Consider the following 288,358-nt stretch of genomic DNA (forward strand, 5'->3'; position numbering starts at 1 on the left):
CCTCTGCAATTTTTTGGAGGAGTTTGAGAAGGATAAGTGTTAGCTCTTCTCTAAATGTTTGATACAATTCTCATGTGAAGCCATCTGGTCCTGGGCTTTTGTTTGTTGGAAGATTTTTAATCACAGTTTCAACTTCAGTGCCTGTGATTGGTCTGTTTATATTTTCTACTTCTTCCTGGTTCATGCTTGGAAAATTGTACCTTTCCAAGAATTTGTCCATTTCTTCGTGGTTGTCCATTTTATTAGCATACAGTTTTTCATAGTAGTGTCTTATTACCCTTTGTATTTCTGCAGTATAAGTTGTGATTTCTCCAGTTTCATTTCTAATTTTATTGTTTTGCATCCTCTCCCTTTTTTTCTTGATGAGTCTGGCTAAGGGTTTATCAATTTTGTTTATCTTCTCAAAGAACCAGCTTTTAGTTTTATTGATCCTTTCTACTGTTTTCTTTGTTTCTATTTCATTGATTTCTGCTCTGATCTTTATGAGTTCTTTCCTTCTGACTTTGGGTTTTCTTTGTTCTTCTTTTCCTAGTTGTTTTTCTTTTAATTAATTTATTTAATTTATTTATTTTTGGCTGCATTGGGTCTTCGTTGCTGCATGGGGGCTTTCTCTAGTTTCGGTGAGCGGAGTCTACTCTTCCTTGTGGTGCGCCAGCTTCTCATTGTGGTGGCTTCTCTTGTTGCAGAGCACGGGCTCTAGGCATGCAAGCTTCAGTAGTTGTGGCATGTGGGCTCTAGAGTGCAGTCTCAGTAGTTGTGGCACATGGGCTTAGTTACTCCGTGGCATGTGGGATCTTCCCGGACCAGGGCTTGAACCCATGTCCCCTGCATTGGCAGGTGGATTCTTAACTACTGCAGCACCAGGGAAGCCCTCTCTAGTTGTTTAAAGTGTAGGGTTAGATTGTTTATTTGAGATTTTTCTTGTTTCTTGAGGTGAGATTGAATTGCTATAAACCTCCCTCTTAAAAGTCTTTTTGCTGCATACCATAGGTTTTGGGTCGTCGTGTTCTCATAGTCATTCGTTTCTATGTATTTTTTTATTTCTTCTTTGATTTCTTCAGTGATCTCTTAGTTATTTAGTAGCGCACTGTTTAGCCTCCATGTATTTGTGTTTTTTACAGTTTTTTTTCCTGTAACTGATTTCCAATCTCATAGTGTTCTGGTCAGAAAAGATGCTTGATATGATTTCAATTTTCTTAAATTTTCCGAGGCTTGATTTGTGACCCAAGATGTGACCTATCCTGGAGGATGTTCCATGTGCACTTGAGAAGAAAGTGTATTCTGCCACTTTTGGGCGGAATGTTCTATAAATACCAATTAAATCTATCTGGTCTATTGTGTCATTTAAAGCTTGTGTTCCCTTATTTATTTTCTGTTTGGATGATCTGTCCACTGGTGTAAGTGGGGTGTTAAAGTCCCCTACTATTATTGTGTTATTGTCGATTTCTCCTTTCATGGCTGTAAGCATTTGCCTCATGTATTGAGGTGCTCCTATGGGTACATTTTTTATTACATTCTGGTCAGATGCTCAGATCAGTATAAGTGGATGATTTTGGCAAGAAGATAAATAATTATAACTTAATATATTTAATTGGATTGGCAGGAAAAAATCTTTAGAGCCCGGGAGTTAAAGCACTCAGAAGCTCTTATCTTCTAGCTTAACTCTGAAGCTCTTATCTTCCAGCCACTGCAACAAATACCCGGGTACAAATACAATACAAAGGAAGAACAGCCCCTGCCTTTAAGGAGCATGAGGGAACTCCTGCAGTGATGTCTGTGGTGGTGGTTACACAATTATAGACATTTGTCAAAACTAAACAAACTATACACTTAAAATTGGTGAATTTTGCTGTATATAAATTATGTCTCAATATAAACAACATAAAGTCATAAGGCAACACTGTCTTTTAAAAATAAAAACATACCTTTTTCTTTCTATATTCATGGAAAGAATACAGGCAAGAATTACCATTAATTTAATATTGTTGAGAAGTCTATATTACATTATGAGAATTTTGTAAATTTAGCATGATGACACAACCAAAAACACTGCTAATGGTTCTTTCATATCTGTGTCTCCTTTAACTAAAGACTCAATGGAATTCTACAAGAGAATTTTCCAATCCTGAACAGGAGTACTTATTCTAGTTGAAAATTAATAAGCAACACAGAGTTTAACTAGGAAATCCATTAGCAAGTTTGTAGCTGGCCATAAGGTTATCTAAGCCTGACAGGTTCCAGAGAATTGAAGGGGAAAAAAAAAGTGTAAAGGAGATTTAAGAACATGAAACAGCTCTTATGCTACTCAAAATTTAGCAATGCTACTCCACATGATTCTAATTCTACTCCTAATAACGAACCCTGCAAGGATCAAGAATATAGAGATCGTTCCTTAAAGCTAGAAGTCAGTCAGTAATAGGAAATGTAAAGAAGACTGCCTTTAAGGAGTTCACGGTGTAGTGGGATAAAAACATGTCAGCCCTAAATTAACCCACACAACATATCACTACCCTGCAAAAGCTGTGTAGTACAGATGAAGAATAGAGATGTTTTAGCAAAGAAGAAGGAGCACCTACTACTCCTTGAAAGGGAAGATCGTTACTGTGAAATAGGGCTTCAGAAAATCATTAGTCCTTGAGTGAGCTAATTCCTGAAGGCTGGTTGGGAGTGGTGGGGATCTCAAGAGAAACAAATGGTTTGCAGATCTGGAGGTGTGAAATTGCAAAGGATTTGGTTGAAACCCAGAGAAATGAAACTGACAGGTGAGCAGGGACCAGACATGATCGATCCTAAAAATCTATGACAGAGAAATTATGACAGTAAGACCCACTGAAGAATTTTACAGAGGAGTGACATAATGCCATAGCTTTTTTTTTTTTGCAGTACGTGGGCCTCTCACCGCTGTGGCCTCTCCCGTTGCGGAGCACAGGCTCCGGACGCGCAGGCTTAGCGGCCATGGCTCACAGGCCCAGGTGCTCCGCAGCATGTGGGATCTTTCCGGACCGGGGCACGAACCCGTATTTCTGAACTCTCAAATCCATGCCATTTGTCTATATGTTTACCCTTATGCCATGACCACACTCTTTTGATTACTGTAGCTTTGTAGTAAAATTTGAAATCAGGAAGTGAATCCTTTTTTTTTTTTTCAAGATTGTTTTGGCCATTCAGCGTCCCTTGCATTTCCAAATGAATTTTAGGAACAGTTTGACCATTTCCGAAAAAAGAAAACAAAAAACAAAAACCAAGCAGTCAGATTCTTAATGGGGATTACACTGAATCTGTAGATAAATTTGTGGAGTATTGCCATCTTAACAATATTCTAATCCGTGAACATGGGATGACTTTCTACTTATTTAGGTATGCTTTAATTTCTCTCTACGAGGTTTTTAGAGTTTTCAGTGTACAAGTCTTACATTTCCTTGTTTAAGTTTATTCTCAAATATTTTATTGTTTTGATGGTACTGTAAATGGAATTATTTTCTTAATTTTATTTTCAGATTGTTTATTGCTAGTGTATAGAAATAAAATTGATTTTTCTGTGCTGATCTTATCTCCTGAAATTACAGTTTTACTGCACTTGTGTGTGTTTAGAGTTTTCTGTATATGAGATCATGTCACCCGCAAAAAAAAAGTTTTACTCCTGCCTTTCTACTCTGGATGCTTTATATTTCTTGTCTCATTGTCTTGGCTAGAACTTCCAGTACAATGTTGAATAGATGTGGAAAGAGTGTACCTCTTTGTCTTGTTGCTGATCTTAGGGAGAAAACTTTCAGTTTTTCACCACTGAGTATGATGTTAGCTGTGATTTTTTCATCAGTACCATTTATCAGGTTGAGGAAATTCTATTTTATTCCTACTTTGTTTTGTGTTTATCACGAAAGGGTGTTGGATTTTGTCAAATGCTTTTTCTGTATATATCTATTGAGATAATCATGTGTTTTCCCCCTTTATTTCATTAATATGGTGTATTACATTCATTTATTTTCCTATGTTGAACGAACCTTGCATTTTTGGGATAAATCCCACTTACCATGTTATTTAATCCTTTTAATATACTGTGGGATTTGGTTTGCTAATATTTAGTTGAAGATGTTTCCATATATTCATAAGAGATTTTGGACTGCAGTTTTCTTATTTTGGTATGTCTTTGTCTGGCTTTGATACTCAGTTAATACTGGCTTCATAAAATGAGTCATTGTTTTCTCATCTATTTTTTTTGGGAAGAATTTGAGAAAGATTGTTGTTAATTTTTCTTTAAATATTTGGTAGAATTCACCAGTGAAGCCATCTGATCCTGGGCTTTTTACTTGTTCAAGCTTTAAAATTACTGATTCAATATTTTTATTCATTATGTGTCTATTCACATTTTCTGTTGCTTCTTGAGCCAGTTTTGGTTGGACATTTTTTGTTTTGTTTTTTAGCTCTTTGAACATATTTAAAATAGTTTATTTACATTTGGGCTTCCTCATGGACTTGGTTTTTATTGATTTCTGTTTTCACTGTGTAGGGGCCATACTTTCTTATTTTTTAGGATGCCTCATAATTTTTTGTTGAAAACTGGACATTTTGAGTATCATAATGTGACAACTCTGAAAACCAGATTCTCTTCCCTCCTCAGAGTTCATCATTACTGCTTGTAGTAGTTGTGTTTAGTACATTTTCTGAACTGTTTTGTAAAGTCTATTAGTTGTTGTGTGTGGCCACTGAAGTCTCTGTTCTGTTAGCTTAGTGGTCAGCTAATGACTGGACAGAGATTTTCTTATATGCCTGGAGATTAAAAAAAACTGATTTGGGACTTTCCTGGTGGTCCAGTGGTTAAGACTCCATGCTTCCACTGTGAGGGGCACAGATTTGATCTCTGGTCAGGGAACTAAGATCCCAAGCATGGCCAAAAAAAAAAAATTTTAATTAAAAGTATCATTTATTGTCCACCTGTTTTATCAGTTACTGAGAGAGGAGTGTTAATGTCTTAACTACTATCATGGATTTGTTCTTTTCTTCTTTTAGTTCTACGGGTTTTTGCTTTATACATTTTTAAGTTCTTTGATTAGGCACATGCACATTTAAAATCGTCATGCCTTCTTGATGAATTTGTCGACTGAAAGAAAAATGCACAACATAAAACTTGTGAGTTAAGTTTTATTCAGGACCTTACTGAGGACTATTGACTGGGAGAGAACCTCTAGGATACCTGTGAGGAACTGCTCCAAAGAGGTAACAGAGGAGCCAGGATATACATGAGTTTCTTTTGCTGGGAAAAACATGATGTCACACATCAAAAGGTTACTGCTAATCACAAAGAATAAACATCTCAAGTTAATGATTTTAGTGTTTTTTTATGTATGGGAAGATGTAAGAATCTGGGATCATTTGAAACTTTCCATAGATATGCATCTTAACTATCTAAGGGCCTGTATATCCAAAGCACTGTTGAATGTTTCCAGTTTTTCTCTATCCTGAGTTCCCCTCAGGGTGCACTGTCAGTGGGCAACTGCAGTGGCAAATGGCTTGTTTCTTGTAGAACTGGAATGGCAGGCAACTTTTTTTTTTCCTTTACAAATTGAACCCTTTATCATTAAGTTTTGTTCTTCCTTATACCTGGTAATGTGTCTTCTTCTAAAGTCTTCTGTGTAGTGCTTTCATGATATATCTTTTTCCATTCTTTTAGTTTTAACCAATGACAGTTGCTGAATTAAACAAATTTGGAGAAAGTGGGAGAGGAAGTTGCTAAGGGTGATTTCTAGATTCCTGGCTAATGTAAATAAATGGAGAATAAAGTCAGTCATTGAGATAGGAACAGGCTTTTGAGGGAAAAAAGCTCAGATTTTAATCTTTTTTTTTTAGTGGTATTTGGATATATAGGTAAAGATGTGCAGAATATGTGTCAAATCCTAGAAAAGAGATACTCCTTGAGATATAGATTTGTAAGTCAATGGGAATAAAGAACAAAGGATCAAAGGCAAAATTCTGAGGAACAAGGACATTAAAGTTTCCCAGAAGGAGGAGAAATTAACAAAGGAGATTGAAAAGGAGTGAATGACTCAGAGTGTAAAAGGAAAAAGCAAGAGAATGCTGACTCCTATACTAAGGACATAGAAGAGTTTTGAAAAGGTGGAAATGATCAGAAACGTTCAAAGTCTGGAAATACTGGGTAAGATAAGGTCATTAGAAACTTTTTTCAAAGCAGTTTCACAGTAGCAGTGTAGTAGTGAAGTGAATATGGGAATGGATGTATGATATTCATGAATGTATGAATGTGTGATGAATATTCGACTATTGATGCAGATTACTTTGAAAACAACTTAAACAACTTTGACAAAGAGGGGAAGGAGAAAGAAAGAAGCAGGGGAAAAGACAACATGAATGATGTCCTTTATTCTCTTCTCTGCCTGGCTAATTCCTATCTCTCTTTCAAGATTCAGCCATAGTTTCCCCTGTATCAGAAAAACCTTAGCTAATCTTCCAATATTAATTAGATGTGCTCTGTAGCACTCCATATATACATCTGTTATACTATTTACAACAATATAGTTTAATTGTTCTCTGTTTTTTCTTACTAGATGGTTCTTAAGAGCAGGGACTTTGTAACTCCAATGCCTAATTAGCATGATGTCTGGCATATAGTAGGTGGTGAATTCAGGTTTAATGAATGAATGATAGATTTAGGCATACATGGGATGAGAAGAAGGAGCCAGTGATAAGGAATAGATTAAAGGTACAGAGAGCAGAGTTGGGATGTCATCGATGGAACAATGTCTTTAGGTCTGCCAATGAGGATGGATATCAGGGCACAGGAAGAGTGATTAGTCCTGAAAAACGAGGTAGGGATATGTCTGTATAGAAATGTGTCAAGATGGAGGGGTTGGTAGTAAGAACTTTTTTCCTCCTGTAAACAGGAGGGGCCAAAGGGTAGGGAGGCAAGACGTAGAGGAATAGAGAGTTGAGGAGAATGGCAAATGCTTGGAATGAATGTTATGGGGGAAAGAGAAAATCTTGATCAAAGTAAGGTAGAATAATTGCCAAGCAGTGGATAGCAAGGAATTGAGATAGGAAACTCTATCTTCCTAGTAGCTTTCTGAGGTCAGGTGATTCCCACCCACTCCCCAACCCGACCTCCCCAGCCAGACACAGATTCCAGCTTTTAGAACATGAAGGGATGACGTTTAAAACTGATATAGGGCTGTGTCAACTAAAAAATACGCACAATGTGAGAATAATGAGTTTCAGTTTTATTCAGGGACTGCTTTGAGTACTATAGCTCAGGAGACAGCCTCTCAGATAGCTCTGAGAAACTGCTCCAAAGAGGTAAGGGAGGAGCCAGGTTATATATGATTTTTTTTTTTGCTGGGAAAAACATGAAGTCAAGCATCAAAAGATTACTGCTAATCACACAGAACAGCTATCTCAAGTTAATGATTTTAGTGCTTTTCTATGTATGGAAAGGTGCAAGAACCTGTGAAAATTTCCCTTGGATATGCATCTTAACTATCTAAGGGTTAGTATACCCAAAGCAGGGAATACGTCCTAATTTTCCCCAGCTTGAATTCCCCGCAGGGCCTACTGTCAGTGGGCTACTGCAGTGGGTCGCAACTTAATCCTTGTAAAACTCTAACAAGCAGGCTCTATTTTTTTTTTTTAACATTTGGGAGCTTGCTGTGGTGGTATAAAGACATATGCACAGGTTTACGGGATTTGTCTTAGAAGGAAGAGTTATGTCAGGCAGAGAGTTCAGGTGTTGTGGGTATTTAAACCGATGGGTCGTCAGTAGGGAAGGAAAGAAGATGCTAGGCTCGGGTATCCCTCCATCCCGTTACAGGCAGTTCTACTGCCTGATTCCAGCCCATTTGCCAGGGTCAGGCCCTAATTAGGGTCCGTATCTCAGGTGAAACCACTTCTTCCCCAGAATTGGCGCCCCGGCCTGACCCGGAAGCTTTCCCGCCAACCCGGAAGCAGAGCGCTGCGGCGGAGGCGCCGCAGCCGAGCTACCGCCCCCTCGCCGCCTGGCCACTACTTAGAAAATCCGGGCCGCGGCGGTGTCGGGTTGCACTGATGGTCCCCGGCAAGCGGCGGCGGCAGAGGCGGCGGGAGGATGACCTCTCCCCGAGAGCGGGGTGCCGACCTGGCCCGTTTCTACACTGTCACCGAGCCCCAGCGACACCCGAGGGGCTACACGGTGTATAAGGTCACCGCCCGGGTGAGTGCAGTTGTCTGGGTGGGGTAAGAGTCTGAATTGGGACGAGAGACGGGTGTGGACCCTGGTGTGGGGATGCCTGACGTCGGGTCAGAGCCGAGGGTGGGACTGGCTGCGCCTAGTGCCGGGACAAGCGTCCGAGGTGAGGGCTTAAGGAAGGATGGGGTGGGGGCAGAGCGTGGGATGTCCCGGACAACGCTGGAAACGGTCGCGGTAGTGTCCCCATTCCAGGGTGGGGCAAACGTTGGTCATTTTAAATTGATGATTCAGCCCCATCCCACTTGGACTTTCTCTTCTGAGGCTGAAATTTGCAGAAGTGGTTTTGCTTGCCTCCGAGGGATAATGCAGGTTAAAAAAAATGTTAAATTTATGTACTATTTGATTTACGTAAAAGAAGATATTTCTTCCTTTGACCTTTTATACAGCTTCAGGGTTGCACTGAGGAAGATAAACTCTTGGGAAGTATGTAAGTGGTAGGGCCACCATCGTAAGACCTCTATCTATGTCTTTCTGCCTGAGAGTTTTTCATGGTTTTCAGTAGAAGACATGAGAAATTCTGCTGATGGTGTCTTGTGTGAGTTGTCTTGAGGGCACATTTAAAAGTTGTGAGGCTCCTTTACATCAACTAATTGATCCAGTTTTTAGTACCCACTTTGTTCATGTTTCATTGCTCTTGCCTTGAGTTTTAGAGAGAGTTTGCATCTCCCTTCTTGGAAAATAATAGTAATAACGTTAAATGTGAGTATTAAATATAAAATAAGAATATTAAAATTAAATATCTATATACATGTATGTAGTAGGAATGTATGTGTATATTAGGCATGTTGTACACATCACCCAATTTAATACTAATTTTAATAATGAGGAAACTAAGGTTCAAAAGAGTGTTGTGGCTTGCCCAGCTTCACGTTGCAAGGTGGTAGCACAAATGGGGTTTGAGATCAGTTCTGTTTAACTCCAAGTTGTATAAAATGTTAAGAATTAACTTTATCATTATCATTAATTGTTAAAACGGGTTCGTGCTCCGGTCCGGGAGGATCCCGCGTGCTGCGGAGCGGCTGGGCCTGTGAACCGTGGCCGCTGGGCCTGTGCGTCCGGAGCCTGTGCTCCGCGGCGGTAGAGGCCGCGGCGGTGGGAGGCCCGCGTACCATAAAAAAAAAAAAAAAAAAAAAAAGAGGTATAGATAGCAGTAATGGTACAATATACATTTGGGGGATGTAGTAATATTGGGTGATAGCTTAGGAAGTGGGCTTTCAGAAGAACCTTAAAGGTTAAATAGATTTAGATAAGCAGAGTTTGGGGCATGGGAATGGCACATGCCTTATGGAAATGGTGCACAATTCAGACAAGTGTGAGAGGATGAGATGAGCAAATTTGTGTAAATATAAAAAGACCAGGCCTGGTTATTGCAGAGGGCTGTACCAAGAATAGAGAGAAATTCGTTACTCCCTGTTTGCAAGTAAGGTTGCTATATAGGTGGAGTGTTAGTTTCAAGTTAAGAAAAAATTTTAAGATTAAGGGGGCTCTTATTATACCACTCTTGAAACCTTTCTAGTCTTTGGGACCTTCAAAAATCTAGACTTGGTTTCCTAACATAGTTTGTGGAATTAGAACAGTCTTCAACATACGTAATGTTCCCCTCACAGCACCCTGTTTATCTCTTATTATAACACTTACCACAGTTATATTGTATTAATCTTTTTACATGTCTATGTCTCTTAGTAGATTTAGAGCAGGTCTCTATCATTGATATTTGTTTCCTTTTATATCTCCTAAGGCAGTGGGGCACAGAATGCCTAAAAAAATATTGTTGAACGTTTTCCTCTCTATTTCTTCTCTAAACACACCCAATAAATGTTTAGTTTCAGGCACTACGTGCTTCTAGGGATACAAGGCTGAATAAAGTGTGGACCTTCCTTTCAAGGATACTCCTAGTAGAAAAGGGTTTACTGGACGTAAAGAAGTATAGTACAGGGTAGAAAGTGTTAAATGCCATAAGAGGCTACAGAAAAGGGCTATGGGATTTTAGAAGACAGAGAGATTGCTTCTGGCCCAAGGGACAAGGGAACATGTACCAATTAAGGTAGGTGGTGAGAGATGGGAAGGATCTAGATGGGTGGGATAAATGGAGGTGGGCATCGTAGGTAGAAGGGTAGGTAGAAGGAATAGAGCCCATTAAGGCCTGAAGGTGTGAATGTGTGTGGAACTTGAATAGGAAGCACTGAGTATGATTATTACTTGTATTCTTAATTTACAAAAGGAAAGGTTAACCTAATTGAGATCTTAAATATCTTAAGCTGTGAACTAACTTATATGACAGCATAAATTAGAAGATAAAGTAGCACATTGCCTGTTCTAACCAAATCCATATAATATGCATGCTACGTATTGCTTTGGTTGTTTAACTGGAAATTGCTTACACTGCCTTTTTTTCTCCTTGTAAATATTTACGTCATTTATTACTTATTGTACAGATTTTGTTTTCTAATTTTAAGGATTGAGGGTTAATACTGATATATACTTAAAAGACAACCACAGTATTATAAAATAAGCAAAATATTTGTTATTTTTTGAGACTTAAGGAGAAAAACAGCTTAACTCAGGAGAATTAATCAGGTAAGTAGTGCTCCCCTGAGAGAACTTCATAAGATAAAAATGTCTTCTTTATGTTTCCTATTACTGACTGACTTCTAGCTTTAAGGAACAATCTCTGTATTCTTGATCCTTGCAGGGTTCTTTATGTAGGAGTAGAATTAGAATCATGCGGAGTAGCATTGCTAAATTTTGAGTAGCATAAGAGCTGTTTCATGTTCTTAAATCTCCTTTACACTTTTTTTTTTTCCCCTCAATTCTCTGGAACCTGTCAGGCTTAGATAACCTTATGGCCAGTTACAAGCTTGCTAATGGATTTCCTAGTTAAACTCTGTGTTGCTTATTAATTTTCAACTAGAATAAGTACTTCTGTTCAGGATTGGAAAATTCTCTTGTAGAATTCCATTGAGTCTTTAGTTAAAGGAGACACAGATATGAAAGAACCATTAGCAGTGTTTTTGGTTGTATCATCATGCTAAGGTTACAAAATTCTCATAATGTAATATAGATTTCTCAACAGTATTAAGTGAATGGTAATTCTTGCCTGTATTCTTTCCATGAATATAGAAAGAAAAAGGTATGTTTTTATTTTTAAAAGATGGTTTGCCTTATGACTTTATGTTGTTTATATTGAGACGTAATTTATATACGGTAAAATTCACCAATTTTAAGTGTATATAGTTTGTTTAGTTTTGACAAATGTCTATAATTGTGTAACCACCACAGACATCACTGCAGGAGTTCCCTCATGCTCCTTTGCAGTCAGTCCGCTCTCCCCACCCCCTGTCCCTAGGCAACCACTAGTCAGTTTTCTGTCGTTGTAGATTAGGCTGTATTTTCTAGAATGTTATATAAAAGGAATCATATACAGTGCTTTTTTGGGGGGGAGGGATCCAACTTCTTTAACTCAGTATGATTACTTGAGATTCATCTATGTTGTGTATTTTTTTTAATAAATTTATTTTTTATTTATTTACTTTTGGCTGCGTTGGGTCTTTGTTGCTGCGGGCTTTCTCTAGTTGCGGCGAGCCGGGGCTACTCTTTGTTGCGGTGCGCAGGCTTCTCATTGCCGTGGCTTCTCTTGCTGCAGAGCACGGGCTCTAGGTGCGCAGGCTTCAGTAGTTGTGGCTTGCGGGCTCTAGAGCACAGGCTCAGTAGTGGCGCACGGGCTTAGTTGCTCCGTGGCATGTGGAATCTTCCCGGACCAGGGCTCGAACCCGTGTCCCCTGCCTTGGCAGGCAGATTCTTAATCACTCCGGCATCAGGGAAGTCCCGTGTGTTGTGTATTTTTATTCTCTTTTATTGCTGACCAGTATTCCCTTGTATGGTTATACTCCAATTAATCCATCCACCTGTTGATGGACATTTGGGTTGTTTCCAGTTTTTGGCTGTTAATACAGCTATTGTGAACATGTATATACAAGTCTCTGTACAAATGTGGGCTTTTATTTCTCTTAATAGCACACAGCCTTGTTTACTATACCTTTATACTAAGTTGAAATCTGGTAGTCTTAGTCTCTTTCTTTTTCTTTCTCAAAATTGTTTTGGCTATTCTAGATTGTTTGCATTTTCATAAAAAGTTTGGAGACAGCTTGTCAAGTTCTACAAACATGCCTACCCAGATTTTGATTGGGATTACATTGAGAATGTAGATCAATTTCAGAAGAATTGATATCTTTAAACAGTATTGAATCTTCTGATCCATGAGCGCACATCTTCCATGTATTTAGCTCTTTAATTTGAACCATATTTTCTAGTTTTCAGTGTGCAGGTCTTGCACATACTTAAAGCAATTTGGGTTTGTTTTCAAACTGTGAGAATTACATGTCTTTATTTTACATAGCTAATGTTTACTGAGTATTAATAGCAGACACTTCTGTGGTGCTTTCTATGAGTCAAGCTCTATTCTAAGCACTTTATATAAATTAGTACATTTTTCATAGCAGCCTGATGAGCAGCTGCAATTATTATTCTCACTTTATTGTGAGAAAATTGAAGCACAGACAGGTTAAGTAACTTGCCTAGGGTCACACAACTAGCAAATTATGGAGTCTAGATTTGAACCCTGGTAGACTGGGTTTTTAATCCCAGTGCTGTGCTGAATACCTAAACATATTTCGTTAGAGGCTGTGGCTGTACTGTAGCTTGGCAAAAGTGATAGATGCAAGTGTACTACAGTGATTAGGATGATGTGAACAAAGGGGAGCAAGGAATGAATAGAAGTACTCAGCTTGACTCGAATCTGAAAGCTGCTATTTCCAAAGCTTCATATTCAGGCACTATTTGTATTGCTTAGAGGGAACCTGCTTTCAATTCCTGAGCACATTCTTGTATGGCCTGCTTGTGCTTGGGAAGATAATTATTTGTAGTTTTCTAAGTATGCTGGTACCCTGCATTCTTAAATACCTCTCTGTTAGATGCTGTTTCCTCTGTCTGGAATGCTCTTTCCTTTTGTCTTGGCAGTCCCTGTTCATCTGGTGTTAGCTCCTGCCTTGTGTTCTACAGGAAGCCTTTTTGAATTTTATTTCCTTTATTTGTAATTTCTATTTGGGCCTCCCCATCACCACCACCTCCCCCACACATATAAATCTGCCCTTATAATATGATCATCACCATTAATTATACAGTTGTACAAAACCAGAATCAGGAATTTAAACGTTTCCTTTTTTTTTCCCCACAACTCACACACACACACTGTATTTTATTTTTACAAGAGATAAATAAACTGACACCAAGCATTGTAAATGGATGACCACAACAAAAGCAACAATGATTGCAATTACCAAACACGAGACACACTCATACTATGTCATAACATTGACATTCAGTCCAGTAATCCTCCACTGTAACAGTTCCTTTACTTTGCAGTGAAAACTGATTTGTATACTTTTTGCCTCTGAGTCCGGGTGGCTTTTTTTTTTTATTCAAACAAAAAGTCACAAAAATTATAATCATCCTCATCAGTTCACTCAGCCCCATGTAATTAATTTTTTTCCTCTTGATCTTTTGTTAGCACTTTTATTAATTCATTAGTTTTCCATTAGAGTTCTGAAAATGCTTATTCATTCAGTTAAGCAGTATAGTTAGTTACCAGAAACCTGTACTTGTCAGAGTCTTTTCCATGAATTCCTTGAAGATGAAACCCTTTTATAGGAAAATTTTGGGGAAAGCATCAGAGTACATCCAGAACAGTCTGTAAATGACAAAAGACTTAAAAATGACCATGGTTAAAGATTTGATGAAAGTTCATAATAATGCAATTGACAAGGAAATTTAGTTATTTCTGAGATATACATTTTGAAGTAATAACTAGAATTATGACTTATAACATTATACCAGAACATATAAGATTTTTAGAAATTTCATGTAATGTCTGAAACATTTATATTAACATATTTCCATACAAATAACCCAAAGAAAGTTTAGTATTAGTTGTTTGTTTGTTTTTTTATATCGCAGGTTCTTATTAGTCATCAGTTTTATACACATCAGTGTATACATGTCAATCCCAATCGCCCAATTCAGTACACCACCATCCCCACCCCACCGCGGTTTTACCCCCATGGTGTCCATACGTTTGTTCTCTACATCTGTGTCTCAACTTCTGCCCTGCAAATTGGTTCATCTTTACCATTTTTCTAGGTTCCATATACCTGCATTAATATACGATATTTGTTTTTCTCTTTCTGACTTACTTCACTGTGTATGACAGTCTCTAGATGCATCCACGTCTCAACAAATGACTCAATTTCGTTCATTTTTATGGCTGAGTAGTATTCCATTGTATATATGTACCACAACTTCTTTATCCATTTGTCTGTCGATGGGCATTTAGGTTGCTTCCATGACCTGGCTATTGTAAATAGTGCTGCAATGAACATTGGGGTGCATGTGTCTTTTTGAATTCTGCTTTTTTCTGGGTATATGCACAGTAGTGGGATTGCTGGGTCATATGGTAATTCTATTTTTAGTTTTTTAAGGAACCTCCATACTGTTCTTCATAGTGGCTGTATCAATTTACATTCCCACCAACAGTGCAAGAGGGTTCCCTTTTCTCCACACCCTCTCCAGCATTTGTTGTTTGTAGATTTTCTGATGATGCCCATTCTAACCGGTGTGAGGTGATAACTCATTGTAGTTTTGATCTGCATTTCTCTAATAATTAGTGATGTTGAGCAGCTTTTCATGTGCTTCTTGGCCATCTGTATGTCTTCTTTGGAGAAATGTCTATTTAGGTCTTCTGCCCATTTTTGGATTGGGTTGTGTGTTTCTTTAGTATTGAGCTGCATGAGCTGTTTATATATTTTGGAGATTAATCCTTTGTCCGTTGATTCCTTTGCAAATATTTTCTCCCATTCTGAGGTTTGTCTTTTCGTCTTGTTTATGGTTTCCTTTGCTGTGCAAAAGCTTTGAAGTTTCATTAGGTCCCACTTGTTTATTTTTATTTCCATTATTCTAGGAGGTGGATCAAAAAAGATCTTGATGTGATTTATGTCAAAGAGTGTTCTGCCTATGTTTTCCTCTAAGAGTTTTATAGTGTCCAGCCTTACATTTAGGTCTCTAATCCATATTGAATTTATTTTTGTGTATGGTGTTAGGGAGTGTTCTATTTCATTCTTTTACATGTAGCTGTCCAGTTCTCCCAGCACCACTTATTGAAGAGGCTGTCTTTTCTCCATTGTATATCTTTGCCTTCTTTGTCATAGATTAGTTGACCATAGGTGCGTGGGTTTATTGCTGTGCTTTCTATCTTGTTCCATTGATCTCTGTTTCTGTTTTTGTGCCAGTACCATATTGTCTTGATTATTGTAGCTTTGTAGTATAGTCTGAAGTCAGGGAGTCTGATTCCTCCAGCTCCGTTTTTTTCCCTCAAGACTGCTTTGGCTATTCGGGGTCTGTCGTGTCTCCATACAAATATTAAGATTTTTTGTTGTAGTTCTGTAAAAAATGCCATTGGTAATTTGATAGAGATTGCATTGAATCTGTAGATTGCTTTGGGTAGTATAGTCATTTTCACAATATTGATTCTTCCCATCCAAGAACATGGTATATCTCTCCATCTGTTGGTATCATCTTTAATTTCTTTCATCAGTGTCTTATAGTTTTCTGCATACAGGTCTTTTGTTTCCCTAAGTAGGTTTATTCCTAGGTATTGTATTGTTTTTGTTGCAGTGGTAAATGGGAGTGTTTCCTTAATTTCTCTTTCAGATTTTTCATGATTAGTGTATAGGAATGCGAGAGATTTCTGTGCATTAATTTTGTATCCTGCAACTTTACCAAATTCATTGATTAGCTCTAGTAGTTTCCTGGTGGCATCTTTAGGATTCTCTATGTATCGTATCATGTCACCTGCAAACAGTGACAGTTTTACTTCTTCTTTTCTAAGTTGTATTCCTTTTATTTCTCTTTCTTCTCTGATGCTGTGGCTAGGACTTCCAAAACTATGTTGAATAATAGTGGTGAGAGTGGACATCCTTGTCTCGTTCCTGATCTTAGAGGAAATGCTTTCAGTTTTTCACCATTGAGAATGTTGTTTACTGTGGGTTTGTCGTATATGGCCTTTATTATGTTGAGGTAGGTTCCCTCTATTCCCACTTTCTGGAGAGTTTTTATCATAAATGGGTGTTGAATTTTGTGAAAAGCTTTTTCTACATCTATTGAGATTATCATATGGTTTTTATTCTTCAATTTGTTAATATGGTGTATCACATTGATGTGCATATATTGAAGAATCCTTGCATCCCTGGTATAAATCCCACTTGGTCATGGTGTATGATCCTTTTAATGTATTGTTGGATTCTGTTTGCTATTATTTTGTTGAGGATTTTTGCATGTATATTCATCAGTGATATTGTTCTGTGATTCTGTTTTTTTGTAGTATCTTTCTCTGGTTTGGTATCAGGGTGATGGTGGCCTCACAGAATGAGTTTGGGAGTGTTCGTTCCTCTGCAGTTCTTTGGAAGAGTTTGAGAAGGATGGGTGTTAGCCCTTCTCTAAATGTTTGATAGAATTCTCCTGGTAAGCCATCTGGTCCTGGACTTTTCTTTGTTGGAAGATTTTTAAACACAGTTTCAATTTCATTACTTGTGATTGGTCTGTTCATATTTTCTGTTTCTTCCTGGTTCAGTCTTGGAAGGTTATACCTTTCTAAGAATCTATCCATTTCTTCCACGTTGTCCATTTTATTGGCATAGAGTTGCTTGTAGTAGTCTCTTAGGATGCTTCGTATTTTTTTTTTTTTTGATGCTTCGTATTTCTGCGGTGTCTGTTGTAACTTCTCCTTTTTCATTTCTAATTTTATTGATTTGAGTCCTCTCCCTTTTTTTTTTTGATGAGTCTGGCTAATGATTTATCAATTTTGTTTATCTTCTCAAAGAACCAGCTTTTAGTTTTATTGATGTTTGCTATTGTTTTCTTTGTTTCTATTTCATTTATTTCTGCTCCAATCTTTATGATTGTTTTCCTTCTGCTAACTTTGGGTTTTGTTTGTTTTTCTTTCTCTAGTTCCTTTAGGTGTAAGGTTAGATTGTTTACTTGAGAGTTTTCTTGTTTCTTTAGGTAGGCTTGCATAGCTATAAACTTCTGTCTTAGAATTGCTTTTGGTGCATCCCACAGGTTTTGGATCATCACGTTTTCATTGTCATTTGTCTCTAGGTATTTTTTGATTTCCTCTTTGATTTCTTCAGTGATCTCTTGGTTATTTAGTAACGTATTGTTTAGCCTCCATGTGTTTGTGTTTTTTATGTTTTTTTTCCCTGTAATTCATTTCTAATCTCATAGCATTGCAGTCAGAAAAGATGCTTGATATGATTTCAGTTTTCTTAAATTTACTGTGGGTTGATCTGTGACCCAAGGTGTGATCTATCTTGGAGAATATTCAGTGCGCACTTGAGAAGAAAGTGTAATCAGCTGTTTTTGGATGGAATGTCCTATAAATATCAATTAAATCTATCTGGTCTGTTGTGTCATTTACAGCTTCTGTTTCCTCATTAATTTTCATTTTGGATGATCTGTCCATTGGTGTAAGTGAGGTGTTAAAGTCCCCCACTATTCTTGTGTTACTGTCGATTTCCTCTTTTATAGCTGTTAGCAGTTGCCTTGTGTATTGAGGTGCTCTTATGTTGGGTGCATATATATGTATAATTGTTATATCTTCTTCTTGGTTTGATCCCATGATCATTATGTATAGTCCTTCCTTGTCTCTTGTAACGATCTTTATTTTAAATTCTATTTTATCTGATATGAGTATAGCTACTCCAGCTTTCTTTTGATTTCCATTTGCGTGGAATATCTTTTTCCGTCCCCTCACTTTCAGTCTGTATGTGTCACTAGGTCTGAAGTGGGTCTCTTGTAGAAAGCATATATATGGGTCTTGTTTTTGTATCCATTCAGTGAGCCTGTGTCTTTTGGTTGGAGCATTTAATCCATTCACGTTTAAGGTAATTATCGTTATGTATGTTTCTATGACTGTTTTCTTAATTGTTTTGGGTTTGTTTTTGTAGATCCTTTTCTTCTCTTGTGTTTCCCACTTAGAGAAGTTCCTTTAGCATTTGCTGTAGAGCTGGTTTGGTGGTGCTGAATTCTCTTAGCTTTTGCTTGTCTGTAAAGCTTTTGATTTCTACAGGAAGCCTTTCTTAAGTGTGGAACTCTGTGTGTATTGTATATTCCTCCATTAAAGCCTGTATCATATTGTGCTTTTTTGCCTCCCCCTCTGAGGGCAAACTCTTGTCTTTTTAACTTTGTGTTCTTGGTGCCTAGCACAGAGCCTGCACTATAGTAGGGATTTGAGAGAAGGCTGGAAAGAGGCAATATTTTCCTTTGTGTTACTTTTTAAGTTAACAAACAGTAGAATTGACTTTTTTATTGTATAAGTCTATGAATCTTTACACATGAATAGATTCATATATTCTCTACCATAATCAGGAAACATAACAGTTCCATCAGCCTCAAAAACTCCCTCTGCTTTCCCTGTTTTACACTCTTCTCCCCACGCCTTAGTCCCTGGCACCCCTTAGTCCACTGATCCACTCTCTACCACTATAATTTTGTCTTTTTGAGAATGTCTTATAAAGAGAATCATAGAGTATTTAACCTACTGAGACCATCTTTTGCCCATTTTTTCAGTGGGTAGTTTGTTTTCTCACTGTTGAGTTTTGAGAGTTCTTCTTTTGTTCTGAGTATAATTCTTTGTCAGATATGTGGTTTGTAAATATTTTCTCCCAGTGTGTAGCTTATCTTTTCATTCTCTTAACAGTGTCTTTCACAAAGGAAAAATTTTTATTGATAATTTTGGTGAAGTCTAGTTTATCATATTTTTCTTTTATGGAAGAAAAATGGGCTTTTAGTGTCATATCTAAAATCTCTTTATTGACATCAGGTTTTAAAAACTGTAAACCTTCCCTGTTTTCATCTTGTTTATTGACAACTTACATGCTCAGTTATGAAGATTTTAATATTAAGGATTTTTACATTAACTTTAACATTAAGGATTTTTACTTTCCTTGAACTTTGATTGGAAAATAGTTTACCGGAGAGTAGTGCTATAATAATTGGTAAAATTTGAAGTGAGAAAAGCAACTTTAGGAAACATTTATTGAGTATACAAAGGTAACTTGCTGTGATAGTTTCTTTTATTCTCCTTTAGATTTTGAGATTTTAATAATGTAGAAAGTATTTCTTACTTTCAACATATTACTTTCATAAGAACTTATTAGAAAGTTGAATGTCTAAAATTTTTCCCATTGACTTATCTATCTTATCTGGAGTTCTTTTACTCCAGAGTACTAAAAAAATGTTGTAAAATATCTAATTATGGTTTGTGCAGGTGCTGCTTCTTGGGTCCTGACTACCTGGCTGGCAAGTGATTAACTAGCCCAAATATTCCTGCCAACCAGTGACCCCTGCAGCTCTGCAGGGAAAAGAGAGAGAGGAGCTGAGATGCAGGTGATAGAGTGGGAGGGAGGTTGAGTTTGGTAAGTGGATGCTTGCCTATGTGAGCTGGACGCTTTGAGATACCTCTTCTTCTTGCCAGAGTTTGTGTGTGTATATGAAATGCAGTTTAAAGGTGTCAGTATACTTATATGAAAGTATGGATTTTATGAAGGTGAAATGTCTGAAAGTCAGGATTGCATGCATTACACTGATGGATGTACCATTTGGTTAACCTAATCACCACAGTGGGAAATGTTCAGTATAGTGTAGCCTTACATTTCTGTATATCTTATTTTTTCTCTTTCACATTTGGAAAGTCTCTTTTTTTCTTGACATGCTTTTTAAAATATTCTTTTCCATTATGGCTTATCACAGGATATTGAATATAGTTCCCTATAATATACAGTAGGACCTTTTTGTTTATGCATCCTATATGTACTAGTTTGCATCTGCTAATCCTAGACTCCCAGTCCTTCTCTCCCTCACCTCCCTCGCCCTTGGCAACCACAAGTGTGTTCTCTCTGTCTGTGAGTCTGTTTCTGTTTTGTAGATAGGTTCGTTTGTGTGCCATATTTTAGATTCCATATATAAGTGATATCACATGGTATTTGTCTTTCTCTTTCTGACTTACTTTATTTAGTATGATAATCTCCAGTTGCATCCATGTTGCTGCAACTGGCATTGTTTTGTTCTTTTTTATGGCTGAGTAATATTCCATTGTATATATATACCACATCTTCTTTATCCATTCCTCTGTTGGTGGACATTTAGGTTGCTTCCATGTCCTGGCTGTTGTAAATAGTGCTGCAGTGAACATTGGGGTGCATGTATCTTTTTGAATTATGGTTTTCTCTGGGTATATGCCCAGGAATGGGATTGCTGGATCATATGCTAGTTCTATTTTTAGTTTTCTTTTTTTTTTAATGTTTATTTTTTTTCTTATTAGTCATCCATTTTATACATATTAGTGTATATATGTCAATCCCAATCTCCCAATTCACCCCACCACAACCCCCACCCCCGCTGCTTCCCCCTTGGTGTCCATACGTTCTCTACTTCTGTGTCTCAGTTTCTGCTCTGCAAACCAGTTCATCTGTACCATTTTCTAGGTTCCACATATATGCGTTAATATACGATATTTGTTTTTCTCTTTATGACTTACTTCACTCTGTATGACAGTCTCTAGATGCATCCACATCTCTACAAATGACCCAGTTTTGTTCCTTTTTATGGCTGAGTAGTATTCCATTGTATATATGTACCACAACTTCTTTATCCATTTGTCTGTCGATGGGCATTTAGGTTGCTTCCATGACCTGGCTATTGTAAATAGTGCTGCAGTGAACGTTGGGGTGCATGTGTCTTTTGGAATTATGGTTTTCTCTGGGTATATGCCCACTAGTGGGACTGCTGGGTCATATGGTAATTCTATTTTTAGTTTTTTAAGGAACCTCCATACTGTTCTTCATAGTGGCTATATCAATTTATATTCCCACCAACAGTGCAAGAGGGTTCCCTTTTCTCCACACCCTCTCCAGCATTTGTTGTTTGTAGATTTTCTGATGATGCCCATTCTAACTGGTGTGAGGTGATACCTCATTGTAGTTTTGATCTGCATTTCTCTAATAATTAGTGGTGTTGAGCAGCTTTTTATCTGCTTCTTGGCCATCTGTATGTCTTCTACGGAGAAATGTCTATTTAGGTCTTCTGCCCATTTTTCGATTGGGTTGTTTGTTTCTTTAGTACTGAGCTGCATGAGCTGTTTATATATTTTGGAGATTAATCCTTTGTCCGTTGATTCATTTGCAAGTATTTTCTCCTATTCTGAGGGTTGTCTTTTCATGTTGTTTATGGTTTCCTTTGCTGTGCAAAAGCTTTGAAGTTTCATTAGGTCCCACTTGTATATTTTTGTTTTTATTTCCATTACTCTAGGAGGTGGATCAAAAAAGATCTTGATGTGATTTATGTCAAAGAGTGTTCTGCCTATGTTTTCCTCTAAGACTTTTATAGTGCCCAGTCTTACATTTATGTCTCTAATACATTTTGAGTTTATTTTTGTGTATGGTGGTAGGGAGTGTTCTAATTTCATTCTTTGACATGTAGCTGTCCAGTTTTCCCAGCACCACTTATTGAAGAGACTGTCTTTTCTCCATTGTATATCCTTGCTTCCTTTGTCATAGCATAGTTGACCATAGGTACGTGGGTTTATCTCTGGGCTTTCTATCCTGTTCCATTGATCTGTATTTCTGTTTTTGTGCCAGTACCATATTGTCTTGATTACTGTAGCTTTGTAGTATAGTCTGAAGTCAGGGAGTCTGATTCCTCCAGCTCCGTTTTTTTCCCTCAAGACTGCTTTGGCTATTCGGGGTCTGTCGTGTCTCCATACAAATATTAAGATTTTTTGTTGTAGTTCTGTAAAAAATGCCATTGATAATTTGATAGGGATTGCATTGAATCTGTAGATTGCTTTGGGTAGTATAGTCATTTTCACAATATTGATTCTTCCCATCCAAGAACATGGTATATCTCTCCATCTGTTGGTATCATCTTTAATTTTCATCAGTGTCTTATAGTTTTCTGCATACAGGTCTTTTGTTTCCCTAAGTAGGTTTATTCCTAGGTATTGTATTGTTTTTGTTGCAGTGGTAAATGGGAGTGTTTCCTTAATTTCTCTTTCAGATTTTTCATCATTAGTGTATAGGAGTGCAAGAGATTTCTGTGCATTAATTTTGTATCCTGCAACTTTACCAAATTCATTGATAAGCTCTAGTAGTTTTCTGGTGGCATCTTTAGGATTCTCTATGTATACTATCATGTCGTCTGCAAACAGTGACAGTTTTACTTTTTCTTTTTCAATTTGTTTTCCTTTTATTTCTTTCTCTTCTCTGATTGCCATGGCTAGGACTTCCAAAACTATGTTGAATAATAGTGGTGAGAGTGGTCCTTTTCTTGTTCCTGCTTTTAGAGGAAATGCTTTTAGTTTTTCACCATTGAGAATGATGTTTGCTGTGGGTTTGTCATATATGGCCTTTATTATGTTGCGGCAAGTTCCCTCTATGCCCATTTTCTGGAGAGTTTTTATCATAAGTGGGTGTTGAATTTTGTCAAAAGCTTTTTCTGCGTCTGTTGAGATGATCATATGGTTTTTATTCTTCAGTTTGTTAATATGGTGTATCACACTGAGTGATTTGTGTATATTGAAGAATCCTTGCATCTCTGGGATAAATCCCATTTGATCATGGTGTATGAGCCTTTTAATGTGTTGCTGGATTCTGTTTTTTTTTTTTTTTTTTGCGGTAGATACACGGGCCTCTCACTGTTGTGACCTCTCCCATTGCGGAGCACAGGCTCTGGACGTGCAGGCCCAGTGGCCATGGCTCACGGGCCTAGCCGCCCCGTGGCATGTGGGATCTTCCCGGACCGGGGAAGGAACCCGTGTGCCCTGCATCGGCAGGTGGACTCTCAACCACTGCGCCACCAGGGAAGCCCTTGTCGAGGATTTTTGCATCAATATTCATCAGTGATATTGTTCTGTAATTATCTTTCTTTGTAGTATCTTTGTCTGGTTTTTGTGTCAGGGTGATGGTGGCCTCATAGAATGAGTTTGGGAGTTTTCCTTCCTCTGCAGTTCTTTGGAAGAGTTTGAGAAGGATGGGTGTTAGCTCTTCTCTAAATGTTTGATAGAATTCTCCTGGTAAGCCATCTGGTCCTGGACTTTTCTTTTTTGGAAGATTTTTAATCACAGTTTCAATTTCATTACTTGTGATTGGTCTGTTCATATATTCTGTTTCTTCCTGGTTCAGTCTTGGAAGGTTATACCTTTCTAAGAATTTGTCCATTTCTTCCAGGTTGTTCATTTTATTGGCATAGAGTTGCTTGTAATAGTCTCTTATGATGCTTTGTATTTCTGCTGTGTCTGTTGTAACTTCTCCTTTTTCATTTCTAATTTTATTGATTTGAGTGCTCTCCCTCTTTTTCTTGATGAGTCTCGCTAATGGTTTATCAATATTGTTTATCTTATCAAAGAAGCTGCTTTTAGTTTTATTGGTCTTTGCTATTGTTTTCTTTGTTTCTGTTTCATTTATTTCTGCTCTGATCTTTATGATTTCTTTCTTTCTGCTAACTTTGGGTTTTGTTTGTTCTTCTTTCTCTAGTTCCTTTAGTTGTAAGGTTAGATTGTTTATTTGAGATTTTTCTTGTTTATTGAGGTAGGCTTGTATAGCTATAAACTTCCCTCTTAGAACTGGTTTTGCTGCATCCCATAGGTTTTGGATGATCATGTTTTCATTGTCATTTGTCTCTAGGAATTTTCTGATTTCCTCTTTGATTTCTTCAGTGATCGCTTGGTTATTTAGTAACATATTGTTTAGCCTCCATGTGTTTGTGTTCTTAATGTTTTTTTCCCTGTAATTCATTTCTAATCTCATAGCATTGCGGTCAGAAAAGATGCTTGATATGATTTCAGTTTTCCTAAATTTACTGAGGCTTGATTTGTGACCCATGATGTGATCTATCCTGGAGAATGTTCCATTTGCACTTGAGAGGAAAGTGTAATCTGTTTTTGGAATCTCCTATAAATATCAATTAAATCTATCTGGTCTATTGTGTCTTTTAAAGCTTGTGTTTCCTTATTTATTTTCTGTTTGGATGAGCTGTCCATTGGTGTAAGTGAGGTGTTCAAGTCCCCCACTATTCTTGTGTTACTGTCCATTTCCTCTTTTAGAGCTGTTAGCAGTTGCCTTATGTATTGAGGTGCTCCTATGTTGGGTGCATATATATTTATAATTGTTTTATTTTCTTCTTGGATTGATCCCTTGATCATTACGTAGTGTCCTTTCTGGCTCGTGTGACATTCTTTATTTTAAAGTGTATTTTATCTCATATGAGTATTGCTACTCCAGCCTTCTTTTGATTTTAATTTGCATTGAATGTCTTTTTTCATCCCCTCACTTTCAATCTGTATGTGTCCCTAGGTCTGAAGTGGGTCTCTTGTAGATAGCATATATATGGGGCTTGTTTTTGTATCCATTCAGCAAGCTTGTGTCTTTTGGTTGGAGCATTTAATCCATTCAAATTTAAGGTAATTAACGATATGTATGTTCCTATGACCATTTTCTTAAGTGTTTTGGGTTTGTTTTTGTAGGTCCTTTTCTTCTCTTGTGTTTCTCACTTAGAGAAGTTCCTTTAGCATTTATTTTAGAGCTGGTTTGGTGGTTCTGAATTCTCTTAGCTGTTGCTTGTCTGTAAAGCTTTTGATTTCTCCATCGAACCTGAATGAGATCCTTGCTGGGTAGAGTAATCTTGGTTGTAGTTTCTTCCCTTTCATCACTTTATTATGCCATTCCCTTCTGGCTTGTGGAGTTTCTGTTGAGAAATCAGCTGTTAACCTTATGGGAGTTCCCTTATATGTTATTTGTCGTTTTTCCCTTGCTGCTTTCAATAATTTTTCTTTGTCTTTACTTTTTGCCAATTTGATTACTATGTGTCTTGGCTTGTTTCTCCTTGGGTTTATTCTGTATGGGACTCTCTGCGCTTCCTGGACTTGGGTGCATATTTCCTTTCCCATGTTAGGGAAGTTTTCAAGTATAATCTCTTCAGATATTTTCTCAGGTTCTTTCTCTCTCTGTACTCCTTCTGGGAATCCTATAATGCGAATGTTGTTGCGTTTAATGTTGTCCCAGAGGTCTCTTAGGCTGTCTTCATTTCTTTTCATTCTTTTTTCTTTATTCTGTTCCTCAGCAGTGAATTCCACCATTGTGTCTTCCAGGTCACTTATCCGTTCTTCTGCCTCAGTTATTCTGGTATTAATTCCTTCCAGTGTATTTTTCATTTCAGTTATTTTATTGTTCATCTCTGTTTGTTTGTTCTTTAATTATTCTAGGTCTTTGTTAAACATTTTTTGTATCTTCTCCATCTTTGCCTCCATTCTTTTTCCGAGGTCCTAGATCATCTTCACTCATTATTCTGAATTCTTTTTCTGGAAGATTGCCTATCTCTACTTCATTTAGTTGTTTTTCTGGGGTTTTTTCTTGTTCCTTCATCTGGTACATAGCCCTTTGCGTTTTCATCTTATCTGTCTTTCTGTGAATGTGGTTTTTGTTCCACAGGCTGCAGGATTGTAGTTTTTCTTGCTTCTGCTGTTTGCCCTCTGGTCAATGAGGCTATCTAAGAGGCTTGTGGAAGTTTCCTCTATTTTTATATTTTTAAGGATCCTCTATATTGTTCTCCACAGTGGCTGTATCAATTTACATTCCCACCAACATGGTAAGAGGGTTTCATTTTCTCTGTACCCTCTCCAGCATTTGTTATTTGTAGACTTTTTACTGATGGACATTCTGACTGGTGTGAGGTGGTACCTCATTATAGTTCTGATTTGCATTCCTCTAATAATTAATGATGTTGAGCATCTTTTCACATGCCCACTGGCCATTTGTATGTCCTCTTTGGAGAAATGTCTATTAAGGTCTTTTTGCCCATTTTTCAATTGGGTTGTTTGTTCTTTTTGTTGTTGAGTTGTATGAGCTGTTTGTATATTTTGGAGATTAAGCCCTTGTCTGTCGCATCATTTGCAAATATTTTCCCCCATTCTGTAGGTTGACTTTTAATTTTTTTCATGGTTTCTTTTGCTGTGCAAAAGTTTGATTAGGTCCCATTTGTTTAATTTTGTTTTTATTTTTATTGCCTTGGGAGACTGACCTAAGAAAACATTGGTACAATTTATGTCAGAGAATGTTTTGCCTGTGCTCTCTTCTAGGAGTTCTATGGTGTCAGGTCTTATGTTTAAATCTTCAAGCCATTTTGAGTTTGTTTTTTGCATGGTGTGAGGTTTATTTTGGTTTATGTTGTGCATGTTCTGACTTCATTGATTTACATGCAGCTGGCCAACTTTCCCAGCACCACTTGCTGAAGAGAGCGTCTTTTTCCCATTTTATATTCTTGCCTCCTTTGTCGAAGATTAATTGGCCATAGGTGTGTGGGTTTATTTCTGGGCTGTCTATTTTTTTCCATTGATCCATATGTCTGTTTTTGTACCAGTACCACACTATTTTGATTACTGTAGCTTTGTAGTATTGTCTGAAGTCTGGAAGAGTTATGCCTCCTGCTTTGTTTATTTTTTTCCTCAGGATTGCTTTGGCAATTCTGGGTCTTCTATGGTTCCATATAAATTTTTGGATTATTTGTTCTAGTTCTGTGAAAAATGTCTTGGGTATTTTGATAGGGATCACATTAAATCTGTAGATTGCTTTGGGTAGCATTGCCATTTTAACAATATTAATTTTTCCAATCCAAAAGCATTGGATATCTTTCCATTTCTTTGAATCCTCTTTAATTTCCTTCATTAATGTTTTATAGTTCTCAAGTATGTCTTTTACCGCCTTGGTCAGGTTTATTCCTAGGTGTGGAAAGTTATATCTTTGAGAAATGAAAAGAGTGGGCATGTCTCTCTTTTTTCGTTGTGTTTGATTATTTGTATCTTGACACTTCAGTTTTTTTTTCAATATGTTACTTTTGTTAATATTTTATCCTCTTAGATCTGCTATTACCCTAAACTAGCAGCTGAATAGTAATAGTGAAGTGGCCATCAGAAGACTTGATTATAATAGATTGCTCATAAAAGTAGCTTTTTAAAATTTATATTTAACTGATTTCCATTTGTTTCTAAAGGGACTTATTTTGTGATCATTTTTGGTAGGAAATACAATAGCTAGATTTGAATAAATTTTGTAGTTTTATTTTTCAGTTGCTATCTCTTAATCTTATGAAGAAGACAATTCTTTTGTGTATGTCTGAATTAAGAGGTTGATTTCAAATCATTCTTATGAGTTATTACGATAATAATTAGATAAAAGAGTGTCTTTCACTTGACTTTTAAGGAAACTAGGTAAAACTTATTAAGAAGTAGATAAAGTAAGTTAGCACTGGAAAGGATTTAGAGGACCTAATGACAGCATGGTTTGTTGTTTATTATGGGCCTTAGTTAGGCCAAGCCACAACATTCATTCTTTTTTTTTTTTTTTTTAAAGATGGGCAAGAAGACTTATCTTAAGGTCGCTTTTCTTTGGTTTATTACTCAACTGGCAAGAAAGCAGTTTATAGCTAGTGCCAGAGCTGGTATTCAGACTCTCTTTTTCGATCCTTCTGATCTGCCAAAGTGCTTCTTCAATGTCTATTTTTTGGTTTACTTGCATTTCTTTGTGAAAGACAAATGGGTTTACCTAACAGGCATTAGGAGTATTACTTGGAATTTTAATCTCTAGGAGGGTAGATCTGTTATGTCCTGGAAAGAGCACTTTGTTGGGAATCACAGAGTTGTGAGATCCAGTCCTGTCTGTTACTGATTAATCTGCTTAGTATTAGTATGCTAATATATGCTTTTGGTCCTTGGTTATCTCATTGTGCCAGACAAGATTGTCTTGTTGATCGAATGAAATAAAGTATTTAATTTCTTAGCACAGAGAGTTAACCTTCAATGTGAGCCCTTATTTGTTTTCCTAAATTCAGAACTTGTCATTGGCATTAACCGAGGCAGATGGACTACAAATGTTGCAGTAACATTTCCCAACTGTGTTTCAAATTTCTGTAGGTGTCGCACTAAATAAATCAAATAATAATAAAAAAACAACCTATGATAAAAATAAAAAGTTGAGTGGATAAATGACCTTGGGGAATACTATATATTTTACTTTTAGAGATTTACTAGGCATAATAGTGTGTTACAGGCCTTGAGAAATTCTGCTGTAAAAAAAAAAAATTTTTTTTTTAAAACAAAGGTAAACTGAGTTGACCATTAAGCCTCCTTTGAGAGCACCGATTATTAAAGAATATCCGTATTCCGTGGGATAGGCTTTTGAAGCACAGCTTTAGCACAATAATTTGCAGGATGACTTGGTGATATAATTCTCTATAGCAAAAGGCTCTTCAAGATATGTATAGTACTTACTGAGCCAGTGGTAGCTAATGCTTGCAGTGGAAATTTATGAACTTTAAATGAAAACAATCACTGCTTTAAATTCTAACTTTTGTGAAATTATAGGCTGAATTCTATGACAAAACATTGAAATTCTCCCAGAAAAAAATTACTAAATGCTAGCAACCTATATCAGGGTGAAATTACAGTATTTTTGTTTTGGAATTGATATTACTTGTTGAGATAATTGCTAATATAGTTTTAAAAGTTATAGAAATCTTGGTCTGAGGGCTCAGTTTTGTTCATTTTCAGTATGATGATATTTTTCTTCAGATTCTGATTTGATATTCTTATTTTTTGTCAATTTGGCAGTCCCGCTGAAGAGAATTATTTAGGTAGAAAGAGTTACTACTAAAGGACATTTGGGCTTAACTCATGTTATCCTAATACATTTGTGTTTTTGGTTTTCATTTCAGAGGACACATTGTTAACTCATTTAAGTGAGATTACACACGTGGGAATACCGAATCCTTATAGTGGGATACCAAGTGGTTGAACTTGGTAATGTATTTGGCAAGTGATTATATTTTTATAATGTGATGTAGGAGTCAGACCCAGTGTTTTCACCACTGTGCTTCAGTACCTAGCAGCAGAATAGGCACTGATATTTGTTGAATGAGTAAGAGAAAGAATAAATAAAACCTAATAGTGAAGGGTGTTGTGGAAGTAAGTAAAGTTAGTTATTGCTAAAAATACTGCAGATGAACGGACGGATGCAGTAGAGTACCACAGAAAGAGCACTGAACCAGGAGTCAGACTCTCGAGTTCTCATTCCAATCTGAAGGTGAATAGCCATGTGACCTTGCACAAGTTTCTGGATCTCTTCCTTGTTGGGTAAAAGGAGGACTCATAATAACCACTTCTGCCTAATTCATAGGTTGCTGAGAGAGTAACATGAAACACTGATATATCAATAAAATGCTTTGCAAATGCAAATGTACAAAGTCAAGGTCCCCCCCCCCCCAACCCCGCCCCGCCACATGCCTAGCACAGTGCCTTGAACAGTATTAGCATGGATATGGACTTTCTCTCTTAATACTAAAAAGGAGGCTAAGAAGCAGAGTTAGGACTGATTCTTGGAGTGATTACAGAGTGTTGAGGGTAGAAGGAGGAAGAAGAACCTACAAAAGAGAAGCAAAAAAACCAAAGAGGAAAGAGGAGAATCAGGCCCTCTACTTTCCAGACATGATTTTCACTAAGCTTTGTTTATGTTGTTTGGGAAAAGGATAATTAATGCTCAGGAAATAGCTTTTGACTTAATTTTCTGAACTATGCCTAAGTAAATTTTCCCCCTTTAATATGAGAAGTATGTGAGGGTGAAGAGAAGTTCCATTTGGGAGCTTAAAAATTAAAGACCTTTGGGACTTCCCTGGTGGTCCAGTGGTTAAGAATCCACCTTCCAGTGCAGGGGATGCAGGTTCGATCCCTGGTCGGGGAACTAAGATCCCACATGCCACGGGGCAACTAAGCCCGCATGCTGCAACTACTGAGCATGTGAGCCACGACTAGATAGCGCATGTGCCACAATTACAGAGCCCACGTGCTCTGGAGCCCATGTGCCACACCTGAGCCGGCGTGCCACTAGAGAAAAGCCCCTGCACTGCAATGAAGAGCCTTCATGCCACAGTGAAAGATCCCGTATGTTGCAACAAAGATCCCATGTTCTGTAACTAAGACCCAACACAGCCAAAAATAAAGTAAATAAATAAATAAATATTAAAAAATAATTTAAGACCTTCACTTAGGTAGTTTGAGTACTTAGGCTTTGATTTTCTGTAATAACCATGAGTAACTTACTGTGAAAACATTGAAGGTCTTAAGTCACTAAACTGTTCTTCTCTGCTTCTGGGATGCCACTGTGGTCTGGACAAGGAGAATTCAGCGAGCATTCAGTATCATGGGAAGCACCTAGGATGAAGCACTTCTTACTCTGTTGCTTAGCACACTACAGTCTTGCGCACCACCAGACTGTGAGCTCTGGGAGGTGTGAAGGCAGGGACTTTTCTTTTGCTCACCATCGTAGCCCTAGCACACAGCAGAAGTATGTGAGCCAGTAAGAGTGTGGGTGAGGAATCATAATCAGATTGGTTATTTCTGATGAAATGGTTTTAAAATTGTGGATATCATTAGGGGATTACTAATGTATTTTTGCTTATTGCAGTACACATATATTTGATTTCTGGAATGGCTTACTTGAGGAAAATCTAAAATGTGATACTTCTGATACATATACCAAACCAGGAAATAATTTCTTTTGTCACAAAAAGATCATTTGCATGTGTAAAAAAAGATTATTTAAAATAGCAAGGTACTTTAGTATATTTATAAAATGATTGAGTTGTAAATTAAGGAAATTAGTAAATTTTCAGAAAGGTACATCTTAGAATGTAAGGAACAGCTGAATAAATCTTACTGCCAGTGATCATATGTTGATTATTTTTGGTGGGTGGATATTAGTGGATTGATTATCTCTAACTTTCTTCTCGTTACCACATTTTACAAAAATATAAGAAAAAATTATAGGAGGCAAAATTAAATCATTTAATTATGTGAAACACACCATACTTTTGGAAAGGTGTGTGTGTTTCCAAAAACTTTTGGAAAGTTTTTTCGGGGAGGGTTGGAATTTGAAAGTAATAGCTAAAATCCAGTATTTGAATAATATATGGTTGTTAGTTACCTTTCTAACCTCTTACTTTAAATCTGTGTTGTTTAGTATGGTAGCCATTAGCCGTATGTGGCTACTTTTATTTAAATTTAATTTAAATGAAATAAAATTAAAAATTAAGTTCTTCAGTTGCAGTAGCCATATTTCAAGTGCTCAGTAGCCACACAGAAGCATGTGGCCAGAGGCTACTGTGTTGAACAGTGCAGATAGGGAACATTTCCTTCCATCATCAGACAAAGTACTATTGGACAGCACTGTTCTAAATTAATGAAAATTGCTAAGAGATTTCACCAAATTTTATATCCTGAAAATTGGAGAATAGAGTGGCAAGAAATTGAAAACCTTTTCTGTTGGCATTCTTTTTTTTAATTTATTTATTTATAAATTTATTTATTTTTGGCTGTGTTGGGTCTTCATTGCTGCGCACGGGGTTTCTCTTGTTGCAGCGAATGGGGGTACTCTTTGTTGCGGTGCGTGGGCTTCTCATTGTGGTGGCTTTTCTTGTGGAGCACGGGCTCTAGGCGTGTGGGCTTCAGTAGTTGTGGCACGCAGGCTCAATATTTGCAGCTCACAGGCTCTAGAGCGCAGGCTCAGTAGTTGGGGCGTACGGGCTTAGTTGCTTCGTGGCATGTGGGATCTTCCCGGACCAGGGTTCGAATCCGTGTCCCCTGCATTGTCAGGCAGATTCTTAACCACTCTGCCACCAGGGAAGTCCCTCTGTTAGCATTCTTGTGTTAAATTCTCTAGTAAGAGAGAGAGGGAGATGACTTTTTAATTATGGAGTTCTTGCTCTGTTCGTATTTGATGTCAATTACAGCCAGGCCAGGCTGGGACTATTATCCCCATTTTACAGAGGAGATCAAACCTAGGGAGTATTATCCTCATTTTACAGAGGAGACCAAACCTGTAAGTGGAGCAACTATAATTTGAACCCAGGTTTGTCTGACTTTAAATAGCATACTTTTTGTTTTGGACCTCAGGAGTAGTGTTGAGTTGATCGTAATCTCCCAGTTCATTGTCACCAGTCATCAAGGACTTTTTCCCTCTCATCCACAGGCAACCATTTTAATATGTTTGATGTATCTTTTTGTTTGTTTCTGCAGAATACATACTGTAGCATCAAATTCATGATTTTTACATTTGCGTAGAGGGTATTATGTATCTAATGTGAGATTTTCCTACTCTACAATGCTGTTTGATGATTTAAGTACCCAGCCTTCTTCTTTTTTGTAAATTTTGTGAGGAATTCTTTGTAAATGTTGTTAGACTTTTTGGCTTTTTGTAAATGGTGTTAGACTTTTTGGCTTGCTCAGGGAATATTGATAGGATTATTTGTCCCCGAATGATGTATATAATTCTTAAAATTTAATCCTTGAATATTTACTGAATATTTACCACAAGTCAACTACTGGCCAGGGGAGTATAGCAGTGAACAAAACAGACAAAAGTCCTTGCCTACACACAGGTTACAAAATAGATAACAAGTAAAATACATAGCATAATATTTTGAGAACCATAAATCAGGGGAAAAGGATAGAGAATGCCAGGTGTGAGTAGAGCTGTATTTTAAATAGGAAGGACAGAAAAGTCCTTGCTGAGAAATTGACATTTGGGTAAAGATTTGAAAGAGATGAAGGAACAACCCATGAAAATACTGAGGGGAAAAGCATTTCAGGCAAAGGGAACAGTGAGCATGGTAGCCCTCAGGTAGGGGTGGGGATGCACTTGATAAATTTGACCTCCTGGAAAAGAGATCTGTGTGGGTGGAAAGATGGGGTGGGGGTCCAAGAGGTAATGGGGTTAGGTCCTAGGGCCTTGCAGGATAGTAAGGGATGATGCCAGGTGCCAATCACACCTTAAAGGCCAATATGCAGTCAGTCTTAGGAATTTAAATTTGAATTTAACTGTAAAATGCAGCTCGCAAGCGACCCTAAAGCTCCTTGCATTCCAGCTTGTCCAGCATTCCTTCTCTTGTGTCTGGAATCCTCTCCTCCCCCTCATCCTTCATCTTTGATGTTTTCCCTGACCTTTTCTGTCTGTTTTATTTGCACCCGCATCCCTGTTCCTATCTCAGTCTGTACTTACAGAATGGCCATCTTATCATGTTTACTGTTTTATGCCTTCAGCCAGGAGCTCCTTAAGGATGAGGATGATGTATATAATTTTTTATGGGTTACTTTTGTTTTCTTCTTCACCAGTAGGAGGTCAGTGATTACTTCTAACAGATAGTGGTGTATGGGAGCATTGTGGTTGCTGTTTTTTTTTTAACTTGAAATTTTTATTGAGCTAATTGTAGATTCATATACAGTTGTAAGAAATAATACAGAAAAAAAGACAAAAAACGAAAAATTAAAAAAAGAAAAAAGAAAAAAAGCAGTGCTATCCTTTTGTATACTTTGTCCAGGTGCAGCTGCTTTTTATGCTTCTGATTTATATGTAGGCTGGAAAGGGGGATAGACAAGCTGTTAGAATTATGTCAAGTAAGAGGGAAAGCATGAGGCATTCTCTTGTGAATGTAATAATACATGAACTTTAGCATGTGGACTTTATTTTAGTTGCCTTTTTGCTTAATTTTTTAGTATGTGTTTCAGATACCGAAGTTATTATATAACTGACTTCTGTGTAAGTGATATGATATAGTATTTCTTTTTCTTTAAGCAAATTGAATTTTTCATACAAATTCTGTTGAAAGTAATGAAATGATTTATGTGTATGCTTTGTTTTAGGTTGTTTCACGAAGAAATCCAGAGGATGTCCAGGAGGTAACATGTTTATCCATATGAAAATTTTATTTTATGTATTTGACAAAAATTTAATTAAATGCTTTATTGAGGAAACAATTATTTGTATGTCAGTTTTTGTATTTGTATGTTTATCTGGAGATTGTCTGCAATTCATTAAACAATAGCTGAAGTATCTTATTTCAGACTTATTAAATACATGTTAAGTTTCAGTAGGTGTTAAGTTATATAAATAAGAATTTCAGGAATTATAGTGCCGTTTAATAATGTGATAATTTTTCTGATAACTACCACTCATAAGATTTCAGTATCAGTTAAGGGCCCCTCTTTACCTATTTCAAAATCATGATGCCTGTTTGGTTAAAAAAAAAAAAAAAAAAAAAAAGTATTTGGTAACTAGTACTAATTTTAAAGATCATAATAATAAATTATGTGTTTCCGTTTACTTTCATTTTTATACTGAGTTGGCACGTTAGAAAACTGCTTTGGGTGTAGATGTTTCTTTTTAAAATTTTGTAGTTCTTTTACAGACTATTTCCCTCTTTCTGAAATAACAGCTTGTTATATTTTTGCTTAAAACTGTGGAATTCTCTATTTATAATTACTTTATCCTTGTTATATATCCTTTAGGAATCCTAACTGTGAGGAGTTAGCTTTTTTTTTTAACATTTTAAAATTTACTTTCATTTTGGTCCTTGCTTATTTACAGTAGGATTAGAAGAGCATATATATATATATATATATTTTTTTTCCTACTAAAGTGTTTAAAACAGATGTTGTAAATTCGCAGTCTTGATTCTGCAAGTTATTTTTTTAATTGCATTTTAATGTCTTCAGGTGGGCTATATGCTATCTATTTAGCCACAAGCCCCACTACTCCTTACTGTACATACCTAGCTTGATTCATAGATTTAAGTTGATTGTTTGCTGCCGGTTGGTTTGAATTTGTGACACATATTTAGATAATATTTTAACTTTTATATATTACCGTTACTTGCTATATCTGATCTGATATTTGTTTTTGTCCTGTTCTTAAAAAGAGTTCAATAAAAGACACATTTTAAAATGATTTCATACTTTTTCCTTAGGGGTTTTAAGATATCTCACCCCACCCCCCACCTATAGCCAGGAAGAGAATATTGTAATATTGTTATTTAGGAAGAAAAGGCTATATCTATATCTATGTCTAGATCTGTATCTATATATCTCTATCCTTTCAAAATGGCAGTGAAAATAACTTGTACCTTTGATGATAAAGTACTGTTTTTACTTAAGTGTCAGTTGATTAGTATGAACTATTCCTTAGAATTCTATTAATTATGTTGAATTAATAGTCAATACCAGGCTATTCTGCTTTTGAAAATTTACAACTCTGTTAGAATTGAAAATGGGTTGTGTTTCTGTGCTGTAGTGATTGCTGTGCTGTAGTTTGTGATTGCTGTGCTGTAGTTTGTAGCTTGATGTTCCCCTTTTCCAGGGAGAATCCTGAACCAACCTATCCATGAACATACTCTCTGCCATTTCCTTAATCCTTTTTTGGGGAAATCTCTTTTATAATAACAACTGTTGGTGAACCATTCATCAGAAAACTCTTGTAAGTGTCCTTTAGTTAGATGATTGCATGGTCCTTTGTTAGAAATGGAATAAAATTTTGAAAAGAATGTCTTCTGTCTAGCTTGCTTCTTGAAGTATAAATAACCTTGAAGTTATAGCAACATTTTTTGGTTTCCCACGTATTTCATTTAAACATTGGAATTCTTATTTAGGAGAGGAATTTTACCACCTAGAATTTGTTTCTATTTCCTTTTTTTTCACTTTCTTTCTCTGTTAACAGATTCATTTAGTTATTGCTTAGAATTTAGTCATGCTTCACAAGTGCTATTGAAGATCAGTAGATGTACTGCTTGTCTAAGCAAGTATAGGGCTAATAATATGGTATCCTTATAAAAGTGGAGAAATTTGGCTCTTTTATACACACACACACACACCCCTTGGTGCATGCTACCAGATAGCTCTGTTTTCTTCCTAAGGATGCCAAAACACTCATATGGAGTAAATAATTTAAAATTATCCAGGATAGTTTTTTCTTTTTATCTTTTAAAAATTCCCTCTAAATTTTTATTTAAGAGCAGCATGGGTGAATCTTAAGGGGGACAGCAATAGTTAATGTGGCTTCTTGTTCAGTAGATTCTCTAGAGCAGGGGTCCCCAATGCCCCGGGCCACGGACTGGTACTGATCCGTGGTCTGTTAGGAACTGGGCCGCACAGCAGGAGGTGAGTGGCAGGTGAGCGAGCAAAGCTTCATCTGCCGCTCCCCATTGCTCGAGTTACCGCATGAACCCCCCCCCATGCCTCCCCCTCCCTCCCCCCCCAGTCCGTGGAAAAAGTGTCTTCCACGAAACTGGTCCCTGGTGCCGAAAAGGTGGGGACCGCTGCTCTGAACACTTGCAGAAGGTAAAGAAAAAGATGGAGATGTTGTGCCCTCCTCCCCCCACCTTTAAAAAAAAAAGTAACCTATAGCTCTGTTTTTCTCTAGGTAGTAAATTTCACTGGGGAAATGTGGGAAGGGAGAATCAAAATAGAACTTTCTATGTATCATGTCAGAAATCTCTAACGTTGAAGTCATTTCATAAATAAAATAGTTTTAGAAAAGCTATTTGAGCACATTCGGAAATGTGTCAAGGGAAAGAAAAAGCTCTTCAAAAGGGAAGGAAAGAAAATCTGTAAGCAGATAGTATGGTAGTGATGTTATAGGAAAAGATGATCCAGCTAGTTTTAAATATTATATGAGAGTATAAAGGACAAAGTTAATTGAATTGAGTGGTTTTGTAAAAGATCTAAAGTTTTTTTGGTATCGTTAAGAGAAATTATCTGAAAAGAAAGCATTTGTTTTATGTAAAAAGTATTTAAGGCAGTGTTTTTAATGAAAATTAAGCTTTTATTAAATTTGTAGTCTATTATGATTGTCACTGAACTAATATTTAATTGAGGAATTTTATTCAGAGTAACTATAATAAATAGGAAATTTCTGCAGGGTTGGTTCTGCAGAGTAATAGCTGTTAATATAACTTTTTTTTTTTTCCTGATAGGAAAGAATTGATTATTAGAAAAAATATGTTTTGCATGTATCTTTTGGGACTTTGTATAGTCCAGTTATAGGCATCCATACTTGCTGATGTAATGGACTTGTGCTTTTGTTCACATTTACATTTTGAAGATTTCTAGAAATGTCCAAGCTCAAAAGGAGTAAGAAGAAAAGGAGGCAGTAGATGGTGACATTTTGGGGATGCTTTGATTTCCTGCCTTTTTTGAGGGTTTATATTTGCTCTTAGGTATTTCACTTCTACAGTCTTAGAGTCCAGAATAAGGAATATATGAGTGAATAAATTAGGGCATGGTGAAGAAACACAGATTCTCTAATTTTTGCTATGACAGACTATCTGCTGGTTTATATGCCATGGTATTATTATTATTATTGTGATTCAATTGTTGACTTTTGCCCTTTAAGTTACTCTGACTTTATCTGAAAACGACCCTAACTAGAATATAAATTTTTTTTTTTTTTTTTTTTTTGCGGTACCCGGGCCTCTTACTGTTGTGGCCTCTCCTGTTGCGGAGTACAGGCTCTGGACGCGCAGGCTCAGCAGCCATGGCCCACGGGCCCAGCCGCTCCGTGGTATGTGGGATCTTCCCAGACCGGGGCATGAACCCGTATCCCCTGCATCGGCAGGCGGACTCTAGAATATAAATTTTATCTGCAGATTTAATTCTTTCCATGAGCTTCAGTCTTTTGAATAGTTCTCATGTCTCATTTATAATGGCTTTAAGGATTGCATTTCCCTTATGTAAGATTACTGTCATGAGGACTTCGCTGGTGGCGCAGTGGTTAAGAATCCACCTGCCAGCGTAGGCACGGGTTCGAGCCCTGGTCCGGGAAGATCCCACGTGCCACAGAGCAACTAAGCCCGTGTGCCACAACTACTGAGCCTGCGCTCTAGAGTCCGCGAACCACAACTACTGAGCCTGCGTGCCACAACTACTGAGGCTGCGTGCTACAACTACTGAAGCCCGTGCACCTAGAGCCCGTGCTCCGCAACAAGAGAAGCCACCTCAGTGAGAAGCCCGCGCACCGCAACGAAGGGTAGTCCCCACTCGCCACAACTAGAGAAAGCCCCCGCGTGGCAACAAAGACCTAACACAGACCAAAAAAAAAAAAAAAAAAAATTACTGTCATGAGCCCACCACCCATTTCCCCCTTAAGCCCTTGGCAAGTGTGGTAGGACCATAATTTGATCTATTTAAAAAATATAAAAATAACACTATTTTCCCGTGACAAAATTATGTTAATGTATCAAAATTAGAAACTACAGAGAAGCAAGATAAGAAAATTAAAATCACTTGTAATCTCACTGTCCTGAGACCTTTTACTTTTCGAGTGTTGGTTTGGCTCTCTCAGTTAGTTCCTCTTACTCTGTCTTTTACTGGAACTGTTGATTTTCTGCTGTCAGCATTTGTCTTGTTTACTTCCATTTAAAATAAAAGCTCTTCTTCCATCCAGGTGTCATGTGTCATGGCATAGCTGAGCTTCTTAAATACTTACTTTGTGCTTGGTTTCTTCTTTACTTCTGCCTGACCCCCGTCATTCAGTTGTTAGATTCCTCATCTTGTTAGAAATGCTGAGAAATGTTTTCTGAGTGATTACCACCTCTCTCCCGATGACTCCCCAGTTAATACCTCTTGTTTAGTTTTTGCTCTTGAACTCCAAACCTGTCTTTTCTATTGGACAACTCCAATTAAATGCCTCACATGCACCTAAATAAAATATGTCTAAAATTGAACTTCGTTCTTATCTCAAAACAGCGTTTTCTCCTTTGCTCTTTACCTTAGGGAATAACACTACTATTTATCTACTTGCAAAAGCCAAAATTTTAATAATTATATTTGACATCTCACTCTCCTTTTAAATACTTCATTCCCAACCACTTCTCTCTCTCTGTCTTTTTTTGTTGTTGTTGTTCTAGCTGTTATGTCCCTTCAGTGTGTCCACCTAAGTCAGTACTTTGTGTAGGTGCTCCTTCCATAATACGCTTGGGCTACTGTTTTAAGCATTTATCATGCTGTCTTGTGATGTAGTTATTGTGTTGGCTTATTCTTCCTAATTTGACAGGGAACTCTTTAAAGGAGGGACTTTGTTTCTCATTTCTTCATCCTTTGTGCCAACACAGTGCCTAGCATAAAGTAGGCTCATGAAAATATTTGTTTTGATGACTATTTTTGTTGTCAAGTAAATGAATAAAAGGAAGGATAAGGAGGAAGCAGTTTGTTTAAATTAATTCATATTATAGTCTGACTAGTCTCCTAGGATTAAAAGCAAGTCTCCTATATTAAAGCAAGACACTTAGTAATCATGGTAGAATTTTTGATAGTATGGCAGAGTTTAGTGAAGAATTTCTTATATACAGGAGTAGATTTTTTGACAAGTCTCTTAAATCACACTTGGTTACCTCTTTGGCCTAAGATTTGCTTATTAGCATTACACTATTGAGTTTGTTAGAAGTGAAATAATTAGGTTTTTCAGAAGTAAAGGCCCCAATATACCAGGTAATGGAATTAAAAACTCAGTTTTACCCTATTTTGTGGCAACTGAGGGGCTGAATCAGCGACATCAAGGCCCTGTGTCAAATTCTTTTTATTAAGTGTTTTTTTCTTTCTAATTTAATCTAAATAAGTTTAGACAATAATTTAAACTAATGAAAGTAAACTTTTACATGTTGTATAATCTAAATGATTGTTATTTTGTTTTTTTGAAATATCCTAATTTTAGTGATATTCTGATCAGGATTTACCTTGCCTCCAGAAATCTTGTTACTATTTTTATTGAGGTTTATGAAATGCAAAAGTTTAGGTTAACTATTTGCTACAAAGCCATTTTTTTTCAGTGTTTTTCAGATTATTCTTTTAGGCAAGTGCTGAGTATGTTTTTTATGTTTAAAAATTGTCTAAACTACTTTGTGTTTATAAACATGCTGTTTTTGAGATGAATGTATATTTTGACATCTAACTCGTTTCCAGGGTAATAGTAATTAATGTTTGAAGAGGTTAAGTGACATTTTATGTAGTGTAAACCTTTTTTGTACCAGGTTGATATTTTTCTAGTATGAAGAAAATAGTACTTGTTTAAAATGAAATTTAAAAACCCAAACAGAACAGTTTGAGGAAGAATTGCTGCTTTATATTTTTAAATAAAATATTATTAGTTAATTTTAGACAGTTAACCATATTGGTTAGAACGTATATGTTTGCCTTTGCATGACAATTTTGAGCACTTGAATAAAAAGATTATTTGTTTTTCAGATATCTATGGTTTCACTGTGAGTTACACATTTAATTATCTTCTCTCTTTAGATAATTGTATGGAAGAGATACAGTGACTTTAAGAAACTACACAAAGAACTATGGCAAATTCACAAAAACTTATTCCGACGTTCAGAATTGTTTCCTCCATTTGCTAAAGGAATAGTGTTTGGTAAGTGATTATTTTGAAATTGTGATTTTGAAAAGTGATGATTAGCTAATTATGTATATATACTGAACACTGAAACACTGTACCATGAAGTCAGAAGCCCCTTATTAAGATAATTCCTATCATGCCTCAAGCAATTGAAGTTGTGTTTTCATGTTCTTTTTTTTTTTTAAGATAGGAGATTCCTATTTTATTTCTCCAGTGACATATTTGCTATTGAATATAAATTAAAGGCCTGCTTGCACACCAAAGCCAAGGCCTTTAGGTGGTTCAATCAAAGAGGTAAGACCTCTGGCTGGTTCACATGAGAATCGTCCACTCCTTGGCCCAGATTTTGGGATTTTGCCAGCTTTGGATTCATCAGTAATTTCTTCAGTATCCTTAAGTGTCAGATCCTCATAGTAGTTGTCATTTATTTGAATCATTGGTGCATTTACACAGGCCCCTAAACATTCCACTTCTATAAGAGTGAAAAGTTTGTCAGGTGTAGTCTCCCCAACCTTTATTCCAAGCTTTTTCTGAGTAGTCTCCAGTATGCTGTCAGAATTTCAAAGCATGCAAGGTATAGTAGTGCAGACTTGAATATGATACTTTCAACTGGCCCTCTATTATACATTGTATAAAAAGTTGCTACTTCATATACTCTCATTGGAGGTATTTATATAACTTTTGCAGCCTTGTTCATAGCAGAGATGGGCAGCCATCCATTCTGTCTTTGGGCTAAATCCAGGACTGGAAGCACAGCTGCTGCTTTATGCCCTTCTGGGTAGTTTTTTACAATGGCCTCTATCCTCTTATAGTTTTCTGGTGTGAAATCAAATGGAGTATCTGGGTTATTCTCAGGAGTATCTCTCTGCACAAATAAGGCTCCTCCAGCTCCATTCTGCACAGTTGTCTTATGCAAATTCCTTATATGTCTTCCCCACTGGGCAGTGAGGCAGGCCGCGTGGGCCCGAGTGCCATGGAGAGGAACATGGCAGGCCAAACTGCAGACTTTTCAGGTCACCTGTTTTTTCATGTTCTTGCTGTGGTTTTGTTAACTCAGAATGCATTTACTCCTTTCTTTCATGAGAAAACAGCACCAGAACAACAACTCAAACTCTAACCGATGAAGCAAATAGAAAAACCCTGTAGGAACATGAGGTGACATTGAATTATTCTTATACAGTTGTCCCTTGGTGTCTGTGGGGGATTGGTTCCAGGACGCCCTGTGGATACCAGAATCTGTGGATGCTCAAGTCGCTTATATAAAATGGTGTTGTGTAGTCAGCCCTCTGGATCTGCAGGTTCTGCATCTATGGATTCAACCAACTGTGGATCGACACCTCATATAAGTGAAATCATACAGTATTTGTCCTTTTGTGACTGGCTCATTTCACTTAGCATAATTTCTCAAGATTCACCTATGTTGTATCAATAGCATGTGTCAAAATTTCCTTCTTGTGTCTGAATATAGTCCATTGTGTGTGTAGACACCATTTTGTTTATTTTTTCATTCATCAGTGAACACTTTGATTGCTTTTACCCTTTGGCTATTAAAAATAATACTGCTGTGAACATGGGTGTACACATATCAGTTCAATTCCTGCTTTTAATTCTTTTGGGTATATACCGAAAGTGGAATTACTGGATCATATGGTAATTTTATTTTTAATTTTCTGAGGAACCATCATATTGTTTTCCTTAGTGGCTGCTCTATTTTACATTTCCACTAGCTGTGCATAACGGTTCCAGTTTCTCTTCCTCCTTGCCAACACTTGTTATTTTCTGTTATTTTGATACTTTGGTGTTCCTTTTTTTGCCTTCGTTTTCACTTACTTAGTTTACTTTTTCTTTTTCTTTTATTTTTTGCGGTACACGGGCCTCTCACTGTTGTGGCCTCTTCCATTGCGGAGCACAGGCTCTGGACGTGCAGGCTCAGCGACCATGGCTCACGGGCCCAGCCGCTCCAGGGCACGAACCCGTGTCCCCTGCATCGGCAGGCGGACTCTCAACCACTGCGCCACCAGGAAAGCCCTTAGTTTACTTTTTTTTATATTAAATTCTCTTTGTTAAAAAAATTCTCTTTGTTAAAATAATTGATATGTTTTTTTTTTTTTTTTTGCGGTACGCGGGCCTCTCACTGTTGTGGCCTCTCCCGTTGCGGAGCACAGGCTCCGGCCATGGCTCACCGGCCCAGCCGCTCCGCGGCATATGGGATCTTCCCGGACCGGGGCACGAACCCATGTCCCCTGCATCGGCAGGCGGACTCTCAACCACTGCGCCACCAGGGAAGCCCAATTGATATGTTTTTTAATCCCTTGACTGGACCTTGACCAACAGAGTACAGAATGTTATTTCTTGTTTTTTCTATAACTTTACCATAAATTTTCTTGTATGGACAGCTTTATATTCATCCTGTTATTTATTTTAAAATTAATTAATTTTTGGCTGTGTTGAGTCTTCATTGCTGCGTGCTGGCTTTCTCTAGTTGTGGCGAGTGGGGGCTACTGTTCGTTGCAGTGCACGTGTTCTCATTGTGGCGTCTAATCTTGTTGCGGAGCACAGGCTCTAGGCATGCAGGCTTCAGTAGTTGTGGCATGTGGGCTCAATAGTTGTGGCTCACAGGTTCTAGAGCGCAGGCTTAGTAGTTGTGGAGCATGGGCTTAGTTGCTTCATGGCATGTGGGATCTTCCTGGACCAGGGCTCGAACCCATGTCCCCTGCATTGGCGGGCAGATTCTTAGCCACTGCGCCACCAGGGAAGTCCCATCCTGTTATTTTTTAAAAATCAATTTCTGCATGTGGAGTTGTAGAGTCAAAGTATATGGACGTTATTTTTCAAACTAGACAGTTTTTTTTTTCAGGTTATAAAGTACCATATGCAAATAACTCAGATGATACAGAAAACTACTTAAAATAAAAATTCAACCTTAATACCATTTTCTAGATGGTATAACATTTTAGCATAATTTTTAGACTCTGTGTGTATGTGTCTGTGTGTGCTTGTGCTTGTGTGTACATATGAGTATGCACATGCTTCTTTACCTTTCTGTACATTTAAACTTCAAAATTGAAGTCTTGCTAAATGTAGTCTTGAAACCTCTTTTTCATACAGTGGTATATTGTGATTGTCTTTTTGTATCAATAAAAGAATCTACATTATTAATTTTAATAGATGCATAGTATTTCAGTTTTTGTATATACCATGATTTATTAACCAACCTTTTACTCATATATTATTTTTAGCTTTTTGGTATTATAAACAACACTGCTTAATATTCTTACTTGTACACTGTAATGCAGATGTGCAATTATTTAATTAGGATAAATTCCTGGGAGCAAAATTGCTTGGTCAAAGGGTATGCATATTTCTGTGACTTTTGTTGCATATTGCATTATTGTTTTCAAATAATTTTAACATCAGTATTCTTTATACATTGGAATAACTTTAGAAGTCAAAGTAATGCAGGTATACCTAAGAAAATTGAAAAACAAAGCACAAAACAAAGCTAATAGAAGAATGTTCAATAAAAAGCAGTAGTTTCCTGGAGAGCAGCGTCAGGATCATGGTAGCATGAGATGATCCCTTCTTTCCCCTTCAGTCTATAACTAGTAAAACAACTCAACAAAGTTTCCTTTGCCTAACAGAACAGGATGCTGAAGAGATCCACACATTTTTACATCTGAAGGTGACTGGACTGAGCACATAGAGGAGGTGGAACCAGGGGAACAGTGGAGGTGGTACCTGCAACTCCAGCCCCTGGCCATGGTGACTGAGTCCACAGCCCCAGAGAATGCGGTAACAGCAGTGGAGGCCGCGCACATGACTCTGGCCTTCCAGCTGCAATGGCACCTGCAGCCACAGGGGACCATGCAGCAGGGCATGTGATCCCGCTGATGCACTGTCAAAAGTCAATGATACGGAAAGAATTTTAAAGGCAGCCAAGGGAAAAAAGATAGTAACCTGCAAAGGTACCCCCCCATTGGGCTTTCAGCAGATTTCTTATCAGAAACTCTATTGTCTGGGAGAGAGTGTGATGACATACTCAGAATACTGAAAGATAAAAAATGTCAGCCAAGAATAGTCTATCTGGCAAAGTCGTCCTTCATATGAAGGAGAAATAAAGGCTTGCCCACACAAACAAAAGCTAAGGCAATTTATCACCATTATACCTGTCTTATAAGAAATGTTGAAAGGAGCTCTTCTACCTGAAATGGAAAGGCAAAAGTACACAAAACTTCGAGTAAGGTGATAAATAGATAGAATCAGAAAGTACAGCTCTGTGGCAGAATAGGTTGTTAAACACAATTGTGACATAAAGATTAAAGGGAAAAAAAGCATTAAAAATAACTAGCTACTTCAACTTGGTAATTAACTCACAACATAATGGATAATATGTGACAACAAAAACATAAAAGGGGAAAAAAGAAACATAAAACGGGAAGAGGGAAAGGATGGAACTGTATAGGCAAATGAAGATATGATACTATCAGCATAAAAAGGACTATCTTATCTATGAGATGTTTTATACAAACCTTATGATAACCACAAAACAAAAAATCTAGAGCAGAAACATGAAACATAAAAAAGAGAAAACTGAGCAAAACATCACAGAAAAACACCAAACTGGGACTGCTCTGGTGTTGCAGTGGATAAGATTCTGCACTCCCAATGCATGGGGCCTGGGTTCGATCCCTGGTCAGGGAACTAGATCCCACATTCATGCCACAACTAAGGAGCCGGTGAGCTGCAACCAAATAAATAAATATTAAAAATAAAAAAATCTTAAACCCCCCCCCAAGAACACCAAACTAAAATGGCAGACACAAACACAAGAAAAAAAAACAATGAAGATAGAGAGCAACCAGAAAATGATAAATAAATGGCAGTACTAAGTCTTCATATGTCACTAATCATCCAAAATGTAAATGGATTGAATTCAATCAAAAGAAACAGTGACCAGATGGATTAAAAAATAAGACCCAACTATTTGTGGCCTCTGGGATACTCACCTCTAAAGACAAATACAGGCTCACTGTAAAGAGATGGAAGATGATACTCCAAGCAAATGGCAGCCAAAAGAAAGCAGGTGTAGCCATACTTAGACAAAAATAGACTTCAAGTCAAAAAACTAACGAGACAAAGATGGTCATTATATAATGGTAAAGGGAACAGTCTGTCAAGAAGACATGACATTTACTAATAATATATACATCTAACATAGCACCAAAATATATAAAGCAATTATATAACAGTCGTAAAGGGAGAAACTGACAGCAACATAATAATAGTAGGGAACTTTAGCACCCCACTTACATCAATGGATAGATCATCCAGACAGAAAGTCAACAAGGAAACATTGGCCTTAAATGAAACATTAGACTAGACTTATTAAATAGACATATACAGAACATTCCATCCAAAAGCAACAGAATACACATTTTTCTCAAGTGCACATGGAGTGTTCTCAAGGATAGACCATATGTTGGGACAAATATCAAGTCTCTTTAAGAAGACTGATCAACTACAAGAAGGCTGGAAAAGGTCACAAATATATGGAGACTAAACAACATGCTGCTGAACAGCTACTGGTCAATGAAGGAATCAAAAAAAGACATGAAAATAAGATGTACCAGAATCTGTGGGATGCAGCAAAAGCAGTTCTAAAACAGAAGTTTATAGCAGTATAGGCCTACTTCAGGAAACAAGAAGAATCTCAAATAATCTAACCTTACAGCTAAAGGAACTAGAAGAAAAGAACAAATGAAGCACAAAGTCAGTAGAAGGAAGAATGTAATAAAAATCAGAGTGGAAATAAATGAAATAAAGAATTAAATGAAAGAAAAGATCAGTGAAGCTAAGAGCTGGTTCTTTGAAAAGGTAAACAAAATTGACAAACCTTTAGCTAGACTCACTAAGAAAAAAGAGAAGGCTCAAATAAATAAAATCGGAAATGAAAGAGGTGAAGTTACACTGAAATACAAAGGATTATATAAGAGACTGATATGAACAAATATGCCAGCAAATTGGACAGCCTGTAAGAATTGGATAAGTTCTTAGATACAAGTTTTCAAGTCTGAAACATGAAGAAATATAAAATCTGAATAGACTGATTACTAGTAAAGAGATTGAAACAGTAACCAAAAACCTCCCCAAAAAAACAGAAGTCCAGGACCAGATGGCTTCACTGGTGAATTCTGTGAAACATTCGAAGAAGATTTAATACCTGTCCTTCTCAAACCCTTCCAAATATATTGAAAACAAGGGAATGGTTCTTAACACATTTTATGAGGCCAACATTACCCTGATACCAAAGCCAGATAAGGACAACACACAAAAGAGAAAATTACAGGCCAGTATCTCTGATGAGCATAGATGCAAAAATCTTCAACAAAATATTAAACAAATTGAATACAACAATACATTAAAAGGATAATACACCAAGATCAAGTGACATTCCTTCCAGGGATGCAAGGATGGTTCAGTGTCTGCAAATCAATTAACGTTCTACACCACATTAATGAAATGAAGGATAAAAATCATATGATCATTTCGATAGATGCAGAAAAAGCATTTGACAGTTTTCAATATCCATTTATGATAAAAACTTTCAATAAAATAAAATGGGTACAGAAGAAATGTACCTAAACATAAACGTATCTAAACATAATAAAGGCCATATATGACAAACTCATAGCTACCATCATATTCAGTGGTGAAAAACTGAAAGGTATTCTTCTATCAGTGGGATCAGGATGCCTGCTGTTGCCACTCTTATTCAACATAGTATTGGAAGTCCTACCCAGAGCAGTTAGGCAAGAAAAAGAAATAAAAGCCATCCAAATGGGAAAGGAGGAAGTAAAACTGTCACTATTTGCAGATGACATGATTTTATATATAGAAACCCCTAAAGATTTCACCAAAAAACTATTAGAAATATTAAACGAATATAGTAAATTTGCAGGGTAGGGAATAAAAGTACAAAACTCTGTTGCATTTTTATACCCTAACAATTAACTAGCAGAAAGAGAAATTAAGAAAACAGTCCCATTTGTAATCCCAACAAAAAGAATAAAATACCTAGGAATAAACTTAACCAAGGAGGTGACAGATTTGTACGCTGAGAACTGTAAGGCATTGTTGAAAGAAATTGAAGAAGACACAAAGTAATGGAAAGGTATCCCATGTTCATGGATTGGAAGAATTAACATTGTTAAAGTGTCCATATTACCTAAAGCAATCTACAGATTCAATGCGATCACTGTCAAAATCTCAACATTTTTCACAGAAATTGAACAAAAAATCCTAAAATTTGTATGGAATCACAAAAGACCCAGAACAGCCAAAATAATCCTGAGAAAAATGAACAAAGCTGGAGATATCACACTCCCTGATTTCAAATTATACTACAAAGCTGTACTAATCAAAATAGCATGTTATTGGCAGAAAACAGGCACACAGATCAATGGGACAGAATTGAGAGCCCAGAAATAAACCCAGACATATATGGATAACTAATTACAACGAAGTAGCCAAGAAAGTACAGTGGAGAAAGGAAAGTCGCTTCAATAAATGGTGTTGGGAAAAGTAGATAGACACATGCAAAAGAATGAAACTAGACCACTACTTTATACCATATACAGAAATTAACTCAAAATGGATTAAAAATTTGAATGTCAGATCTGAAAGCATAAAATTCCTAGAAGAAAGCATAGGCAGTACTCTCTTTGATATTAGTCTTAGCAATAACTTTTTGGATATGTCTCCTCAGGCAAAGGAAATAAAGGCAAAAATAAATGGGATGACATCAAACTAAAAAGCTTCAGCACAGCAAATGAAACCATTAACAGAATGAAAATACAACTTACTGAGTGGGAGAAGGTACTTGCGAATCGTATATCTGATAAAGGGTTAATATCCAAAATATATAAAGAACTCATACAACTCAACAACAAAGAAAACCAAACACCCTGATTAAAAAATGGGCAGAAAGTCTGAATAGATCTTTTTCCAAAGACATACAGATGTCCAACAGGAACATAAAAGATGTTCAACATCACTAATTATTAGGGAAATGCAAATCAAAATCACAGTTAGGTACCCCCTCATGCTCATTAGGATGGTGATTATCAAAAGTGTTGGAGAGTTCCCTTTTCTCCACACCCTCTCGAGCATTTATTGTTTCTAGATTTTTTGATGATGGCCATTCTGACTGGTGTGAGATGATATCTCATTGTAGTTTTGATTTACATTTCTCTAATGATTAATGATGTTGAGCATTCTTTCATGTGTTTGTTGGCAGTCTGTATATCTTCTTTGGAGAAATGTCTATTTAGGTCTTCTGCCCATTTTTGGATTGGGTTGTTTGTTTTTTTGTTATTGAGCTGCATGAGCTGCTTGTATATTCTGGAGATTAATCCTTTGTCGTTGCTTCATTTACAAATATTTTCTCCCATTCTGAGGGTTGTCTTTTGGTCTTGTTTATGGTTTCCTTTGCTGTGCAAAAGCTTTTAAGTTTCATTAAGTCCCATTTGTTTGTTTTTATTTCCATTTCTCTAGGAGGTGGGTCAAAAAGGATCTTACTGTGATTTATGTCAAAGAGTGTTCTTCCTGTGTTTTCCTCTAAGAGTTTGATAGTGTCTGGCCTTACATTTAGGACAATGTAGTTTTAATAGAGTCTTTTTTTCTTATACTACATAGGTAAGTCAAATTCATGCTGCATGCTAGTTTGCTAAATATTTGGACTGTGCCTTTTGTGGTAGACAGTCTCCAAGATGGCCACCTGTAATCCTCCTCTCCTGCTAGTTACACATTGGTGTCTTCTCTTCCCACGGATTGGTCTTTGGGACCAGTAGCATAAGGAAAAGTGACAGTATGTCATTTCTGAGATTAGGTTGTAAAGGCCATGGCTTCTCTCTTGGGGATGTTCCCTCCCTCTCTCTCATTACTTGCTCTGAGGTTTACCAGCTTTCATATTGTAAGGACACTCATGCAGCCTATGACGAGGCCCCCATGGAGAGGAACAGGGGGCAACAGCCAACACCCTGCAGGCATCTGACACCTGGCACAACCATGTGAATGAACTTAGATGCAGATTCTCCAGTTCCTGTAGAACTTTGAGATGATTGCAACACTGACTGACAGCTTGACTGCAGCCTCATGAGAGACCTTGAGCTAGAACCATCCAGCCAAGCCACTTTTGGATTCCTAACTATCAGAGGTTGTGTGAGATACTAATGTTTATTGTTGTAGGCTGCTAAGTTTGGGGGTAGTTTGTTACATAGCAATGACTACTTAATAGATTTTTTTTTTTTTAACCTGTAAGTAGAGTGCTGTTATGACAAAAACCAAAAAATCTGGAGAGTGGCTTTGGAATGAGCCATGGGCTTTGAGGAGAGTGTGAGGGCCTGAAGTGTCCCGAAGAAGCTATTCATAGAAGCCTCACGGTCGTTGATAAGACTGCAGGTGAGGGTTTGCAGGAAAATCAGGTAACTGTTACTGGAAATTAGAGGAAGGTAGTGGATCCTTCTTATGTAGTTGCAGAAAGTCTAGCCACATGGTTGCATACAGTTATTTGGAAAGTAGAAAATGTACCAAAGAAGAGGGTAATGTAGCTAAGGAGATTTCCAACCAGAGTGTTTATAAGTATGGTGTGGTTTCTTCTTGCTGCTTTTAGTAAAATGTGAGAGGAGAGAGAAATTAAAGGAAGGATTGTTTTTGTGGTGGCTTAAAACAATAGAACTTTATTTTCTTGCAGTTCTGGGGGCCAGAAGTCTGAAATAAGTATCTTTGGGCAGAAATCAAGGCGTCAGCAGGGCCTAGAGCCTCTAGGGAAGAATATGTTCCTTGCCTCTTTCAGTTTTTGGTGACTGGGTGTGTTCCTTGGCTTGTGCCAGCATCATGTCAGTCTTCAAAGCCCTCATCTTCAAACCTCTGTCTGCTTCATCTTCATATTGCCTTCTCTGTGAAATCTCTCTCTGTTTCTCTCTTATAAGAACATTTGTGATGGCATTTAGTGCCCACCCTGATAATTCAGGATAATCTCAAGATCCTTAATCAAAAGTGCAAAGACTCTTTGTCCAAATAACATATCATCTACAAGTTCCAGGAATTTGGACCTGGTATCTTTGGGGTCATTTTTTAGACTATCGCATATATTCACCTTCCTCCCTCCCTCCATGTCTCCATCCCTCTCTCCCTTCCTTCTTCCTTCCTTTCTTCCAAAACTTTTAAGATCATGAATATATCCTGCTCTTCTACAAAATTGCCTCTTAGATTTAGCATCCATTGATTCTTGCATGAACCAATGTTTGCATGATGGCTACAAAATAATGATTTTTCCAGTTCCAGCACCCCTTCCACATTAATGATTATCCTCCCTTCTCACTTTATCTGTGTATCTTTGTTAACTATTCTTCTTTTTACTTGTATCTGTTTATCTGTCTATACAGCTATATGTCTGTGTATTGTATCTGTCTGTATATTTATCCATCTATCCATTATTTATTTGGACACATATACCTATTTTTTTCCCCTAATAGTTTAGAATTCATTAATGTACTTAATTATTTTGATGCTCAAATTGTCCTAGTTTTGACCAGTAGGAGACCTTTTACTCTGGCTTTTCTGTCCTTGTAACTTCTTCCTATCAAATTTTTTCTTTTAAAGTACTTCTTACTTTTAGGCATAAGAAGATGTTCATTGCTCATCTTGAATTTATTATGCTCCAGCCCTGGAATCAGCCGTCTTTTCACAGAGCCCTGGTTGCTTTTTGTGGGGAATGATTTTAGAAACTATGTTAGTTATCAATTTATTGCATTTTAGCTCCAAATCAACCTTTTATTGCCTTATTGGACCTACTGTTCCAACTGGCATGTATAAACTTAATCTGCAGAGGGTGTTGGAGGGACCCTGCGGGAGATAGGGTTTGGGTGTACTTCTATTCCTGCTTGCTGTGTTGCCAGTGGCATGTGCGTGTGTGGGCTGCCCAGTGTGCTCATCCTCTAGCAAATTTTGTTGCCAGTTCCTATCTGGGGCTTCCTGCCTTCCACCCTTGGCCTGCTGACACCACAGCAAAATTTCTTGTTTGTCAGTTCCAGCCTGCAGTTCTTGCGCACCGACTTTGGCCCTCCTACTATGGAACAGGTGTGGCTCGGGCAGCCCAGCTAACTCCTCTTACCCAGTGTGCTGCAGCCACAGTCTCCATGAGATCTGAAGTCCAGCCTTGGGGACGAGGCGCCCCTTACAAGTACTGCCTTTGGTTTTCTCTCTCCACCCTAGGATATTCCTTATAGTTCTCTTTTATTCCTTCTTAGTAGTTAATCTTGTGTAAATAGTTAATAATTCTTTGTAAGACTTTTCCTGTTCAAATTGTTGTGTGGATTCCATTTTTTGGCTGGACTCTGGCTGCCACAGAGACGAAAGAGACAACTGCCTGGGCAGTAGATAAGCTCATGGTAGCTTGCTTTTAGGCAAGCTTGCTTTTAGGCACTGTGTTGGGAAACACAGTGCATTTATGTACATACATATTACAATGCATACATAATACATACTTCCATTCATATACAAACCTGCATATATACATGTATATGTACACATATATTTTTATATTCACGTACATATACATATTTCAGAGTTGTTTATGATAGCTTTTGCCAAACAAATTTTTACATGTTCAGTTCTATTCTTTTTTTTTTTTTTTGCGGTACGCAGGCCTCTCACTGTCGTGGCCTCTCCCATTGCGGAGCACAGGCTCCGGACGCGCAGGCTCAGCGGCCATGGCTCATGGGCCTAGCCTCTCCGCGGCATGTGGGATCCTCCCGACTGGGGCACGAACCCGTGTCCCTTGCATCGGCAGGCGGACTCTCAACCACTGCACCACCAGGGAAGCCCTTCAGTTCTATTCTTGCATGCCCCTCCACTAACCTCCCTGCCAAGATTTTGCAGTTTTGGTCCTGATTAGAAAGGTCTCCCATACCTACATTTGCTTGTAAGATGATTTTTATAGCTTAAAAAGTTCTTTTTAATATCCATGTGGAATTTATATTTGAATGGGATATCAGATGATACTCCATTTTACTGTTCTTTCAGATGGTTAGGTGTCTAAGATCATTTATTAAATAATCCATATTTTTCCTAGTGAAATCTTTGTTATACTTTTCATATGCGTTGCCATGAATTAAAGGTTTTCTTCTTTTGTGGCATTTATTTGTCTATTCTTACATTAATTCCTGTTTCTATACCATGTTGATCTTCGTATAATGGCTTTAGAGAGTATGTTCTGATACCAACTATATTTCTCATCAACATTGGGGAAATTGCTGCCTTTCAGGATCACCCTGGAATTCCTGGGGCTCTTACATTGGTGCTTCTTGGTTTTAAGAAGCCGTGCCAATTATCCATTTATTGCCTCTTAGCTTCAGGTCCCTTCTTCTTTTTTTTTTTTTTTTTTTGGCCATGCTGCGAGGCTTGCAGGTTTTTAGTTCCCCAACCAGGGTTTGAACCCATGCCCTCGGCAGTAAAAGCGCAGAGTCCTTACCACTGGACCTCCAGGGAGTTCCCCTTCAGGTCCCTTCTTTCATTTCCCGTTCTGCATTAATGGGTTGGACTCTGTAAGCATTTTCCTTTACAGTGAGTATGCAGTTAAGCTTCACAGTAGAGGACACTGGAGGGGCATTGTGGGAGGGTGAGGTCTTTTCTTCTTCTTTTCAGTGTTCTATGGGCTTTGGTTTTCATTTTGCTTTTGCTGCACCATTGCCAGAGGCATCTGCCTCAGCTGTATACCTAGAGCTCAGGCTCCTGATAAGCTTGCAGCCCCAGCCAATTGATGGCCATCTAGCTAAGCACACCAAGGTCCCCCAGACCTATTGGAGAATGGGCTTCAGACTCTCTGACTTCCTCTGTGTACCTGCCTCTCAGCTTCAGCCTGCTAGCACCCTGTACCCCTCCTGACAGGGACACTGTAGACCTAAGGCCTTGTTGCCCTGCAGGTGAACAGATTCTTGATGCCCCTCTCCTTCTCCATGCATGTCTGACAGCTTTGGCCTGCCTTTATTACTTCAGAAAGTCATTTCCTGTGGCCTTCCCGACACTGCCACTGTGTCTCCCAGGCCTTGCATTACCTTGCTTGTGAGTGGGCTCCCAGCACTGTGACTCTCTCGTTGCCCACCCGCCAGACTTGTCCCTTCTGAAGCCTGCAGGGGTCTTTCCTGGCAACTGTGGACCAGTTCTGGCCCGGGAAACCCAGCAAATGTCTCCCCCATCCAGTGGCTCTAACCATACCTTTTCCAAGAAGATCTGGGTCCTAACCTTGGGGAGGGCTTTCCCCTTCCAATTTTTTTCTTCCTTGGGTACCCTGGGGTATTCTTTAGAGTTCTCTTTTCACTTTAGAGTTTCATTTTTCCATTGTCATGGTTAATAATTCTTTATATTAAACTTTTCCTGTTCCAATTACTGTGTGGTTTTGATCTCTTGACTGAACCCTACTGTCTGTCTTTCATTTTAGAAGAATTCTGGATGATCTGATGTTATCTTGTCTCCATTGGCTAAGAGTCCACGTGGCACAGGGATTTCTTCATTCTGATTTGATTGCAGGACCACAGTACAAACTGAGCTTCACACCTGCTTCCTCAGGATATTCAGCACGTTTTAACAGCTCCTTGAGATCTGGGCACAAGATGCAGAGAATCTTATATAGTATAGCAACATCAGTGGCATTTATGCCAGGATAAAGTGGTCATCGAAAGCTTCTTGCTACAATTATTTAATTTTAATAAATACTAAATATTAACAATTTATGATATATAGTGATATTTTGAAATATAAGTAATAGCAAGAAGTATCTTGGATGCATAATTAAAAAGGTGAAAAACAATTGAGGGATGTGGGCAGCTGGTCACTAGCAATAGAACCATTAGTCCTGATGGGTCCATCCATTCATTCCGTTCTCCTATTAAGCATTAGGAGGATCCACAGACTCTTTGTTATCATAGGCTATTAACCTTTGACTGCTTGCTTTTGGCCTTTGAGTCCAGACATTCCGTTGGTGCTCCACATTTCTGTTGCCTTTTGTTCATAGTTACTATCCAAGATCTATGGTTCCCTACGTTTTTTCTTGACACCTGTCCTGATTAAAGTTGCAGCTGGTTACATGCCACAAATCTGTTATTAATAGAGTCTTCTCTGATAAATTTCAGTTTAGCTCTTAATTATCTGGAAATTTTATGGACACATTTAATTCAAGAAACATTTTAGAAATAAGCACTGTGGATACAATGACTCAATCTCTGTCTTCTAAGAAACTTAGAGTCTCATAGTTGAAGTGAGCATCATGATCCAGAAGTGCTTTAGGATGTGGCATTCTTACTGTCAAGTTTTTAAATCTTGTGACACTCTACTTTTATTATGAAGATGCAAATAATTTAAAAATAGACTAATCTGAGGAGTTTTAAGAATCATACTTCTAAATCCACATCAAAAAGTTTTTTTTCTTTTGTATTCTGAAAGTAAAGAAACCTCCCTCATGTTGTACTTAACTGTCTTTTCCTCCCCCTTTCAACTCTAAGCTGTGTTGTTTAGAGACTGCTTTATTCTTACTTATGGATATATCTTCAGCATGTAGGACCATGCCTAACATATAAATGCTTGAAAAATAAATTTAGCAAAAAGAAAATGAGTGAAGATTTAAGAATTGGAGTAGTTATAGGCAATGATATTAAAAGTCAGTCACGGGCTTCCCTGGTGGCATAGTGGTTAAGAATCCGTCTGCCAATGGCAGGGGACACAGGTTTGAGCCCTGGTGTGGTAAGATCCCACATGCAGTGGAGCAACTAAGCCCATGAGCCACAACTACTGAGCCTACGCTCTAGAGCCCGCGAGCCACAACTACTGAGCCTGTGTGCTACAATTACTGAAGCCCTCGCACCTAGAGCCCGTGCTCTGCAACAAGAGAAGTCACTGCGATGAGAAGCCCGCACACCACAACGAAGAGTATCCCCTGCTCGCCGCAACTAGAGAAAGCCCGCACACAGCAGCAAAGACCCAATGCAGCCCCCCCCCCCAAAAAAAAAGTCTCATGGCAGAAATTTAAAAGTTTGATTATAGCTACTATGGGGAAATAGATACAGGAAGAGTAGAAATTTGACCAGGTTGGGGAGGACAATTTGGAATATACCTTTTCCTGTTTTTGGTAAATTTTACTACACATCTATTCTCATGTCTACACAGGAGATATTTATCAGATTATTAGACGCTTTGGCTTCAGAAGTCTCCTTTACACTCTTAAAAATTATTGAAGCTTGAAGATTGTATTTGGTTATATCTCTCAATATTTACCATACTAGAAGTTTAAAAATATTATTGTACTAAATTAAGAATAAAAACACACTTAACATGTTAATATTTTTATGAAAAATGATTTTTCCAAAGCAAAAAAACTAGAGGAGTACTATTAGTTTACTTTTGCGAACCTCCAATGCCTGTATTAAAAGAAGATAGCTGATTATTTTTTTTTAATAAATTTATTTATTTTATTTATTTATTTTTGGTGCGTTGGGTCTTCTTTGCTGTGCGGGCTTTCTCTAGTTGCGGTGAGCAGGGGCTACTCTTCGTTGCGGTGTGTGGGCTTCTCATCGCGGTGGCTACTCTTGCTGCGGAGCACGGGCTTTAGGCGCGCTTTAGGGTTTCAGTAGTTGTGGCTTGCGGGCTCTAGAGCGCAGGTTCAGTAGTTGTGGTGCATGGGCTTAGTTGCTCTGTGGCATGTGGGATCTCCCCGGACCAGGGCTCAAACCCATGTCCCCTACCTTGGCAGGCGGATTCTTAACCACTGCCCCACCAGGGAAGTCCCAACAGCTGATTCTTGTATCTGCTTCTGGATTCAGTCTGTGGTGGTGGTTTTGGTTGAAGTGTATGACGAAAATTTAGGGTCACACAGATGATGTAGTTGAAAAAGGGAGGAGTATTTTAATAGCTCTTCAGATAATTGAAGATATTCTTTGATACATAGAGCTTGACAGTGGTAAATTCCTCCTTTTTTCTGTTATTGAAGTCTAGCTGATTTACAATATTATGTTAGTTTCAGGTGTACAACATAGTGCTTTGATATTTTTAAAAATTATACTCTATTTGAAGTTATAAAATGTTGGCTATATTCTCTGTGCTGTACATTACATCCTTGTATCTTATTTATTTTATGCCTAGTAGTTTGTACCTCTTAATTCCCTACCCCTATATTGCCCCTCCCCTCAACCTTGTCTCCACTAGTAACCATTAGTTTGTTCTATGTATCTGTGTGTCTGTTTCTGTTTTGTCATACTCATTTGTTTTATTTTTTAGATTCTACATGTAAGTGAAAATATACAGTATTTGTCTTTCTCTGCCTTATTTCACTAAGCATAATACTTTCCAGGTACATCCATGTTGTTACATATGGCAAAATTTATTCTTTTCTATGACTGAGTAGACAGCAGTAATTTCTTATTCTTTTATTAACATTTTTTTAAATTGGAGTATAATTGCTTTAGAATGTTGTGTTAGTTTCTGCTGTAGAATGAAGTGAATCAGCTGTATGTCTACCTATATCTCCTACCCTGTGGACCTCCCTCCCCCGCCCCCTCATCCCACCCATCTCAGTCGTCACAGAGCACCAAACTGAGCTTTCTGTGCTTTATAGCATGTTCCTACTAGCTATCAGTTTTACGCATGGTAGTGTATATATGTCAATCGTAGTCTCCCAATTCGGCCCACCTTCCCCATCACCCCCTGGGTCCACATGTCTGTTCTGTACATCTACATCTCTATTCCTGCCCTGCAAATAGGTTCTTCTCTACCATTTTTCTATATTCCACATATATGTGTTACTATATGATATTTGTTTTTCTCTTTCTGGCTTACTTCATTCAGACTGACAGACTCTAGGTCCATCCACATCTCTACAGATGACCCAATTTCGTTCCTTTTTATGGCTGAGTAATATTCCATTGTATATATGTGCCACATCTTCTTTATCCGTTCATCTGTCATTGGACATTTAGGTTGTTTCCATGTTCTGGCTATTGTAAATAGTGCTGCAATGAACATTGGGGTACATGTGTCCTTTTGAATTATGGTTTTCTCAGGGTATATGCCCAGTAGTAGGATTGCTGGGTAATATGGTAGTTCTGTTTTTAGTTTTTTAAAGAACCTCCATACTGTTCTCCATAGTGGCTGTACCAATTTACATTCCTACCAGCAGTGCAAGAGGGTTCCCTTTTCTCCACACCCTCTCCAGCATTTACTGTTTATAAATGTTTTGATGATGGCCACTCTGACCAGTGTGAGGTGATACCTCATTGTAGTTTTGATATGCATTTCTCTAATAATTAGTGATGTTGAGCATCTTGTCATGTGCCTCTTGGCCATCTGTATGTCATCTTTGGTGAAATGTCTATTTAGGTTTTCCACCCATTTTTTGACTGGGTTGTTTGTTTTTTTGATATTGAGCTCCATGAGCTGTTTGTATATTTTGGAGATTAATCCTTTGTTGCTTCGTTTGCAAATATTTTCTCCCATTCTGAGGGTTGTCTTTTCATCTTGTTTATTGTTTCCATTGCTGTGAAAAGCTTTTAAGTTTCATTAGGTCCCATTTGTTTATTTTTGGTTTTATTTTCATTACTCTAGGAGGTGGGTCAAAAAAGATCTTGCTGTGGTTTATGTCAGAGTGTTTTTCCTTTGTTTTCCTCAAAAGTTTTGTAGTGTCCGGTCTTACATTTATGTCTTTAATCCATTTTGAGTTTATTTTTGTGTATGGTGTTAGGGAGTGTTCTAATTTCATTCTTTTACATGTAGCTGTCCAGTTTTCCCAGCACCACTTATTGATGAGGCTGTCTTTTCTCCATTATATGTTCTTGCCTTATTTGTCATAAAGTAGGTGACTATATGTGTGTGGGTTTATCTCTGAGCTTTCTATCCTGTACCACTGATCTATATTTCTGTTTTTGTGCCAGTACCACGCTGTCTTCGTTACTGTAGCTTTGTAGTATAGCTTGAAGTTGGGGAGCCTGATTCCTCCAGCTCCATGTTTTTTTCCCTCAAGATTGCTTTGGCTATTCAGGGTCTTTTGTGTTTCCACACAAATTTTAAAATTTTTTGTTCTAATTCTGTGAAGAATGCCACTGGTAATTTGATAGGGATTGCATTGAAACTGTAGATTGCTTTGGGTAGTATAATCATTTTCACAAATCTGATTCTTCCAATCCAAGAACATGGTATATTTCTTCTGTTTATGTCATCTTTGATTTCTTTCATCAGTGTTTTATAGTTTTCTGAGTACAGGTCTTTTGTCTCCTTAGATAAGTGTATTCTTAGGTATTTTATTCTTTTTGTTGCGATGGTAAATTGGATTGTTTCTTTAATTTCTCTTTTTGATCTTTCGTTGTTAGTGTGTAGGAATGCAAGAGATTTCTGTGCATTAATTTTGTATCCTGCAACTTTACCAAGTTCATTGATTAGTTCTAGTAGTTTTCTGATGGCATCTTTAGGATTTTTAATGTATAATATGTCATCGGCAAACAGTGACAGTTTTACTTCTTTTCCAATTTGTATTTGTTTCATTTCTTTTTCTTCTCTATTGCCATGGCTAGGACTTCCAAAACTATGTTGAATGAGTGGCAACAGTGGACATCCTTGTCTTGTTCCTGGTCTTAGTGGAAATGCTTTCAGTTTATCACCAGTGATGTTTGGTGTGGGTTTGTCATATATGACCTTTATTATGTTGCAGTAGGTTCTGTCTGTGCACATTTTCTGGAGAGTTTTTATCATAAATGGGTGTTGAATTTTGTCAAAAGCTTTTTCTGTACCTATTGAGATGATCATATGGTTTTTATTCCTTAATTTGTTAATATGGTGTATCACATTGATTTATTTGCATGTATTGAAGAATACTTTCATTCCTGGGACAAATCCCACTTGATCATGATGTATGATCCTTTTAAAGTGTTGTTGGATTCTGTTTGCTAGTATTTTGTTGAGGATTTTTGTGTCTGTGTTCATCAGTGATATTGATCTGTGATTTTCTTTTTTTGTGATATCTTTTTCTGGTTTTGGTATCAGGGTGATGGTGGCCTCATAGAACAAATTTGGGAGTGTTCCTTCCTCGGCAATTTTTTTGAAGCGTTTAAGAAGGATAGGTGTTAGCTCTTCTTTAAATGTTTGGTAGAATTCGCCTGTGAAGCCATCTGGTCCTGGGCTTTTGTTTGTTGGAAGATTTTTAATCACAGTTTCAACTTCAGTGCTTGTGATTGGTCTGTTTTTATTTTCTATTTCTTCCTGGTTCATGCTTGGAAAATTGTACCTTTCCAAGAATTTGTCCATTTCTTTGAGGTTGTCCATTTTAATGGCATATAGTTGTTTGTAGTAGTCTCTTACAATCCTTTGTATTTCTGCGGTGTCAGTTGTGATTTCTATTTCATTTCTAATTTTTTTGATTTGCACCCTCTCCCTTTTTTTCTTGATGAATCTGGCTAAAGGTTTATCAATTTTGTTTATCTTCTCAGAGAACCAACTTTTACTTTTATTGATCTTTGCTATTGTTTCCTTTGTTTCTGTTTTATTTATTTCTGCTCTGATATTTATGAATTCTTTCCTTCTACTGACTTTGGGTTTTCTTTGTTCTTCTTTCCCTAGTTGCTTTAAGTGTAAGGTTAGATTGTTTATTTGAGATTTTTCTTGTTTCTTGAGGTGAGGTTGAATTGCTATAAACTTCCCTCTTAGAACTGCTTTTGCTGTGTCCCATAGGTTTTGGGTCGTCATGTTTTCATTGTCATTTGTTTCTAGGTATTTTTAATTTCCTCTTTGGTGTCTTCAGTGATCTCTTGGTTATTTAGTAGCATGCTGTTTAGCCTCCATGTATTTGTGATTTTTTTCAGTTGTTTTTCTGTAATTGATTTCTAATCTCATAGCCTTGTTGTTGGAAAAGATGCTTGATACGATTTCAGTTTTCTTAAGCTTTCCAAGGCTTGATTTGTGACCCAAGATGTATCTATCCTGGAGAATCTTCTGTGTGCACTGAGAAGAAAGTGTATTCTGCCACTTTCGGGTGGACTCTCCTATAAATATCAATTAAATCTATTTGGTCTATTGTGTCATTTAAAGCTTGTGTTTCCTTATTTATTTTCTGTTTGGATGATTTGTCCGTTGCTGTAAGTGGGGTGTTAAAATCCCCTACAATTATTGTGTTACTGTTGATTTCTCCTTTTATGGTTAGCATTTGCCTTATATATTGAAGTGCTCTTATGTTGGGTGTATAAATATTTATAATTGTTATATCTTCTTTTTGGATTGCTCCCTTGATCATCATGTAGTGTCTTTCCTTATCACTTGTAACAGTCTTTATTTTAAAGTCTATTTTATCTGATATGACTGTTGTTACTCCAGGTTTCTTTTGATTTCCATTTGCATGGAATATCTTTTTCCGTCACCTCACTTTCAGTCTGTATGTGTCCCTATGTCTGAAGTAGGTCTCTTGTAGACAGCATATATATACAGGTCATGTTTTTGTATCCATTCAGCCAGTCTGTGTCTTTTGGTTGGGGCATTTAATCCATTTACATTTAAGGTATTTATTGATATGTATGTTCCTATTACCATTTTCTTAATTATTTTAGGTTTGTTTCTGTGGGTCTTTTTCTTCACCTAGAGAAGTTCCTCTAGCATTTGTTGTAAAGCTGGTTTGGTGGTGCCAAATTCTCTTAACTTTTGCTTGTCTGTAAAGGTTTTAATTTCTCCATCAAATCTGAATGAGATCCTTGCTGGGTAGAGTAATCTTGGTTGTAAGTTTTCCTCTTTCATTACTTAAAGTATACCCTGCCACTCCCTTCTGGCCTGCAGAGTTTCTGCTGAAAAACCAGCTGATAACCTCATGGGGATTCCCTTGTATGTTATTTTTTGCTTTTCCCTTGCTGCTTTAAATATTTTTTTTCTTTGAATTTAATTTTTGATAGTTTGATTAATATGTGTGTTGGTGTGTTTCTCCTAGGGTTTATCCTGTATGGGACTCTTTGTGCTTCCTGGGCTTGGGTGGCTATTTCCTTTTCCACATTAGGGAAGTTTTTGACTATAATCTCTTCGAATATTTTCTCAGACCCTTCCTTTTTCTGTTCTTCTGGGACCCCTATAATTCGAATGTTGGTGCGTTTAGTGTTGTCCCAGAGGTCTCTGAGATTGTCTTCAATTCTTTTCATTCTTTTGTCTTTATTCTGCTCCTCGGCAGTTATTTCCACCATTCTGTCTTCCAGCTCATTCATTCTTCTGCCTCAGTTATTCTGCTGTTGATTCCTGCTAGTGTATTTTTAATTTCATTTATTGTGTTGTTCACCTCTGTTTGTTCTTTAGTTCTTCTAGGTCTTTCTTAAATATTTCTTGTATTTTCTTGATCTGTGCCTCCATTCTGTTTCTGAGATTTTGGATCATTTGTACTATCATTACTCTGAATTCTTTTTCAGGTAGGTTGCTTATTTCCTCTTCATTTATTGGGTCGTAGGTTTTTACTTTGCTCCTTTATCTGTAACATGGTTTTTTGTTGTCTCATTTTTTTTTTTTTTTTTTTTTATGGGTGGGACTGTGTTCCTGTCTTACTGGTTGTTTGGCCTGAGGCTTCCAGCACTGGAGTTTGTATGCTGTTGGGTAGAGCCAGGCGTTGGTGGTGAGATGAGGACCTCCAGGAGACCTCAGTCTGATTAATATTCCTTGGGGTCTGAGGTTCTCTGTTAGTCCAGTGGTTCGGACTCAGAGCTCCTAGCACAGGGGCTCAGGCCCAACCCCTAGCCCGTGAACCAAGATCCCGCAAGCCACGCGGGGTGGCAAAGAAAAAAAAAGGGAGGAGACAATAACAAAGAGTAAAATATAAATAAGATTAGAAAACTAACAGATATGTTATAAAAAATAAAAATATAGATGAAACAATAACAAGATAAGACAGATCTACAGTAGCAAGAAAGAGGGAAAAGAAAAACAAGCAGAAAAGGCCTTAGTTGTAGGGGGTGGGGCTTAGGCAGCGGTTTGGATTAAGTGGGGATGGGGTCTAGGTTTAGGACCCACAGCCCTGGGAGGATGGGGGCGGGGCATAGGCTCAGTGCAGCCAGAGGGGCCCTGGAGTGCCTCTGGCCTCAGAGTGTGGATGATGAGGTCCAGGACCTCAGCAGGGTCCCCAGGGTCGGATTGGTTGGGGAAATGTTAGCCGCGCTTCTCCCCGCTGATCCTCCCATCCCAGAGTGTCCCTCCCCGTTCGCCTCTACTCTTCTCCCCCCCTCCCCCTGCCACGCCCCTAGGACCCACATGGCTGGAGGGGATCTTGGATGATCGAGGACCAGGCCCGGGACCCCAGCAGGCTCCCCGGGCCCAAGTGGGCAGGGGAAACACTAGGCACGTTCCCCCCGATCCTCCATTCCTGGAGGGTCCCTTGTCTTCCTCTCTCCTTTCCCCCCACCACCTTGCTCCCATGCCCCTACGGCTCACACGGTTGGAGGGTGCCCTGCAAGGTAGAGGACCAGGCCGGGGAGCCCAGCAGGCCTCCCGGGGCCTGCCTAGGTGGGGGAAATGCAAGCTGCGTTACCTCCCTGATCCTCCGATCCCTGAGGGTCCCTCCCCGTTCGCCTCTCCTCTTCTTTCCCCACCATCCCTCCCACACCCCCAGGACCCACATGGCCAGAAGTGGCCTTGGAGGGCAGAGAACCTGGCCTGGGACCCCAGCAGGCTTCCCAGGGCCCGATTGGGCAGGGGAAACGCTAGCCGCTTTCCCCTCTGATCCTCTGAACCCCCAAGGGTCTCTGAAGGCTTGGGAACCCCTTCCCTCCCCCAGCCACCCCTCAGGGGTGCTGTTCCCATTTGGCCTCTACTTCTCCTCCCCCCTTGCTCCCCCCTACGTCCTACCTTATCACTTGGGGGTTCCTCCTGTCCCCTTGGGTGTTTAGGTCCCCCACCAGCATCTGGTTAGGTGCCCTAGTTGTGGGGGGATGCAAACTCTGCGTCCTCCCACTCTGCCATCTTGACCCCGCCCCCCACAGCAGTAATTTCTTAAAGGTTTAATTGCATTATGGAATCTGAAACCCTGTCAATGAACCTTTGGTACTTTGTTATATTAAAATCCATTAGTCTGGGGACTTCCCTGGTGGTGCAGTGGTTAAGAATCTGCCTGCCAATGCAGGGACATGGGTTCGATCCCTGGTCCGGGAAGATCCCATATGCTGCAGAGCAACTAAGCCCATGGGCCACAACTACTGAGTCTGTGCTCTAGAGCCTGTGAGCCACAACTACTGATCACATGCACCACAACTACTGAAGCCCACACGCCCTAGAGCCCGTGCTCTCCAACTGCTAAGCCCACGTGCTGCAATTACTGAAGCCCATGCGCTGTAGGACCTGCGTGCCGCAACTATGGAGCCTGCGTGCTGCAGCTGCTGAAGCCCGCACTCCTAGAGCCCGTGATTCTCAGCAAGAGAAGCCACCACAATGAGAAGCCCGCACATCTCAACGAAGAGTAGCCCCCACTCACCACAACTAGAGAAAGCCCATGTGAAGCAACGAAGACCCAATACAGGCAAAAAAAAAAAAAAACGTAAAAAATTAAAGAAAAAACCATCTGGTCTGTCTTAGATTTGAATGGATATTTTACTTATGCATGAGCTTGTAACATCATGCATTGATCATTTGAAAAAGATTGGTTCCTTGAGTTATGCAGATCTTGAAAATGTTGACCCATTTCATTATATATCAAAAATTGTTAATATCATCACAGATCTCTAAAGGAAATTTTTTAAGTATTACGAAGCTGTCAAGCTTATAGTGAATTGACAGCTTGAATTTCATCACTGAAAACAATGCCATTGGTTGTTTTACTTGAAGTGTTAGGCTCAGTTTATTTTTGAGAGAATATTTGTCAAATATCCAAGTCTGAGTAGTTATAGTTTTTTTTTACCCATAGACTTTTAAAAAGAAATGGTCTCAGGGACTTCCCTGGTGGTCCAGTGGTAAAGAATCCACCTTGCAATGCAGGGGACACAGGTTCGATCCCTGGTCAGGGAACTGGAACAGGCAACTAAGCCCGTGTGCCACAACTACTGAGCTCTCATGTCTCACCTAGAGCCCACATGCCACAGACTACAGAGCCCTCTGGAACCTGCACGTCACAACTACATAAGAGAAAACCTGCACGCCACAACTAGAGAGAAGCCCGCGCACCACAACAAAGAGCCTGCACGCTGCAACTAAGACCAGACGCAGCCAAAAATAAAGAAAAAAAATAGAAATGGTCTCAAGGATTGAGGTTTAATAAAGTTAATAATTTTTACTGCTTCATCAAGGACATTCTCACGTGAAACTGGCATTTAAAAAAATTTAATATGAGTGAGTGGCAATAAGGAATATGATTACTAGTAAGTATAGTTTGGTGTCATTGTCTTGATTCATGCCAAGAGGTCAGCAGTTTTACTGCCATTGCTTTTAGATTATCAGTGCAAATGTCAATGTGGTGAAAAATGCAACTTCTGTCTTGGTATTATTATGAAAATGGTTTTGACCTTGTTGATCCCTTAAAAGGCCCTCGGGGGGACCCCCAGCTGTCTGTGGACCAAACTTTGAGAACACACAGCACATATATGAACACACATATATGTATATACACATGGGTTTCCTTGAAGCATTTTCAATACTGACATTGAATTTTCTCACTGTGTGATTCTATGGATGTGCCATAATTTAGCCAATAAATAGAATTCTGCAGCTATTTGAGATAGACTGATATAGAAAGATGTCCAATATATATTTTTAAGATACAGAAAACAAATGTTGCGTAGCAATATGTTTTGTAAGATCCCATCTGTGTTTAAATAGACATACATATTTGTGTGAAGTCATACCTAATGTGTATAACCTGTGATGATGTGGGTGGAGGGATATTTTTACTTTCTGCCTTATATGTTCTGTACTGTGGAATTCAACTGCACCCAAGTAGCTGTAACTTTAATGTTGGGAGATGTACAGCCCGGCTTCTTAAACAATAAGCGTGTCACTGGGTGAAAGGGAGTGGCTTCTGAATTGGTTGAGGTTCTTAGCTATTGTTGTCGTTGCTAGTGGATTATTTTCAGCTTTTCTCCACATCCTTATATATTAAAGAGTGAAATTTTCTTATTAATCTTAGTAAGTGAGCAATTTATCTCTTTCAATAAATGGTACAGTCCATTTGTAATACTTATAGTTGCAGTGAACCTTGCAGGCAGCAGCTGTGGTTGTATGGAGGGAAGTGTTGGTTAATCATCTGTCTTTTAGCTATTCTCACATTTTTAGTACATAAGCCTCAGCTGCAAAAGAGAGTCCTATTGTAATTTACAGAACCATTGGATATGTAGTTACTCTTCTAGTGTTACAGTGAAAAGAACATGCCTTTTGGAGTCAGATAGATTTAGGCCCAAATCTTCTCTCCATTATTTACTTAACGGTGTGATCTTGTACAAATTAACGTCTGAGCCTATTTTGTTATTGGTGAGTTAGGGATTATAGCTTCCTGTTCTGAGGATCATATCTGTAGTGTGTATATAGCCCAGTGCTCGACACAACGTCAGCTACTGTTAGCGCTCATCTGTTGCTCGGTCTGCCTTTCCTCTAATATACTGCACTTTCTCTGTCTCCTTCTTCAGTGTTGCACTGTTCCACTGAGAACGTTCTGGTTAGCCTTTAAGATTTTTAGCTGTCTCATCTTCTAGGAAGTTCTGTTTCCTTTAGGCTGAGTTAGTTGTTTTCCCCTTGTGGTTCTACATCTCACCAATATGACACTTAACTCATTTTATTTTTCTCCAATTTTTTTTAACTTGTAGAATTTTCAAATTTACCAAAAGACCCTAAAGAACAGTGTAGTGAACACTTATATACCTTTTGTCCAAGTTCACTGATGAACATTTTGCCACATTTTCCTGTATCTCTGTGTGTGTGTATCATTTTTTTACTGAAGCACTTGAGAATAAGTTGGAGATATTGTGACATTTCATCCCTACTTCCCATATTTCCCCTATAGTCACAATACCATATTATTCAAGGAATTTAGCACTCAAGGAATTTAGCATTGATATAATACTATTATCAAATATGTAGTCAATATTCAGATTTTTCCAGTTATTCTAAAAATGTTTTTTTTTAGATTTTTTTCTTTTTTGGATCCAGGATTATGCCTCTAGGTTTGTTTCTTTAATCTAGACTATTCCTTATGCATTTTTTTTGGTCTTTCATGACATTGACATTTTTAAAGAGTATGAGACAGTTGTTTTGTAGGTTTCACCATCTTGATCTGATTGTTTTCTCATGATTAGATCATTGTTTTTTGTTTGCTTTGTTCCATCTCTCGTCACACTATGATTTCCTATGAGAAAGGCAAAGCAGTTCCTGACAGATCTAAGAAAGAACTGGCCCGACACTACCTATTTGGTTGACTTTGGTGTTTCTTAAAGTTGGCCTGGCTGTGCTGTTCTTCTGTTGAATGTAAGCAGTTTCACAGAACAGGAACATTAGACAAGGCCACTCTGTGTCCTTGGATCAAGACTAAAACGAGACCACTCTGTAATCATGTCTGAACACAGACAAAAACATTTTTCAAATCACAAAAATGATCAAGCATATCTTCATCCTGGCTATCGTGATGACTACAGCTTTTTTCTTATAAATCACAGCCTTAGCCTCTGTTCATTCTTCTTGCCTCATAGTAAGATTTATTAAAATCATAGAATCATAGAATTAGATAGAATTAACAGAATCATAGAATTACTTCTACTTCCTGACAGCATCCAAGCCAGGGCAAACAAAGCCCCACTTCTTTGAATCTTTCCCCAAAGCACCTAACACAGGCTCAAATCCTTAAGTCCTTTATAACACCCTCTTAGTGAAATGCCTCAGGTTTCTCCATAGTATACTTTCTCGGAGTCTTAAATCCAGCTTGTTTAACTAGAAGTATGTTCTTGGTGCTGTTGACTAGAGGGAATTCACACCTGAGAACGTTGGCCTCCCTCTTTTTCTTTTTACTCTGTGAATGAATTTTTAATACAGTTAAGAATTAGCACCAAGCTTTTCTGGCTAGTTTCTTACTGGTCAAGGATAACTTTTAGTTTTTTATAATCAGTTTTTGGTCACCGGCATTTGCATTTAAAAAAAGTGAACGCTGCTTTCAGGAGGTGTTCTATGTAATTAAAAAACAGAGAGAAAATCTCAAAGGTAGCTTATAAATCAAAGAGAGAGACTTTATTTCCGATGCTTTACCAGCTTTGTTAGAAGGTTTTGGTTTAATTTTCCTTTTGCAGCTTTTAATAGCAGACCACTGTTCAGTAATTTGGAGGTGGTGGAGTGGCTTAAAGATAATATGTACATACTCACACACAAATAATATAGTATGTAATATGTAATATTGTATAATAAACCTCAGGAAAAATTTGTTTTACATTTTCTATCACAATTACGTATAAATTTTCTACTCTGTTCACAGGAAAATAAAAAAATTTCCATTCCTGTGAATGGAAATTTAAAGCACTGTTAAGAGAAGCACGTGTTTATTAATTTCGCTTTGTTGTTGCCTTTTAAGGGAGGTTGATGATATTAAAAGATTAACAATTTGAGAATAGCCATTAATGTGTTGTCTACCATTAGAATCTTGCTAACTCTTAATCTAATTTTCAAATTAGGTGGCTTTGTAACATATATTAGGGCCAGTAGTTACTGCATTAAAATTCATCTGCTTATCTTCGTGCTGCCAATACTGTTTTTTGTTGTTGTTATTTTGAAATATCTTAGGAACAAAGAAGTGAACATGTTCTTTCATCATATTAGTTCTGATGATAGGATTCAGTGTAATTGAACCTTTTAATGCATTAGCCTTTAATTTTGGTTTTATTCCATTCTGAAAAATGTTCTAATTCATCTCTGCTTGTCCAAGTTTAGTGGAATAGAAATGCATAGATCAATAGAAATATAACAAAGACACACTTTTGACATGTTTATTCTATTTAGAAGTGATATGCTTGTTGCTTAAGCATTTAAATCTAGTTTAATAGGGAGGTGGGATGAGTCATTGATCACACTAGGATTAAAGCAGCTAATTTTTTATGTATTTGTTTCAGCCAGTAAATGAGACTTTTTTAGGATATCATCAAATATTAGGAAGTTTTTCATTAAAATTTTTCAACAAGTTGTTAGTTCATTTAAAGATAATATCAGGTGGTCTTGTGGGTTGAAGCATAATATAATATGTGCATTTTCTGGATTTCTGTTCTGAGATTGCAGATGCTCACATAAATACTAATTTACAGGTACTGCAGTTTACTTTTTTGTTTACAGGACAAACATGTTGGACAATAATCATAAGCACCGATGCATACTTAATTTATTATTTAGGCAAAACAAGGAATAACGGACATTTAGCTGTCATTTTAACCTGTTTGGCCTGCGGTTTTTTTCCCAAGATTGAATATCTTAGATTGTTTTCAGGCCACAGAATTTGCTCTACATGTTACGGCTCTTAGAAGTTTGTTTCCAGATAATATTATTGATCGGAATGCTAGCAGCGTCATTTTAGATGTGTTTTTTGTCATTGGAAGAATTTAATTTAATGTAATTGTTGCGTATGAACTGGGAACTAATAGGAAAGTAGATTTAGCATAATGGATTATATTAGGTTTGGTTACTTGTGACAAAACTTAAAACCAGATAGACGTCAATTTTTTTCTCATGGCATAAGCTCTGGAGGTAGGCTATGCAGGGCAGCATAGGAGGCAGGGCAGCTCCAAAGTAATCAGGAATCCAAGCTCCTGCCTTGTTGCTATGTCATTTTAACCTCCCACATCATAGTCCTTCTTGGAAAGGGAAAAGGAGATAGAAGAAAAAGCGGGAGGTGGGGAGGTGAGGGTGTATATCAATTGTCTCTTAAAGAGATTTCTGGTAATCTGCAAAATAACCATTGTTTATGTGTTATTGGCCAGAATTTAGTCCGTGTCCACATGTAACTGCAAGGCAAGATGGAAATTATAGTTGTTTTTTTTTTTCCCTGGGCCGCCATGTACCTAGTTAGAAATTGGGGATTATTTTACTTAGAAAGAAGGCGAGAACAGATATGGGGATAGCAGCTGGCTATCTCAAAGTAAATGAAGTAGCATACTGAATGTTAGGAATCCTCTAATTGATTGCCACTTGCCTGCTAACCTTTACTGGGCCTGGGCTCTTTGAGGATGCTGATACAAGTTACAGATCTTTTCCCTAGAAAAATGTATCTGTGGACATATGTGTGGAGTTTTGTAGGATTGTTGTAACCCATCCATTAAGCATAGGGAGTTGTTTATGGACCCACTGTTAAAATTTCTTTTTCTTTCTTTCTTTTTTTGTCTGTGTCGGGTCTGGCGGCACGTGGGATCTTCGTTGCGGCACGTAGTCTTCTCTCTAGTTGTGGTGTGCAGGTTTTCTCTTCTCTGGTTGTGGCGCGCAGGCTCCAGAGTGCATGGGCTCTGTAGTTGTGGCATGCGTGTTCCAGAGCGCATGTGCTCTGTAGTTTGTGGCACGTGTGCTCTCTAGTTGTGGCATGCATGCTCAATAGTTGTGGTGCACGGCTTAGTTTCCCTGCAGCACGTGGGATCTTAGTTCCCCGACCCGGGATTGATTGGAAGGTGGATTCTTTACCACTGGACCACCAGGGAAGTCCCTAAAATTTCTTATCAGTGAAAGATGACTATCTTCTAGGATAGAATGTTCCACCGTAAGATAGTTCTTTGTGTTAGAAAGTATTTCTATGCTTTTATTATTCAGTCATACAGTCAACAAAAATATATTAGCATGTTCTATATGCCAGACACTATGATGGTATTTGAAGATTTTTTTTTTTTTTTATTTGAAGATTTACAGACACCATGATTGGTTTATTAAGTATTAAGTGCTTACTATGTGCCTGGTATGGAACTGCTCATTTTAAGTACATTGCTCATTTTCTCCATTTTGTAAATTAGGAAATAATCTGCCTAAGATTTTATAGCTAGTGAATGATAGAGCAAGTAGTTTGAACCCAGGTCTAACTCTATAACCATTTCTTTTAGTTACCATGAAGTAGACATTTCACCATAAGCATGAGACACATTGAGCTGAGGTATTTAGTGGTTCAGTTTCAAATTCTTGCTGTGGGTAGTATAACTAGGAATCTCTCTCTCTCTCTCTCTCTTTTATCTTTAGGTTGACAAACATTTTTAATGTGATCATGCTACCTTGCTTATTTACATTCCATAGAAAAAACCTGTTCACTTTGTATAAAACATTGTTAACCATTTTAAGGTGATAACATGATTAAAATCAAAATGCTTGAACCTCAATCTGTTATTTTTCCACAAAGTCTACTTATTATGTCCAGTTTTTTAGCTGGGATATAGTATAATCTTACACATAAGGGCTGGTTTTAAATTAAAGTGTGTTGGATTAGATGTGACATTTACTAGTTTAGAACATCTTTTTTGTAATTATGTGTTTTTACAATATAGTTGAGCATTTTGAAACAGATTTCCCCATAAACAAGGGAGAGTAGAGAGTTGGCACAAATTTAGTTAGCACACCAAAATTTAATCATTAATTGTGTTTCTGAGTGGGTGGAAAATAGAGGTGATATTTTAAAAAGTAAAAAATAAATTTCCTTACTTTATAGTTATATTAAATACTTGTTGAGCTACTGCAGGAAGTATGGCACTGCAAAAGTACCTTCTTTTCTCTTTGTACTCTCAGATGTAGTTTAATGCTTTGACTAAAGCAAGTGAGGGCTCTGTTTTAATCCTTCTGTTTCTTTTTTTCCTCCCTTTCTTTCATTTGCTTCTTTGTAGTGATAACTGCAAAGAAGTTGACTTATTTCCAATAAGTTGTGGTGCCTATAACTAGGAATCTCTTTATACCTCAGTTTTCTATTAACATTTTGCAAAGCCACTTAAGTACGGGATGTGTTACTCTTTTGACTTTGTATTTTTTTGAACCTAAATTGCAATCAGTATGATACATGGCATGTGACAAATGCCAACCAGTAATCTTATCTGAGAGTAGTACAAAATGGTCATATTTGAAAATATCTTATCAGCATTCAAACTGTATATATCATTAAAAAAATTCTTTGAAAACCACCTTTCGATCACCTTGCAAACCAGAGCTCACTGTGCTGTGTGTGTTCTTTTTTTTCTCACAAGTGTGCTTTCATGTACACTGACAGCATCACACATGGAATTTGCCTTGAAAGCTTTTTGCTTCAAGCTGAGGTTTTTGACCCCACTGACATACAGATGTTCTCGTAATTTTCTCTCTTCAGCTCCGTTTATAAATCAAAAAAGAGTGGGAAAGGGAAAATTATATGAGTAATTACAGTATTAAATTACTATAGAAAAGCATTTGAGTTCTTTATTAATTCTGCTTTCAACTTTAGTTTCAGATTACCAGCTTCTTAAATGGTAAGTTTTTTATATTGACAGGCTTTAGATTATCACTGCATTATTTATTTACTAGTTGACACCTCTGCCTCTTGTTTTATCAGAAACATTATTTTCTTTTCTGGTGGGAGCACTACTGATTCCAATTGTAGAGACTAGATTTGACTTCAGAAGGTTGCCTGATAAGCAGAGCAAATAGGCAATGATAGGCCTGCTGCTGCTTTCTAAATTGTGAACATAAACTAACATAAATCAGTGTTTGATCTTTCTTTCCTTAAGTGTTGATTCTTATTTAATTCTAGGACGATTTGATGAAACTGTTATTGAAGAGAGGAGACAGTGTGCTGAAGATCTGCTACAGTTCTCTGCCAATATTCCTGCTCTTTATAACAGTAAACAGCTTGAAGATTTTTTCAAGGTTTGGTGTTCTTTCTGGAATATTTTGTATTTTATTAAATGTCTTTGTTTTCTAATTTGTAGTAAAGCAAGATTCAAGTTGTTTTTAAAACAAAATGTCATTTACTTTTGAATTTCATAATTCACTAAAATAAGTAGACGTTAATAGCTAAATAACAATGTCTATGGCATGTCTTCTGTTTCTCATGTAGAACTGTATATAATTTTCGATTCACAGATTTAAAAAAATTGATGCCGAGGGTTTAGAGGTTATCTAATTTACTCCATCATAATTGAAATACATTAAAATGTTTAAATATGATGAAACTCCAGTAGTTATCTTCACTTTTTGAGGTGTCTTTCAGTAGTAGGCTTCTTTTCTGTTAGTCTATATTAAATTTGTTCTAATTAGACTAAGCTATGTAAAGATAGAGCAAAAATAGTCACCGTACAACTTAAAGAGGTAGACTAGTACAAGTTGTATTGCCACAGATGTTTGGATAGTAGTGTTTTAAGTTTCTTGACATGTAATGCCTTCATTCTGCGTTCATTATCATTTTAAATAATAATTTTCTAGCTTATTTTGTATTGAAACTGTGCTAGTTGTCGGTTAATATCAATGTCTTTATTTATAATGTTAATGTCTTTTCCTATTTCATTTAGCTCTCTAGAAAAAAACTAGATGATTGTGCCATAATTATTTTTTCCCTTCTTTAACTAAAAATCTACTCAATTGTATATATGTCATTTCTTAAACCATATAGGCAGCAAGGTATATGAGGATCTTACAAAAGGATATAGCAAAGGATCTACAAAAGGAATTTATTTTTTATGACCTATTTTAGTTTACTGAAGGAAGTTGATCTTTTGAAAGATATTATAAACTTACGACTTAGAGTAGTAGAAAAGTTTGTAGTAACAATAAGATTCTTGCTGACTGACTTAATTGCTTAATTTTTCATTACTCTGCAAACGTGGCTGAGATGATAAATTTGGCTTCTGCTCATGACCTAATGCAGATATTTAGGATAAAAGGCTGCGTTGGGTCTTCGTTGCTGCACGTGGGCTTTCTCTAGTTGTGGCGAGTGGGGGCTGCTCTTCATTGTGGTGTGTGGGCTTCTCATCGTGGTGGCTTCTCTTGCTGTGGAGCATGGGCTCTAGGCGCGCAGGCTTCAGTAGTTGTAGCACGCAGGCTCAGTAGTTGTAGCACGCGGGCTCAGTAGTTGCGGCTCCCGGACTCTAGTGCGCAGGCTCAGTAGTTGTGGTACACAGGCTTAGTTGCTCTGTGGCATGTGGGATCTTCCCGGACCAGGGCTCGAACCTGTGTCCCTGCGTTGGCAGGTGGGTTTTTAACCACTGTGCCACCAGGGAAATCCCATGGCAGCATTAGTAAGCAAGAAGAATATTGCTCTATAGAAATTGTGAAAGGCAGTCTTGGAAATTAACACATGCCAAGGGCTAAAAAAGGGATATAGAGGTCAGATCATAGACTGAACAATTTAAATGAAAGCTAGCTGCTCATTCTATTTCTTTTGGGTCTGGAAATTCCTAATTGTAACTGTTGCCGGAAGACACTTATTTTTAGGCTTTGTGGAATGAGAAACGAAAGGAAGAAAAAATCGGGCAGTTTAAGAGAAGTCAAGCTAGTCTTGGAAAATATTTGGAAATATCTTAAGCAGTGTGCTTGGCAGGAGAGAGATACTGATTTGGTAATATCACAACAGTGATGCTTAGTTTCTTTACGTAGAGATCAGTAAATATGGTCTTTGAAGGTTATTTAGCTGCAGGTAAACAATAACAACAGCAAAACTCACCATATTATCTTAAACAAGAAAAGGGTTTATTTGTCTCATACAACAAAGTTTCTTTTTCCACATATATATATATTTTTAAATTCAGGTATAGTTGATTTACAACATTATATAAGTTTCAGGTGTACAACATAGTGATTCACAATTTTTAAAGGTTTTACTCCGTTTATAATCATTATAAAATATTGGCTACATTCCCTGTGTTGTACAGTATATCCTGGTAGCTTATTTATTTTATACATAGTAGTTTGTACCTCTGAATCCCCTACTCCTATTTTGCTCCTCCCCCTTTTCCTCTCCCCAGTCATAATCACTGTTTCTCTCTATCTGAGTCTGTTTCTTTTTTGTTATATTCATCAGTTTGTTTTATTTTTTAGATTTCACATATAAATGATATCATACTGTATTTTTCTTTCTCTTTCTGAGTTATTTCACTAAACATAACACCCTCCGAGTCCATCCATGTTGTTGCAAATGGCAAAATTTCATCCTTTTTTATGGCTGAGTAGTATTCTATTGTATATGTACACCACATCTTCTTTATCTGTTCATCTGTTGTTGGACACTTAGGTTGCTTCTATATCTTGCCCATTGTAAATAATGCTACTCTGAACATTGGGGTGCATATATCTTTTTTTTTAAACATCTTTGTTGGAGTATAATTGCTTTATGGTGTTGTGTTAGTTTCTGCTGTACAACAAAGTGAATCAGCTATATGCATACTTATACCCCCATATCCCCTCCCTCTTGCGTCTCCCTCCCTCCCTCCCTATCCCACCCCTCTAGATGGTCACAAAGCACCGAGCTGATCTCCCTGTGCCGTGCAGCTGCTTCCCACTAGCTATATATATTACATTTGGTAGTGTGTATATGTCCATGCCACTCTCTCACTTCATCCCAGCTTCCCCTTCCCCCTCCCTGTGTCCTCAAGTCCGTTCTCTATGTCTGTGTCTTTATTCCTGTCCTGCCCCTAGGTTCATCAGAACTATTTTTTTTTAGATTGCATATATATATGTGTGTGTTAGCATATGGTATTTGTTCTCTTTCTGACTTACTTCACTCTGTATGACAGACTCTAGGTCCATCCACCTCACTATAGATCAAGACAGTATGGTACCAGCACAAAAACAGAAATATAGATCAATGGAACAGGATAGAAAGCCCAGAGATAAACCCACACACATATGGTCACCTTATCTCTGATAAAGGAGGCAAGAGTATACAATGGAGAAAAGACAGCCTCTTCAATAAGTGGTGCTGGGAAAACTGGATAGCTACATGGAAAAGAATGAAATTAGAACACTCCCTAATACCATACACAAAAATAAACTCAAAATGGATTAAAGACCTAAATGTAAGGCCAGAGACTATAAAACTCTTAGAGGAAAACATAGGCAGAACACTCTATGACATAAATCATATATCTTTTTGAATTATGTTTTTGTTTTTTTTGGATGTATTGGAACTGCTGGGTCATATGGTAGTTCTGTTTTTAGTTTTTCGAGAAACCTCCACACTGTTTTCTTCAGTTGCAACACCAATTTACATTCCCATCAGCAGTGCACAGGGTTCCCTTTTTTCCACATCCTTGCTAACTAACATTTATTATTTGTGGTCTTTTTGATGATAGCCATTCTGACAGGGTGAGGTGATGTCTCATTGTGGTTTTGATTTGCATTTCTCTCATGATTAATGATGTTAAGCATCTTTTCATGTGCCTGTTGGCCATCTGTATGTCTTTGGAAAAATGTCTATTCAGGTCTTCTGCCCACTTTTTAATTGGGTTGACTGTTTTTTTGATGTTGAGTTGTATGAGCTCTTTATGTATTTTGGATATTAACCCCTTATTGGTCATATCATTTGCAAGTGTTTTCTCCCAGTCAGTAGGTTGTCTTCTCATTTTGTTGATGGTTTGCTTTGCTAGCTAGTGGGAAGCAGCGGCATAGCACAGGGAGATCAGCTCGGTGCTTTGTGACCGCCTGGAGGGGTGGGATAGGGAGGGTGGGAGGGAGGGAGACGCAAGCGGGAAGAGATATGGGAACATATGTATATATATAACTGATTCATTTTGTTGTGAAGCTGAAACTAACATACCATTGTAAAGCAATTATACTCCAATAAAGATGTTAAAAAAAAAAAAGATAAAAAAAAAAAGCTTTTTAGTTTAATTAGGTTCCGTTTGTTTATTTTTGCTTTTGTTTCCTTTGCCTTTGGAAATGGATCCAAAAAAATATTGCTATGATTTATGTCAAAGAATGTTCCACCTGTGTATTCTTCTAGGAGTTTTATAGTTTCCAGTCTAACATTTAAGTCTTTAATCCATTTTGAGTTTATTTCTGTATATAGTGTGAGAAAATGTTCTAATTTCATTTCATATAGAAAACATATATCAGATAGATATTGAGCAGTGGAATTGCTGAGTCTTATGGTAAGTTTATGTTTTTAAGAAACTGCCAAACTGTTTTCCAAAGTGACTTCACCATTCCCCAGCAATGTATGAAGGCTCTGGTTCTTTTACAACCTCACCAGCACTTGGTATCGTGTACTTTAAAAAATATAACTATGTGTATAATGGTGTCTCACTGTAGTATTAATTTCAATTTCGTAACCTCACCAACACTTGGTATTGTATGATTTTTTTTTTTTCTTTAATTTACTTTTGGCTGTGTTGGGTCTCCGTTGCTAGGTGCAGGCTTTCTCTAGTTGCGGCGAGCGGGGGCTACTCTTCGTTGTGATGTGTGGGCTCTAGGGCCCGCAGGCTTCAGTAGTTGTGGCACCCAGGCTTAGTTGCTCTGTGGCATGTGGGATCTTCCCGGAGCAGGGATCAAACCCGTGTCCCCTGCATTGGCAGGCAGAGTTCCAAATGTAATCTGGATACATGTTCTTTATTAGATATGTGATTTGCAAATATTTTCTCCGAGTGTATGGCTTGTCTTTTCATTTTCTTAATGGTGTCATTTGATGTGCAAAAGTTTTTAGTTTTGATGAAGTATAATTTACCATTTTTTTTCTTTTCTGAATCATGCTTTTGTTGTCATATCTAAGACCTCTTTGATTAACTCAAAGTCAAGAGAATTTTCTCCTACATTCCTTTCTGGAAGTCTGTGATCCATTTTCAGTTAATTTTTGTGTATAGTGTGAAGTAACAGTCTAAATTAATCTTTTGGCACTTGAATATCAAATAGTCTCAGCACTGTTTGTTGAAAAGACTATCCTTTCCCTATTGAAGTATGTTGGCACTGTTGCTGAAAAAGAATTGACTATACATGTAACGCTTTATTTCTGGACTTTTGACATCTTCTGTTGATCTATGTGCCTGTTCTTTTACCAGTACGTACTCTCTTGATTACTGTAGCTTTATAATATGTTTTGAAATCAGAAAGTGTAAGTTTTCCCACTTTATTTGTATTTTTCAAAGATGTTACGGCAATTTTGATTCCTTTGAATTTTCATAAAATGTTTTAGTATCAGCTTGTCCATATCAACAGAAAATTCCGATGAAATTTTGATTGGAATTTTATTAAATCTGTAGTTCAGTTTGGGGAGGATTGTTATCTTAACAATATTGTCTTCTAATCTATGAACATGAAATAACTCACCATTTATTTGTGTTCTTGAATTTGTCTCAGCAATGTTTTGCCATTTTCAGGTATAAGTCTGGCATTTCTTTTGTTAAATTTATTACTAAACATTTTATTCTTTTGTTGCTATTATGAATGGAATTGTATTTCTTCATTTAGCATTATACTTTAAAGGTTTATCCATGTTATAGCCAGTATCCATACTTCATTCCTTTTTTATACTTCTTATAATATTCCTTTGTATGGATCCACGGATATACCAAATTTAGTTTATCCATTCATCAGTTGTACATATAGATTGTCTTCTCCTTTTGACTATTATGAATGATGCTGTTATGAATACTGGCATATAAGTTTTTGTGTGGACATATTTTTTCATTTCTCTTAGTTATATACCTAGTAGTGGAATTGATGTGGGAAGATTTTAAATTTCTAATTCAGTTCATTTTCTTGTTGTAGGTCTATTCTAATTTTCTCTTTCTTCTTGAATCAGCTTGTTAACTTGTATCTTCCTAGGAGTTTTCATCTAAATTCTATAATTTGTTCATAGTGTTCCTTCCAGTGTTTTAAATTTCTATAGGTATGGTAGTGATGTCCCCTCTTTCATTCATGATTTTGGTAATTTGTGTCTTATCTATTTTTTCTTGACCTGTCTAGCTAAAAGTTTGATATTTTTGTTGATCTTTACAAAGGATTAACTTGGTTTCATTAATTTTTTTCTCTATTTTTCTATTTCATTTCACTGATTTCTGTTCTAAACTCTGTTTCCTTCCTTTCGCATGCTTTGGGTTTACTTTGCTCTTTATCTAATTCTTTAATTCCTTAAATCTGAAGCTTAAGTTATTGATTTGAGATGGTTCTTCTTGTCTAACAGGCATTTACAGCTATAAATTTTCTTCTTAGCATTGTTTGAGCCTCATCCCATAAATTTTTGTTTTATTTTCACTTTTATTCAGTTCAAAGTATTTTCTGATTACTTTTATGATTTTTCTGTTGACCCATTGGTTATTTGGAAACATGTTCTTTAATTTCCAAATATTTGTGCATTTCTTAAAGTTTCATCTGTTGTTGATTTCTAATTTTGTTTTCTTGTGGTTGTGGTCAGAAAATATACATTGTGGACTTCCCTGGTAGCTCAGTGGTTAAGAATCTGCCTGCCAATGCAAGGGACACAGGTTCGAGCTCTGGTCTGGGAAGATCCCACATGCCACGGAGCAACCAAGCCCGTGTGCCACAACTACTGAGCCTGCACTCTAGAGCACACGAGCCACAACTACTGAGCCCACATGCCACAACTACTGAAGCCCGCATGCCTAGAGCCCTTGCTCCACACCAAGAGAAGCCACCTCAATGAGAAGTATGTGCACCGCAATGAAGAGTAGCCCCCACTCGCCACAACTAGAGAAAGCCCACGCGTAACAGTGAAGACTCAACACAGCCAAAAATAAATAAATAAATTTATAAAAAGAAAAAAAAAGAAAATATACATTGTATGATTTCATCCCTTTAAAATTTACTGAGACCTGATTTATTTCCTAGCAACATTGAAAGGAGCATATATTTTGTTGTCAGGTGGAGTTTTATGTAAATATCTGTTAATTCAAGTTACTTGATAGTGTTGTCATCTTTATCCTTGCTTATTTTCTGTCTAGTTGTTCTAGCAATTATTGAGATTGAAGTATTGAAGTCTCTAATTATTGTTGAATTTTCTATTTTTCTTTTCAGTTATGTTAATTTTTACTTTATTTTGGGGCTTTTTTGGCATAGAATGGTTATATCTTCCTGATGAATTGATTTTCTCAACCTTATGAAATGCCCCTCTTTCTAGTAATATTTATTGTCTTAGTCTGTTTTGTGTGATTTTAATATAGGCACTCTAGGTTTCTTACAGTTGCATGGTACTTTTATTCTTTTGCTTTCTGTCTGTATTATTGAATCTAAAGGGTACTCTTACGTGCACTATATATAGTTTAAAAAAACTATATATAGTTTTTTTTATTCAGTAGGCAAATTGCTGTTGTTAATTGTGGTATTTAGTCCTTTTATATTTAATTATTGATGAGATTGAACTTTTGTCTGCCATTTTGCTATTTGTTATATGTCTCATATTTTTTGTTCTTTTGTTTTTCTACTTTATACCACCTTTTGTATTAAATAGGTATTGTTTATTATACCACTTAAACTCTTTTTTTTTAGGTGTGTGTTTTTAAAAGTTATATTCTTACTGTTTGCTCTAGGGATTAAAATATGCACTTTAACTTATGACAATTTACTTGAGAAGAATACTAACATAATTCCAGTAAAATATAGAAAGTTCGCTCCATAGAGCTCTATTTACTCCTCCTTTTTTGTTATATTATCGTATACCTCAAATGTAAACTGAACAATACAGTGTTATGATGCCTTTTCAAAGAGTTAAGGGAGGAAGAGAGAAGAACATACATTTATGTAGTCTTTTTATTTACCCTCATATTTCCTTTTTTAGGTGTTATTTGTTCAGGTAGATTTGAATTACCATACGTTGTCATTTCCTTTCATCTTGAAGGATTGTAGTTTCTTCTTCTGTGCAAGGCAGGTTTGCTAGCAATAGAGTCTCCCAGTCCTTGTCTGGAAATGTTTTTATTTACTCATCATTTCAAAAGAATAGTTTGCTGGATGTATAGAATTATTGATTGTTCTTTTTAACAGTTTGAATTTATCATTCCTCTGTCTTTTGTCCTTTATTGTTTTTTTTTGTGTGTGTGGTATGCGGGCCTCTCACCGTTGTGGCCTCTCCCGTTGCGGAGCACAGGCTCCGGACGCGCAGGCTCAGCGACCATGGCTCATGGGCCCAGCCGCTCTGTGGCATATGGGATCTTCCCGGACCGGGGCACGAACCCGTGTCCCCTGCATCGGCAGGCGGACTCTCAACCACTGCGCCACCAGGGAAGCTCCCTTTATTGTTTTTTTATGTGAAGCCAGCTGTTAATTATACTGTAGTTCCAGTGTATAAGTCTTTTTCTGTTGCTTCTTTCTGAATTTAGCCTTTGTCTTTCAACAGTGACTAGCTGTTGATCTGTTTCTGTTTATTTTATTTTGGGTTTAATTTATCTTCTTGTGTTTGTAGATTAATATTTTTGTCAAATTTTGGAAGTTTTATGCCCTCACCTCTTCAAATATTCTTTTTCAGCCCTTTTTCCTCTCTCATGTGTGGTACTCCTATTACATGTAAGTTGGTATGCTTGATATTATCCCACAGCTCTCCCTGGTTCTCTGTTATTATTCAGTTTTTTTCTTATGGTGTTCATATTGGATAGTTTCTGTTGATCTTCAAGTTCATTGGTTATTCTTCTTTCTCAAATGAATTGTTGAACTTCTCTAGTGAATTTAAAATTTTGTTACTATACTTTTCAACTCTAGCATTTTCATCTGGTTCTTTTTTTCTTAAAATTGAGATTAATTCACATTACATAAAATGCACCAATTAAGGCATACAGTTCAGTGTTTTTTAGTTTGTTCACAAGGTCATGAAACCATTATTACTCTCTAATTTCAGAACATTTTTATCACCCCAAAAGAAACGTTATACCCGTTAGCATTCACCCCTCCTACCCCACTTGCCCCAACCCCTAGCAAACACTAATTTACTTTCTGTTTTGATGGATTTGCCTATTCTGGACATGAATGGAATCATACAGTATGTGGCCTTTTGCATCTGACTTGTTTCACATAGCTTAATGTTTTCAAGGTTCATCTGTGTTGTAACATGTATCAGTACTTAAGTCCTTTTGATGGCTGAATAATATTCCATTAAGTGGATATGAATATACCACATTCTGTGTATCCATTCATCATCACACTTTACTCTTTCTTTGTATGTCTCATAAGTTTGTTGTTGAACACTGAAAAATTTGGATAATATATTATAGCAACTCTGTGTTCTAATTTTTTTCCCCTGAGGGTTGTTGCCATTGTTTTATTAGTGTGTTCAGTAACATGTCTGTACTAAATCTGTATAGTCTGTTCGATGTACGGTGTGTGACTGCTAATATCTCTGCTCAGCTTAAAATCTTTATTGTATTTTTAAACCTGGCTAGGTGCCTTGTATAAGCATAGCTTGGGTCAGCCAGTGATTTGCCTTTGCTTGTACACTTTGTTTCATTATATGCTTCTCCCTTATGCTGATGATTCTTTGTGTGTTTTCAAGGTTCAAGCAGTTTTAAAGTTTGCCCTGGCTTTTGTTTTCCTTTGGGATCTCTTGCATTTCTCTGCATGTGCACCCTCTCATGGTTTGCCAGGGATTTGCAGATAGCTTGATCCGTCTCTGGTTTTTCCTGCATGGATAGGTAGAGAACTTATTAATAACCCTTATGGCCATGTTATTTTCTGGATCTTCCTGCTAAATGTCTGGCTAATGTGCTGGTCCTTTGCTTACTACAACTTCATGCTTGCTGAGCCACTGTTCTTGCCATTTCTTTGGCACTAAGATTGCTACTATTATTGGTAACACTGTTTTTTGTGGGGGGGGAACTTTTTTCTGTGCTTAAGTCTAAATCATGCCAGCCTCTTCTGCAGGTGATCTACTTGTTTTTAAGGCTTGTCTTCCCTTGTATAATTACCATGGCAACCCAGCTGGGAGGGAATATGTGAACAACCTCAGGCAAGAATGTCACAGACCCCCACAGTTCTCACCGGGGCTTCTGTGGTTTTATGAATAGCCACTTATTCATTTGCTTTATGTTTTTTGGTTAATTTCCAGAGCTCTTAAATGTAAAATTGTTTTGACAGTTTTCTCTAGTTTCATCATTGCCTTTTGGGGAGCACTTGCTGATTTACCACCATATTTGGATGTTCCAGCATATCTGAACTCCTTCCCCCCCAGACTGACTCTTCATTAATCAAAACCTTTGAGATGCTGTATAATAAGAGTTTCTTTTTACTGCATACTCAGAAACAGTAAAAGGTTAATGTTTTTGAACTAGGGATTTAAAGTAGAATTGTGGCGTATTTTCCTACTACTTCCCTTAAGTTCCTCTAGAACAGTTTTTATTATTTTGTTTCATTAAAGATTTATTCTTTATTATCTATTTTGTGTAATATTGTTTATTAAATTAGGTAAGTAAAATTTCTGTAGGATTATGAGCTAAAACATTTCTTGCATTCTTCAGTATTTTGTTTTTATCTTATGAGCAAATCTTATATCAGCTCGTAATAACAAATAAAAATTTGAGTGCTTATTACATTGTTCTAAACACTTTCCATCTGTGAAATCTTTTAGTCCTAACAACTCTTTGAGTTAGTGATGTAGATATTATTTCCATTTTTATAGGTAGGTAACTTAAAGTCACATACCTGGTAGTGGAAGAGGTAGTTAATAGTTGAAAGGCACTTTCTACTATGTGAGATTATACCTAAAATCAAATTTGCCTATTAAAATTCTCAGGAATACTTTTACATTTTCTTAGGGTTTGGTTTGGATATTGTTTAAAGGATGGCTTAGTCTAGAATAGATACTCTTCTTTTTGGAGAAAAATTCAGTTACAATCTGTGATTTGAATATTTTAATTAAAAAATAGAATAATGTGATAAAAATTCTTCTAAAAATAATCGTTTTCAAAGTTTCAGTTCACTTAAAACTCAGGGAAGTAAAATTTGTTAATTTGAGAGGGACCATTTCAAATTTCTCTTCCTTAAAGATGAACTGGCAGGGAGACTTGATTAGGTAAAGATAGTTGTTAGGGGCAGGGGAAGGATAGTTGTTGAGTTCTTTGTGCTGACACAGAGAGGAAATAGGGGTCTTGTATTTCTCTTGGGTTTTGCTATCCTGGTAATAGTGTTTGGGGGTATAGAACTGTGGGTAGAAGGTAAAAGGAAATATGTTAAAGAGCTGAAGAGCTATTATTTTAATTAGTTATAGTTATTTAAGGGTTATAAACCTTTATATATGTGATTGGAGCATTCAGTCCATAAAGCCACAGCACAAAATCACACCACACCTCTTGCCTGCTAGAGCATTCTCTAGTTGCACACAGAGTAAGAGAAAATAATCTTTTCAGGCCTGAATTTTCAAACTTAAATATGGAATTAAAATGATGGTCACATGGATAAATCAGTTTTATATTTATTAAAAATGTATCTCTTTAATAAAATATCTTAAATTTATTTAGTCTTATGTACATTGCATTCAAATGATTCTCGAATATAAGGCACTTCTCGGATCACTTGAGGTACTGTGTTGTATGTTGTAGTTTTTAATTTGGTAAAATTAAATGACTTCCTAATAGAGTCCATCATTTATCATTAATTAGAAAGACTAATGACTACTAAGGATACTGAGTAATACCCACCACTTTAGCTGGTGGGCTTTTTCTTTTTCTGCATTTTTTTTTTTTTTTTTTTTTGCGGTATGCGGGCCTCTCACTGCTGTGGCCTCTCCCGTTGCGGAGCACAGGCTCTGGACACGCAGGCCCAGCGGCCATGGCTCACGGGCCCAGCTGCTCCGCGGCATGTGGGATCCTCCCAGACCGGAGCACGAACCCATGTCCCCTGTATCGGCAGGCGGACTCTCAACCACTGTGCCACCAGGGAAGCCCTCTGCATTTTTTTTAATGAGTACTTTTGGTAGATTTAAAATAACATGCTTTTATAAAAAGCCACATATTATTAAAAACATTGTAAAATTCTTGTTGAATTTTTAAATAATAGGCTATGTTTTAGAACAGTTTAGGTTTACAGAAAAATTATGCAGAAAGTATAGAGTTTTCCCATAGATTTCCCTTTCTCCCTCACAGTTTCCCCTATTATTAACATCTTTCCTTGGTGTGGTACATTTGTTACATTTGATGAACCAATATTGATATTCCTATTGATTTTTTAAAAGCAGTTGTAATCTAGTTTAATAGATGAACATTTTTGTAATTCTTGTACATAGATGAGATAACCATTGTTCTCATTACTGATTTTTTTTAAATACTCATATCGACAATGAAGCACAGTTACTTTGGTCTTTTTAGGGTGGAATAATCAACGATGGTTCTGAATTGATTGGTCCCGTTGAAGCTTATTCGGATTCCCTCATTGATAGCTTTCCTGAATGTACTACAGAAGGTAAGAGATTTAAATTTTTTTTTTTCATTTCAGTGGTTTTGATTGTGACAGACTATAAATCATAGCTACATTGCCAAAATTAGGTGGATATAGGAATTTGAGAGTATTTCAGTAATTCTAAGATACTTTTTTTCCCTCATGTTTTAACATCACTGATATTGAGTACATAATACTGAGTTGATGATATCTTACATTTAATAGACAGCTTTTTTCTTTCTCAGTGATGTATAAAATAATGATTTGTCCTACAATTAATGGCTTCTTAGATTTGATGAAATGTGGTATAATGAGTGTTCAGAATTTGTGTTGTCTAGTATAAGAATGCCTTGCTAAAGTTTATTTAGCAGCATCTGACTATCAGACAATTAATTTCAAGACTGGCTTTAAAAGTTTAGTCATGTACCAGAAAGAATAAATCTAAGGCAGTTTTAGTGTTTTTGATATATTTTATAATAACATGAGTCTAAACCAAAGCAATTTTTGTACTTTTAATCACTTTAATTCAAGAATGCTTAATCTCTTGTTTTATTCCTCTGTTAAGCCATCTTTGAATTTTTATGAAGATTTAAAATACATATTTTGGTCTTTGAATTTCCTTAGCTAGTTTTCTTCCAGAAAATATTTTGGAATTAAAAAAGAGAGAGACCTGGGGACAGGGTGGGGAATCTTTAAAAATAAGTAATTAGATTTGTTTGAGGTGGCTTAGGTTTGGTTTATAGAAAAGAAAAATCATAGACTAGATAATATTTCTTGATCTCTTTCATGAGTAAGAATTTATGGTAGAGGAGAATGGTGTATGACTCTAACATGGGAGGTAGCCATGATCTCATTGTAGTGATGTTTTTATGGGGATGTGTACTGATGTCATACAGTGACAGACACATTGACATAGATCTATTGCAGTAATTCCCATCATGTTTTGGTAGGAACAACAAGTTCCCATCCATTGTGTGGGCTTATGCACTTAAAATTTATTTTTCTTTTGGTGGTACCACATTGAGAAGTGATTAGCTTTTCTTATTTTTCATGATGGCTCTCATTGACTTAAAAGCACAGTCCATTAACTTACACCTACTGTTCTGTGAAATGTATGGGGTCCTTAGGCCCAGGGGTCTCCCTTGGGTCCTGAATATCTTTGACTCCATCCTGAATCAGCTAAGGTCATAGAAAAACATTGTGGATAGTAATTTTATTTTATAGTCCATCAGGTTTGTTGGGAAAAAAAAAATCTATTCTCCACGACCTATTTTGATCTGAGATACTTGCTAGGCTTTGGAAAATCTAATCACTGCTTGAGATGCTAAGGTGACTTTGTTTCTAGAACTAGTTTCCTTGGAGGGTGACTTTTCTGGGATAACCTGATCTGGGTGTTGCCTCAGAGATACACTCCTACTCCTGAGAAAGAGGGAGAGGGCATTTTCTGCCTGTAAATGTGCTGATTTGGTGATGTCCAAGAGAGGACAAGTAGGAGAGTTAGAAAGATTTGTGGGAGAGTATTCAGTGAGGAGTACAGTTCTTGAAAATTACAGAATGTTTCTTTTCTCTTTGTTTTTTTTTTTTTTTTTTGCGGTACGCGGGCCTCTCACTGTTGTGGCCTCTCCTGTTGCGGAGCACAGGCTCCGTATACTCAGGCTCAGTGGCCATGGCTCACGGGCCCAGCCGCTCCACGGCATGTGGGATCCTGCTGGACCAGGGCACGAACCTGTGTCCCCTGCATCGGCAGGTGGACTCTCAACCACTGCACCACCAGGGAAGCCCTCTCTTTGTTTCTTGATGCAGAAATTGAAGGGTATTTGATTTGGGGATGGTTATATTCTTTGATATCTTTGATAAGTCTTTATTACCTAGGTAGGAGTCAACCATGGTGAGAGAAGGGTGTCCCAGAAGCCTGTTTGAGTATAAGGTAATCAGGGATGGGAGTGGTGCAGAGGTCTTTTGCCTTAGTTTAGGAGAGAAGGGGAGGAGCATTATTATTAGGATAACTTTCCTTGGGATGGTGTTGTAAAATGTGGAAGCTGTTCGGAATAAAAAGGTATTGATATTAAAGGAGATATAACCTAAGGTAGATTATAGCTCTAACTTTATAAGCTATGGTGAGCTTATAATTTATTGTCCAAACTGAGACACTTCTGAGAATTAAAGAAGATGCTACTGTACTTATTGTATGCCAAGAGAACAAGCATAAACCAACAAGCTGGGCAAACAGGGTGAATGGGCCACCCTACCTACAGCAGAGGTAGAGTATATTTGTTTCAGGGTTTATCTTTGACATTTCAAAAAGCTGAGTTTTCCTTGGAAGCAGTTATCATTTAGGAATATGCTTTTATGAGGGAAATTGGGGGCAACATTTCTGTTAAAAACACAGAAAAAGACTTAATGGTACCTAAAAGTAATACTGAAATTTTATCCCTTCAGTGCATAGTTTAGTTTTCTAACTATATTACCATCTCTGAAACACACTGTGATCCTTGAAGAATGAAAAACATGGAACTGGAAATGCTGTTAATGTTTATGTTTTTTACCCCCTCCCTTTAAAAGCCTCTATTCTATGCCTCGCTAATTAATCCTGCTGAAAGATACCTGTTGACAAATACAGCTCAGAGTGTCAGACAACTTGCAAATTCATTGTTATTTGAGAGGAAAAATGACTTTTAAATATCATGAGATTGTCTGGCATACTAGCCAAGTGGAAGATTTACTTTCACACCAAAAGGTCTGCAAACCACAGAGACAAACAAGGGAGAGGGCCTCTAGTAGGAAAAGAGAGGGGAAACCTGGCAGCCAGCCAAGCCCCACAGGTATGCAGTGAAATGGAAGGTTGTAGAGGGATTGTGGTGGCAAATGCTTGAGATTTGAATTCAGAGCCAAAATGTGAGGAGGTGATTTACCCCGTAACAGCTCCTCTGAGTGTAGTATTTTAAATGGTGTTTTGAAGGTGGATTCATTTTTCATACTTGTGATTTAGTTTGCCAGTGGAATGGGCCAGAAGGGCAAATCTTAATATATAGTCTGCTGTGCCAAGGTCCTTCAGTTAGAGTGACAGAGAACATATGTAGAGGCTAAGTGATGATCATTTTTATTAGTACCATAAAATGCAATCAACAGGTCTTACTTAATTTACCTTGAAAGAAAGTTTTCTAAGGAAAACGTAAAGAATTGGGTTAGTGGATTTAAAAAAAATTTCATTATTTTATAGTATAGTATGATAGAGGAAACCTCGTTAAGGTTTCATAAAACCAATAATTTGGTGATTAACTGCTAAATGTATTTTATCTAATATGAAATTGAAAATTATAAAATTCAGTAGGTTTTTAGATAAAACGTTAATGTTGTTTTATGTTTTTAAAATGAAATGCTGGTTGCTCTTTATCTCCTTTGTTCAGTGAAATTAAACTATATTTTCTCAAAGATGAAAGAAGATTTAATTGATTGTTAACATCTTATTTCCTTTATAAAATTCCATCTTTCTGTTGACTTAAACTTAGCTATAAAGTTACTGTGACATTAGTGGAAACCTGGCCTGGGTTTCCTGGGTGCCTGGGAATTGAGCGTCTTGATATGTTTCTCTCATCTGTTGGCCTGTTGGAAGGATGTAGGTTGCTTTACTGCCATGTTGGCCTTGGTATTGGAGCCTTTGATGTCGGTATAAGCTCATCTGGTAAACTGTGTCATTTCCTCTTCCTAGTACATTACTTGACTTCTTTTGCAGTTTTGGGAGGGACATTTTCCAGGTGTATGCAGCGAATAAGAGAAAATAATTAGGTGATCATAACCACAAATACAAATGGAGAGATCCGCTTTTTATATGTAGCATATCTTTAAGAATAAATATTCTTAAATGTCTCCTGGAGTAGTCAAATTTACCTTTTTTTTTTCTTTTTGCCTGTAAGTTGTGGAGTAAGAACTCCTTAAGTGCTCATTGTAACAATTGTAGACACAAGAAAGGATCTGTTAAGCGGTCTTGAATTAACTATTTTTAGAGTAAATGAGATGTATATTTTGAGAATAGCATCTATTGCTAGTCTATGTAAGGGACCTCTTAAAATCACTTTCAGTTCAAGATTTGTGTATTTATTTGGTGGCAGGGTAATAATTCTTTCTATTATGTAGGTAAGCACAAAGATGACAAAATACAGAAAGCCTAATTAAAAGTAATTTAAATCTAAAGTAGAATTTAGTGCAAATGTCCGCTAGGTGGCACCATGAGAACTGTAAATCTTGTTACTGGGCTAATTCTAGGCCCTCCTCTATTACTTTCGAGTGTGCTTATTCAGTTTGAAGTTCCTTTTTCTCTTAAGTGCTTATCTACTTAACTCTTATTCACTGTCCATTATTAGCTGAATTTCCTTTGGTGGAGAAGTTTAAAATAAATAGGAAAAAAAAGAATAAGTTATTATTCTCAAGATAAGCACAAATGAGAATGTGTCATTGTGGTTATGTGTGCATATAAAACAAATGACACAAATTATAAGTATTGACCCTTAACAACTCTAGGGCTATTGAGGATAACGTTGGATATTAAGAGTTTAGCAGTCGGGTGGGGCAAATAAAAAATTCATGATATTAATATGTTGTGGGAATAGGTTTTAGAATAGAAGGAACATTGGGAATGATATAGGTAAATCTCTTATCTTACAATTAAATATTGGAATTTCAGAGAAATTAAGCCAGGTGTCTAAGGCAGTCACAGCACTCCAGATATTTAATAGCAATCACAGAACTCTATTTTGAAATGAGATTTAATTTTATGTAGGGGAAGGCAGTGAGAATACATATTTGATATAGAAAGCTCAGTGTGAGTTACTTATGTGCTGGTAACAGGTTTGATTTGCAGAGTAGATTATGGAGAGTAGCAGCAAAAAAAGTTCATTAGGTAGAAGTGGAAGGGAACTCATAGATCTTTGTTGTTCATGATAAGGTAACAGTAGGGTCACAACAGTAAAGTAACAATTAGGGTTGTAATTGTGATTGATTTATTGTTTTATGAGTTTACTCTTTTTTTCAAGCAAATATGCAGTAGATATTCTGATGTTCTTTTTATAAAATTTCAACGGTGAAGCAAAGACATGTATCGAAGACATTATAAAAATGTGAAACGTCAAAGGAACGGTTCTTTTTAGTAACAATAGCTATTATTGAATGATGAGTTGGTAATCAAGTACAGACTTTTTTTTTGTGGGTGTTTTTATTTTTTAAATATTTATTTATTTATTTATTTTTACATCTTTATTGGAGTATAATTGCTTTATAATGGTGTGGTAGTTTCTGCTGTATAACAAAGTGAATCAGCTATACATATACATATATCCCCCTCCCACCCTCCCTATCCCACCCCTCTAGGTGGTCACAAAGCACTGAGCTGATCTCCCTGTGCTATGCAGCTGCTTCCCACTAGCTATCTGTTTTACATTTGGTAGTATATATAAGTCCATGCCACTCTCTTACTTCGTCCCAGCTTACCCTTCCCCCTCCTGGTGTACTCAAGATCATTCTCTACGTCTGCATCTTTATTCAGGTACAGGAATCTTGACTAACATCAACTTTTAGGTTTAGGTATTCACTTAAAGTCATATTTATAAGGGCTCGTTTCTTAATGGAGATTGATATGTATGTCTTCTACCTCAGGGTGACCTTTGTTCTGCTCGCTAGAAATCTTGCTTTGTGTGTGAAGCTTGAGTCATTGCTACTAGGAAGAGTAGAAATTCCCTTTCATTGACTATGGCAATATTTGAACTTCAGGGCTCAGTGAAAGCTATCAGCTAATAATAATGAGACCATGTATTTTATATATAGTTGGCCATGAGAGACCACCTGTTGTTCTAAAGGAAACTGATCTCTTTTTTGCAGATGGTCTTCAAATACAGATTTCTGATAGCTTATAGTATAAAGATTTATTCTATGGCAACTCAACCTTTTCCCCTGGTGCCTGTCTTTCAGAGACGGTATCCTAGACAGATTACACTACACTGCCCTACTCTGAGCGGTTCAAAGCACAGAAGGTGAGGGTAGGTAGGTGAACTGTTGCAGCTGCTTTTTAACCAGTCGCCTGGGGCCCTCTAATAGCCCTGAGACTTGAATCTCTGTGATATGAACCTGGAGGCGAACGCTTTCATAGAACCTTTGACTCCCCTCCACCCCCCACCCTTTCCAAAAAAGGCTTACGTTTTTGACTTGATGGTGTTGGTAAAGGATGCACCTTTTACTCTCATGATGGCCCAGAGGGCCCCTTTAAACATGGATTGACTTCAAGTTGGTTTAACTTTTGACAAACAGTCTCTGTATTGTCAGTTGTTGCCCTGCCTTATCCACAGTGTTCTTCCTACTCACCTTAACTGAGAACCTCTTTCTTGCTTGCAGCTCTCTTTATCTTACTTGTTAACTTTCTGGGTTTCAGGGAGCTAGTGTCCATTTCATGTGATATTTATATGTGTAGCTTTGTAAAAAACAGATTAAATGACAGGACTGTGATGTCAAGGAGTTGAGCAAGCACTGTATTAAGTAGATTTATTAAGGATATAAGATGAATAAACTAGGTACTGAGTATTTGCATACCTCTATCTATATTTTTATATTCATTGCTGAGGTGGTAGATGGGGAGTGTTCTTCTTGAGCTGGTTGGGGAATTCCCTTCATTGAGAAGAAGGGAAGGTAGAAATTGCTTCAATATGGAAGAGAAACATATCAGATAATACTAGATTAGCTGCAGTGTATGGTTGAGGAAATATGATAGGGTTAGGTTTTTCAGGTATATTAGGGTGCATCTTAAGAGGAGAATTGAAGGAAAAAAATAAGCAAGGAAGAAGTGTCAGGGGTTAGTCTGCTGTATACAGATCTGTCTTTATAGTCATGTCTGTCTTCTCTCTTAAGTTAGATGTTTCTCGGCACTGGCTGCTGGCCATGATTTATACATTTTATAAATTATGTCTGTATAACATCTCTTTATTTACAAACAAATTCCCAGTTTTAGCTCTTGCTATATCTTCTTTGATATACTTCACATACAGAGCCTTAAGGACTTGTCATATACATACAGCAAATATGATAAGAGTCACCTGTAGTCCCAGCATACAGAGAAAAGTACTGTTAATGTTTAGTATACCTTCCTAGACTTTTTTTCTGTGTTTGTGGTTTTAAACTAGAATTATAGTATATATATACTGCTTTGCAGTTTGTTGTTTTTGATTAATAGAGCATGAATACTTTAGCATTAAATATTCTTCTATAACATAATTTTTAGTAACTGTAATATTTTATCATAAGGATGTGCCATAATCTCCTATCATTAGGAATTTGTTATTTCCAATTGCACTAGTTTTTGTGATGTATATTCTTATGTATGGATCTTTTTTTCACGTCTCTGTTTATTTCTGGTATAAATTGTTGAATTTCTGAACAAAAGATAGCAGCATGTTTTGCATCTGGTATGCATTGCCAAATTGTCCTCCAAAAAGGTTAAACCAGAACAAGTCTTTTTGTTTTCTTTTGCTTCTCCTGTTTAGGCTAAAAAATTTCCTCTACCTAACCTATTAGTTTTTATGTTTGCTTATTTTGAAACATTCCTCCTTTATAGGTGGATGGCCCTAGAGTCTGTCATACAGAGTGAAGTAAGTCAGAAAGAGAAAAACAGATACCATATGCTAACGCACATATATGGAATCTAAAAAAAAAAATATGGTACTGATGAACCTAGTGGCAGGGCAGGAATAAAGATGTAGACATAGAGAATGGACTTGAGGACATGGGGTGGGGAGGGGGAAGCTGGGGCGAAGTGAGAGTAGCAGTGACATATATACACTACCAAATGTAAAATGGATGGCTAGTGGGAAGCTGCTGCATAGCACAGGGAGATCAGCTTGGTGCTTTGTGACCACCTAGAGGGGTGGGATAGGGAGGGTGGGAGGGAGGCTCGAGAGGGAGGGTGTATGGGGATATATGTATGCATATGGCTGATTCACTTTGCTGTACAACAGAAACTAACACAGCATTGTAAAGCAATTATACTCCAATAAAGATCTGTTAAAAAAAAAAGAAACACTCATTTAGAATTAGGTAGAGTTTGAAAAGGAAACAATTTGTATAGACTATTTATTTATTACTCTATTTTACTATCTGACTTTCTCCCTAGGTGTTTTGATGGTCTTACTTTTCTGATCTAATTTCATTTAATCATAATTTCCTTTGCTAATAAAATAAGGTTGGAAAAGTAAGAGGAAATATGACTATGTGACTAGATGTTTATGGTCAAAAGCCAAGAAACTGAATACACATAACTTTACCCTCTTACCCTTTGGTATTATTTTTCTTGTTAGAAAGGAAAATCAGGCAAAGCATGAAACAGTGCAATGTGATAGATGATGTGGAGGTTATAGTGACAAGACATCAGAGAGCAGACAAAAGATCTATAACATTTCCTTTGTTTTGTGATTAGCTGTATAAACATTTTTTTTCTTTGTTTATTAATTTCAATGGACCAGGTTATATAATGATAACTATTTAAGGAAATAAACTTGTATGGAATGTATAAAATATTTAAAAATTATTTAAAAAAATCTCTTGTAAAGTTTATATATTGCTCAGAGCAGTGGATAAATAATTTTGTAGATTGCTATAAAGAGATTTTGATTTTAAGTGCTGTCTATACAGTTGAAATGTCAGAGAATTGAAAAGATTTCCACTAGGTCCAGTGAATTTCCTCTGATATTGTGGGTTTAATGAGATCTGTTGCTTTTAGGGAACAAAATTAGTACTTTATGAGCGTTCTAAGGATTTAAAAAAACCCCAGAATCCCTGAAAACAGGATATATTGACAGAGTGCCAAAGTAGTGTCTAAAGCTGATTTGAAATTTCAGCTTAGCTGCCAGTAAATGTTTTTACCCTAACTTAACTTTATTCCGTATGAAGTAAGCAATTTGAGTCTGTAATAGGGGTTGACAAACTGTGGCCCATGGGCCAAGTCTGGCCTACCACATGTTTTTATATGACCTACAAGCTAAAAATGGTTTTTACATTTTTAAATGGTTGACAGAATTCAAAAGAATATTATTTTGTGGCATGTGAAAATTATATGGAATTCAAATATCAACATCCATATAAGAAGTTTTATTGGAACACAGGCACGCTTTTCACATAGGCATTGTCTGTGGCTGCTTTTATGCTACAACAGCAGTGTTGATTAGTTGTGACTGAGGTCATAAAGCCTAAAATAGTCACCCTGTGACCCTCAGAAAAGAAGTTTGCTGATCCCTGATCTAGAATTGTACACTCAAATCCACCTTTAATTTTGACTTAGTATATGATCCTGGGGAGATCATTTTCTTCTTAATATATTTTCCTTTATGAGAAACTTGGCAGTCAGTATTCAGTGAAGATGCAGATCTCATAGTTGTTCCCAGACCTAAGTTTTGCCTAACCCTATTGTCAGTCTTATTTAACGATATAAATCAGTGGCTCTCAAAGTATGGTCTTCAGACTGCTGGGTATTCCTGAGATGTTTTTTAGGGGATGCCCAAGGCAGAAACTATTTTCATAATAATCTAGGAAATTATTTGCTGTTTCCACTCTGCTGACATTTGATGATCCAAAAGCAATGGTGGATAAAACTGATGTACTTGAGCAGGAATCAAGACAGTGATACGAGACTGTAACAGTAATTGTTGCACATACTTGCAGTAATACCAATGGTAGTTTCACCTAGGAATAAAGCCTTGATAAAGCAGTAAAAACTGTTAATTTTATTAAATCTCAACCCTTGGGTACATGTCTTCTTGGTGTGATGACATGGAAGTATACATAAAACACTTTGTGTGCTGAACTACCATGGTTGCCTTGAGAGAAAGCACTTGTGCAATTATTTGAGCCATAAACTAGCTACTTTTTCCCTGGGACCCCATTTTTGTTTGAAAGGATGATTGACATACAAACTATCATTATTCAGACTTGGGTATTTAGCAAATGTTTTTTTTTGAAAATGAATGAAGTGAGCTGACACTTCAAGGAAAACAGCTAACAGTATTTGTTGCCAAATACTGATAAAATTTGTTTTCAGTCCCAAATTAGAATTTTGGAGAACCTGTATCAGCCACTTCGAGCAAAACAGCTAACAGTATTTGTTGCCAAATACTGATAAAATTCTAGTTTTCAGTCCCAAATTAGAATTTTGGAGAACCTGTATCAGCCACTTCGAGCCTGACAGTTTCCAATACTTAAAGAATTTTCTGATGATGTTAGTGGTGGTAAGTAGCAAATATGATTTTCTTGGAAATATTGTAATAATGAAATTTGTCACCATTTGGAGGATCTGTGTAACTCAGGGAACTAATATTTTCAAAATGACCAGGGTTTGATGTTACAAACTCATGCATGATAAAAGATCCATTCAGTGTGTAAGACAGACCCACGGATTTGAATGTAACAGAAACAAATTACATTGATAGAAATTTATATTCCACATGTAAACTAACCTTTAAGAAACTACTGTTTGTTAAGTTTTCTGGTAGTATCAAAAAAACAATAGCCACAGTTATTTGAAAAGGCTATTAAAATATTCACCCCATTTTCAGTTACTTACCCATGTGACATTTTCTTCAAATTTTCCAACCAGAAAAACATCAGACAACAGACTGAGTGCAGAATTAGTCATGAGACTCCAGCCATCTTCTGTTAACAAGATTTGCAAAAATGTAACACAATGGCACTTCTTAGTTATTTTTATAAAAATTATGTTGGGACTTCCCTGGTGGCATAGTGGTTAAGAATCCACCTGCCAGTGCAGGGGACACGAGTTTGAGCCCTGGTCCAGGAAGATCCCACATGATACAGAGCAGCTAAGCCTGTGCGCTGCAACTGCTGAGCCTGTGCTCTAGAGCCCGCGAGTCACAACTACTGAGCCTGCATGCCACAACTACTGAAGCCTGCATGCCTAGAGCCCATGCTCCGCAACAAGAGAAGGCACCTCAATGAGAAGCCCGCGCACCACAACGAAGAGTAGCCCCTGCTTGGCGTAACTAGAGAAAGCTAGTGTGCAGCAACGAAGACCCAACACAGCCAAAAATAAATTAAAAAAAGCAAACAAACTTGAAATGATAAAAAGGTCCTGTAACACGAGAATGAATGAACGAAAAAAAAAAAGGAAAAAACAGTATGTTAACATGTAATGGGCTTTAGTGTTTAAAAAAAATTCAGTCTGTTTTTAAAATATCAAGATTGGTAAATATTTACAGATACAATCCATATAAATAAAAGCTCTTTGAGGTCCTTAATCATTTTTAAGAATGTAAAGGGAGGTCCTAAGACCAGAAAGTTTAATAACTGTTGTTGTATTTCAAGCTCACTTACCATGAAGTCAGTTATATGAAATGGAAGAAGTAATTTTCATTGCTTAAATGTTTCAGTAGCACCCATTATTCATTTTATGTCAGAAAACTAAGATGCAAATACAGACCAAAGATTCCTCCAAAAGCTTGTGGAGGAGGCTGAAATGTAAATTTCAAAATACTTCAGTTAAAAAAAACCGTAAGTGGCATACATTTTCCAGATATGGATGGTTACTTAAAAGCACACCTCTGGGGCTTCCCTGGTGGCGCAGTGGTTGAGAGTCCGCCTGCCGATGCAGGGGACACGGGTTCGTGCCCCGGTCCAGGAAGATCCCACATGCCGCGGAGCGGCTGGGCCTGTGAGCCATGGCCGCTGAGCCTGCGCATCCGGAGCCTGTGCTCTGCAACGGGAGAGGGCACAGCAGTGAGAGGCCCGTGTACTGCAAAAAAAAAAAAAAAAAAAAAGCACACCTCTGAGGATACATTATATTATCGTAAAATAATTATTATGTAATTGCTATAATAGTTATAATTTAATGATAGCCTGTTATATCCATTAACTCTTTTTCTCATTTAAAGCCCTGCATGATAAGTTATATTATTAAGTAACTTGCTGTTGGTCACACAGTAAGTTTTAAAGAGTGGGGATCCAGGCGCTTCTTTTTTGTCTTACTCTAAAGCTCTTACTCTTCCTTTTATCATAATGCTGTTGTTCACAGCAGCTGTGTATACAAGCATCAGCCTTCTATAAACAGTTTACGAGATCTTGTGGTAAGGGCTGTTTTTGACAACAAGGCTAGATAAAGACTTGTCTCAGTTTTAGTTTGATGATTAAGGCAAGGAGACTGTCTTCTACAGCTGTAGGGAGACAGTGCAAAAATGAACTAAGAAAGAGAAAAACAAATATCGTATAGTAACACATGTATTTGGAATCTAAAACAAAAAATGGTTCTGATGAACCGAGGGGCAGGACAGGAATAAAGATGTGGATGTAGAGAATGGACTTGAGGACACGGGGAAGGAGAAGGGTAAGATGGGACGAAGTGAGAGAGTTGCATTGACTGTACTACCAAATGTAAAATAGAGAGCTAGTGGGAAGCAGCCGCATAGCACAGGGAGATCAGCTCGGTGCTTTGTGACCACCTAGATGGGTGGGATAGGGAAGGTGGGAGGAAGACACAAGAGGGAGGGGGTATGGGGATATATGTATATGTATAGCTGATTCACTTTGTTATACAGCAGAAACTAACACAACATTGTAAAGCAATTATATTCCAATAAAGATATTAAAAAAAATGAATGAACTAGGCTGAAACAAATTGCTGGACACTGACTTCCATCAGTAAATTACACCCTTCCTGATTGACATAGGTAGTATGAAAAAATGAATAGTCAGTATGATTTGTATTCTTTTGGCTGATTCTCAGTTTAATATCTGTTTACTATTGTGATCATATTTCTAGGCTTCTCCAGTGACAGTGATCTGATATCTCTTACTGTTGATGTGGAGTCTCTTGCTGAGTTGGATGATGGAATGGCTTCCAATCAAAATTCTCCCATTAGAACTTTTGGTCTCAGTCTTTCTTCGGATTCTTCAGCACTAGGGGCTGTTGCTTCTGACAGTGAACAGAGTAAAACAGAAGAAGAACGGGAAAGTCGTGGCCTCTTTCCTGGCAGTTTAAAATCCAAGCTTGGCAAGAGAGATTATTTGGAGAAAGCAGGAGAATTAATAAAGCTGGCTTTAAAAAAGGAAGAAGAAGATGACTATGAAGCTGCTTCTGATTTTTATAGGAAGGGAGTTGATTTACTCCTAGAAGGTGTTCAAGGTACAGTTTTATCTGTATTAACGTATTTTGGCATGTTCTTGTGTTGGTATCTGGGGAAGAAAAAGTATGTGATGTATAACTGTTGCTTGTGTATAATCCTATGTAAAAACAAGACTGAAAAGGAGAAATTACTGGAGATTAAATGACTTAAATATGGACATATACTTTTAGTTACATGAAATGCAGGACAGTATCAGAGATACTTAAGTTCTGCTTTGATCAATTATTCAACAAAAACAATTTTAAAAAATTGACATGGTCACCAGCCTTCACCTATCTCAGGAGTATTCATAGAGATTCTTTAGTCCATCGACTCTCGGCCCGAAGAGACAAGATGAAATGAGCTTTTAAACTGAGAGTGTAAAGGGTTCTTGGATTTGCCTACTATTCTGTTTTTGTTAGTTGTGATAAATTCTCAGCTAATTAATGTGGGTGATATGGGACATGTAGAGCTGAATGTTGCTGAATGTCTGTAAGTAGAACTTAGCGTTTTATTTACTTATTTTTTAAGCATCAGTTTTTATCATTTGCCTTTTCTTTATGGAAGCAGATTGAAGCATACTTCAATTCGTTACCTGACTTTCTGGACACAGTAATCAGAGGTTGATAGGACCTTCTTCCAGTGGTTTTCTGTCCAGAAAATCATCATCGTCATTGTTGTTTTGTGGTCTTTGACTTGTTAGTACCATTTAGATTACCACAGTCTCCTGGATTACTAATACTTTTTTACTACAGTACTCCCACCCTCACTATGCCTGGTGTCCTATAGTCTAGAACACTTCTGTTTACTCTTCCTAGAGTATAAACTTTCCGTCTTCTAATGTAGTGAAAAGATGAATACTTGGCTGTAAAGAGTGGAAGAGGGAGTGTGTGTAGTAGTGTCCTAATTACTTCTTAACCAGGAATTTTGATGAATTCTCTTGTTTTTAGCCTTCACACTCAACTTCCACAGCTACCTAAAACCACTAGTTCCTGAAATTTTGGACAGATTTAAAGTGTTGTGTAAATCAAGCAGCTTCCTTGAGTTGCCCAGGTCAATAACCACTCATCCATCTACTTTTTACCTTCTAAAATTTTGTTGCTGCTATTTTCTCTCTCAGTCTCCTTGTTCTTACAGGGTTTTGCCTTAAAAATAATTTTTTTTTACTGCCACATTAATGGAACTTCAGGAGGGAGCATCTCTTATGGTTTGATTGATATATCATTTTGATATAAATTTTTGTTTTTCAAATAGTTTCATAGTCTTTTGCGTTTTTTTTGTCTGCTAGTGGAGCATTTTGGTCTTAATGATCTACTCATTTTTCTTCTTTGTCTTAAATTTCATATGGGGTTGGGAGTTTAAAATGGGGATGAGTTCCAAACAGTTGGCTCTAATATTTTGCCCTTTTCTTTCTATATAATTTTGTGCTAAAACACAAAATTGATATCAAACACATCAGTGTGATACTTTTCTAAAAGTTAGTTGCATTTAACCTTAGAACACTTCATAATGTTACCACTTGGTGGCACCAGAAAAATAAAAATCTTTGCTTCAAAATGAGAATTAGGGATGCATGTCAGCAGATATCAAAAAAAGTACATAATTTAGTTAGTTACTTTGTGATTATGGTGCTGAATTATTTCTCCACCGGAACTTGATACCAAACCTACTAAACCTCTAGCTTAAGGAGTGTTACTATTTAAACATATTTGTCCTATTTAACTTACGCTTGTCTCTCTGAAACCACAATCTCCAGTTCTGCCTGGATTAGGTTTTGTGGTTAATATGCCATCAAATCTAAAAACTTATAATCAACTAATTGCTTGTAACCTTCTATTGTTTATTCATAATGTGATCAATTTTATTCATACAAACTGTGGGAACCACAATCACAGAATTCTAACTTTAACCAAAATGTAAAATAGCTTCTGTTTGAAGCCCATGGTTATGCATTTAACTACTTGTTAAATGTAATGTCAGGGCAGTGCTTCTAGTCTGTGGATTCTGTTTAAAAGTATATCAGTTACAACACATGGACATTATTTTTAAAAAATGTTTTCTCCAGTTCTACTGAGATATAATTGACATATGACCTTGTATTAAAGGGGTACAACATAATGATTTGATATATGTAAATATTGTGAAGTGATTACTGCAGTAAGTATAGTTAACATACATCACCTCACATAGTTGTAAATTTTTTTTTTCTGGTGATGAGAACTTTTAAGATCTATTTCGTTAGCAACTTTCAAATACACGATACAGTTGTTAACTATAGTCACCATGTTGTATGTCACATCCCCTGGATTTATTAATCTTATAAATGGAAGTTTGTATTTTTTGATCACCTTCACCCCTTGCCTCTGGCAACCACCAGTCTGTTCTCTGTTTCTATGAGTTTGGTTCTTTTTAGATTCCACATATAATTGAGATCATATGGTATTTGTCTTTCTTTGACTCACTTCACTTAGCATAGTACCCTGAAAAATTTCTCTTTTTTATGGTTGAATAATATTCCATTGTATATATACACCACATTTTCTTTATCTATCCATCTGTTGATGGACACTTAGGTTGATTCATGTCTTGGCTATTGTAAATAATGCTGCAACGAACATGGAGGTGCAAATGTATCTTTGAGGTAGTGATTTTGTTTCCTTCGGATGTATACCTGGAAGTGGAATTGCTCAATCATGAGGTAGTTCTATTTTTAATTTTTTGAGGAACCTCCATATTGTTTTCCATAGTGGCTACAACAATCTACATTCCCACCAACAGTGCACAAGAGTTCACTTTTCTCCATATCCTTGATAACATTTATTTGTTGTCCTTTTGATGGTAACCATTCTGACAGGTGTGAGGTGATATCTCATTGTGATTTTGATTTGGGTATGATGAGTTATGTTAAGTACCTTTTCATATACCTTTTAAGCATTTGTATGTCTTCTTTGGGAAAATGTTCACTTCCTCTGACCATTTTTTAATCTGATTAATTTTTTTTCCTCTATTGAGTTGTGAGAATTTTGTGTGTATTTTGGATATTAACTTCTTATCAGATATATAATTTGCAAATATTTCTCCCATTTGGTAGGTTGCCTTTTCATTTTGTTGATGGTTTTCTTTGCTGTGGAGAAGAAGCTTTTTAGTTTGATGTAGTCCCACTTGTTTATTTTTGCTTTTGTTGCCTTTGCTTTCGGTTTCAAATCCAAAAAATTATTGCCAAGACTGATATCAAGGAGCTTACCCTCTATGTTTTCTTCTAGGAGTTCTGTGGTCTCAAGTCTTACATTAAGGTCTTTAATCCATTTTGAGTTGATTTTTGTGTATGGTGTAAGATAGGAGTCCGGTTTTACTCCTTTGCAAGTGGATGCCCAGTTTTCCCAGCACCATTTATTGTGCCTATCCTTCCCCTATTGAATATTCTTGGCTCCTTTGTCAAAAATTAGTTAACTGGGGCTTCCCTGGTGGCGCAGTGGTTGAGAGTCCGCCTGCCGATGCAGGGGACGCGGATTCGTGCCCCGGTCCGGGAGGATCCCACATGCCACGGAACGGCTGGGCCCGTGAGCCATGGCCACTGGGCCTGCGCGTCCGGAGCCTGTGCTCCACAACGGGAGAGGCCACAGCAGTGAGAGGCCCTCATACCGCCCTCATATGCCAGTATCATACTGTCTTGATTACTGTAGCATTGTATTATAGTTTGAAATTAAGATTAATCAAGATTGCTTTGCCTACTCAGAGTCTTTTGAGGTTCCATACAAATTTTAGAATTGTTTTTTTTTACTTCTGTGAAAAATGCCATTGGAATTTTGATAGGGATTGCTTTCAATCAGTGGATCACTTTGAGTAGTATGGATATTTTAACAATATTAATTCTCCCAGTCCATGAGCATGGAATATCTTTTGTTTTTCTCTTCAATTTCTTTCATCAGTTATTTGTAGGTTTTAGTGTACTGATCTTTCATCTTCCTGGTTGAATTTATTCCTAGGTATTTTATTATTTTTTATACATTTATAAGTGGGATTGTTTTCTTTTTTGTGTGTGTGGTACGCGGGCCTCTCACTGTTGTGGCCTCTCCCGTTGCAGAGCACAGGCTCCGGACACGCAGGCTCAGCGGCCATGGCTCACGGGCCCAGCCACTCTGCGGCATGTGGGATCTTCCTGGACCGGGGCATGAACCCGTGTCCCCTGCATCGGCAGGCGGACTCTCAACCACTGCACCACCAGGGAAGCCCGGGATTGTTTTCTTAATTTCTCTTTCTAATAATTTGTTGTGGGACTTCCCTGGTGGCACAGTGGTTAAGAATCCACCTACCAATGCAGGGGACACAGGTTCGAGCCCTGGTCCGGGAAGATCCCACATGCCACGGAGCAACTAAGCCCGTGTGCCACAACTACTGAGCCTGTGCTCTGGAGCCTGCAAACCACAACTACTGAAGCCCACGTACTGCAACGAAGAGTAGCCCTCGCTCACTGCAACTAGAGAAAGCTCGCGCGCAGCAATGGAGACCCAACGCAGCCAAAAATAAATAATAAATAAATAAATCAAAAAACTTTTGTTGTTAGTGTGTAGAAACACTGATTTTTGTATATTGATTTTGTATCCTATACTTTTACTGAATTCATTTATTAGTTTAACAGTTTTTGGGGGAGTCTTCGGGATTTTCTATACCTAATATCATGTCATCTGCAAAAAGGGAGAGTTTTACTTCTTCCTTTTGATTTGGATGCTTTTTTTTTTTTTTTTTTTTTTTGCTTTTTTTTTTTTTTTCTTCTCTTTTTCTTGCGTAATTGCTCTGGCTAGGACTTCCAGTACTATGTTGTATAAAGTGCAAAAGTGGGCATCCTTGTCTTGTTCCTGATCTTAGAGGAGAATGTTTCAGCTTATCACTGTCGAGTGATGTTGAGTATAATGGATTTTATTCTTTAATTTGTGGGGAAATTGGGGGCTTCAGCTTGTGAGCTAACTTGACATTTAGGAGCAGAAGAGATGTTTCCTTGGAGAAACTGTTACTGAGACATCACTCTAACCAGTTATACCTATGAGTCATTTTGATTTAACTCTTGCTGTGAGAATTGTTACCTGTGGCCTTAGATTGGATTGGCATGCTTTCTAATAAAGTAACTATTTCTGAATATCTGATAATCCAGAGAAATAATCTTTCAGAGCTAAGTAGAAGTGCTTTGTACAGGGGTTCTTAAGAGTTTGCAAATTTTGTTATTCTGCATACTAACTATTCATCGTAACTACACTATTCATTTAAAGGAATTTATCTAGGTTGTTTGGAGATCTGATAAAGATGGCTTGATGTTTTTCTTACTTAATTCGTGTTTGCACAGCTGAGGTTAGATGCAAAACACAGTAGCAGCAGTCCTATTTGCCCATCCAGCAGAGAAGAAACATACCCTGATAGTGGTAACTTTGAATTCTCCTTTTGAATCCGACATTTATTTCCTCAGTCTAGAAATGGCTCTTGAAATTAAGGTGCCCTCTACTCTTCTAAGTCCAGAAGAGATTTTTATGGATTTAAGAGGGAAAATCCAAAAGTCAAGATTGAAGGAATTAACCTGAATCTTTGAAGAGAATGTTTCAGTACATAACCTTTCATTTCTGTCTTATTTATATATTTCTGCAAGTGGCTGATATGACTAATCTGTATTCTTAATGTGGGCTTATTGGAATAATTGTGATAATGTAGAGTGGCAAATGGATGACATAAAGGTATTAACGAAATATTTAAAATAATTTATTATTTAATACATGCCTGTCACTGTACAAGGGTTTTTTCTTAACGTTATTTTTAATCCTCAGAGCAAACCTATAAGCTGAGCTCTGACTGGTCTTGCTGGGCTTTGTCTAAGGACACCAAACCTTAGAGGGTGCAGACATTTGATATAATGATTCTAAAAGGTTGGCACCTAGTTAGCAAGAATAATTATTTAAAACAGGAAGCTACCAGATGGCGAGCATTGTTAGTAACACCCATCTGTGGGCTACATTATGAATTACAGAGTTGATTTGAGAGCTGGTTTTGTTCAGTTTGTTCTAGGTGCCAACATTGCTGGTTTATTGTGTTTGTAAGGTGGATACTGGAATCCCCATTTTACAGGTGGAGAAAACTAAGACTTATATAAAGTAAGCAATTTGCTCAGCAATGCAAGCCAGTAAAAGTTTCAGCCAGGCTTTAAATCTAGGTCTGAGTTCAAATTTTGCCTTCTTTCCACTCTGCCATGCTACTTCTCACACATAATTAGATTAGCTTTTAAAAATGGAAACACAAGTCTTCTCCAGTTTCAAATATTTTTAAACTTTGCATATTTATTCTTTTTCCTTCTACCCATTTATTTCTTTGCTCAGTCAACCGTCTATCATTCGGTTGACCATTCAACAAGCTTTTTACTACTTGTATGTACCAGGTACTGTGATAGTGAATATACAGTGGTTTTTTATAAAAATATAAAATTGAACAATGAGACCTCCTCTCCTCTCTGCCCATCCCTTCTTCTCCCTTCCCTTCCCCTCTCCATCCCTCCCCTCTCCTGTTTCTGTTTTAAGTCTCCTGCATACATTATGAATATCACAATGAAAAGAGTTTCTGGATGTTGCTGGTATCTAATTTTTTTGTCAGACTTGTTGGTATTTTTGACCTATGAGCCTACTTATGATGTTGCTACTTAGCTGAGAGATGCAAACCATCTTCTGCAATTTTCATCCTGGTAAATGGTATAATAAGCAGTACCAAACCATTTTTTATAGTTTACCCCATACCTGGGTCTATGTGTGCTAGGCTCTCAGGGATGTTCAGACATATTTCAAAAGCTGACCTAGTGTGCTGCGGTACTATTGATATGTCATTCTGGGTCTCTTATTGGGTCTTGACTATTTTTCTTTCCCACAGTGAGGAATAGAATTCCTGGAGAAACCATAAACCTACCTACACTTCTAGGTTTCCTTTGAGTCTCTTTGATTAGCTCAGAATTGTAGGGTTGGTTCTAGAACATGTCCAGGCTCTATGAATGTGGCTAGTCTCTGTGCAGTCATAATGCCATATACTCAAGTGCTTTAGAAAACAGTGTTGACCATTGATTTATTCCTTTGAATGAGAGTTACTCAAGTATCAGGAAGCTCAAAGGATAAACTTGTTTGCTTTAGAATGGATGGATATAGGAGAAAGGTAGTAAGTCTACATTTGATGAAGAGAAGCAAGTCACATAATTTCTTATTGCTGAATTTCAGAAATGAAAACATGTAGCTTTAAGAATAAAACTTATTTGACTTGTTTATGGTGTTAACTCTGAAGACATTATGAAAATATTGTCTAGCCCACTTTTTCTTTAAGGGATTGCCCAGTTCAGTACAAAGTATGATATAGTATAAGACTAACAAGACCAAAAGCTGTATTTTTAATAAGCAATGGTGGTGTGACCATCCAGCCTTCTAATGCATTGGCTCCTAGTTTTTTTTGATTTATGTTTATGATCCCCTTTGAGAATTTTCTTCTTCTTTTTCAATGTTGTTTCTACTATTGGGATCTCCTTACGACTCTATATAAATTTGAAAATCACCTTTAAAAAATTTGCGGTATAATTGACATACTTATTTTTAAAATTTATTTAAATTTTTTTTAGAAATCAGCTTTTCTATTTCTGCAAAAAAGGCTGTTGGAATTTTAGTAGGCATTGAATTAAATCTGTAAATACATTTGGGCAGTATTGCCATCTTAACAGTATTAAGTCTTTCAATCTATGAACACAGATGTCTTATTTTTTACATCTTCTTTAATTTCTTTCAGCAGTGTTTTGTGGTTTTCAATGTATGAATCTTTCGCCTCCTTGGTTAAATCTGTTCCTAGGTATTTATTCTTCTGAATGCTATTGTAAATGGAATTGTTTCATTAATTTTCTTTGCAGATTGTTTATTTCTGGTGAATTAAAACACAGTTGATTTTTGTATGTATATCTTGTATCTGGCAACTTGCCCAATTCATTTATTAGCTCTAGTAGGTTTTTGTGGATTCCTTGGGATTTCTATATATAGGATTATTTTATCTGATAGATGTAGTTTATTTATTCATTTTCAATTTGGGTGCCTTTTATTACTTTTTCTTGCCTAATGCTCTGGCTAGAACTTCCAATACAGTGTTCAGTAGCATTGTGAAGGTAGGCATCCTTGTCTTTTTTTTTTAAATTAATTAATTAATTAATTTTTGGCTGCGTTGGGTCTTCGTTGCTGCCCGCGGGCTTCCTCTAGTTGTGGCAAGCAGGGGCTACTCTTCGTTGCAGTGCGTGGGCTTCTCATTGCAGTGGCTTCTCTCATTGCGGAGCACAGGCTCTAGGCGCACAGGCTTCAGTAGTTGTGGCACGTGGGCTCAGTAGTTGTGGCTTATGGGCTCTAGAGCACAGGCTCAGTAGTTGTGGTGCACGGGCTTAGTTGCTACGTGGGATGTGGGATCTTCCCAGACCAGGGCTCGAACCCATGTCCCCTGCATTGGCAGGCGGATTCTTAACCACTGTGCCACCAGGGACTTTCCAGCATCCTTGTCTTGTTCCAGATCTTAGGGGGAAAGCTTTTAGTTTTTTACCATTGAATATGATATTAGTAATTGGTTTTTCATAGGTGTCCTTTATAATGTTGAAGAAGTTCCCTACTATTTCTAGTTTTCTGGATGGTTTTATCAAGAAAGAGAGTTAGATTCTATTAAGCAGAATTACCACAAATTTACAACACAAATTTATTATTTTATGGTTCTGTAGGTTAGAAATCTGACATGAGTCTTACGGGGCTGAAATCAAAGTGTGGGCAGGACTGTGTTCCCTTCCAGAGACTCTAGGGGAGAATGGGTTTCCTTGCCTTTTCTAGCTTCTAGAGGCCACCTGCATGTCTTCTTCCATCTTGAAAGCCAGCAATCTTGTATCTCTCTGATCATTTTTCCATAGTTACATCTCACTCTGATCCTTAGCAAGGACACGTTACATGATTTTAAGAACCTATGTGATTTGGTTGGGCCCACCCTGATAATCCAGGAAAAATGCCATGTCTCAAGATTCGTAACCTTAATCACATTTGTAAAGTTGTTTTAGCCAAGTAAAGTAATATTTTCACAGGTTCCTTGGTTAGGACACAGACATCTTAGGGGTCCATTAGTCTGCCTACTGCACTTGTGAATTACTTCTAAGTAATATACTTCTATGTATATTATAAGTATACTAGTTAATATCCCAGTAATTGAGATTTTTCTGAGTATCTTTTTGTTACCGACTTCTAACTTAATTCCATGGTGTCCAGTGGACTTTGTCTGAATGATTTTAACTTTTTGGAATTTGTTGAGGCTTTCTTTACGGCCAAGCCATCCTATTTAACGATTTTTGCACAGGGCCTTGAAATGGGGATTCTTTTTTTTAAAAATTATTTTTAACATCTTTTTTGGAGTATAATTGCTTTACAATGGTGTGTTAGTTTCTGCTTTATAACAAAGTGAATCAGTTATACATATACATATGTTCCCATATCTCTTCGCTCTTGCATCTCCCTCCCTCCCACCTTCCCTATCCCACCCCTCTAGGTGGTCACAAACCACCGAGCTGTTCTCCCTGTGCTATGCGGCTGCTTCCCAGTAGCTATCTATTTTACATTTGGTAGTGTATATATGTCCATGCCACTCTCTCACTTTGTCACAGCTTACCGTTCCCCCTCCCCATATCCTCAAGTCGATTCTCCAGTAGGTCTGTGTCTTTATTCCTGTCTTACCCCTAGGTTCTTCATGACCTTTTTTTTTTTCTTAGATTCCATATATATGTGTTAGCATACGGTATTTGTTTTTCTCTTTCTGACTTAATTCACTCTGTATGACAGACTCTAGGCCCATCCAGCTCACTACAAATAACTCAATTTCATTTCTTTTTATGGCTGAGTAATATTCCATTGTATATATGTGCCACATCTTCTTTATCTATTCATCTGTTGTTGGACACTTAGGTTACTTCCATATCCTGGCTATTGTAAATAGTGTTGCAATGAACATTTTGGTACATGGCTCTTTTTGAATTATGGTTTTCTCAGGGTATATGCCCAGTAGTGGGATTGCTGGGTCGTATGGTAATTCTATTTTTAGTTTTTAAGGAACCTCCATACTGTTCTCCGTAGTGGCTGTATCAGTTTACATTCCCACCAACAGTGCAAGAGTGTTCCCTTTTCTCCACACCCTCTCCAGCATTTATTGTTTGTAGATTTTTTGATGATGGCTATTCTGACTGGTGTGAGATGATATCGCATTGTAGTTTTGATTTGCATTTCTCTAATGATTAATGATGTTGAGCATTCTTTCATGTGTTTGTTGGCAATCTGTATATCTTCTTTGGAGAAATGTCTATTTAGATCTTCTGCCCATTTTTGGGTTGGGTTGTTTGTTTTTTTGTTATTGAGCTGCATGAGCTACTTGTAAATTTTGGAGATTAATCCTTTGTCAGTTGCTTCATTTGGAAATATTTTCTCCCATTCTCAGGGTTGCCTTTTGGTCTTGTTTATGGTTTCCTTTGCTATGCAAAAGCTTTGAAGTTTCATTAGGTCCCATTTATTTATTTTTGTTTTTATTTCCATTTCTCTAGGAGGTGGTCAAAAAGGATCTTGCTGTGATGTATGTCATAGAGTGTTCTGCCTATGTTTTCCTCTAAGAGTTTGATAGTGTCTGGCCTTACATGTAGGTCTTTAATCCATTTTGAGTTTATTTTTGTGTATGGTGTTAGGGAGTGTTCTAATTTCATACTTTTACATGTAGCTGTCCAGTTTTCCCAGCACCACTTATTGAAGAGGCTGTCTTTTCTCCACTGTATATTCTTGCCTCCTTTATCAAAGGTAAGGTGACCATATGTGCATGGGTTTACCTCTGGGCTTTCTATCCTGTTCCATTGATCTATATTTCTGTTTTTGTGCCAGTACCATACTGTCTTGATTACTGTAACTTTGTAGTATAGTCTGAAGTCAGGGAGCCTGATTCCTCCTGCTCCATTTTTTGTTCTCAAGATTGCTTTGTCTATTCGGGGTCTTTTGTGTTTCCATACAAATTGTGAAATTTTTTGTTCTTGTTCTGTGAAAAATGCCAGTGGTAGTTTGATACGGATTGCGTTGAATCTGTAGATTGATTTGGGTAGTAGAGTCATTTTCACAATGTTGAATCTGCCAGTCCAAGAACATGGTATATCTCTCCATCTATTTGTATCGTCTTCAATTTCTTTTGTCAGTGTCTTATAATTTTCTGCATACAGGTCTCTTGTCTCCTTAGGTAAGATTATTCCTAGATATTTTATTCTTTTGTTGCAGTGGTAAATGGGAGTGTTTTCTTAATTTCACTTTCAGATTTTTCATCATTAGTGTATAGGAATGCCAGAGATTTTCGTGCATTAATTTTGTATCCTGCTACTTTACCAAATTCATTGATTAGCTCTAGCAGTTTTCTGGTAGCATCTTTAGGATTCTGTATGTATAGTATCATGTCATCTGCAAACAGCGACAGCTTTACTTCTTCTTTTCCAATTTGGATTCCAGACTACAGGCCAATATCACTTATGAACATAGATGCAAAAATCCTCAACAAAATATTAGCAAACAGAATCCAACAGCACATTAAAAGGATCATACACCATGATCAAGTGGGGTTTATTCCAGGAATGCAAGGATTCTTCAATATATGCAAATCAATCAACGTGATACACCATATTAACAAATTGAAGGAGAAAAACCATATGATCATCTCAATAGATGCAGAGAAAGCTTTTGACAAAATTCAACACCCATTTATGATAAAAACCCTGCAGAAAGTATGCATAGAGGGAATTTTCCTCAACATAATAAAGGTCATATATGACAAACCCACAGCCAACATCATCCTCAATGGTGAAAAACTGAAACCATTTCCACTAAGATCAGGAATAAGACAAGGTTGCCCACTCTCACCACTCTTATTCAACATAGTTTTGGAAGTTTTAGCCACAGCAATCAGAGAAGAAATGGGGATTCTTGATACATTCAAACAGTTATTTGAAGGTTTCATGATACTTTCTGTAATACGGCTATTGTATTTATGTTTGTAGAACATTTTCTTACATTTTAGTAGTCTCTGCCTTATTTTTGATAATCAGTCATTATGTAATAGTCATAGGTACTTATGATTAAATTGGTTTTTGAAACTATTGATATATGAGATATCATTAAGTTATTCTCTGATTAGTGAAGGCCTACCTGCTTTATTGGCTGTGGGTGAAAAGTTCACAAATAAAGTAAAATCTTGCTATAAAATAGTTATCTTTAATAAACGCAGATCAGTGATAGCCCCTTCCCCTACAAAGGAAAAATACACTGTAGGACAATAAAGAACAAAAACTTCGAGTACCCAGGACAAATAAAAGCAGAGATTAGAAACAAAGTACCCCCATTTGGATTTTTTGTTGTAGTTGATTGGTTTGGTACTTGGAGGGGGAACAGTGCCTTGACTAGCAGTGATAATAAAAGGCCCATCTTTATCCAAGCAACAAGAAGCAAGAATTGAAGGAATAAAAAATGAGAAGAGGCAAAGATGAGTTATTAGAGGGCAGAGAATGGCAAACGATCAATTTAAAAAATGCCATTCCTTTGTACTTTCCTAGTCTTCAAATTACTTTTATTAGTACCTCTTGATGGCTAACCTATCCACTTTTTCTTTCTAGCACCTCTCAGTTGTTTCTATTTCTGTATTTATCTTAGTTTTCATGAGCCATCATTTCAAAAAGTCTTTTGGCAGGTACCTTAATCTCCCTTGCTTTTTGACCTTACATCACTTTTACCTGGCAGATCCCCGGCTATGGATTAAGTTATCCACTTGTTTTGGAGTATCCATGAATTTCCCGTATTTCTGGTTTACAGAGGTTGCTAACCAAAATGAATTCATTGTTACTAATCTTAACTGGGCCCTCAATAATGTTACTTATCCTTGATGTTCCTTGGTTAACGCACATGTATACACTCTGCAGTGATTGTATTTCATACAATCTCTGATTTTCCTAATTCTCTTCTACTTTTCCAGTGACACCACACTTTTCTTCATTTTCTCTCTTAGGTTGCCTTTTCTAAGTCTACTTTGCCAGCTCCTTCTTTTCCATTTGACATTTAACTGTTGAAATTTGTTGATTCTTGGTTGTTAACCTTCTTAAGCTTCTTACCCTGCTTTCTTAGATGATTTCAGCATTACATAGTTTTGGAGACTATCTACAATAACACTGTGTAATAGAAATATAATGTAAGACACATTTAAATTTTTCCACTAGCCACATTAAAACTAGAACTCCCACTACAGGCCAATATGGGTAACAGGGTAACTATATTTACTATCCTTCATGAAGGAACTAAAAAACCAGACAAAGTATATGTAACAATGGTTTTCAAGACACTGGATATTAAGTAATGAAGGGCAGTGTTTTCTGAGGTACAGGAAATAAATGTGATGAGTCTTATGATTGTCCAGCTTACTGTGTTGAGTTTCCAGGCTCAGGGACAGGGAACAGGGAACAGGGAAGCCAGATGGATCATGGTCAAACCTCTGAGTTGAAGAGATGGAGCTGAGAGTCCACAAAGGCCAAAGCTAGAGTTTGTAGTTAGAGCTTGCAGGACCATTACTTGATGTCTAGTGTTTTATCTAGAGAAGAGATGACCGTATATAGATTTACAGAGTGTCCCCTGGAATATTTAGCAGAGTACAGATTAGTGCACAGATGCAGAGAAACTATCCATGGTCATGGAAAGGTTCCCTGAAAGGATCAGGGGAAACATTCTGGGCATTCACACAGGGCTGGGAATAGTGTCTGTTCCGAAAAGGTAGTCTTGAAAACCTCAACCATGGGGAATTGGGTAGAATACTCAGAAGAGTCTTGTTCCAGTAGGGTGGAGTAACAGTTAGCTCTAGGCCCACCCTAACAAATTTTAGAAGTAAGACCTGCCAAAATGAAACTGCTTCCAAGAAACATAACTATCCGAGAACAAAACTCAGTAATGCCTAAAAGCTTTCCAAATTTAATTAAAACATTCTGCTGGTCCAAGAAGCCCAACAAACACCAAGCATAAGAAACATGAAAACAACACTAAGGCATATTATAATCAAATTGCTCAAAGCCAGTGATAAAGGAAAAATCTTAAAGTTAAAAGCAGGCAGAAAAAAAAAACAAACACGAACTGAAGAACAAAGAAAAGAGTGACATCAGATTTCCTGCATAAATAATGCACATAAGTAGACAACTGATTAACGTCTTTAACATAATGGAAATAAAAAAAACCTGTCGATTGAGAATTCTGTACCCAGTGAAAATATATTTTAAAAAATGAATGCTGATTTGTTCTGTTTTAGCAGTTTTTTTGTACGCGGGCCTCTCACTGCTGTGGCCTCTCCCATTGTGGAGCACAGGCTCCAGACGCGCAGGCTCAGCGGCCATGGCTCACGAGCCCAGCCACTCCGCGGCATGTGGGATCTTCCCGGACCGGGCCATGAACCCGTGTCCCCTGCATCGGCAGGCGGACTCTCAACCACTGTGCCACCAGGGAAGCCCCGTTTTAGCAGTTATTGAGACAACTCTGACTAATGTTGAATTGTCTGTTTCTCCCTTTATTTCTTTAAGTTTTTGCTTCATCTACTTTGGGACTCCATCATTAGCCGCATAATTGTTTTATAACTGTTATTTCCTGATTAATTTAACTTTTTAACATTACAATCTTTTTTGTCTCTAGTAAAAATTTTTTTCTTAAAATCTTTTTGTTGGATGTTAGTATAGCTATCTACCTCTCTCAGTACGTTTTATATGATATATGTTTTTCCATTCTGTTACTTTCAACCTGTTTGTCTGAATCAAAGTCTGTCTCCTGTAGACAGGATGTAGTTAGATCCATTTTTTAAAAAAAAACATGAGTCTTATAACCTCTGCTTTTTGATTGGCATGTTTAATCCATATACATTTAATGTATTTAATAATATCATTGGATTTATGTCTGCAGTCATACTATTTGTTTTCTATATGTCTCATTTCTTCTTTGTTTTTACTGCCTCCTCTGTGGTAAGTAGATATTTTTCTAGGGTACCTTTATTATCTGTTTTTTTTTTTTCTAGGCTATCTCATTTTGACTTTGATTTGACTATGATTTTCCATAGTGGTTTTTCTGAAGATTACAGTAATAAACATTTTAACTTAAAACATTCTACTTCAGAGTAAAACTACCTTAATTCTAGTGATAAAGAGAAACTTTGCTTCAGTATAGCTTGCTTCCCTTCCTTCTACTTTTTGCTAGTATTGTCATATATGTTACATCTTTATATAAAAGCCCTACAATGCAGTTTTACAATTATTGATTAAATTTACTTGTCTTTTAAACCAGTTTGGGGAAGAAATGAAAAGAATATATTTATGTTGTCTTTTTAAAATTTTACCTAAGTAGTTTCCTTGCTTTATTTATTTATTTTTTAAATTTGGATTTCAGTGACTCTCTGGTGTCATTTCCTTTTCTGTCTTTCTTGTGGGTTTTTTTTTTTTTCCTGCTTCAGTATTTCTTGTAAGGCAGGTCTACTAGCAACAAATTCTCTTAACGTTTATGTAAGAATGTTTATTTTGACTTTATTGTTGAAAGATAGTTTTCCTGGATATTGGATTCTTGGTTGACTGTTTTTTCTCCTTTTCAGCATATTGAATATGCCATAGCACTGCCTTTTGGTTTTCATTTTTCTGATAATAAGTCAGTTGTTAAATTTTGTTGAAATCCCCTAGTATGTGATAAGTAATGTTTATCTTTTGCTACTTTTAAGATTTTCTGTTTTGATTTTTGACAGTTTGGCTATTATATATTTGGGTGTGAATCTCTACATTTATCCTTCTTAATATTTGTTGTATCCTTGGTATTTGATGACCTTCTTAGATGTGTAGATCATTTTGGGGAATTTTTCACCTATTCTTTCTTTCTTTTTTAAAAAAATATTTTATAAATATATATATATTTATTTGGCCGTGCTGGGTCTTAGTTGCGGCATGCGTGATCTTCTTTGCCGCGTGAGGGATCTTCGTTGTGGCATTCGGGATATTTTAGTTGCGGCATGTGGGCTCATTTAGTTGGGGCATGTGGGCTGTTTTAGTTGTGGCATGTGGGATCTAGTTCCCTGACCAGGGATTGAACCTGGGCTCCCGGCATTGGGAGCACAGAGTCTTAACCGCTGGACCACCAGGGAAGTCCCTTACCTATTATTTCTTTAAAATATTCCTTTCTTCCGTTTTCCCCCCCTCTTTTTTTTTGGACTGCATTATTTCTACGTTAGTGTGCTTTATTTCTGAATTTGGTTCTTCCCCCACACCCTCCCTCTTTTTTTTTTTTATTGTTCAGTTTTATTCAGACTGGATAATGTCTACTCATTTATCTTCAAATTTGCCGATTCTTTTTTGTTAGTTCAGTGTGCTGTTGAGTACTTTTTAACTCCAGGATTTCTATTTGGTTCTTTTTTTACAATTTCTGTGTTTTCATTGTTAATCTGTATTTGTTGATTCATTGCCTTTGTGCTTTCTTTAATTCCTTAAACATGGTTTCTTTTAGTTCTTTGAACATATTTATAATAATTGTTTGAAGTGTTTGTCTACTAAGATTTATGTATGAGTCCCTTCAGAGACAGTTTTTACTGACTGCTGCTTTTTTCTGTTTATGGGCCATACTTTTCCTGTTTCTTGACATGTCTCATATTTTTTGTTGAAAACTTGATATTTTAGATAATATATTATAGCAACTGTAAGATTCTACCTCCTCCCCTCCATTTTTCTAGGGTTGTTTGTTGTTGTTTGTGGTCAGCCAGTGATCCTTTAGAGATTATGCTTAAACTGCCTCAGTCAGTGAGGCTTCTGCCATTTGCTGAGAGTGTCTGTGTGGGCTAGGACATTCAAAATTCAGGCGGTTTACGAGTCTTCCCTGGTTTTTACTTTCTGTTTTTGCATGGTCTCCTGTTCACCAAGAGTGAGAGGATAGCTGTGGCCCTCTGTGGTCTTCTCTGTGCATGTGTATAACTTTCAAGATCCCCACGAATATGTGGGAGCTTATCAAAGCACACTGTGCTATCTTGTTTCTCAGATTTTTCTGTTCAATTTTTGGCTTGTCTGTTGTCACTGTTTGCTGTTGATTTCAATAGCCTGGAACTTTTTTCAGTGGATATCAGACTAGCCACCCCCGGCAGCAGGAAGGCTGTTGATCCTCACATCGGCTATCGACATTGGGCTAGGGATGGGTAGGAGTAGCTGCATGTTAAAACACCCTTGCTTCTCTATTGCAGTTCAGTACTTTTTCTTATATAAATATTTCTTAATTTTTTGTATGTCTGTAGTCAATTTCCAGAGTTGTTGTTTTTGATAATTTTGACCAGTTTTGTCTGGGAAGGTTTTCTCCAGTTCCTCTCTCTGATATTCTGGAAGTCCTACCTCCTGTCGTTGCTTGTCTAACAACTTTATAATTTTTTTTCCTGCTCTGCTCTTGCTTGGTGTTAATCCATTCTTTCTCTACCAGTAGAGTAGTCTGAGTGATCTTTTAAAAATAGTCTAATCATGCCAGTTTCTTGCATTAAACTCAATGCTTTGAGGATAAAATCCAAAGATATTATGGTCTACAAGGCTATGAATGATTTGGCTTCTTCCTCCCTCTCCAGGCTCATCTTGAGCCACTCCTCTTCAGTTATTCTTCTTTAGCCACAGTGGCTGCCTTTTACCTCCTGGCAAGCACCAAGGTCTTTTCTGTGTTGGAACCTTCACATAAGCTGTGCTCTGTTTGAGTGTTTTTCTGTGTTGCCTCAGTTGATATCCCCTTGTTCATCAGGTCTCAGTTTCAATGACAGTTCCTCAGTGAAGCCTTTCCTCACCTCTATTAAGACCAGAATAGATTTCTGAATCTTGTTGTCATTGCACACTGTTTTGCTTCAAGTACTTCATTTACAATGAAATAATTATTTATGCAATTATTTATTGAATGAATACCTCTGTTTACTTGTAATATCCTTGAGTGCAAGGAATTTTCTCATTCATCATTGTATCTTCTAGTATAGTGGCTTTTCCGTAGAAAATCCTCTATAAATATTTTTGAATGAGAATAATTCTATTGATACCTATAAATGGGCACTTGACCGGGGAAAGGAGAAAGCTTGTAGGGAAGGCTTCTGGAGGAGGTGAGAAATAGGTGAAATCTTAAAGTAAGTGTAGTAAATAGCCAGTATGCTTTAAGGCAGCTTGTGAAAATGTCAAATAGGCTTAACATGACTCCTGTAGGCACATCAGTACTCCACACAGACATCAGTATATTTGTCCCGAAAGTTTGACAATGTGTAGAATTCGCCATTTGAAATGACATTAATTATATGCATTATTACATTTATATTTGTAGCTATATAAGTAGTGGGAACTCCTTGTTATTTCTTGCTAATATGACCCTGAGTTTGATTTCTAGCTTTAGTAAATAAGCTTCTGTTTTGGTTCCTTTCCTTGTCTTGGTCTTGTCTTTCCTATTTCAGCATCCTGGGAACTAGGACTCTATTCTGTTTTGATTAGACTCAACCCCAAATTGTCCAGAATTAGCATTTGACCTAAAATGCAAACTTGGCAGCTGGGAAACTGTCATGTAATTTACTCCAATACTTTTCTCATGTTCTTTTTGGGAACAAGGTAGGCATAGATAAACACCTATGCTATATTCTAGCAGCTGAATAGACACCTGTAGCATATCACAGTAGCTAATAATGAGGGGAAGAGTGGAGTAACAACTCAGTTTAGAAATATTTGTATCGGGCTTCCCTGGTGGCGCAGTGGTTGAGAGTCCGCCTGCCGATGCAGGGGACACAGGTTCGTGCCCCGGTCCGGGAAGATCCCACATGCCGCGAGCGGCTGGGCCCGTGAGCCATGGCCGCTGGGCCTGTGCGTCCGGAGCCTGTGCTCCACAACGGGAGAGGCCACACAGTGAGAGGCCCGCATACCGCAAAAAAAAAAAAGAAATATTTGTATCAAAATAAAGAGTTATATAAGCTTGGACCTAGAAGGGCTAATTCTACATTATCTCTAAAAATTTTGATTGTGAAAATAAACAGAAAAACCTTGTTTCCTAAGAGTTCTTTATTACCACAGTTTTTTAATACTACAGGTTTTCACCATAGACGTTTTAAAAGTTGCCCTTTTTAAAAAGAGAAGAGACACTATAAGAATATTATAGGGTTGTGCTTCTTCCTTAATTTCAGATTTTGTTACCTCTGAAAACAGAACTTTAGAGATCGCATACCTTGGGCCTAGAATAATGTCCATCTGAGGATGATTATTGGTATGCAATACTGTTAATGTATAATAATAGTAATAATGGTAATTAAGATGATCTTTTATGTAGTTAGAACTCAAGCAGGATAAATTGAATATGAAGCAGTATGCTTTGGGCAGGTTTTGATTCTTCATTTGTTGGTCTCATGTCAAAGATATATGTGTTTGGTGGTCTAGATGGAAAGAATATCATACATTCAAAAAATAAGGAACCTTCTGAACCTCTGATGATCAGGAGGCTCAGCGTACTGCATCCGATGGGCATAAAGTGCTGCCTTCCCACATGGTTACAACTGAAGGAAGAAAGTCTGGATGAATCATCTGCTGGCATATGTTTCTTGAATTGTTGGCTATTTTGGTGTCGACTTTTATGTTGAGAGTTTCATGTTTTAATGACAAAAGTGTTCACTGGAAATTATAGCCTGGAAAAGAGAACCACTTTCCTGCTTCTGCAGAAAGCTAGGTAAGGCATTGATGTGGGGTAAAGTAGCTGTGGAGTTTTATATTCAGATTGTATGAAGAGTAAACAGAGCATCTAAAATAACCACTTGCACATTGCAACAAACACATCATCATTTGCTTAAAAAAGAGTTATAATTACAGTTGACGAAGCATGGACACCATAAAAAATGCATTAGTTTGGCTTGACACATTAATTACCTGTTTTTGCAGATGTTTTTATGTATTGTTGTGTGAACAGTTTACAAAATAATTACAGGAAAGTCATACGGAAAATAAACTAAGTGGGTGGTTTCTCGTCTAAATATTTTCATTCATGTGAATCTGTGTGAGGCACAGCTGCTCTATAGCAAAAGCAGAGATGAGGATTCTCGAGTTTTTTTTTTTTTTTTTATTAGATGGTCTCTGTCATCAGTATCACCACATTTTAATATCTTTAGCAGCACAGTTTAAAAACATAAAATGAGAGGGTTGGTTTAATCCCTGTGATTACTGAAAAAAACCTTGATTCTGATCAGAAGAAATGTAGATATCTACGAGTATTTTAAAATAATCCAAACAAAACTAAAATACCCTAAGTGAAAAACTACTGCTATTTCAGTGCTGGCAGGTCATTAGGCACTTGGGCAAGGATTTAATCATTATTTTGTTTTTACTTGAGTTACATACTCTTACATAATTTACACCTTAAGCTATATCTTAATTAAACATTGATCTAGTTATAAATTGCATGGAAGTTCAGCTTATTTATTCTCTTTTAGGAAGTATTAAAAATGTAAATCTGCTTTTTCTGAGACGATTATACTGTATTTCTCTTAGTGGTCTCAAAGTGTGTTTCATTTGAAAAATAACCAGATCATTGTGTCATACTTTTACAAACTGTTAAGACACACATTTTCCAAAATTGTAATTGTCAAACGATAGAGTTCATAGGCTTCATTTTATTTTACACAGTGATTTATAATTACTTAGAATATCTGTGTTGTATTTTCCTCACGGATACTGTAATGATAATTTTTCATAAAATTAAACCAAATATAGATTCTCTTTTTAGTCCAGCCATGCCACTTCTATGCTATATTCCTTTTTTATGCATTTCACCTGCACAGATGATAAAGACAATAATTATACACATTTTCTGACATGTATTTTATGTGACTATTATGAAAGGCACTAAGGTATAGAAGGAGATAATTGAATCATCTCTAGGTGTGAAGGTATTGTAATCAGACTGTGTAATATTGGTGAAAAATCATTCATTTACTTTTTCATTCATTTGTTTAACAAAATTTTATTGATAGTCTTCTATATGTAATGTCCTATGACAACATTGAAATGACCATAAACACTGAGATGACTATGTGTCTGGAACATAATAGATGTTCGGTAACTATTAGACATCTTTCCTTCTGAAAGGGGTAGGAGAGGCAGGAATAAGTGGTATGGAGAACTTTTTCACTCTTGTGCCTTACTTAAAGAAAGCCAGTTGCTGGGAGGATTTTCTTTGTTATCTTGAAATGGGCTTCACATGTGATATACTCGGGCAGTAGTGCTTGACACATACTTTGAATTGTTTAAATGTGGCGATATGTAATTTTCACCTTAAATCAGTCTGAAGAAAGATGGGATGGAGTCTTTTCTAATTCTAGTATACACTAAGGCAATTTAATTTTTAAGGTGGGGATGCATTAATGGAGTCTATGAAACTTACAGGATTGAGAAGAATTAACTGCTTATAATCAGTATTTCTGTTGATCATTTTACATCCTCTCAAAGGAAATGTGATTCCATATCATGACATCAAGAAAACAGTTGTTGAACTGAGTCTTCCATAGATTTGCTGCTTCTCTTAAGATGTCTCTTATAGCTAGTGAAAAATGAGCAAAAGCTTTTGTATGGTTTGGGGGACTTTCCATATTTACCTGTGTGGCAGACAAAAAACTGTAAGTTTATGTGGAGTTCCCTTTCCAGATTTTCCCCTATCTTATTTTTATTCCATCTTATAAGACAAAATTTAGCTCTTTGGTTTTAATTCTTTATTCCTTTTTCCTTCAATATGTCTCTAGCTCCTTTTAATCTTTTTATCGTAATCTTTTAGAAGCCATTTGATTAGAACATAAGGGACACTTAGGGGATTATTATCATCATCATCATAAGGAACATTTAAGGGATTGTTTATTTATTTACTTTCTTACTTAGAAGAGTTTATTGTCAGAAAGAGACTGTGCAAGCAGTGTTGTTTTGAAGGAATTGAATGACTGATCTTTTGGGTTCTCCCCTTTAAAAATGCAAAACAAAAGTAGGTTAGGGAGCAGAAAGAAATTGTTGAATCTAAGAGAAGGCTATCTCTGTAGGCATTTAACACCCTATGGTCTAACGATGTGTTAGTTTTCACACAGTATTACTGATAGCAGTGTTAAAAAACAAAATTCAAGTGAGTAAATTTGAAGATCTAATTGGCATTATTAATGGATTCATGAATTGGGCAGCATCCTATCTAGCAAGTAGCAGGGAGCTCTAAGGAGCTCCAGAAAAGGAGACGTTTTTAAAGGCAGAAAGCAGGTGGGAAAAGGAAGTCATAAATAAAAATAAGGATTATTTTGAGCAAGGTCACCTCCCTTTGGGGTCAAAAGGGTTTATCATGCATATTATCTCACTGATCCTGACTGAGAAATTCCAGATTGATTGGTTAAGATTCCAATCCTGGGGAAGGTTGAAATTACAGTTAGACTAGGTATTAAGTCTTGGTTTGGTGACATGGGCTTAGCACAAGTGACTCCATTTTGGACCTGTTGTTTCTTTTTCTTTTCTTTTTTTTTAAAATTCTCCCCTTTTGATCAAACTCGTAGCTTAACTGAGAAACGTGATCAAAGTTTAAAGATTATTATGATTATAAAAAAGCAGGATAATTCTCAATGTTTGGGGTGCATTTTGGAGCCATGGTCCCCAAGATCCAAACCAATCAAAATCAAATAAGTCAAAGAACAACCCTGCTGAAGGAGTCAGCTTTTTAACCAAGTGGCTTGCTCAGTGATTTTATGGAATTGAGTTTCAGCTTCCCCAGAAGTGTTGATCCAGGCATAGCAAGTGGTGTTGACCACAGCACAGACAACTCCCTGCTCAGCTAAAAGATACTTAAGGGCTATACTATTATGAGGAAAAATTTTGGCCAGAGAGTCTAAGGATTTTTGGGAGGCAGCTATTGTTTCAGTAGCAGATAACAGAATATCTTCAAGAATTAAGGAAAATTTTAAAATCACATTCTCAGTTACATTTACTTTTGACCAGGGAAGCATGGCTTTGCCAAAGGAAGTGAATTCTGAGTCATGAACATCTCCTGGTAGGTCTTTTCTAACTTTCTGATGTAAATCCATGGGAGTTGACCAATGAGGTGACTAGTTCATTTGTGGAAAGTTAGGGGTACAGTTGGGTAACCTAAGAGGCATTGCACAGTTGTACGCTAGCCATCTAGGCGCACATAGGTCCGAGGAGAATGATAACCACCACAAACAAAGACAAAGCCTATTGGGGCACAAACCATTCCCGTTAAAGTGATGCTGCTAATGGACCATTCACAGGGATTGCTGTGTTTACCGTTCAAGCCAGAGGTCAGTTAGGATTTCAGTGCATACGGAAAGAAAATCTTTTAGCCTGAAATAAAGAGTCACCCACCTTGCAAAGATGGGTACTGCTGATGAGATCTCTTAGTGAGTGGGGACAGATCTGGATAATCATGGGAAGGTGGGGGGCAAATGACCTAAGTTATGTAGGTAATTATGTCTCATTGGGGAAGTACAGTTATAATTGGAGAAAGGTAAAAAATGGTATTTCATGTTCTGGCCACAAGAGTTGAACTTGGTAAGACACTTCTTACTAAGAGGGGGTGAGTGGGGTGTTGATCATAGTTTCCAGTGACATTGGGAATAGAAGAAAAATTGGTCACAGGGAGGACCAGGAGATCTCTAGTATCATGGATAAGTCGGAGTCTTTGGTGACAAATCCAGCAGTCTGAGATGTTACTCTGCTTAGCATTGGACTGGGAGATATGGAAATGTTTTTCCAGGCTAATTCCAGAGTAAATGAAAGAAAGACAAGAATAAAGGGTTTCATGTTTGTTAAAGTATGAAGTCTTGATCCAGCATCATGGGCAGAAGCAATCTACCTTGATGTCAGCTACTTCTCTTCCTTGACAATTTGATTCAGAGGTCCTTACTGTCTGTACAGGACCAGAGGTCAGGTGGAGCCTTCTTCAGCTGTGAGACATATATCCGAGGCTCAAGTCTCTGAAGTTTGACTTCCCTGCCATCTGGGCAGGGAAGAGGACCTGGTTATAGTCCCTTGTAGTCTCTTATAGGAGATTCAATGGCAGCCTTTAAAACAAAGGCTTTAGTGACTTTAAATTAGAAGGGTGGGAGAAAATTAGAAATGTTAGTTTGGAGAGTTGTAGCCAGATATTTGAGGAAACTAGAAGAATTTAGGATCTAGTTCAGTTTATAGGTGTATAACGAAACCTCAAAGACAGTTAACAGGGTTACTCTAAAATAGACAAAGGTGCAAACATAATTTTTCTCCCTACAGTTATCCCCACTTTTTTTTTAAGGATAATTACAGTAAAACTAATCAGTTTGCATTAGACTTGGCCTGATTATTTTCATAAGTGCAGCAAGAATAGTGATTGATTGTATAAGTTCTTTTTAAGGCTGCTTTGGTGGAACTTTTCATGAGGGATCTCAGATTGAACTCTTAAAAGCCTTTGAGGCTAGGAAGCCAATCCAAGCATCATCACTAGATTTTACCTGCAATACCTACAGTTTGAGTGAAGTCCTCTCTTTTCAAGTTTCCTGGGCCTGTCAGGAAGTATAACCTTCCATACTCAACTGGTAAGGCTGACGGTAACCCTGTAAGTAAGGCACCAGGCCAATTTTTCCAAGCAGTTCCTTAAAGCTGTCTGGTCATATCTGAGTGTATACACATTTCTGTCAAATATGACATTCTAGTTAAAGTCTTGGTAATATAGCCAGTGTTTCCAATTGTGTTCTGTTATGGTGAGAACAGATTCTTATTGAACTTATGCAAATAATGAACTTTATTGCCATGAAGAGAATACTCAGGAGTTTCTGAATTTTGGTGGGATCAAGTAGGGAGAAAAAGTAAATGTTCCACTTTAGTTCACAAATTTATGTTACCAAATTGCTGATAGCTTTAAAAGAAGAGATAAAAGGATTTCCTTAAACCTGGAAAAACAAAAGAACCAGCAATGTTTTAAACAAAAAGTCATAAAAAATTATAATCATCTTCATCAGTTCATTCAGTTCTATGTAACTATTTCTTTTTTTAAATTAATTTTTATTGGAGTATAGTTGCTTTACACTGTAATTAGTTCTTGATCTTCATCTTTTGTTAGCAGTTTTATGAATCCAGTTTTTCCTTAGAGTTCTATAAATTCTTAACCAGTTGGTGTTATTATCTGAAAGTTACCAGAAACTAGTATCCTAGAGTACTTGTCAGAATCCTTTCTAGAAATTTCTCTGAAAAAAGAAACACTTTTGTAGGAACGCTTTAGCAAAAGCATCAGAGTAAAACAATAACCGTCTGTAAATGTCAAAAGACTTAAAATGCCCGTGGTTAAAGATCTGACTAGAGTTCATTACAGCGCAGTTGACAAGGGAATTTGGTTATTTCTGTGACACACAACACTTCAAGACAATAACTAGAATTATGACTGATAACATTATCAGATTTATTATTGTGTTATTATAATGTCATTATATGTATTATAATGTTTTATTATAACTGTCAGATATTAACATATATCAGATTTCTAGGAACTTCATACAATTTTCAGAATACTTATATACCTATATAAATAGAACATAAAGAAGGCCTAGTATTTTTATTTCTCAATGCTTCACATGTAATTTAACATATCAAATAAGTCTAATTAGTTTAACATCTATCTTTTTATGAGAAGAGAGAACAAATTTTTGAGATATGCCAGGGGCCCTCTGGAAAAATCCCAACGTTAGAGGTCAGAAAGACTTCTTTTAGAATTTGATTTTTGGGAATTTTGTAAAAAATATCAAACGGTTTAAAAACACTTGGTCAAATAGGGTCATAGGACACTACGAAACAATGCTTATGTATTGAACCAAAGTGACAAAGACTTTACAGGCAAATATAGGTTACATAGTTCTGAGCAAAACTTACTTTTTTTAATATCCAGAGGACTAGGTTTAAGAAATCAAAGACCCGATAAAGACAACAGGGAACATAGGTGATGATTTTAACAGGACACAAGATCTTTGTGTCCCCCACCTCCTCCCTGGCCCTGGCAGATTGTTCAAAAGGTAAAGGAAAACCTTTTATAATCTCTTACTATTAAAAGCAGACCAGTAGTCCAAGAACACTTTGTCCCTTTTAATAGGGAGAAGCTCAAATTCTAATTTTACACCAGCTTACTTTTGGTATTGAAACTTAATCAAATTCATTCTAATCTTAGCCAGTCCTGATCACACATAAAATTCCTTTTCCTTATTATTTCTAGTAGTTTTAATTACCTACATGAGAATTTTTAACCCTTAGAAACCTTTAATTTCTAGTGAAAACTGGGAAGTAAGCAATTATGAACTATCTTTTACATTAGCATTCTGTGGATTGGCAGATTCATAAATACTTCTTATAATTTCTAGAAATGTGTTTTGTCATAGACAGTTTCTCAGTGTGGCATAAAACATGCTTATTAATAGACCCAAAATGCCTTGAATTTCTCTGTAAAAAGAAGCAAAAATTAGATAAACCTATGTTCAGTAATTAATCTTTCAGTACTTTACCTTGTTTGGAAGTGATCTAGATACTTAATGACTGTCCTTTAATATAAGTTAACAAAATTTCAGGTTACCAAAAAGATTTGGAGAAACTATTGGAAAGTTCACCTAAAAACTTTTTATCCTACTGACATCTATTTCATTTACTTGTTTTTAACAATTATGTTTAGACTGCCCACAAAAACTTCATGAGACATTAGACAATGTCAGTCTTCATCCCAAGCCATTTTTCTTGGTGACAAATTTTATAAGAGATAACATGAACTTATTTGATCTTTAGTTGGCCTAGGCTGAATAAAAGGTGTATATCAACATTATTTTTAGTATGATAACTTTAAAGACGTGTCTGTTTTAATTAAATCAACAAACTTAAAATGAGCTTTTAGTTACTAAAGATTATCTCAGATCGAGTGAACCTCAAAACCATTGGGTTAACTTTTCTTATATTTTTAAGAATTTTATGAATACATGATTTATATAAGCACTTAATTTTTTTTGTAAGCCAGTTAAATAGAGCTCTAATTTTTTTTTTTTTTTTTTTTTTTTTTTTACGGTACACGGGCCTCTCACTGTTGTGGCCTCTCCCGTTGCGGAGCACAGGCTCCAGACGCGCAGGCTCAGCGGCCATGGCTCACGGGCCCAGCTGCTCCGCGGCATGTGGGATCTTCCCAGACTGGGGCACGAACCCGTGTCACCTGCATCAGCAGGCGGACTCTCAACCACTGCGCCACCAGGGAAGCCCCAGAGCTCTTCTATAAGTTAATTTTGGCAATACTATCCGGAGGTAGAAAATATATCTATAACACATGTATATAGACACATGTGAACATGTAGACAGATGCGAACAGGGACCTCATAGCTTCTGTACACTTGGGATTTCTCAATTGCTCAAGTTCCAAGTGACCTACCCTCTGTCCCCCTTCCCCCTCTTTTTTTTTTTTTAACTGATAAGAACTACCTCTCTGAAGTTTGTACTTTAATATTTACATCTCAAAGGCACAAGAAAAGAATGCAAGTTACAAGTCTTTTAAGATAAATAGAGGAGGTTTGGGGATTGGAAAAAGGAATAGGTGAATTTTGGACTGCCTCTAGAGCTGCATTTCTAGTTTTGCAAAGATTTGTAAGATAAGGACAGTTAATCTCAGTTACACAAGGAATTGGGTTGTTATTTAAATGACATCATAGGTTGATCCACCCATAAGTCCTTTTATAAGGGCTTTAGAAGTTTTTTCTTTCCTGCTGGGAACATTATTTTAGTTTCGGGAAGAAGGCCTTAAAAAACAGTTATTAGCAGACTCCGTATATTAGCTTCCAGTTTGGCCAACTTTTGACCACAGAGCTACTTAAAATAAAAAAACAAATCTTGTCAGTTTTCAGCTTAGATAAACAGTAAATATTTCTGGCAGTATTGACCAACCCCTTGGACTTAAGAGGTATCCCCTAATTGGGTGCAAAAGATACTTTATTTTTCTCTTTATTGGGTACTACAGACAGAGATCCAGAATTGACTCTGGTAATAATTCTCACCCTCAACTGGCTTCTGCCAGTTTTTCCAGGATCCCACCTGCAGGCTCTGAGTGGGGTTTAAGTGGAGAATGTATCTCTGATATTTACCAGAATTTGGCAAGGTTTTAAATTAATTTTTAATTTCCGTTTCCCCTTGGTTCTTTAAGGGAATGATGTAGCAATTTACCAGAAAATCCTCAGTCTCATTACCTCTGAGAGAGACCCTTACAGGGTCTTTCTTTCAAAGGCATAGGGGTTCCTGTATGGCCATTAACTTGACGGACTTTTGTTTATGGCCTTGTAGTCTCTTCAGAGTGGAAAGACAATTCAAACAGAAGATTACTAGAATGAGTACTTGATAAAGGAAGACAGAGGGGGCAGTAGGAGTTGTGTCTGTCTTTTTTTTTTTTAATACATTTATTTATTTATTATTTATTTATTTTTGGCCGTGTTGGGTCTTCGTTGCTGCACACGGGCTTTCTCTAGTTGCACTGAGCGGGGGCTACTCTTCATTGCGGTGCACGGGCTTCTCATTGTGGTGGCTTCTCTTGTTGCGGAGCAGGGGCTCTAGGCGCGTGAGCTTCAGTAGTTGTGGCGCGCAGGCTCAGTAGTTGTGGCTCGCAGGCTTTAGAGTGCAGGCTCAGTAGTTGTGGCACACTGGTTTAGTTGCTCCGTGGCATGTGGGATCTTCCCGGACCAGGGCTCGAATCCTTGTCCCCTGCATTGGCAGGCAGATTCTTAATCACTGCACCACCAGGGAAGTTCTGTGTCTGTCTTATACTCCTTTGTTTTAGGTACCTCTTGTGTCTTTAATTTTTTGTTAGCTTTTTGTAATGAAACTTTCAATAAAGTTCTTTTGGCATTTTGAAGCCTTTGGAAGCTACTGCATACCAGTTAAAATATGTATCCTATTCTGTTTGTTTAATTGGGGAACTCTTACTTTTAAGTGCACTTCTTAAGTGAATGATCTTGTCTAATTGGAATGTTCCCCATAATGGCCACTGTAATTCTGGGTTGTTTTTAGTAATATTTTGCCATTTTTGTAGATATCTACAGTTTCCAGGATTGTAGTTGTTAGACATAAGATAAGCAGGTATGCCAGAAGGGTGTGCTTAACTCTTTGGATTTTAAGGATCCCATTATTGTTTTTATTTTTTTAGCTAGGCCTTTGGGTCTCTTGGAGCCAAACTAATACCTAAGAGGGGTGTGTCATAGGGTTGGGGATTATGTGGTGTTTTACAGTGTACCTCTATGCGTGGAAATTTTCTTAAGGTTGGCAAGTGACTGAGTGTCAGTAACCCATTCTGTGACCAACTTATCCTAACTTGGGAGTCTTTGAGTTAGGTGGTGGGTATTCTAACAGATCTTAAATGCTCAACCCTTATGCATCAATTTTGAGGCTGTTTTGACTTCTGAGATTCCTATTAGCATTTAGCCTTTATCTACATAAAGTAAGGCAAAAAAATGTGTACCTTAGTATATACTGAGTCCTAACCAAGAAAAGGCCCTGTGTGTACCATACCAGTTCCCCAATGTGGGATGTGGGACCTTGGACTGGGGAAAGCATTGAACCAGCAGATCTCAACAAATGTGGGCTGTGGACTGGGGGCCCCACATAAATAGGGAACTGCATATTGCCACTAACAGTACCTAAGTGGATCCTGGGACAGAATTAAGGGTTGGGGGTTCCACTCAAAAACCTGGGAATTGCAGTCCATGATAAAGCTAGGGACCTGGGTTCCGGGCAGAACTGTCCACCAGCTCAAGCTGTCTTGCTCTGTAAAGGAAAGCCAGTTATATCTGAAGCTTGATGCAAAGAGAAAGGAGCTCAGAATTGAGAGAAACTTACCGCTGAAAGAAAGACAGTGAACGCAAAAAGGGGTTCACAGATACCACACCTGTCTTTCTTGTCCTCGAATGCCATCAGAAGTTTGTTCACTTTGGACCCTGACACTGACACCATATCTGTTAAAAGACAAAATCCAGCTGAGTAAATTTGAAGATCTAATTGACTTTATTGATTCCTGAACCGGGCAGCATCCCATCTAGCAAGTAGAAAGGAGCTCCACAGAGCTCCAGAAAAGGAAAGGTCTTTAAAGCCAAAGAGGGGATGGGACAAGGAAGTCATAAACAAAAAAAGATTATTTTGAGCAATACACCTTCCTTTGGGAGACAAAAACGTTTATTGGCTGGTTACCTCCCTGGTGCTGACGAGGAAGTTCCAGACTGACTGGTTAAGATTCCAGTCCTGGGGAAGGTTGAAACTGCGATTAAGTTAGGTATTCTAAAGTTTGGTGACATGGGCTTAGTGGCTCCATTTTGGGCTGTTTGTTCCTTTTTTTTTGCGGTACGCGGGCCTTTCACTGTTGTGGCCTCTCCCGTTGCGGAGCACAGGCTCCGGACGCGCAGGCTCAGCGGCCATGGCTCACGGGCCCAGCTGCTCCGCGGCATGTGTAATCTTGCCGGACCGGGGCACGAACCCGTGTCCCCTGCATCGGCAGGCGGACTCTCAACCACTGCACCACCAGGGAAGCCCTGTTTCTTTTTTTAATGGCAGAAAAACTGCGTAAACAACATTGAAAGCAATTATAGTTGAGGCAATGCCTGGGCACAACTGTTATCGTGACTATTGCTTTTACTATTCTCTGGTGACTCTTTGAACTTCTAGGTTTCACATGACACTTAGTTTAGAAAAAACATTAATGGGGGTTGGTTAAATGCAAATGGGAAGCAGATTCCCTGACTGACCAGGTTTGTTATTCACGGAAAGGCTGATGGCTCTAGATTTGTGGGTGATGTGTAGAACCGTAAATTACAGTTTTTCTCAAGGTTGCCTTTTGTTGTCAGAACACTTAGCATAAGTCAGAAATGGTAGGCTTTACCTGAAAAGAACAAAAAACCCATTGAATATAATAAATCAGCACTTAAAAAAAAACTCTAACCACCAAGGCCATCTCAAACAGGCATATATTCTTTTATGTGACTGAAGTTGTTTAAAAAAAAAAAAGGAAGCACCAACAAACAAAAACTTATCCCAGCAAACCCAGGTTGATTTGGATGTTCTTCCTAATGTGATAAATCTGAATGAAAACCAAGCATGCTTGACCAAGAGTAAAGTGATAGAGCCTCCAGTAGGGCCTACTGGAGAGTGTGGAGTAGAGATAGGAATATAAGATGTGACTAAGTAGAGTCTTATATGGGGATTAAATTCTGTGCATGTGGAGACAATCAAGTATGGTCAAAATACTCTTGAAAATCCCTTAAAATTTCCCATAAAGTACAAATGTAGACATACTGGCTTTCAAGAAGTCTGACGTGGCCAGTTCTTCCTTTAACATTGCTTTTCTTTTGTTGAATCAATGATGAGGCAGTTGCTATATTCTTTTTAGTGACTAAGGGTAGAATAACAGAATTGGAAGAATTAACTTTTTATTCTAGTTCGTGAAACTGATTTTCATTATTTCTGTGAGTAAAAATGCCCTTTTTTTTTTTTTAAATTGGTAAATGAATAAGGACCTTTGTTTTCCAAGGAAATCCTTGGGTTACAAGGATGTTTGAGAGTCCACTTTTTCTCAGAGAGGCCCATTCTCTTTTATATAGTGTGAAATTTGTACCTCTTCATAGCTCTGATTTTCTCGTGTGCCTGTCTATCTTCTTCAGTCTTTCCTTCTCTCTGATTCTACTCTATCTTGTCTGATAGGCTCCTGCCTCAACTCCTTACCTTTATTTTCTCTTCATCTTTGTTCCCATACTCGCTTGTACTTGTCCTGTGCTCTGTATTTTTCTTGCTCTACTCAGTAACAGTAGAATAATCGAATTCAAATTCAGTTACCTGAAGTGTGGTAGCATAAGATCTGGTTTAGGTTTAGGCTCTTATTTAACTTTGTGACTGAGAAAGGCATTTCACATCCTTGAGCCTCAATTTCCTTAGTTATAAAAGGAAGGTAATATATTAAATGAATTAGATTTAGTGAAGGAGTACCAAATGGTGATGGTCTCTTGGGTAAATTAGAATTTCACAATTCTATTATCTATAGATTGTGCCTTCTATAATAACTTCTCTTAGTAAATTGAGTCAGGGTTGGTGCTCTGGACTGCTGGATAGCAGTTTTCAAAAATTTTCAATGACAGCTTTGAAATTGCTCATTTCTATTCAGCTACACTCTCTTCTTTCATGAATCACACTTTATAATCACCCTAATTCTATTCTTTCTCTTGATCTGGGGTAAAGAAATATGGGTTGACACGATATATAAAGATAAGACATCTTTTATGGTACACCAGAACTTTTTGACATAAAGGTTAGTAAATAAATAATGGAAGCAGTTTTTCTCTTTTGAATGCCAAAGCACAGTGGAAATTCTTGTTCTGTCTGAATGATTAACAGAAACGTAGAGAACTTACTGAAGGTATTGGTTTATCTTCAGGTAGAATTTTTATTTTTTTAAAAGATTTTTTGATGTGGACCATTTTTAAAGTCTTTATTGAGTTTGTTACGATATTGCTTCTGTTTTATGTTTTGGCTTTTGGCCCCGAGGCATGTGGGATCTTAGCTTCCCGACCAGGGATTGAATCTACACCCCCTGCATTGGAAGGTGAAGTCTTAACCACTGGACCACCAGGGAAGTCCCTAGGTAGAATGTTAAATACGTATCTATTTTAAAAAGCATTTATTAAGTGTCTCCCTAGATATATTACTGAAGAAATAATAGCCACATGACCTAATATGGGATTAAAAGTTGAATTCCAGGTAACCTAGTTTCCTTGAAAAATAATCATTATATGCTGCGTGTGTGTCTTAAAATGAAGATTAAGAAATTAAGAAGGTTAGAGTCAAAAATTTTGATCAAGTAAATCTGTTTAAAGTCATATTTATGAATAAGTTGATTACTTGGAATTATTCTGGAAATCGATAGATGAATCTTTTCTTTCTGGTACTCAAAAACCTCAGTAAGTATCCTGCAGCAGAAATCTGCAAGAGGTGGTTTTCATCCTTGGCTGCCGCTATTGATCAGCAGTGCTTGTGACCTACTTTTAAGGGGCTGATCAGGAAGGAGGCATAGTATGTATATTTAAGGTTACATTTAAAAAGCCTTCCAGTATTTCCTTCACTTCGTTGTTGTTTCCATGGAAGCGGAACCACTATCATCAGCAGGAGTCCATTTCAACTGCTGGCTTCCGGTTCTTGTTTCTCTGTTACTATGGTGACTGCCTCGAAAGCAACAGAAATACCAAAAGTTTAAAAAGCAGCAATTTGATTACAAAATATGTTTTTGTTGTTGTTTTTTTGTTTTTGTTTTGCGGTACGCGGGCCTCTCACTGTTGCGGCCTCTCCTGTTGCGGAGCACAGGCTCCGGACGCGCAGGCTCAGCGGCCATGGCTCACGGGCCCAGCCGCTCCGCGGCATGTGGGATCTTGCCGGAACGGGGCACGAACCCGTGTCCCCTGCATCAGCAGGCGGACTCTCAACCACTGCGCCACCAGGGAAGCCCACAAAATATGGTTTTAACTCTAGCTTTAATTAGGTGTTTTATAATTGACATTTTTGAATTTCAAGTTGATTTGTTTTGTTTGTTTTTTGTTTTTTTGCGGTACGCGGGCCTCTCACTGTTGTGGCCCCTCCCGTTGCGGAGCACAGGCTCCGGACGCGCAGGCTCAGTGGCCATGGCTCACGGGCACAGCCGCTCCGCGGCATGTGGGATCTTGCCGGACCGCGGCACGAACCCGTGTCCCCTGCATCAGCAGGCGGACTCTCAACCACTGTGCCACCAGGGAAGCCCTCAAGTTGATTTTTTTGAAAAAAGAAAAATTTGAAGTTTTGTTAAAGCTTAATGACACAATTAAATAGAAAAAAACCCTAAATTGCCATAGTTTCTATTAGAGTTGAGACTAAGAAGAACCAAAAATTCTAAATGGGGATTTAAATTAGGGCTTGAAAGGTATAACCTGCAATGAGAAGAGCTAATGATAATGGGAGTAGCAGTTGGAGTCTATGAGCAATAAGCTCAAAACTAAGAGTGAGCAGTGTGTTGAAGTAGTGAATGTTTCTTATTTATGTGGCACATTTTATCTTCAAAATATGTTATAGTTAGGTGATTTTCACAGATTATATCCATTTTTCAACCGAGTAAAAATAAAAACCTTGGGTTTAGAAATTAAGTAAATTTTAAGGACAGAGGCAGGAAGCAATACTGACATTTTATTTGAGGTTCGAGGAGTTGGAGAGTTAATAAATATAGATTGTTCCACAGTTAAAAGGCAGTAGAGATCCCCATCCCTCACCAAGACCAGTTATATTTGTGAATTACTACTCATAAAGGAGAGAAGAGATGGAGTTGTAAGATAAAAGCTGTGAAAGGAAAGGTATTTAAGCAAAATTGCAATCCCAACTTTGTTGCAATTTTTCTTTTCTTTTAAAAAAATATTTATTTATTTATTAGGCTGCACTGGGTCTTAGTTGTGGCACGCAGGATCTTCGTTGTGGTATGCGGGATCTTTAGTTGAGGCATGCGAACTCTTAGTTGCGGCATGTGGGATCTAGTTCCCTGACCAGGGATCGAACCTGGGCCCCCTGCATTGGGAGTGCAGAGTCTTAGCCATTGGACCACCAGGGAAGTCCCTGTACTTTTTCTTAGAGGTCTGTATTCACTCAGGGTTCTTTGGTTTACATGTGACAAAATCCACTACCTTAGGGAACAAATGGCAGCGTTGTAGGTTCAACTGAAATCAGGGACCCCAGTCACATTAGGTTTTCTTTTTTGGTCTCTCGTATTTGTGTCTCTTTTTTTGCTTTGGCAGAAACTATGGCTGCTGGCACTTCCCACTCTCTTATTTCCAGCGTCAATAACACAGAAGGACTGATTGGTCCAGTTTGTGTTGGGCCAATTTCTCCCTTCTCCAACTGTGGCCAAGAGGATGGGGTTCTATGGTTGGCCCTGCTGTGACAGGGAGGCTCACCCCTGGCTGACAAGTAGTGACTAGAGGGGCTGAGATGTGAAATAAGGGAGCAGCTTTCATTCAAACCATGTTGTTAAGCGTTAGTAGTGGTTGGGGGAAGAGGTGGAGGAGTTTGAAGGGGAGGAGAAAGGGACATTTCCCAGAAGAAATAGAAGATGTTGTTCCAGGCAGAAATAAGAAGAGGTTTTCCCACCTGTAGAAAAATATTTTTCTCTTGGGGAAAAATATCTGCTTTATTGTAATTCAGTTCACTTCTAATTCAGGAAACCAGGTGACATTATTATGTAGGATTTGGTTTTGAGAGAAAAACCAAGATTGAAAACCTTTACAACTTATTGCTTCCTATAGCACTGGCTCTGTTGTAGTACCTTTTATGTATGTTGTCTCCTTTAATCTCTACAGTCATTTGAGGTATATATTTCCATTTTAGAGAATGAGAAAGAGGTTCACAGAGTTGAGATGACTTATCATCGGACACATGACTAACGAGAGACAGAGTCAGAATTCAGATAACCAGGGTTTCTGGAATATAATCCAGGGTACTGTCCACTGTGTGATACTTACATTTTGGTTAACTTCATTCAGAAGATGCATAGGGTGAATTATAAAAACAGTACTGTGTATTAAGTGCTTTGATAAAAATGAGTCATGAATAGTATTGAATATTATTTATGCTAGGAACCTTAGACATCATATAGTACAGTGGTTTCAGACTTTTTGACTTTCAGCCATGGAATCCTTTCTTCAAATGAAATGTTATATTATAGTCGAGTATATATATAAAATGGGTAAAAGCATAGGATCATCCCACTCTGGAGAGGAGAGATCCAGGAGTATAACACCTCCTTTTTGAGATCTTTTCTTAGAGGCCACTTTGAATACCCTTTCCTTAGGGAAACTGAGAGCCAGACAGGGTAAATGATCCTTGTTCACTTTCACATAATATATTACAAGGATTTAAATCACATTATTGTTTTCAGTTGTAAGGTGGGTGACAATTTGTTATTAATGAATAAACCCTGATGCTTGCAAAAATCAGAGTGAATTTAGAGTTACCCTAAATAATTTTATTCTCCAGTTTGGTGGTACTTTTATAGCATATCACATCCATGTCACAGCTTTTATTAAATGTCTCTTGCACTTAGTCCTATTTGTTGAGTTGGACAATCGTATACTGTTTGGGCTAGGCTGGTCTCTTGTCCACAGAGCTTTTTACATTACATTCTTTATATATCGGCTCCTCTTATAAAATACATCAAGTTCTCTATACATATTTAAACAGGGGCGTTTCAGAATTTAGATAAATGAAATTCATCTAGAGACCTTGCTGATATGAATAACTTTAGACCTTGCTGATATGAATAACTTTGATGTCTGTTCCAATTTTGATCTCTCCCTTCTTTTCAGTTAGAAATGTGAACAAGTGGTAAATTGGGTAAAAGGAAGTTAATCTTCAGTTTGGATTAAAGAAAGTTTATTTATTTTTCACATGTCCTGATTTCTGTTTTTTCCTTTTAGGAGAGTCAAGCCCTACTCGTCGAGAAGCTGTGAAGAGAAGAACCGCAGAATATCTCATGCGAGCAGAGAGTCTCTCTAGCCTTTATGTGAAACCTCAACTTGATGATGTATCTCAGGTATGTCTTATGTTTCATTTTATATTTTCTTTAGCCATTTTTGCTGTTTTGTCTCTCAGTTTTATTTCTAACTAGAATGTTTGAGCATTTTGGTCTTTGGAATTTTATCAGTGATTTTCTTACAAGGTGTTGGTGAGAAGAAAAGCATTAAAGCAAACCACCAAAAGTGGAATAAAATGGGACTCACTTTCTCCTTCTCTTTCTCGGCCCTTTATTCTTTACTCCATCCCTAATATCACCATGTGTAGAATGACAGTAATTTATACTGAATTTTATTTGAAAATTTTAAAGTTAAGTTATGATTCTTATACTATTCCTGCACCGTTTATTGATTCATGCTAAAACTGATTATTTAAGCATAAGTCCTACAAGTAGCAGCTATAGATTACCTAGAATTATAAAGGTATAATTCTAACAGGGATATTTAGGTTATTTGGGGCTACCCCTAGTCTTGTCTGGAAAGCAGGTGAATGTTTAAAACATTAGAAACATTTTGGTTTATCATTACTGTTTTTATGTTATGTCCATCTGGATTTGGCAAATTTCTGGAAGAAATTTTTCTGTTTTTTTCTTTTTTACTTTATATGAAACTAAGTTTTTTTTTCTGATGCAATTTAAGACTTATACCTTCTAGAGGTGGGAGAAAGTGTTTATTTTCTTAATTGATCTAAGAGGCAGGCAGGCTTGTTCACATCTCAACTCTGTCCCTTGAAGCCATGGAAGATTGGACAAGGTACTTAACTCCACCTCTTAGCTTCAGTTTCTACATCTGAATGATGAGGATAATAGTAATTCCTTTCTAGGTTGTAGTTAGGATTAAATGAGTTAAAAAAAAATCACTCATATGTGGATGCACACGTACATACACATGTGAACATTCAAGTGCCTACCTCATAAAAAGGCCAGCCTATAAGCCAAGCTTTTTAGACTAGCTTAATAAGCATTAGCCCTATTTTTCATCTCCCCTCATATATTGCTTTATATACCTTTTCCCACATTTTTAAATGCTTTTTATACTTTCTGAAAATTATAAAATGTCTCAATTTTCTAGTTTGAAAATAGCCCATTATTTAATCTTGGTTCATTGGACAACTAAAACTTTTTTTGCTGCTTTTCTGAGGCCTTTTCATTTTCTGTGTGCCCTTTTAAAACATACAGTTATCAGAACTGTACTTTTAGTATAAGAATTTTTGTTGTTAAGCATTTGGCCAATCTTTTTAGAACAAAAACGTATATTCCAACTTTGAAGTAATATACTTTCGTTACTTGTTCTAACATAATGAATGTATTTAAGTAAGACAGCTGCTGACTCATTTTCAGATTGTTAATTACTGTGACTCTCTGTATTCTGTTTGCTGATCTTTTCCTGTTTTCTTTCATCATTGTTTCAATTATATTATTTCCTTTAATGTTTCACTATTGAATTTTATTTTTAATTTTTAAAATTAAAAACTATTTATTTTTATTGAAGTATAATTGACTTATATTAGTTTCAGGTGTACAACATAGTGAGTCAATATTTTTATACATTACAAAATGGTCACCATGATAAGTCTAGTTATCATGTGTTACCATATAAAGTTATTACAATACTATTGACTATATTCCTTATGCTGACTTATTTACTTTGTAACTGGAAGTTTGTACCTCTTAATCTCCCACACCGGTTTCACTCACACCCTCTCCCTGCGCTGGCAACCACCAGTCTGTTCTCTGTATTTATGAGTTTGTTTCTGTTTTGTTATGTTTATTCATTTGTTTTGTCTTTTAGATTCCCCATGTAAGTGGAATCATACAATATTTGTTTTTCCCTGACACCTGGCCTAATACCTAATACCCTCTAGGTCCATTCATTTTGCAAATGGCAAGATTGAGTTTTATCTTTTTTAAAAATAAATTTATTTATTATTTATTTATTTATTTTTGGCTGTGTTGGGTCTTTGTTGCTGCACATGGGCTTTCTCTAGCTGCGGTGAGCGCGCGTTACTTTTCGTTGTGGTGCGCGGGCTTCTCCTCACGGTGTCTTCTCTTGTTGCGGAGCACGGGCTCTAGGTGCACAGGCTTCAGGAGTTGTGGCACGTGGGCTCAGTAGTTGTGGCGCACGGGCTTAGTTGCTCTGTGGCATGTGGGATCTTCCCGGATCAGGGATCGAACCTATGTCCCCTGCATTGGCAGGCGGATTCTTAACCACTGCGCCACCAGGGACGTCCCTGAATTTTATCATTTTTAAATGGAATATTTATCTAAACATTACTTTGAATCTGATTCTTATTTTCTGTGGAGTTGGCAGCCTATCCTGTGTGCTATCCTGATGTGTATATTCTCCATCCAGTTTGGGGGATACTCATAAATGTAGTAAATAGGATGCGCCTCTATGAACTTTTACTAAATCCATTTGTATATAAATACAGTTGATCCTTGAACAACATGGGTTTGAACAGTGCGGGTTCACTTACACGTGGATTTCTTTCAGCAGTAAATACTGCAGTACTACACAGTCTGAAGTTGGTTGAATCCATGGATACAGGAGGAATTGTGGATACAGAGGGCTACTATAAGTTATATTAGGATTTTCAACTGTGGGGAGGTTTGGCACCCCAACCCCGTATTATTCAAGGGATAACCATATTCTAAAAGTTTTAGGGAGTCAAAATCAGCAGTATTCTGTTCTTTCTATTAATGTTAACTTTGAATGTTCTACTTATAGTTACTCATTCAAACTCTCCATTGATGTATCCCCTGTTACAGTTCCCCACAGTCATTTTATGGAGCAATAATTTATTAGGCAAATAAATATATAAAGCCTGCTGTATAGCTTTTGACTTGGAGAAAGGAACCATGAAGTATATCAGTCAGAATTTTCCTTCAAGCATAGCTTCAAATGAAAATAAAACAAAAAGAGATCTAGTATAGGAAAGCTGATTGTATTAGATTTATATAAATTCATTAAGCCTCTGTTATGACTCTGCGTGTATACAGTATCAAACTAGATATACTTTGGAGTTATATTAAAGATATGACACAGTCTCTGCTCTTGCAAACCCTAAAGCATAATTGAGGACCCAAAATATGTACGTAATTGAGGAAACAAAAGTTAGAGAGGATTGTGAGAGCCATGTAGAATAATGGAAACTTGTATCAGGAAGGGTTAGAAAGGGGTACCTAGTGAATCAGATTTGATATGCTAGCATTTTTTTTCAGTTCTTAGGCAAGGAGGTTAGAGAAGAGTTTTTCCTGATAGAGCAAGATGTTTTTCTTTTAGGGTAAGGATTTTCTTTTTATTTTCACTTTTGTATTTTACTCTTAAATCTGGCCCTTATTTAGGTCAGAGATATGCTTGATTATTTTTTATTTGTAATTTAACTTAAATGTCTTCTAGAGGTTCTGGATGAGCTTGGTGAATTTATTATTTATCTTCTTTAGCCATCTTTGGGCAATAGTTTCAACCAACACAATGAGAGAATGATATAAATGATTTTTAGCAAATCTTAAATTCTGTGTAGAGCAGATATTATTCCTTTCTTGAATACATGTGCAAATATTTCTTTCTCATCTGGTTGAATAAGAAAATAAAGGAATCCTTTGTGGGTTTGAAATTTTTTGTTGATTACTCTTTTTCCCTTTGGTGCAGTCTAGGTCATGACTCACTTTACCTGAGTTTTCTGTGGTAGTTCAAGCTTTTGCTTTATTGAGTTTATTTGAGACTCTTATGTGGTAAATAAAAAAGTTCCGAATTTCCCCGTCGTTGGTGATAATATCTTTTTCAAAAAAGGAAAGAAAGGAGCAAAAGCACTCTCCTACTCTTTCTTTTCTTCATTACTTCATTACTAAAAGGCTCTGAGGAAACTTAAGGAGCAAGTCTGAGAAAAAAAGGAAATGAGCTTTATTTGAACTAAAGGTGCAGTTTTAACTAAAGGAGATGGATTTCTTTTCCTTTTTTTTTTTTTAATTGTTGGTGACTTTGAATGATTTAAGAATTGGTATTAGAGGGAGTTTCTCTGGAAAAGACTTGAAATAGCTTATTTGCTATTTTTAGCTCTAGGAATTTAAAACTTAAGATCAGTGAAATTTAGAAAAAGACAGTAAATGGTCTAAACTTAGGACATAAAGGATTGTGTAGTTTTTAAAGCACGAATACTTTTTTTTGTTTGCAATTACAAGGTACGAATGAAAATACAATTGGCCCTCTGTACCCACGGGTTCCACATTTGTGGATTAAACCAACTGCAGATCGAAAATATTTGGGGAGAAAAAAATTCTAGAAAGTTCTAAGAAACAAAACTTGAATTTGGCACCTGTTGTCAACTATTGACATAGCATTTACATTGCATTAGGTATTATAGGTAGTTTAGAGATGATTTAAAGTATATGGGAGGATGTGTGTAGGTTATATGTAAATACTACACCATTTTAAATAAGGGACTTGAGCATCTGAGGATTTTGGTATTCGTGGGGATCCTGGAACCAATCCCCTGTGTATACTGAGGGACAACTGTAGAATGTATGGCTTTCCTGAATATTTTGTGGATTTTGAGTATAGTTGCTGTAATATTGAAAATATTTCTCTGTTGTGCATTTTGTTTACTGGTATTATTGGTATTTTTCAATTCTTCTTTAGCAAATATTTTAAAATGAGTGTTGTATCACCCTTAGTGAAACATGGGCAAAGCAAAGATAGAAATCAGGGGCATTCCAAATCAGTAATAGGACTGCAGTTAAGAGTTGTGCTTGAAATGTGATGTAAGAGAGACTTTTTTTAGGAAACTGAGTATTGAGGGTTAATAGCTTGCCAGTGAAAGTCTCGGCAAAGCCAAAAATCTACAGATGAAGCCAAGTTCAGAAACTAGTGTAGTTGGCTCTCGTGGTTCAGAGCGGAATTCTTGATATGTTCTTTGTAGAGCTTTCCTTTTGTCCTTGATTGCTCGTTCCCTCCCAAATAATGCTGACTTACTCTCAGGTTATTTAAGGATGAGTAGCTAACCTTACTCCACATGTGGTTGGTGGACCAGCAGCACAGCATCACCTGGTATCTTCTTGGAAATGCAGAATCTTAGGCTCCACCAAAGACTGCTGAATCCGAATCTCCATTTTTACAAGGTCCTCAGATGATGTGCATGCATGTTAAAGTTTGAAAAGTACCTCACTAACAGATTGGTAAGAATTGAGATAGATCTCATTGAGAAAAGGGAATAATACCGAGTGAAAGAGACTCTGGGCAGGATAAACAACAGCTTTAAAAAAACCCCAAAAATGAAAACAAAGGTAAGGTTAACTTAACCATTTAGACAGTGTTGAACAGGAATAGTAAATAGGTTTTACTACTGTGCTAACTCTAACCACTGGTGGTGGCTGTATTGCAAGACAGAGTGTGGGACTAATAGAGTCTGCCATTGGCTTGAGCAGTTGAGTGATATATACTTGCCATCTTTGGTTTTGAAGGTTGTTGGATTATCATATATTCTTGCCTTTCCCTTCTCCTCACCCTCTGTATTTAAGTTTTGAACTCCTTGCTTCTCTAGGCATCTTCTGATATAGTAGCTAATACAAATAAGTGAAATTTTTACTTTTTTCTTTAAGGAAATTAGCCATGTTACCTAGAAATATTTCCACCCCACCCTGCCCCAGTAGCATTGGCTGAAGTTTTCCTAAACAATGTTATATTATTTTATAAATAAGATTTAATCCCCTCTTATCTATTACCTAGTTTTGTCATCTTAGACAAATTGCTTAACCTTGCTGCTTTTCAGTTTTCTCATCTGAAAAAAAAAATTTTGGACTTGATCTCGGTCTCTTTCTTTTCTTAAAATTCTGTGGATTTATGTTTCCTTTTGCCATCTAAAAAAGGAATAGATCTATAGGGATTCTACCCAATTTAAGCACTGCATATCAGAAATACAGGATTTTTTATTGATGGTTTTATTTCATGATCTTTCTTTGTTCATTTCTCTGATCTTAAACTTTTATAGATGGTTAAAGTAGAAAGAGAACTTGAATGATCACTTTGCCTTTGGTCTTTCCCCATTACAATTTCACCATTCCTGTCTTTGCAAAAGTAACCTTACTAAATCACTGTTTTCGTTGAGTTGCTTCTCATACAAAAACTTGTTTTCTAGAGTCTGGAAAACATAGTCCAGACTTTTTTCCCTGGCATTCAAGGCCTGTTAAAGGCAATAAAACTGACCAACCTTAAAAGTGCAATTTTATTTTCCTTTGTTCTACAATTTGAACATTTTTTTCCCCACCAAGAGAGTTCTTTTTTCCCCAATCCTATGTATAATATCCTTTCCTAACCTAATTCCTACATAACATTTAAAATCCCCTTTGATTCCACTTCTTTCTGAGACCACAGGTTATCATACATGTGATAAACTAGTGACTTATCTCTATTGTCTTATGTTTTTAAAAAATGTCTTATTGTTACTTAACTTTTCATGTATTTGGCTTATCTCCTCAGGTAAGTTGTAAACTTCTTGAAGCTAGGGACCATGTCTTTTTTTTTTTTAATATTTATTTATTTGGCTGTGCCATGTCTTAGTTGCAGCATATGGGATCTTTAGTTGCGGCGTACGGGATCTTTAGTTGCGACATGTGGGCTCTTAGTTGTGGCATGTGGGCTCTTAGTTGCAGCATGCGGGATCTAGTTCCCTGCCCAGGGATTGAACCCGAGCCCCCTGCATTGAGAGCGCAGAGTCTTAACTGCTGGACCGCCAGGGAAGTCCTGGGATGGTGTCTTTTGATGATTTATATCCCTTTCAGTTATCATGCACATAGTGGGCACACAGTAATTTATTGAAAGGCACAGTAGAGATTTTGTGGTTTGCTGTCTTTGCTGTTTAGATTGCTAAAGTGAACTGATAAGTTTCTTTGGAAACTGAAAGATCCAATGACATTACTGAATAAGAGGGATAAGTAGGATATAGGGATGTTGGAAGTGTTTGGCCATATTTTCAAAGATGAATGTAATGGATAAGTTATCACTTAAAGTATTCTTTTTCCTCCTATAACTTTTCCTAACCATTCCTTTCACCAAAATCACAAGCATTTCTTGTTCTTACTTGGTAATAGAGTAGGGGGAGATGAATTCTTAATTATCAGAATGTGTTGTGTAGCAGAAGGACTGCAAGCAATAGAGTAAGGAGTTAGGGTCTAGCCTAGGACCTTTCACTGCTCTTTCTGACGGTAAACACCCAACCATTCTGAACTTCCTTTTATTTATCTGTAAAATGGGGATTATAATAATAACTTCTTGTAAGTACTACACTCAGGCCAGGGTGAGGTATGAAGATAAAATAATATATTAAGAGAGAAGAGACTATTTCTGTTATATGTCTACTAAAATACTCTGCTAAATGTTTTTCTATCCTTAAAAATTCCCCTTGGATTTTAGGGAGGCAGAGATGTATCTGTGTTTTATGTCATCTAGCTCAGCACCTAATAAAGTGAGATTAAAAAGGAATTTTTTGGAAACATATCCTAGAAGTAGAAATTAAATAGATTTAAAAAGATTATTATTGGGCTTCCCTCGTGGCATAGTGGTTAAGAATCCACCTGCCAATGCAGATGACACGGGTTCAAGTCCTTGTTCAGGAAGATTCCACATGCTGCAGAGCAACTAAGCCCGTGCACCACAACTACTGAGCCTGTGCTCTAGAGCTCGCAAGCCACAACTACTGAGCCCGCATGCCACAACTACTGAAGCCCGCACGCCTGGAGCCTGTGCTCCGCAACAAGAGAAGCCACCGCAATGAGAAGCTTGCACACCGCAATGAAGAGTAGCCCCTGCTCGCCGCAACTAGAGGGAGCCCGCACGCAGCAACAAAGACCCAACACAGCCAAAAATAAATAAATAAAATAAAATAAATTAAAAAAAACATTAAAAAAGAGTAATGTACTTAAAAAAAGATTATTATCATCCTGTCCAGTTGCCACTGTCACCAGTGTTCTCAAATTGTCTCTTTAAAAAATAAAAAGTTGTCTTTTAAAAAAAAAATTAAATACCACCTCTTTAGGCATATTGAAGTTAGTATTTGCTTACTAAACCTAAAAACAAAAAAATTTTTGAAAGCAATTAGGATTGCTGCTTTTAGGAAATTTCACAAAGTGACTGTTTTCCCCGTGTAAAAGACACCTAATTTGTCTATGCAACCTCCCTCACTTGTTACCCTGCTCTCTTCCTCCTTTCTCTCTTTTCTGCTCTTTCTCTTTGCTTCCAACCAACATGCTAGGCACTGTGAATATAAAGACGAATAAGGCATATTTCCTGTTCTCAAGGAGCTTCTTGTCTAGTGATGCTGAGCTGCACTAGGACTTGAAATATCAAAAATGTAACTCAGTAACTCTGGTAATCATGACATTTGGTTAACCAGGATATTTATTGTCTACTCATGGGGATGATAAATGTTTCCTATATATTCTAACGGATTTTTTTACAACAAAAAGGTCTGCTTTGAGGGTATAATAAGGCTTTGTGTGTCCTATCATCCTTTGCAGCATCACCATTTTAATATAAGGATTAATAAAGCATTGCTTTCTGGTTGTAAATGCCAAATGGAGATGTCTTTAAGTTTATCTAGTCTAATGTTTTACTGATAGGGAAAAACTAAGACCAATGGGTGGAAAGTTAGGATTATTCTTTATTGTATGTGGTACTGAAATATCCCTTCCTTATTCACTGATCTTTTTTGGACTTTTTTTTGTGGCGAACAGACTAAGTTTTCCACATCACAGATGTTCAGATGTTAAAAAATATTTTCTTTCTTCTGTAAATGATCTCTTTTCTAGGCTTACACAATCTCAGTTCTAATAATTATTGGTTATATGACAGAGTTTCTTAATTTTTCACCATTATTGGCAATTCTGATTGAACTTGAATTTGCCAATCCCTCTTAACATACCTAGTATATGTTTATAAAGTAACATTAAAGGACTATAGTTTTATGATGAGAGAAAATGACTTACGTTCCTTCCCTCTATTGTTACATTTGTTTTAGTCCCCTCCTTCTAAATTACTCTTGAGCCTTCTGGGGTAAATATAAGGCTGTGATTGATTGTTGGCTCAGTTAGCCATTTGTTACAAAGTTTCATTACAGCTGTACAGTTCTGAATTGCATTGTTGCTCTAGAAACTATATCAGCTCATTAATTTTTCTTTGTAAAATTTTGTTTTCAATGTTACGACTTATTTACTTGCGACTATTTTCTTGATTTTTATTTTCTTCATTTTTGATTTGATTATTTTTTTATTTTACATTCCAGACAAATAGAAACTTCCTCCTTTCATCTTTCCATTCTCTGATTTATGATAAATTTAGTTCCTTTGGCCTGACATTTGCTTCAGCAGGCAGTCTTCCTTCAAGCACCTCCCTGATTGATGTATAATCTTTGATATCTTCCATTAGCCTCCAGGATCACTAAGTTCAAGGCCCCCTTGGAACCTAAGGAGCCCTGCCGAGGAGCTGAAGGCCTTCAGAGTCCTTGGGGTGATTGACAAGGTAATTCTTCAGTGTCTCTTCAAGAGTTCAGTCATAAATCGATGCATGCTGACATTATGTCTTTGAAGCTTTGGATCTTAAGGATATGAAACAAAAGGAGAAAATGACTCAAATGCATCTGCACTTTAAAATAACAAAAGAGAAGAGAAAAAGCTTTTATCTAAGCAATTCATGTAAGGTCATGCAAAATATACTTGTGTTAAAGGAGAAGGTGCTTATTTGTTGGCATTTAGTCTAGTAAGGGGTTTGGTTTTATAAACCTGTTATAGTTATAAAAACTAGTGAGTCAGTAGTTGTTCAACATTAACTGGTATAGTCAATCTAATGGTCAAATAAAATGACATTCTCCTAATAAGTACCATTTCTTGAGTACCTGCTATGTATCAAACCATGTATTAGGCATTTATATAATATAAACAATGTATTAATCCTATCCAACCTGTTATTCCCATGTTGGTGTAAAAGCAATGCTTAGAACAGTTTAAGTAACTTGCCCAGAAATCACATAGCTATTTAGGGTGGTACTGAAATTCAAATGTAAATCGTTGTGACACCAAAAGCTGTGCTTTTTCCAATACACTAAACCCCCTTTTGCACACACACATTTTTATATTTGGAATAAAAGTACTGTGATAACAGAGGTCTCTGCCATTGAGTTTCCCCAAATTTGGTGACATCTCAGATATGCCAGACATTAACAGTACTGAGCCTGTCAGAGAGTTTACAAATGTAATTAAAAAATCATATACAGTAAACCGTGTTTTACATATATTTGGTCAACCACCACTTTACCTTTCAAAGTGAAAGAAAATATCTTAATATTAGTTATAAATTAATCTTTTTTATGTTAACCATGTTTTATGAAGCACCTTAGTGTTTGTTTATAACTTCATGTTCATTGAGTACTTCTTGTGTTCTAAAGTATGAATGTGAGTCCATACTAAAATTGAACAATATGCAGGATATTTCAGGTAATTTGAACAGTAACTAATAAGAGTTTGAGGTATTTCAAAATAAACAGTAGGTTGGATATTACATGAAGCTGTCAGGTCTTATTAAATTCTTATAAGCATCATTTTTCTCAAATAGATTTATTTGACTGAATTTTGAAGTTAAAGAATTCTAAGCAGTAGGACTTTTGAGCCTGAAATATTTCCTTAACCATGTTTTTCCTAGCCTTTCCAGTTTAGAGAACATTCTATTTGAGAATACAGAGGAGTAAAATAGCAATTAAATAGTTCTTGGATTAATGAAAGGTTCTTGGATTTCTGTGCAGGAAAATATACTTTTTTGATGTACAGTGTCTCCTCCTTCTCTTAAATCTGTTTATTTTGACAAAGTATGACCTTTCATTGCTCTGCTCTAATCATGAGTAGTCACCTTTAAGTCCTGATAATAGCTATGAGTCTCACATGTATCCAAATAAGGATGTTGACAGTAGAAGAATTCCTAAATTCTGTGCTGAGGCATAATTCATTACTGTCTTTGTTCTGTTAACCTGGGGAGTATGTTGGTATTTAGAAGGGGACATTTTAACTTTTCTAAGTAGAAACAAGGAAATATGAACTTGGGAATTAATAAGCTTTACAAATAATCTTTAAAAATTTGTATACCAGTCTCTCCTTTGTAAAAACATGAATAGGTAGATTTTTTAAAAGTTTGAATTTTTTTTAAATTGGAGTATAATTGCTTTACAATTTTGTGTTTTGAGTTTTTTTTAAGATAAATTCCTCCCCACTGTAATGAGGGATACCTAAAATTTGGGTTTTAGAAACTTGAAGTTTGGAAGAGAAGTGTTATATCAATTCAAACAGGTAGAAAATACACTGGATACATTAATCTCACCTGTACCGCTCTGATTCTGTTTCATTAATATGTTCTTCATGAGTTATTTTGAGTGTTATTATCTAATAGCTCAGGAAAATAAAATTTGCCTAGGAATAGAATTTTATAGACTTTTATATATAAAGTAAATAAAGCAGATTTGTTCATTAATATCTAGCCTGTAAGCTCCATGAAAATAAGATCGTGTCTTGTTCAGCTGTATAATCTCATAGCACCTAGAATCATGCCTGGCACATAATGGATGATTAATAAACATTTGTTGAATGAATGAAATTGAGACTTAGATAACTTTAAATATATCATATATAGAGTGACACCTACTGGTGTAATGTGAGACTGCTACCTAGTATCATGGTTCAAGACACTCAGATGTCTTTACCCAGAGGCACAGTAATTGCAATGCTGTATCTTGGTCTAGAATTCAGAGGGGTGTAAGTGACTTTCTGTTCTTTAATTGGGATTAGAAAATCTTTCATTAGTATATATATGGGACAAGGAACTTAAGCTCTTGGAATATCAATAAGCTGGTGTGCATTCAGGAGCAAGAATGATAAGGCTAGTGAAGGCCCTCAAAATTGTATCATACAAAGAAGAGCTGAAAAATGAGGTTAACCTAATAAAAACGTGTGGTCTTCATATTTTTGAGGGCTATACAGGATAGAGTGAATATATAATGTTCTGTTCAGATCTTGAGGGTAAAAGGGGTTATTAAGTATGCCAGAGCAATAGATGCAAACCTAGGACATCTTAGGAAAAATAGGGCATCTGTCTTTCCTGGGAGAAAGACAGTGAGGGATAAGACTTTTTTGTTCATATACCCCAAAGGATACAACTAGAAGTAAGTGAGTACAGATTTTTAAGTTTTGGGCTAATGATTAGAGATACCTTTCAAGAATTAGGATTGACCAAAGGTGGATTGGATTCCTTCACATCTTATTTGTTTCTTGTCATTAGAAGTACTCAAGTAAAGGCTGAAGGATCATTGATGAGGATGTTGTACAAGGAATCAAGTATTGGATGGATTTTTATGTTAGATAACTTTTAAAGGTTTCTTTTAGCCCTCAGACTCATTTACACATAGTCTTCATGTAGTAATGGCTAGGGAAAGTAGAAATTAGTGAAATACAGTACTCAGATAAGAAGGATGGGATTGCTATTGTTTTCATATAAGTTTGTGCATGTATGGATGCAAAATTTTGTGTTTCTGTGTGTGAGGTATGAATATATAGAGTATGTATATGTTTGTGTGTAGAAGGATGGTTTATATATAGGTAGTTTGCAGTTGAATTAGGAGTTTGGATTGGTAGTTTGATTGCTAATAGATGCCCAAGTGCTGGGAGAGTTTCTGAGAAAGTTCACTATTATATAGCTTATCTATAAAAAGAATAAAGGAATCCATAATCTAGTAATGTACTAATGTCAGTTTCCTGGTTTTGATATTGTGCTATAGGTATATAAGATGTCACCATCAGGAGAAGCTGGGTGAACGGTACATGGGACTCTGTTATTTTTGCAACTTCTTGTGAGTTTTAAACAGAGTTAAAAAAAAAAAAGGCTAGGAGGAACAGTGACTTGAACATCAGAGTAAAAATACCAAGATGTGATCCCTTCATGTCCAGTTAACTCTTCTGGTTTGTGTGTAGCTGGAGAGTCATTCTGCATGTGGTGTGTGTATGGTGTTTACAAGGTCAACCAGTGAGGATGGTATGGTTGGATTGCCGAAATACATTGCCACTCCTTGAAAAACAGCTTCAGTGGGATGCTTTATAAATCACTGTTATAAGAGATGCCACATAGTGTAAACCTAAAACTATTACTTCAAGTGCCTTGGCATTTTGTAATTGAGATAGCTTCCCAACTTTATCTGATGCTTGCTAGGTAGAATTCTTGGGTTGGCTTGCTATTGGGAAAAATTTTACTAACTTAGATGAAATGCACCAATTTGTAGAAAAGTGTAGACTATAACCTAATATGAAATGGAAAATTTGAATAGCCCTATAACTATTAAGGGAATTGAATTTACAATAAAAAAATTCCTAAAATGAAATCTTGGGGCTCAACTGGTTTCACTGGAGAATTCTACCAAAATTTTAAAGAATTGACACTGATTCTTTATATTCTTTTCAGATAATGGAAGAAGGTGGATCAGTTTCCAGTTCATTTTATGAGGCTAATATTGTCCTAATACCAAAATCAAAGACAGTACAAAAAAGAAAATTATAGGCCAATATTCACAGATACAGAAATCCTCAACAAAATATTAGCAAATAGAAATCAGCAGTATGTAAAAGGAATTATGTCCCATGACCAAGTGGGGTTGATTTCAGGGATGCCAGGTTGGTTCAGTGTTTGAAAATCAATCAGTGTAATCCATCCGCCTTAACAAGAGGAAAAATTGTATGAGTGTACCAATTGATGCAGAAAAAACATTCGAAAAATTCAACACCGATTCATGATTTAAAAAATAATCTCTCTAAAAACTAGGAATAGAGTGGAACTTCCTCAACTTGGTTAAGAATATCGATAAAAATTTCACAGCTAATACCATAGTTAGTGATGAATGACTGAATGCTTTACCCTAAAGTTGGGAACAAGGCATATTCTTAGCACATCTATTAAACATAGTACTGGAAGTTCTAGATAGTACTACTAGGCAAGATCAAGAAATAAAAGGCATATGAATTGGAAAGAAAGCAAACAGTTGACCCTATTTGAAGGAGACATGATGTTCTACACATATAAAAACATGGAATCTATCAAAAAACTAGAACTAATAAGTGAATTCATTAAGGTTGCAAGATATAAAATCAGCTTACAAAAATGTTATATTTCTATATAGTAACAGTGAACACATAGAAACTGGAAGTAAAAATACAATATCATTTACAATCACTCCAAAAATCTTGAACTACTTAGGTGTTAATATAACAAAATATGTACAAGACTTTTATGCTGTAAAGTACAAAACTGATGAAAAAAATCAAAGGTCTAAATAATTGGAGAAACGTGCATTGTTTTTGGCTTAGAAGACTCAACATAGAAATGATGGAAATGATGTAAATTCTCCCCAAATCAATACACAATTTTAACACAGTTTCTGTCAAATTCTAGTTTTTTTTGTAGACATAGGCCAACTTACTTTAAAATTTACTTGGGAAAGTATAGGAACTATAATAGCTAAACCAGCTTTGAAAAAAGAATAAGTGGGTACAATTTACTTGATTTCAAGACCATATAGCTATATAGTAATCAAGACAGTATAGTATTGGTGTAGGGAGAGACACATAAATCAATGGAGTAGAATAGAGAATGCAGTAATAGCCCCACAAATGCAGCCAGCTGACTTTTAACAAAGGTACAAAAGCAGACCTTGTAGGAAGAATCATCTTTTTAATAAATAATGCTGGAACAGTTGCATGTCTATTGGCAAAAAAATGAACCTTAACTTATACCTCATACATTATACAAAAATTAGCTCCAAATGGATCATACATGTAAATGTGAAATGTGAAACTATGTAACTTCTCAAAGTAAACAGAGGAAAAAATCTTCCGTAGCTAAGCCTTGGTTTATAGAGGTCTTAGACGTGACACTGAAAGCATGATTCATAAAAGGAAAAATTGATAAGTTGATTTTATCAAGACTAAAAACTTTTGGTCTGTGAAAAACCCATTAAGAGAATGAAAAGACAGGCTACAGACTAGGAGAACTTATTTGCCAACCACATATATGACAAAGGACTCATCTAGAATCTATAAAGAATTCTTGAAAGGCAGCGTTAAAAAACCCAAACAATACAACCAGAAAATTAACAAAAGATACAAAAAGCCATTTCACCAGATTAAACGATGGCAAATTAGCATATGACAAGATGTTCAACATCACCTGTGATTAGCAAAATGCAAAATAAGATCATGATGAGGCATCACTATACACCTATTAGAAAACTTTATTTGTATTAGCCCCAAACTGGAAACAACCAAACTGTCTCACAATAAGTGAACAGTTAAACTGTGGTGCATCAATAACATGTAATATTACTCAGCAATAAAAAGGAATGAACTACTGATACATCAGCTGGGATGGATCTCAAGGGCATTATGCTGAATAAAAAAGTCAATCTTGAGTCAGGTCTACCCCACCAGTCTCTCCTATCAGGGAACTTGCACAAGCCTCTTAGATAGCCTCATCCACCAGAGAGCAGACAGCAGAAGCAAGAAGAGCTACAATCCTGCAGCCTGTGGAACAAAAACCACATTCACAGAAAGAGAGACAAGATGAAAACGCAGAGGGCTATGTACCAGCTGAAGGAACAAGATAAAACCCCAGGAAAACAACTAAATGAAGTGGAGATATGCAACCTTCCAGAAAAAGAATTCAGAATAATGATAGTGAAAATGATCCAGGACCTCGGAAAAAGAATGGAGGCAAAGATTGAGAAGATGTAAGAAATGTTTAACATAGACCTAGAAGAATTAAAGAACAAACAAACAGAGATGAACAATAAAATAACTGAAATGAAAACTACACTAGAAGGAATCAATAGCAGAATAACTGAGGCAGAAGAACGGATAAGTGACCTGGAAGACAGAATGGTGGAATTCACTGCTGCAGAACAGAATAAAGAAAAAAGAATGAAACTAAATGAAGACAGCCTAAGAGACCTCTGGGACAACATTAAATGCAACAACATTCGCATTATAGGGGTCCCAGAAGGAGTACAGAGAGAGAAAGGACCGGAGAAAATACTTGAAGAGATTATACTTGAAAACTTCCCTAACATGGGAAAGGAAATAGCCACCCAAGTCCAGGAAGTGCAGCGAGTCCCATACAGGATAAACCCAAGGAGAAACACGCCAAGACACATAGTAATCAAACTGGCAAAAGTTAAAGACAAAGAAAAATTATTGAAAGCAGCAAGGGAAAAGTGACAAATAACATACAAGGGAGCTCCCATAAGGTTAACAATTGATTTCTCAGCAGAAACTCTACAAGCCAGAACGGAGTGGCATGATATACTTAAAGTGATGAAAGGGAAGAACCTACAACCAAGATTACTCTACCCAGCAAGGATCTCCTTCAGATCGATGGAGAAATCAGAAGCTTTACAGACAAGGCAAAGCTCAGAGAATTCAGCACCACCAAACCAGCTCTACAACAAATGCTAAAGGAGCTTCTCTAAGTGAGAAACACAAGAGAAGAAAAGGACCTACAAAAACAAACCGAAAACAATTAAGAAATGGTCATAGGAACATACATATTGGTAATTACCTTAAACGTGAATGGATTAAATGCTCCAACCAAAAGACACAGGCTTGCTGAATGGATACAAAAACAAGACCCATATATATGCTGTCTACAAGCGACCCACTTCAGACCTAGGGACACATACAGACTGAAAGTGAGGGGATGGAAAAAGATATTGCATGCAAATGGAAATCAAAAGAAAGCTGGAGTAGCAATACTCATATCAGGTAAAATACACTTTAAAATAAAGAATGTTACAAGAGACAAGGAAGGACACTACGTAATGATCAAGGGATCAATCTAAGAAGAAGATATAACAATTATAAATATGTATGCACCAGCATAGGAGCACCTCAATACATAAGGCAACTGCTAACAGTTCTAAAAGAGGAAATTGACAGTAACACAGTAATAGTGGGGGACTTCAACACCTCACTTACACCAATGGACAAATCATCCAAAATGAAAATAAATAAGGAAACAGAAGCTTTAAATGACACAATAGACTAGATAGATTTAATTGATATTTATAGGACATTCCATCCAGAAACAAAAGATTACACTTTCTTCTCAAGTGTGCACAGAACATTCTCCAGGATAGATCACGTCTTGGGTCACAAATCAAGCCACAGTAAATTTAAGAAAATTGAAATCATATCAAACATCTTTTCTGACCACCATGCTATGAGATTAGAAGTGAATTACAGGGAAAAAAACATAAGAAACACAAACACATGGAGGCTAAACAATACGTTACTAAATAACCAAGAGATCACTGAAGAAATCAAAGAGGAAATAAAAAAATACCTACAGACAAATGACAATGAAAACACGATGATGCAAAACCTATGGGATACAGCAAAAGCAGTTCTAAGAGGGAAATTTTTAGCTATAAAAGCCTACCTCAAGAAACAAGAAAAATCTCAAGTAAACAATCTAACCTTACACCTAGAGGAAGCAGAGAAAGAAGAACAAACAAAACCCAAAGTTAGCAGAAGGAAAGAAGTCGAAGATCAGAGCAGAAATAAATGAAATAGAAACAAAACAGTAGTAAAGATCAATAAAACTAAAAGCTGGTTCTTTGAGAAGATAAACAATATTGATAAACCATTAGCCAAACTCATCAAGAAAAAGAGGGAGAGGACTCAAATCAATAAAATTCGAAATGAAAAAGGAGAAGTTACAACAGACACCGCAGAAATACAAATCATCTTGAGACTACTACAAACAACTCTATGCCAATAAAATGGACAACCTGGAAGAAACGGACAAATTCTTAGAAAGGTATAACCTTCCAAGACTGAACCAGGAAGAAATACAAAATATGAACAGACCAATCACAAGTAATGAAATTGAAACTGTGATTAAAAATTTTCCAACAAACAAAAGTCCAGGACCAGATGGCTTTGCAGGTGAATTCTATCAAACATTTAGAGAAGAGTTAACACCCATCCTTCTCAAAGTCTTCCAAAACATTGTGGAGGAAGGAACACTCCCAAACTCATTCTTTGAGGCCACCATCACCCTGATACCAAAACCAGACAAAGATACTACAAAGAAGAAAATTACAGACCAATATCACGGATGAACTTAGGTGCAAAAATCCTCAACAAAATACTAGCAAGCAGAATCCAACAACACATTAAAAGGATCACACACCATGATCATGTGGGATTTATCCCAGGGATGCAAGGATTCTTCAATATACGTAAATCAGTCTATGTGGTAAACCATATTAACAAATTGAAGAAGAAAAACCACATGATCATCTCAATAGATGCAGAAAAAGCTTTTAACAAAATTCAACACCCATTTATGATAAAAACTCTACAGAAAGTGGGCATAGAGGGAACCCACCCCAACATAATAAAGGCCATATATGACAAACCCACAGCAAACATCATTCTCAATGGTGAAAAACTGAAAGCATTTCCTCTAAGATCAGGAACAAGACAAGGATATCCACTTTCACCACTGTTATTCAGCACAGTTTTGGAAGTCCTAGCCATGGCAATCAGAGAAGAAAAAGAAATAAAAGGAATACAAATTGAAAAAGAGAAAGTAAAACTGTCACTGTTTGCAGATGACATGATACTATACATAGAGAATCCTAAAGATGCCACCAGAAAACTACTAGAGCTAATCAATGAATTTGGTAAAGTTGCAGGATACAAAATTAATGCACAGAAATCTCTTACATTCCTATACACTAATGATGAAAAATCTGAAAGAGAAATTAAGGAAACACTCCCATTTACCACTGCAACAAAAACAATACAATACCTAGGAATAAACCTACCTAGAGAGACAAAGACCTGTATGCAGAAAACTATAAGACACTGATGAAAGAAATTAAAGATGATACCAACAGATGGAGAGATATACCATGTTCTTGGATTGGAAGAAAATGACTATATTGTGAAAATGACTATACTACTCAAAAGCAATCTACAGATTCATTGCAATCCCTATCAAATTACCAATGGCATTTTTTATAGAACTAGAACAAAAAATCTTAAAATTTGTTTGGAGGCACAAAAGACCTTGAATAGCCAAAGCAGTCTTGAGGGAAAAAAACAGAGCTGGAGGAATGAGACTCCCTGACTTCAGACTATACTGCAAAGCTACAGTAATCAAGACAAGATGGTATTGGCACAAAAACAGAAACATAAATCAGTGGAACAAGATAGAAAACCTTGAGATAAACCCACCCACCTCTGGTCAACTAATCTATGACAAAGGAGGCAAGGATATGCAATGGAGAAAAGACAGTCTCTTCAGTAAGTGGTACTGGGAAAACTGGACAGCTACATGTAAAAGAATGAAATTAGAACACTCCCAAAGACCATACACAAAAATAAACTCAAAATGGATTAAACACCTAAATGTAAGACTGGACACTATAAAACTCTTAGAGGAAAACATAGGAAGAACACTCTTTGACATAAATCACAGCAAGATATTTTTTGATCCACGTCCTAGAGTAATGGAAATAAAAACAAAAATAAACAAATGGGACCTAGTGAAACTTAAAAAGCTTGTGCACAGCAAAGGAAACCATTAACAAGACGAAAAGACAACCCTCAGAATGAGAGAAAATATTTGCAAAGGAATCAACGGACAAATGATTAATCTCCAAAATATAGAAACAGCTCATGCAGCTCAATATTAAAAAAACAAACAACCCAATCTAAAAATGGGCAGAAGACCTAAATAGACATTTCTTCAAAGAAGACATACAGATGGCCAAGAAGCACATGAAAAGCTGCTCAACATCACTAATTATTAGAGAAATGCAGATCAAAACTACAATGAGGTATCACCTCACACCGGTTAGAATGGGCATCATCAGAAAATCTACAAACAACAAATGCTGGAGAGGGTGTGGAGAAAAGGGAACCCTCTTGTACTGTTGGTGGGAATGTAAATTGATACAGCCACTATGGAGAACAGTATTGAGGTTCCTTAAGAAACTAAAAATAGAATTACCATATGATCCAGCCATCCCACTACTGGGCATATACCCAGAGAAAACCATAATTGAAAAAGACACATGCACCCCAATGTTCACTGCAGCACTATTTACAATAGCCGGGTCATGGAAGCAACCTAAATGCCCATCGACAGTTGAATGGATAAAGAAGAAGTGGTACATATATACAGTGGAGTATTACTCAGCCATAAAAAGGAAAGAAGTTGGGCTTCCCTGGTGGCGCAGTGGTTGAGAATCTGCCTGCCAATGCAGGGGACACGGGTTTGAGCCCTGGTCTGGGAAGATCCCACGTGCCATGGAGCAGCTAGGCCCGTGATCCACAACTACTGAGCCTGTGCCTCTGGAGCCTTTGCTCCGCAACAGGAGAGGCCACAATAGTGTAGAGGCCTGCACACCGCAGTGAAGAGTGACCCCCGCTTGCCGCAACTGGAGAAAGCCCTCGCACAGAAAGGAAGACCCAACACAGCCAGAAATAAATAAAATAAAGAATTATTAAAAAAAAAAAAAAAAAGGAAAGAAATTGTGTCATTTGTAGAGACCTGGATGGATCTAGAGAGTGTCATACAGAGTGAAGTTAAGTCAGAAAGAGAAAAACAAATATCGTATGTTAGCGCATATATGTGGATCCTAGAAAAATGGTACAGATGAACTGGTTTGCAGGCCAGAATTGAGTCACAGATGTAGAGAACAAACGTATGGACACCAAGGGGAGAAAGCATGGGGGCTGGGGTTGTGGGGTGAATTGGGCGATTGGGATTGACATGTATACACTGATGTGTATAAAATTGATGGCTAATAAGGACCCGCTGTATAAAAAAATAAAATAAAATTCAAATATAAAAAAAAATGAATCTCAAATATATGTTTTATGATTCCATTTATATATCATTCTTAAAGTCACAAAATTATATTTTTCCTACTTTATTCATTTCCCATATTTCATTTATTTACAAATCCAGGTAATATAGGATAAAGACATTTAAAAAACTACTAATAAACTAGATAAGGATTAATAATTATTGCTATAATTTATTGATTTCATATTACGACAAAAGTGAGATAATCCAATATGCTTTCATATTGTTTTTGACAAATTTATTATTATTCTGTTGCAACCTTTAAGAAATCACTGCTGTGAATATTATTTATAGTAAATGTAGAGTAATTTTCACATATATAAGACAACAATACACTTTACTACTATATTTTTAGTATATAGTTCAAATATATAGTATATTATAAAAATAGAGTAACAATTCTCAAATTAGAACCTGCAAATACAATATAATCATAGTTTCAGTATATTATAGTATATTCAGCAGTACTATATATAGATGTAGATATATTTATAATGAAGTAATTCATCACAATGGTTTTGTGTGTAGCATAGTATTAATAATGTCGCTATTGAAACCTGTGTTTATAAATACTTAAAAATCACTGTAGTCCTTTTTTGCTTTTGGTCTGCCATGAAAGGATCTTGGAAGGCACCACTCCATCCTAACAACAAGTAAAAAGCTAAACAAACTGAAAAACTAAGAACTCTTCTGACATCTACCAGAGAAGTAAAGTCATAGGGCCAATAGCTGCCCCCCACATTGGAGAGACAGACATCAGATACAGAGAATCACAGGTTACTGAAGCAGAAACCCATCAGCATAAACCTCTGTGGGAAGTAGTCCCAGGGTATAAAACTGGACTGTAACTGACAAATTGGCAGAGATCCAATAGGGACAAGTTTGAGAGTTAAAAATTCCATGGGGTGTACCCTTACTTTTGTGAGTTTTGTCTCCTGGAGCTCTACCAGGTTCTCACAGTGAATATTGGAGAAAAATCCCTTCAGTCTTCCTGAAAGGGGAAGGGGAAAAGTATACATTTTGAAATAAGCCAGAACATTCTATTCTTATTAGAGCCTAACTGACTTGGCAGGAGGGAAATGCCAAACTCCAGTTTGGCTCTAGCTTTGTGTGTAGGGGAAGGGAAATACCCAACTCCAGTCCCCTGTAGCCATCTGGTTCCATCTAGGGCTGAGGAAAAGCTGATAGACACTTGTGAAATTCATAGTCCAGGGCCACAGGCTCACTAAAAGACTAAGACATAATCATAGGACTATAGAATTCCTCCCCTCTCCTGTCATCTTACCACCACATTACTAAAAAAGTGTTAACTGGAGTTGCTTTCACTCAGTATATCATGTACAGATTTCAACAAAAAATTACAAGGCATACTAGATGGCAAAAACCCATAGTTTGAAGAGACAGAGCAAGAATCAGAACCAGACTCAGATACGGAGGAATGTTGGCATTATCAGGTCATGAATTTAAAAACAACTATGACTAATATACTGTATGTTCTAATAGAAAAAGTAGACAACATGCAAGAACAGATGGATAATGTTTGCAGAGAGAAAGAATTTTATTCTAAGAAAGAATAGGAAAGAGAACTAGAGGTAAAAAATACTATACAGAAATGAAGGGTGCTTTTGATTGGCTCATTAGTAGACTGACAGGTCCGAGGAAAGAATCTCTGAACTTGAGAATATGTAAATGGAAACTTGAAACTGAAAAGCAAAGGGAAAAAACACTAAAAAAAAAAAATAGAACAGGATACCCAAGAACTGTGGTATAACTATAAAGGGCATAATATAAGCATAATGGGAATACTGGAAAGAGAAAAAAACAGCTTGTTCAAAATATTAATAGAAACAATGTATCCAATTATGTATAGTTATGTATGTATATATATATGCTTATGTGTACTTCTGTATAAGTGAAATGAATGACAATGATACCAAGGATGAGAGAGATGGATTAAGAATATTTTGCTATTATAAGGTACTTGTACTACCTGAGAAGCAGTATAATTTTATTTGAAAGTGGAGTTAGATTAGTTGTAAATGTATATCGCAAACTCTAGGGCAAGCCCTAAAGTAAAAAAAGATTTATAATTTATTTGCTAAAATGGAGAAAAAATGGAATCATATAAAATGATCAATTAAAGCCACAAATGGTAGAAGAAGAGTGGGAGGAGAAAAATAGGAAAAATAAGCAGGGCAATTAATAGAAGTAAATAATCATAAAGATCAATGGTCTAAATGTATCATTTAAAAGACAGAACTTGTCAGAGTAGATTAAAAAACAAGACCCAACTATATGTTATCTATAAGAGAGTCATTTTAAAAGACACATTAGATTAAAGGTAAAAGGTTAGGGAAAGATTTACCATGTTTACACAAATCAAAAGAAAGCAGGAATAACTATAGTAATTTCAGACAGTGCTGACTTCAGAGCAAGGTAAATTATTAGAAATTATCAGAAGCATTACATAATGATAAAAGGATCAGTTATCCAAGAAGATATAACAGTCCTTAATGTGTACGTGCCTAATAATTGAGCATCAAAATACGTGAGGCAAAAAACTGATAGAACTACAAGGAGAAATAGGTAAATCTATTATAGTTGGAGTCTTCAACATCAGAAATGGACAGATCCAGTAGGCAGAAAATCATTAAGGACATAGTTGAACTCAGCAGCACTATCAATCAACATAATTGGACATAATCAACACTTACAGACTTCTTCATGCAACAATAGCATAAAATATATTCTTCTCAAGCTCACATGGAACATTCACCAAGGTAGATCACGACCACATTCTGGATCATAAAACACACGTTAACAACTTTAAAAGAGTAGAATTCTTACAATATCTGCTCTTAGACCACATGGAATTAAATTAGAAATCAGTAAAAGAAAGATAACTAGAAAATTCCCAAATACTTGGAGATTATACAACATACTTCTAAATAACACATAGGCCAAATAAAAAATCTGAAGATAAATTTCAAAATATTTTGAACTCAATGAAAAGGAAAAAATTATCAAACTTTGTGAGATGCAGTGAAAGTGGTGCTTAGAAGGAAGTTATAGCATTGAATGCATATATTAAAATTGAAGAAAGATCTAAAATCAGTCATCTAAGTTTCCATCCTAGGAAATGAGGAAAAGAAGAGCAAATTAAATACAAAGTAAGTAGAAGAAAAGAATAAAAATTAGGGCAGAAATCATAGGAGTTGAAAACAGGAAATCAGTAGAGAAAATTAACAAAACTGAAAGCTGATTCTTTGAAAAGATAAATAAAATCAATAAGCCTTTATCTAGGCTAACTAAGAAAGAAAGAGAGATGACACAAATTTCTAAGATCAGAAATGAAAGAGTGGACATCACTACACACATGGACATAAAAAGGGTATTAAAGGAATACTGTGAACAGCTCTGTGCACACAAAATTGATAATCTAGATGAAAAGGACCAATTCCTTGGAAGACATAGTCTGCTGAAACTCACACAAGAAATATACAATCTGAGCAGGCCTACATCTATTAAAGAAATTGAACCAATAATTAATAAGCTTCTAAAACAGAAAGCATCAGGCCAAATGGGTTCACTGGTGAGTTCCACCAAACATTTAGGGAAGACATTGTACCAATTCTCTATAATTTCTTCCAGAAGATAGAAGTGGAGGGAATTCTTCCTAACTCAATCTCGGAGGCCAGTGCTATCCTAACACCAAAACTAAGGATATTACTAGAAATGAAAACTGTAGACCAGTATCTCTCATGACCATAGATACAAAAATCCTAATCAAAATACTAGGCAATTGAATCTAATAATGTATAGAAAGAGCTATACACTATGACCAAGTGAGATTTATCCCATGTGTGTAAGGATGGTTTAACATTTGAAAGTCAGTTAATGCATATCAGAAGGCTAAAGAAGAAATCACATCATCATATCAATTGACTCTGAAAAAGCATTTGACATAATTCAATACCCATTCATGATTAAAAACTCTCAGCAAATTAGGAATAGAGGAAAACTTCCTCAACTTGATTAAGAACATTTACAAAACTCCTATAGTTTGCATCATCCTTAATAGTGAGAAACTTTAATTTTCCTGCTAAGATCATGAACAAGGCAAGGATGTCCTCTCTCATCTCTCCTTTTCAACATCCTACTGGAAGTTCTCACTACTGCAATAAGACAAGAAAAGAAAATAAAAATACGAAAATTGGAAAGGAAGAAAGAAAACTTTGTTTAAGGTGACATGATTGTCTATATAAAGAAAGCACAAAAAATCTACTGAAACTAATAAACGATTATAGGAACGCTGCAGGATACATGGTTAACGTATAAAAGCCAATCACTTTCTTATATACCAGCAGTGAATAAGGGGAATTTAAATTAAAAACACAATATGACTTACATCAGCACTTCCAAAAAAATGGAATACTTAGATAGAAATCTAACAAAATATGTACAACATTATATGAGGAAAACTATAAAACTCTAATGAAAAAATTAAAGAAGAACTAAATAAATGGAGAGATATTCCATGTTCATGGATAGGATGCCTCATTATTGTCAAGATGTCAGTTCTTCCCAGCTTGATTTATACTTTCAGTGCAATCCCAGTCAAAATCACAGCAAGTTATTTTGTGGATGTTGAGAAAATGACTGTAAATTTTTTACAGAGGAACAGAAGTCCCAGAAAATCTAACACAATATTGAAGGAAAAGAACAAACTCAGAGAACTAATTCTACCTGAATTCAAGACTTACTATAAAGCTACAGAAATGAAGACAGTGTGGGATTGGTGAAAGAACAGACAGATCAATGGAACAGAATAGAGAGTTCAGAAATAGATCTACATGAATATAGTCTAGTGGTCTTTGATAAAGGAGTAAAGGCAATACCATGGAGAAAAGATAGTTGCTTCAACAAGTGGTACTGGAACACCACATCCAATGGACATTCACATGAACAAAGGGGACCTAGACCCAGACTTTACATCATTCAAAAAAATTAACTCAAAATGGATCATAGACATAAATGAAAACACAAAGTTATAAAACTCCTGGAAGACAACATAGGAGAAAATCTAGATGACCTTGGGCATGGCAGTGACTTTTTAGATATAACCAAAGGCATGATCCAGGAAAGAAATAATTGGTAAGCTGGACTTCATTAAAATTAAAAACTTCTGCTCTGTGAAAGACACTGTCAAGATAATGAAGACAAGTTGTAGACTGGGAAAAATATTTGTAAAAGACATATATCATAAGGAATGTTACCTGGAATATACAAAGAGCTCTTAAAACCTAACAATAAGAAAATGCACAACCCAATTACAAAATGGGCTAAAGACCTTAACAGGAACCTCACCAAAGAAGATACACATACATATGGCAAATAAGCATATGAGAAGATGCTCCACATCATAGGTCATCAGGGAAGTGCAAACTAAAACAACAATGAGATACCACCACCTATCTATTAGACTGGCCAAAATCTGGAACACTGACAACACCAAATGCTGGGGAGGATGTGGAATAATAGGAACTCTCATTCATTGCTGGTTGGGAGTGCAAAATGGTACAGCCACTTTGGAAGACAATTTGATAGTTTCTTACCAAACTAAACATATTTTTACTATATAATCCAGAAGTCATGCTCATTAGTTTTTTACCCAAATGAGTTGAAAACTTATATCTACACAAACATCTACATGTGTATATTTATAACAGCTTTATTCATCATTTCCAAAACTTGGAAGCAACCAAGATGTCCTTCAGGAGATGAATGGATAAATAAACTGTGGTACATCTAGACAATGGAAAATTATTCAGCGCTTAACAGAAATGAGCTATCAAGCCATGAAGATGTGGAGGAAACTTAAATGTATGTCACTAAGTGAAAGATTCCAATCTGAAAAAGGTACATACTGTGTGATTGCAACTATATGACATTCTGGAAAAGGCAAAAAATTATGGAGAGAGTAAAATGATCAGTGATTGCAAGGAATTAGGAGGAGGGAGGAGGGATGAATAGGCAGAGACAGAATTTTGGGGGGCAGTGAAACTATTTTGCATGATGATATTATGGTGGGTACGTGTTGTACATTTGTCAAAAACCATTGAATGTACAGCACCACGAGTGAACTCTAATATAAATTGTGGACTTTGGTGTGTCAGTGTAGGTTCATCAGTTTCAACAAATGTACTACTGGTGCAAGATGATCATAGTAGAGGAGGCTGTGGGTGTTTGGGGACAGGAGGTATATGGGAACTCTGTACTTTCTGCTTAATTTTGTTGTGAACCAAAAACTGCTTCAAGAAGATAAGGAATAGTAAACAATAGAGCTAGATTGTGCAGATAACATTAATAACCACAAACTTAATTTAAGCGAATGTAGTTTACCCATAGTTTTTATATAAGGAATAAAAATAGGCTGTGATTATAATTAATAATATCTTTAAGGAACCACATCTAGTATACCTGATTTTTTAAAACAAGGGACAACCACATGTTTGATACACACACACATGAGTTTTAGTTATGTTTCATAATGTTCAGTGTTGCAATATCTTATTCTGTCTCTATTGTTGAAATTCACATCTTAATTATAATTAAGAGTATAAAATGAATTCTATACTTGTAAAACCCTTTATCTGTGACATTAATGTTAATATATTGGACTAATAGAGTATTTTTGTTCCAAAGAAGTCAAATTCTTTTTGTATTCAAAGTATGATTGTATAATGTATAATATATTTGTATGGTCAGTTTTATAATAGGAGAACCTAAGTAATTTCAAAATAAAGGGACAAGTTTCATTTTACCTCCTAATGGCTTGGGGTATACAATCTCAGGGTTAGAAAGAACTTTAAGGTCATCTGACCCACTGAATTACAGATCTTGTGGCCCATCTGTAGTGCCCCGTTGAATGGTATTTCAGCTTCAGGGCCTTTAATTAATTAATTAATTTATTATTTTTTTCAGGGCCTTTTATTTATTAATTTAACAAACTTGTTTTGAATGCCACCATGTAGCAGGCACTGTGTTAGGTGCTATATAAGACATGGTTCTTCTCTTTAGTCTAGCAGGAGAGATATAGGTCAGTATGTAAATTCTAAAACAGGATGGAAGGGACTGTAAAGAAGTGTGAATAAAGACAGAGCTACTTAATGTCTCAAAGTCAGTCATTCCATTTTACACAATTGAAACTCCTAGAAAATCCTTTTTTCTCTTGAGCCAAATACTTTAGTCCTTAGTACTGCCCTTCTCCAATAACCAGTTTTTAGCTTTTTCAACACAGTGTGTTGTCTTTCCAATTGGTAGTGTTTTATGTTTGTTTATTCTAGTTTTAGTTTGCTTAAATTTGGCCTAAATTTCAATCTGTTGAAATATCTTTGGACTTTCCATGTACAAATTTTTGGTTTTCTCTTAGAGTTAATAAATTGCCTCATTTTCCCCCATTTGCTTATTTTTTTCTCTGTCCCTATCATTATTTATTACTAAACTCTCTGATAAAACTTGAAAACGTCTCAATGCAGTCAGACACCTGAAATAGTACATTAGATCAGTGGTTTTCTCAGAGTCTTTTCTCTTGGATTCCTTCCTTGTTCTGATTACGTATGGATTGGTTTGTTCTCTTGGCCTTCTCCATAGCTTTCCTCACCACACTTCCACTTCTTGTAACTGTGGGAATTCTCTTCATCAGTCTTTGTTGGGTTGGCCAAAAAGTTTGTTTGGGTTTTTCCATAAAAAACCCAAACAAACTTTTTGGCCAACCCAATATATTGCATTCCAATTCCCGACCCATTTTTTTTCTTCCTCCCTTTCTCTTGCTGGAGGCCTATAGGCTCTTCTCCCTATTCTAAAATTTTACAATGATTTGTTTGGTGGGATTTTTTTTTTTTCATTTGTTGAGCTGGGCATTTGGTGACCTTCAATTTGTGTAATAATCCAGATGTTTTATTAGGAGACCTAATAATGTCAGTATTTATATGCCTTAACTTTTAGGCTATTTGGTTTTCTTAGAAAAGAACCTTTAAATCTCTTACCAAGGGATCTCGTATTGGACCAACCAGCATTCTGGGAGCCCAGTGGTTGAAGGAGGACTGATGTCCTCATCAATTTGGCATTTAGGTTTTCATATACTGCCTCTGTTTTCAGTAGCACTCGTCAATCCCTCCTTTAGCTGTCTGTAGTATCTGATTCATTCTGTTTTCTGTCTTCTGAAACTTTTCCATCTTTTCTCATCTCCTCTCTTATTTTCTTTGTAGTCATTATTGTATAACTTTAAACATTTCTTTACTGTTATTTAATGCAGTTTCTCTAGGGGATAGTGATCTGTATTTCAGAGAATGTTAAATTTAACACATTGTGCAGTCCTCTCAGCTTCATGGCATCCATAATTTTGATCAGCATGTCTTTGTTGACCTTTTTCAAGTTGTTACCAAATTTTTTTCAACAAAATAGGACAAAGAATCCTGCAGATGATATATAGCTAGAGAATAATTATTTCAGGTTGACCCAATACCTCCTGGGTACTGCTAGTTACAACTAAGCCATCTTTCCTTCAGCTGTTTCACATCAAAATTTAGGCATCCCAAGTTATTGTAAGTTTAAAGATATACACTATTCTCTTTATCCCCCTTTTAAGACATACTGTTATTTGCCTCTAGTCTCATTTTCCTCTGGTTCATTATCAACACTGTTGCCAGAATAATTCATAAAACTGATACTTTAGGAAAGTGATTTTTCAAAAACGAATAACTCTCTTGCTTAAAAGTCTTTAATACCTTCACATAGAATTTTAGGATAATGTTCACATTTCTTAGCTAAGCCTACAAAGACCATTCCCAGACCACCTCAACATGCTGTCTTGGTTACAGCCCTGTGGAACTTGTAAGATACACAAGGTGTCATGTTTTACACCCCTCTACCTGGAGTGACTTTACCTTTCCTTCCTCACTTAATTTGTCTCATTCTTAATTATTGTCTTCTTTTGGAAGGCTCCCTTGCTTACTTACCTCTACGGTCTAATGTAAATATCTTTTGCTGTGTCCTTTTAATGCCTTGAACCTATCTGTCATAGCATTCATCCATATTGTATGGTAGTTCTTGATATTATTTCTATGCCTCCTCCAACAAGCCTTCATATGCCTCAAATACCAAGTATTTTCCTCCTTCTTTCCTAAAAATTAACATTTTTATATATTTTTGTACAGTATTCACAGACATCTATTAGATAGAAAAGATAGTCTAAATCCTGTGCAGAAGATATGTGTCTTTGGAGAATAAGCCTCTATAACATGTCAAACACCAGCTTGGTGACTATATCTTATTTAATTTTGTATTTTTAACATTTAGCATAGTGACTTAAAAACAGCAGATACTCAATATATATGTATTGGAAAAAATGAATGAATGAATGAATGATACCTCTTTACTCACATTATCTTAAAAAAGGTAGGGACCATTTATTCTAATTGGCCTGCCTCCTCACCATTTCTCTCCAGGTCTTTTCCATTTCTATTTTCTCATTTATTCATTCATTCATTCAGCAAATATTTGTTGAGCTCCTGCTATATGTCAAGTGTGATAATAGCCACTGGAGATACAATGGTGAATAAAACACCTAATCTCTACCCTCTCAGAGTTTATAATTCAGTGGGAAATAGCAGTTACAATACAGTGTGAAACTGCTTTGGGTGAAGGAAGTACACTAGGGCATTGTGAGAACATGTAGGAGGGGTGCCTAGCTTGGGGCTCTCCAGAGGCTTCTTAGAAGCAAAACAAAGACATGAGGAATGAGTAGGATTTAGCTCCTAGAATAGAGTTTCAGGCTAAAGGAATTGTGGGACACTCAGCGCATGCTTTCCTTCTAGCTTCTTCAACTCTTTGAATTCTTCCTTTTTTCCTTCCTGCCCACCTATGTTTAGTCCATTCTTCGAGACTTAGCTGAAAGCTTATCTCTGCCTTAACTGTAATACTCATCTTTCCTTTCTTTGAATTAACACAACTTAGCATTCAGTTGTGTATTATTTTAGCTTGTATGCCTTTAGTTGCCTTAAATATCTTGTTAACCTTTCCTAGAGGGCAGAAACTATAACTTATCCTTCTTTATTTTCTCTGATAATGCCTAACTAAATACAGTGCTGTCCATGCAGTAAGGATTTAACAAATGCTTGCTGAATAGTTATAAAGGGGACAAAAATAGATACATGTGTTTTAAGATTTCAAATACTCTGTGAGTCTGTACCTCAAAATATACTACACGTTCAGGATCAGAGCAAGAAGAGTAGTTTTGAAAACTGTCAAAACATTCATCCTCCTCCCTTTTTCACCCTCTCTCACAGAATACACCTGTAGATTGTTGGCCGGGAAATTGTTGCAGTCGATGAAATTATCAGTTTGAGAATGAGTGTTGTGTCTTTGTGTTTCATATACACTTTAAAATATTTTGGAATTTTTTAGAACATTAACACATTGTATTCTTCTACTAAATAAAATTTCTGGTCATATTAAAACATTGTTAAATTTTGACCAGTACCAGAATTTCAACTCCATCTGCTACAAAAGTGCAAAACTCATTTAAAACACTTAAAAATAATAACATTTAAAGCTTTCTTGCCCTTGAAGCATTTTCTTCCGAATTGGAATCAGGCTATCTCTGACATTGGCAACTTAGTTGGATATGTATTGATTGACTTGAAGATGTAGCCTCTGTGTCCGTCTGTTATCCTTATAAGATAGCATTTACTGAGTACACACTGCACCAATTTTGAACACTATATGAAACCTATGTGGACATATTTGCTGCTCTTTAGGGACTTATTTCAGTTTCCAGGGCCTATAAATTTATTTGAGCATACTTATGGAACACACTTAGCAGCAGAATGAAAATATTAAACCAGAGTATGAATGGACATAGTTTATATCAGCACCAGAGTATTAGGTGTTTCTAGCAAATGCAAATAAGAAGGATCTAAAGCTAAATACAGCAGACTATACTTATAATTGAATTAATTTTCATCTAAATTTAACAGTGTCAAGTCATTATCCCAAGTGAAGTTCAGAATTCAAACCAAAGAGAACAAATGGTTTCATTATGGTATTGAATGACATAAACTGAATTTGGGCCTATAAACCCAGAACTTCAGAGTTTTTACCTCTCTTTAGCATAATCTCTTTGTGGCCTTGGGCAAGTTGCTTTGCAAAAACAGAAAACAGACAAACAAAATGAGGATGACAAAGGTGTAGAGATCTAGCTTTTAAAGCATTTGGATCTGAGAAGAGCCTCCTGAGTGGATGTTTTTCCTAGCTCTTCAGCATTTCTGTTTTAAACTCGATTTCTCTGTTTTTTATATTCTGCCTTCTGCTATATTTATATCCTATTTTCTTACAAAGACACACCATGTCCTTTGGAAGCATGTTTTATGAAGTAATAGATGTGTAGGCCTAGGATTTGAAAAATTATACAAAGTAAAACTTTTTTCATATATGTAAAAAAGACATTTCTGTGATAGGTTTATTGTTCACTAAATCATTAACCTCACATCCTAGTATGAAACATCATTGAGGAATGGCTCACATTCATTGACATTTGGGTAACAGGAATATGAGATTTAAAATTCATATTTGTGGTTGAAATAATTACTCCCTGGATTATTTTCTGGAGAATCACATGTATTTTGCATTGCCCTAAGGCAGGACTAGATTTAGCTATTCGCCTAAGGATAAATAATCCAGGTGTTGGCCAAGTGACTTTTAGAGAAACTTTTTTTTTTTTTTTTGACGTGGACCATTTTTAAAGTTTTTATTGAATTTGTTACAATATCGCTTCTGTTTTTATGTTTTGGTTTTTTGGCCACAAGGCATGTGAGAGCTCAGCTCCCCAACCAGGGATTGAACCTGCACCCCCTTCACTGGAAGGCGAAGTCTTAACCACTGGACCACCAGGGAAGTCCCGAGGAACATCTTTAAAATCCTTTTTATCTTTTCTGATCCTGATAAAACAATCTTTGCCAACCATATTTCAATGCCCCTTGGAGGAATGAAACAATGTGGGAATGACTGGCCTTTGAATTTTGAGTAAATTACTTGTATTTGCAAATCTCTTTAGCACCACCACAATATGCTTATTTTCTTTTTTTAATGTTATGATTCATAACATTATAATCATAATGTTATGATTCATAACATCTTGGAAGATAAAGGTACTTTGGTAACATTTACTCTATTTTTAGCTATCACAATGAGAAACTGTGATCTTCTAAAAAAATCATCATGATTATTATTGAAGTTACTAAGTATACAGAGGCATGAATTGTGTTCCTGTGGAGCATACACACACAACAGTATTGTATTTGATTACAGAAACTGTAGATAGTTGTGCTCAACAGGTTGTGTTCAATTTAAATAGAGGTCAGGACAAATGGGCTTTGTTATGACAGTTCTTAGGGTACATGAATGTTTAATAATGCCCTAGTTTTAAATTAATTTATAACTAATTCGCTGTGGAAGCTTGGAAGAATTTTTAAAACTCAGGGTTAAGATTAGAATGAAAGCAAACTAAATGTATCTTCTGCCATTTTAAAATCAAGAATTAAAAGATGCTTTATATATTCTAAAAAAATACTTTCTATACTGCTTTTCTTCTAACTACATTAAAGATACCAAAAAAACCAACCCAGGAATCAAAGATGATGTATAAGAAAATTTCATATAAGTGCATTTCTTCTAAGATGAATATATAGCTAGGTTCTTGAGATTATCTGTTTGTAGTAATTTAAAAGAAACCACAGTATTTTGTTTCTACATGAGGTATTGTGGTGAATATAATCATTACCTTAAATAAATGACATTTTTGAGTAGCCAGAAATCAGAATTTTTAATTGCTATTTTGTGGATTTTATAAAACCTCATCTCAAAGTGCATTTACCTTGCGTAACATTTGGATTGTGGATATGATGGTACACAGAAAACAAACCTTTCAAAGCAAAGTACCTTATTTAATGACTACCTAAAAAAATATATATATACCTTTATTATTATTTGATAGATTGAACACACCCTTCAATTTATATTTCATTTTATTGTATGCTTGCTTTGTATAAAATTATAGGGGATTTAAAAAAACTAGCCACTTCTCCCCTTTTTTTAAAGGAAAAAATCATCACATTTACTTAAGTAAATTCCATTAGAGGTAGTATTTCTCTTGTCTTTTTGTTCAGCCACTGGAGTCCCTTGTGACCTTGGGTATGTATTCTAAGAGGTGACTGATGGTTCGTGATGTTCTGAATTTTCTGGTAGCTTGCCTGTTGCCTGCCTCTAGGTTTGTCATCACCCTTATGCTGGCTTACACAGTATTCCTTCAGTCTCTTATCTCCAGGCTTTGATGCATATGTTCTGAAGGTGGCCACAGTGACTTTGGGTAGCAGCAGATGGTGAACCTTCAGGCTGCCACCGGCTATACTGGTGTTAAGTTGGAAAGTTAACGTTTGATGAAGAATCAGTAGTGCATATGAAAGAGCTTTCGCTGCTGAAATATCTTTTAATTAAAAAATTAGCATACTCAAACCTTTGTAAATGTCTGGGCATTTAAAGAAATCTAAAATTAGTTGTTTTCTTATACAAGAATTCGTTACTTACCAGTTTAGATTTGTGTTGCTTGCTAGTCCTACTGTGGTTCCTGCCCCTGCCCCAATATGCTTGTAGTTAAGGCAGATAAAAGAATTATGTAAACTGAACTGGGATGTTTTTGGGAGTTAAATGTGTTTGGATAAACATTTAAAGTGTATATATATATATAATTTTACATTTCCTTATTTTATTATTATTTTTAACATCTTTATTGGAGTATAATTGCTTTACAATGGTGTGTAAAGTATATTTTGATTTATGGTAATTTGGAATTTAATAATTGGAAAGAAATGTGGATCTTACGTACTACTTCCATAGAATCCTAGTAGATTAGTTCTGTGGTTCCTACCTTTGAAGATACTTCTAGCTTATATAGAAGCCTAAAGAACTTAGCCCGCTTCAAAAAGATATTTCTCCTTGCTCTGAGTTGGTTGGTAATGTTTTGGCTTTGCTATCAGTCCACAAAGCAGTACCCTTTTTTTTTTTTTTTTCTTTTTTTGTGGTACGTGGGCCTCTCACTGTTGTGGCCTCTCCCGTTGCGGAGCACAGGCTCTGGACGCACAGGCCCAGCGGCCATGGCTCACGGGCCCAGCCGCTCCGCGGCATGTGGGATCCTCCCGGACCGGGGCACGAACCTGCGTCCCCTGCATCGGCAGACGGACTCCCAAACACTGCGCCACCAGGAAAGCCCCAGCAGTACGCTTTTTGATTGTTTGTTCACTTAGTTCATGATATTGTGCTATGTTGGAAGTTCTAGCACAAATAAAACACTGGTAAGACTCCAAATAATTTTTTTCTGTTCCCTTTACATCACAGGGGTACCTTTTATGCTTTGCTGAAAATAGATTCTTGAGAGTAGTAAATGAAAATGCCCTTTAGGATAGAGTTGTAAGTATCCGTGTCAAATTTTACTTTTCATACTTCAGTTCTTATCAGTGAAACAACTTTTGTGAGCATGACCATTAAGAACAGATTGATTTCGTGGCATAACAGGTGAGAAGTTCCTCTACACAGTCTGTTCATGCTGATGCTCCTGATGCTGCAGCTTCTCATGGACAGAAGTGGCAGGCTGAGTATCTTTTGCTTTTGGAGTTGCTGGGCAGTGGTACAGGGAACATTGCTAGCCTTCTGATGTCAAAGAAAGAGAAAGTTAGACCCCAGTGGGGAGAATTGTTGGTATTAAAGGTCACCTAGTACTCTGTTTTCTGGTAGTTAAATTTTTTATAAGATTATCTCATGAGCATAAGGTATGGAATTAACAATCAACAGTAGAAATACATTTTGAATATTTTAAACATATAAAATGAGATGGGTTTTAGCAATAAATATAAATAACATTTGCTTATCATCCTGTGGTATTGACAGGGAGAGCAAAGGTTTAGTGCTTTAGGTTTGTTGTTCAAAACCATTTCTACAGAAGAATAACATTACTAGCTCCTATAAAGCTGCCAAGATGAGTTTAGTAACTCATCTAATAGTGGTCAAGTTAAGTGTGGACTTTTTTTAAAAAGAGAGTACGGTAAGTATAATCATATTTATCTGGAACTATGTTGAAAAAGACTCTCTAACTTGTGGAATTGGGCTTCTCTGTTTTCTCTGGCTTCTTTATTATGTTTATCCCGTTCTTTTCTGGTATGTTTGTTTATGTGTGAATTCCCAGCAGTATAACTTGCACAATTGAAGTCCATTTAGATGACATCCTGTCAACACGAATGGTACTGTGACACCATTAAGGGAAACGCTGTTTGTCTGGTATGGCTATCTCTGTAAGCTTTTCTTAAACATTAAAAAAAACACTTTTATTAATTGTTCTGGAGTCCTGTGAAGTAACTGGCACCAAAGCAGAGATAGATATTCCCTCAGATAACCCAGGTAGTCTTTCTTTTTAAAGGAATTGGAGTTGAATTTACTTTTAGAGACATTTTGATTTATGGTAATTTTGAATGTCAACCTTTAAATTAAGTATCTAAAAAAATTAAAAAATTAAAAAATGGCTGGCACATCATCTTCACTGAAGGGAACTATCCATAATTCCTCACCACAATCATAGTGTCTTTATTGCTATTTGTCTCTTTTCTTTTCTCCAAATTTATTTTTCATATGCTTAAAAAAAACTCATTTGATACTTTTATCAAATCAATCATTTGATACTCTTGATATATTCCCCAACCTCTCCTATCTTTCCAGAGATGGTACCTAGTTAAATATTGGGCTTTCCCCATTCTAGTTAACAAAATTGACTTATAATCAATTGGAGCTTTTCCTGCAACTGTTGCGAAAGAAGAGTAGGCAAGTCTCATTGTGCTGGTGGAATTGAGGAGCAGATGAGGCTAATCCTAAAGGCATAAGTTGTCTGTTTTTTTTCCCAGTTAGGAACAGTGATTCTATATATTACCACGGGCAAAGATGAAGTAATCTCTCCTGTTAGACCATATGCTAATATAGTGCTGATAAGTAAGTGTGAAAAATAAAAGGGAAAAATACATTACTTGTATTCTTTCCAAAAGGTATGATATCCAAGATAATTATTTCATGACAGATTTAGTTATAGTACTTGTTTTATCATGAAACAAAAGATGGTTTTAGGAGTCTTTTATTGGGAAGACAATTGTATCACTTAGTACCAAATTAGACTTTTGTCTTTATAAAGGTGAGCAAACCCATGAAGCAGTTTTTAAATTGATATGTTCTAGTCCACAAATGAACGAATTCTGTTTGAGGGTTAAAGAAGCTATTATTTTGTCCTTTATGCTGACAGCTTCATTACAGATTGGCCTGCTGTTGGCATTAAAAAAATGTTTGGCTCCTTATGATCTCTGTGCATGCAACTATAATATTAATGCAGCGCCATAGCACTGTTCATTAAGAAATGACTCTAAATGAGGTTGAAGCGTGTAAATTTGGAAAGATACAGATGTTAAATGCAGTCGTTTCTCTTTGTATACAGCCACATGGCTAATAATTTCCAAGTGGCTAAAGCTCTTGTTAGCAGGAGTGCTGGTGTGTTAAGAATGGCTCTATAAATAACTTTAAGAACTGAAGTTGAAGGTGCTTCTTTTAAAGACTACTGTTAACTAAACATTATTGCCAAACAGATGGAAAGCATTCACCAGCCTGATGTTTTTAGGTCTAATTATATTATCACCAGCCCTGTACGGCTCAGTTGAAGAGGTGTATCCAGAGGCCAATTTATAATCATTTAGCCAACACCTGTTTGGGAGAAATTGACAGTCAAAGGGCACATTTAAAAAAAATCACATATGTTCTTGTGTTTATTGCCTCAATGTGAACATTGTCTAGTTGCAGACAAACTTGGAGCAGAAAGTAAATGTAAACAAAGCAGCCCTTCTCAGCCATGTTGATCGATCTTAATTTGGCCTTTTTATTGGATCCACTTCATGCTTCATGGCTAAGTGAGACCAACAAAGAGATATCACTCCTGATTTATGCAGGTACATTCTGTTCAGTCGATTAAGAAGTTTCTGGTAGAAAAAAGTTCTTTGCTTTGTACAGCTTCCTTACCTTTTACCTAGTGAAACGTTTTCTATTTCACATAGAAGTATGTTATTTAAATTAGGATTGGAATCTGATGAATAGCTTAAAAGAGTCATAACTTGATGTGAAAACAGATGAGATTTAAGGAATACTGAATGTCTTCACAGACTCAGTAGATGTTTATTGAGCCCTCCTTTACAGAGGTGTACCCCCTTTTGCACTCATGATATGTTAATTTAACTGTCAAGGTTCAAGTTCTTTGAATGTGTTTCCATGCCTAGGAGGTTCAAGATTGGTGGTGAATATAGCTCCGAGGGAAATCATGGGCAAATAGGTCTACCCTCTCTGAAAATAGTTCAAAACCTGATGATCCTACTAACTCTTTCATTTTAGTGTTTTTCCTTCTTCTGACATACTTCTCTTTGGAAAGACATGTATATGTTGCCTCCATTTTCTTATCACCCATTACTAACTCCGAGTAGTTGGCTTCTGTCCCCACCAGTTGACTACATGATGTAGTACTGAAAGTTATGAGCGACTTCCCAACTGCCTTAGGCAGTAGTCCCTTCTTAGTCCTCATTCTTCATGGCTTCTCTTTGTTGTTTGGCACAGGTGATTACTCTCATTTTAAGCATTCTCTTTTCCTGATGTCTGAACCACTGTATTTTCTGGGGTTTTTGGTGTATTTCTCACTGTACTTTTGGTTGTTATCGTATTATATACCCTCAATATTCCAGCTATGTATACACAGACATAAATAGTATAGTTTAGCAGTTAAAGAGGAAGAGCCCTGGAGCCAGATTGCCAGATTTCACCTCTAGCACGTCTTAGCTTTGGGAGCATGGGCAGGTTAACAGTTTTATGTTTGTTTTCTCCTCTGTAACATTGGTTAACAAAAGTATACCTACCTTGGAACGTCCCTGGCTGTTCAGTGGTTAAGACTGCGCTTCCACTGCAAGGGGCGCGGGTTTGATTCCTGGTTGGGCAACTAAGATCCCACATGCCGTGTAGTGTGGCCAAAAAGGAAGAAAATAGAGTATACCTACCCCATTGGATTGTTAAATGAATTATGTGATTTAATTCCTTAACCCCCATCACAGTGCCTGCTATAAAGTGAGCATTCCATTGGGGTACTTCCTCATGTCTTTAGCTGTTATTTTTATGGAGATTGCTCAGTTACGGTACATCTTTAGTCCTGACTTATTTTCTAAGCTCCATTCCCAAATTGCTGTCTACCTTCCAAACTTTTACACCTAAATTCATTCACATATGTTTATTGAACAATTACTGTGGGAGATGGATAGGTTATGTGTTGGAGGAAATACAATTTCTGCCCTGTATTAGCTTTCTATCGCTGCATTACAAATTACCACAAACTTTGCAGCTTAAAACAACTAAATTTATTATGTCAAAGTTCTTTGGGTCAGAGGTCTGACATGGATTGCTTTGGGCTAAAATCAAGGTGCTGGCAGGGCTGCATTCCTTACTGGAGACTGGGAGAAAATCCACTTTCAAGCTCATTCAGGTTGTTGGCTGAATTCTTTTCTTTGTGGCTGTAGGACTGTGGTTGCTGGCTCTCAGCCAAGGGTTGGTCTTTGTTCCTAGAAGCTGCCTGCTCCTTCTCATGCTTACTGTGAGCTCCTAGAGGGCTCTTTCCAGCGCTTACGTGTGGACCTCTGTATCCAGCAACAACACGTCCCTCTCATACTTCGAATCCCTCTGATTTCCCCTTCTGCCATATCATTTTTGTGCTCTCCAGTTCTGGACAGAGACAGTTCTCTAAGGGGTCATGTGATTTGATTAAGCCAAGTCAGATAATCCAGGGTAATCTGTTTTAAGGTCTGTACCCTAATTACATCTGCAGAGTCCTTTTTGCCAGTAACATAACATATTCACAAGTTATGGAGATTAAGATATGAGTGTCTTTGGCAACTGTTATTCTGCTTAACCATGCTGATAAAAAGCTTGACATTTGGTTGGGATATAGACAAATGACCAAATAAAACCAAATTGAAGAGGCTGGTACCATATGCAGTGGGAGAACAAAGGAAGAAAATGTCAGTGACATTTGAGCTGAATATGGAAAGATAAGTGCTTGTTTGATAAGGGGCTGGGTGAACATTTCAGGGAGAAGAAGCAATAATAGTGATAGCAATAATAGTAATAACTGGCTGTACCAAGCAGTTTTAAGGATTATCTCACTGAAATTCTCACAAATGGTAGATACTATTATTATCTACCATTATAGCTTCTACAGATGAAGCTATAGTATCTTCACATGTGGTAGGAATGGTAAAACTATCTTATTGGGTAATTGAAGGAATTAACAATGATTACACATGACTAAAGCATAGCACATATTAAACACTTAAAACATGGTAGGCGAAAGAGAGTAGAAGGTGGAGGAGAGAAATACTTAGGAGGTAGAATTGACTGGACTTGGTCACTGGTTATGAAGGTGGGGGGCAGGGGAGAATTCACGGTGACTTAGGGAGCTTTTTGATTTGGGGGTGTTCCATGGGTGGTGGTGTTATTCAATATGGTAAGAGGTGAAGCGGGATTTTGTTTTAGTTTTAGTGGGGACAGGGCTTTGGGAAGAGGAAGAGATGAGTTTAGGAGGTATCTGTGGGAATATTCAATTGAAATTAAATGGAGTTAAAGAATATAGGTCAAGCACTCAGAAGAGGGGTCAAAGATGAAGTTGTCACTATTACTTAAAATTCATCAGGTCTTAAACGGGTTCCTCTTTGTAACTCCCATTTCTTCTCACCATTCTTTTATTTATTTATTTATGTATGTATGTTATTTATTTATTTGACATCATTATTGAGGTATAGTTGCTTTACATTGTTGTGTTAGTTGCTGCTGTATAACGAAGTGAATCAGCTATATGTATACATATATCCCCATATCCCCTCCCTCTTGTGTCTCCCTCCCACCCTCCCTATCCCACCCCTCTAGGTGGTCACAAAGCACCGAGCTGATCTCCTTGTGCTATGTGGCTGCTTCCTACTAGCTCTCTATTTTACATTTGGTAGTGTATATATGTCCATGCCACTCTCTCACTTTGTCTCAGCTTCCCTTTCCCCCTCCCCATGTCCTCGGGTCCATTCTCTACATCTGCGTCTTTATTCCTGTCCTGACCCTAGGTTCTTCAGAACACTTTTTTTTTTTTTTTAGATTCTATATATATGTGTTAGCATATAGTATTTGTTTTTCTCTTTCTGACCATTCTTTTATTTTTCTAAGCTTAATATCTTCTTTTACCCTTGACTTCCAACTCTCTGGAGGGGGTGGGGAAAAAAAAACCCTGTTTACAGTGTTTGCAGATTTCTGTGGTGTAAATTCTCCCGCGATGGCCCATTTCGGACTCTGGCTGCTTTTGTGCTACAACAGCAGAGTTGAACAGCTGCAACAGAGACCGTGTGGGCCTGCAAAGCCTTAAATATTTACTACCTGCATCTTTACAGGAAAAGTTTGCCAACCTCTGCTATAGTGTTTCTCCAAAACGATAAGATTAACATAATATAAAATATATAATATAAATATTAAAATGTTTATAAAATATAAACTATAAATATGGTAGCATAATTCCCTATCTCTGTTCACTCTTTTTTTCACCAAGATGGGTGCAGGGGGAGTGGATAGTTTGAGGGGGCAATGTGTGAGATTATGAGGGGTCTTGAGGTCATTGTTTTTTTTTTTTTTTCTTTTTTTGAGGTCATTGTTTTGAATGTGTGCTTTTTCTCTGAATGAGAAGTGACATGATATAACTTATGTTTTTAAAAGCAAACCCTGCCTGCTATTTTGAGAATAGACCATAGGGCAGCAAAGATGGAAGCAGAGAAATCTGTTGGGACACCATTGTTATAATCCAGGTAAATCTTTGTTTCATTCAGGGTAATAGCTGTGGAAGTGGTGAGGTGAGTTCAGATTGTGGATACAATTTGAAGATAGAGCTGGCAGGACTTGCTGACGAGAAAAGAGGAGTTAAGGATGAGTCCAGGATGGAGAAGTAGCACCAGAAGGGTGCCTTGGGTTAGAGCCTGGGTTATTGAGATCACATTGTAGCAAGTTGCTACATTAGAGGTTTTAGGAAGAAAACTGAGACTTCAATTTCTGTAAAAAAAAAAATTTTTTTTACTTTTTTAAAATCATATATGTTTCATGAGGAAAAGTTCTTTTTCTAAAATAATTCTTCCTTTTCGAAATATATTTTAAAAATAAATCTAGGAAAATGTAGTAGTGTTTCTAAAATATGGCATTTTTAGAAAGGAAACACACTTTTAGATAAGACTGTTTTAATCCTGTGATTTGGCGACTTAAAAAAAAAATCAATTCAGAAATTAACAATTTTGGCAGAGTCAATTTCAACACTTCCCCCAAACCTTTAAAGTATAGTTTCAAAAAGTTATGAGTTCATGTTTCATTGTATTGTAAATAGGTTATTACTCATGTCTTTTATGTAGGTTTTACTTGTAATGGACACAAGGACAGAACAGACATTCATTCTAAAAGTAAGTAGAATTTTTCTGTTTAATGAATTTAGAAATTTATTTTCAAATTATACTTCTGAAAGAAAATATTTAATTTTTTTCTGGGTGTTTGAATGTTCTTTTATGTTTGCAGTGATCTGTATTTATTTTACTTTGTGTCCTTCCATCACAGTGGATAAATACTCTATAGCATACATTTAAAAAGAGGCTTAGGTTATAGAGTATGGAGGAAATAATTTGGATAAGTTGAAGACTCATTTTATGCTGTTTAAATGTATAGTGTATAATTTAAATACATCTCTAGTACATTTTGCATAATATGTGAAGACCACACGCAGTCATACCTTTGATTATGATTATAGTTCTTAAGAGCTGAAATTTTGCCTTAAAGTCTTTGTTACAGGTATTTGGGAAAGTGTTATCTACACCCCTGGCCCTGTCTTTTTTCTAAATTCAATTTTGATTCTCTGTATTACTCAATTTGTAATTAAATGAATAAAGGAAGAAAACCCCCTCAATTTTGTAATTTCAAAATCATATTTGAAGTGGATTGTGGTAGTACATATTCTAAAAATATCCTAATTTAAGCATTTCCACAGCATCCAGAATTAATGAATTTCGGATTAGTTTTATATTTTTCTGATATTTTTTCTTTTACTCATCAACATGGCAGTTGGTCACAATGACATATACTGAAATAAATTTCTTTTTATGAGTATACTTTATCACTGGCATTTTCTCAGATTTTTAAACCAGGATATGACAGCAGAAACTACACATACCTTGTTCCTTTGGAGAAAACTTAAAATGATCTTTGTACTTTTTTGGAATAGAATTTTAAAACTGCCCGTTTAATCTAGGAATGCCTTTTGTGTCTCAGGAATTTGAACTGATCTCACGATGTCTACTGCTTTAAAGATACACATAAGTAAAATAAAACTTAAGAAAAGGTCATAGAGAAATAACTGTGTGTCATCCTGATGACTTAGTTTGAGAGCATCTCTAATAAAAACACTGACCCACGTAATTGATTTTAATGGCAGCTTTGTGGCATCTTCCGTTCTCTGGATTCACGCCAGATGCCATCAGCAGAGCCTCCAGGGACTGAGGGGCATAGAGCAGCAGATGAGTGGTTTCTCTGAAGCCCAGGGTAACTCGGATAGATTAGTTTGGTTGATAAACACAGAGCACAGCAGGCTCCAAAGGCAACTGAGGGTACAACTGACCTTTTTGTTCTCTGTCAGGGTCTAAGGAAAAGCAGTGAATACAGCAGGAACAGAAAGACCATCATCCCCCGCTGTGTGCCCAACATGGTGTGTCTGCACAAGTACATCATTTCTGAGGAGTCGGTATTTCTTGTGCTGCAGCATGTGGAAGGTTGGTTTGTAGTTTAAATTGTTTGTGGAGTGAAGAAACCTGCTTAGCTTTTTAGTTTCTGTAATGTCCTTCTTACTTCTGTCATTACTTGAGCGGATAAAACATAGGAAACACGAGTGAGAGATTGTTTCCTTATTCCTCTGCTCTCCCTCCCTAGTTTGAGTTGTGAGGGAAAATGAAAGCCCAGGCGAGAGGCAGATTTCATTTGAACTGTAGTAACATTCTTAGATATACTTAACTACTTACTCACTCCTAGGATTGGTCCAATATGATGAGAACTTTAATGCGAATGTGTGCTAAGAGAACTAAGTTTTATTTTAGGGATTTCTCTTGTTTTCTGCTGAGAAGATACACTAATGTTAGATGACAAAATGAAGAGCATCCCCTGAAGAATTAATTAATTACCTCCTTTTTTAGAAGGCATAGGTATTTGCTTAACATTTGACATTACCTAGTTATTCTGATCTGGGTTTTTACGAATACAGCCACTGGCATCACATATGGGTACAAAGCAAAGGTACAATGCTCTGCCTTCAAACTATGAAATTTCAGCTCTTAGTAAAGGGAAAAGGTGGCAAAAAAATACTATATTTTGGTTTGTTTTTGCCCTTTAACACCTAAATTTAAATAAATAGTCTTTTATGTAGAATGAACACAGCATATAAATATTAATCCACAAAATAAATATTGCCTTTTGGCTTTTGAGAGGTGTTCTTGAAATAATAGAATTAAAATTATTTTCCATATTTCTTGAATTTTAACATTACTGAGAATAAAGAACTACTGTGCTTTAGTAATAGGCATAGCATTTGAATTGAATGCATTTTCCCAGGAAAATGAGTCATTGCTTTGTGGAATGAGGTCTCGTATGATAACGAATGTAAGATTTTTGGCGGGGGCAATAAACTATTAATATTGTTTATTATGAAGTACAGCACAAGATAACTACAGATGGAGGGAAGACCTCCATATGTAGTATTTGATAGGAAATTCAGAAGGGGCTCCATGGTCTCTCAGGTATTAAGAGAGTTAATTGCGTGTGTGAATTGGATAACTAATTCACCTTTGTTCAGATATTATAGACAGCTTTTATCCGAGGATACCAGTGCATTACAGACATTATTGAATTAGAGGTCATGTCATCTGATAGCGAAATACAGCCACCTCTGGTGTGGAACAAAATAACTTGCGTAGTAATAATCCATAATAATTTAGAACAAGGTCAGTAGGATGAATGTAATTATAGTCAATATTCTATTACCCAGTGTGGATTACTCATGTTGGAGATTATCTGTGGCAGATTTTTAATCCTCGTGTACCTCTGCTATTTGCAGCTTCCTCTTCCTGTTTTTCCTTTTCCTTCTCCAAATACAGTACTTCATTTTTTCTCGTGCCATCTTCTCACCTTCTCTTATACTTCCCAAAGCTGATATTTCAACTGATTTTACTTTGTTACTATAGAGAATGTTTATAATACGCTTTAAAGCCGTAGACATGTGGCTTTCAGATTTTCCACTGTTTTAGATTATCTTTACCAAGTCTCTTTCCTTTATTGTGGACCGTACCTGACTTTGAATGGTTACGTGACCATAGAATTTGTCCTGGATTATTTAAACTTGGGGGGTGGGCAGGAATCTCTTTTGACTACTCATTTCAGGTGTTTATTGTTTAATTTTAAGAAGATTTTATAATACAAATATATTGGATTGTGGTGTAAATAGGGACTCTGGATTCATTTAATATTCAGCAAATTTATTGAGCATGTACTATCTATTAAGCTTTCTTTTAGGTGAACAAAGCAGGAAAAGAGTCTGACTTTTTGAAACTTACATTCTTCTTGTGGAGAGTCAAACAGAAAAACAAAAGCATGATAATATTGGCTAATAATAGGGACCATACTCATCTTTAATACAGAGAGCTCTAATCGAGAATGACTGGGGGACTACTTTAGACTAGTCAAGGAAGCCCGCTCTAAGAAGGTGACATTTAAGAGGAGTTCTGAATGACAAAAGAAATAACCGTTTGGATGTAAGGGGGAAACCCATTTAGGTATAGGGATCAGTGTAAGAAATAGGCAAAAAGAAACTTGCAATGTTTGATGAACAAGAAAGGAGACGATTCAGTTGGAGTCTGGTAGGTGAAGGCAGTGGTGGTATATGAAGCTGTTGGAGAAGCAGGCAGGAGCATGGTAAGGGCTTTGGCTTTCATTCAGGTGCATTGGGAGACCATTGGACATTTTAAGCAGTGACAATGTCTGATCTACATTTGAGAAAATCACTCTGTTGTATGTGGAATGGATTATAGAAAGGCAAGAGGAGAAGCAATGAAGTGTAATAAAGTAGTCTGGGCAAGAGATGATGATGGCATGGCCTTCTGGGATACTTGTGGAGTTGCTCTGAGGGTAGTCAGTGGGACCTGTGATGGATTTGAGGTCAGGGAGAGAAGAATCTAGGATAATTTCCTGGATTTGGCATTGAGCAGTCAAGTGAACTGGCTGATAGACAGTGTGTTATCTTTTTACATGTCAGTGGTACTTTCTTTGTTACCTCTGTGAATTAGGAGGTTGTGCATATATCATAAAAACATCACTTTCATATACGTGAATAGCTATTACTGAAAAAGTAAACACTGAAGAATTGTTTTCTCCATAATATGAATCCTTGAACATTTATGATTTGGGCTTTAACTCCCCTTTGCTTAACAGAACTATTCATGATTCACATGAGTCTCTTGGACTAATTTTCATAACATTTTAAATTAATTCATTTAGAAATATATGGAGTGCTCTCTGGGATACAGGCTTAGCTCTAACATGGCAGTGAGCAAAATAAAGACTCTGCCCACGTGGAGCTTGCAGTATAGAGGCAGAACAGACACTAAGCAAATACATAAGTAAATATATGAGGGAATGCCAGAAGGGTGAGTTGGGGGTTGTTATTTTATAGAGAGTGGTCACCTTATTAAGAAGGAGACATTTGGCCAATGACCCGAGGGAAATGAGAGAGGGAGCAGATGTGGACATGGGAGGGAAGAGTATCTTGGCAAGAGGGAACAAGTACATAGGCCTGGAGGCAAGAGTGTATTTGCTGTACAAGAAACAGCAAGGTCAAGTGTGGCTGGAGCAGAATGGGAAGAGTGGAAGGAAATGGTATCAGAGAAGTGGGGAGGCAGGTGGGCAGATCCGGCGTGGTCTTCTAGGCCACTTTAAGAACATAGTTTTTATTCTGAATGGATAGGAAGACCTGGGGGATATTGAGCAGAGCAGTGACAAGGTAGGGATTACTCTGGTTGCTTGGTGGAAAATAGAATCTAGGAGGGCAAACTCAAAAGCGGGGAGACCAGGGCTTCCCTGGTGGTGCAGTGGTTGAGAGTCCGCCTGCCGATGCAGTGGACGCGGGTTCGTGCCCCGGTCCGGGAGGATCCCACATGCCCGCGGAGCAGCTGGGCCCGTGAGCCATGGCCGCTGAGCCTGCGCGTCCGGAGCCTGTGCTCCGCAACGGGAGAGGCCACAGCAGTGAGAGGCCCGCGTACCGCAAAAAAAAGAAAAAAAAGAAAAAAGCAGGGAGACCAGTTTGGAGGTTGTTGCAGCACTCCAGGTGCAATCGACGCTGGCTTCCACAAAGCATTAGTGGTGGAGGTAGTGAGAAATGCTTATTAGATTCTGAACACATTCTGAAGGTAAAATTGACGTTGACTCTGCCTTGTATGACTCCATGGTTTTGGGCTTAAATAACTGAAAGAATGGTTTCCATTTACTAAGATGAGGAAAGCTGTGGGAGGAGTAGATTTAGAGGGAAAAACCAGAGATTCAGTGTTGGACATGTGAGTTTGAGATGCTTATTAAATTTCCAGGTGGTGTTGAGTAGGCAGTTGGATATGCCAGACAGGATTTTAGGAGAGAGATTTAAAATGTTTATTGTTCCTATTAATGGATTTCTTATTTTAACTCTGTTTGAAGAAGAAAATGTGGGAGAAACAAATGTATTCAGTCAAGGCTATATGTGTTATTAAAACTTTAAGTTCCTAAGATTAGGGATTATGATTCATTATATATATATATATATATATATATATATATATATATGTATCCCAGATATATATATATGTATCCCAGCATTTATAGGAATGCTTTGTACATAGAAGGTGCTCAGTGTATAATTGCTCAATACTGACTAAGAAAAGATGAATGACTAGGTTACAAGAAAGTGATTGGAAAAGCTTCTGTGCAAATAGGTGGGGGATGGGAAAGAGTTTCTCCTCAAGTTAAGAGGGGACCAAAGGGATGAAATGATTCTCTTTTTATTAACTAGTTTTAAAAAATCATTATAAAACTAATATAGAAAGAAATTCATACCAGATGGAAGTATATAAAGTAGAAATAAAAATTCTTCCTCATTCTTCATTTTAATGCCCATTTCTATTCTCTAGAAATAGGGTGAACGTTTCCAGAAATTTCCTGTGTATATAAACATATACTTCTCCCCCCTACCTGTCTGATTTTTAAAAAAAATATTTATATTTATTTGGTTGTGTGAGGTCTTAGTTGCAGCACACGGGCTCCTTAATAGCAGCTCCAGGGCTCCTTAGTTGCAGTTTGCGAGCTCCTTAGTTGCGTTGCGTGGACTCCTTAGTTGTGGCACATGAACCCTCAGCTGCGGCATGCACGTGGGAAATAGTTCCCTGACCAGGGAACCCGCGCCCCCTGCATTGGGAGCACAGAGTCCTATCCACTGCGCCACCAGGAAAGTCCCTGTTTTTTAAAAACATAAATGCATTTTACATATTGTCTGTAGCTTGCTTTTCCCCCCACCCTAACAGTGTACTTCGGACATCTTTACTTATCAGTACATATAGGTGTCCACTGAGAGAGGCGGTATAGTACGTTGATTAAAAAGAAGGATCTTAGGGCTTCCCTGGTAGCACAGTGGTTAAGAATCCGCCTGCCAATGCAGGGGATATGGGATCGAGCCCTGGTCCGGGAAGATCCCACATGCCACGGAGTAACTAAACCCGTGAGCCACAACTACTGAAGCCCGCATGCCTAGAGCCCGTGCTCCGCAACAAGAGAAGCCACCACAATGAGAAGCCCGCGCACCGCAACGAAGAATAGCCCATGCTCGCCACAGCTAGAGAAAGCCCACGCACAGCAACACCGAAGACCCAACACAGCCCAAAATAAATAAATAATTAAATAAAAATTAAGGGGGGAAAAAAAACCGAAAAGAAGGATCTTAGAGCCAGACTATGTTAGCTTGAAGGCTGGCTCACAATTTACTAGTTGTGTGACCTTGGGCAAATTATTTAGCCTTTCTATACCTCTGTTTCCTTATTTGTAAAACAGAGATAATAAGAATTACATAATAATTATGTAATTAACTGTAATAATTACATAGGGTAGATGTGGGGATTAAATAGTTGGTATATGTAAAGCACTTATAATAGTGCCTAGTACATGGTAAACACTAAGTGTTTACAAATATTGCTGTTTGTTTATTTTTAATACATACAAGGTATTTGGTTGTGCAGATTTACCATAATTGATTTAAGTAGTCCTCTGTCTACTGTTGTTTAAATTGTTTCCAGTACTTGTCCCTGTATATGTGCATTTTTTTTAAATTTTGTTTTGTTTTGAGAATTATTTGTGAGACAAATTTCTTGAAGTAGAATTGCTGGGTCAAAAGATGATTTTTGATCATGGGTCCATCAATATTTTATCATATGTATTAAATTTAAATTCCACTTCGGGTCAAGTCAATTGAAAAGATTTTCTTTGTAATCCTGCAGAAAACCAATAGATGAAAATCTAAAGAGAGACAAAAAGAGTTTTTATTAAACCTTATGGGTTGCTATTTTCATAGCTTAAAGTAGCTAATATATGCAATTTTATGTGCTTCAACAGGGCTTAGAAAAGTGTCATTTATATTCTTAAAGTATTAAAAATTATAAATATTTTAGATATTTTCTATTTATATTTTGTGATTTAGCAATAACAGGATTTTTTTTAGGTTAATATTATTAATGTTACAATAATAATGTTGACATTTGTGTAAGTTTGTGTAGTAGGCCTGATCTTAACTCTGTAGAAAGTAGAACTCAGCTTCTGTGGAAAGAAACTTCATGGGAATTATGTATTTTTGTAAGTTATGTGGTTTTCATGATTTTGTAATTGATAAAAGTATGTCATAGGACCAAATTTTTGTTTCTATAGCTCCACATTGAGCATTAAATCTAACTTGGCCCCCAAAAAGGAATGGAAAGAACTAAAACAGTTCTTTTTCTCTCTTGAAAATGCACAGTTTTTATACTTCACATTAGAGTACTTTTTTAGGCTAGTAATAAATTTCCATAAAGAAAATGCCAACAATTACATTAAAAAATTTTAATCTAGTAATGAAAAGAATGGAATTAAATAAGATGCCATGTTTGATTAATCAAATTGGTAAACTTGCTAATATCCAATATAGGTAAGATGCTATGAAGATGGCACTAATACACGTTGTTTGTAGGAGTGGATTCTGGTACAGCTTTTCTGTAAAGCAATTTAGTGACACATATCAGAAGCATTAAAGATATTCATACTTCCTGACCTAGCACTTTCATTTCTGGTGTTGTGTCCTGATGAAATAATCAGAGGTGTTAAGTATTTGTAAGCTAAAGTAGACATTATTTTAATTCTAATAGTAAAAGACTAGAAGCAACTTAGATGTTCCACAATAGAGGAACATTTAAACACACCATATCTATGTATCTCCTGGATATGCTATATAGCCTTTCAAGTTCATATTCTCATGAAATTAGAAAATGTTTATGATAAGATGTTAGTTGTGAAAAGTCAAAAGATAAATGTACTAATGGTTAATAGTGTTTATGGGTGATTTATATATTCTGAATTCTTTGCTGTTCTGTGTCCTTTTCTATATTAAATTTTTTGAAAATAATAAAACCATGTATCTGTTTTAGAATAAGAAGAAAGCATGACCAAAAATAATGACATTTTTAATTTGCATAAACTTTTCCTAAGGTTTTCAAAAAATTTGTAAAGATGTCATCTTTTTATAACTCAATTTAATAAATATTTAATTCCTATTATTTTACATGCTAGACAGAATCCTCTCCTTGCAGTTATGAAAACCCTGCAGTACGGTAAAAGAGCTAATGAACGCATAAAAGTAATATTAGTATGAAATAGAATGTTGTAAATGTCATAAGAGGGATGAAGTGATACAGAGGATTCTGAAAAGATAGGAGTTGTATACGTGAGGGTATGTAAAAAAAACTGATGAAAGAAAACAAATTCTGAAGCACCTTCAAGAATAGGTAGGATTTTGACAAGCAGATATTGGGGAAACTAAGTGGTAGGTATAGTTTGAGCAAAAGCCCAGCATCGGTTATATGTGGAGAAATTCTATTCAGGTGAAATGTGTGATGAGTTGAGGGAGAGGAACAAATTATGGGTTGATACTGTATTACTAACGGTCCAAATGCCTATATGGAGTTGTTACAACATTCAGTAGGTGGGCGGGGTGGGGGTAGGGTTTGGGTTCTTGGAGAAATGACATGATAAGATCTGTGCTAAAATGGAAGATTACTTGGGCAGCAGTTAGTATGATAGAGTGATACAGGAAGGACTGAAAGTAGTGGTCTAGTTGTAGCTATAACATTATTCCAAGAAACACAGAGTGGTCAAAGGAATTAAAAGAAGAGGAAGACTGTGGGAAACATGGGTAGATCTTATAGGACTTGGAAACTTGTCAGATATAGGAAGAACAAAGGAGAGAAAATAGTCCAAGTTTTTGTGCCTCAGTAGCTCTGAAGTCAGAAAGAAGAAGTGATTTGGAGAGCAAAAATAAAGAATTTAAGCACATTCAATTTTAGATTTGAGCAGCTCATCCAGGTTGAATTAGCCTAAGAATGAATGCAACTTTTCTTAGAACTCTACTAGGTACTGTTCCTTGCTGATCACTGGAACTTTACAGCTATAGATAGTGTCTCCTTTGTGATGGCATATCCCATTCTGATAAGCTATGATTTGAGTTAACAAGCATTGAGTGAATGCCTATCATGTCCTGCACACTGTATAGGCAGTAGATATATAAAGATGAAAAAGACTTAGTCCTGTCCTCACAGTAGGACCGTTGAACAATATACATCATTTTATTTGGACTGCATACAAGAACCCCAGCTTCAGGGCAGGCATTACTGTTAGTATGCCACAGTGGAGGTATTTGTGATAAGAGGAATGTGGTTATTGTTGTCAAAAGAATCAAAAAAGATGGAATCGATGCATAGCTTCTTTTGTGTGTGAGTGAGTGAATTTCAAAGCCATATATGAATCTTTAAACTTTAGTTTGAATATGGAGAAATATGAGACACCGAGCATAACCTAGTGATGACAGAAAGTTAGTTAAGAAGAAGCAAGAGGGAAGTTAAACACCACAATGTTCTATACCACTAATTATTATCAAAATTGGATAAGATTGTTAACTGGATCATTGGTAGAAGAAGATGTCTGAGTATCCTAGGATTAATATTATGGCAGTTCCCCTTTATAGCATTACTCTTTGCTGGGCACAGTATTGGGCGCTTTATGTATTTATTGAGTTTCTCGAAATGAAATGAAATGCCAAGGAGAGAAAGATATTTTGGATGCTTCCATTGACCTTTTTACACATATAATTGACTGTCAGTGATTATTTCCCCTAAGATTTAGTTCCCCTTGGTATATGATGTTTAATGATGACATTGAAAAATGTGCTGAGGGCTTCCCTGGTGGTGCAGTGGTTGAGAATCCGCCTGCCGATGCAGGGGACGCGGGTTCGTGCCCCGGTCCAGGAAGATCCCACATGCCGCGGAGCGGCTGGGCCTGTGAGCCATGGCTACTGAGCCTGCGCGTCCGGAGCCTGTGCTCCGCAATGGGAGGGGCCACAACAGTGAGAGGCCCGCGTACCGCAAAAAAAAAAAAGTGCTGAAAATAATTGCTTCCTCCTTGTTAGTACAGGGTTTCATTTTTGATGTATTAGTTCCTATTTTTGGGAGCAATAGTTATATCTTTACAAAGTATGCTCCCACAATTACTGTTTTTAAGATTTCTGAATCAAATTTAACTATTTTTTTTGTAATACTGTTTCTAGTCAATAGAGCTTTGGTGGCCATGCTTGAAAAAATTATTAATAAACAGAGCAGAACATAGATGTTTCTAGAGTAAATTATGTTTAACATTAAAGTAGAATTTTAGCTGTGAAATTTCATATTAGTATTTGTTATAACCAATTTCTCTTCAAAGGAAGAAATAGGTTGTCATTTAAAAAATAATTGATATTAGGAGATATGCTTGAAACTGTACTCACCAGTCAGCAATAATAAGAAAGCATTTTAGTTAGTTATTTAGTTTTCTTTTCATTGCAAAAATTTTATTTAGACTCTTTGTTGTCGTGAATCCCAAATCCAAGCTCGACTATTCTTCAAGAAGGCACTTTATTAAATTGCTTCTTACAGCATACTTGACATTAATGGGTATCATTGACTTGCTTTTGATTGATTATTAGAATACTTTTTGTTTTTTTAATGGCTTCAGTAAGTAACCATTAATTTGGTGTTCTTAATTTTTTTTTTGGTTATGCTTATTCACAGGTGGCAAACTCTGGTCATATATCAGTAAGTTTCTAAACAGAAGTCCTGAAGAAAGCTTTGACATCGAAGCAGTGAAAAAATCTTCACTTGCTAAAGTTCAACTGCAACAGCCAACATCTAGTCCTCAGGACAGCAGCAGCTTTGAATCCAGAGAAAGTGATGGTGGAGCCATGCTTAAAATTCTGCCTTTGAAGACTAGTCTTACTCCAAGCTCTCAAGATGATAGCACCCAAGATGATGATGGGCAAGACAGCTCTCCAAAATGGCCAGATTCTGGCTCAAGTTCAGAAGAAGAATGTACTACTAGTTATTTAACATTATGCAATGAATATGGGCAAGAAAAGATTGAACCAGGGTCTTTGAATGAGGAGCTTTTCATAAAGACTGAAAGGAATGATGTTGATACCAAAGCTATAGAAAACTTCCCAGCACACCTTGCTGCTGACAGTGACAGCCCCAGCGCACAGCTGACAGCCCATGAGCTGAAGTTCTTTCCTGGAGATGATGGCCTGGAAGCAGTTAGTTCTCCAAGAACATCAGATTCCCTCAGTAGATCTAAAAACAGCCCCATGGAATTCTTTAGAATAGATAGTAAGGATAGCACTAGTGAACTCTTAGGACTTGATTTTGGAGAAAAATTGTATAGTCTAAAGTCAGAGCCTTTGAAACCATTCTTCACTCTTTCTGATGGAGACAGCACTTCCAGAAGTTTTAGTACTAGTGAAAGCAAGGTAGAGTTTATAGCTCATGACACCATTAGCAGGGGCTCAGATGACTCAGTCCCGGTTATTTCTTTTAAAGATGCTGCTTTTGATGATGTCAGTGGTACTGATGAAGGAAGGCCTGATCTTCTTGTAAATCTGCCTGGTGAATTGGAGCCAATGAAAGATGGTGCAGCAATGGGACCTACTAAATTCACACAGACTAATATAGGCATAATAGAAAGTAAACTGTTGGAAACCCCTGATGTTTTATGCCTCAGGCTTAGTACTGAACAGTGCCAAGCACGTGAAGAAAAAGGCACAGAGGAACTGAGTGATCCCTGTGGGCCTAAATCCCGTAGTATCACAGAGAAACACTACGCACAGGGAGATCTTGGGATGTTATTTGTAGCAGCTGATGATCATAGTAATGCGGGAGACATGTCTTTGTTACACAGTTCGGATCCTAAGTTTCAAGGACTTAGCTTGGTTGCATCGGCAGTAACAGCAAACAACGCAAAAGAAAGCTTATTCCATATTTCTGACCCACTCTCAGGTGCTAATGAATATAACGTAAATATAGACACTTTAAAAACTGAAGAAGTATTGCTGTTTGCAGATCAAACTGATGATTTGGCTAAAGAGGAGCCGACTGTATTTCAGAGAGACTCTGAGACTAAGGCAGAGAGTGGGTTAGCACTAGAAGGAGACAAGGAAATACACCAGATTTTTGAGGACCTTGATAAAAAATTAGCATTAAACTCCAGGTTTTACATCCCAGAGGGCTGTATTCAAAGATGGGCAGCTGAAATGGTGGTAGCCCTTGATGCTTTACATAGAGAGGGAATTGTGTGCCGCGATTTGAACCCAAACAACATCTTATTGAATGATAGAGGTCAGGAACTTTTGCAAATGCATTTCTTTTTATTCGCTGTTGCTTCCAATTAACTGAGTAGGCGTTTTATCTTGTAATTAGTATCTTCATTTCCTGTCTAGAGCTTCATTATCAGTGCAGCAAATTCACCCCCAGTAATAGCTTCTAGTACTTAATGATGCCATTATTCTTAATGATACTGTTTTTAGCTACAAAAGGAGTAATTACAGTTCACTTCTGCAGAAAATGGAAGAGAAAAATGTTTTGATTTCTCCTGTCGTTTTGTTTTTAGGACACATTCAGCTAACGTATTTTAGCAGGTGGAGTGAGGTTGAAGATTCCTGTGACAGCGATGCCGTAGAGAGAATGTACTGTGCCCCAGGTTAGAGCAATCTCCTAAAATGTTTCACTTGGAAAAGTAGTTTGGCAGCTCTCATTTCTTTATTGAAGTTGTATTTTCACTAGCAGTTGACAATATGTTGGATTTGGTTATCTCTTTAACCCTTTACAAAAGATAATTTGGGGGATAAAAATCATTACAGAATCCATAGTATATGTGTGTATGTATATTTGTTAGTATATGATGTTAAATGGGTTTATACTTCTCTTAGAACTGGCCATGAATTCATAGAAATGTCAACTTCTTAGTGTTTAAAAGGACCTTTAAGTATCCTCTTTAATTGGATGATTTTTTTTAATTTTAGAATTTTATTTATTTTTTTATACAGCAGGTTCTTATTAGTTATCCATTTTATACATATTAGTGTATACATGTCAATCCCAGTCTCCCAATTCATCACACCACCACCCTCGCCACTTTCCCCCCTTGGTGTCCATACATTTGTTCTCTACATCTGTGTCTCTATTTCTGCCCTGCAAACCGGTTCATCTGTACCATTTTTCTAGATTCCACATATATGCGTTAATATACAATATTTGTTTTTCTCTTTCTGACTTACTTCACTCTGTATGACAGTCTCTAGATCCATCCACGTCTCTACAAATGACCCAATTTCGTTCCTTTTTATGGCTGAGTAATATTCCATTGTATGTATGTACCACATCTTCTTTATCCATTTGTCTATCCATTCATAGTCACAGAGGACAGTCTACTTACTTACTTACTTATTTATTTAATTTTTGTCTGAGTTGGGTCTTTGTTGCCACACTCAAGCTTTCTCTAGTTGCGGCGAGTGGGGGCTACTCTTCGTTGTGGTGCATGGGCTTCTCATTGTGGTGGCTTCTCTTGTTGCAGAGCACGGGCACTAGGCAGGTGGGCTTCAGTAATTGTGGCACACAGCCTCAGTAGTTGTGGCGCAGAGGCTTAGTTGCTCCACGGCATGTGGGATCTTCCCAGACCAGGGCTGGAACCCCTGTCCCCTGTGTTGGCAGGCGGATTCTTAACCACTGTGCCACTAGGGAAGCCCAGTAAATGGATGATTTTTAAGATGTGAGAGGTAGATGACTAAAAAAGTAAAATTCCTAAGGCTAAAAATGGATAAAATTTGAAATAAAAAAAATGCAATGTTGTGATTTCAGTGATGTGCCATCCTGGCATTTTAGAGCAGATTTTAAAGAGTTCTTTCCATATTTGAGAAATTTTAGGAAGCATATTCTTCTTGTTTTGAAATAACCAAATATTTGACACAACAGGTTTCTCTTACTTTTACTGTATTGTCTGTTTTTTTAAATTAGAGATTTATTTCTGGGGGTGTTAGATCCTTTGCTGATAATTATAGGTCTCTTAAGCATATGAATTGGATTTGAGTTAGTTTCTGTCTGTCATCAGTGCAGATGGGGCTGTGTTTGAATCCAAAGTTTGTTCACCTTTTGCCTAGCATTCAGCCTCTTTGAATGGCCAGAGTTGCTTTACTTGTCACCCTCTGGCTTTCAGAGGAGGTTCAAACTGATTGTATTGACATGATACGCTTAGTTGTTGATTAATACAGTATTTAATGCTTACTAGCAAACCAGCATTATTATTGATGCTAACATTGTTTCCCTGCATAATGGGAAATGATTATAATTAGGATTCAAAGAGCTATATTGTTTTTAGTTACCATTTTCATTGTTAAGAATTATTTCTGTATTGAGAAATAGCACAGTTTTTCAATCAGCAAAGCAAATATACTAAAACTATTTTCTGAAAACAATGATTTAGATTTTCTTCTTACTGTTATACTCTTTTCTTTCCTCTTTCGTCCCCCAAATTAGGATTGTTTGATTTTATTTCTTCCTAGGGGTGATAGAGCATGCCTACATTTTTTTCTTTCTCAAATAGATAATATTATGCTGGCTTTTGAAATCTTATTAGTATGATTTAGTTAATGGGATAACAAAAAAATTTCATAATGAAATCACTTTATTATGGTTATCTGGTTTATTTTTTAACAGACCCTTCCCCTTTCTAATTGGATTATAAGTAACATTTTAGGTACCAATGTATATAAATAAATATATGTTAATTATAATGAATTTCAGGGTTTTAGGATCAAAATTAAATCTGGGAGTTCTTTTAAGTAAAACCTGTTAAATCCTGAAGTCAAGTGCAGTATAAACCTCACATCAAAACCATATGTTTATGGGGCAGTTTAATGTTTATAACTGACTCTTTTTTTCCTAGTTTTCTTCTTACTTTCTTGTTGAAAACTATCTGTAAGGTTGTACTTCGGCTTTCTAGCAGATTATTTTTCTTCAAACTGTAGGCGTGTTCACTTTAACCTTCATAGCATGTGACCTCCTGAGAATTATAATATATGTGGAATAAAACCATACTACATACATCAGCAAATACATACTTTCAACTTTGTGTACTGAAATACAGTTTTGTGTACTGAATTTAATAGCGATCAGTTTTCAAGTTCTAATTTTTAAGCCTTTTCCCAGAAATCACAATTCTCATAGTTTACCAGCAGGTGGCAGTCTACCATTAATGGATTTTTGCTGTCTTCGTCCAGGTTGTCTGTCCTTCACTAACATTTGCAAAAAGCTGTAGTCTGAAGAAGGGCTTTGTTTTAACTATTTGCATAAAAGAATTGTACTTTCAAGCTTTGTGAGTTACAAAAGTGGTCTAGTATTATGGCATGCATTGAACAATGTGGGAAGTCTCTCCATTCCTTGGGTCTATTAATTTGTTTTATCAACAGTATAAAACTCAATCAGTAATGACCTTAATTGAAAAGTGATGCTGGTGTTCTAATTTAGATGGTCTTAAACCTAGAGTTGCAGAACTCAGTTAGGTGTGTGTACTCCTACCCATTGCTTATAATGCAAGGGGAATTGGAACAAAAATTTGTGAATTACTGTTTGTTTTAAAACTGAATAGCAGTGCTACTGATAGAAATACAAGTAGACTTTGCTCCTCTTCTCAAAGGGGTGGGAGCAATGATAAGAAGCTAATGTTTCAATGCTTAAAAATCACAAATCAATGAACACACGGGGACATAGAGTACTAAGTCATCTTTTGATCTGTCCTTGGCAATACTAAGGGTTGAAGTAATTCTCCTCCTACGTCCCCTTGCCCTCCTGTTTCCCAACTCTAACCTTAGTATTTTTGTCCAAGTAACTCTAAAGCATGTTAAGCAGCTGATGTTTGGTTAGAAAGTAAAGTTGTCACAAGATTATGATGAGAACGATTCACTTCTGTTTGAACAGCATGCAACCTCTACCCCTACCACGCCTCCCTCCTGGGAATCCTTATCACACATTTGTCCTAAAAACATTATCCACCTGCCCTGTACTTTATAATATCAGCAGTGTATCTTTTTATCTTGTGGATGATGTGCCTTTATATTTTGAGAAAAATTTCCAGTAACAGATTCGATTTACATGGACAGAAACTTGAGCAAATGCCAAACTAGCAGGGGGGCCATTATTCTGCTCTATAAATAAGTTTAAAAAAGAAAACACACACACAGAAACCTGTGAATCAACATGTTTTGGTCTAATTGAGGGGAAAAGCAAGACAGATAAATTTTGAAATGCAAATGATCACCTTCTGTTATTTAAGTGTAGTTTCTGCCAACTTTGCGATCTTAGATTTTAAAAGTCATAGTCATTTCAACGATGTATACTACCAGGGATGTCCGATGTTCACAAGTTTCTACAGTGAAATGAAGAACTTTTTAAAAAAAGTTGCCACTTTTTTATATTAAGGAAAATAAATCCAACAACAAAAAGACAAAAACCATGGAGCTTTTTCTCTGTCTACATCTGTGAAAAAGCCAGCAAATAAATGGCTGCAGCTGCAGACCCATCAAGAGGGTCTTGAGAATACGAATTCACTGATGAAACCCAGCCCTGTTTTCAAAGTAGAAGCCGTTCCTTTTAGGTTCACTTTGTATCCTTAGATTATCTAGGATGATTCTCTCGAAAGGTTTTATTTTAAATAAACATCATTCATGGTAAATGGGTTCCTTTCATACCACAGAAACACAGAACGGAGTTCAGGAAAGAAAGAGCAAAGAAATAGTCCCCAAAGTGGGAATAGATTGTATAGCCTGACGATATAAATATAACACTGTCTAGTTTCCACATGAGGAGAGTTTTAGATATTTTATTGAGAGATGTTTAGACAGATTCTTCTATTTTTTTGTTATGAGAGATTATAGAATAATCTGGAGAATTATAGAATAACTGGAATTAATTGGTTATTCTTCTCCAGAGGACTTCCTTGAAGTTACTCTGATTTTATTTCAATTTGTATATACACACGAACACACATGTATTTAGAAGATTTAATGTGCTTTATCATTGGAACTATTAACTTATCATAATATAGAATAAATTTTTTATAGTATTTTTAGTATAAAGGAAAAATAAAATGTCAAGAAAGTATTTATTTTTTCTTTTACCAGTATTTTTTTCTTAGCAGTCTCGTCTCTCATCATAAAAAAGCAGCTAGAAAATAGAACTTATTAAGCACATAAAACACAAAAGACTGGATTTGAAAGTTTAATATGCAATCTAAGACACGTGAATAAAATTGTTTATATGTTAGTTATTATGCTAACATAATCACTTAAGTTTCCCATTCTAGTCTTAACAAGTTGATATGGTGTCCTATGAGTGTGTCCTTCACCTTTAGTTTCCACCCGATTATGAGCCTTTATAAATGCTTGAAATTTACATTGATATTTCTCATTGAATACTTTTCACACTTGAGAATTTATAGGTGAATATGTGTGTAAATTGAAGAAGTCCAAAGTGCTTTTTACCGCAGCCCAATCTCCACGCTCCCAGATGTCAAATGACAGCTTTGCTTCCTCTCTTAGGCGATTTCACACTTGGAAACAGCTCACAGCTGACGGTGAAAAGTGAAACATAGAAAAATCATGCTGATAACTCTCTGCAAAATTCAGTTTTAGAGCATAACATTTATTTACTACTACTCTTTGCTCTTCTAGCCTGACTTTATCAAATAATCCATGAATATATTTTTGGGGCGTAGTCTCCCCTGCCTTTCTTCATACGCATGCTTTACACACGATTAGTTGCTTTTTAAGCATGGTGCTCTGTGTGATAGTTATGTATTTGATAATTAGATCTAGGACTCAGACCATGGATGGTTTAAAAATACCACGAGGGCATCGTAGGTTTAAGATTTAGAATGTTACGATGAAATTGAGAATTACCAAAACAATATTTTTCTAACATCAGCCATTAACTCATTGCATGACATTGGGCAAGTTATTTAAGACTTTTTAGGCCTTAATTTACCAGTAGTAAAATAGATTTTTAAGAACTTTCTTCTTAACATTTTATTTTGAAAAATTTCAAACATACAGAAAAGTCGGAAGAATTGTACACCCATATTTACCCATCACCTAGATTCTGCAATTAACATCCTATAATATTTGCTTTATCATATATCTGTCTGAAATAGATTTGTTGAATATTAAGAAGATCACAGATGTCAAAATTCAAGTCCATCTTATTAAGGGCAAGAACTTTTCTGCCGAGAAATAAATACTGATTTCCTGTCTAACATCAGTAAGGTTAAAAAAATGATTTCACTTGGAGGACTTTCTAAGTATTCTCCTTTTACTCATTTATAGTTTGCACATAAAGTATATAATACGGAAATGAGGAATTTATGGAAACTGTTTTCATTTGCAGGAAAAAAGCCAAGACAACTTTTGAGTAGGGTGAAATTTAAATGCCAAGATTTTTAACAAACAAAGCTGTTTAAAAGAAGAAAGAATCATTTAGATCTGAGAATTTCTGGGTCCTGGGTAACTTCACCATGCGTGAGGAAACTCATTTTAGGCATGTGAATGAAGTTGCTAGAGAAAGCAACTGAATATAGATGTATATTTTGAAATAATAATGTTATAACCAGGAAATATGGCTACATCCCTGGTCCAGTCTCCCCCCGCCCACCCCCGCCAAAGGAGAAGGAAGAAAAAGGCAACAGGGAGCTATAGAAATAATTTTAAAAGAATGAAATATTTGTGGTTAATATTTAAACGTTATGTTTCAAACAGGAACTGTTTTGTTTGATTTACCCTTAAGCAAAACTTCAACAGTAGCTCCCATGTACATAGTAAATGTTTTAATGTTTTCCTCGAATGATTAGCAAGTACTTTTAATCTTTTGCCTTTAGTTCCTAATGTTATATAACTAACTGTACGTCTTCTTTGAGAGAACCAGTATCTTTTCAATTTTGCCATAGAATAGCGGAAATTTTACACTGAGGAAAATTCCCTGCTGCACTCCACCCCTGTATACTGATGAAGCTTGTGCCATGAGTATATTAGGCTAAGCAAAAAGAGGTTCAAGTCTTAACCTTGTCCAGAAGGGCAAGACCCTTCTGATGGAAAGAAGAGTAAAGGCTTACTTTATACATGTTTGAGGGTCTGAAACCTTGGGATCCATCCCTAGGTAGGGTGTATCCTGGAGTCCTCACAAACCCCCTAAAAATGGGCCAGTCACCTTCACCTCTGCATTAAGGTCACTCCATGTTGAAATAGACCCATTCTGAAACCATACTTCTCATCAGGCCAGAATGTGATTTGTCTCTAGTGGTGAGAATGAGACAGAGTAATAGCAGAGTATTCAGTCCTTGTTATCCGGCACCTTAGTGAATAACACATTAATTCCTCTCATGGGAAGAAATTCTTGAGCTGTTAGAACTAGAGAATTGATAAGGGTGAAAGAATTGATACTGTATTTCACCCCTCCTGTATAAAAACAATATCTCTGTACATTTCCTAGTACTACCTGATATTGGGGAATAGGGGGTTTACTTCAAGCTTTAGATTATTCAAAGGAAGTTAATTTTAACTTCTTATTTACTCTACATCTTTTTCTTTATGATCTTGGACAAATTTTTTTTTAGAAGAGGAACTCAAGGTTAGACACTTACAATGTTTTAAGTAATAGCTGCAGTGTAATGCTTCTTAATTTTAAGGTCTAAATGGATTTTTGGCAACTGTTCAGTTAATTGGTCTCACCACCATATTATTATAAAGAAGAAAGTGAACTGTCTTTTACCTGTGGTATTTAACAAAGAAGATGTAATACTGAGTTCAACATTATGTACCAGAACTATTGGCTAGCTACTTTGACCAAATCATCAGTTTTTATACCATGTAAAATCGTGTCAGTTTGAATCTCCAGGAAGTAACCAGGGCTGACTCCTTCTAAACAATTATTCATAAATACTTCCTTCAAATAAATGTTTAAAATTGCTAAGGTTTTAAAAAATTGGTGATAAAGCAAATAGAATTCCTGAAGCTCCGTTAATAGCAGTGCATGTAGCTCTGCCTGCCTAACACAGCAACAGAGCAGCGGGGAGAGAGAGAAAACTGCGCCTGTCATTTTCACAATTTTCAGTGAGCCTTTTTCTCATCAATCAACTGTAATGGCTTTGGTTGGGTAACACTGTGACACCCGATGGCTATTCAGAATGGAGTTGTGATATGATCAATGGAAAATGGAGCATGCTATTGGTTTTTTTCCTACCAGAAACGCAGGGTGAGAGTAAGCGAGATTGTATAGAGCTCAGAATTATAATCAGTCAGCCAGAAGTCATATGGTAGTTACCTGTTTCTTAGTTTATCTCACAAGAAAACTGTATAGTAACGATAGCTATAAACGTCCTCGAACAAGTAATTTTTGGCTCTGGAATGCTGAATCTAGTTAAATCAAGGATCTTTGACCCAAGTTGTGCAGATAATTGCAGGAAAGCTCAGAACATGGTTGCCAGGTCACCACGACAACAAGGAATTAAAAGCTGGGTAGTGGGAGAAGCAGAATTTGGTTAAACTCGCCTGAATTAGTACTTACGTTCAAGTCTCCGCAGTACAACCCAAGGCCCCGGCTTTCATATAATTTGATTACCTGAAAACCAACTGAATTAGTCATGTGGTGGCAGCAGGAAGCAAGCCTAGAGACTGGGATGAGCCCGGAAGGCACGTGTGTGGAAGGGGGGCAGCACCGCCTCTCTCCCATCACCGTGGGGGGCATGCGCAGGAGCGCTGAGCCCCAGCTGCTGCAGGTTCTCCCCTCTGGAAAGTGCTCGCCCCTGTTGCTGGTCTTCCCTGATAACACTCTCATGAGTTAGAGCAATGTGATACCAGCAACTTTTAAACAGTTCATATTCTCTACTCGACCAATAAGGCATTTGAATCATTGATTGAGTACGTTGTTGAAGGACTTTATGGAATGTGGAACAGATAACTGGGCAGCCAGCATTTTCTGAAATGTCAATAGAACTATATAAATATAAATATAAAATAAGAAAAAAGGAGCAAAATGCCCATTTGAAAGGATGGGCTAGGAAATGCAGATTCCAGGCTCTAGAGTTACTCAGATGTTATCACCAGCTTACCCATTGGAGCACATTTCATGTAATTGTGTGTCTAGATTCCTTCCATTGAACAGGGACAGGGGAAACCTTGATTTATCTCCCAGTCCTGTCTTCCTCCTCCCAGGGCTTTCCAGCTTCTTTTCTTTACCGCATGCCACCTGTGCCAGGACAAACTGTAGCAGTCATTGTGCTCTGCAGAGGGGAGCCCTGGAAGGTGTCCACTAGACCACCCCATTTTAAGCCACCATCATCACCTCCATTCTTGCGTTTCAGCCAGCAGCCAGAGTATGCTTTAGATAATGTTGAAAACTTTCTGGCCTACCACATGTAAGGGTGCAGAAGGACTTGAGGTAGATCTCTGTGCTCAGTAGACTTAAAATGCATGTGATGAGGCCTTTGGAGGTGTTTTGATTGCACTGTGCTACAAAACACAAGATGGAGATAGTTGTTCAACAAACATTTATTAAGTGCCTTCTATGTTCCAGGTACTATGCCTAGGAGCTAGAAATAAGGCATAATTGGTTTAATATTGACAGTTACTTTTGAAGATGTGTATAAAAAGAAGAGACTGTCCAAGCAGAAGACATACACAATTGGTTAACTAGGACATTAATAGACTTTATAGGTGAATAGTTATGTTTACAGAATTGTAATTTACCAAGCTAACATAAGATATGCTTAGCTGTCCCTCTTCTCACAGTTTAGTTCCATGTATTGTTGGATATATAAAGAAAAAAGAAATGGTTTCTTCTGTGTTTCTTTCTCTTAGCTCTTTAGTCATCAGCTGTAGTGGAAGACTAATGCTCAGCCCCTGCATAGAAAATCTTTATACACAGCAAGAGCTGGTGAGAGAAATTGACTAGAATTTTGTAATTCTAGTCCCTTTCAATTAGCAACAGATGCTGCAGGGAAAGACTGTGTAGGAACACAGGACTAATGTTTGCATGCTCTAGCTAACATGGAATGCTCATTGCAGAAGAAAGACGTTCTTTTACCCTTGGTCCAAGTATGTCACTAATGATAGATCAGATTTTTAAAAAAAAACACTTAAAAAAAAAAAACGATCTAAGGCCATTAATGAAGTCTTGACTCCCTTGGAAGAAAGTTAACAAACTAATTGTAATAGTGTTTTAAATCTTACTGAACACTTACAGAATTTATGGAAAATTTAGACACCACAGATTTTTTTTTGATACTATAAAAGTGTATGTGGTGCTTAATTTTAAGGTTTATAAGAATGTGGCTTAATTTTTATATTGTCTTATTCACCAAAGAGCTCTCTTTTATTCTAAAAGCTAATGTATTTTTCTTACTTTTTTTCTTTTTCCAAAAAGAGAGAGTTGGAATCCTTAAGATCAGGTATTTAACGTCAAAATTTAAAATATTGTTTTGGAAAAAAAGCCCTGTGCATTTAGAAACTATATTGCCCCCCCCCCCCCGAAAGTGTACTTACTGTTGACTCTCATTTTAATGTATTCTATAGGTTTGTGGCTTTAAAATTGTTCCATCATTCTGATATTTGGATAAAGTGCTCTATCGTTTATGTAACTATTTCTTTCAACATCTAAATGTTGGTTTAATTTGACCATTATATAAACACATGATTTGCAACAATTGTTGCTTTTCCACTGAGTTTTATATGACCTCTTAATAACAGTTCCACAGTTACTATAACTTTGAAAGTGAAGAGAAATGAGGCATCTAAGATTCTATTTATTTAAAGAAGTGTAGTTAAGGAAAAGAATTTGGGAGAAATATTTAAATACTTGCTCTAAATTAAAATAGAAATTCTCTATATGTGAAATTCTCTTCTAAGAAAACTCTGAATTTACTGTATTTCCTATCATATCCTGAAAGGAAGACAGCAACAGTAGAACATAACTGCCAGAGGGAGGTCATGGAATTGTCTCTAAAGATTTTTGGAATGGGGATGGGTAGCTATTTGTTGTGATCAGTAGAGGTAAGAAGAAGGATGTGATGACCTGTGTGGGTCTCCCTTAGTGGAGAATCAAGTGATGTCACCAGTCTGAAAATGTGCCTTAACAAATCCATCAAAGAGCTAAATGTAGAATATCATATTCACTTATTTATCAAGCACCATAACAGTAATGTCTGTTAAAGAAAAGTAAATTCTGAATTTGGGAATTCACAGTTACTTAAAATGCAAGGTGATTCATCTTTTTTTTTCTTTGTTTTTATTTTTTATTTTAACATCATTATTGGAGTATAATTTTTTACAGTGGTGTGTTTCTGCTTTATAACAAAGTGAGTCAGCTGTTCATATACATATATCCCCATATCTCCTCCCTCTTGCATCTCTCTGCCACCCTCCCTATGCCATCCCTCTAGGTGGTCACAAAGCACCGAGCTGGGTGATTCATCTTTATAAAGTTTTATAGGAAGGTTGGTGTTCATTTATAAAGCTTGAGTTTGAGATGCATTTTCCAGCTTTTAAAATTCTCTGTACAATTTCCATCATAGTTTTAGTATTATCTACAGTTATTTCTGAGTCATGTCTTTGACACATCCATGTGGCTTAAACTATATAGCCCTAAAAGACAGGGCCTGGGCCAGTAGATAGTATATGTCATGATCTCAGTAATTCTGGGACCGAATGGTCTCTCCAGTGTCTTTCAGACTTTCTCAAGTCTAAGAGTGTATACTTTGCTTCTTTCCCTTCACTTCTTATACAGATAGAGACATTTTACGGTTTCCTGAGTCCAGGCTTTCTGTTTTTTCGCTCTTTTACTTTTCAGGAGCAAGGCTTATTATAGTACAGTTTTGGGGTCAGATTAACAGTATTATTTTTGGCTGTAAGAGGGAGACTTAGTAAACTCTATCATAGGACTATAAAACTCTCTTAGTCTATGTTTTAGCAAGCCCTTTGACAATATGGGTTACTAAGGCAGCATCATTTTTCTGAGAGATGTCCTGGCTTGTTGAAGAGTGTTCTATGAGGTGTTAAACATGAGTAAAACAAAGGTAGGCAAGGCACATTTTTACGTTGTGGTATCTTTATTATTTTATTTAAACTTGTTTATTCACTTGTGAATTATGATAGTTTGAATCATTAGTATGAATCCATAAAATTCTATATTGTGTTAGAGTATGAGGATTGATAGTGCTAAAGTGGGATTTCTAGAATTTTACTAAACTATTCTCACATATTTGATGTCCTCCAAAAATTTTGGACGAGTTGAAATCTAATCTGGAGCTGATTTTGTGTCTCCATTACATGAAAAGATGGTAACGGTTAGGTTTAGTGACACTGATTCATTTTGCTTCCCACCAGGTCTCTTAGGGAAAGGAAGGGTGGCTGTGTGTAGAAAGGAGAAGAAAGACGAATGTGGAATGCTGGCTCATTTTAGCATAATCCCACTCTTTGGGCATCTTAGGTTAATGGAGGGAGAAGAAGTTAGGAGAAAGGCTCATGAGTGCTTTTGAAAACACTTTCAGGATTGTAAAATTACAGGTAGAAAGAATGCTAGAGGTCTGGCTGTCCTCATTTTCAGAAAAGCTAAAATACCCAGCCAGGCTCAAACAGTAGCAGAACTAGAGCCCTGTTAATACATTTCTTTGACTCAAAGACAAAAATTCAGGATTCTTTGATATCACTGTCTCTTTTTGAGTTTTTGTGGGAATAATCTGAGGATTTGTTTGTTTTCTTAGGGAATAGTTTATTTTTCCCCCTGATCCCTTTGCTTAATGCTTATAGCCCTGCTGTCCTTGTGGAGAGTAAGGATACTACTGCTTTACCACCCTGGAAACTGCAAATATAGAATGTAGTGTCTGGGGAAGGGGCATGCATGGGAACTGAAGACATTGGGTTTTATAGTGAAAATATTTTGAAAATTGATAAAGCAGTGCAGAATTTATCCTTTAAAATTTTTTTCTGCTTTTTTTCCCACCAGAGATTTAAAAAATTCAAGGTAGGGAGTTTAAAGGGATTTCTCAGCTTTACTATGTTATACTTTAAAAGAACCCTCACAAATTTATTTGATATTTCTTTATATTCTCTGCTTTTGACACAACATACCTGACTGTTCACCTGGTGTTTGTAGTAGCTATCATGTAGTTTTATATATGAATCAGTACTCTTGGTTTATGCTTAAAATTTTATATAGATTTTGCAAGTAAAGCAGTTTCAGAGTATTGGTTTTGACAGCCACACAACCTCAGTCTTCTTTTTGGCAATGCAATTTCAAGGTATATCTTTAAAATTTTAATCTAAGAATTATTGATCTATAAGGGATGTTGAAAAGACAATCAAAATCTTTCATTCTGATTATTAAAAGAAAGTGAGGGCTTCCCTGGTGGCACAGTGGTTGAGAGTACGCCTGCCGATGCAGGGGACACGGGTTTGTGCCCCGGTCCGGGAACATCCCACATACCGCGGAGCGGCTAGGCCCATGAGCCATGGCCACTGAGCCTGCGTGTCCGGAGCCTGTGCTCTGCAACGGGAGAGGCCACAACAGTGAGAGGCCCGCGTACCACAAAAAAAAAAAAAAAAAAAAAAAGAAAGTGAAATTCTGTTTTAAAACCCTAAAGAAGAAATTATATAAGTATCTTCTTCCAGTTGTTCTAATATTTAAGTTTCCTGAGCCATTAGGAAGTTCTTCCTTGTATCTTATCTAAATATAGAACTCTTTGTTGTAGTTCAGAGTCATCTATTAAAATCAAGGACAGTTGGTCATGATGTCAGTTTCACATTAATTAATGAATGCTTAATATAAAGTCATTTTGAAGTGGTTCAAGCTGCACTGTTAAGGGGATGGATTTAAAACTTGTTCAGTGTCTTTTTTCCAGATTTCCATGAGAAAAAAATTAACTTTTCAGAGTTGCTATCCTTCTTTATTAGCCCAGTCAGATTAAAGATGACATTCAGCCTAGTTGTCTTCAGACTTCCAGAAGCAGTTTTTCTTAGATGGGATCAGTAATTTCTTTAGGCCCAAGTGCCATTAGAAAGCTTAACCAATGACAGCCAAGAGTGGGGAGGAAAAAGAGAATAAGGTGAGGGGAAAAGAAGCAGGCTGTCAGTGGAAGAAAGAAGAGGGGAAGATCGAGGAAAGATGGGAAAAGAAATGGGGAGTGAATGAAGTAGACTAAGGTTGATGGTGCTAGGGTGTCACCAGCAGTTCTATCAGGTGCCACATGGGGCATCCCGCATCCTGGGCCAGAAAGCGAGCCGACTGAAAATGGGAATTAAATTAACTTTAGGGCCTGCTTGGGTCTCTTGCTACTGTCTTTGTTGCCTGACGTTCAGACTGGTGCTCGTCAGACACTGTAGCATCCACATTTGAAGCAGTATGTTGGTCATTATCTACCTGTTAAGGACTCTGGCAGAAAATTGTGAGGGATTTCAAAGCAGCATAAAAACCAGTGAACCTAGTTCTTAGACTCCTTAGTTGAACAATGTCACAGAAACCAATAAAGGAATAACACCTTGTCTGTCTCCTGAAGTGACTCTCAAACTTTTCTGCCCAAGTACTTCTGACTGTAGAGGTGATATGAAATGGGGACCTCTGAGACTAATAATATGATCCTGAAGTTTCTTTGAAGTCTTTTTATCTTGCAGATCCATGCAAGGTTTACATTCTGTTCCATAATGGGTCTGTGTTTCTTTTAATAATAAAACAACATCCTACCACCTCCCGCACATACAAAAATCTTTGATGCTCAGGAGGGTGCACTGTGCTTATGGTAGCATCAGAGATCCCCCTCCCCCAGCCGCCTGCGTGCGCGCACGTGCGCGCGCGCACACACACACACACACACTCTCTCTCTCTCTCTCTCTCTCTCTCTCTCTCTCTCTCTCTCTCTCCCTCCCTCCCTCCCTCTCTCCCTCTCTCTCTCCCCCTCTCCCTCTCCCTCTCCCTCCCCTCCCCTCCCCTCCCCTCCCCTCCCCTTTCCTCTTTCTGACACATTTCACACCCAGCGCACCTTTAGGGGAATTTGAAAGCTCCCTTTATAAATTATATTAGTCACTGATTACATTGCATAGATTTACCACAATAACCCTTTGCTCAATTCTGACAGCAAACCTTTGTGAGCAGAGACTTGGAGTGTGGTTCTAGTCTACAGCTCCTCAGGGCATGTTCTTAGACCCTATAAAACCACCTGATCTTCACAGCTTTCTCTGAACTGACTGGGTCAGTCATTCCTCTTTTCCCTGAACACACAAATATAGTATTCTTTCTCCTCCAAAGTCATTCTGCCCAAGTAAGTTCTCCGTAAGGATGCTTGGAAATTTTAAATAATTCACGTACAATGTTAAACACAGTTCCTTACATATGGTAAACAGTCAACGGATGTTAGCTACTGCTTTGTTGTTGCAACTATCATTATTACAATATGTGCCTACTAGCAACCTTCAGACACGGAAAGTGAGACTTGGAGGTTGCATATTCAAAACAGATGGCTGATCAATAATTTGGGGTCTTGAGTTGTGAACATGTAACACCTTTCTAAAACTAAGGAGTATATACTGCTTGCTTTATGATTAAAGAAAATGGCATAACTTAAATTTTTGAGCAAGATATTTAAAAATAAAGCCATTAACTCTGAAAACTGATTTTAGTTTCACATTATTTAGCAATGTGGTGAGTACATAGTGTTCTGTGGAGGAATAGTGCCTAGCAGGGGACCTAGTTTGTACTGCTTATACGTGTTTGAATGAATCTTGATAGGTTGAGACCTCATTATAGAGGCCTGAATATATATACATGCCTGGTTAAGCAAGACATTTGAATGTTATTTAATGTTCAGTGAGAAGCCATTTCAGAATTTTGAACAGGGAAGTGATGTAATCCATTGCCTGCCTTAGACTGGAAGGAAATGTGCAAAAGGTTATATTTGATGACAGGGCTATGGTAAATTTCTTCTCCTTTTCTGAAGTTTCTAAGAACACACATCCTTTTTAAAGTTTCTGGAGCACACTTCCAAAGGTGATGGTGGCTCTCTATGGGGAGCTTGGGAATGGGGGTGGGGGCAGTGTATTTGAATCTGGGAGGGGTAACATAAGTACTTTGAATGAGAGCCCCCAAGGAATTGTCCTTCAAGAAAATCACTGTTTTAGGGAATCCTTAAGTATCAGAATCGTAGCTTATAGAGCTAAATTTAACCTAGAGGTCCTCAGATCTCACCCTCGTGTTATGGATGAGATCAAGTGAATTCCTTAAGGCTCTTAACCCAGGACTTCTGATTCCTAGTCCACTGCTGTCTCTAATATATGATACATTAAAGTTTTAGAGGATTGCTTCTCGGCCTCTTGGCTAAGATCAAGTGTAAAGTTGTAGAGGAAACTATAGGCAAACAGACTCTTAGGGAGGACTGGCCTATATAGCTTCATCTTTCCTGCTCCAACAAGCCTGAATGTTTTCATGCCATCTTGCTATACATTTAAAATTGTACCACTTAGATATTCGTGTAGGTTAATAAGTATAAGAATGAAAATAAAAATCTCACCATCCCAGAGGCAAAGCACTAAAACATTTTGTTACATTTTCCCACCAGTCTTTTAAAAATATATGTACTTTTAAAATTAAGATTCTATTGTTTTATAGCTTGTTTTTTTAAAATTTAATATATCCAGACATTTAGTTATATACCTAAACCTTGTGTGAATACATCATTTAAAATGCTTATGTAGTAATATTTCATTGAATTCATGTGTCAAAACATGTATAATTAAACCTCTATTGTTAGATAGTAAGACAGTTCTCAGTTTTTCAAGCAAGCTGCTATTTTATGAATGCAGATGGCTCTCGGAGGAAGCCTTTTGGTCATTCACACAATAATATGAGTCAGTTAAATATCTATGTTTTCTTTTTACCACCTAGCTGAGAGCAGCTAAGTTAGAGAATGGAGGTTGTGATTTGGCATGTAGCACAATAAGGGGAGGAAAGATGGGTAGGAGCTGGTGTGAAGGGTATAGTTGTACATAGGCCTTGTGAAGCCCAGAATACAGTAGGTGCAGAGATAAGGAAGGAGGTTGCTGAAGTGGAGTAATTTCAGTATTTTGCATAGAAATGGCTCTTTTTTTCTTTTTCTTATCCATATGAGCTTTGCTTCAAGACTTAAAACTCGAACTGTGTTATGAGTTTTTTTGGTTCTCCAACACAGTAGATTCACTAAGTATTGGTTAAAAGGCTGGGATGCCTGAGCACCACTTCCACTTATTATTGTCCAAGTTCCAACCTAACTACTTAAAACCTTTTCAACATGATTGTTGTGAGTTTTGGGCTACCTGCAGACAAATAGTAAGTGTGTTTTGTCAGTTTAATGGAAATGAAAGGGCAGATATATTCAGGCTTAGTGACTAATTGAATGTCATTAGGAAAGGACAAGAAGACATCAAACATGACTTAAGAGCTAAAAGCCTCAAAAATGGTGAAATGAGGAGTTATTGCTGATTTGTGAAGAAAACTGAAGGATGACACCTGAAAACTCGTATTACATTTCAGGAACTTGTGCTGGTGAGAGATAGGGATAACACAGATAAAACTGTAATTTGGAGATATTCTAAAAGCCCTCATCTTAGCCAGTAGTTTCAGTTGTGGCTTAAAACACCATATCTATCTGTACTTCTGAATAATAAAATGGGTAAATTTGCATTTCACATCCTCCTTCTTTAGTTGAAAACAATTGATTACTTAGGAGAGGGATCAAACTATAAGTCCTAGTTCTGCTTCTGATTTACTATATGACATTGGACAAGGCATTTCACCTCTCTGGTTTCTAGTCTGTAACTCAAAGGATAATTAATACTGGTTTAGATAATTTTTGAAGTTCCTCCTGAAACCTAGAGTCTTTATTTCTAAAGCAAAAAATGACCCCTGAGATAGGGTTGGCTGTACATTCTCAAATTTGAAAAATTAATCAAAATGTTCATCTAGTAGATTCATGTAACTTTTAAGTATAGCATCTTGAAGGTGTCCCTCTATCAAGTAAAGAACAAATGTCTCAGTTTAATATATGACTGCATAAAAAAATGCAACCACAGTAGGTGACCAAAAGGATAAGTAATTTTCAGGAATTTTGAAAACCCAGTAGTATTTAGTATGTGCTCTCTCAGCATTAAAAAGGTCACCTTGCTAATACATGTTAATTTTGAGAGCTTAATTGACCTTTGGAATGTTAATATCAACCTTTTTTGGTGTGTTTAGAGGTTGGAGCAATCACGGAAGAAACTGAAGCCTGTGACTGGTGGAGTTTGGGTGCTGTCCTCTTTGAGCTTCTCACTGGCAAGGTAAGCAGTGACCTGGAGGTTTATTAAGTTTATCCAGATGCTACCTTGATTTCAAATTGAGACTATTTAGCCTTTGCCTTTAGTTTTTAGGTCAGGGACTAAGAAAACCTTGATACCAAAAAGGGGGGGGGGTAGAAAAATGCATGTTTATCAAGATTCCAGATTTTTTAAAAAGTTGAATTCTATTACATTGAATAAATTGATGGTAAAATTCTGTTATGTCACACTGTTAGTCCATAGCGAGATATAAGACTACACACTCTCTCTTCTTTTTCTATGAGTCAGTTTCAACAGAGTTAAATCTGTAAGGTTCATGTAAGGATTTAAATTCTCTGTATGTTTTAAATACCTGTCTGAAACCAGGAGGGAATTATCATTTTAGAAAATTCATGTAGATATTGAAGGTAATATTATCTTTTTTCTCAATACTGTAATTTTTCCTGTCCGTTCTGGCTTAACGGAGAGTTATTGATCAGAGAGAATTTATACTCTCTCTGATCAATAACTTTTAAGTAAGATATTTGAGGTTAATAGTTAATAGATTTTAATTGAGTATTGTGCAGATTGCCTCCTGGGATGAAAACAGAGGAAATGAACAGTCATACTTTTGTAAGTAGTCATCTACCTTAAATATGTAGTTAATACTGAGCGCCTACCATGGTTGTGTAATACACAAGTCACCTGTACATACATTTAAACCATAAAGTGCTATACATATATAAAGCATTATTATTAACAACTTTTCAACTTTGAAGGTTTTTAAGAACACTAAAAAATTTGAGATATCAAGTCCCATTTTAGTTTTTGGGTATAATGGAAGTTTTTCTATTATGAGCCACTCTCTTTATAACTAAGGGAAAAGGGTGAGTGGCCTAAGCTTATGATGCGATTTTGATGACTGCCTGTATTTCAGTTAGAGTTCTGTGGGCTCATAGCCCTTGTCCTAAACTGCTTAGAGGGTACTGTGGTGATTACTACACCTCCAGTTAAGGTGGTTGTTGAGCTTTCTGTATTTGCTGTCCATAAACCCTGTGACGGAACAGAATATGATATTGTTTGGGATAAGAAGTGTACCTGATTGATTGTTTCAGACTCTGGTTGAGTGCCATCCAGCAGGAATAAATACTCACACTACTCTGAACATGCCAGAATGTGTCTCTGAAGAGGCTCGCTCACTCATTCAACAGGTAATTTAATTGACCTATTGGCCAAGTATATCAACCATGCAAATTAGCAGAGCCCACAGCTCCAAAACCTTAAAGAAATTAGTTTCAGACAAGGAGGACCCTTTACTAATTACAAATTCAGAACTAGTACTGCATATCTTTAGGCTTCTACTATTATCTGAGTATTGGTGATGTCAGAGAGAATAGGTAAAGCTTGTTGGTATTATTTATTTATTTATTTTAAATCCAGGCTAATGTTTAGTCAATTCCATATGTCTGTGTAGGTGTGAGATGTAAGTATTGCTTTCAGCTGGTCTGGAGCTGCTCTATTACATTTTGTAACCATATGTGAATGGCTATGTTCTTTTCTTTTTTTTTTTTTTTAAACTTTTTAAAGAGTTCATTCCTTAGAGCTAGTCTCGAGATAGTATATGGCGAATGGCTATATTTATAAACGTAGGAATGGGCTACTTAGGAGAGAAGTGGTAGAAAATCTTGCCAAGTTAGATCACTTGTAGATCCATTCATGAAACTTGAATATTGGTGTCAGTTGGTGTATTTCTGGTGGCTTTGAAGAAAGAGACTATTGATAATTAAAGTTCAGTATCCCAGAGGTAGGCTTGGAACTCTAGTGAGCTCCTTAAATTGATTCGCCATGTGTAAAATGCTCACCTGGTTTTGAAGAGCAAGTTTTGATGAGTACACTGAGGGTTGTTAGCATTGAGGTGTGATAGGCTCACAGCAAATCAGCAAGAATTGTCAGGACTGTGATCTCCTATGCTTTTGGGAAAATATCAAGGGAAAAGTTATTTGAAAAAGATGAAGAACTAAAATTTTTGTTTAATGAAACATGAATTATTTTTTAAATCAGGGAAAACAAAATTTGAAAAAAAAAAGAGAAAAGGGGAGGGGAGAAAATATTAAGAAGAGTATTACTTAGTATTCTCTTGAGCAGTGATTTTTGTTCCATTCAACGAATATATGTATGGCATAGTGTCATAAGCTACAAACTTGAGATTCACAAATAATTATATCACAGATGGATTTAATAAAGGCTATGAGAGAGGTTTAAAAAAATACTTTGGCGAATCAGGATAAAGAGGTAATAATTGTTGCAGTGGTGGTATTAGGAAAGTTTTTGTGTAGTGAGTGTTATTTTTGCGGAGGCTTAGCCAGAATTTTGGCTTGCAAGCTTGGATGTGGGAGAATAACTGGGTGGAATGAAAAGCTTGAACAAAGGCAAGGAAGGAGTCAGAAAGACTCAATTTGGGAAATCAAAAGTTTGGTTTATCTAGAGTACAAGGATGAATATAGGGATGAGTAATAGTAAGTAGATGAGAATGGAAAGAGAAGTTGGGGCTCTCTTATCATGAACATCAGGGGAGAATGATAGTATTTAATTCAGTAAAAAATTGAGATTTGGAGTTTTTGTGCACAAGAGTGAAAGGATCAGAGTCGTGCTTCAGGAAGATTAATTTGCCCAGGCTCTGTAAAATCTGAAGAAACATAATCAGGTTGGAAATAGTGAGATGAGAGTACCCTGAGCACTTTGTAAAAGGATTAAGAGGTAGTGCAAAGATACATAAAACATTTCATTCTAATGGGCAAAAAGGACAGCTCCTCATTTGATTTCATATCCTTTGTTGTGGCACAGCAAGGTAAATTCAAAGTATTTTTTTGGCTATTAATTTAAGGAAGGCTAGCAACTGCTATTTTTTGTTTCTCTTTCTTAAAGAAGTAGTCATTATTATATAATATTGAGAATAGAATTCCCCACATTAATTAATAAAGGTCTGTTACTCCTGTCTATCAGAATTTATGTTGTAAAGGGGTCTGAGCTTAAGATATGTTAAGTTCCCAAATACAGATATGTATAGCTTATATAGTTAAAGCAGCATTCTGTCATTGGCCTGCCTAAGGAAACTACCACTCATGTTGAGGAAACATCATCAGGAAAGGGAAAAGGGGTCTCTTGGCATGATTAGCAATTTGTCATTTTGACTTTCCTCTTCCACTACCTCATGGTTCATAAAGGTTACTTTAAAAAATCACAAAATGATTTATGTGGAAAGAATTATTCCACTTTGAGGAGATTTTCCCCTTTGGTCTTTTCAGCTCCTTGCTTTCTTCCTAGATTTCATAATTCCCTGTACCCATGGTTTAGTCATCTCAGTCCAAGTGAATTGTGCTAAAGTAAACATAGTTACATTTTAAATGCGGTTTTAAAAAAAGATATTTACAGATCCTCAGCATGGATGTTTGTACTTCCCAGTGTACTTTTAGTTCTTTATGACACAATTGCTTTGTCAGTTGAAAGATATTATATGAGGAAAAAGACCTTCAAAACAAATTTCTGTGCCTCCAGTGCTCAGCTTTATTGCCTATTCTTTAGGAGAAAGGAGGTTGGCAGTGACTGTCTTGGTTTTGCCACTGGCTGACACATTCTTTTAGCAATAGAATCTTTGTGTGATCTGTCAGAAGGCCTGGGAGAGTATTTAAAATGGCAGAATAAGCAAGACAGTCATGGGTAAACAATTATACTTTTGCCTGTAGATTTACACTTGCAAAATTATAGAAGAGTCCATGAACTAAGGTAAATTGACTTTAGTAAAAGTCAAAATATGAACTTTTATTGGAATTTCATAATGAGGTCATGTTTTGGAAAGAATGGGGGCAGGAAAGCCAATTTTAACAAGAAAGGAAGAACTTACGTGTTTATATGTTTCCTGAAATATTAAAAAACATGCTATAGTTATAGTTAATTCTTACTAATGTTTGATATTTTAGATTTATATTCAGATGTTTAATGCCTTCCACATTTCAATCAGTGGACATGACTTGTCTGATTTTGAAAATGGATTTGATACGTTTAGGATATGCTTATGCTGTTTGTTTTATAATAGCAGCTTTTCTCTTAAGACAGTTTAGCAACTTCTAATATAAAAATTCTTTGAGCAGTTCACTTTAATAAAAAGTAGTCATTTTGAATGCTAGATACAGTAATTTCAAGTGAAAAGACTGTGAGTACAGTCTTTTGAAGTATATGCTTCACTCCCCTTGTGGATTTGGTGATAGCAAAGTGAAGTAATAGATTCTTGGCATTTGCAGATCATGCACTCTTAAAGCAGTGTAATGTTGTGATTAACAACAGGGATTCTGGAGACTGAGTACCTGAATTCAGATCATCTCCTTGCTACCTACTACCTATATGATCTTAAACAAGTTATTTAATTTCTCTGAGTCTCTGTTTTCTCATCTATAAAACAGAGATATTTATAGTAACTATTCATAGAGTTGTTGTGAGTTCAGTGAATTAACCTGTGTTAAGCAATTAGAATAATGCCTGGCACACAGTAAGCGTCACATAAATGTTTTGTATTATTATGGTTGATAGGGCAGCATTGAAAGCTCACGACATGTAGTAATTTATAATTTGATGAAGCATATAGTTGAATTATAGTATAGGGCTGCTAACATGAGAGTGACACAACTGCTGGTGATACAGGTTGAAAAGGTCTAAAAAGTAGTGGATTGGCACGTAATAGGAAATCAACTGATGCTTTTATATAAATGATTAATTATTAGTGAATAATAGAAATTTAGAAATAAAGGAAAAAGGAGAAATAAAAGTTTAGGTTTGATTTGAATAGTGGGATTTCCTATAGGTATAGAACCATTAATGTAATCATCCACATATTTCAGTTGCAGTTGACTAAATTCTGTGGAAAAAATTGTATGCTATAGGAATATTCTCAAATTTGAATGGCTGTAGCCATATGAGAAAGTTGGAAAATTCTCTTCAAAAAAGGAAATTATAAAGTTGGACAGAATTGGCAAAAATAACCATCTTTGTGCTCTGGAAATTGATCAGAGGGATGCAACAATCTGGAAAGTACTTATGCTTGAAAAATAGCTGAACTTTGGGAAAGAATTGTGGGACTCTGTGGCATTCTTGCCTGGGGCTACTTGCATTCTCTCTTCCCTGCTTGGCCAGGTGTGAAGGTTCTCCCAGGTTGAGGTAGGCCATGAAGACCAGCACTGAGGCTGTATGCATGTGCAGGGAAAGATCTCAGTGGAAAGTAAAAACAAGGACAGACTTGAAAGTGGCCTAAATTTTGAATGTGTTCTCCTGCCCACTGGCATAGGATGGAAGCTTTAGTAGCTAAGGTATTTGAATGCAACCCCTTTTCAGTCACTGGTTGACCACTAAGCTATGCAGACACAGTGGTGACCCTTAGGAAACCAAGCTTAAGAAAGGAAAACTTAAAACTTTTTTCTTAAAAAAGAAAAAAAAATGAGAAAAGATATCAACTTCTGCTTGTTACAGTGGGGTGGGGGAAGCAGATTTACAGATCTAGCTGAACAAGTTATCAAAGAATAAACCAACCAACAGCAATTGATAACAGCCTTCTTGAGAAAAAAATAAGACTCCAGAGTCACTAAAATATATTATCTAAAATGTCTCATTTTCAGCAAAATATTGTAAGATATCCACAGAAACAAGATAGTATGATCCATAGGCAGGGAAAAAAACAGTCAATAGAAATTACTCTGAGTGTCCCCAGAATTTGGGGTTTAATGAAGACGTCAAAGCAGTTATTATAAATATGTTCAAAGAATTAAAGGAAATCATGTATAAAGAATTAAAGGAAAATAAAACAATAATGAATCAACAAATAGAGATTCTCAATAAGGAGATAGAAATTATATTAAAAGGAAAAAAAGAACCAAATAGAAATTCTCAAGTTGAAAAGTACAATAATTGAAGTGAAGAAGTAAGTAGGGGAAAAAAAATTCACTGGAGCATCTCAACATGATAGTAAATTATCCAATCTGAAAAACAGATTTAAAAATTTGAAGAAAAATGAACAGGGATAAAGAGACCTGTAAAATGATATTAAGTATACCAATATACATATAATGGGCGTTCCAAAAAGAGGACATAGGGAAAGGGGCGGCAAAAAATGTTTAAGAAACAATGGCTGAAAATCCTAAATTTGATGAAGAACATTGAGATGCATCCAAGAAGCTTAGTGGACCTTATGTGGACGAATACAAAGAGATCCACATAGAGATATTGTAGTCCAGTTGTTGAAAGACAAAAACAAAGAGGAAAAGGAGCCAAAGAAAAACAACTCATTGTATCCAAGGGAACATTGTGATGTCTGGCTTCTCATCAAAAACAATGGAAGAGAGGTAGGAGAAGATGGCGGAAGAGTAAGACGCGGAGATCACCTTCCTCCCCACAAATACATCAGAAGTACATCTACACATGGAACTGCTCCTATAGAACACCTACTGAACGCTGGCATAAGACCTCAGACCTCCCAAAAGGCAAGAAACTCCCCACGTACCTGGGTAGGGCAAAAGAAAAAAGAAAAAACAGAGACAAAAGAATAGGGATGGGACCTGCACCTCTGGGAGGGAGCCGTGAAGGAGGAAAGGTTTCCACACACTAGGAAGGCCCTTTGCTGGCGGAGACTGCGGGTGGCAGAGCGGGGAAGCTTCGGAGCCACGGAGGAGAGTGCATCAACAGGGGTGCGGAGGGCAGAGCGGCGAGATTCCCGCACAGAGAATCGGTGCCACCAGCACTCACCAGCCCGAGAGGCTTGTCTGCTCACCCACCGGGGTGGGCGGAGCTGGGAGCTGAGGCTTGGTCTTCGGATGTCAGAGCCCAGGGAGAGGACTAGGGTTGGCTGCGTGAACACAGCCTGAAGGGGGCTAGTGCACCACAGCTGGCCGGGATGGAGTCCGGGAAAAAGTCTGAAGCTGCCGGAGAGGCCGGAGAGTTTTTCTTCCCTCTTTATTTCCTGGTGCGAGAGGAGGGGGGATTAAGAGCGCTGCTTAAAGGAGCTCCAGAGGCAGGCGCGAGCCGTGGCTATCAACGCGGACCCCAGAGACAGGCCTGGGATGCTAAGGCTGCTACTGCCGCCACCATGAAGCCTGTGTGCGCGCACAGGTCACTCTCCACACCTCCCCTCCCGGGAACCTGTGCAGCCCGCCACTGCCAGGGTCCCGTGATCCAGGGACAACTTCCCTGGGAAAATGCACGGCGTGCCTCAGTCTGGTGCAATGTCATGCTGGCCTCTGCTGCCGCAGGCTTGCCCCGCATCCATACCCGTCCCTCCTTGGCCCGAGTGAGCCAGAGCCCCTGAATCAGCTGCTCCTTTAACCCTGTCCTGTCTGAGCAAAGAACAGACGCCCTCAGGCGACCTACACGCAGAGGCGGGGCCAAATCCAAATCCGAACCCCAGGAGCTGTGTGAACAAAGAAGAGAAAGGGAAATCTCTCCCAGCAGCCTCAGAAGCAGAGGATGAAAGGCCCACAATCAACTTGATGTACCCTGCATCTGTGGAATCCTGAATAGACAACAAATCATCCCAAATTGAGGAGGTGGACTTTGGGAGCAAGATATATTATTTTTTCCCCTTTTCCTCTTTTTGTGAGTGTGTATGTGTATGCTTCTGTGTGAGATTTTGTGTGTATAGCTTTGCTTTCACCATTTGTCCTAGGATTCTGTCCGTCCGTTCTTTTTTCTTTAAAAAATTTTTTTCATAATAATTATTTTTATTTTAATAACTTTATTTTATCTTTATTTGATTTGATTTTATCCTCTTTCTTTCTTTCTTTCTTTCTTTCTTCTTTCCTTCCTTCCTTCCTTCCTTCCTTCCTTCCTTTCTTTCTTTCCTTTCTTTTCTTTCTTTTCTTTCTTCTTTCTTTTCTTCCAAGCTCTGTGGATGAAAGGCTCTTGGTGCTCCAGCCAGGAGTCAGTGCTGTGCCTCTGAGGTGGGACAGGAAACTTCAGGACACTGGTCCACAAGAGACCTCCCAGCTCCATGTAATATCAAACGGTGAAAATTTCCCAGAGATCTCCACCTCAACACCAAGACCTAGCTTCAGTCAACGACCAGCAAGCTACAGTGCTGGACACCCTATGCCAAACAACTACGAAGACAGGAACACAGCCCCATCCATTAGCAGACAGGCTGCATAAAATCATAATAAGGCCACAGACACCCCAAAACACATCACCAGACGTGGACCTGCCCATGAGAAAGACAAGATCCAGCCTTACCCACCAGAACACAGACACTAGTCCCCTCCACCAGGAAGCCTACACAACCCACTGAACCAACCTTAGCCACTGGGGATAGACACCAAAAACAACGGGAACTACGAACCTGCAGCTTGTGAAAAGGAGACCCCAAACACAGTAAGATAAGCAAAATGAAAAGAGAGAACACACAGCAGATGAAGGAGCGAGGTAAAAACCCACCGGACCTAACAAATGAAGAGGAAATAGGCAGTCTACCTGAAAAAGAATTCAGAATAATGATAGTAAAGATGACCCAAAATCTTGGAAATAGAATAGAGAAAATGCAAGACACATTTAACAAGGACATAGAAGAACTAAAGAGGAAACAAGCAATGATGAACAACACAATAAATGAAATTAAAAATACTCTAGAAGGGATCAGTAGCAGAATAACTGAGGCAGAAGAATGGATAAGTGACCTGGAAGATAAAATAGTGGAAATAACTACTGCAGAGCAGAATAAAGATAAAAGAATGAAAAGAACTGAGGACAGTCTCAGAGACCTCTGAGACAACATTAAACGCACCAACATTTGAATTATAGGGGTCCCAGAAGAAGAAGAGAAAAAGAAAGGGACTGAGAAAATAGTTGAAGAGATTATAGTTGAAAACTACCCTAATATGGGAAAGGAAATAGTTAATCAAGTCCAGGAAGCACAGAGAGTCCCATACAGGATAAATCCAAGGAGAAACATGCCAAGACACATATTAATCGAACTATCAAAAATTAAATACAAAGAAAGCATATTAAATGCAGGAAGGGAAAACAACAAATAACGCACAAGGGAATCCCCATAAGGTTAACAGCTGATCTTTCAGTAGAAACTGCAAGCCAGAAGGGAGTGGCAGGACATGTTTAAAGTGATGAAGGAGAAAAACCTACAACGAAGATTACTCTTCCCAGCAAGGATCTCATTCAGATTTGATGGAGAAATTAAAACCTTTACAGACAAGCAAAAGCTGAGAGAGTTCAGCACCACCAAACCAGCTTTACAACAAATGCTAAAGGAACTTCTCTAGGCAAGAAACACAAGAGAAGGAAAAGACCTACAATAACAAACCCAAGATAATTAAGAAAATGGGAATAGGAACATACATATCGATAATTACCTTAAATGTAAATGGATTAAATGCTTCCACCAAAAGACACAGACTGGCTGAATAGATACAAAACAAGACCCGTGTATATGCTGTCTACAAGAGACCCACTTGAGACCTAGGGACACATACAAACTGAAAGTGAGGGGATAGAAAAAGTTATTACATGCAAATGGAAATGAAGAGAAAGCTGGAGTAGCAGTTCTCATATCAGACAAACTAGACTTTAAAATAAAGACTATTACAAGAGACAAAGAAGGACACTACATAATGATCAAGGGATTGATCCAAGAAGAAGATATAACAGTTGTAAATATTTATGCACCCAACATAGGAGCACCTCAATACATAAGGCAAATACTAACAACCGTAACAGGGGAAATCGACAGTAACACAATCATAGAAGGGGACTTTAACACCCCACCTTCACCAATGGACTCATCATCCAAAATGAAAATAAATAAGGGAACACAAGCTTTAAATGATACATTAAACAAGATGGACTTACTGATATTTATAGGACATTCCATCCAAAAACAACAGAATACACATTTTTCTCAAGTGCTCATGGAACATTCTCCAGGATAGATATCTTGGATCACAAGTCAAGCCTTGGTAAATTTAAGAAAATTGAAATCATATCATGTATCTTTTCTGACCACAGTGCTATGAGGCTAGATATCAATTACAGGAAAAGATCTGTAAAAAATACAAACACATGGAGGCTAAACAATACACTACTTAATAATCAAGAGATCACTGAAGAAATCAAAGAGGAAATCAAAAAATACCTAGAAACAAATGACAATGAAAACACGATGACCCAGAACCTATGGGATGCAGCAAAAGCAGTTCTAAGAGGGAAGTTTATAGCAATACAATCCTACCTTAAGAAACAGGAAACATCTCGAATAAACAACCTAACCTTGCACCTAAAGCAGTTAGAGAAAGAAGAACAAAAAACCCCCAAAGTTAGCAGAAAGAAAGAAGTCATCAAGATCAGATCAGAAATAAATGAAAAAGAAATGAAGGAAATGATAGCAAAGATCAATAAAACTAAAAGCTGTTCTTTGAGAAGATAAACAAAATTGATAAACCATTAGCCAGACTCATCAAGAAAAAAAGGAAGAAGACTCAAATCAATAGAATTAGAAATGAAAAAGGAGAAGTAACAACTGACACTGCAGAAATAGAGATATAGAGATATACCTTGTTCTTGGATTGGAAGAATCAACATTGTGAAAATGACTCTACTACCCAAAGCAATCTACAGATTCAGTGCAATCCATTTCAAACTACCACTGCCATTTTTCACAGAACTAGAACAAAAAATTTCACAATTTGTATGGAAACACAAAAGACCCTGAATAGCCAAAGCAATCTTGAGAATGAAAAATGGAGCTGGAGGAATCAGGCTCCTGGCCTTCAGACTATACTACAAAGCTACAGTAATCAAGACAGTATGGTACTGGCACAAAAACAGAAATATAGATCAATGGAACAGGATAGAAAGCCCAGAGGTAAACCCATGCACATATGGTCACCTTATCTTTGATAAAGGAGGGAAGAATATACAATGGAGAAAAGACAGCCTCTTCAATAAGTGGTGCTGGGAAAACTGGACAGCTACATGGAAAAGTATGAAATTAGAACACTCCCTAACACCATACACAAGAATAAACTCAAAATGGATTAAAGACCTAAATGTAAGGCCAGACACTGTCAAACTCTTAGAGGAAAACATAGGCGGAACACTCTATGACATAAATCACAGCAGGATCCTTTTTGACCCACCTCCTAGAGAAATGGAAATAAAAACAAAAATAAACAAATGAGACCTAATGAAACTTCAAAGCTTTTGCACAGCAAAGGAAACCATAAACAAGACCAAAAGACAACCCTCAGAATGGGAGAAAATATTTGCACATGAAGAAACTGACAAAGGATTAATCTCCAAAATTTACAAGCAGCTCCATAACAAAAAAACAAACAGCCCAATCCAAAAATGGGCAGAAGACCTAAACAGACATTTCTCCAAAGAAGATATACAGATTGCCAACAAACACATGAAAAAATGCTCAACATCATTAATCACTAGAGAAATGCAAATCAAAACTACAATGAGATATCATCTCACAACGGTCAGAATGGCCATCATCAAAAAATCTACAAACAATAAATCCTGGAGAGGGTGCGGAGGAAAGGGAACCCTCTTGCACTGTTGGTGGGAATGTAAATTGATACAGCCACTGTGGAGAACAGTATGGAGGTTCCTTGAAAACTAAAAGTAGAATTACCATATGACCCAGCAATCCCACTACTGGGCATATATGCTGAGAAATCCATAATTCAAAAAGAGTCATGTACCAAAATGTTCACTGCAGCTCTATTTACAATAGACAGGACATAGAAGCAACCTAAGTGTCCATCAACAGATGAAGGGATAAAGAAGACGTGGCACATATATACAATGGAATATTACTCAGCCATAAAAAGAAATGAAATTGAGTTATTTGTAGTGAGGTGGATGGACCTAGAGTCTGTCATACAGAGTGAAGTAAGTCAGAAAGAGAAAGACAAATACCGTATGCTAACACATATATATGGAATCTAAGGAAAAAAAAAAAAAGGTCATGAAGCTCCTAGGGGTAAGATAGGAATAAAGACACAGACCTATTAGAGAATGGACTTGAGGATATGGGGAGGGGGAAGGGTAAGCTGTGACAAAGTGAGAGAGTGGCATGGACATATATATACTACCAAACGTAAAATAGATAGCTAGTGGGAAGCAGCCACATAGCACAGGGAGAACAGCTCGGTGGTTTGTGACCACGTAGATGGGTGGGATAGGGAGAGTGGGAGGGAGGGAGACGTAAAAGGGAAGAGATATGGGAACATTTGTATATGTATAACTGATTTACTTTGTTATAAAGCAGAAACTGACACACCATTGTAAAGCAATTATACTCCAATAAAGATGTTAAAAAAAAAAAAGGAAGACAGAAGACAGTGGAGTGACATATTTAAAGTGTTGAAAGGAAGTAACTGTCAGCCAAGATTTCTATATCCAGCAAAATTATCTTTCAAAAATGAAAATGAAATTAAGAAATTTCCAAGTAAAGACAGAGAATTCATTTTTAGCAGAGTTGTCTTACAAGAAATAATACAAGAAGTCCTTCAGCTGCAAGTTACCAGATAGTGACTCAGATTCATAGGAGGAAATGAAAAGTTCTGGAATGATAAATATGAGTTAATAGAAAAGACTTAATATGTTTTTTCTCATTTCTCTGCTCAACTTCTTTCAAAAGACATAAGCTTGTACGAAGCAATACTTGTAACACTGTGCTGGTAGGTTTATAACCTATATGGATGTAACATATAGTATTTAATGACAGTAAAAGACAAAGGAGGACAGAAGGAATGGAACTATAGTGGAGCAAAATTTCTGCATTTCACTGGAATTAATCTGAAGTAGATTGTGATAAATTAAGAAGCATATTATAATCTTGACAGCAACCACTAAAGAAAAATAGTAAAGGAAAATTAATAGAGGAACTGAAATAGTACAGTAAGAAGTATTTGACACAGAAGAAGGCAGTAAAGGGGAATGAAAAAAGACAGTAGAGGTAGAAAACAAGTAGCAAATTAGCAAACGTAAACCTACTGTGTCAATAATTACATTCAGTGTGAATGTCTAAACATGCCAAACAAAAGGCAAAGATTGTTAACTGGATAAGAAAGAGATCCAACTATCTGTGTGCAAGAGACACACTTAAATTAAAAACACAAATAGGTTAAAAGAAAAAGGGTGGGAAAAGATAAATCATGCAAACAGTGACCATAAGAGAGGTGAAGTGGTTTTATTAAATATCAGACAAAATAGATGTGGAGACAAGAGAATTACCAGGGACTAAGATGTTGTATAATGATGAGAGGATCAATACATAGAAAGATATAATAATTATAAATGTATATGCTCTAATAACAGCTTCAAAACATATGAAGCAAGTCTGATTGAATTGAAATAATAGATAATACAATAATAATAAATGGAGGCTTCAATACCCCATTCTTGATAATTAATAGAAAATCAGCAAGGATATAGAGAAGACTTGAACAACATTATCAAGCAACTCTGACATATATAGAAAAATGATTGCAGAATACAGTCTTATCACATGCACATGGAACATTCCCCATGATAGATCATTTGCTATGCCATAAAACAACTTTCAGTATTTAAAAGGATTGAAATTATACAGCATACTCTGGCCATAACAACTTCTTATTAGAAATCATCAACAGAAAGAGATCTGGTGAATCCGTACCAGATATATGGAAATTAAACAACCTACTTCTAAATAACCTGAGTCAAAGAAGAAATGCCAAGAGAAACCAGAAATTGTTTTTAATGGAATGAAAACAAACACATGATATATCAAAATTTATAGGATGCAGCTACATCAGTTCTTGGGGAAAATTTATGGCTTTAGACATCTGTATAGGAAAAGAATGGTCTCAAATAAAAATCTCACCTTGTAATTGAGGAAGTTAGAAAAAGAAACTGTAAAAAGCAAAATAAATCCAAAGCAAGCAGAAGAAAGAAAGCAAGCAGAAATCAATGAAAGAGAAAATCTTCATTGGATAGAAGAGAAAAATAAGAGAAAAATTAAATCACAAGTTGGTTCTTTGAAAAGATCAGCAAAATTGGGAAAACTTTAGTGACTTCAAAATGAATATGAGGGCTTCCCTGGTGGCGCAGTGGTTGAGAGTCCGCCTGCCGATGCAGGGGACACGGGTTCGTGCCCTGGTCCTGGAAGATTCCACATGCCGCGGAGCGGCTGGGCCCGTGAGCCATGGCCGCTGAGCCTGTGCGTCCAGAGCCTGTGCTCTGCAATGGGAAAGGCCACAACAGTGTGAGGCTCGTGTACCGCAAAAAAAAAAAAAAAAAGAATATGAAAAGGCAAGGGACCTAGAGTATCCAAAACAATTTTGAAAGAGAACAAAGAAGGAGTACTTACACTCCCAATTTCCAGTCAGTATAAAGCTACAGTAACTACTTAATTACTGTGGTATTAGAGCAAAGATAAGCAATATAGATCAATGGAATGGAATTGAGAGTTCAGAAATAAACTCCTACATTTATGGTCAATGGATTTTCCATAAAGGTGCCAAGATAATTCGATGATGAAAAAATAATCTTTTCAACAAATGGTGCTGGGAAGGGAGGAGATATGGGAGCATATGTGTATGTATGGCTGATTCACTTTGTTATAAAAGAGAAACTAGCACACCATTGTAAAGCAATTTTACTCCAATAAGGATGTTAAAAAAAAAATGGTGCTGGGAAAATCAAATATTCACATGCTAAAACCAAAATAAACTAAGACCCTTAATTCATATCATATGCAAAAATTAACTCAAAATAGCTCATAAACCTATATGTGGGAGCTAAAACTGTAAAATCATAGGAAAAATATTGGAGAAAATCTTCATGACCTTGGGTTAGGAAAAGAATTATTAGGTATGACACCAAAACATGATCCATAAAAGAAAAAAAATGATAAAGTGGGCTTCATTAAAATTAAAAACTTCTGCACTTCAAAAGATACCAGTAAAAGAATGAAAAGACAAGCCACAGACTGGGACAAAATATATGCACATCATGCAACTGATAAAAGATTTGTTTTCAGAATGTGTAAAGAACCTTTTAACTCAGTAAGCAAACAGCTCAGTATAAAAATGGGCAAAGGTTCACCAAGGAGGCTTTATAAATGGCTAAGAAGTACATGAAAAGATGCTCACCATCACTAGTCATTAGGGAATATAAATTAAAACCATAATAAGATACCACTAATACCCACTAGAAGGGCTGTGATAAAAAAGACAGTATCAATTATCGACGAGGGTGTAGAGAAACTGGAATTCTCATACGTTGCTGGCAGGAACGTAAAATGGTACAGATACTTTAGAAAAGTTTGGTAGTTTCTTAAAAAGCTAAACATAAACTTAACACAAGACCCACCAGTCCCACTCCTAGGAATGTCCTTAAGAGAAATACTTAACACAAGACCCACCAGTCCCACTCCTAGGAATGTCCTTAAGAGAAATGAAAATATGTGTCTGCAGGAAGTCATATATACTATTAATTATAGCCGCAACCTGGAAAGTCCATATGTCCATTAACTGGTGAATATATTAACAAGATGTGTTATATCCAAATAGTGGAATGCTGTTCAGAAGTAAAAAGGATCAGACTGTTGATACGTGCTACAACATGGATGAATCTCAAAAACATTATGCTAAGTGAAAGAAGGCAGCTGCAAAAGACAACATATTTTTATGATTTCATTTATTCAGAAAGGGCAAGTTTATAGAGATAGAAAACAAATCAGTGGTTGCCTAGGGCTGGAGATGGAAATGTGGATTAACTGCAAACAGGATGAGGAAACTTTTTAGGATGATCAAAATGTTCTAAAACTGGATTGTGGTGAAAGTTGCACAACTCTTTAAATTTACTAAGAATCATTAAGTTGTATACTTACAGCAGATAAATTTTATGCTATATAAATTATCCTTCAGTAAAGCTGTTAAAACAAAAATTTGGGGAGACATGAATGTCTTAACACATTCTTTCAGTATGCCCAGGGTCCTCTATAATTGTATATGACTACTTTTATTTTCCCACACTTAACAATCCTATTGTGTGTAACATTTATTAACTTATTTTATACCTGATTCCTATTAGTGAAGAAGTAGAAACACATTTCACTCATTGTATCAAATTGTCCCATGTGAGTCAGCTATTTCAAAGAAAGCAATTCTGGAATATGAATTGGCTTATTCAGACCTTAGGTAAAGTTTAGACCTGGTGCATATATAATTCACTAGGGGTTGAAAGACTTATTGCGCCTCCCAAACTTTCTCATCATGAAAGGAGTAACTGGATCTCTCAGAATTTGGTGCAATATCTAATTAATGTCATAATTATACTTTTGGAGTAGGAAATTGATAGGTGTAACTATCCTATTGTACTATATGAGGATGAGAAACAAAGTGAGTTACTCAAGGTCATATTTCAAATCAGTTGAAAAGTCCCCACCACCACACAGCTAGAGTGGTATCATAGACATAATTCCCTTTCAAGGAAATATAGCCAGTTGGCTGTCAGTCAAGTCCATTTGTTACTGGGGTTGAATTTAGAAGTTCTTTCCTTTCATATATTTTTCTTTTCCTTTGATTCTTTAGTTGGATTCCCACTATTCACTAAATCCTTCTTTTTTAGCTCTTACAGTTCAACCCTGTGGAGCGTCTTGGTGCTGGAGTTGCTGGTGTTGAAGATATCAAATCTCATCCATTTTTTACCCCTGTGGATTGGGCAGAACTAATGAGATGAACATAATGCAGGGTTCTCTGCACACGTTCTGATCTTCTCTATGACAAGCGTCTCCAGCACAGAGGTAGCTCTGCCTTACACTCAGTTATGGGGCACCAAGCATTGGGATGAAGATCTTTAGAGGAAATGGAGAAAGAAAAAGCCTGAGAGAGAACAATTCCTTTACAGTTACTGTCTGGACAAGATATTGGCTACATTTGCAAGGGGCTGTTATGTACAAAACTTTAACTGAGGTGTGATCTTTATTTTATCTGCACTTAGTGTTGCAGGTGAGTTGTAAACCCAACTAAAAGAGGAATGCCCTTCAAGACCTTCCTCTGATATGAAGCTCCAAGTGTAGAATGAAGTGTTACTTGAAAGGAGGACCTTTACATGGCAGCTGACAGTGCTTTCTGCTAACCAGGATTGGTTTAATATGATCAAATTAATATTTGCTGAATAATATACTAAAAGTGCTTCATGAATAATGTCATCTGTGGAGCTTAAAAAGTGAGAAAAAAAGAAAATACACGTCATGTCTGATAGGAAAACTGAACCACAATGCTATATAATTAATGTATGTCGAATATGGTCCCATAGTCATTCTTTCTGAAGTCCACGTGAGAAGAAAACACTTCATGTTGTCAACTGTGTACTTTGTTGGTTGATACTGCTAACAGAAGGGTTCATATGAACACTCTCTCTTTTGCTCTCTCTCGCTTCATCTTTATTTTTTCACTTTCTGCACCCTTTGTCTATTCTCTCATGTTCTGTTCTTCCTACCCCTATTAATACATATGCAACAAAAAAGGGAAGGGAGTATTTATTTCCTCAAATTGTATCAACTTAATAAGAACTAAAGAATCATGTGAAATAAACGTAGTAAAAATTTAAATCTCTCTTTCATTTAATTGTTTAAGTTTTTTTTCTTTTTTTCCAAAGGCCTCTCTTCCTTTCATTTTGGAATGTTAACAATTTCTGCTTCTTATTATGCTTGACTTCATTTTAGTTTTATGCCTTAGTATCCTAAGAACCAAAGGATCTCCTCTAAATGGGATTGAATGGCAATCCTATTTTATAACGTATTGACAGGATTTCCAGATTTGACCTCCAAATCTACTTGACGTTGTGTAGAAAGAACATGAGTATTTATACATCTCCAAACATTTGTATTCGATTTCCTTCTGTCGCTAAGATAGCTCCTGTAGTCATGCATTGTTTACAACAATTTACAGAATTTTAAGTTAATGTCTGTTCTTTAAATTTTATCCAAAGAAGAAAGAATAAGTCACCATTTTCAAGTTAGGAACCACAACATAATGAAAGTTTTCTGTATGTTTTAATTCTTTGTATTTTTGAGATCTGTGTGAGAGCCTATCCCTACTCCAAGAGCATCTGTACAGCTTCCAGCTGCCATTGGCCAGGTCTGCCCATCAAATTAAATGGAAGCAGAAAATGCTTTAGTGACACAAAGGAAATGTGCAAGCATTTTTGCTTTTTCTATTATCCTACTCCCCCATTTTCCTTTTTGGTCCCCTTATAACCTGAAACCCAGCTGAAGTGCTGCAACAACACTGGGATGGGGAGCAGGTCAGCAGGATCATAGCTCAGTCAAGATGACATCACTCCCTGGAACTGGATTTCAACTCACCAGCCCCCTGGCCTCATAACAGGAACTCATGCAGGTGAGACATAAGAATGACTTCCTGTGTAGGACTAGTAGGAAATCTGTAAGTAGTTAGAACTGGCCATTACAGAGCTTCCTTCCAGAACTGCCCTATGACATGAAAGTAGGACTTCACAGCTAAGGTGAAGCTCCCAGCCCTACCACATGATTTGGGTCCCTTGGATTCAAAGGACAGTGTTAACAGATGGTTGCTGTGTTAGTGTGTCGACAGAATTCCACTGCTTCAGTTTCTCTCTCTCTCTCTCTCTCTCTCTCTCTCTCTCTGTATTTGGAATTGTGCTTAATGTAAATACATCATTCATAATCATGGTAGACATGAATTATATTAGTAATAAACACACAGGATAAATAGCTTTGGGGTGATGGACCCAAGTCTGTTTTTACTTTTTTTTTTTTTTTAAAAAAAAAGCTTTTCCTTTTTTACAATTAATTAATTAATTTTTGGCTGCACTGGGCAGTTTTCATTGCTGCACGTGGGCTTTCTCTAGTTGAGAGCACAGGCTCAGTAGTTGTGGCGCACGGGCCCAGTTGCTCCACGGCATGTGGGATCTTCCTGGACCAGGGCTCGAACCCATGTCTTCTGCATTGGCAGGTGGACTCTCAACCACTACGCCACCAGGGAAGCCCCTCGTCTATTTTTACTTGATGATGTATATTAGAAATATCAAAATCAGAGAAGAACTTACCACTTAGTATTTCTCATTTGATTTTTTACACTTGTTTTTATTTTTTTCTCATCTGACTTTTTTTAATTGTAGTAAAATTTACATAACATAAAATTTACCATTTTAACCACTTTTAAGTATACAATTCAGTGGCATTAAGTGTATTCACATTTTTTCCCAACCATTACCACTATGCATTTCAGAACTTTTTAATCATCCTAAACTGAAACTCTTTACCCATTAAACAATAACTTCCCATTCTTCCTCCCCACAGCCCCTAGTAACCACTCTTCTACTTTCTGTATGAATTTGACTCTTCTTGGTCTCTCACAGAAGTAGAATCATATAATATCTGTTCTTTTATGTCTGGCTTATTTTACTTGGTATAAGGTTTTCAAGGTTCATCCATACTGTAGCCTATATCAGAATTTCATTCCTTTTTAAGGCTGAATAATATTCCATTGTATGTGTATATCACATTTTGTTTAGCCATTCATCTGTCAATGGACATTTGGGCATTTCTGCCTTTTGACTGTCATAAACAGTGTCCTTAAGAACGCTGATGTTCAAACATCTGTTTGAGTCCTTGCTCTCTTTTGATTTTATACTTTTATATGAAAGTACTGGTGTCCTTGACTGTTATGTTACTATGTTCTTTATAGGAGAGCTTTACCAGTGGGTTGCCAATCACTTGGTGTAATGCCACCTATCTTCAGACAAGGCATGAAAATCTACCATTTCCATTTCACAGAAGGGTAAGATAAGCTTCCTAAGAGTAAAAAAGAATGCCGTGATTCTAGCAGTTTGTTTTAACTATGATATGAGTTAATACTTTTTTGGAACGTATATCTTTTCAACTTACTTGTTGTGATAACTGACCTCTTGTTAACATATTTAAACCTGCCTTTTAAACCTTTTTAAACAGCTGTATTTCCTGTTGTGTTTTGACCCTCAGGCTTTTCCTACGCTATCCTATTTCAGAGTCACTGTGAACCAAGATTGAGTTTGGCTTTTATATAGTGCATTTAATGAAGAATTTAAAATCTATAAATAATATTCATGCTATGACCAGTAACATTATGTTAGGGCCCTACACATAGTATGCCTTAGTTGGATTCACTTGTTCATAATTTATGATAGAGAGAAATCTGACTATAGCACTGAAAGGTTCTTTGCCTCTCAGGGGGCCCTTTCTAGCATCTTTATTGGACTCACTTAGGGATTACTTTATAGCAAAGGCCAAGGCATAAGATGCATCATTTTTCTTCTTAGAGTAGTTGATTTAACGTTTGGTATTTCTAAATGCTCTGGGTAATGAATGAAGCCTCATATTTCAAGTTCTTTCTTCGAGGATTGTGGAATATAATAGAAAGTCTTAGAGTAGTATCTGGTCTTGTCTCTGTAACTACCTAGCCTTTTCTTTTAACTTTAATCAAATAACAATATTCTAGACCTGTTCCCTCACCTATAGAATGAAAAGGTAGTTGAGTTCTAAGCTTCCCAAGTATACGGCGGCCTTTCTGTTTTTCAGAGTGAACTAATTTGATAAACCAACATTGTAAAAATAGAAGGTTAATGAAAATCTTAAATTGATACTTAACTGTTTTCTTATAATTTTTTTTTAGTAATCCCAGATACTTGGGTTACTGCCATTTACCCACTCAGTAGCATAGCCCTTAGTGGTTATGTGGCTATAAAAATTAAAAATAGATTGAAATATTAAAAGGCTATTTCTCAGTCAGCTCTACGCTGGAAAAGGAGAGTTGAAAGTCCAGATAGAAGTACACAGAGGTGAAAGGAGGGTAGGACACACCTACATTTATTCACTTCTTAGACCTTTCTCAACAACCGTGGTGGTTTTCCTACCCCCATTGCCCTCATCTATCATATTTTATGTGTTTATTTGACTCAATTCTTGGGCAGGCATAATCAGAGTACAAAATTGATACTTTCTGTTCCTATTTAATGTAGAACATTAACCTCTACCAGTCTAGGTAATTTGGACTTTTGAGTATTTGATGTCTACTCAGCTCATTTTAAGGATTTCATATTAAGTCCTCATGTTGAAGGGTTACTAAATGGCAAAAGCTGTGAATTCAGCTCTTTCTAAGTAAAGTTGTAAACATAGTAGCCGTAGGGAAATGGGAAGCAAAGTACTACAGGTTTTTGTGACTTGGCATCACTTATTCTCTCAAGGACAGTAAATAGGAAACCGGAGAACAAGTTTCCTTTTTTAGGAAGATTTACAATAGTGGTGATATGTAGTCAGATGGCATAGCGTTGCATTTTTTGTCCCTATCACATGACTTCTTCCCTTGATCCAGGGATCTATCTCAGGGAGAAACAGCAGCAGAGAAAGTGTGTGGAGGTGTAAGAGAGAAAGTGACTTGAGTGTTACTCTAGGAAAGTGAAGCAAGGTACTCGTCAGGCATGTTGGCCCAGGTATCTGGAGCAATAGAGAGCGTGTTTTTTTGAGCTAGATTTAAAGTGCTATTCTTTGTTCTTCCCCCAGCAAGAGTTAGGCAGAAACTGAAATTGTTCCTCCTATCCCAGGAAAAAAGGTGCTGAACTAACTTTTTGGAAAGGATTAAGTGACATGCTTATCCAGAGTTGGTTCTAACTCTGCTTTCTTGCAGAAGACAGCTGGTGAGTGTCTACGAAGAGCTGCTTTCATTTCTTTGGGCAGGAAAACCTCTTATTGAATGGGGTAAGGAAGAATGGCAAATGAACCAGCTTTTAGTCACACTTACAGATGTTGGCATCCTGCTTTTGTAAGTCTCAAAAAATTTTCATATCAAAAAGGTGACTCTTCTGGGAATGTTGATCAAATTCCTCCTAAAGCTAATCCACAAGGCAGGAGTTTGACCAACCCCACCCAAAGAGGCAAACGTCAAAGGGGATTTGACAAATGTAAAGAGATCTGAGTCTGTTTCAGTGCCCAAATAATGACTGCAGTGTGATGTTGCCCTTACCATATGGGAGACAGACATGAAATTGACTCAGTTGTGACATAGATAGAAAATAAGAAGAAAAGGAGGTGTAGTGTTGGCAAAACAAAAAATCTATACAACTATTCAGTCTGGGTTGTTCTGGAAAGAAAATGTGTTAGATATTTGAAGGATCTGTCTTCAGGAAAAACATTCTAAATGCCTAAGAAAACTATAAAACTGAACACATCCCCTCCCTATGCTCTCCTACTCTTTTTTCATTCTTCTCCATCTTCCTCTCTTCATCGCCTCTTCATCTACCCACCCTGCCTCCTATGGGTTTCTCTGGTCACTGAACAAAAGACATGGTGCTGTCTTCAAGGATCTTATAAAACTCAGGGGAAATAAAGCATAAATAATAAGTAGGGCAGAATGTTGTGTTACAGGGTACAAATAGAGTATGGTGAGCATACAGAGGAGAGATCCGAGGAACTGCAGGAAGGCTTCCTGTATTGGAACAAAACTTTGACCTTTGAATGGTATTTTTAAACATAAGGACTTTTCTTTTTTCCAGATTTTGTTTGGGAAGAAGGAAAGTTTCCAGTGGAACAAAAAATAGTTGTATACAAAGGCATGGAGCTGGAAAAACGTAAAGCTGTGCGTGTTGTGTTTGGGCTGGTGTGTAGGCATATGAATTTGAAGGGTGGGTTGGGGCCAGATTAAATGCCACGTGGACATTTGGACTTCGTTCTCTAAGTTGCAGGGGACTTTAGAGAGATGACATTATTGCAGGCTGCTGTTAAAAAGGTAACTTTAGGGTTAGAATGGAGAATAATATTGGAGAGAAAATGATAAGAGACAGAGAGATCAGTTAGGAGTCACTGCAGAAATTCAGGCAAGAGATAAAGTCCTAAGTTCAGGAGATAGAATACAAAAGAGGGGTACATGACTGTCCTCTCATCCATGTCTCTCAGGTGTAGAGTTTCCCTATCAAATAATTGCTTTCCTTTTTTTATGAAGCCAGTTTATACTAGGAGATACCGATTTGTTGTTTGTAAAATCACCCCCAAGGAATCACCAGAGAGACAAACCAGGAGAGCTTCTACACTTCTCCCGCATTGGTTGATAATGGTGTTTACTATTCTGAGCTTAAAACCCCTGGGTCCCATCTCACCTTCTTTCATCATTTTGTGATACTTCTTCCCACCTTTTAAATAGTTGGTCTTGCTTTCTATTTGGATGGTGTTCTGCTCTTGCTCTTAGATGGTGTCCTGTCAGGTGATTGCTGTCCGCTCTGACCTACCTTTAGCTTAGCTTAGTGGTCCTCAAAAAAAAACAATTCCCATCTGGGTCAAGGAAATACAGCGATTTTCACTTTTCTTGTGGCTTTAAGTTTGAAATTACTCCCCCCCAAAAAAGTTTTAGGGAAATGAAAAAAAGGGGTTCCCAAACCATCAGCAGTAGCATCACCTGGGAACTTGTTAGAAAAGCATATTCTTGAACTCTGTTCCAAATCTACTGAATCAGAATTCTGGGGGCTGGCACAGCAGTCTGTTTGATTTAGCAAGCCCTTCCAGTTGATTCTGATGCATGATCAAGTTTGAGAACCACTGCCTTAGTTTAACGTCAGTTTATTGCCTCTGCTTTGTATGAACATAAACATCCTTCCCCGTGGTGTGTGTTTTGAGTTTGAAGACACTTCCCAACACTTAGCATATTTCCCAGAAGGCTGGCCCAAGCAGTTTTTGCCTCAATGGGAACAGATGACCAGAGAAGACAGATAATGAGGACAATAAGGAGGAAGGGAAAAGGCAAGGGGAATAGCCAGTTGGATAAAGGAAACATCAGAGGAGGGGGCAAAAGGAGGCATACATGGTGGGGAGTGATTCTGTCCCCGCAAAGAGACACAGCCACTTCCGTCATAGTTACTAGATTCAAATGACTCATCCATTTAGAAGTAGGATAAGCATTATAATCATAATTCTTTTGGTTACTTGTTGTATACTGCTGGGTTGTTTGCTCATTCTTAAGCAGAGCCACAGTGGAAATTTAGTGTTTAGTCCCTGCGTTGTTCAAAATCTGAATGTAAAGAATCTAAACCAAGTTTGAGAAAGATGCCAGAATGTTCTCATCTCATTCTGAAGGGTAGCAGAGCAGCTCAGTGTTCTCTCTAGAACTGAGGGACTTAGCTTGGGATGCTTTCTCGGTAGACTTGGTTTTGCCTGTTGAAAATGGGCACCAAGCTTCACAGGAGTAAAGTAAAATGTATGAAATTTTCCCTGAAGGCTTTGTGTGTGTGTGTGAGGGGGCGGGGTGGTGAGGGGAATGTGGGTGACCCACTATTTTCCTATTTTTCACTTTAAATTAAGGCTCTTTTGTTTATAAGGTACCAAGTTTATTAGATTAGATGATTAATAAAGTCTGTTTTGACCAAATATATATTAACCTCTCATGAGCATCTGCAAGATGTTTAGGTAATTTCATGTTTTCAGTAGGTGGGGTTTCAGTGTTGCCACTGGCTTCACGTGTCTCTGTGTTCTTGCTGTGCCTAGACTCAGCCTCAATAGTAATGTGCTATCCTTAAAAATGACACTATTTCCTTCTCTTTTTTTGTTGTTATATATTTTATTTCATTTTATCATCTTTATTGGAGTATAATTGCTTTACAGTGGTGTGTTAGTTTCTGCTGTATAACAAAGTGAATCAGCTGTACATATACATACATCCCCATATCTCCTCCCTCTTGCGTCTCCTTCCCACCCTCTCTATCCCCCAAAATGACACTATTTCTTAAGCCGCCATTGATAGGACATGCTTTGCACAATTCTTTTTACTGGTAGACAGAGGTTCCCCCAACACCTGCTTGTCCCCGCTGATTATGAGCAGAGGCGCACCACGCAATTCTGGTTAGGGAATACAGTATCTGGTGAACAGAAAAAAGCCCCTGTGCCCCTAAGAGAAGCGACCCTCCTGCTGGTAAGCATCCTCTGGGGCTGTTTCCCCCAGTCCTCTGGCCGCAGAGGCCAGACTCTTCCCACCGTGTCGTCACTCTCTCATTTGCTTGCTCCTCTAACCTGTGTTTCAAGTGTAAGGCCCTGAGCAGCTCCCGACAAGCGTGATGTGGGTAAAGGGGGTGCTGGATAGAATTTGGTAGTTTGAGAAAGAAGAACTGCTGCCTGCTTTTTATTCTCTCACCTCTCACTTCAAACCCTAAACTTTCCTCATTCAACTCACCCCTCTGGGTCATACCTCCACCTAACCTGACTCCAGCAGGACCTGAAAGTTCACTCAGGCTCGTTATTACCTTAGCATCAAAGGCCACTTCAAGGCAAAGGGCTTCTTTTTGCCTGCACCTTGTTCCTGTGGTCAAAACACCCCACCTATCACACATTTCTTGATTGTAAGGATCCCCTGAAGATTGCCGATCTGGATCTCGCCCTGGCCATTTCTTTGGCCTTTGTGACGCTCATCAGTCTTGGCACTCAGGAAGCAGAAAGCGACAGCCATCCTGACGTTGCCGCTCTCTATCCCTCTGCTGCAGATTGAAGCCCCGTCCGGCAGCTTATTTCCTCTGTGGGCTGTCGTGGTGTGAGGGAGCTGAGGGGAGAGCGGTGGCTGCCCGCTGCAGCTGTCTCCTTTAGAATCAGCCACCCCCATTCCCCAGGTGCCAAAATAGCTCGCTGGGTTTAGAATGCTCCCCGTCTCTACCTCTCCCGCCCATGGCAGCGTTGGTAGCAGCTTTCCAACGAGTCTTTTGTTGTGGAAGCTCTAAACCCATGGTAGGGAAATTACCAAGAGACTCTTCCACAGCCTGCCCTCCCTCCCCTTGCTCCGTCTCTTTCTTCCCTTCCTTTGTCTCCTTCCGTAGCTGGGGTCAGAATCCCTAGCCAGACTGAGAGCATGGTTGCGATTCCAGGACCCAGATGCCAATGTGTGGCAGCATCTGGCTTCTTGGCAAGCGTTGCCGGCAGTTGTGCTGGCTGCTTCTAGGCCTGTCATGTGGCTGAGCCCGCTAATGGGGGCCCTGTCACAAAACGGAGTTTCTTTGAGAATATGGTTTCAACCAAGGAGCCCACCAGAAAACAATGAACTGCACTGAGAGGACATGAATTATTGGGCAGGGTGACTGCAGACTAGAGCTTTGATGCTGATCCTGGACCTGTTTTGCAAAAATCCCTGTTTCATGTTGTTGGAGTCTGCTCCTCCTGTAACCTTACCTTCTTGTGCTGTTAGTGTTTCAGGTGCCTTAAGGCATGGAGCTCCTTGAAAGAGAAACACAAATCACGGAAAATGTTGAGATAAAATCCTGCTCCTCAGAGGCGCCTGTTTGGCACGGTGAGCGCATGATAACAGCTTGCTTTAGAAAGGTGACATTTCTGCTGAAGGCTGAATAATAAAACATGCATTTTAAAAACTCAGCTCTTCCCTGTCTTCTGACGGGTGACTTTTGGAGTGAAGGCCATTTCTTCCATGTGAAGGGTCTTTTTTGAGGCTAGCCTCTCCAGCCCTAAACAGGGGTTGGTTAACTCTTGTCATCATTGATGTGGCCAAGGAGCTCTTTAAATTAATTATCACATAATAGGGCTGTTAGTACTTTTTTTCAAGGTGCAAATACTGAGTACTCAGAGTGTGTCAAGCATTGACATTGAGGCATTGAGGAGCAGAGACAAAGATGAAGAACACCACAGAGTTGCTGCCCTCCCCCAACCCAGAATGCAGGCCACTGGTGCCCAGATTACATATGCTTCCAGGACAGGGCAGTGATATGCTCTGTGTTTTACAAAGGGAGGAACTAAAGTCCCGAGAAGTTGCCTTACCCCAGTTGGCATGGCAAGCTAGTAAGAGCTGTGATTGAAAACTGGGTAGCTGTACTTCTGCTTCACTAAGCAGATATGTGTTGGATTCTTAGGTTATAAACGCCTAAGGGCAGGGACTATGTCTTTAACATTTTGCACATCTGCCCCCAATTAGCAACCTCTACTCACTCATGACCCTGTCCCCGTACATCTCACTTCAACACACTCATGCGTGTGCGCGTGCACACACACACACACACACACACACACACACACACACACACACACTAATACTGGGACTCTACAAACTGAGGCCAAGTTCTTCCTGTGACAGGCTAAAGGAAGGAATCAAGAGGAAGGATAAAGCAAAAAAATAGCTTGAATTAAAAGATGGTGATGATCCTGGGAAGTTGGTGGTAATGATGGCAGTAGCATACTACTCACATAATCCCATGTATGAATGTACAGAGCAATTAGATAAGCAAAGTCAAACTTTCATAGAGGACATTTACAACAAAACTAGGTAACAAGATACCAGGAATCCCAGAATGTGAGCAGTTGGGGACAAAATACAAAGAACCACAAGACTCGTATGATAAGCACGTCCGTGTGGGAAACAAAAGGAAGAAACAGTGCAGCTTTTTTTTTTTTTTTTTTTTTGCAGTATGTGGGCCTCTTACTATTGTGGCCTCTCCCATTGCGGAGCACAGGCTCCGTTTGCGCAGGCTCAGTGGCCATGGCTTACGGGCCCAGCCGCTCCACGGCATGTGGGATCTTCCCGGACCAGGGCACGAACCCACATCCCCTGCATTGGCAGGCGGACTCTCAACCACTGCGCCACCAGGGAAGCCCACGGTGTAGCTTTTGACTGGACTGGAGAACAGGAGAATCCTAGCTAGCCAACTGGTACTCATTAGGAAACGCAGTGGGCCAAGTTGAGGACAGCAGCTGAAGGTGAAGGCGTTTTGCCTGCTCAAACACCTGGTAAAGTGCAAAGAGCTTGCAATACAAGAGAATAAAGGGGTGGGCTCCTTGAACTCTCAAAATTGACCTGCCAGAACAGCTTTCTAGTACAGGGCCCTACACTGAGGAGAAATTGCTGGGAATGGAATCAGAACGGAGCAGGGTAGGGACAAGAGAAAGGTCCAGTTCAAAGGAAGGGAAGGGCGGCCAGGAAATTTCAGAAACCAAGACGTCATACTTCTTTTTTTTTTTTTTAAACACTTCACAAAAACAACAGAAGAGGGAGCTCTGTGAAGTTGGAGCCTTTTAAAATTTAACCTTCATTCTCATAGTTTAGGAAAACTAATTTCACATAAAAATACACAACAGAAAAGAATCAAGTCCCATACAAAGTTATTGTAAGAAACGAAAGAGAATTAGGAGTAGAATAATATCCTTACAGATAATGAAAGCATTCTGGAAAGATGTTCTCACAAAACAGATAAAAATTAGTTTACAATTTCAAAATGCACTGCAAGACATTAAGAAAATTATACAAGACAGGAAAGAACAGCATAAATCATAAGTAGAAAACTCAGAAATGATGTGACATCTCAGGAAAGACTTAGAGATAAAATTTAAACAATTATTTCAGAAATGAAGATTAAACTGGGAGGACCAAAAGAGTGAATAAACACAACAGATAATGCCTTAAGAGAAATATAAAATGAAAATTAAAACAAATTTTTCTTAATTCAGACTTTTAGTGCAGTTTCGGGTTCACAGCAAAATTGAGGGGAAGTTACAGAGAATTCCCAAAGGCCCTTTGCCCCACACATATGCAACCTCCCCCATCATCAACATCCCCCACCAGAGCGGTACGTTCATTACAACTGATGTGCCTACATTGACACATCATTACCACCCAAAGTCCAAGTTCATGGTTCACTCTGGGTGTCACACTCTTGGTGTCACACTTTCATTACAAATGTATAATGACACGTATCCATCATTATGGTGTAAAGAGTATTTTCACTGCCCTCAAAATACTCTGCAACTGCCTGTAAATATCCCTCCCTACCTCCTCCCACCCCTGACATCTGGAAACCACTGAACATTTTACTGTCTCCATTGCTTTTCCTAGAATGTCATAGAAGGAATCCATATGTGATGCAGCCTTTCAGATTGGCATATTTCACTTAGTAATATGCATTTAAGGCTCCTCCATGTCTTCATGGTTTGATGGCTCTTTTTTTTCTTTAGTAAATTTATTTATTTATTTTTGGCTGTGTTGGGTCTTCGTTGCTGCGTGCAGGCTTTCTCTAGTGGCGGTGAGCGGGGGCTACTCTTCCTTGCGGTGCACGGGCTTCTCATTGCGGTGGCTTCTCTTGTTGCGGAGCATGGGCTCTAGGCGCTTGGGCTTCAGTATTTGTGGCACATGGGCTCAGTAGTTGTGGCTTGTGGGCTCTAGAGCACAGGCTCAATAGTTGTGGCACATAGGCTTAGTTGCTCCATGGCATGTGGGATCTTCCCGGACCAGGGCTCGAATCCACGTCCCCTGCATTGGCAGGCAGATTTTTAACCACTGCGCCACCAGGGAAGTCCCAGCTCATTTAAAAAATTTTAATTTTATTTTATTTTATCTTATGTTTATTTTTTAGATTCTTAGCTGCATTGGGTCTTCGTTGCTGCATGCAGACTTTCTCTAGTTGCGGTGAGCAGGGGCTACTCTTAGTTGTGGTGCACAGGCTTCTCATTGCGGTGGCTTCTCCTGTTGCAGAGCACGGGCTCTAGGTGCGCGGGCTTCAGTAGTTGTGGCACACGGGCTCAGTAGTTGTGGCTCGCGGGCTCTAACATGCAGGCTCAGTAGTGGCGCCTGGGCTTAATTGCTCCGTGGCATGTGGGATCTTCCCAGACCAGGGCTCGAAGCCGTGTACCCTGCATTGGCAGGTGACGTCTTAACCACTGCACCACCAGGGAAGTCCCCAGCTCATTTCTTTTTAAGGCTGAATAAGTTTCCATTGTTTGGATGTACCACAGTTTATTTATCCATTCATCTGCTGAAGGACATCTTGGTTACTTCCAAGATGGTTGGGCCATCATGAATAAAGCTGCTATAAATATCCATGTGTAGGTTTTTGTGTGGACATAAGTTTTCAGCTCATTTGGATAAACACTAAGGAGCTTGACTGCTGGATTGTATGGTAAAAGTATGTTTAGTTTGGTAAGAAAATGTCCAATGGTCTTCCAAAGTGGCTGTACCATTTTGCATTGCTACTGGCAATGAATGAGAGTTTCTATTTCTGTACATCCTCTCCAGCATTTGGTGTTGTCAGTGTTGCAGATTTGGGGCATTCTAATAGGTGTGTGGTGGTATCTCATTGTGGTTTTAATTTGCATTTCTCTGATGACGTATGATGTGGAGCATCTTTTCATATGCTTATTTGCCATCTGTGTATCTTCTTTAGTGAAGCACCTGTTAAGGTTTTGGCCCATTTTAAAAATTGGGTTGCTCGGGCTTCCCTGGTGGCGCAGTGGTTGAGAGTCCGCCTGCCGATGCAAGGGACACGGGTTCGTGCCCCGGTCCGGGAAGATCCCACATGCTGCGGAGCGGCTGGGCCCGTGAGCCATGGCTGCTGAGCCTGTGCGTCCAGAGCCTGTGCTCCACAACGGGAGAGGCCACAACAGTGAAAGGCCCATGTACAGCAAAAAAAAAAAAAAAAAATTGGGTTGCTCATTTTCTTATTGTTGAGTTTAAGAGTTCTTTGTATATTTTGGAGAACAGTCCTTTATCAGATATGTATTTTGCAAACATTTTCTCCCAGTCTGTGGCTTGTCTTCTCATTCTCTCGACATTGTCTTTTGCAGAGCAGAAATTTGAAATTTTAACAAAGTCCTGCTTATCAGTTATTTCTTTCATGGAAAGTGCTTTTGATCTGGTATCTAAAAAGTCACTGCCATACCTAAATTCATCTAGGTTTTTATTCTAGGAATTTTATAGTTTTTTTTTTTTTATCTTTAGGTCTGTTATCCATTTTGAGTTAATTTTTGTGAAGGGTGTAAGGTCTGTGTCTGGATTCATTTTTTTGCATGTTCAGTTGTTTCAGTACCATTTGTTAAAAAGACTCCATTGTATTGCCTTGGCTTCTTTGTCAAAAATCAGTTGACCATACTTATGTGGTTCTATTAATACTTCTGGGGTCTCTGTTCTGTTTAACAATCTATTTGTCCATTCTTTCACCAATACCACGCTGTCTTGATTTACAGTAGCTTTATAGTAAATCTTTAAATTGGATAGTGTCAGTTGTCTAACTTTGTCTTTCAATATTGTGTTGGGTATTTTGGGTCTTTTGCCTTTCCATATAAACTTTAGAATCAGTTTGTTGATATCCACAAAATAACTTGCTGAGATTCTGATTCGTATTGCATTGAATCTATAGATCAAAGTGGGAAGAACTGACATCTTGACAATATTTAGTCTTCTTATCTATGAACATGAAATACCTCTCCATTTATTTAGTTCTTTGACTTTGTTCATCATAGTTTTGTAGTTTTCTGCATACGAAGATCTTGTCTTTTTCTTTTTGTTCAACTTATACTAAAGTATCTCATTTTGGGGGGGGGGTGCTAATATAATGGCATTGTGTTTTTTAACTTAAAATTTCACTTGTTCATTGGTGGTATATAGGAAATTGTATCCTGCAACATCGCTATAATCGCTTACTAGTTCCAAGAGTTTTTTTGTCAGTTCTTTCTGATTTTCTGCGTAGCTAATCATGTCATCTGTGAACAAATACAGTTTTATTTCTCCTTTTCCCATCTGCATACCTATTGTTTCCTTGTCTTGTATTATTGCATTAGCTTAGAACTTCCAGTATGCTGTTGAAAAGGAACAGTGAGAGGGGACATCCTTGTCTTGTACCTGATCTTAGTGTGAAACTTTGAGTTTCTCACCGTTAAGTCTGATGTCAGATGTAGATTTTTTTTTAATAAGGAGTACTTTATTTACTTTCATCTCTTTTTTTGTACTTTTAAAAAATTGAAGTACGCTTGATTTACGTGTCATGTTAATTTCAGGTATACAGCACAGTGATTCAGTTATATATATTATATATCTAATATATAAAATATAAAAATATATATATTCTTTTTCAGATTCTTTTCCCTTATTGATTTTTAAAAAATATTGAGTATAGTTCCCTGTGCTATACAGTAGGTCCATGTTGGTTATCTATTTTATATATAGTAGTGTATATATGTTAATCTCTCCCTATAGATTTTTTGTAAATGTGCTGTATCAAGCTGAAGAAGCTGCCCTCTATTTCTGCTTCACTGAGAGTCTTTATGAATGTGGGGTAGATTTTTTTAAATTTTAATTTAATTTTAAATTTTTTTATTTTTTGGGCTGTGTCATGCAGCTTGTGGGATCTTAGTACCCTGACCAGGGATCGAACCCAGGCCCTCAGCAGTGAAAGCATGGAGTCCTAACCACTGGACTGCCAGGGAATTCCCTAATTTTTATTTTATATTAGAGTATAGTTGATTTACAATGTTGTGTTAGTTTCAGATGTACAGCAAAGTGATTCAGTTATACATATACATATTTCTATTCTTCTTCAAATTCTTTTCCCAGTTAGGTTATTACAGAATATTGAGTATAGTTCCCTGTGCTATACAGTAGGTCTGTGTTGGCTATCTAGTTTATATATAGTATTGTGTGTATGTTAATCCCAACCTCCTAATTTATCCCTCCCTATAGATTGTTTGTAAATGTGCTTCATCAAGCTGAGGAAGCTCCGGTGTATTCCTACTTTCCTGAGAGTCTTTATGAATGTGGGGTAGATTTTGTCAAATGCTTTTTCTGTATCTACTGATATGATCATGTGATTTTTCTTTTTTAGCCTGTTGTTATGATGGATTCATTAATCAGTTTTTGAATGTTGAGCCATTCCCTCAATTTTTGTTTGTTCGAGGAGGTCTTTTTTTTATCTTTCACTTTTGAATGTTAAGTTCTCAGGATACAAAATTCTAGGTTGGCATTCTTTTTCTCTCAACACTTTAAATATTTTACTCCACTCTCTTCTTGCTTGCATGGTTTCTAAGGAGAAGTCAGATGTGAGTCCTATCTTTGTTCCTCTAGGTGTAGCTTCCTGGATCTGTGGTTTGATGTCTGACATTAATTTGGGGGACATTCTGTTATTATTATTTCAAATATTTCTTCTGTTTCTTTTTTCTCCTTCTGGTATTACTGTTACATACATGTTATACCTTTTGTAGTTACCCCAGAGTCCTTGGATATTCAGTTCTGGTATTTTTTCCAATCTTTGTTTTCTTTGCTTTTCTGTTTTCAAGGATTCTCTTGAAATATCTTCTAGCTCAGATATTCCTTCCTCAGCTATGTCCAGTCTACTAATAAGCCCATCAAAGATATTCTTCATTTCTGTTACAGTGTTTTTGTTTTTATCTCTAGCATTTCTTTTTGGTTCTTTCTTAGGATTTCCATTTATCTGCTTACATTGCCCATCTGTTCTTCCATGTTGTCTACTTTGCCCATTAGAGTCCTTATCATATTAATCATACTTGTTTTAAATTTGCAATGTGGTAATGCCAACATCTCTGTTCTGTTGCTTGCTCTGTGTTTTCAGATGGTGTTTTTTGCCTTTTGGTATGCTTTGTAATTTTTTCTTGATAACCAGACATGATGTACTGTGTAAAACGACCTGCTGTAAATAAGCCTTTAGTAATATCATTGTGAGGTATGGGGAGAGGGGAAGCATTCTATAGTCCTGTGATTAGGTCTCACTCTTCTGGTGAAACTATGCCTCTGGACTGTGAAATTCACAAGAGTTTCTTAGTTTTTTTCAACCCCCTTAGGTAGGACAGGATGGCAAGAATGGACTGAAGTTAGATATTTCCATTCTCCCACATGGAGGCTAGAGGAGACTGGAGTTGGGTATTTTCCTTCCCCAGCTCAGTTAGGCTCTGATAATATCCCAGCAGGTTAGGCTATGGTTAACTAGTTTCCCCTGAGGGAAGGTCTTGTTAAGAAGAACGGAATGCCCTGGCATATTTCAAAATGGTTCCTTTTCCTCTCCCTTGCTGGGAGCATGGAAGCATGAGGGGATTTTTCTCTGATAAATTGGTTGAGTTTCTGGAGGTAAATCTCATGATATTGTAGGGGACCCCAATGACTGAGTCCCCTGGAGTTTTTAAGTCTCAAGCTTGTCCACATTGAGCCTCTATCACTTTGTCAATTACAATTCAGGTTTTCCTACCACAACCTAGGTTCCCACCTGTGAGTCTTCCATTTGTGAATTTCTGCTATGGTAAGCCGTGACTCCCTGTATTCACTTGTCTGTCTCTCCAGTCTTGGGAGCAGCAGTTTGCCGTGTGTCCTTGCCCATCTCTTACAGATCCAAGAAGAGTTGTTGTTTTCTCAGTCTGTTCAGAATTTTACTTGTTGTTAGGATAGAGTGGTGACTTCTAAGCTCCTTGCATGTGGAACCGGAGACTGAGTGTCAGAAAATTTTTTTAAATAAAAATATTAAGAGAGAAAGAGATACAAAGGTTGAAGAAAAAGTGCCAAATATGGAAGTGGGCAAAGGAAATTGGATATATGGTTGGTAGGAGATCACAAAGAAAACCAAAGCAAGGCAATTGAACTATAAAAACTAATGCAAGAAAACTTTCCTGAAAATTAAAAAAAACAAATTGAAGCTAAATATAGAAATAGCACACTGCATACCTGAGAATGACTACAGTATGACTAATACCAAGAAAAGGAAGAAATCCTTTGAGCTTTTAGAAGAAAAAGTGCACATGACTTACAAAGGAGAAAAGATTATCATTAATCACTTCTCAACGACAGTGTTTTACTGAGGGGGAAAAAAATGAAACAACATAGAGTTGACCCTTGAACAACGTGGGTTTGAACTCTGTGGGTCCACTTATATGTGTTTTTCAATAGTAAATACTACAGTACTACACCGTCCATGGTTGGTTGAATCTGCAGGTGTGGAACTGTGGATACAGAGGAACTGCAGATATGGAGTGCCAAATATAAGTTATACCTGAATTTTCTACTGTGTGGAGGATTAGGTCCCCTAACCCTTGTGTTGTACAGGGTCAACTGTATTTAAAATAAGGAAAGAAAGAGTGAGCCAAGGATTTTATACCCAATAAAGCTAACTTTTAAGTATAAAGAGCACAATAGTTATCAACATGTGAGTATTCATGGAGTATTATTTGCATGAGCTCTTCCTGAGAAATCTACTAGAGAATATATTGTAGACAACTGAGGTAATGAGAAAGACACCAATGTGAGATTTAAGCATTAAGTGGGGACTTCCCTGGTGGTCCAGTGGTTGAGACTCCACATTTCTGATGCAGGGGGCACGGGTTCAATCCCTGGTTGGGGAACTAAGATCCCACGTGCCGTGCGGTGTGGGGCGGGGTGGGGGGAAGACTTAAGCATTAAGTAAATAGTTGCCTGTAGAACTAGGACTAAAGGAGGACTAAGGGGGAAAGAGTATAGTGTGTAATGACCATATGCTCTGACAGTGTAGATTTGGTAGATCTATTTTTTTAATGGGGAAAGTAGGGAGAGAATATACAAAAATATAAAAATAGTTTTGGTAATTATGTTGGTGGTGATATTAGTGTCATTCTGAGATTGTTGCCATGTAACGTGGGATAAAACAAATAAGTCATTGTGAAATGTTCTGTCATCCTCTCTGCTTTTAAGAACCAGGATTCTCAGAATGGAAGAAGATTCTGATGTTACAGAGAAGTGGTTAGGTAAAAGTTCTGTAGTGTTGAATTTGAATAGAAAGCACCAATATGCATTTATAAGATGTTTTTTCTTTGAATCAATACTATTTCCTAGTTTATTCCACTGAAAAGTCTTAGAAACTATGTCTAATTTAGCAAAGAGCATCTCTAGCACTCAGATTGTGGTTTTGAAATACCATTTTTCTGTAAAATAAATTGTGGCTTCTTGGAGAAATAAGTCTGGGGCAGAAAGTTACAAAATGAAGCTGGAACATCTTGGATAACAAGGAAGCAATCAGAGATTTCTAGGGTCATGTCAAAAGGACACAGAGCCTCCTACTGGCCAAAGATGGGACAATTTGACCTTTAGTAATGAGAAAAACCGAAACCCATCATGTATGTTTAATCCATGATTTGATAATGATATTACAAAGAATGATCACCTTCAGAGAATTATAGAGAACTAATTCATTATCTTGAAAACTGGGAAATAAAGGGAAAGAATTAAGCATACTGATTTTTATATGAACTGTATCACTGGGTATCCAAATAGTAAATGAGGGACAGAGTCTCTTATAGAGTTACTCCAGCTACAGAATGTAAAAGAAGTGATAGAATTAGACTATCACCATTTTGCAACCCCTAATGGATGGATACAAGCATTAAACATCAATGGCTGCTAAGATTATAAAAAGAAAGACAACCAGATATTTTGCGTCTCCTGTAGTATTATTGCTAAACACCACCTGTAGTCTTCATGATGGGGTCCAAAAGCGGTCTGATACTTAAGTGGACTGAGCTTGCAATTTTCAGGAAATATAGAAGTCATAGGAACATGTTGAACTTTTCCATGAGTATGCAGTCAGCAACATCAAGACACTGGGAAACTATATGTCAAATTGCCTGAATTCTTCAACAGATAATTTATAAAGATATGAAAATGATGGAGGAGAAACCCATAGATTAAAAGAAAGATACTGAAAATTTTAAGGGCATGTCTAAACAATAGTGTCTAGAGATGCACATTTTGATGATAAAATGATTTTTAAAATGCAAAGAAGTGATAACTACAACAGGATAACTGTTACTTTGGGGGAAGGGAGGGATTATGATTGGGTGGGGCACATGGAGGGACTTCTTGGGGATACTATATATATATATATATATATATATATATATATATATACACACACACACACACACATAATACATATACACAAATATAAATGTATAAATAAAAATAAAAACATAAAAAAATATAAATATAGAAATAAAGAGGATGTTGGCTACCTTGTCCTTTTACTAGATATGAGTTTCTACAGAGCTACTGCCAGCCTTTATCTTTGTGCAGTTTAGAAAAAGGCAGCCCTTCCTTGGGCATTTACTGCCATTGGCCAGTAAATACAAAAATCTATAATAATGCCTATGAATGAAAAGTGCCTCTTTGATGGTGCTTTTGTGCAGTGTACAACCTGCACAACATTATGAAATAACGTTGAGTCTCTATGTTGGTTCAGGCCCATCTCTGTTCAGTGTTATTTAGGGAAAGGGATTCTTTTTTTCTTTTCCAACACCATTTTGTTCTTTGAGGGATTTTACTTCAGTGCAATTTAGCAATCCAGTGCGATAGAGAAAGTGCTATTCTAGCTAATATTTCTCCTACTCATTTTAGCATGCAGTATCCCTAAGGTAGAATTAAGTATTTCCTGAGATGTTATATAGTATTAGAAAGATTTAGGGGGGCTGACTGGTTGCTGAGGCAGGATGTTGCAAGGTATTATACCCCTGCTCTGCTAGCACAATTTGGTCTCTAGACCCCATCTTGGCCAGGTTCAGAACTTGATTCACCATAATTCTTCAGGTTCAGGGAGATAGATCCATATTAACAAAGGTTCAGAAGATTGTGATATAAATCAGAATGTCAGTTTATTAATTTTCCAAAATAATAGTAACTGCTAAATGAATGAGGGTACTCGTGTTATCTCTGGTTTCTCCCTACTAGGCAAGTACCTTCGAAGACAGAAGGTTATGTGGTTTGCAGAGGGAGGTGGATGATCCTAATGGTTGGTGACATTCTTATCACATTCTGACCCACCCACCTCTACTCCAGGGAGAAACCTGCCAGCTGGACCAAAACACTTGTGTCAGCCATGTCAACATTGTGCAATACACACATTACAAATTCTTGCTTTCTAGTTTATCTTTTCCTAGGCTCCACATAGAGAGAGAAAGGAAACACCTTCACAGTCGGCCAGAGCATCTGGGTCAACCCTAGTGATTGGTGGCATGACAGTTGAAGCAGCCTGCTCACCTCACATATAAAGAATTTCAGGTAAATGAATCTAACAAACTTGCGGTACCTTTGATGGACTAAAGAGAAAGAGGAACCAGCAATGGTTCCTGGTCTTAAGTAGCTTGCAGCCTTGTAGGGCCAGCTTTAAACGTTCTTTGCCCACTTCTGCTTGAAATATATATATATATATATATACACACACACACACACACACACACACACACACACACACACACACACACACACACACATATGTAGTGTGTTTGTGTGGGTGTGAGATTGAATCAGAGAAAGCATCAAAGTAAACTTTAGCTTGGCCTGTGTCTGAGCATTGTGAGATTCAATTACTGGGTCTCTGTCTAAATAAAGTTTTATTGGATTTCTTTTCTTAGACTTACGTATAACAAGACTGAACTATACCTGAGCCCAGTCTATAAATTTTATTAGATGGGATTGGATCCTATTGGATGCAGCCTTATCAGGTAGAAGCTTGCTGTTTGGTTGTCTATTTAGAGAAATAGCAGTAATTTCCTCTGAGGATGGTAAAGTACTAAGAAAGGGAACTACATCTCTCCTCCCTTCCTTTAATGCTGTAGGTCTGTATGGTTGGATCTCGTGGCTTTTGTTTATTTGTTTGTCGGTTTTATCTAATCTGGCATAGAACATGGAGCTATTGGTGCTGCTCCAGGTTTCCGGGCTTCTCCTGCTCCGGGCTCAGGTGATCATGGTGTGTGACCCCCTGCTGTTCCTCAGGCCTATCAGCCACATGGCCACCGTAGTACCTTCTCACAAGCCTGACACCTGGTCTGGAGACAGAGGGTTTAAAATTAAGCATGCTTTCCATCCTGGAATTTTGAACTAACCTTTAGAACTCAAATGAGGGGTTGGCTATGACAGCGAAAGAATTAATCTGGAGAGTTGGATGCTCCAAAAAAAAAAAAAAAAAAGACTTAAAGGCCCTGTCCATTAAATAAATTGGACCTGAAATGGAGATGATTATGTGTATTTTGGATTTAAAAGAGTTTTGTAAAGAAATTTCTTTTCCCCGAGTTTTTGGTTTAATTGCCTGGCAGGGTGGGAAATCCCAGCACAACAGCGTGGAACTGGGGCATGAAAAGCAGCAAGTGAGACGGATTTATGAGGCCCATAAATAAAAATGAAACTCAGTTCATTGTCCAAATTAAGTGGAAAGGCACAATCTATCCCTAGTCTGATAAATAGAAGAATGGGACACACATAGGAGAAGTTCTTTCCATTTTAATAAGGCCAGATAAAGGTAACATAACTGAGGAATTTCAGAAAAAGAGACACTTCCTTTTGCCAGACTTGACCAAGGAGGCATGTTACCCAACTCTGAGCTATGGGGGGGAATTGCACACTTTTCCAAAAAGAAGTACAGTTGACTGCATGTTTAAACAGTGCCCTAAACGAGTATTTTCCTATAAAAGCAACGGCAGTGAAAGGAATGAGAAAAAAGTAAAGGCCAAAGTGGCAGCCCTGGTAGGAGATTTTCATACTTCTGGAATTTGAGGGGTTGCCAGCCTTTTACTATTCTCTCCTGAGAAGCACACAGGTACTTAACTGTTCTTCAAAGCCTGTTTATTCCTGTACAAATGGATCAGATAAGATGGAGGTGCGTGTCAACAGTGAACAGCTATGTATTTTTTAAAAAACGTATGATGGAGAGTGCCTACAACTTGAATGGCAGGATATTTGTGCTCTGTGGCTCGTCAGTGAGCTGTGGGCCACAGTATGCTTCCTACTCCACACTGATTACCAGCCACTCCTTCTCTCCTGTGTCAATTCAGCCTGTTCTCTTTCCAACTAAATTCCTGGTTTTTTTAGGTTTTTCTTTGTAGCTTTTTGCTGGTCCATTATCAGCCTCTTCCTGGGCCTGGTTGTGACGAGGGAAGGTATACCAGTTGGTTGGTACAAATTAAGAACGCAGTCACTAGTCATGAAGCAGGAGGGAAGCCAGTGGGCTTATAAGGGAATCAAACCCAGGCATGAACTTACCAACTTTAACATGGAACTAAAAACTCACTCATCATTCATTTAATAAAAATTTTGAACACTTGTCTTATACTACTCATCCTGCTAGGCATTTACATGATTCAAAGATAAATTAGGGGCTTCCCTGGTGGCACAGTGGTTAAGAATCTGCCTGCCAATGCAGGGGACACGGGTTCGAGCCCTGGTCCAGGAAGATCCCATATGCCGCAGGGCACCTAATCCCATGCGCCACCACTACTGAGCCTGCACTGTAGAGCCCAAGTGTCACAAATACTGAGCCCATGTGCTACAACTACTGAAGCCCCCGCGCCTAGAGCCCATGCTCTGCAACAAGAGAAGCCACCAGGATGAGAAGCCCACGCACCACACGAAGAGTAGCCCCCGCTTGCCACAACTAGAGAAAGCCTGCACACAGCAACCGAAGACGCAGTGCAGCCAAAAAAAAAAAAAAAAAAAAGGATAAATTAGACCTGGCTCCCACCCTCAGTAATCCCATAGCAACGGGCAGAGTCCTCATTTCCTCCCTCAGTGTTCATCAGCACCCCTAGGCCACTCCAAGAAATGTTCAATCTAGGTAAAAATGGCATGTCTGCTTTGCAAATGTGGCTTCCAGACAAGTTCTCTAAGCCCCTTCCAACTGGATTGCTCCCTAAACCTGTCTTATAAATAGAAATTCTGAAGCTACCACAGCCTCCCGGGGATGCACTGAAAATATACTCTGGCAACTAAAAGGCCACATAATCAAACCATCTCTTCATCCATCTCTTTATTCATACATAATTCAAGACTCAAGAAGACTGGTAGATTCCCTCCCACTTCTTTGTGCGAACTTGTGGAAGCATCCTGTCACCTTTTTGCACACTGGGGAGAAACCACCCCTCTCTGGGAGATGATGAAGTCTCTTCCACTGCCTCTCACCCTTTAGCTTCAAGAATCGACTCTACAGCAACTTAGCTAACTTGATTGAAAACATGTCCAATGCAAACTCCTGGAATTGATCTTTCTTGTTTGGTGTTCTATCCTTGGATCATTAAAGACTGCGGCTGTGAGGAGCTTCTCGCATGGTGAGAATTTGACTAATTAAATTACCACAAAGGGAGGAACTTTACTGTTAGATAAAGCAAAATATGTACCAGTGAGACAGGGGAGGAATCTTCACTGAAAACTGGAGTCCAGAGAGACCAAGTTGGCACATTTGCACTGTATAAGGCAGAGGCACTGCATGCAAAGGATTAGAGTGTTTTGACCACAAGGAAGAGGTTCCCTGTTGTGCAGAGGGGAAATTCCATTGAGCAGAACCCTCCCACAGCATTCTGCTTTCCTGTTCCAATTTTGAGTTCACCAAGGGGCCTTCTGATTAATAACTCAGCTTCCTTTCCTAATAAACACATCGATATTGGGAGGGGGGTCACCTGGAGAGGAAGCATGAGAATTCCATGCTCTAAAAAGGGAATTTCTGAACTCTTCCGTTAAAGGTTAGTAAATTAATATACTGATTTATTGGCTAATTGTATGTGAATTTGGTAAGAATAAGGTCATCAGTAAGAAAATCTGATTTGTGAGGTTGAGACTCAATCTCTGGAACGTGTTGCCTCGAGGTGCTTGAGGACCCCTTTCCTGTGACCACCCCCATGACGTCTTCCTAGGTGCTGCCCCAAACTCCAGCATACTCCCCATTACTTTCCGCTTAAGGATGAGACCATCCATCAGACTGTGTGCTAGTTAGGTTGTGGGTTTTAAAGATTTTATGTCCTTCTCTTCCTTACCACCTTATGATAGACAATATTTTCTAAAAGGAAATGGGATAGAGGGAGTAGTGTTACGCTCATTAACATAATTATTAAGAAACAAGGGAAGAACTGCAGGCCCTCTTGAATCACGATTGGGTAATTGTTCTGATTTGCTGATGTAGACTTGGCCAGTGAGTACTCCTTACACAGTGCTCCCTACAAAAGGGGGAAAAAGAAAGCGAAACTCACCATTAAAATCAGGCCAACCTCCTCTTTGAATAACTCTGACACGGATGAGGGAAAAACCCAGAAGGAAAAAATTTGAAAAGTTTACTTCAGGTTGAGAATTTCTAATTCTACCACTTTTGTGTGTGTGTTGTTGTTTGATAGACATGACAGCATCTCCTCATTATTATGGAAAATATAGGGTTGGTGGTAATTACTATCTGAATATGAATGGGAGCAGAAGTGGGCATAGCCTGCACTGGCCTTTCTTTGACAAGGTATAACTTTCTTCTGAATTTCTGTGTTAATTAATGCTTATTTAAAAACCACTTTAATTGGTAGTAAACACCTCAACTTTTTGTACTCATTAAAATGCGGCCATTGATGTGTGATGGATTTTTTTTAAAGCTTAATTAACTTTCCTTCTGTATATATAACCTATAATAATGACAAACATATTGGGAAAAAATTACCCCTGCTTTTTCCCCCTCTCTCCCTACCCCCATTATAAAGACAGTTTTAGATGTGGATGCCTCACTTTGTTAGGATCAGATGCCATTAATTTGGCATTTTGGAGAAGAGTAGGTGGCAGGAAATCAAAGCTTTCGTTGGTCATTTCTAAACCAAATATTCATGTTTCTGCTGGAGAAATAGGCTACTTTTTTTAACATCTTTATTGGAGTGTAATTGCTTTACAATGGTGTGTTAGTTTCTGCTTTATAACAAAGTGAATCAGCTATACATATACACATATCCCCATATCTCTCCTCCCTCTTGCATCTCCCTCCCACCCTATTTTTTAAGTAAAGAAAAGGTTTAGAGAAACCAATATTCCAGGTGACTCAAGACTTACCTTGAGTAACTATGTGGAAAACATCATATTCTTAAGATGTTCTTGGAGATCTTTTCTTGGAGTGGTTATAACTGTGTAGGAACTGAGTAGTGCATCCCTTCCCTTTTTCATTAGGAGATATAATTACTGTGAAGATGATGTAACTACCTTAGAGAAAATTTGGAAAATAGGAAACAAGTCTTAATAGTCTCACTACCCTAACACAACAATAGTTTTCAGTTGTTCATTATCCCCTTGCATTCTTTGTTCAGAATGGACACAAAGTTGTCAAACAGTAAAACCATAGTCAGCAGGTATAGATCAGTAAGATGGGAAGAATTAGAGGAATGAAGTGGAATCAATCTTGATTTGGGTTTTATCAAGAATGGGGGAACAACAGCTGCAGGAGTCATGTCATATAAGGGCCACAGCAGGAAATTTTTAGTCACTTGGAGTCTCTTAGAGTTCCCCTTCTTGGTCAACAGGGAGACCAGTTCTTATCATCTGATCAGATTCTGACTTGTTCACTCCCTCAAATTACCTAACTCCTGTCAACTGCAGTCTCAGTCCCATTGGTGAGGACTGCTATCGAGTTTCTTGTGACTTTTGTTTTGCCTTTGTAGTTGAATTTCAATCCTTTTTTTTTTTTTTTTTTTTTTTTTTTTTTTGAGCAAGTGGCTGACTAGAAGCATCTAAGATTCTGAAGAGAACACAGTGAATGATTGTGGAGACAACATGGATTAAAAGAGTTGTCAAAAGGCCTTGGATAATACTTATTAGTCCAGATCCTGCCCCATCCTCAGATCAGCCAGAAGAACACTTACATTCCCAGACCAAGGAGAAGGGAGGTTTGATATCAGTAAATTTCCCCAATACTTCATGCATCCTCTTGATTTACCAAGGTTTAACCTCTGGCATCCAGAATACTGTAACATTAGGGGAAGTAATTTTAAGAATCTCCTTTTAACAAAGTTTTAAACAAACAGAAAAGGGAATAGGTAGTTATAGAAAGAATGAGGAAAGAAAGAGACAAACAAGGGTATGGCATTCAGTGCCTCCCTGTGTTCTAGATCTTGATCAGGAGGTCATGGGTCAAAGCTGTTCGTGTCTAGCCGTCTGCTGCCTGATCTGGGATTCTTGGGAAAAGTGTCTCCTTTGTGATGCCATTTGCTTCAGAAGAATCTTGAGGGAGTTTCAGTTTTAGATTTCCTGTCAGTATGGAAGCCCAGGATGTGGGTGTATGATATCTTGGGAATCATGAATCCAGTGGGGGTAATTCCTTGGAATTTCACTGCAGTATTTGTATTTAATGGTACCTGATAAGGTTACTTCCAAGAGGTACACCTCAGGTTTAAGAACACCAACACAGAAGGTAGATAAGGCAGTTGCGATATCTTTACAGGGAGATCAGAGTAGTCCTGGAAGTTGAGATACTGAATAGTCTGAGATCAGAATAGCGTTATTTTATAAAATTGGATTTTTGGCCACTCAATTTTGACATGAAAGATTTCAGGGAGAGCTGCTAAGAGAGGCAAGAATTAGGCAACTCTTTTTCCCTCTTTGAAAGCTTTTAGGATCTTTTCTCAGTTCCTCCTGAATTTCCCAGTCATGTGGCTTTTTCTCAGTTTCCCAATGATGAGCCCTCAGTAGACCTTTCAGTCTGGAAACTCAGGTCCTTTAGCCTAGAGACTATTTATTGTATATTTCTTCTGTTTTCTGTTCTTTCAAGAATTCCTATTAGCTAGGTTTGGGCTTTTTTGCATGATCAAACCTTTTTTTCTTTTCTATTTTCTTTTTATTCTGTTTTTGGACATTTCTTCAGCTTAATCTCAGTTTTTCAATTGAGTTTTCCTTCAGCAGTGATCTTTTTAGTTTTCAAGATTTATATATATTTATCTCTGTAAGGAGAGAGGAATTGTAGTTTTAGTTTTTTTGTTTTTCCTATTTCTAGCATGATTCCCTCTGTTCTGGTTATCTAGTGCTATGTCACAACCCCCCCCCCCCAATATTAGTGGCTTATAATGACATTTATTTTGCTCATGAACCTTCAACTGAGCAGAACTCAGCAGGTGCAGCTCATCTTTGGTCCATTCAGCATCACCTAGGCTGGAAGTGTCTGAAGGCTCGCTCACTTGCATGTCTGGTGTCTGGGTCGGGAAGATTCAAACACCTGGGGCATCTCTCTCTAGCAACATATGTTCCTTCCAGGATGGCAGCTTCAAGGACAGTAGACTTTTATGTGATGATTCAGGGCTTCTAGGGTGCATGTCCCGAGAGCATGAGAGTTGGGTGGAAGCCGGATCCTTTTTATTACCTAGCCTCAGAAGTCACGTAGAGTCATTCCTCTTTACTCTGTTGCAGTGCTTTCTAGCTGAGATATAATTGTGAGCCACAGGTGTAATCCTAACCTTTCTAGTACCCACATTAAAAAAGTAAAAAGATATTTTGGTTGTGTATTAAAATATAATCATGTGTTTAAAAAAAAGTAAAAAGAAATAGGTGAAATTAATTTTACTAATATTGTATTTAATATACTCAAAATATCATTGTAATATGTAATCAATATAAAACTATTAATGAGATATTTTATTCTTTTTTTTCAAACTGTCTTCAAAATCCAGTTTAGATTTTATACTTACAGCACATCTCAATTCAAATGCTAAATTTTTTTCAGGTGCAAAATTTTCAATAGTTAATGGGAAATACAGTCTTATACAGACAATCAAGTTACTGGCAAAATATTTTATACTACTTCAATTTTTTAATTTAAACGATTTAGAATTGAATAAAATGATTATTCTAGTTCTTCAGTTGCAATAGCCACAATTCAAATGCTCGATAGTCACATGGGCGTGCTGGCCACCAGCTCCCGTATTGAACAGTGTGACTCTGTTAGCTGGAGTGCCACCCAGATTCAAGGGAAGAGAACATAAACTCCACCTCTCAATGGAAGAAGGAGCAAAGTATTAAGGAAAATGTGGGAACGGAAATATTGCGGCCATCTGCTCCAAGTTTCCCTTGATTTATTTTCTGTTTTTGTGGTGAAGACTTTCCTGTAACACCTGTTTACTAAAACTGAAACTCTTAGAGGTTGGTGCAAGCTCTGTGTGTTGGGCAAGGCTTATCTGTCGGTAGACTTCACTGAAGGGTGACTGATGGGGGCAGGTCATCCTACTGGGGATGCATCACAGGTCAGCATCTTTGGTCATCTCTCTTAGGTCAGATTCTTCAGAGAAGAATCAGTGTCCTTAGGGTATATAAGCCTGGCTGTCAGCGGTGGAGGCAGCGGAGGCGGCAGGGATGGTGTCAATGTTTACCTAATGCTATTGTTTCAGTAAAGCATCTCACCTCATCCCTCTGTAGTGAGTGGTGTCTTCACCAGAGCCGCTCTGATCTAATTATACGAAGAATAAATCTCCCAGGGCTCGCTGGGTTGTGGAAGAGTGGTTTCCAGGCTGCCACAGGTAGGGCTAGAGAGCAGCCAATCCTCCCCTTCCAGCTCCACCCTCACCCTGCCTCCTGAGGAAGGTCCCAGAGCCTCTCTGGGCCTCTACTGTGAAGCAACCCCATTTCAGGGCGTCCTCTCTATGGTTCTTAGATTTCATAGTTTTCCACTCTGCTGAGCCAGTTATCACTCATGCATCCACCTTCCGTTCCCCAAATATTTGGAAACATCTGTTGTATGCTGTCTTCTCCTCTCCTGTTTTCTTTGTCCTTTGTATATTCCTTTGCTTATTATTTTATCAGGGTTTTAGTAGGAAGCAGAGATAGCTTTAAGGTAGCAAAGCTCCGATGTCCTGCTAATATGACAGTGCCACCAGAAAGAATGTCAGGCCCTTTGGTGCCTTAGAACTTCTAGCTGTTGAGTTCAACAGTTGTGCTGCTCTTAAAATTAAAATTTAGCCTATAATTTCATTATACATTACAGTCCATATAATGGCCAACCAGGAAATACTTACTGGGCAGCTAGTAGATGCCAGGCATTGTCATGGCCCTGGGTATGCAGTGGCAAACAGGTCAGATAAGGCATGTAGTTCAGTGCTTCTCAAACTTCTGTGTATGCACATCACCTGGGGATTTGTTAAAAATGCCAATTCTGTTTCAGTAGTTCTGGCGTAGGGCCTGAGATTCACCCAGTAGATAAGCCTGTCCTCCCACACAGAGCTTCCAATCAACTTCTGAGCCCTTTACTCTCAACGTGAATGGACATCAGAAAAAAGTCTCTAACATGAAAGATGTTTAATTTCATTATAAACCTTGCTTAGGAATAACATGCTTTGCCCATCTATGCTCTTACCATGTTTCTGCTTGGCCAGAAGTTGGCTAATGGCTATTTATAGGTTGCTACATCTGTTATGTTCATAGGTTCCTAGGATTGGAAAGGACCTAAGAAGTGATCTAAAGACCCATTTGTAATACTTATATTCCTGTTGTGGTTTCCTTATGGATTAAGCCTCAGATCCTGAGGTTACTGGATCATATCTTCATAGTGAGGGCCCAACAGTAGGGTTGAGGTTTGGTGGAAGATTAACATGCCAATTGCTCTCACTGTGGCCCATCCACACGTGGGCACAGGTTTGACCATAGGCACCTCCTATCTGTCCCAGTGGCTTCAGTGTCCCTCCAGACACCTGTTACTAAGATCCAGGCTGGGAGAAACTCACGGGTAGAACTCATGTAATATGCTCTCCTACTGCTTGGCACACTCTAGGTATTCAATATTAGTAGCTTATTTTTTTGTATATGTTTTGCCCACTGGACTTTTTCTCCCTCCCACTAGACCTTTGGTACTTAAAATATTGTCCAAGCGCTAGAAGTATCGACCTCACCTGGAAGCTTGTTGGACTCTCAGGCCCTACCCCAGATCTGTTGGGACAGAATCTGTACTTTTAACGAGACCCCCTGGTGATGTGCATGCACACTTAGAAAGTTTGAGAAGCACTAGATTATATGCCTTTTCTGCCTTGTTTACCTCAAATGTTGGGCAGTGCCCTGCCAGTACTTGGCCTGTGCTGGCTGCCCGGTAAGAACTAGCTGATTGGCTGGTCCTCAGCAAGCCAGGCTGCAGCATGAGCAGAGGGCCCTCCGTTTTATGAGCTCCCAGTCAGCTCCAGGATGGGAGGGAGAGGAGAAGATAAAGAGGTCCTTGCTTTGTGCCTGGGAGCTTGAACCTATGTGGAAGCCCCAGGAGCAACTTCTAGTATTCCCTTCACGATTCATCTCAAGATTTTCCAGACCGAAACTGACCTTTGAGATTCCCCCCACCCCTAAAGCAACCCTGGAAACTTGATACCATCCTAGACTCCTTCCAGCTCTGCGGAGTCTTGGGCATTAGAGCAGATTTCATGCCTACTTGGATACCTGCGCCCCGGTCTGTGGTGCAGGGGCAGCCCTAGGACTGCGGTGTGGGGGTTGGGTAGGGCTCTTTTCCAAACAGGGCTGTGTTTCTCCTGACAAAGTCCAGTGTAGGATGTGCCAGGGGCCTGGAGTATCCAGCACCTTCCTCCCAGCCATGCTGAATTATCTTAAGAATCCCTGGATTTCAAATGAGCTAATAATATAATAGCCTTATATTACCAAAAGATTTTTATAAATAATTTAACAAGGCTCTGAACAGTGTTATAATCGTATTTTATTTAATTAAATAATATATCAACTGAAAAATATGAAAATAAAACACCCTTTCAACAGAGCCATCATATTGCACATTTATGACTGTTGTCTAGGATTGCATTTAGGCGGTATAGAGGGTTGAGCCAAAGCTTTCCTCACCCCAGAACATACCCTGGAATAATAAAATCACTGAAGCCCTGATACAAGTTCAGTTTGTTTAAAATAAAAGTTTTCCTCTGATTTAAAATCGTATATATTCATTAATGAGAACTTGAAAAAATTTTGACACTTTTGAAGAAGAAATAAAGATCACCATAACCCATCACTCAGAAATAGTCACTGGTAACATTTTTAATATATTTCCTTCTAGTCTTTTTATGCATGTCATGTGTTGTTATGTAAAATTGAGATGATTCTGTTTAGAAAATTTTGCATCTTTTTGTTCACCTAACATTATATTGTAAGTTATTTCCACATCCTTTTAGACATTCTTTGAAAACACCATTTTGCTTTACCCATAACATTCTATTTCATGGGTGTCTCCTGTTTTTGTTGCTGTTGGTGTTTGTTTTTTAATGCATTTCTCTTTAGCTGATCACTTAGACTATTTCCCATTTTTGCTGTTACTAATACTGTAAAGCCACAGTCTTCTTTCCTGGAACCTGTCTTTGGGAAACAGCGGAAATCATGCAAAATCTTTATTACTGGATCAAGTTGGGATTTAAGCTTTATGAAACTAGTTGTTTGAAAAGTGCAGAGTCAACCCCAACTTCAATCAGTTGAGTGTTCTGCTTAGCTCATTTTAACTCAGCGGAAGGGAGACTGCGCCCATGGCTGAGCTTGAGGGAGGTGTCGGAACAGAGGGTAGAGGAGTGGAGAAGAGTTAGGAGCGACAGCTGGGGCTTCACTTAGCTGGCATCAGTGTTTCTGGTGTCTTGGGTGAGGACAAATCCCACTAGCCAAACGCATTATCACAAATTTCCTGGTAATGGATTCCTCTGGTCATCTTCCTTTGCCCCTGCCATCTCCTCCTTCCTTCCCCTACCCTCTCTGTCTTCACCTCTTTTCTGCTTTGCTCTTTCATCAACTGTTTTGACCCTGTAACTTTTGAGAACCTGGTTGCCGCTCTTAAATTGCACTGGCCTGAGATCAGGGGACAGGTATTCCATCACAACTGACCTCATCTTTACTGTGTTTGGTAAGCTAGGTAAGGCTATAGTAACCAGTAGCAGCAAAATCTTAGTGCCTTTGCAAAATCAGGTTTATTTCTCACTCAGGTATAGCTGTCATCCAATGGGGTGCGACTCAACAATCCAGTCTGCTTGGATTTTAGGGCACCTTGATCTTAAGGCATGATTTCAGGGTGACCATGGCAGGTGATGAGTGTGCAGAAAATCAAGCATCATCTCTTCAGTGCTTCAACCTGGAAGTGACACACAGTTATAGCCTTTGGGGCAAAACTAAGCACATGACCTCACCTGATTGCCTGGGGTCAGGAAAATGTGATTGTATGTTCAGGAAGGAGAGAGAACTGGAAATATTGTTGAGCATGATGATGTCTACCTGAATTACCAAAAATAGAGATCTTAAAGTATAGTCCAAACACAGTAATTAGAGAAAAACATCATTATTAAATGTGTGCAAGCAACACCGATAAATAGTGACTTATGAGAGCATCCATTATTTAGGCTTTATGTTTAAACTGAATTTGTTGTTTACAAATATGTGAAGCTGTATGCCTCATGGTGAAAACAACAACATCAGATTAACCTGGATGTCATGATGGAGCTCAAAGTAACCCAGGAATCTACCTAAATTTTCTATACAAATCGCATCACTTAAAGGGAGAGTGTTATGATTTAACTTTTTGTATAGGGACCAGAGGCAGGTTTAAATTTGTGTGCCATGGCTATTTGATTGGTAGTAAACTTCCTAGAATTCAATTGCTTTGTTGAGCAGGGCTCTAAGACAGCATCTAGGCTCAGGGAGGAAGAGTGCAGTGATTCATTCGTTCAACAGATATTTGCAAAACACTTACTACAGTAGGCACTCTACCAAGTGCTGATGCTGCAGCTCACATGGAACTATCGATATCATTTAGCGGTATCTGTCACGGGATGCCTGCGTGTGTGCGTGCGTGCATGCATGTGTGTGTGTGTGTGTGTGTGTGTGTGTGTGTGTGTGTGTGTGTGTCTGGTGGTCAGGGAAGTGGAGGCACATTATTGTCTTCATATTTCCATCTCTGAGCTAATGTGACTGTTCAGTTAGTGCCAGATTAATTCAAGCAATAGAGGTAATTGCTAATCGGCTCTCTCTCACATGCACTCCCATAAGAAGGATGTAGGTTTTGAAGTGCTTTCCCCTGATCATCATGAGTCCTGCAGAACTAACTATATGCTTCATCCCTGTGACATGCGTTTTCAAGGAAACTAAAGGTGTTAATGGAGCACCATCTCCTTTTATGTTTCTCTTTCCCTAGTTCATTCCTCTGGCTGCTTTGTAAAACTTTGCTTATTCTTATTAGGTCCCAGAGTCTATTGTCTTACACAGAATTTTCTCTTGTCTTAAAAAGCTGAAACTAGCAAATGGGAATGATATGAATGTCTCTCCTCTGGTTCCTCTAAGTTTTTTGTTTTTTAGTCCACCTAGGATGGAGCAGGAGGAAAGCCACCTTTCCTTGTCAACTGCTTCAGGAGAAGTGGTGTGAAGACCTGCAGGATCTCCAAAGGGGCTCCTCCTTGGCTGGGACTCTGGGATGGGTTCCCCATAGAATCTGCACCATGAAACTCAAGTGAAATGGTAAACAGGACAAGGGGAGTCCTAGCAGGACCTACCTGGTCAATTTACCGGTTTCCCGTCTCCCTTTGTTCTTCTCGTCAGCCTGACTCTCCTGGCTCCCCCAAGCTCTTTCATTCCAGAGAGCACAGGACTTGCTTGGGAACTTCTCATGGTACAGTGGTCAGCAAGTCAAGTACTGTGCCAACCTTGAGTAGTAAAGGGCTGTATAATGACAGTGGGCTCTTACCAAGAATTAAAAACAAAAATGAATTTATTTCCAAAGAAAAATAGGAAATGTGCTTTTACATTTTTCTTCATCCTTATTATCTCTGTCTATATGATAAATATAAGTCTAGGGACCGATTTTCCAAAATATTTTCTCTATTGGGACCCACAGAATATTTCGTACTCATAATTATACACACACACACACACACACACACACACACACGCAGATTTGGAACTAGATGTTAAAACGCCATGCCTATCTGCTAAAAGACATCTCAGACCCATTATGGGAAACTTTTTAAAGCTGTTTATTGGGGTAAGGATCCTTTTGTTCTCTGAGTGTTCATTATCTGAGTCCCCAGTTGCATACGGAGGAAAAGCCATTCTAACAAGGAAATTCTCAGTAATAATGTGACCACTTACGAAATCAGCCTCCACTCAGACAACCCTCCCTGTTTAACACCGGAGTTTTAACCCTGCCCATTGGGTCAATATCTTTAACATTTTCGGCTCTCAGTACGTCTCAGCTAATTTCAGGGTATTGGAAACGTTTGACAACCCTAATGCAAATAAAATATAAATAGATTGCAAAGTAAATGCGCAAATCTTGCAGAAGATCCAAGTTTTCATAAAGTTGTTGGTAACAATCCGGAGCGAAGCCTTCAACAGCTGGAGATCTGCCAGAGCTGGATTAATTAAAAATGGAAGAAGAGGCAATTGAAAGGGATGATGACAATATGGGTGTTTGAAAGAGAATTATTTGAACCGTAAGAACACAGATGTAATACCTGAGTATTTAAAAAATGATCTGGGGACTTCCCTGGTGGAGCAGTGGTTAAGAGTCCGCCTGCGAATGCAGGGGACACGGGTTTGATCCCTGTCCGGGAAGATCCACGTGCCTCAGAGCAACTAAGCCCGCGTCCCACCACCACTGAAGCCCGTGCGCCTAGAGCCCGTGCTCCACAACAAGAGAAGCCGCCGCAATGAGAAGCCCGCGCACCACAAAGAAGAGTAGCCCCCGCTCGCCACAACTAGAGAAAGCCCGCGCGCAGCAACGAAGACCCAACACAGCCAAAAATAAGTAAATAAATAAATTAATTTAAAAAAATGATCTGCTTTATGCTCTTACTTCATGCCAAAAATGAAGTGAAAAATGTCAGAGTCCACAAGAAGTTTAGAAAATTTTAGTCCAACCGTCTCACTTTTGACGTGAAGACCCAGAGAGGTTGTACAAGGTCACACTGTTGGTTGTGGAGCACGACTGGACCGCAGGTCTGCCGACTTCGCCGGTTCTTCTAGTCACTCCAGCCAGTCGTGTTTGGTTCCTTCTCATCCCCTTCCTCCCACCCACGAGCAGTTCCTGTTGGCTTCTTGTTCAAAACACACCTGGAATCTGACCCCTTCTCTCCCCGCGAGTCTCTCCCCTGGATTGCTGCTGTGGCTTTCTCACTGCCCTCCCACTGCCATCCTTGTTCCTGGGATGTCTACTCTCCACACAGCAACCATTGTGATCCTTTTAATAAAACAGCTCAGACCTTATCCCTCCTCAGGCCAAACCTTCCAGCGGCTTCTAATCTCCCTCAGAACAAAATCCCATGTCCTCCCTGAGGTTATAAAGCCCAACCACGTATTGCTCTCTGATGTCATCTATCTTACTCTCCTCCTCCTGGACCGTGCTCCACTCCCCCGGCCTCTTTGGTCTTCTCAAGGCGTTTGCACTTCTCTCCCTCTGCCCAGAAGGCTGTTCCCCCAGATATCTCACTTTCTTTCAGTGCTTTTTGCATGTCCTGAGCACCCATTTTAAAAGAGCACTTCACCTTGTCATCCTCTCTTTTTTTTTTTTTTTTTTTGCCCGCGCCGAACAGCTCGCGGGATGTTAGTCACCCGACTAGGGATCAAACCTGCGCCCTTGGCAGTGAAAGCACAGAGTCCTAACCACTGGACCACCAGGGAATTCCCACCTTGTTACCCTTTCCTACTAAATTATTCTTCATTCGAAAAATGATCAAACCCTGACATATAGATATGTTTATTATCCGCCTTCCCATATCGGAATATAAGTTCTGTATTCATTGTATGTTTTTTTAAAGGTGTTTTGATTCTTATTTATTTTTTGCCTTGTTGTGCAGCATGCGGGATCTTACTTCCCCTACCAGGGATCGAACCTGTGCCCCCTAGCATTGGGAGCACGGAGTCTTAGCCACTGGACTGCCAGGGAAGTCCCTCATTGTGTGCTTTTAATCTATGCACCAGGCACCTGTGTCTTCTTTGTTTGTAGGTACTGTTAGAACAGTAACGCTGCTAGGAGATGCTAAATAAGTAATTCTTGAATAAACAAAGAAATAAATAACATGAACGGTGAAATAAGTTATATTATCTATGTTGGGGTTACATATAAGACAATTGTTTTAAAAGTTTGCCAGTTTCTTCCCCCAGCAGCATTTCATCTTGTGGTGCATTTATCTGTCCCCCGCGGTCACCCCCTCCACCCCATGCTCTTTGCCAGTGTGAAGCCTCACCCCCTGGGAACCAGAAGACCATTTGGGTCTCTGCTTCTCAGTCTTTTGGTGAAGAGATGGGGGCAAAGTGACTCAGAGCTTCAAGATCACAGACTAGCAAGGGCGCTTGGGGTCCTGCTCACCCAGAGCCATTGGGGCTGGGACGAAATTACACACATAGATGAAGAACTTTTTTTAAAATTGAAGTAGAGTTAATTTACAATGTTGCGTTAGTTTCAAGTGTACAGCAAAGGGATTCAGTTATACATATATTATATATACATATTCTTTTTCAGATTCTTTTCCATTATAGGTTATTACAAGATATTGAGTATAGTTCCCAGTGCTATTTGGTAGGTCCTTGTTTATCTGTTTTATATATTGTAGTGTGTATGTGTTAATCCCAAACTAGGACTTAAAAATTTTTTTTTTAATTTAGAATTTCGGCAGCTCTTTAGGTCAGAGATTACCTATGCAGTTTCTTGTCATTTGGCCCTCCTTGTTCTCCTTTATTTTGGCCACAAAAAAGAAGGGAAATTTCCCCTAAGTTGTCAAACTTGTAGTGAGAAAAGAGGTTGAAATTCCTACTCGAAATCAGCTTCCTTGGATTTTTTCTTTTCTTTCTTTTTTTTTTTTTTTTTTTTTTGGGCATGGGATTGGTGGTGGAGAGTTGGGCAGAAGAGGGAAGCTTTTGTGTTAAGATGCATGTACTGTTTGGGGACATTCGTTTTGAAAGTTTGGGAAACATTTAAGGACTGATTTTTTTTTTTTTAAATTATCAATTAGCATGGGATAAGGGAAATTTAGGGGATATGTGAGGTGAGGAGGTGGGGAACTCAGCTCAGAGTAAGAGCGGTTATTACAGCTGAAGGAAGTTAGGCCAAGTGTCAGGAAGAAGTGTGTGATGCACCGAGACAGCTGGGGCGGCATCACCCCAGAGCACACGAGGAGCTGGGTCGCTCTCCTCTCGGGGCCATGGGTGTCTGGGAGAATGACTCGAGGTGACCATTTGGCTTGTATAACCCTGGATCCTGAGTCATTCTATGAAATTTCAGGGTCAACTCATTTTGGGGGCAATTGATCTGACAAATTGGCACCTGGAAGCCCTTCAGCATAGGAAGATTCTGTGGTATTTCCAGTCCCTTCCTCCACCACAGAATCAGCTTGGCAGAGTTTGGAGCGTGGTGCTAAAACTCCATCTCCTTCCCTTGGCTTTGCCCAGTAAACACTTGCCGGTAACACTGCAGTGTGGAGTTTCCCTGCGCTACAGAACGAAAGCGAGCCCGGCCCTCTCCTCAAACCTCCGTCCTGATGGAAGGACGAGTGAGCCTACCAACCACCATCTCGAGCAGCTTCCCCAGCCCCACAATGTGAGGACAAGGTAATGAAGTCCAATTTTGCACACTTCAGATCCATTAGTAGCAATTACCTTTCTCGAGGTGTTTTGAGTTAGTTTTAACATAGCATTCTTACAGTTGGTGGATAATGACAGTAATAATGTACACAACATTTTCAAGTCACTGTTTTTAGCTACAATAACACCATTAGTAGGTCTATTTAACAGATGCATTTCATGCTAAAAGTTAAGGTTCTTGTGATTTCTTTCCCTTCCCCCATGCAAACCTTCGCTGCTATTTCATTCAATGGAGATTTTTTTACTCCAAATTTTCAGAGATATTTTTCTTATTCTGGGTTTTCCTATTGAAACGAGGTGGTTGTGTTAACTGGTTTGATCTAGAATTATTAATTGTTTTTATAATAAGCTGTTCTTATTTAGCTGTTCTTTTCATGATATGCAAGCTGACCCAGAAATCGAAAACTCACAAAAATGGGAATTGCATGCATTTTCTAAAACTCATTTGGGAAAATCTATGAGCGATTACTAGGCTTTACATGGTGCCTTCAGGGCAGAGAGATGACCACTGAGCTGTCCAGGGGAGAAATCTCTCAGAAGCGGGGTTCAATTTATTCTAGTGACTCCATCAAGGGGTGTGTGTGTCTTTGCGTGCATGTGTGTGTGTGTGTGTGTGTGTGTGTGTGTGTGTGTGTGTGTGTGTATGTTAGCTCCTCTGATAATGCAGATCCCACCTCTCCCACCTTCTCCTGGAAGCTATCTTTAATCACCCCAGCCAGCAGAGAGCTCTTTTCTTCTCAAACCTTACATCTTTGTTATCTATAATCCTTTTTTAAAAAAATTTATTTTATTGAAGTATAGTTGATTTACAATGTTCTGTTAATTTCTGCTGTACAGAAAAGTGATTGTTATATATATTCTTTTTCATATTCTTTTCCACTATGGTTTATTACAGGATATTGAATATAGACAAAGCTGTATCTGTAATCCTTTTTGGACACCCGTCTACACCACCTCCTTCCATCCTCCCCTCTTGTTGTTATTTAGTCTCCATTTTGTAACTGGCAATCATGTGTCTCATCCTCCCGTATTAGATTCCTAGGCTGCCATAACAAAGTAACACTAACCAAGTGGCTTAAAACAACAGACATTTATTCTGGAGGCTAGAAATCTGAAACTAAGGAGTTGGCAGAGCCATGATCTCTCTGAAGCCTCTAGAAGAGGATCCTTTCGTGCCTCTTCCAGGCTTCCTAGATTTTTGGTGGCATAATTCCAGGCTCTGCCTCCGTCTTCATGTGTCTTCTCCTTGTGTATCTCTCTTTTTACATGACCTTCTTTTTTTTATAAGGACATTAGTCATATTGAATTAGGGGCGCACCCTAACGACCTCTTCTTAACTTGATTACATTTGTAAAGACCCTGTTTCCAAATAATGTCACATTTGCAGATAACAGGGGTTTGGATTTCAACATATCTTTTTAGGCAAGATGATTCAACTCATAACACCCCTCAAGTAAATTGTAACCTTCTCAAAGCCTAGTGTATTTGATGTACTCCCTGAAACAGTGTTTCCTAAAACCTTGGCTATGGAACAGGAAACCTTAGGTTCTTGGTTAAAGCGTGTCCTATCGTCAAACACATTAGAGGTACATGATATCAGGAGTCCCTGACCTGGGGACTTAAGATGCCTCTTAGCCTATTAGAGCTGCGAAATCTTGCTACAAAGACGCTTGCTTAAGTAAAACTTATTTTCACTAGCTTTTTTGACCACAGGGACTTCCTTTTCTCTCCAAGTTTCCTTCATTAACAGCAATGGAAACTATCAATACTGTGGGGGAATATAGGCCCATTGACTGTTGTTTCTGTCACATGAATTGCCCCAAATGATGTAAGCAGAGTATTATGGCATTCAGTTGAGTAATTTTTTTTTTTTTTTTTTTGTATAACATGAAACGGGCACTGAAGAATGGGAGCCATTTTAAAAGACTAAATTCTGAGTGATACTCAAATTCGGTCAAGAGTTGGACAGAATGTCTGCAAGTCCCCCCTGCCCCCAGGCTCAGTCCACTCACCTGACCTCTGTATGGTGTGTTTCTGCATTTGAAATGGGGACAAGAGTAGACCTTAAAAATGTACAGTGCATAATTACTATTTGAGCCCAGTAATTCAACCAGGAAAATCAATGAAGTCAGTGAGCCCTTATGCTATTCTGTGCTTTCATTCACAGTGATTTTAAATGATGTGATGGAATGGTGAGCTGCCTGGGGAAAACTTTATTCTCTGCTTATATTTAAAGGAACATAATGATGATAATTTCCCAACAACAATAAAAAATCATCTTTTTGACCCTTACAACACCATGTGAGTTCATTATGCATCTTTCTGGGAAAAGTTTGATCAGGTGGACTTTTCAGCAAACTTGTGATAGTTGTTTCTTTTCCCTCTCTTCCCATTGGTGTGCTTTGGGGAGTACAAATCCATTTCGGTACTAGCCTGAGGAATATCTAGGAAGGTCAGTCTCCTGGCGGAAATGTCATGCATTATATTACAGAGCCAAACAAAAATGATTTTGGAATCATGGGTGTGTCATGGATTACAATGAAGCTGGTATATTTATCACAACTAAATACATGAGAGTGCTCTTTCATAAAAAGCATTGTCAGTTTTTTAAAATATACAACTTGGAATTGATTGCAAGTTCCCTTTAAATAGTAAATACTCCTGGTGTATTTCAGTTAAGATTTATTTTACAGATATCTGATCTCCATACCACTTTTTGGATTGTTACAGATTTGTAGAGCGTTTAAGAGCATGGGCTTTGAAGTCAGACGGACTTGTGTTCAAATCTTAACCGACTTCACCCCTTACTACCGCTGTGAGCTTGTGCAGATGAGCTTCAGTTTTCTTATCTGTAAAATGGAAATAACGACACCTACCTCAGACAGTTATGGTAGGGACTAAGTTAGATGATGTACTTAATTTGTAAAGAGTTTAGCTTAATGCCCAGTGTATACACATATGACATAGAGCTTAGCTCATTGCTCAGTAAATGTAGCTGCTATTATTATCTGCTACCTTATAATCATTTACAATTTTCATCATTTAAGAAATACTTACTGAGTGTCTGTTATGTGCCAGGCACTATTGAAATTGCTGGGGATATAACAGAGAACAAATAATTTCTTGCCCGCTTGTCTTTCTTCTCTTTTCCTAGTTCTAGGCTTCAGCGACCAGCTATGCATCCTCCTTTTGTACAAAGATGCCCATTTTCCAGGGGGATAAATATCATTGATATTAAGGGCAATGTCTTAGCTCAGGCTGCCATAACAAAATACCACGGATTAGGTGGCTTTAGTGAAAATAAATTTTTATTTCTCACAGTTTTGGAGGCTGGCAGTCTAAGATCAAGGTGCTGGTGAGGTAGGTTTCATTCTGAGTCCTCTTCTCTTAGCTTGTAGACAGCCTCCTTCTTGCCAAGTCCTCACATGGTGGGGAGATACATAGATCAGTTTTTTCTTATAAGGACATGAATCCTATCAGATCAGGGTCCCACCCTTAGGATCTCATTTAACCTTAATAGCCTCCAAGACAGCTCTATCTCCAAATACAGTCACATTGGGGTTGGGGCTTCAAAATCTGAATTTTGGGGGAACACAAACATTCAGTCCATGACAGGGAGGAAGTGACATATTAAGAGTTCAGGGTTTTGTTTTTGTTTTTTTACCAGAATGGAGACTATGCTCATTTAGCTAAAGTAAAATGTCACCTCTCTCTTAGAAGAAACCCAGCGGTTGCTGTCATTTTTCATAACGAGGTATAACCTAGCAGAGTTACCCTAGATGTTGTGGTAACATCTACCAGAGGACCAGGACCGCATCCCAAGGGCCTCCATGGAGATGATTTTACCAGGTTGCGCTTTAACATGAGATGCTTTAGGAGGAGTCCGTCACCTGCAGGTTCTCAGCAAGGCCGCCCTAGGCATGTTATGTTCTGTACAAGGCCTCCCGCCTAAGGGGGCGAACGAGGGCTGAAATCCAGCCAGGCACCTCTTGCCGAGCCATGTGCCCTCCTGGTCACGCTGGCCTGGAGAAGTGTGTCCTTTTTTCATTCACACGGAAGTGCCTGTGGGCTGACAGCAGCCTCCTTACTGCATGGTTGTGATTGGAAATTGAACAATGTCTTCTCTGTCCTCAGGAGAATTTCTCCCCAGTGTGAGTATCAGAAATAGTTGTGCTTCCCTTGGGTTCCTGGTTGGTTTTGTGTTATGGGTACTTAGAACTGTGCTGTCCTCTTCCCTTGGACTCTGAGGAAGCTTAGAATCAGGTTGGAGTTTCCTCTCTAGCCAGTAGATGGAATTTCACAGTAGGCTTTCTGTGTGCCACTGGCCGTTATCACATGGGATTCCTGGCCACTCTGAGTGCTCTGGATGGGGTGGGAGACCTTATAAAGTTGTTAATTTGAGAACATGTTGCGTGCATCGCTCGGTCTGGGTCATAAATTGAGTTTCGGTCTGCTTACTTTAGGAGAGTATTATAAGTTTGCGTTCATTCCATATGTATTTGTTGAGTACCCTACTGTGTGCTGGTCACAGGGTAGGGGTGAAGATGAACAGGCTAGGACTCTACCTTCCAGAGCTTGTATGCTCATTAGGGAGGGGAGGCAGGTAAACGGGCAAGGTGATGAGAGGCTGGAACAGTGCCCTCCAGGAAGCAAGCAAGGTGCTGCCTTGAAAAGTTACTGTGTGTGGGGAGGGGTAAGAGGGGATTCTTTATTTTTTTGTTTTTAAAATTTTTATTGGGGTATAGTTGATTTACAGTGTTGTGTTAGTTTCAGGTGTAAGAGGGGGTTCTTTAGACAGAGAAAACAGGGAAGGCTTCTTAAAGAGCATTAATTTAGATAATGTAAGTTAAGTCCTGACACATGGTGCCTGACACATGGTAAGCCCTCAATTTGTGGTAACTGCTATTATTATTATTATTATTAACTGTCTCCTCACCTTCATCATAGGCTGCTCCGTGCATGAAGGCAAGAGGAAAATGCATGGCTTTGCAGATGTGCCAGCACTGGAAGGCCGGGGAGCTCCAGTTCATAATCACTGATCCTGCATTTTCCCTCTTGCCACCTTGAAAGGCAGGCTTTCCTTGTTGGGTGGTACTACACAGCTTTGCTGGACATCTCATCTTGGGTTGGTCATTTGAGCCATCTCTCCAAACCATCGTCCCCAAGCATTAATCTGCTGCAACTGCCCAGTCTCTTCAATCTGTATTTTCCTGATGGTTATTGAAGTACAAGTTTCAATTTATGTTCATTTAGAACCAAATGCATTTAAATCCTGAATTAATATGGGGGCAATGAAGAGCAGAAGGCCCTTCTTTGCAGAGATGACATTCAGTGTTCAGAGAGTTATTCAATGGATTGAAATATATCTCCTCTAACTTCATGTTTTTGAGCACACTCTGAGTTTCTAGAATAGTCAGCTTGTCTGGTGGAAGAGGAGGGGGAAGGATTAGGGCCTGAGGCTGGGAGTTTTGGTGAGTATAAGAGGTTGGCTTCGTTGTACTCCGAGGAATGATGCAATGATGCAATGAAGTACAGGAGCTAAGCTCGGGGAAGTAGCTGGAAAAGAGTTGGGCCTCCATCTTGCCCACAACTCAGCGCCTTCCCTTGGTTACCTAAGGGAATCCACTTATGACTCTATTACCCGGTAAATTAGGAGAGCGATTCAGTCAGGTATATTTATCATGAAGAGAACTGAAGATAATTAATACACTGCATTGAATGCAAATTGCACCCACAGCACTTATCTCATTTTCAATGAGCACAAATGTTACAGCACTGCAGGCTTGTTATGGTTTTACCATGGGCTGGGTAATTAATTTCTGTGAGTCACATAGCAGGCACCTGGTAATGCCGTTTATTAATAAATGTCACCCCAGGTATCGGTTTGTTAGAAGAGGTAAATAGATGGAATGCGCAGTTGTCTGCCCTGTGCAAATCTATTTTTACACCTCACTGAGTCTTTTCACTTGTTTGTTTATTGACTAGAGTGACTACTGGGCTTACAACGGCAAACGAAGGAAAATCCCCACCTTTAATGTGGCCTCCAAAGGGGATTCCTTTTTCTTCCCCCTCAGGGATGCTGAGGCCTGTGAGCGGGGTGGAGGAGAAGAGTTCGTTGTAGATGGGTTTCTGTTGCTTCAGAAGGCGTTTCCCCAGATGAGGCCCATGGGAGGAGGGTCAGAAAGGGGAGAGCCCTCCTGCAGTCGCCCACCCCACATCTGATCACAGACTCTCGTGGGCGCCGCTGGTCACGCTGCCCCACCTGTGAATCCTTGGGGAGCGAGAGCTCTCACAGGCCCCTTACTGAGCCCCCCTCGCGTCTCATCCCTGCCCTCTTTCACTGGCCTAGTTCTCATTTATACTCTTAGCTACCACTCGGACCTGTGACCAGAAAAGGTGGGTGGGATTTGGAGGTTTTGACAAGCGTGGCTTCTTCAGCCAAAGTCGCCTATTTCTCTGAGCTTTTCCATGTTTCTGAATGTGGGCCTTCTCTTTCCATATGGACAGGTGACATTAGTTTATTTGTTGTTAAAACAAAACATAACCTGAATTAGCAGATTCTGACTGTATACCTACTACGGTTCAGACACTTTCCAGAGCTGGAGGGCTGGCTCTTGGCTCCGATTCCATTTTATCAATGGTCTTGTGTTGGCACCAGTTTTGCCCAGTGAACAGTTTCCTCTTTTTGTCCTGAACCAGCTGGGACCTTCATCGGAAATCAGCAATTCCCACCCTACATTTTGAATTTTGCGGCTCCTTGAGTACCCTTCAGGGCCCTATGTGAAGAGCCACTGTGATTTGCTTAACTGAGTTAATACATGGAAAGCACTGACCACAATGCCTGGTTTGGTGTGTACCCAGGGACTTAGCTGCGATTAGCCTGTCTGTTGTTATCAGCACTAGTTACATTGTCTCATCGGCTCCAGCCACGTCAGAGAGTTTGAGTGCCTTCGAGAACATCAGGTAGGGAGGGAAGTCTGGGAGTGGAAGGGGGTTTCAGTTTTGAGGTCTTAGCTTTAAACAGGGTGCTCAAGAAAGGCCTCCCTGAGAAGGTGCCGTCTGAGCAGACATGAAGGAGGTTGGAACCTAGCTCTTGATGTCTGGGAAGGAGCCTTCTAAACAGAGGGCAGAGCAAATGTGAAGACTCTGAGACAGAAGGCTGCCTGGAGCCCCAGGGAGACCAATAAGGCCGTGGTGGGATGAAAGGAAGCCTCAGAAGGTGGATGGCTAGGTCAGGCAGGACCTTGTGGGCTTCTAAGAACTTTGTATTTTACTCTGAGATAGGGCACCACAGGAAGATGTTGAGCAGAAGAGTGACTTCGGTTTTCAAAAAATTGCTCTTGCCTTTATGTTTAGGAATAGACCGTAGAAGGACAAGGGCAGAAGCAGAGAGGCCAGTGAGGAGGGTGTATTCATTTCTTACTGCTGCTGAAACAAATTGCCACAAATTCAGTGGCTTAAAATAACATAAATACATTAATTTACAGTTATGGAGCTCAGAGTCCTAAAATCAAGGTGCAGCAGGGCTGCGTCCCTTCTGGAGGTTTTAGAGGAACATCCACTTCCTTGACTTTTCCAGCTTCTAAAGACCACCTGCATCCCTTGACTCATGCCTTCTTCCTCCATTTTCAAAGCCAGCAGCACAGCATCTCCCAATCTTTCTCCCTCTGACATCTGCTTCCGTTGTCACAGTTCTTTCTCTGACTCTGACTCTCCCCCTTCCCATGTAAGGGCCCTGGTGATTATATTGGGTCCATCTGCATAATCCAGGACAATCTCCCTGCTTAAGGTCCTTCATTTAATCACAGCTGCAAAGTCCTTTTTGCCATGTAAGGTAACATATTCACAAGTTTTGGGGGTTAGGATGTGTTCATCTTTTGGAAGGTCAGGATTCTGACCACCTTAGAGGTTAATGTGTTCATGCGAAGGATGAAGGTGGTTTGGGTGAAGGTGGTGAGACGCAGTTGGATCATGGTGATGTATCACACTGCCTCATAATTTGGGCCAATTTCAGCATGGAAGCTTCCGTAATTCTCTGGGCCTGTGGCATGGGTACCCCCTTTTTCATTATCATTTCAACTGACTTGGGGTCTGTATCTCACCCCAGTAGTTCGCCCAGAGACAGGAACCATAGACAGCTGTAGTGGGAAGGGACTTCCGACGCTATCAAGTCCTCATTATTAATTTATAAATTACTGCTCTGTCCTGGGCCCACTGAAAATATCTTGGATTTTTTTTTTTTTTTACCAACTTTATCTGGTTATTCTTTTATTCACTCATCAGCATTTTCTGGGCACCTGTGGAGTGTACTGCTCTGTGCTATGTAAAAATAGAAACAGAATATGTAAGAGTCATGTTCCTTCTCCTTGGAAGAGAAGGATCTATTTGCAATCTATTTGGAAGGAATCAGGGAATAATTATAGAACTAAATATAAGTGAGTAAAAAGTGAAACACAGGACTTATGCATCAATACCAAAGGAGGGAGGAATGTAGAGAGGCTTCTTGGAAGAAGTAACAGGTCATGGATTTTAATTTTTTTTAATTGGGTGCCAGTTGAAGAATTGCCAGGTTCTAATTTTGCTAAGAATGGATATTAGAAAAATTCTTACACTCTCTTATTACCATCATTTCATAGTAGGTAGGACATCTAAGATATTAAAAGGACATGTTCTCAGAATAAACGGGGAGTCCATCGAATTAAACATATTTGGCTTTGTACAAACTCAATGTTTTGACTTTATTTTTCTCCTTTCACTGAGGGTCACTGTGGATTGGTACAGGTCTCTAAACCTCAGCCTAGAGACAAAAGACTGTTTGAGTTGTTTGTAGTTTGGACTTCTGACTTTACTGAACACGATTATCTCCCTGTATTTCTTTGGGTTCTGACTTCAGAGAGCTGGTGACCAGAATGTCTAGGATCTGCTGTCTCACTTGTGGATCTTCTAAAACCTTGTCACTGCTTACTGGCTCATTCACCAGAGGGAGGCTTGGGAGGCAGAGGAGGGAAGAGAAATATAGACGTGTTTGTGTTGTTGTCATCAGGTGGTTGGCTCCAAAGATAATCTAATTATACACTGAGATTTGGGGGTTCTCTGTGGCTCAGTCATCATGCTCATCTTAGTTTCCTGGGGCTGCTGTAATAAAGGACCACAGACCAGGTAGCTTAAAACAACACAGACTTACTTTCTTGCAGTTCTGGAGGCTGGAGTCTGAAATCAAGGTGTCAGCTAGGCCATGCTCCCCGTGAAGGCTCTAGAGAAGCCTTCCTTGACTTCCTAACTTGGTGTGGTTTGCTGACAATCCTTGGTGTTCCCTGGCCTACAGCTGCATCACTCCAATCTCTGCCTCCATCCTCAACTGGTGTTCACCCTGTGGGTCTGTATTTCTGTCTCCTCTTCTTTTAAGAACATCAGTTATTGAGTTAGTTTAGGGCCCACTCTAATCCAGTGACACCTCACCTTAACTGATTACACCTACAAAGACCATATATCCAACTGATGTCACATTCTGAGGTTCCTGTGGACATGAATTTTGGGGAAACACTTTTATGGGCCGAACTGTGTTCTCTCAAAATTCACATGTTGAAACCCTAAGCCCCGGCACCTCAGAGTATGACTTTGGAGATAAAGCCTGTAAAGGTAAAGTTAAAGTGAGATCATGTGAGTGAGCCCCAGTCCAATATGACTGGTGTTCTTAATAAGAAGAGGAGAGTGTGCACACAGACAGGAAAGACCACATGAAGACATAGCCAGAAGGGGGGTATTTACAAGCCAAAGAGAGAGGCTTAGATCTTGGACTTCCAGCCTCCAGAACTATGAGAAAATAAATTTTTGTTGTTTAGGCTGCCCAGTCTGTGGTATTTTGTTATGGTAGCCCAAGCTGACTAATATAAACAATATTCAACCCGGCACAAGGCCTGATAGCCTTTATTTTTAGCTTAGATAATGCAGTGTATGATGGAGACATCCCCAAATAGATTTCAAGATGTCTGTGTTATACCTGTACCTTTTGTTATCATTCGCTCCATGTTTGTTCCTACCTATGGAGTAGATATGCTGCTCTTAGAGGGTGGGTTGGTGGGGAAGGGTATGAGGGCTTTTAAACAAGATGCTGTGAGACGGAGGCCGCCAGATAGACGTCTGGAGGCCACTGTCACTGGGGAAATTCTGCTCAGGTAGATTATGGATTTGCCACGTGGAGTTCTTTGTAGTCCCATGTTCACCTGATGTGTGTACACTTCGGGGAGGGGCAGATATGTGGGGGAGGCTCGGGGTGAGGTGGGGGCTCTAACACCACCAGTTTCTCTGCTCCCAGCCTCATTATCCCTCTCCGAGGACCTCAGTCTCCCAGGCCAGCCCTGCCCCCTTTCTGCACCCAGTAAACATTGCTGGTTTGCTTTCTCATGAATATGGATTTCCATCATCCCTCACTAGGGATAGATGTTGGGGGCAGAGCTGTTGATTACATTTCCAGCCAATCATTGCCCATTAGCAGGGAAGAGTGGTGGGCATTATGCCTCTTCAGTGAGGAGCCATTTGCATTTGGTTGGGCCCCCGCTTTCTTTCTGAGCATCCATGGACCCTCAGCGCACTCAATTACTCCTGCATCCGGCTCTTCCTCTATGATGCTCTTTTGCTTTCTAAGTGTCTTGATTGGATTCGCCAAATAGCTTGGTGCTAACTACAGCTGTTTAGCATATCCCTGGGTGGAGGGTGATAAGGACATCGGGGCTTTGGGTGGCTGTAACCAGCAGGAAACAAGTACCTTTTCCTTTCTGCTCACACTTCTCCCCTGTCCCCTGCTGAAAGAATCCCCTGTTGTTTGGAGGGAATAACCCCAGCAAGCAGTGGGGTACATGCTCGTACATTTTGCCTCCTTTTAGGGGAGGGCTGGAGGTCCTTCACTGCAGCCTTCTCTGCCCAGTGCCCTTGTCCCTGAGGACTTGGTTTCTTGTCTGCTTCTTGGGATGGTCTGTGGGGTGTGGCAAGGATAGATGCTGAGTTTCCCTCACTGCTTGCACTTCCAAGAAAGAGGGTGTGAGTTGGTCTAAGGAGAGCCCATTGGGAATACAGTTTTCCCTCCTCCCCTGGATATTCCATCAGAGTCATTGGTCTGGGGAAAAATGGAGGCTTAACCCATGGGACAGGCATTTTTCACACCTTGTTTACAAATCCTCACAATCAATAACGTGTGAAGACAACTGGGAATGACAGGGTCTCTTTCTTTCGCAGGATCTTGTTATTTCTAACCCCCTTCTGCTACCCAGGGCCCTTTGGAAAGCCATTCTCCAGAGTCAGGAACATTTCTTTGCTCTTGTTAAGGCTGGAGCCATTTTCCCTCCCTCCTCTGGGCATGCCTGGGTGCCCCCCACCCCCACCCCGGCCCCTTGCTCCCCTCTCTGCTGTGTTACTAAGGATGCTGTTTTGTTTTCTTTTCCTCCTTTGTTTTGCCTCTTCAAGAAAATGAAAGTGAGCACCTTAGAAAGAGAGGGCGGCAGAGGGGGAAGAGACAGTGGGCACCAAATGATCTGAGAATGATAAAGGAAGGTTACCTGTGTGTTTGTCAACAAGATGAAATAAATAAGAGCAAAAAAAAAAAAGGACAGCAGTCAAAGGCAATCAAATATGTATTTAATTAAAGCAAACATAAAAATAAAAGTTACATGTTGAATCAATAAACAGCACTTTTTTCTACATGCATTTTGAACAAGACAGATCAGAATCTTGCCTGATGAAGACATAATGTGTCATAATAATTAGGAACACAGACAAAAGAACAGCTAATCAGCATGCAAATGTATGCAGTTCTGGTGATTCAGATGAGGCAGATTTCTACCTCTTTTTTGCTTGATTCATCTTCATTGCTAATCATCTGAAGGCTGCCAAATGTTCACTGACACTAATGTATTATAGGTCAAGAGAGGCAGGTCTTCACCTATTACCCCCCCAAACAATATGCTTCCCTTCCCTGTTTCCTCTTCAGGATTTTCAGCAATCACTGCCAGATGCAATCAGACTCCTTGAATAGGAGCAACTGAGGCTTGTTTGTGGCTCGGATTCATTAGAATCAGGAGGCTGAAGAAAGGAATAAATTACTTAATTGCACAAAAAAGTTGCAGCCAAAGTGATGGTGGGAGAAACTGATTGTGTAGATACGCATTAGGCCACTCTTGGAATGGGGCGTCTTAGAATAGCTGGTAGTTTGGCCTCACAGATTCAGACAGATTTGGGTGTCCTCCAAAACAGATGGCTCCACATACCATCTATTCTTCTCTTTGTCAGGTTTTACCATTTATTTGATCTTGGTCCCTCTCTGATGCTGGTTGTATGAGTTGTAGCACACATATGCATTCAGATCATATCCATTTAGTCTGGCCTCTCCCAACTTTTGTTCTTCATCTTTTTTTCTCTGTCTTTCTTTCTTTGCTCTTCTTGTTTTGAGGAGATGATCAAGTTGAATAAAACCCTTGTTGTCCGCCTCCTGAATGCTCCTTCGCACGAAATTGCTGGAAATGGGAAGATCGCACAGGCCTGGGGTGTAGGGACAGGAGCCTGAGGAGGAGGGAGCAAATGGGGCAAAGAAAGAAAGAAGTCACTCTATTTTCCAACCACTGGGATACTTTTCTTGCCTCAGACTAACTCTTAATCTGCTAAAAAAAAAAAAAAAAAAAAAAGGTACACTATTAACCAGTGCTGTTCATAGAAACCAAGGAAGATGAAATAAAACACTGCGGAACAGTCTCACCAATGCTTCCTCGCTTCTCTCTGACACCCTGGCCTGTGTCTCCAGCCCCGGGACCTCTTCTCAGGAATTCCACTCAGGTTCCTGGTCACGTGCCCGACTTGCGGGTGGTCTTAAGGTTTTGAAGAAGGAACTTCATTTTCTCTCTGCAGCCCCTGCATTGTTAGTAGTTGTGTGTCTCCGTGTGTATATGCGTGTGTCTGGGGCGGCAGTGGAGGGTGTTGGGGGAAGGGGCTGATATAAGGCAAGAGGCCCTGGCAGGGAAGAAATTGGGGGAAAAAATAATTATGATTGATTTCTCTTTGAGGGGGGAAAAAAAAAAAAAGCATTCAGAAAGTGAGGGGACTTTCCGGTACTGTTGAAAAAGTGATTGGCTAGACTGATATACCCGGGCTTGCTCTGACACTTCTTCCCCAACCTCCCTTTGCTCTTGCTGTTCCCTCAGCCTGACAGTCCCTTCTTCTGGATCTTTCCAAGCCTGGGTCATCTCATTATGCAGGTCTCAGCATCAATCCCTCATCCTCAGAGAGTCCGGCTCTGTCCTCCAAAGGTCAATTAGTGATCACCCTTCCACAGCCATCTCTGTCTTGTTACTGTTTTTATTTGCTATATGATTTTACTACTCTCTGAAATTTATTGGTGTAAAAGTTATTTACTTATTTACTGAATTTTATTTACATGTCTATCATCTGTTGTCTCTATTAGAGGGTGGGTTTTGTGAGGGCAGTATTATCCGTTTTAGTCCCGTATCGCGATGTCTACACCTTCAGAAGGCACGTGACGCATTTGTTCTGTAAACAAATGATTTCTGAAAATGAATGCGGTCTAGCGGTCAAATCACATTAACCATCAACTCTAAGAGGTTACTCAAATTATTTTCCCAAACTGTGATACCATCACAGAATTTGCTGGAGGTGAAAATGTGGGCCACTGAGCTCCTTTAGTTACAAAAGGCATTTTTGCCAAATTCTTGTTTTTAAGCCTGGTGCTCATTTGTTGGGTAAGCGAAGTAGTGACTTCTTGGAAAGGAAAGACATTTCTTTTCCTGAATTCATGGTCTGTGTTGTGTCCACTCAGTGTGAGCCGGGAGTCAGCCATCTCTGCAGTTCTGCGTGGACCTCTGGGTGTGGGAGGACCCCGGGGAGGAGGGGCGGGGAGGGGAGAGAGGGGAGATGAGAAGGGAAAGATCCTAGACAAGGAGGAAGGAGGCTCCTCTGGCCCTGACACTGCAAAATTAGAGGCACCGCGAATGGCCCCCACATGGCTGAAAGGCCGAGTGAAACGCCAGGTTGGTTGATCTCTGTTAAACGAGTGGACACAGGCTAACAGCTTTTTTCCAGGAGCTGAATAAGCCGAGAGAGTCACGGGGAAAGGCATTTCCTCCTCTGGTTTGATCACACCCTTTAAAAATTCCTATTACATAGACCAAGATTCCAGTCACTAAGAGTTCTATCTCCCAACCCTGAGCCCCCCACCAGGATTGCATGTTAGCCGGAGCTTTTTGTGAGGATGTGAAAGAGAAGCCCTTTTCTTCTGGTTTAGAGTACCACTTGGGCCATTACAAACAAAATAAAGCAAAGCAAGTTCTTTTTCTGGAACTTGCCAGGACTGATCGAAATGGGAATGAAATCCGTCTTGGGGCTTGTTTTTCTTTTCCCGTCTTACAGATAGAAAGATTCCTTTCTCCCAGGAAGCTCAGTGATGCATCTATTGAGAGATAGATGCCTCCCCGTGCAGGGGACCCATGGGGTCACAGATTTACTGGGAGTGGGGAGTGGAGTGGCAGGCAGGTCTGAGGGAGCATTTTAATTTTCTGTGGCGTTGGCAGGGAGAAGGCCAGAGTGGGCCCCAGACCATCTAATCCCTTATCGCAGGGGCCCCAGCTCCCTGCCAAGAACTCGACTTTCGGAGAATGGCAGTCTCCTTGTTGGGGGGAGGCTCTCATCTCTGTAGGAAGCCAGCGGGCAGAATGGACACCACCAGACAGAGCCTTCTGTAGCCAGTCCAGAGGCATCTGATTATTCAGTGGATGGCTTCTTTTTTTTTTTTTTTTTTTTTTTTTTTACTGGTCCAAATAAGCCTCATATCCCTTCATCAGAACAAAGCTGAATTTTCCCACTCTCCGGCTGGCGGAGATAGCTGTCTTAGGCTCCTTGGAAAAAGCTCCATGGTTACCTTTCTTTCCCTTTTCCTTAGATCTTTTTGTTTGTTTGTTTGTTTTCTTTCTTCTAAAGTGAGAAAGACATTCTTCTGTGCCTTGGCAGACAGCTGTCTGAGGTCCTTCCTCTATTGGGGTCTCACCGTTGGACCCCCGGCCCCTCCCAGTCACACAGGCAACAAAAGCTCCTTCTGCCTTCCTTTCACATACCATGTCTGAGGGAAGGAGCTGGTCTCCGTGCCAGCAAGTGAAACCTTGGCACCGTCTCAAAGGGACCTGAAGTGAGAAGGGTTCAAGAGGGACATCGCTTTGTGTGGAAAATCTCCCGGCACAGACCTCTCCACCAGTCTGTCTGAGGGCCTCCCGTGGGGCACTGGAGGGATGGAAACCCGTTCACACTGGGCACTGTGTCCACTCTGGCTCCTTCAGCCACTGCTTTAACTTTAAACAGACCGAAGAGAAAGATTCCCATGGGATATAGGAGAAACCTAAGCCCACTCCTGTCCCATCCTGTCTGCTCTGGATTTGGGATTTTAGTCTCAAAATGCCTCATTTCCCCTAACCACCAAGTTAGTTCACTGACTTCCTGTCTGGAAATGCCATAACTAGCTGGCCTCTCTGTTCATGTCTCAGGTTAATACATGTGTATTACCGGACGCTGGGGAATCAGATAATTAAATCACCGTCCTGTTGGGGGAGACATGTAACAATTAACTTACAGGGCAGTGCGACAGGAGCTGGAAGTTCCCAGAGAGCAGCTCTTCCTGCCTAGGGCCTGGTCCATGGGAAGTTGGGGTCGCTAAAGGCTCGTTGATCCTGGTGACCGATGGCCCCAACCTTCGTGGTCACAGGGGTAGGGGACTCAGTGGTGTTAAGACCCGGTTGACGTGACAACTGGGAGAACAGAGAACCGCCCGAAGCCCTTCTCATGTCACTCCTACAGGGTGGTGACCAGTTGGGAGAGTGGAGAAAGAAGATTCCAGGATGTCATGGGAACAGGGTGTTATCTACTTTCCTCTCCACTGCCCTCCTTTTCTTGAGAAGGTGAACAGTGAGCACACTCCATGGGTTAAGTGTCCAGCTGTTGGGTTAGAATGCTTTCCCTTTCTCCCGGGAGGGGAACTTTTCATGGCATCAGCAGCGACTTCGAGAAGAAGTAATTGCCGAAGCAAGAGGAGCTCAGATCCCTGCTGAGAGTTCACGAGGGAAACCGCTGGAAAAGTAGAATCAGAAGGTGACGTTTTTTCTTGGCACATGGAAGAAGGAACAGAGAAGAAGAAGAAGAGGTGGTAGTGGTGGGTTTTTTTGCCATTTGAAGAAAAAGCAAAGAGAGAAATGAGCTTTTAGTCATTGCTTTGTCCATAGTAGGGAGTGAACAAGTGTCCCTCGTTGGGTGCTAGTGTCCTGACACAGGACACCCATGAACTAAAGTGTCTCTGTTTTAAAGATGGATCGAGGATTCATGTCTAAGCAGAAGGTTGGGCTTGATGAATTCTCAGTCCCCATCCAACCGGTAGAGTTGGGCTTGTCCTTTGGCCGCCCGCTCTAGGCAGGAGGGCTGCCCCTCTCTGCTATGGGAGGAACTTTGCTCTAGCTGGAACTGAAAACACGGACCCGGAGATGAGAGCAACATGGTAGAAGTGTGGCGTGGTGGGGTCAAAGCCATTTCTAGTACCTTCTGGTCAACTATTAATTGAACAACTACATATTGTGGGCCCGGCCCAGTGCCCGTGCGGGGAGATGGGGCCGAAAGAGAAAAGCGAGGGCGCGCAGGCACGCGGAGGGCCAGTGTGCTGAGGCTGGGCAACGCTGGAACGCGGCCCCTGCCCCTGGGTCCCCGCGGCGCTGCTGCCCCTCCACGTCTGTTAACGTCTGTGGGCTGGGAGGCCGGGACAGGCAGGATTAGCGCCTGGGTAAGGAGGTTGGTGGCGTTGCTATTATTTGACTTTGAAGGACGCCATGCCTTTTGTGTAAAACGGAGGTGAAAAGGCTGTGGTCCTTTGTGTGGCAGGGACTACGTCACCCTGCAATTCTCTGCAGACTCCTGAGGAACTCGTGCCGACAGATGAACCCCCGGCCTCTCTCCGGCCTCCTCCCTCGCTGCCCGCCCAACCTGCCTTTGTTTTGACATCTTTGGGCTCTCCTCTCCATGTTTCCTGTTTTCATGGATCTTCCCCCTCTGCCGTATTTTTCCTGTGTCTGTTTGGTCTCCCAGATGTTGCAGCCCCTGGTTATTTTGGTAGCTATCAGGGCATCACAAGATCAAAAAAAAAAAAAAAAAAAAAGACAATGGAAAAATCCTATATTGGAAAAAAAAATTTCCATACGTGTATCCCAGGTTGCATAATGGACCATCCCAGTGTTTCAAATGCATAGCCTAGGTGTTGTTACTCATGACAGAGCCAACCAACTAAAATGTAGCAAATTCAGTGAAAACGTCCACAGTTCTTTCATATCATGCCACTTCCTTGTAGCACACCACAGCACCGGCACATAGCTGGTTCTCACTAAACACTGGCTGAATTAAATTTGTTAAGTGCTGGAGGCTTCCTGGAGATATCTTTTTAGGTGTGACAGTTCATGGTCCTTTTTAAACAAACAATTTTTTTTTACCAGTTGTCATATAGGAAAAAACAAAATCCATGATACAGCAATCCAGTCAAATGGCAGCGGAGGCCACGCTTGTCTGTAGATGCAAAAGAGAAGAAATGCCTCGGAAGACATATGCTGCTCCGATGGGGGCTCTAGCAGATCTCTGGCACCGGGACGGCCAGCCGTGCCTGGGAATTTGGCCTGAGAAAGGCCTATAGGAAGAGTCTCATTAGTTGATTCTGTGTGGGCCAGATCCTGGAGGCAGGTAAACTGTTTCCTTAGACGCCATTTAGTCGGCTCCTCTGTGGGTATCTGTGGGGCGGACCAGCGGGGCTGTGAGCTCCTCTTTGTGTGGAGGGGGTGTCTTCTCTCTGCCCTGACCAGGCCACACTCTCATCCAGAGGGCTGACCTCGGATGGGGTGGCAGGACCACGTGCCCTTAGACACCACTCTTTCATACCCTCCATGGGATGGATCCAGCATCATAACTGACTTATAACAGGTGACAAAAAAGACACCAGTCCCTCACTGGACTTTTCCACCACTCCGTGGATTAGGTAGAGGAGGCATTATTACCTTTCTTAGTTGGAAGCAAACTCAGGGTTCCAAGCGGACGACAAGTGGGAGAGCTGAAAGAGCAGGGGCTAGAAATCAGCGCATGGAAGTTCTAACTGGGTTTCTTCCTGTTCTTAAACCCCTCAGCCCACGTCCAATCAGTGGGAAAGTCTCCCAAACATTTCTCAAATCCGTTTTTTTCTTTCCATTCCACAATCATAGGTGGCTCTTAGGCCCGTAGTTACATATTTAAAGAGAAATAGCTATCCCAGCATTTCTCCTGTGAGTGTGTGTAGACCCTTGAGTCTGCACAAGAGACTTGGAAGAGGGGTATGCCAACTGATCCTGCACAATTCTTGCCGTATTTGTGACCACGGTTCCTGGTATTTCTTTCATTACATGGAGAGCTATATTTTCTAAAACTGAAAAGCTGAATTTGGTGGAGTGAATGTCATAAATGAAGGGAAAAGCCTGATGTGTCATCTGTGTTAAGGGTGTAAGACTTACTCGCCCATGTGGTGATTGTCTCATGTCCACTGAAAATATCCACGCCCATTATCTCCATGTACACGGGGGACTTAAACTGATCTGCAGGATAATCGAGCCCAGTGATTTATCTAGCTGTGTTGAATTGTCTTGTGAGATGCTTAGGGTGAGATTTGGGGTGTGTGTTTATTTGTTTTGGTTGCTTGATTTTCTGCAGCTTCATGAAAGGTATAGCCGTAGGAATGTTCCTGAACCCTTTTCCGATATTCCTGTGATGCTCCATGTTGCATATTAGGGACATTTTGGCAACAAGGACTGGCTTTTTAATGGTCACTAGGAGGCACTCACTGGAAAACTTCAAGAGCAGGCTTAAGCTTCCTGGTCAACAAAGGGGAAGCGGACAGAAAACGCCTCCAATTTCAGGACCGTAATAATAACAGCAGTAGCATTTTTACTACATTTTTTTACATTTGAACAGGGTCAGGCCCCTGTTCAAAGTGCTTCATGTGAATTAACTGCTTTAATCTGTACAACCACCCCATGAAGTAGACTATAATCCTCATTTTATGGAGGAGGAATCTGAGGCACAGAGAGGTTGATTAACTTGCCCGAGGTCACATAGGTGGCTCCAAATTTTGTCAGATTTGGGAACACCTCTATTAAGTTTTTCTTATTACTATTCTTAAGCATTCTACGAATTGATGATAGTAGAAGTATTCCTGGCAGCCATTTATACACTAGGAGCACTAACAATAAATATAACAAGGGATTGCAAACCACACAAACATACCCCACAAAACCCAAACCAAATGTATCATCAACTCAGCTTTCCCTGCGCTGAATCTCAAAAATGCCTGCAGCCATTCCTCTACCACCCGAGTGGAAATTGGAATGGAGGTGAGTGGATAGAGGGAGAAGTCTTAACCGACTGGCTAAAATATCTTACTGTTGCAAAATTTATAAAAATATATGATAACGTGATGACATTTCAAGGGCTTCTCTGTGGTCTTTGAAAGTGATCTGGGGCCCGGAAACTTAGGCTCATTAATTCCACGATAAATATGCTCCTGATCGTAAGATATTTACAGGATTTATATATATATGTATATATATAAAAATACACACACACACACACAAATGGTAGCAGGATGCTCGTCTGAAGGTGTTTGATGGCTATCTTCTGCTGCCAATCTTATTGTGTATTGTTGTGACAGAAAAACCTCACCTGGAGATAATATGAAAAGGCTACATTTGAAACCCTTTGGGAAGTTGAGGCTCATGTCAAGTGACTTCCCCACCGTGCGTCTCCCTGCGACAACAGCATTAGGAATTATCATCCCCATTTTGCACATGCAGGAGCTGAGGCGCAGAAAGGTACACAGAATGAAGAACCAGCTCTGATAGTTACTTTTTACTCACATGAACTAATGATGGCTTCTATAAAAAGCACAAATAAGGATCACATTACATGGCCTCAAGAGGATGGGATGGCAGAGAGCTTATTGCTCCTTAGGGGAAGTTAAGTACATAATGATAGGTTGTTGTATTAGTTAGGATTAGTTTTGGCTGTGAGTAGCAGAAATCCCTAAATAACAGTGGTTGAAATCAGATGGATGTTATTTGTCATTCATGTGAAATCCAGGTAGCTGGTCCACCATGGTCAGGGGCCAACTTTCTTCTATTTTATTGCTCTGCCAACCTACACATGTAACTTCTGATACATGCTCCAGAGTGGCTGCTGTATCTCCAACTATGAAGTCTATAGTCCAGCCAGCAGGAAGGAGAAAAGGACAGAAGGAAGACAGATTTCTTTTTAAGTACACTTACTGAGAACTTTGTGTGTACACACAAGCACACAACTTCCACCCCTATCTACAATCCCGTTGGCCGGAACTTGGTCCTATGGCCACACCAAGATGCAAAGGAGACTGGGAAGTGTAGGTTTTATTCTGGGCATGCCCCTCAACACCCCTTTGATAAGCATAGTGGAGAGTTCTGATCTAAAGCTAGAACCTGGGGCAAGGATGTAGGAAGGTCAGTCACGTGAGTAGGATATGGGTGAAGCAGGCACTGGTCGAGCAGGGGATGCACAGAGAGCAAGAGAACAGCCATCTTGAGTGTCCTGATCATAGAGCTGTCTTAACTCCTTCTGGATCCCCTGTGGGATCTCCCACAATGCAAAGTCCATAGCAGGTGCTCAACAAACCCTTGGTTATTGATCAGTTGAAGGGTTATTTTCTTCTTGGAAAGAACAGGTTGAAGGTAATAAACTGCAGACAGTGGCAAAAGCTCTTCCCATTAGGATGTGCTGTCTCTTTCCTCAGTCCTTGAATCTGGGCTGGTCTTGTGAGGCATTTTGATGAACAGAGTGTTGTGCAAGTTCTGGGTCTAGAAGCCTTGTAGCTTTTGATCTTGGGCTGGAAATGTTTCCAACACTGAATATGCCAAGGTGAGCCTGGAAGAGGGCAAGAGGCCACATGGAGAGAGGTCTTGGCCATCCCCGCTGTGGCCCCATTCATGGCTGTAAGCCTGGCCAAGAACAGCTGAGCTGGGTTCAGACCAGAAAGATCACTCCGAGGAACCTGAACCAAATTGCCCAGGTACACAATCACAAACAAAATAACCTGCTGGTGGTTTTAAGCCACTAGGTTTGGGGTAGTTTGTTATGCAGCACTGAGTAACCAATACATTCTGTGAGAACACTGGTAGCAAGGCGAAGTGGTTCTAGAAACAATCCCTTGCACTCATATGCTGCATTCATGATATACTTCAGAGTTTTTTCATGTCCATCACCTCATTTAATTCTTGCAGAACTTTTTGAGAAGACAGGTATTTGCCACTGTACCTATTTTACAGATTATGAAATCAAGACCTAGAGAGGTTGCCTCAGACATGCTAGCTCAAAGGGGATGAAGAATTAGTGCTCAACACCCCTGTTGTGCAGAAGTCCCAGGACACCAGGTGGCCTTCCCTGTGGAGGGCAGGTTAACCCGAGGACAATAGCCTGAGGTGGGTGAGGAAAGTTGAGACCTTAGGGCCTCACTTGGAGGCTGCCTGTTCTAATGAGCCTGGCTACTCTGGGCTCCTCTCACCTCCAAGCAGGAAGATTGTATAACGAGAAACTCATAATGAGGCTTAGCAAGTCCTTGTTTTTTTGAGTAGCTCTGAGCCTCGCTTTGCTGCTGCATTGGGCTGCTTGTGAAGGTTTCTAATTCGGGGTCTTAATTTTTGTAAAGCGTGAATTACAAGAAGTCAGAAGAATGATGCAAAGAGCATTTAATAATGCACATTCACAAAAGAAGTGGTGTAACTACATTAATTAGGCAAGTCTTGCGTAAAGATGCAATGTAATTATATATTTGAGACAGTTAATTAGAGAGCTACTTGGAAATTTCAGTGAATATTAAGGTAATTATACATAAATACTATAACCATTAAGACTGCACCCATAATGAAAGCAATAACTAATTACATAAATAACAGCATACTTATGTTTTTACATTACCAACACCTAACAATGCTTCCTCTCCCCCGCCTCCCTTCACCATGCAAATGACAAATCTTGCATTTTTAACTCAGATATTCTTGCACATGGTGTAGAACAATGACCTTTCCTCTTTTTGGATAAATCTGGGCCTGCTGCAGAAGCTGCCAGTGAATGGACAGAAATGTGGGACACGAGGGCTTGTTGGCACTGCCTGACTCCATCTGAGTGGCTGTGGGCAGGAATAAACCAGAGCCAGACCGTGCAGTGGCTGGAGAGGGGTGAGCCAGGACCATGGCCAGAATCAAGGTGTGGCCTGGGAAGATCTGGACTCCAATTCGGGTCTTGCCCTTTGTCAGTTTGAATCACCTCAGGGAAGTCGCTTAGGGTCTCTGAACCTCAGTTTCCTCCTTATATTAGATAGGAATGATAGGAATCCCTGTCTTTCAGGGCAACGATGAAGGGAAAATATAAAACTGTCAAATGCTATCCTAAGTGATTGGTTGAAGTTTCCCTTTGAAGCTCTCTGTGCCTTTTGCTCCTTCAGCTTGTCCCCTTTGTCTTCAGGGCCCTCAGATACTCATCAAGCTGCCTACACCAGCCTTCCAGTTAAGAGCTGCTTTCATGAGAGAATCTGGAGCTCATTCACACTCCAGTGTGACTGACCGATGAATGAAAGTTTTGGGAGGGCCAGGGGATGAGGGGATATATTTATATTTTAACAGGAAACAAAGCCTTCAGCTACTGACCTGTAGGATGCCCAGTTAACAGGTTGTTAGCGAAATGTTTGGGTCAGGAGCAATTCTGGGCATCCTGGTATCTCGCCTTGGAGGCATTTGCTGTACCGCTTGAGAGGGGCCACATAGAGTGGTGGGTAAGAGCGTGGATCGAGGAGTCTGAGATATCCGGGGTTAACATCCTGGCTCTACCACTAGCAAATTACTTAGCTCCCCAGTAATAATAAAAACACTAGCATTTACTGACCAGTGACTATGTTGTAGGCACTGTTGTAAGGCACTATTTTATGAATATTAATTAATTTATCTTCGTAACAATCCCACAAGGTACATGCTCTAATTGTCTTCATCTTATGGGTGAGAAACGTGAGGCACAGAGATGTTAAGTCACTTGTCTGGGCCACTGGCTAGGAAGTGGAGTAGCCTGGATTTGATTCTCAACACTTGGCTCTGCAGCCTGAATTCTTTGCCTCTATGATATACTTTTCTCTTCAAACGCAAGATGGTGGCAGTCATCACACCTACTGCATGGGGCTATTGTAAGTATTACGTGAGACAGCACCGATAGCCAGTACATTGTACATACTCTATCCTAGCAAAGTTTGTCTCTTACCCCAAAGGTCAGCAAGTGTTCATTTCTGTTTGGCCCTCCTCTTGGCAAGTCTGAGTCTCTCCCATGCTCTCCATTTCCCACTATCTTTCATTATTTGCAACTCAGTCGATTTCGCACCAGGTGGTCTTTCCTGCTCGTGTGGGGTGTAGATGTGAGGGGTGAGTCTGATTGCATGTGATCCATCGGATGAATGCTGCTCCTTCAAAGGCTTCAAAAGGGAAGTCACACACTTGATCCGACGTCACTCCCATTACCTAAAGTCCGACTGGTACCATCTCCTCCTGTCACAATCTATTGATTTCTTGGAAATTGCCCATCATTTTTTACTGGGAAAGTTTCATCATCTCACTTATTGACCAAATTTAGATATGAACTGTTTTTTAACATTTTAAAGAAAAGCAAATCTTCTCCCTTGGAGTGATAAAGAGCAGTTAGTGTTTGATACATAGAGGCTTGTTCTTTAAAGAAACATGAATGTCCCATCTGGAATGGGAAAAGTTTCTTCGTGCGGCTCTTGGTACCTCAGCTCTTTCTTAATTTGGCAGGGATTGGAAACCAGCCTGTTTCCGTGCTCCCACCCATGGCCCCTAACACAGTCAGTTGCCAGCCTTCCGCTATATTCACAGCTTGTAGTCAGTCTTCTCATCCAGAGGAGAGCCATAGTGGGAAAGACACATACAATATCAGAGGAAAGTTGTACCATCTACTTACATTAGTCAAACTTCATTCATAATTATAAATAAGATCTTTATTTAGTGTAATATACACTAGGTGATCTCTAGACATTAAGGGGAAAAAATGTAAAGTGCAAAAGAGAAGAACCAACAAATAGAGCTAATCTCAGAGGAAACAGATAATATAGAGAAAAGAAGAGGACTTAAATTATTTTTAGTTGGTATCCTCAGAGGACTTCAAGACAATATTGTATTTGTAAAATAACTGCTGCTTTAAAAAAGAGAGAAAGAACAAGAAAGAATTTTTGGAATTAAAAATTAAAATACTGAAATAAGCATGTTAATAAAAGTCCTGGAAGTTAACACTGAAAAAAAATTTCTTTACAGAGTGAAAAGATGTAAGATACAAATGAAAAGTTAAGAGACTGAAAAGGTCAAACTAAGAGATATAATCCCATGTAATTAAAGTTCCAGAAAGAGATACCAGAGAAATGAAGAAAAGGAGATAATCAAATTTTCCAAAGTTCAGGAAAGATAGCCTATTTTAAAAAATTAAAAGAGCCCGTTAGCTATCAAACAGATGAATAAAATATATCCACATCTAGCTCTCTGTTCATTAGATTTCAGGACATAGGGAAAAGGAGCAGATTCTAAAAGGATATGGAGGGGAAAAAACAGATTACCAATTGAGGAAAAATAATCAGATTTCCATATGATTCTCGTCAGCAGCACTGTTTACTAGAAGAGAATTGAGCAATACCTTTCAACTCCTAAGGGAAAATGATTTTGAACCTAGATTTCTAGTACCCGCCAAACTATCGTTCAAGTGTGAGGTGTTAGGACACTTTTCAGAGATGAAAGGATTCAGAAATTTTATCTCCCACACAAACAAAACAAAATAAACACAAAGCAAACAAAACAAGGCAAAACAAAAACAAACAAAAAATCTGAGTATGTAATCCAACAAAATAAGAAAAGAATTGAAGAAGGGGGAAAACACAGAATCCAATACACAGAGAGTATTCAAAAGGAATAAAGATGCAGATGTAGAGAATGGACTTAAGGACACGGGGAGGGGGAAGGGTAAGCTGGGAAGTGAGAGAGTAGCATTGACATATATAGACTACCAAATGTAAAATAGATAGCTAGTGGGAAGCAGCCACATAGCACAGGGAGATCAGCTCGGTGCTTTGTGACCACCTAGAGGGGTGGGATAGGGAGCGTGGGAGGGAGACACAA

The 288,358-nt window shown here is 38.0% G+C and overlaps 1 protein-coding gene, 1 non-coding gene and 1 pseudogene across 9 annotated transcripts; 1 reads left to right on the top strand and 2 right to left on the bottom strand.

The window, feature by feature from the left end:
- The first annotated feature begins 7,955 nt into the window (after nt 1-7,955).
- On the top strand, nt 7,956-225,562 carry RPS6KC1 (ribosomal protein S6 kinase C1). Of its 8 annotated transcripts, none has more exons than XM_019918312.3 (15): nt 7,956-8,194; nt 34,077-34,112; nt 40,497-40,617; nt 72,341-72,456; nt 84,819-84,912; nt 97,688-98,050; nt 134,619-134,734; nt 144,132-144,224; nt 177,266-177,313; nt 178,537-178,669; nt 188,300-189,895; nt 190,167-190,256; nt 207,851-207,933; nt 208,497-208,542; nt 209,025-209,120. In XM_019918312.3, exons 1-15 carry the CDS (start codon nt 8,090-8,092, stop codon nt 209,033-209,035), a joined length of 3,051 nt encoding a protein of 1,016 aa, XP_019773871.1. In that variant the 5' UTR covers nt 7,956-8,089; the 3' UTR covers nt 209,036-209,120. The 8 variants fall into 8 exon arrangements, with proteins under 8 accessions (XP_019773871.1, XP_019773870.1, XP_019773874.1 ...); XM_019918311.3 differs by lacking the exon at nt 208,497-208,542 and adding an exon at nt 224,578-225,562 and having other exon boundaries at nt 7,957-8,194; XM_019918315.3 differs by lacking the exon at nt 208,497-208,542 and adding an exon at nt 224,578-225,562 and having other exon boundaries at nt 7,957-8,194; nt 188,300-189,556.
- On the bottom strand, nt 40,819-41,589 carry LOC101319314 (NADH dehydrogenase [ubiquinone] flavoprotein 2, mitochondrial-like; annotated as a pseudogene).
- Nucleotides 132,685-132,757, bottom strand: TRNAG-CCC (transfer RNA glycine (anticodon CCC)). The gene has a single exon. It is a non-coding gene; the product is annotated as a tRNA-Gly (tRNA).
- Nucleotides 225,563-288,358: the final 62,796 nt, after the last annotated feature.

Source organism: Tursiops truncatus, chromosome 1, assembly GCF_011762595.2.
Source record: "Tursiops truncatus isolate mTurTru1 chromosome 1, mTurTru1.mat.Y, whole genome shotgun sequence".
Taxonomy (NCBI): domain Eukaryota; kingdom Metazoa; phylum Chordata; class Mammalia; order Artiodactyla; family Delphinidae; genus Tursiops; species Tursiops truncatus.

Bases quoted from the DNA above. Each gene is read 5' to 3' on its own strand.
- RPS6KC1 (XM_019918311.3), top strand. From the start codon at position 8,090: ATGACCTCTCCCCGAGAGCGGGGTGCCGACCTGGCCCGTTTCTACACT. The intron at 134,735-144,131 runs GTATGTCTTATG...ATCTTCCATTAG, and splicing joins AACTTGATGATGTATCTCAG to CCTCCAGGATCACTAAGTTC. The intron at 178,670-188,299 runs GTTGGTTTGTAG...GCTTATTCACAG, and splicing joins TGTGCTGCAGCATGTGGAAG to GTGGCAAACTCTGGTCATAT.